This window comes from Poecile atricapillus, chromosome Z (genome assembly GCF_030490865.1).
Source record: "Poecile atricapillus isolate bPoeAtr1 chromosome Z, bPoeAtr1.hap1, whole genome shotgun sequence".
NCBI classification, from domain to species: domain Eukaryota; kingdom Metazoa; phylum Chordata; class Aves; order Passeriformes; family Paridae; genus Poecile; species Poecile atricapillus.
Genome location: NC_081289.1, coordinates 80,981,286 through 81,269,643, shown reverse-complemented (window position 1 = coordinate 81,269,643; position 288,358 = coordinate 80,981,286). Strand labels below are relative to the sequence as shown.

The following is a 288,358-nucleotide window of genomic DNA, read 5'->3' as shown; positions in this document are numbered from 1 at the left end:
AAAGATGGCACAAAGAGCTGTTGGGGAGGGGAAGAAACTGCATTTATATATGCCCTACAACACAAACGTATGTGCACATCTGATTTTTCACAGGATTACAAATTCATAACGTAAATTTATCTAAGGCTTGCAAGCTGGTGGTTGTGTAACTGACAACCAAACCCTTAAAAACGCTGTGAAAGCTTGACTCAGTTACCTAAATGAGCATAGGTGAATAATCTAATACTGACACACTGATCTGACAGTTTCTTTCTTTCATATGAACTTTTTCTGTTAAAGAAATAGGAAATACATGACTAAAATGCTGTTGCAACTGTCACTGATAGAATAAAACAAATGTTTTTTTTAAAGCACATGTTGGAAGGATGCCTTTTCCACCTGTCCCTGTCATCTTAAGTGGAGATGGACTTCACATGGAAATCAGAGTGAACAAAGAATTCAGGAGTCTCTAACAGGATATAGAGCTTTTCTAGACACTTCTGGGTATTCTGTTTATCCAGTTTTCTCTAGATCCAATGAATCACAGAATCATGGTGATAAGCTCAGTGGTCAGGACCCACAAAGATCATTGAGTCCACCTCCTGGACCTGCACTGGACACACCAAGAATCACAATATATGCCTCAGAGCAGTGTCTAAACACTTGACCTCTTTCAGTCTTGGTGTTTTGAGCATTTCCCTGGGGAATCTGTTCCCTCTGGGTGAAAAACCTTTTTTTAATATCCAATCTAAACCTCCCTTGACACAATTTCAAGCCATTCCCTTGGGTCCTGTCACTCATCACCACAAAGGTGATCTCTTATAGGATCATTTTACCACAGTAGGCTGATAATAGCAGCTCAGGACAAAGCTTTCCATTATAAATCAGAATCACTGATGGAGTGAGTGCTCAAAGGTTTAAATGTAATACATGTTGCATCATCTACGAATTTGCATGTGGAGGAAAGATGAGACTTTAAAGGCCTAAGTTTGTTAAGTCTTTTCCCATTTACCTTGACTTTCCCTTTTTTCCTTAAGAAACCTTTTTCACTGCAACCACAGCTCATGCTTGGTAAATCATAGATGATCCTATTAAAGTACAGACCGAACAAGCTGTGTTAAGAACTTTATGCTTGATTTCAAGATGCTGGCCTGGAGTAGAAGAGCCTGTAATGAAAGCAATCAACATTTACATAGGAAACTCAGACTGAATAAACTCAGAGAGAGGAAGATGCTTATTCAGACGTTAGAGGTTATTGTGCTTTTTCCTGTGCTTAAGCAATATCAATACCATAACACAGCATTTGATCAGTGCATGTTCATACCTTGTAAGAAAAAAAATCTGGAGCATATTCTTAGAGGAAGCATTTGTAGTGCACTTATCCCCAGAGCACACTGGGACCTGAGTGTGCCCAAATAGCTTGAGGACCTGGACTCAAAGCCTAGCACCTAAAATTAACAGTTGTCTCTTATGGGTAAACATAAGGTTCACACAGAGAGAGAGAGATATTTGACTATTAAAATTTAACACCCTATCTTAAGTCTTCTGGGAAGGTAATATATGTAAAATAAATTTATCTATAATTATCATTGCAGACTTCTCAGAATATCACTAAAAAAAGAAAGATAAATCTGCCATATTCTAAAGTAAGATAGAAAAAACACATAAAGAGCTGCAAGCAGCATAAAGGTGGAAGAATGCAATTCCTATGTAATCTTCGCTTATTTCATGAAATAAACTTGAAAGTTGAGGACAGAAAAGATCCCTAGAGGAACAAAAATTTTATTTAATCAGGATTTTGCAATATTTTATTTTAGTTTATGATGCTATAGAACAGCCTTGATCAACTGGGTTTTTTTCTCCCCCTTTCCATAAGGTTCTACTTTAAGACCTCCATATGCTCAGTTTTAATAATTTGTTCCCAAAACTCAGGAATTATTCCAAATGTGAAATATTATGGTTTTTACTTAAAAAAGAAAAAAAAAAAAGAAAAAATAAAGAGTGAGCAAGAGAAAAAGATGGATTCAAAACCCAGGTATGGCATCTTTAGAACACATACCATAGAAAAAAATGGTTTTCATCAAATTCTCAGATTCTGTCCCTTTTCCTCCAGATATTCTTTTTCCACTCCATAGTGTTCAACCAGCCTAATAAAATTTCTGTAAATAAAATTTCTGTAAAATACTGTAAATACTCCAGTAGAGTTTTGTGAGCTGCCTCAGTAACAGCATAGCTAGCCATCACTTGCCTTGCAGCTGCAACTCAAATTATTGATATAGCAGGGTGTCTCTGCAAAGGGAAACTGAAAATTTTGGACATTTTACACGCATCACTGTTAAGTCAGGAAGAAATTTGTAGAAAAAGATGAAATTTCTTGTTTTACTTTTGTGTTGGGACTAAGTACTACATCTTTGGAAAGGGCTTTGGAGGACGACTCACTGGAATCACCTGTTTAAACAGAAAAATAAAGAGCATTCATAAAGTTTGAGTGCATTTCTTAGTGAAACACTCCATCTACTAACTTATCAAACCATATTTACATATAGCCTAGATATAAAAGGAAGATGAAAGATTCTTCTCCGTGTGGCCGAAGGAAGACTGCACTAAGCACAGGCCTGTACAGACCATCGAGGTTGCTGTGATCTTGGAGAAGCTCTTGATGTTTGATTGTAACTTAGGTCTAAAAGATCAGGAGTGAGTGCTCTTTAAAAGTTTTCCTCCAGGTGCAGAAACACTTTCCTCTACATTATGAACAAAACCTGTGTTTTAGCCATCTTTACACAGTGTTAGCAAATTTGGATGAGGGAGGGAAGGGGTTTAGAGCTCTTACTTTACTGGGCCTAACCTGTTCCATAACAATGCTCCTGCTGCATATAGACATGGGGGGAGACCAAAACTGTGGTACCAGCACTGTGATACAGTGCACAACTGCTGGCATCCCAGACAATGTGTGTCCTTCATCTGAAAGAGCAGAGAGTCTTCCTCTGTTTGAATATGCAAAGCATGCTGGAAAGGAGATAAGACAAAATTACACATCAATTTTCAGACAAATTAACCCACTTCTAGTATTTGTTACCATGAGAAAGAAGGTCTGTAAGTTGGAAAAAAAAGCTCTAGAAACCCACTTCTGCTGTCTGGACAAGCTGTAATAGCCATCTCCTGAAGACATCAGTGGGAGGAATATTAAGCTTTGGCTGGTCATTATAGCAATGATGACAGAAGGGACTGGAAGCTGGAAGGCACCATCCAGAGCTTTCTGAAATCACTGCAAATATTTCTAAAGACTTTCATAGACTTTGGCTTAATCCTGGAGAGAGCAAATGGGGAAAAGGCAGTTTTTTCCTAGTGGAGTTGGAATAAGAGAGTGTAGCTCAATGAACACATATGCTGCTACCATATGGGTGGAGAGCTCTGGGATTTCTGCCATATTGATCCTGAAATCAAATACAGTTTGTCTTTCTAGTTTAGATAAACTAGATCTTCAAGTGAAGAATTAACTTCAGGTGAATGCTGACAGAGGTTAATTTGTAAACCCACAAGCCTGTCTAGAGCAAAAGAACAAGACCACAGCCTATGTTGACAGGTCTTGATCACAATTATGATTAAAAAACTAGAGAGCTCTGCCAAAATGGCTGTGTTCTCTTTGCCTGTATTCATTATTTTTAAAGGGATCTGATTTGATTAATTTTATTTTTCATAGAGGCAGAGGTCACTTTTCAATAGCACTCTAGGAACTCTCCTTCATATTTCAGTGAAAGATATGCTCTAAAAAGATGCATCACAGATGGATCACAGGCAAAGCACAGGATATGGATCACCTCTACAGAAAAATTTGTAACTTTTCTTCTGGAAGTACTACATTTATTTACTTATTGTTTAGGCTGATGTCCAGGTCATTTAACTATAGATGTTTCTCAGCATATCAACAAGCTGGTGCCCTAGTTATCAATTATTTCAGGGCTAAGCCCTGCATGTAAGTTGTTTTGGCATTAGTAAAATCTAGTTAAGATCTTGCACTTTGGTCAGTGGCTCATTCACAGATCATCTTGGGGCCAAACAGTTAGGAGTGGATGAATCATTAATAGCCAGATGATCCCTTTTGAGAGTCCAGTAAAATGCTGGAACATGTCAGAGCTCACAGAACAATAAATTTCACTATTCTGAAAGCTCTCCAGTAGCCTTTCCAGATGAAGAGTACTGTAATGATCACACCATCTAAAGTTAGTTTTGTATATTTCATCTTCCAGACATGTACAAACACATATAAGATTTAAATATATATATATATAAATAATAGAGAAGTTATTAACAATTTTTCAAAACTGAAAATTTTGATTTAGTCAGAGAAAAATCTCAAGTGATTCTTTAGTTGTCCAAGACAGTCTATCTGTCTGTGTACAAACGAACACATGCTACTACTACTTTATGTTAAAGGAAGATGTACAGATTTGCTTAGATTAATTTAGACATAATTCAGATGGACTGGGGTGTTGTTTGAGAAAGTGATTAGCATGAAGATTACTAGCCGCAAACACATTTGATTGACATGTGTTTCAGACTGCAATTAATTAACAATATGTTTCTCTTATTCCACCAAGAATTTTTACACATGATGGCAAATATAGAACTTTAATTCAAACAGCATCTCTGAGGTGGGATGACCCAAGTAGCTCCTACCCAGAGGACTGTTGCATTTCTTCTCTGACCCCTGCCAGCTGATCACAGAACAGCAGCCTCTTACTCCTCACTTGAGGAAGGGTGACAGGTAACAGCTTCAATATCAAGTAGGTGGGAGGGAGAGAAAGAAACAAATGCATGGCCCATGCAGATAAGTCTGGTGAAAGTAATAAGGGCTACAGATAATGTGACACTCAGAAGGAAAAAAAAAAATTGCAGGAAACCTTGGCAACACATTTTTTTTCTCCAGTAGCAGTGATCTGATATATTATCTCTTTGTGGGACTGTACAATTTATGTTAAAGATAGGATCATCCAGAAAAATTGCAGAAGAGATGAGATCAGCAGAAGAAATTGCTAGAAAGGGTTTTGTGGTGCTTTCTGGATACAGCAATAGTTTGTAGATTAGCTCATGAAGCTATTGGTGGCTATATAGAGCAAGCTGGATTGGAAACAGTTTTTGAGTGGCTACAACTTACTGAGAACCCATCAAAACTGCACAAATACTCCTGATTTAGTGCAAGCAATTCCCCAGCTGCCATGGCAATCCCAGCAGATGGCAAGTGGTCTACAAGACAGTTCTTCCAGCATGCAATCCTGCCTCAAAAACATGATTCTTATAAAAAAAAACTTTGAGGTATCTAAAAAGCTAGTCAAAGAATTGCATCTCCTTCAATATAAATAAAATGTAGTGTTAGCCCAGTTTTTGTTTTACTTTTTTCAAGCTGTATGAACAGGTTTCATTCACCTTCCACGGGAATTTCTAAGATTTTCCGTTGAAGTTTTTATTTGAAGACAGAGGAATACTCTGTCTGGGATGAGCTGGTGACTAATGGGTTCACTTTTGGGGCAGCCAGTCCCAGTTCCTACACTCTGTTTTTTTAGTTCTTCCCATTATGAAAGACACTTCAGAGCTTTCCTGAAAAGTTTGAGAAGTTTTAACACCTCTTTCAGAAACAAGTGTTTGGAGTTTGGCAAGGAGGAAGTATCTGTGTTGGAGAAGAGCCTTTCTCCCAGATATAAATATCTGAGATACAAATATCTGCTGTGTCTTCCAAATAGCTTTACAAATATCTGCCTTCCTCAAGAAAATTTGCAAAAAGGGATAACTACATACAGATATGCTCACCAAATCCAAATCTCTGCCACTGCCAGAGCAGTAGCAGCAGCACTACATGCTGCAAAGGTAAAGCACAGATATGGCCTGGATAATCTAGCTGAGGTGAGAAGACAACTGGAAACAGGTCCAGAGTTCTTTAGAATCTGCACTGGACACTCAGCTGAAGAGTAGGCAGAGAGTTTGTATGCTCCATACAAACACATTCAAAAATAGGGCTTGGATTCAGCATTTGCCTGTCTATGCAGCTGCTACAGCTCCGGCTTTGGAAAGAAAGGAAGTAAAAATCCAGACAGACTCCCAGATGTGAGAAACTGGAATATGGAGAAAGCATCATGTTCATCCTCAACACATGCCTGTTAATTACAATATCATCTTTGGTCCCACTATAACGCTGTATTTTTTTCTCCCAGATGAGTATGAAACAGAACTGATGTTTCAGGAAGTTGTGACAATCTGATGCTCAAGTGTCTATGGATCCAGAAAAACATCTCACTGTCCTCCTGCAAAGAGCGTGGAAGTCCTTAACTCTCACTTGGTTGACCATCAGAGCCATTCAGGTGATACCTTGATTCAACACCTTACCCAGACGCATCTCTTCTAGCAGTGCAGCTCTCCTAGCATTACATTGCAATATTAGTTTGGGTCTGAGCTCAAATCCTGATGTGGGATTTAACACACTGTTTTGGCCTACAGGCAAAGAAGTAATCCTGGCAATACATTGTAAATGGGCTAAATATACATAAACCCTGAAATTGACATGTATAGTATCCAAAACTGCCCTAAAAATACAAAGCCCATACACCTCTCCTATTAGTGCTAGAAAATCCTCATGAAGGAGGCAGCCAGTCCATGAAAGCCGGTATTTTAGCCATATAAATAATCTGGTGTTATGCTCCTGTTGTTCAGTTTTGTAAACAGCTGGTAACCACCCATAATTCAGATTTTGACCTGAGAACTTTACTGCTCATTCTCATTAGGTAAAAATAGCAAAATCATTGGTCTGTATATTCTTAAATAAAAGAAAATATTGAAATTCACGTATTTCTTCTCTTAACATAACCTCTTGGAAATTGCCTACAAAAAAAGATTGCAATGAAGATTGCAACTGCATTGTCAGAAGGACCCCAGTGCTAAAATTTGTTGCAGACATTAGGGTAAGTGTTCCCAGTCGTGAGCAGGTGGTACAAACATGAACCCTACTGAGATATAATAAGATGTGTATACACGGGAAGTTTAGGAACCTCCTGTGCATCTTTTTGAAAACGGCATAAAACAACTTGCAATTAAACTCTATTTGATGCCAGATGAGAAACAAATGTTTAAGAGAAAGTAGTTTTTAATACAATAATAATTCACTTGACATGTGCATGCCAGCAACTTTGCATGCTACTTCCCCAAACAGTCAGAAGCCTTACAGTCATTCAGCAGGAGATGAGATTTTCCATTTCACCTATCTGTACAGGGATATTTCCTCTAAATTGTTGCATTTCTCACAAGAGCAACAACTTAATGTGCCAGACCTGCATTTTCGCTATGCAAAGACCCCGGCCAGAGGAGCTCTTCAACACACATATATTCAATAGACATTACAGTGGTATTGGTCATTAAAGTAAAAAAAAGCAGCTTCATTGAAAACAGACACTGAATGTGCTTTAATGGACTGAAGTCAGAAGGTGCAGAACATGCTGTATTCACTATGATTTTGTGAGTGAGGTACAGTAGGAAGTGTCACTACTGTTTCCTATAGTATTGATTTTCTTCTCTTCCAGAAGCACATACATGTCAGGAATGGCATATATGGCACTCAAAGAAGCATCTCTGTTGCATATAGGTAAAAAAAGGGCCTTGTTACCCTTGTAAAATCATGGCTCAGGCCTGCTCCTTTGGCTAAGTAGAAAAGTACTATGGGAAAGTGACTCAGCTGAGTTAGAGGTAGAACACATGTGTTCACATGGTGGTTTATAATGGTTGGTTGAATTGTGTTTGTTATGATTTAAAACCATGTAACTGATAAAGGCCTAACTGCTTAAAAAGGCCCTTTTTTCTGCAATAAAGCAGGTCTCCTTTGCACTTGCCTGGGGACTCTGCATCACTCTGCTTCATAACACATCTCCATTTCTCAAAACCCACAGTTTGTTCTGTTTATGAGTGAAACTCCCTGCTCCAGTGGACAATACAATTTGTCTCCAACCAAACAAGAATATTCCCAGTGAGGTGCAGTGAGCACTCCTGCTCACCAGTTTGCATCCCATAACTACTAAGTAGGCAATGATATTTATGTAAACTTTATGCTCATACTGTAGTCCAACACTTATTCTTTACATGACTTCCCCAAGATAAGAAAATGAATCTAAACAATAAGATAACTGACAAAAGTAAAGATATATGTATAAGTATACGTATAGGTATGGGCACATGTAGGAACAATTCCCTTCATCAAGAAGTTGCATGACCACAGTAAACAGCAAATCTGTGCTACAGTATTGCAGTCACACCTTGGTTCTGATGAAATTACTAGAAATATTAGTTTCTGTACTGAAGTTAGTAGCAAATTGGAGAAAATGAAACAAAAGGCTTGGCAATCCAGCAGGTATGCTGACAGAGGATTAAGGGTTAATATTTTGCTGAAAATCATGCTTCAGTAAGCCACATTTTTCTGTTAATTCCATGTAGATCTCTGTTATATTTTTACATTTATAGACACTGCTAGATATCTGGAACTTTTCTGATCAGTGTGAAATGCCAAAGGAAAAGAGGTGAGAAGCTGGAAGAAGCTTCTGCATTGCATCACTTGACAGGAAGTCAAGTTATCAGAACAAAGTCATATAGGTATCAATCTTGCTCCCATATATGGTGCACATCCTTGTTACCATACTGATATGAAAGGGCCATTAGGGCCTCTTATCGGCTGTATATTGGTGTAATTAAAGTGTTTGATAGCATTAACTTGAACTGTGAAAGTCTCCAGACAATGCGCTCTATCAGTCATCTGACCCTTGAGTTTAAACAGTTATAACAGGATGACTTTCTCCTCTGATTTGCAAAGGACATGCCGAGCTGCTGAGTTCATTGGCTTTTTTAAATAAAAATGGTGATTTTTTTTTTCCCTTAAAAGCAAACTATTCTTTTTCATCTAGCTTTCTACTTCAATGACAGGAGAATGTAAATTAAAAAAAAAAAAAAAAAAGCATCTTCTCCAATACAGTGTTATATTTTCATGAATATACAATACAGAGTAATGCAGAATTTGTGTTATTTTTTGTCATGCATTTTAGTAGCTGTTCTGTCATTTTAGTTCATGTTGTTTTGTGGTCAGATGACATGAGACAATTTAGTGACAGTATATATTTCTAGGGTGTTCTTTGGTCCTTTTCTTGCATACCCAGGAAAGACTAATGCTTTTTATCATGCGCTAGGAAATCCAGATATGTTCTGGTAGTCTAAGCAAAATAGGGAACTGGGGATTTTATTGGCTTTTTGTACTGTTGATTTGGATGGATTGCTAAAGAAAGCCTATTATTTGCTATCCCTAGGGCTTGTGGAATTTACAGCACAGATGATGGGGGACAACAAAGACACTAATCATCAGGAAGATTTAATCAACATTTTACTTTGGGGAATTTGGATACACCTTTTATTCCTAGCAAAGACTAGCCTGTGGTCTGGTTTAAAGACAAAATTTAAAAGCAAAAGGCAAAAGAAAAGAAAAATGAACAAACAAAACAGAAATAAAATTAGGCTGTTTATTACTGTTCCTAAAGGGATCTTTATTTTCAACTATGTTTCTTATTGCTTGAAAAATTTAAATAGCTTTTATGAAAAATAGCTTTTTATTGGTATTTGGTATTACCTAAGGATCTCCTGAAACATAAGAAACTAAAATAATTTCCAGTTTAGCAATTAGGTAGCTGTCTTTGGGTAATTCCACTGCAATTGTCTCACTCCTAGTTTATCATGGTGAAGAGTACTCACTATCTTGCTCCCAGTTGACTACACCTCTACAACACCTTTTTCTCTGAAACTCTGAACAGTTCATTAAAATCCAAAGGAATATTCTAAGTCCTGCAAAAGTCCTCTCTTTCATTTTTCTTTTCTGTTTTTTTCTGGTTTTATTTTCCAGCAGATTGATATTTCATAGCATTTTTTCTTTCCTGCATCTCTTGCATTGTATAGATAATCTTTTGTTTATGTTACATCAAATATATTATACATTATATTTACCACCTTTTCCCCAAAAAGAATCCTCCAAAGACTGTTGTCTTTGATATATTAATCTTAAATTTGAAGAAATCCCCTTTTCCTCCAGAAAAACTGAAGTCCAAAGGTGATTCACCATAATCCCTTTGTCTATTGATTCAACCTTCTGTGTATCTATCTATTTCATATGTATATTAGACACAGTACTGACAGGAAATGTAAGGGAAAAAAAAAAACTGGCAGAAGAAATTATAGCCAGATGTAATGTAAGCTTTTTCCATATATAGTAATGCAGTAAAAACATTATTTAACTCAACATTAAACTAAACATTATGTTTAAATTTTTCACAAATGGAAACCTTATTCTAAATCAGTTACTATAGCATGAGACTTTAAAATCAGAATTTTAATTTAGCTGGAAAGAAATGAAGGAGACTAACATTATTGATATCTGTGCAATAAGCAACTTCAATGTTTACGAATGGATCGTAAATTGCACTAATAAAAAAAGAGCAGTGCATGGTCTTAGCAGATTGGGTTGGAAATATCAGCTAAGATATAATATTTTTCTGATAGCATCATTTTACCCTATTTTTTAACAGAGCTTAGTAGACGTGCCACGCTTGTGGTAGAAGTGGTATCCAAATAAGCTATTCAAATGAATATGACTGTATCTTGATCTTGCAGATAGCATGGAGCAATGATATTCCAAACAGTGAAGTTAACTAGGCGAATTCAAGTGATTTGATGGTCTTTGGAAAAGCCCATCTAGAAGTATACTTTGCATTACTCGAGGACAAGTAAATAGTAGCAACTATCTTTTTAATGTGGGGTTTTCCTCTTTTGAATGTATGCTATATGATAGTCACGTTTATTCCAGAAAAAAAGATGTGTAAACTCAGGTGAATATGATTGTGCAATCTGGGCATCAAAGTTGTTTGTAAAATGGCTTTATCCAGTAAGGAAGATGAGCCATGCCATGAGATTTACCTGCTGATTTCAACTGACCAATGTATTTCAAGGAGTTATAATTATGCATCTAATCACTTACCATTCATCTGCCACATTAAAGGGATAATTAGTGAAGGATATCACATTAAACCATTAGCAGAAAGTGTTGGTGATTGTGAAATATGTCTTGTATTGTGAACTCTTTAATAAAACACAGTGTTTACAAGATTAAATTTTGGTGTTTACTGGACACTCTGAGTACCATGTTTCTTGTGAAAACATCACAATAATTACTGATAAAAATAGACAAGAGACAGACTTAGTTTATTTAGATGTTCTCCCATAGGCCACCATTATGCAGGCAGCAAGAAGCAATGAAGCCTAGACTGCTGTAAGTGTTAACCACAAGGAGGGAAACAGGCTTTTCCCATCTTGCCGTCTGCTATTCCGAATTGCTGGTTACGTGCAGGTTGGTTGTTTGGTTGGCTCTTTTGTTGGTTTGGGATTTAAAAAAACGCAGCAGACTCCCATGTCAAATCCTAGGAGGTACTTACTGAGGATCTGAAATTTATTTCTGGTATCCAAAAACCTGCCTGTGCACTCCAAGTAACACCGGAGGAGATCTGCATCAACACAAATCCTGCATCAATGAATCAACTACCTTTTCTTACTGATAAAATAGTATCTGCACCACCTGCTAAAGGCAATGGAAAGTTTAAGATACACAAAGGAATTCAGTGAAAGTCCATATGTCTTAATAAAAGTAAAGAACAGGAGGAAAGTATTTTGAGGGAGGCTTTTGTTTTAAAACAATATATTGCTTCACAATACTAGAAGAGTTAACATTACCTTTGTCAATCTTGACAAAGGACTGAAAGAATAAGTGAGGAGAGAATTTTCTTTCATCTTATGCTTTGTCTAGAACTTTATCTAGGAAGCAATGTCACAGAGTTTGTCTGAAGCCAACTAAAGCTTTTTTTGTTATTTCTGTTGATCTGAAGTTGACCTCACTGTTTGAGGCAGTCACTGTACTACCACTGATATTGCTGGTACTAACCAGCAATACAATGTAGTTGAGAGACACAAGACATTCAAAACATAATATTTTTTTAAATAACTATATGTGAAAATGACATTAACATTGAATTTTAAGAAAAAATAAAAAAGCCCACAAATGCTGCAGAAAATACTTAAATAATTCAGATCTGGAACAGAATAATTTTCAATCTGGAAATTAGTAGACTTGGGTGGGGGGGGAAGAGGAATTAAGGAAAATAATCACATGCAAAGAGTATGATTAGGATCATTTAATATTCTAGTTACTAAAGATTGCTTAATATTTAAAATCTTCCTGCTGTTTATCATGGTTAGTAGAGAGATATATGAGAGCAAAAATGAGGATGTCAATCCATTATATCCATTTTGTTATCAAGAGTAATCACCGTGTGAAATCTGGGATTGAAGAAATTATGCTAATTTGGGGCATGCAGAGAGAACAGCATCGCATCTTGGACTTCTATTGATCACAAGCTTGTTCAGGTTACATTGGGACAGAAAGAAAGTGGTACTATGCTTCAGGATCTCAGGTCAAGGTGATCTAACTCAGATAACATGAGTCAGGATGTTCCAAATTAATTATTTTTCCAGAAGTTTATTCTGAGGTTTGTCTTTATTCCCAAACTTCTTTTTTCTTCTATTTGGCTTTTCCTTCTTTTTTCTGCTACCAATGCACAAAATCATTTTCTGACACATCTAGGAAGGCAAGAAATTATTTTTCTCTCTCATAAAAGAAGCCATAATTGGTTTTAAATTATACCTTCTTTAGTTCTATCTTTATATTTCAAGGAAACTACAGCACTGTTTGAGAATATCTTTGCTGAAGGTAATCTAGCATCCCAACATCTTTGGAGGGGTGTTACTTCAAACAGGACTTTAGCTCTCACACATGTAAGATTGAGGACAGCCAGCACAGTCAAGAAATGCCATTTGCTGTCATAGATCTAGACCTTCTTGACACAAGAAGTCTTCTTCCATACAGTGATAAGGCCTGGGAACTTCTTACTTGAGTTGAAGATGACAGCTTGCAGACCAGAGATACAGGTTATGCTTTCAGCACTTACATAACTCTTCTCCCTTTGATGAGAAATATGAATACTGAAAATACGATTTTTCCAACCATCAGCTTCAATTGTTTATAGGGAAAGCAGGAACAGAGGGCTTGTCATTGAAAATATTTCTATGCCACACTAAGTGGATTCCAGATTTACAATTCTCAGAAGATAAAACTAGCAACAAAGTACTCATGACTGGTTCACTGAGGAAGGGATCTCATCCTTTCTCCTCTGTTTAAGAGGTGGAATATCTTAACATTGTATACCTAACCACACCAGCAGGTTGTGCAGGTTGTGCAGGTATGGATGCTAACTCTGAAACAGAGAGCTGTAGAACTTGCAGGCAGCATAGCTTCTCAGTCTTGCCTGAGAAAGTGGCCTGGGAAATTCACAGGGAGGATTTAAAACAATCCTCAGAGACAGAAAACAGCCTTGCAGGTGCTGTTTGTCTGTTCCTTGTTTTCTTTGCAGGAGAAGGTAGGGGGGTGGTGTGCCCCACTGACCAATGATGGTGATGTAGTAGTTTGCTAACCAGTAAGAGTTTCCTTTCTACACTTTTCACGTATCGGTCTATAAAAAAGACCTGAAGCAATAAACTAAGAGAAATTCTCCTGATCAACTCCAAGAGAGTCTGTGTCGTTCATTCTCGCCATTCCTAATAGAGCGACAGTGCAGGTAAATTCAGGCCCAGGGTGTACTGGGTGGCAACATGAAGGTCAGCTTCAAAGCTTGCCTGAATTGCTGGGTAAATCCTCAGAAGGAAAATTTTAAAGAGTTCCATGTCTCCATGGCTACACTAGCATTAATTCAAGCACAAGCTTAGGGATGTTGCTGTGATTTTTGGTGATTTTTTTTTTATTTTTTTATTCTTGTGGTGATACTTTTGTATATCTATACATTGGAAAGGGCATGAGTGCATCTCTAGTTGGAAGAGGACTCAGGCTGAAACTGGGTGGTTGCTGATGGGGAATGAACACCAGGAGCCTACACAGATACCCAAATGCACACTCCATAACTGAATCCTTATACTAACTTAGAAATGCTATAAACTGTACTGGCCATTGACTTTTGAAGGACTGAGCTATTATCTTCAATAAAAGTATCTTTTCATCCTTTCCTTTTTGTGGATCAGTTCAGTTAAAAGGCTTCAGCTATGTGTACTCACAAATGGAAATATGCTCATTTCCCAGCATTCACTGCTTACAGCTTTCTCTCTCTTTTTATTCCTCTAGAGTGAAAAATACCTTTTCTACCTAGCACAGAGAAAGCTGGAAGTCCAACTGCCTTTGGGACAGAGGAAGGTAAAAGGATCCTTTAAGCCGATAAAAGTTACATATATGCACTTACAATAAAGACACTTTGAATACCCAACACTCTCAGTATGTTTACCAGATCAACTCTACAAAAGCCATTCATGGGGGTCTGAGAAGGAGCTGAAAATGTAAGCCATACAAAAACTAGAGTTACCACACATAAATCAGCTCTGTAGTTTCAAATACTCAGAACTTTTCCTGAAATACAGGCATCAGCAAAGAAACCAGAAAGCTGCATTCAAGGTCAGAGTTCAAATTAAAGTGGCAAGTAACTAAACAAGAAAAAATATTTATTTTGTGAACTATTTAATATTAAAATCTACTGAGGCTGCTGGACTCAGTATTTTAGACCACACTGTTTTCAGTTTGTTGTTTCCTTAAGAGGATGTGATGGGAAGACAGATTTGGCCCACCAAGAATAAATGTGCATGGTCAAAAGGTGGATTGATGTTCAGTGCAAGAAACTAGTGGATTAAAATATTGTGCTGCAAAAATGTAAGTCCTTATGAAACAGACTCAGTGAGGAATGTGGTAAAGGGTGTTGTAGGTGCATTGGTTTCAAGGCATTTGTTCTCCAAGCCCGTTTTGCCGCCCACAGCTGCTCTTGGTGGGTTCAGAGAGTCTCACAATGCACCTTTTCCTCCAAATTCTAACAAGAATTTTAAGGCTGAGGACTGGCTACTGCAAAGAGTTCCTTGACCCCACAGGGATCTGACAATCTGTGATTTGATTGCTTAGCTGCAGCCTAGAAGGCATAGCACAATGGGAACATCACAGTGAGGATTTTCAAGTCAGTTTTTATTTCCTGTCAAGTGTCCCATTCTATCTTCATTGAAGGTAACTGAAATCTTTCTCTTCAGTAGCATTGACTTCTGAATTATGCTGTAGTATATCCTACTTAAGTCACAAGCTTCCATCATCTTTAAGGCTGGTTAGGCACTGTTTAATGGATCAGTAATGGCCAAGGGCAGAATAATTAAAGTAGTATCTCAGTGGACTAAAGGAATTAGAAGCAAATGGAGATTTATGGAAAAAAATCATTGTAAGAATGAAACAATTTTCTTGCAATTCATCTGATATGCAGATGAGTGCACCTTTACTAAAATTCATCACGATTGTCTCTTACTTAACCAAGGACTTGACCCCAAACCCATTAAAAAATGGAAAAAGACTAGAGTAGGTATATTTATAATAATTTACAGCCTTCTAATTCCACAGTCAGCTTTCCTTCTTTTACTATCTTCATCAAATACTCATTTGATGAATAACATATGCCTAGAAGTGTACATCTTTGATGTGCTATTCAAATATCAGCTGTTTTTGCCCCACACATATTACAACATAATGTTTAAGGAGTATTTATTTATTTGTGATTCCATAAGTGTTTAGTTTTTACAAACAAGGGGAGAAGCTAAAATCTGAAAAAATACTGTGAATCTGTAAGTGTGACATCTAGAGTAGTTTGGATGTGTAACTCGAAGCCATGGCAATACAGCACATTACAGAAGGGCTTGGAGGTCTGCTGCACAGTGACTGAGAGTCTTCAACTTAATTAATTATGAAGAAAAAAGATCACTCACAAACATCCATGTATTCAATTTGAGTTATTAACCTGGCATGAGAGTGATAGTGCCTGCTCAGTAAACAACAGCCAGGCATACCAAAGAAAGCTGAAAGCACACATGAAATGTGCACTGGTAAAATGCACATGTGTTGACATATGCCTGTATTTCACACTCTGTTGTGGGTAGTTTTAATACAGCTGATGCCTTAAATACAAACCACTGATGATCACTGGAGGCATTACAGACCAATGAAAAGTCACGGTCACTGAATCACTGAATTGCAGAATCACAGAATGGGCCAGGTTGGATGGGACCACAGAGATTCATCTGATCCAACCTCCCTTCTCAAACATTTTAGAGTACATGCCACAGACTTGTGTCCAGATATTTCTGAGGGAGACTGAGGAGATTCACACCCTCTCTGGGCAACCTGTTCCAGCATGTGGTCACCTGTACAGTAAAGAAGTTCTTCCTCCTATTCAGGTAAAGCTTCCTGTGCATCAGTTTCTGCCTATTGTCTCTTGTCCTCCTTTCAGAAACTTACAGACTTTGATGAATCCCCCTCTCAGTTGCTTCTTCTTGAGACTGACCTGGTTCAACTCCCTCAGCCTTTCCTTGCAGGAGCAATGCTTCTGTCCCCCAGCCATCCTCACAGCCTCCTCCCTGGACCTGCTGGAGGAACTCCCTGTCTCTCTTGTGCTGAAGGGCCCAGAACTGCTCCCAGTACTGCAATGGGGCCTCACCAGGGCTAACAGAGGGGCAGGATCCTCTCCCTCAACCTGCTGCCAATGCTGCTCCTAATACACCCCAGCATTCCTTTGGCCTTCTTGGCCACAAGGGCACACTGCTGGCTTACAGACATCTAGTTGTCCACCAGGATCCCTAGGTCCTTCTGCTTCCCTGCAGGTCAGCCTCCAGCCCATGTTGATGCATGGGGTTATTCTTCCCCAAGTGCAGGACTCTGCACATTTGTCTGTGTTGAACTTCAGACTGTTCCTCTCTGCCCATCTCTCTAACCCCTCAAGATCCTTCCAAAGGACTGCACAACTCTCTGGGGTATCAGCCAGTCCTCTCAGCTTTGTGTCACCAGTTAACTTTCTGAGGAGGCATCTGCCCCTTTCTCCAAGCCACAGACAAATAAGTTAATAATGACCTTGATGGCCCTGAACACTGGGGGACCCCATTTATAAGACCTCCAACTAGACCTTGTACCACAACCTTCTGGGACCTGCAATTGACTTCACTGTCCACTCATCCAGTTCACACTTCCTGAGTTTCCCTATGAGGATATTCTGAGCCAGTGTTGAAAGCCTTACAAAAGTCAGGCCAGACAATGTCCACTGCTCTCCTTTCATCCATACATGTGGTTTTCTCATTGTAAAAGGCACTCAGGTTGGTCAAGCAAGATTTATCATTAGTGAATCCTTGCTGACTGCTCCTGACCACCTCTTGTCATCCATGTGGACAAAGATGGCTTCCCAAATGAAGTGCTCCAGTGAGTGACTGCCAGCAGTCCCTTGGGCCCTTCTTTCTGTCTTTTTTGAAGACTGGTATAGTCTTCAATACATATATATATATATATAAATATATATATATCTTTGTTGTCATCCAGTCCTCAGGTACCTCTCCTGACCACCATGAGCTTTCACAGAAGATCATGGCTGGCCTGGTTAAGGTGTCCATCAGCTCTATCAGCACTTGTGGATGCATCCATCAATGCCCATGGACTTGTGGATTTCATGTTTGTCTGGATGTTCTCAAGCCGAATCCTGCTTGACCAATGCACCAACACTTCCTTCAGACACTCTTTTATCCTGATCTTTGGGATGAGAGAACCCTGAGGGCTATTCTTGTCAATGAACACAATGCAAATAAGGTGTTCAGTGAATCTTCCTTCTCTGTCAGGATCCCACTCCGCTTAGTAACTGGGACACGTTATCCTTAGTATTCCCTACCTCTGCCACATGGAGACTGTGATGTGGGTAGTAACTGGATTACACGTAATGGTACCATGTCATTCCAAACTCAGAAGCTGGTGTAGTTTACTGGAAATGTAAGTCAATACAACTTTCAAACTACAACAGAAAAATGCAACCACCCACAAACACATGGTTTTCTTCCAGAGCTACGGTATTCTGACTGCCAGATCAACCACCTAAACCAATCTGGACCAGTCTGGAGGAAACATAAATTGCATCTGAACTAGACTTTAACAAACTCTTTAATCAGTTTGGCCTCTCTAATCTAGTCCCCTAAAGCTGGAAGTTTCTGAAGAAAAGAGTTTTCATTTCAAACGCTGGAATGATAAACATATTTTATGTTGCCAGTCATGGCAGCCATTACTGATTGATTTGTGCAGTAAAGAAAGCTTAAAGTTGTTAACTGCTGTTTTCTGCTTGTGTGTATTTTTATGGTGTGAGCTAACGGCAGGAAGAGATGTGGATGGTTCTGCTGAAGGCCGAGAACAGTGAGGACTGCTAAGCAGTAGCATGTGTTAGCAGAAATGAATAACTGAGAAAAGAAGATCGAGCAAGATGTAATTAGCTTTGAACTACAGCTTCCTCTCTATTTCAGTCAAATGTGTTCAGAGGAGTATGTGTCTTTTGTTGGGAAAATGCCAAATAAAAATGGGTGGTAACATTTGCACAGCAGTGTAGAGTGAAGCTGAACAACACTTCTAGGTTTCATTCCAAGATATTTGGACAAACATGAAAAATGTTTTGAAAGTACTTATGGGCACAGATTTTTTTTTTCCCCATGTTAAAGTTTTGCACATTTGAAAATTTTTATTCCATTCTAGAAGATGAGCCACCTCTTTCCTCAAAATAAAAAAAATCTGGAAAACTCAAAAATAATATTTTTTTCTGTTTTAATTTTTAAAGGTCCAGTGGCTTCAACTGAATGGTGCACATGGTCATTATGATTGTTTTCTCAAACAATCCATAGAATTGAGTATTTGCTGGCTATTCTAAGACTGTAACACTTCCTTCCTTAACTTCTCTATATCCAAACAGCATCCACATTTATTCTATTGTACTTAATATCTCCCAATATTCCTCCTTATTATGAAGCTTTATTTTCCGCAATGTGATCTAATGAAAGGAAATTTTGAATGATAGGTTGTTGGGTTTTTTCACATAGGAAATCATTTTCCTTCCCTTTGGCCTAGATGCTTCATTTTATTTAGCTCCAATAATGAGAATATCCTGTTCAGTCACTGGTGAAAATCAACTCTTAGGCAGAATTCAGCTGATACCATACCATTTTTCCAGCTGTGCTCTCTCCATGTTCCCACCTTTTTTTCAGATGACAGTAGGATTCCCTTTAGAAAGAAGCTTTCAGGAATGGAGCACTGTTGGATTCTATTCACTCAATTCATGACATTTTCAGTTGGAGAAAAGAGAAGACAAAAGTCTTTCTCAAGTCCTTTAAACACTCTTAGTTAACAGGTATATCCAAACATAAGGGATACTGATGTGAAGAAAATTGTTCTGCACAGCTTCTGCACCTCACCTTGAGTATTTTGTGCAGTTTTGGGCACTGCAATATAAGAAAGGTATTAAGCTATTAGTCAATGTCCAAAGGAGGACAAGGATGGTGAAGAGCCTTGAGGGGAAACTGCATGAGGAGCAGCTGAGGTCACTTGGTCTGTTCAGCCTGGAGAAGATGAGACTGAGGAGAGATGTCATCACAATCTGGAACTTCCTTGTGAGGGGAAGAGGAGGGGCAGACACGGATCTTTTTTCTGTGGCAACCAGTGACAGGACCCAAGGGAACGGCCTGGAGTTGTGTTAGAGGAAGATTAGACAGGATATTAGAAACAGGTTCTTCATCCAGAGGACATTTGGGCACTGGAGCAGGCCCTCCAGGGCAGCGGTCATGGACCCAAACCTGACAGAGTTCAAGCAGAATTTGGACAATGCTCTCATGCACATGGTATCACTCTTGGCAATGGTGCTGTGCAGGGCCAGGAGTTGGACTCAATGTTCATTTTGGATCCCTTCCAACTCAGCCTATTCTGTGAATCTGGGATTTTGTGCACTAAGTGTTCCACTCCATCCATGAAGATTTATAAAACTGGTTAAGCCAGATGCATGAGTCATTATGCTTTTAAGAGCAAGTGGTAGCAAAGAAAACTTCTGTTCAATTAAATTCCCTTTAGACAGAAAATCCATTGCTGGATGCACCACAATACTCACACAGACTCTGAGGAGTAGTTTTACCATTCCAAACTGTTTAGAGTGCTCACATTTATAAAACAACTTTTCTTCTCATGAAGAAGAGGGAACCTTCCTAATTAATTACAAAGGTCTGACTGAACTGGCACATTCATTGGAATACTTAATCCATTCCCATACATACAAAAACTTATTTCTTCCCAGCAAATGTATCCAAATTAATTACACAATTTGGTGTAAAGTTCATTAAATCTATTACACATAAAAGGACACATGGCACACATATTTTGGTACTAAATGTATTTTCAAACTATGTTAAATTTTTTCCAAGAAATTACATATATATATATATGGATCTTGAACTTTTCCAGAGAAGTCAAGCTCTTTAACCAAGAACTTTATATAATCTTGTTAAAGAAAGTTTTAAAAAACTATACCATCCAGCTATCAGAAGAGTTTGCCTCTTAGACTTCTAACTCAACAAATTATAGTCTGGCAGCAAGTGAGCTGCCTTTTTTTAAGAGGTACCTGTGTCTCACTTACCATGGCACATCATGTTAGGAGTCAGCTCTGATGCAGTTAGGAAATTGTCCATAAAATCTGAAGTGGAAAAGCATATTTCCTCTACACATATAGGAATTCATATACCTAATTCATATTTCTGTTCTATTTTATATTTTATGCTTGCATATTTTCTCCAAGGTCACTTTCTTTGAGAGCTCACTGGCATCTGGAAGTATTATTTCAAAGGGCAGCAGAACTAGGGTCTTATTTCCACTGAATTCTGTGAACTAGCCAAATTCAGAATCAGGCTGCAGTTCAGGCTTGGGAGACTCCCCAAGTGGTTGTCAGGTTCTGTCCTTCCTCCTTGGTTTGCAGCAGTATGAAGATTTATGTAAGACTTGAGCACTATTTTTAATGAAAGTTTACTGTTCCCTGTTCATTATCTGTGTATGGTGATTTTAACTTTATATTTTTATTTACCAAACCAGGAAAATTAGTCTCATTTCTATCTTCTTTTCTCTCATTTCTAGCTCCTTTTCAATTATGATTTCTTTATATGCTATGAGGTCTCTATAAGAAAGAGTCTGTCTTAGTCTGATTATTATTTAGAGTATGAAATCAATCACCTTCCTTCCATGTTGCTAGTAAATTTCAAGAAATCATCTCTTTGTTTTTTAATTTTTCCTCCTTTCAGAATAAAAGGAAGATAAAGACATACATCGAAGATCTCAATATTTGTCATATTGGACTAAATCAAAGTTCCAGCATTCACTTGAAAGAAAACACAAAATTAAGTCTCTAAAGTTTAGGCTTTTTATATAGTCACAACTAGAAATAAGAATTTAAAAGCATCATCTGTTTTTATATCCACCTATTCACCTAAAATGCCAATTAGCAGTGGAAAAGAAGCATGACCAATTCATGTACATCTATAAGACAGTAAATTACAGCAGTTTTGGAAGTATCCACCATCTCTTTATCTCTGGTGCCCATTAGCAGTTACCTGTTTGCACTTTATGCCAAGTCTATTCAATCCTTAGGGACAGACTCCAAGAGGCCCACTTACAGATGTTAAAGACTGCACAGAAAATATTTTACATTTACAGTCCAGCCCAAATAATTGATAAACTTACAGACATGACAAATGTATGGCCTCCTTTTCATTGAAAGACTTCAAAAAGGTCCGTAATGCTACAAAAATTACTTTTGCAAGCTTCTTATTTTTCTTTTTTTTTTATATTCCTGAATGCCCAGCACAAAGGACCTATGTAAGTTACTAGGACTTTGCAGTAAATAAGTACTTTTTTAAAAGTAAATTACATGCAAACATTTTAGCTTTGCCACTTTTCAAGAGCAATATATAACAACCCTACAATTAGCTGCCATTTCTTCTCTGTAATATTAAAGGAACTCATAGATCTTCAGTTGCTATCAAAATGTCTCTGTAAACTATGCAACCTTCCACACAAAAGATAATTACAAAAGTGACAACAATCATTTGACCACAACCAATAAATAATTTATGAGCTGAATGTCTGAGTAAGTATGATTCAGAAGAAAGTGTGTTATAGATTAATAGATTCAACATTTAACAGATTTGCATTTTTACTGTGTTCTTTTTTTTTTTTGCTGGTTCCTACTATGTTTAGTATCCTAGCCCAGAAAACAACTCCTGACAATACAATCTATAAGTGAATATGCTGGCATCCCTATTCATTAGTCTCTTTGATGCTTAAAATACCTTTGTCTTCCTTCCAGAGCTTTTTATAAAGGGAGAGAGAATTTTTAGAGTGAACCTAACTACAAATATTCTGTTCTGCTTACTAGATAGATAGATAGATAGATAGATAGATAGATAGATAGACAGACAGATAATCTTGATTATTTAAGGGTAAAAACTGTTTAAGGGTAAAACTAGTTCTGTTCTGCTGTGAGTGTTATGCCAGCTTTTGGTAATTTGGCTGCTGTAACCTATATTGTCTAAGTACTGTCAGAGGACCGATTAGTTAATTTTAAAACCAGAATTGGCCATTACAGTCAAACAGTCTGACCCTTGGTGTGATGTAGGCTGAGGAGTGTTTCCAAATAATTCCTGCAACAAACTCAGTCACCTATGACTAATAAGTTGTGGTTACACTAATGACTCTTTTTGACCACCATCCTCATGACACAGAACAAAGGCTCATGCAAATTACAACTACACAGAGGAATATTAGAGTTTAGATCTTAAGTAAGTTTAGCAAATTTGTCTGTGCAGCATGGTCTGAAAAGGTCAGAGAGCACTTTTTTCCTGCCTTTTCAGCGCTATGGATAATTATTATTTGATCTTCTGGCCTTCAGTCATACTGACACAGTGAAGTTTCAAATTCTATCAAAGAAAGAAGTTTCAAATTTCTCTCAAACACAGGAAATATGCTAAGAAAAAAATTCATTTACCATGCAGTTTGCTAAAGCATTTGATAGAGACCACAGGCATCCCCTTTGTTCTTATAGAGGACTTTCAATTTGCCTGAGCAAAATAATCTTCTAGTTCTAAGAAAATGCTTAGAAATATACACAAAGGCTGCATACATCATCATCCTGTGCAATGCATTTGCTGCCAAACCCCAAATCACAGGGACCATATGCAGTTTCAGCTTCCTGGAGCAACAAAGAGTGAAACTGGAAGAGGCTTTATAAAATAAGCTTGCGGTGTGTTCCATGCGGCCACGGGTCTTCTGGTTGTCTTTGGACAAATCCTTAAGAAATTCATGCCCCCATTTTGTTAGTTTCATGTTCCCAGCCCATCTGGATCCAAGATTCAGTGTAAAAGTCAGTATGGATACAAAGTGGGCTGGCATTGAGGAAATCACTCATAGGCAACCCAGGACACTCCAGCTTGTCAGACCTGCCCACGAAGGTGGGTGACTGGAGTCACTCATCTCTGCTTTACATCAGGTTTCCTGCTTTATTCCTCATCCAGAGAGAAGTGTGCAATGATATATGATGAAGAAAATACCTCAGAAATCAGAATAAAAAGATCCATGGAAGCATATAATTCTTCTGCAATGAGAGTTTCATTTTTTCAGAGATCCTTGCTGACTTGTATGAGTGAAAGACCTCTCCGTTCACAGGAGGTTTGGTGTCTAACTCAGCAAGGATAACCAGTCTGTATTGGTGAAAAGCACTAAGGACAGAGGCAATCCCAAAGAGTATAAATAGTTTTCAGCACACATTGGGCAACTATTTGGAGAACAAAAATAGTCTATGTGTGAGGCTTTGGGAGTGGGTGAGGGTAGTACAAGTGCCAATTCAAAACTGGAGACTGGCTGACCTAGATGGGCTTCCTGACCTTTTTCCATCCTTAAAACCTCCCCATTCTTCTCTGGACTGGAAGACGTCTGTTTGTAATTAGGGGCAGTTGCTGCTTTCTCTGGCTTCCTCCTTCTGCGGGTTAGTTGTGCTTGGCATGAAGCAGCAGAATTTGAGGAGCGCTCGTGCCCCCCACTTCAGCAATTCGTTAAGCCAATCAGTGGAAAAAATGACAATACTCTCTGTTGTGGAACACAGGTGTTAAAATACTTTTTTAAAACAGAGAAAATAACACCTATTAGGAAGTGACCCTGAACTCAGACTTTTTATTATGGGTGCGAGAAGGCAGTTTCCTTTTAATGTACTGTAAATGCTGCTGTTTCTTTCATGCTGTTTAACATGGAAATGCATGCAATCTATTTTTATTGCATACAATTTTGTTTTAGCCCCATGAAGAGCTGACCTATGACTTAGCAGGTTCCTTTCTTTAATGGTGTATTTTTTTGTTAGAAATTTAGCCAGACCATAAAAGCAAACTTTAAAATAACTCTGCTGGCTGATTTCCAGCAACAGTATGTGAGGTTATTCCTGTAGAACTACAGAGAACAAGAAAAAGAAAAATTGTCAGAAAATTCTGAGCTTGATGGCCTTCTGATGAGTGTCTTCTGAGAAATGCCATTCTTCTCTATAAATCAGGAAAAACAGTACTCATGAGGAAGGATCAATGCCTCACCCATGCTCTTCTGGAAAGTGTCCTTGCTGTTGGCCATGGCATGATGAGCTGTGGGTGCAACCTTGCAAATCAAGCAACCACAATCATACTATTTCAAAACTGTAGAGCTAGTATCCACTCCTGAATCTCCCTGTGAAAAGCACACTGGGCGATTCAAGATGTATGTTTCTGCTTTGGGGTTAAACAAGAAAGCATTATTTCAAAATGATCCCAAAAATATGTTCCTAATATACAGAGATAGAAGAATACTTCACATACAAGAGGAATGTCTTAAAATGTCCATCCATTTTACTTCACATTGTTAAATACTCAGGCTCGGACTCAGGAGAGCATTTCGGCACATACCTAAGTACTAATGCCTGAGTTGCAAAACTTAGGTTACCCAGGAAGAGGAAGTACAGTTTTCAGATACCAGTTAGGGTCTGTGTGTGTGTGTGTGTGAGTGTACTATTCATCAAGAGAGCAAAAAGTTGAAATCGGGGGTACTTAAAAGACAAGGAAATAAAGAAAACGACAAGTTACATATTATTTTTTATGGCACATTTTTATTCAGAGAAGTAACATATACTAAAGGAAAAGAAATTTGTTCTGTTCTGCATTCAACCTCTGTGGAAAGAGGAATAGTTGCCCAGAGAAAGGCAATACAGCTGGGGAAGTATCTGGAGCACAACTCTGATGAGGAGCGACTGAGGGAGCTGGGATTGTTTCATCTGGAGAAAGGAAGGCTAAGGGGACACCTGTTTGCTTTCTACAGCTACCTGAAAAGAGATTGTGGACAGATGGGGGTCAGCGCCTTCTCCCAGACAACTACCAATAGGACATGAGGAAAGTTGCTCCAGGGATGTTCAGGTTGGATATTAGGAAAAATTTCTTTGCTGAAATACTGGGTGAGCATTGGAACATTCTCCTCACGGAAGCAGTGGATTCACCATCCCTGGACATGAAGGTTAGTAGACATGATATGCTGTGATACAGTTTAGTGGATATGGTGCTATTTGGTTAAATTTTGGACTTGATGATCTTGGAGGACTTCTCCAACCTTGTTGACTCAACAGTTCTGTTCTGTGATATGATTTGGTGTTGTGGAATCAGTCACTAGAAAACATTGGTGAATTCAGTAGCGTTCATGGATCAGAAAAATTGCCCGTGGCTTTGGTGGGTAATTGCTTAGCGAAGAAGGAGTCATAAAGAACTCTGTGTTCTCTGTGGAACAGCAGGGCTGTGAGGTTCATCACTGCTCCCCCTCTTCAGCCATCATCAGAAACACAGGCATCTAAATGGTAAGAAAAGTAATAAGCTGATTAGGTAGTGGGGATAGGTAATAGCTTACAGTTCCGTAGCAAACTAAGATATGGAAAAATTGTGTTGAGAGACCTCTTGCATGACTGATTGAGACAGGAAGAAGAGCGATGGAAAGCAGAAATAGTGGGCAAATAAAAAGATAAGGGCTACCACAGGCTGCTGAGCATCTATATCCAAGGGACCTTTGCATGGATTACAAGAAATGACAGCTGAGCCCTGAGAATAAGGAAGACACACCACGCCTCAGGAAAATATTCAAAAAAAAAGGGTTCAGAGCTTTTTAGGATGTGCACATTGCAGGATTAATATTTGACAATATCTTTTTCCTGGTGAGGATTGGCTGTTTCAATAACTATCGGTGTCTCAAATGCCTGAGGGTCTGAGAGGTTTTTTTTGTGGGCTGGGGGTTGATTTCTTTTCAGGGGTTGATGTTTAGAAATAACCTTTCTTCTACCAACATCTGATGAATCTTTCTTCACAACTGCTATTAGTCTGGCATTAATATTTTTGTGCTTAATTTAATTTTTAGAGTTTCTCTCTGGGAATATTGTAGAGAAAAGATAAGTCTGGTATCTAGCAGTGCACCCATACTTGGTTCAGCATCGCTCAGTTTTGTTCCTTCAATTGATTTCCTTCAATTGGCCTCTCCTTGAAAATTTCAGGAGATTCTTTAAAATGCGGTATACAAGTAGAAGAGCTTTATGGTAGAATGTGCAGTCTTTCCACAGCTGGCCTACAACATCAAAAAAAGTCCCAACATAAAACACTGTCTAATTACACTCCTTAATTTAGTCAAATTGACCAAAAATTTATGTATGTATTTTTAAGCATCAGAGACTGATATTATACCTTCATTTCCTTACTAGAGAAAACTTTTAAAGCATAAAAATTAAGGTAGACTATCATGTAAAATCTGCAAATGAAAAAGCAAGTTTTGGGAATATGAATTCCCTTAGGTTTCTATAAGATAAAATATCCTTTTGAAAAATTTGGTATCAAGTTTCGGCTGTGAGCACCAGAATAATATACAAATAAAATATTTGCATAGCTTATAAAACTCCCAAGTTGAACATCAAAGCATCCATTTGCAATGAATATACTATAATTAAAAGGACTTGAAGTGAATCAGAATTTTGGATTCCCCAAACATAAGGCATGTCATAAACAAGTCTATTGATTTGTTCAGTATACAAAGTAATGGATGGATGGCTGTATTACAAGGAAATCATTCTCTCCTCAGGCTCTGTGCCATATGTAAACCACATCAGTAAGGCAGAAACAGTTCTCTGGTTTAACCTATGCTCCAAGATTTCATTAAACTAGATTACTACTGTAGCATGATAGGGAGGATTATTCTGTCTTCCTCCTTGTGGCTTTTTGTTAGAATAAGTACGGGTTCTGAAGCTTTACATATTTGAGTCTGGAAGAGAAGTCAATAGAGGTAACAAAGATCATACACATACAGGCAGTATTTAGCATCAGCATGGGATATAACCTATTATATAGGACAGCAGAAAAATAAAAAATAAAAAGAAGGAAAAAAGAAAAAACTAATAAGGTGAAGATCATTACAATATCATTAGGGAACTAGGTCAGTGCTTTTGGTCACCTAGACACTTCTGAGACCACTTCCTTTATCTTTTGTCCTTAATCATCTTTTAGACCTCTTTGGGCTGATACTTGCAAGTTTACTTGAAGGACACAGAGAAACATAATTGCATGTGAGTAACATACCTCCTGTTACTATCAATCTAACCTGTGTTGTCAGATCAGCTAAAACACCAGCCTCACCTGTGTGTTGGGGACACCTCAAAATCAGCAGAAACATTCATCCTCTACTTTATAATCATAAAGTATTGTCATTCACAAAACAATTGTGAAGCCTCAATTCATTTTGAAAGGATCTGCCCTCAATTTGTTCATCTCAGCAACCTGAGCATCTGCACAGTGAGAACACAGTGTAGCTGATCGTATACAAACTGTGAAATGTAATGGGAAAAGGGCTAGCATTTGCAATTGCCATGCTTTGTAGACCTAATCCTATCAGCAGCCATTTTAGCAAAGCACTGGAAAAGTGACCATTTTGCAGAACATTTTCTCCTGTGGTGACAGAGAGAGGGAAATTTCATTCTTTGATTTGAAGTTAAAGAAACAAAAGCATATCAAAGGATTCAGGCAGATCAGAGAGCAAATATAGAGACCCTTCTCAATAAATTTTGGGAAGAGTCATCTGATACTACTGTGTAAAGAGAGCACCTAATTCTAAAATCTGTTTAAATTGTTTAACTTATGTTAAATGTGAAGGGATTCTGCTTCTCACTGAACTCATCCCAGCAGTATCACAGTTTTTATACCACACTTCTAAAGGTTTTTTACCAGCTGTGAGATTATGAGACAATGTAGTAATTATAAAGCCTGATCCAACTTCTCATTGAATATAGTGGCAATCTTCTTGTTGACTTCAAAGGCAGTAGGACCAAGTGCTAAATTAGGACTTCAAAATGTCAAGTCCTCTGAAAATTCCATTGTAAAAGCCAATGATAAATGCTAATGCAGCTAATGCAGCAAAGAAATATTAAAGCTGAAGACTTAAACCTCCCCAAAAGTACAAGAAATGTAATTTAATCTTATAGTAAATTATCTCAGCCCTCCTGCATGGCACTTGCAGACTATATTGCAGCCACTTGCTTTTTCTTTATCAAAAATTTAATAGTGTTTCTTTCTGGGTTTGTTTGTTTGTTTGGGGTTTTTTTGTTTTTATTTTCCTTGATATTAGTATATTAATTGGCTGCTGAGCAGAGCTTTTGATCTAGCTGACCACTGGAGCATACCAACAGGTAACAATGACAACCCTCTCCAGCTCAAGCAAGACCTGTCTGAAATTCTTAATGGAATCTTTGAGCTCCCTCTCCCTGAGCTTCTTTGATGATGTCAGTTTGACTGCCAAAGAAAATAAAGTCTTTCTCATGACACACTATTCTATACAGGTGCAATGGAGAAAAAGTGCATTCTCAAAACTCATGCCTAATTTGATGAGAAAGTAGTCCAGAAATTTCTTTGGGGAATATGTGCCTACTGTGAATGTGCTGAGATGCTTATGGGCTGGTTCTGAGTCAACAGCTACCCTGAAGCAGAGCTGGTACTTCTTCTTAAACACATGGGCTTCATTTTATGGAGAAAGAATTCAATGTAGTTCAGCCAACCATTCCACACCTGCCCTTCCAGGCCTGCAAGGACATCCTACCACCTACAACCACCTACAGACCATCCACATAAACTTCCCGCACCTTACCTCTCCATCCATAAAATGTGAGAACAGCATGGTACTGCTTCTCTGAAGGCTTGTGAGATTAATGGCTTTGAATCTTTTAAGCACCCTGATACTGTGTTTAAGAGAGCTGCATTACTAATATAGATTTGAGGCTTCTTCATGAAGGTCCTGGAGAAGAGAGCACAGTATCCCAGTCTGTCTTAATGCACTAGGGGAAGGGAAAGGGTCTTGTCCTAATGTTCGTTCCTAGTTAAAAATCTGTTCTGGTGGTATATATCAGTACAGTATGTGCCATTGATAAATAGTTTTTCTTGGCAGTGGACCAAAATGTTCAAAGTTTTCAGGTCTCTCCATATGATATAAGTGTTTCAACAGGCCAGAGAGACATGCTGTTAGGAGGGCATGCGTGACAGGACATATTCGCAATTCATCTGCAAATTATTTCATTTCATCTGAACCCTGTTCTGCTTAACGAGGGAAAAAAGAATTTTGTTAGATAGAGCATTGCTCAAGACCGAGCAAAGGATTGTATTAGATAAAAATTCTCTCATGCCTATTCTTTTTGTTCTTTACTCGCTTTTCCCAAAGAATATTAGCAACTACACTGATATATTATGTTCTCCTGACTCTTTTTGTACTTAACAGTGTGCTAAACAGTATTACAAGTAAATCAAAGGCTAAGAGATTTCTGCTTTCTAACAATAACAAGTTGCACTTGTCTTCTCATCTATTGCTTTCTGGAATCTAGATCAATTGATCCAATCTTTTTCTAAGCATAAAAGCCATTCTGTTATCCTTTTCTGTTTGATATTCTTAAGCTATTATTATTGTTTGTTTTCATTAGAGTTGCTATCAAGACCCAGTCAAAATCAAGGCCCACCATAATATGTACTGAACACAGCACACCATCAAACACTCCTTTTTCCTAGATATTTGTATAATAGTAACCAGCAGAAATATTATAAAATAATCCCTATTTTAAAAGTAGGATAGTAAAGTGTAGGTCTTTAATAATATTTAAGTATTTAATTCCCTTTGCACAAGGCAGCCATATTAATGCTGGAGTCCTCAGGCTTTCCTTTGTTTGCCACAGGCTGTGAATATGTGGCACAAAGATAACCCAAAGCAGTTTCTGAGTATCACTTGGAAGTATTTCAGATATAATGATTAATATGTACACTGCAGCCTGATAATTTCTGCTTTAATGCAATTTTTGCTCTGTTTTGAACAATGGCACACTCAGTGAAAAGATTTTTTTTTTGTCTGTTCTATCTGAAAAAATTGCTGGATTTCAACAGTTTTCAAATACTTTCAAGTAGCTGGGTTGCAGTATTTCGCAGAAACTTTCCAATTACACTGGATATCAAAGTAGATCACTGGTCCTAGTGACAGGAGCATCTTAAATATTTTCATGATATACTTCCTCTATTTGACCAACACTAGGTAATGCAGTGTAAAATATCAAATTCTGTCTATCATGGATGACTAAAACTTGCCACCCAAGCATTCAGAAACCTATGTATCTCCTTCATCTCAGAGGGATGTTATTTTATTGCTGTTTTTTCTTCAGAATCCCAGCTACTGTTGGGCATTTGTGCCTTTCAGCTGTTATAGAGGTGGAAGGCAGACAAGCATTCAAGAGCTAAGGTTTAAGGGCATGGGATACAAGAGCAGGAGCACAAGGTTATGAAACAACAATGTCAGACATGTGGCAGCTATAAAGTACCCAAACTACCTTTCTGTTCAGGAAAGCCACAGTGACATGGGAACAGATGTCACTGGTGTTTATTGTGCTGAACTGGGTGGTCAGCTGGTACTGCTAAAGGGCAAGTGTTGTATGAGGAGTTGCTAGCTAATGCTTGTGCATAAGAATTCCTTATTTCCTACGGTACTGTTGTTGATTACTGCTTCTCTCACAGAACCTGAATGTGATTTGGATGGACAGCGGCAAGTTTCTCAAATCTCATAAATGAAGATCACATGATAAATACTCCTCCAGCTTTGCCTGACAGGAGCTTCACATCCAATGAGACCTCTCTGAGATTTCATTGACAGCTACTCCAGCTCAGAAGGCAAGGGGAAAGTGGTGAAAGCAAGCTGATGTGGAAAGTTGGTAGAGACCTTGTAGAACTGCAGTGGTGTACCACTTGCCATCCTTAACATTTCCCACAGCAGAGATGAAAGGAGTTTGTGCAAGTGTCTGTCAGACAGAAGCTGGCATTGTCTACATCATAACTCCCCTTGCAAAGCACAGCCATGCAGAAGGCACCTGACAAAACAGATGTAAATTTTAGAGAAGTAAGCAGATAAGGGTAAAATGTATCCAGAATCTGTTTCTTCCAGCTAGACCTTGAAAACCTGAATTAGAGAACAAATGTTCCTTTACACCAACTCGCCAACCTGCTGTGCCACAATGTAGGAGTTGAAGAGCAGCACAGAACATCCTGCTTACCATAAAGCTCTTGACCCCATCTGAAATCATGTCAGGACAGCTGCAGGGGCATCCATGTGTGCAGGCTTTGCTGGATGTTTCTTTATGTTTTAGAACGATCTGTGAGCAGGAGAGCCAACCCTCAGGCTTATTAAAATGAATTACTACACATTTTCTGTTTTGTTTTGTGTCAAAAACCACGTTATTTCGTTCGCCAAACAAATATATATCAAATTATTACACCATCAAAATTAAGCATGGAGTATAAGCAAGCAGGTCCTTTATTGTAGAACCACTGGAAGGCTTAGAATTTTCCCTTCCCCATCAGGAACATTCACGTAAAAGTCTTGGTTTATACAAGATAACAGGACAAAACAAAGAAATAAATCAAACAGATACATCCAAAACTAAGATTAATTACCAATGCCCTGTAGATCAGATGAGAGCTTATGGTCTTAGAGATTGATCTTCTTAGAAGTTGGTCCTTCAAACTCCCCAGAGGCCCCAACACAGTCACCATTGTTTATATAATTTTACACATTTAAGCAAATAACAATTACTTCCCCCTCATTTCTAATCTTGGTTATTTCAGCTGTGAACTCTTTCTACCCAAGCCTCTCATGTCATGCTAGTAAAGCAGGACTCTCATGTTCATTGATGTCTCTGAACTAAATTCTAGCTCTTACCAGATATCCTTATGAAACACGAACCTCAGCTCACACATAATCTCCTGTCATTTCTTCTGTGCTTCCCAGAAATATTGCAAACTACTTCTAACCTTTTTGAAAAATTGAATTTTGAAAATTTGAATTTTGTACTATGTCCTAGTTTAGGGTAAATTAGGGAGGAAAACTCCAAATGGGGATTTCCCCAGGGAAATGCCCCTCCCCACCAACTGGTCAGGGAAAAGAAAAAAAAAAAAAAAAAAAAAAAAAAAAAAAAAAAAAAAAATTCCTTGGAGAGAAGTGGAAAAAGCTGTTTATTTAACAGAAAATTGAATAATATTAAATAATAAAACCTCTTGCTGTTCGATGGGATCAAGTTTAGGAAGAAAAGTCCTTTTCATGTGGTGTAGCTCGGCTCACTCAGGTTCTTATCAGTCCCTCCGGCGCTGGAAAGTGCCGAGGCCCAGGCCCCGGTGGGCCACAGGCGTGAGCTCCCGGGGTTTGGCTGGGTGTTCAGTCCAGAGCAGGCTTGCACAGATCCAAGAAAATTGGAAAAAAACAAAGGTCCAGGGAACTCCTCTGCCTCAGCTAGCTAAAACTAACTAAAAACCAGAGAGAAGCTCTGTCCCACTGTCTGTCCGTGCTGCAGACACCACAGTCCAGGAGCGGGATGTGTGGGAGTGATGTTTTTCTTTAACACAAACTGCGAGCTTCTTCTTCCTCCTCTCTTGCTCTCAGAGCCAGTCTTAAAGGTGCAGAACTTAATATATAACATAAACCAGACTGGGGATACCAGTATCATAAAGTCACCCCAGGACATTCCACCCCTTATCCCCATATCGTCAACTTATTATCAAAATTAATATATATATATATATATTTTAACTCTACAACACATACATTATATACAGACAAGGGAATTAATTAATGATCTTCACCCAACCATCAGATCTCCCTGAGGTACACATTGTGTTGTTCCATCTTTCCGCATTATCCACCATGTGCAACCCGGTCCCTGAGCAAAAACAACCCCACAAATGGGTTTGTCTGCACTCGAAGTATAATTGATCCAAACCGTCTTTTCTAACAAACCTCTGAGATGTACCGCTGGGACTTTGTCTCCGTCTACTTTATGCAGGGCCTCGGGTTGGGCTGGGCCTGCTCAGTTGGTGGAACCTTGGGTGTTAACTATCCAGGTGGCCTTTGCTAGATGCTGCTCCCAATTTTTGAAAGATCCCCCACCCAACGCTTTCAAGGTAGTCTTTAACAGTCCATTGTACTTCTCCACTTTCCCTGCAGCCGGTGCATGGTAGGGGATATGGTACACCCACTCAATGCCATGTTCCCTAGCCCAGCTGTTTATAATGTTGTTCTTGAAATGAGTCCCATTGTCTGACTCAATCCTCTCAGGGGTGCCGTGCCTCCACAGGACCTGCTTTTCAAGTCCCAGGATGGTGTTCCGGGCAGTGGCATGACGCACAGGGTAGGTTTCCAACCATCCAGTGGTGGCTTCTACCATCGTGAGCACGTAGCGCTTTCCTTGGCGGGTTTGGCGCAGTGTGATGTAGTCAATCTGCCAGGCCTCTCCATACTTGTATCTGGACCAACGCCCACCGTACCAGAGGGGCTTCAACCACTTGGCCTGCTTGATCGTGGCACACGTCTCACAGTCATGGATAACCTGGGAAATACTGTCCATGGTTAGATCCACCCCTCGGTCTCGTGCCCACTTATAGGTGGCATCTCTACTCTGATGGCCTGAGGCATCATGGGCCCATCGAGCCAGGAACAACTCTCCCTTGTGTTGCCAATCTAAGTCTGTCTTTGACACCTCTATCTTTGCAGCCTAATCCACCTGCTCATTGTTTCGGTGCTCTTCATTAGCCCTACTCTTGGGGACATGGGCATCTACATGACGGACCCTCACAGACAGTTTCTCTACCCTGGTGGCGATGTCTTTCCACTCATCAGCAGCCCAGATGGGCTTTCCTCTGCGTTGCCAGTTGGCCTTTTTCCACCTTTCCAGCCATCCCCACAGAGCATTGGCTACCATCCATGAATCTGTGTAGAGGTAGAGCTTTGGCCACTTCTCTCTTTCAGCAATGTCCAGGGCCAGTTGAACAGCTTTGAGTTCAGCAAGTTGGCTTGATGCACCTTCTCTTTTAGTGGCCTCTACGACCTGTCGTGTGGGGCTCCATACGGCTGCTTTCCACTTCCGGTTCATCCCTACGATGCGACAGGAACCATCAGTGAACAGAGCGTAGCGTGTTTCTTCTGCTGGAAGCTGGTTATACGGTGGAGCTTCTTCAGCCCGTGTCACTTGTTCCTGCTCCTCTTCATCAGTGAGACCAAAGTTTTCACCTTCCGGCCAGTTTGTAATTATCTCCAAAATCCCAGGGCGATTTGGGTTTCCAATACGGGCGCGCTGCATGATGAGGGCAATCCACTTGCTCCATGTAGTGTCGGTGGTGTGGTGGGTAGAGGGAACCTTTCCTTTAAACATCCACCCCAGCACTGGCAGTCGGGGTGCCAGGAGTGCCAATCACTTCTGAGGCGGCTTGGACTCCTTCATAGGCAGCTAAGATTTCCTTCTCTGTAGGAGTGTAGCTGGCTTTGGACCCTCTGTAGCTTCGGCTCCAGAATCCCAGTGGTTGGCCTCTTGTCTCCCCAGGCACTTTCTGCCAAAGGCTCCAGAACAGACCATGGCTCCCGGCTGCAGAGTAGAGCACGTTCTTCACATCTGGTCCTGTTCTGACTGGGCCAAGGGCTACTGCATGAGCAATCTCCTGCTTGATCTGAGCAAAGGCTTGTTGTTGTTCAGGTCCCCACTAGAAAGTGTTCTTTTTGCGGGTGACCAGGTAAAGAGGGCTCACGATCTGGCTGTACTCAGGAATGTGCATCCTCCAAAAACCTATGGCACCTAGGAAAGCTTGCATTTCCTTCTTGTTGGCTGGTGGAGACATTGCAGTGATCTTGTTGATGACATCAGGAGGGATCTGATGCCATCCATCTTGCCACTTTACCCCCAGGAACTGAATCTCACGAGCTGGTCCCTTAACTTTGCTTTTCTTGATGGCAAAACCGGCTTTCAGGAGAACCTGGATGATTTTCTCTCCTTTCTCAAAGACTTCTTCAGCCGTCTTTCCCCACACAATGATGTCATCAATGTACTGCAGATGTTCTGGAGCCTCACCCTTTTCCAGGGCAGCCTGGATCAGTCCATGGCAGATGGTGGGGCTGTGCTTCCACCCCTGGGGCAGGCGGTTCCAGGTGTACTGCACTCCCCTCCACGTGAAGGCAAACTGAGGCCTGCATTCTGCTGCCAGGGGAATGGAGAAAAATGCATTGGCAATGTCAATAGTGGCGTACCACTTTGCTGCCTTGGACTCCAGCTCGTACTGGAGCTCCAGCATGTCCGGCACGGCAGCGCTCAGAGGTGGAGTCACTTCATTCAATGCACAATAGTCCACAGTCAATCTTCATTCTCCTCTAGATTTACGCACAGGCCAGATGGGGCTGTTGAAGGCTGAGTGGGTTTTGCTGAGCACCCCTGGGCTCTCCAGCTCTCGGATCATCTTGTGGATGGGGATCACAGCATCTCGAGTTGTTCTATATTGTCGGTGGTGCACCATCGAGGTGGCAACTGGCACTCGCTGTTCTTCCACTTTTAGGAGTCCTATTGCAGATGGGTTCTCTGACAGTCCAGGCAAGGTGTTCAATTGCTTGATGCCCTCTGTCTCTACAGCTGCTATCCCAAATGCCCACCTAAGCCCCTTTGGGTCCTTAAAATACTCACTTCGGAGGTAGTCTATGCCCAAAATGCATGGGGCCTCTCGGCCTGTCACAATGGGATGTTTCTTCCACTCATTTCCAGTCAGGCTTACATCAGCTTCCACTAAAGTAAAGTCCTGTGATCCCCCTGTCACACCAGCAATAGAAACAGATTCTGCCCCTACATATCTTGATGGGATTAGGGTGCACTGTGCACCAGTTGTCAACCAAGGCCTCATATTTTCGTGGTTCTGATGTGCCAGGCCAACGAATCCACACAGTCCAAAAGACACGGTTTTCCCTAGCCTCTACCTGGCTAGAGGCAGGGGCCCTCTAAGCCTGGTTATCCTTCTTTCCTTGGGTATATGTCTTGGAGGTTCCTTCAAGGGAATCAGACATGTCATCATCATACTTGTCAGTTTGACTACAGGCTACTGGAGCGGCTTTCCTTTTGGTGGAGTATCCCCCCTGAGTCTTGCTGTCTTCTAATTCATGCACCCATTTTGCCAGAGCAGCAGTAGATTTTCCATCCCATCTTTTCATGTTTTCTCCAGTCACGTAGGAAAAACCACAGCTCAGCTCATAGCTTTTTCTCTCTATCTGGGGAACTTCTGCGTTGAGTACCAGGGCTCCTGGTCTGTACTGCCGAGACTGGAAGAAGGTCTTCCTTGAGTTTCTTGAAATTCTCCTCCATTTTGTCATGGAAGGTTTGCATATCTGTTCTCACAGCTGCAATTGTTGCCTGTATGGGGCCATGCACGGTATCTGCATATGCTCGAAGCTTCTTCGCCATATTCATCACAGTCTCCTCTCGGTCATCCCGCTTCATTGTTGCTAAAGCAGAAGCGTATTCTTGTGGCCCAAGTCGAACAAGTTTTCGCCACATCACAGATGTACATGGCACCAAGTCTGGATTTCTAGTACCTAAGTCACCCACGAAGACAATCTCTACTATTGCCATTTCTCTTAAGCGCTGAATCCCTTGTTCTATGGTTTTCCAACGAGTTTGCTGTATATAGAGATCATCTGCACACAGATATCTTTGTGCCACACTTCTTAGGACCCGTTCCCAGAGACTGTAAGGGTCAGCCCCCCTCATCACTCCTTGGTCGATAACCGGATCGTGTGACAGGGATCCCAGATGCCTCGCTTCAGTGCCATCCAGAACTGTAGCCTCACTTGCAGCCTCCCACAGACGGACTAACCAACTAATTATAGATTCATCAGGTCATCGGGTGTAATCTTTTCTCAGGCCACAAAGGTCCTTCAGGGAGAAAGGTTCACCAGCGCCTTCTGATTTTTGATCAGTTGCTGGTCTTGAGGGTCCTTCCCCCGCATCGCCATTATCATCATCTACTGGCCGATCGGTTTTGGTTTTGAATTTCATACCTCTCGTGGTAGGAGCAACAGACACTGGCTTAGGCTCACTGTCTGGTGTGGCCACTGGCTTAGGCTCACTGTCTGGTTTGTCTGCTGGTTTAGGTTCATCACCTGGTTTGGCTGCTGGCTTAGGCTCACCATCTGGTTTGGCCACTGGCTTAGGCTCACTGTCTGGTTTGGCCACCGGCTTAGGCTCACTGTATGGTTTGGCTGCTGGCTTAGGCTCACTGTCTGGTTTGGCTGCTGATTTATCTGCCTGCCCTACAGTACCTAGCAGCGTGCGATAAGCATACGCTAGGGCCCATCTTATTGCAATGATATTTTTCTTCTTAGAATCATCACAGAAATTCTCTTCCAGATATTTCCCTACTTCATCTGGGTTCTGAATTTGTTCACGTGAAAATTCCCAGGCTGGGGGATCAGAAAATTCCTTCAGAGTTCGGCCAATTCTCTCCCATTCTCTACACCACTCAGGATTTCTCACACCTGAGTCTACTTCTGGGGCAGGGGTTTCATTGGCTCTTTTGGATATCTCAGCCCTCACTCTAGAGAAGTTACAGGCCGTATAGAGGAAGCTTAACAGCTGAACTACCAGGAAAGTGGTATCCTTAACACTCAGGGGAAACTGGATATTCTCAAAGAGGGACATAACAGATTCAAAGGAGAAGAAGGAAAGAAAAGGCTGAAAAGCCTCATCCCCTGCTCTTCCTCTAACAAACTGGGTACAATTACTAATAAACTCCCAAAATGTGCTACTGGGACTGGGAGGCAGGGTCGGGCGAAGAAACCATAAGCCAAACATACCTGACAGAAACTTCAGTCGTTCTATGAACTTCCTATAAATCATTATCACCGAGCCCAGCACAATAACCATTCTAATCTATTGTGAAAGAGGGCAAAGACAGGTATTAAAACCTCAAAAAATTCTAGGGACCAGATCGACATGAAGGCCTCCACCCCAAGAGATATTATGTATCCAAACAGCATGGCTACTGACTGCCTTATCCCAATACAGAATAAATACACCCAACAATCAGTACAGGTTTTTCCACTTTCTCTTGCCCCGCACTGGGCGCCAAAAACTGTATTTGTCCTAGTTTAGGGCAAATTAGGGAGGAAAACTCCAAATGGGGATTTCCCCAGGGAAATGCCCCTCCCCACCAACTGGTCAGGGAAAAGAAAAAAAAAAAAAAAAAAAAAAAATCCTTGGAGAGAAGTGGAAAAAGCTGTTTATTTAACAGAAAATTGAATAATATTAAATAATAAAACCTCTTGCTGTTCGATGGGATCAAGTCTAGGAAGAAAAGTCCTTTTCATGTGGTGTAGCATGGCTCGCTCAGGTTCTTATCAGTCCCTCTGGCGCTGGAAAGTGCCGAGGCCCAGGCCCCGGTGGGCCACAGGCTTGTGAGCTCCCGGGGTTTGGCTGGGTGTTCAGTCCAGAGCAGGCTTCCACACATCCAAGAAAATTGGAAAAAAACAAAGGTCCAGGGAACTCCTCTGCCTCAGCTAGCTAAAACTAACTAAAAGCCCGAGAGAAGCTCTGTCCCGCTGTCTGGCTGTGCTGCAGACACCACAGTCCAGGAGCGGGATGTTTTTCTTTAACACAAACCGCGCGCTTCTTCTTCCCCCTCTCTTGCTCTCAAAGCCAGCCTTAAAGGTGCAGAACTTAATATATAACATAAACCAGACGATTTGGGATACCAGTATCATAAAGTCACCCCAGGACATACTATTATTCAGTTTTTTGAAAGCCATAGAGGAACCAAATCTAGTCTGAAATACAGGAGAAACTGTCCTGTATCTGTATTTCCTTAAACCGTGTGGCTTTGAACAAATCTAAGTCATTTAACTTTCAGGGCATTAATCTTTTTTTCATCTCTTTAGCTTATATCTAGGAAGGAAGTAATAAGAGATGGGCTACAGCAAGTTAAATTGTTGAAATATAGTGATAAAAAAGACTGCTGACAATAACGTTGAAAAAAGACTGTTTCTAAGACAGGATGCCTAGTTGTAAGTAATTTTAGATATTTAAACTCTACTTTTTCCAACCCCTGACCCATTTTCTAAAACTTTTTAAGAAGCTGCCAAAGGAAACAAATATTTATTTTTCATGGAATCTGACATTTTGTATCCAGTACTCTGTAAAGGAAAAATGTCTGCTATCTACTTGAATCTTTTTCCTGCCATGTCAGTCTGATGAGAAAAACTGCATCTTGAAGACAAAAAGAATAGGGCATTAAAAACAACACAAGAGATTGATTAACACTCTGTTGTTATCTACCAAGTGTCAATAACAAAATGCTACTGAGCTCCTGCATTGTTTCCTTCTAAATTTCCAGTCTCACACCTGTCACTTTTCAAGATAACTATCCATCACAGAGTCAAAGTGGGAAACAACTGTGTGGTCCCTTGATAAGAAATAGTGACACAATTTGTCTTCTCCTCCCACAGATTGCAACTAATGGGCTAACAGCAGGTTACAATAGCACAAGACGGATTTGAATGACTAACAGTATCACTATCAGGAAAGTGAGCACAGCTGCAGAGTAGCCTAAAGAAACATTTTGGCTCAAATCAAAATCTGAAGAAACGGGCAAAATGGGGACCTAATCACTCTGCTTTGAAAGGATTTAATGGTATTCTTAAAAGTTAGTTATTGCATATATTAAAGGATTATTTATTACATGCCTTACCCTGTTAATGGTAAATTCTTGCAGAAGCCAGGGCACAGCTCCTGTACAGCAACTAATTTTACAGTGGAAGAAAGCACAGAAGATAGAGAGCATTAGATAGTACAAAATCCTGCCTGAGAACACAATGCATTTTCCAAACTATTCCATGGCACAACATTTAGAAATGTGGAGTTTATAACATGAAAATATTAAATAAAATATGCAAATAATGAAGCAAGGGACCTGGAACAAATGCAGCTTCGGTTCAAGAAAAAATTCATTTGAGATCATTTTGTGGCAGGTTAGAGCATATATTTTCACAACAATCGGTTTTTGAAATTTGTTCAAGCCCTCCTCTTTGTCAAACACCCTCTGCTAAAAATCCATGCAGATAGATCCATATGCATAATGTGGTGTTTCAGTCAGAGACCAAGGAACAACATTAAAATTGATTGAAACATAAAGTACATATAGTGATTCAAAAGGAAGACAGCTGTTGTGATAGTTACCCACACACCAGAAACTATAGATGCAGTAAATTCAGTCTTGTGGTTATTCCTAAAAGAAATCCTAGTAGTGTAACATGAATACAGTCTGATAAATACAGCTCTAAGTCAGTCAAATGACCTTAACCTGCCACCATAGTAATGCTATGAGAAGAATCCTAAAGCCCAACCTATCTTCACACATGTGTTTTTAATTCACTCCAGGACCTGAAGAAGGTGAGAGAACAATTCTTCTGGTCTTCAGGTACTGCAGTGAAACAAGCCGCCTCAGCTCCTTTAGGACCAAAGCATCCATGACTTCATTCAGCCAAGGACATATCCCTCTGCACATGTGTAAGGAAGATGGAATGGGTTAATCTTGAGGAAAGAAGCATGACCTCTACTAATATGGAAACTTGGTATAGCTGCTGGATCATCCCCTGACCCTGTTTTTGGTTTCCAGAGTCCTGTTCCAGTCTCTTTTCAGTCTGACTTCCATTTCAGATAAGAGCTCTGTTGAACAGAAGCCAGCAACATCTGGATTTCATGATACTGACATCCATGTAGGAAAGTAGGAAGCTTTAAAAAAAATCCCCAGGACAGCTTCACACCTGAAAATGATTGTCCTTCATTTGCTAGTCACTCCCTCACTCTTATATCCTTTGTTCTCAAACCACCAAAAACTGCAAATATAAAGGAGGTCCTCAGAGAAAATAATGTAGTACAGTTCCCAGAAGTACTCTGCTCAGAGTATGGTCCAAAGAAGAATATTACCAGGCTGCAGAGCTATGAGACAGGCAGATGAATTTCAGTTTGTAACCTGTTGTGAGAAAAACACATGGCTCTGGCTGTTTTAACAGTAAGTAGTACAGTACGCCAGCACTTTTGTGATGCATTATTCAGAGAAAAAACTGGATGAGCTTGAAGAGTGAAGATAAAGAACTGTGATGAGATTTAATAGTACAAAGTGCAAGCAGCATGAACTTGAAGGCTAAAAGCAGGAAATTCTGCTATCAGCTGGAATTTGTCAGTGGAAATAAGGAGAAGGAGAAATACTTTGTTAGACTATACAATATAAGATTATGAGTTTGCAATGTTGCTGAAAAAAAAAAAAAACAACAACATAATAAAAGAAAAAAAACAAAAAACCCACAACAAAAAAAACCACAAAACCCTGCTAGGTGAGATGTTCCTGTAAAAATTCAGAAGTATGTTCTCCAGCATGTAAAGCACACACGAAAATACATTTGAAACAACATTCACAGCTGTGACCAGCCTGGTGAAACCTTCACCAGGGCTGACTCATGGACAGAGGCAGCCTGCTAGGGCAGACAGAGAAACCAGGAGCCTGGCTCCTGAGAGGGAATGAAAAGGTCTGGCTTCTTTTAGTTTGCAAAACTTGAGGAGGGGTATGACTGCAGTCTATAAATATATAAGTAGTAATCAACAACTGCTACAGAAGGACATTACTGGCACGAGAAAAAAATGTATATAAACTGCAATGAGTAAGTGTGTGCTTGTAACCAAAGGAGTATTCTCAACCATTAGGGGATCCTGCAAACCCTTTCAGTAGGACTGGAGGAGTCTGAAAACTCAGCTGCTTTCCAGACAGACATTTTTACCCATCTCCTAAGGTGGTTGCATGACCTAACCATAATATTGGTCCAGGAAGTACTTTTCCAGCAGTAAATCCAGTCACCCAGGGAATTAGGGATTGAGCCCTCAGCCCTCCTGCCATCAGAAACCTGGAGCATGGCCCAAGGCATATACTGGGGGCACACAGACACAAATCAGGGTGCATGCAGTTGTTTCACTGGGCAGACAAGGCTGAAGCTGCCCTCTAGGAAGCATTGAAGTTCCAAAAAATTTACGAGAAGTTTACAAAAGGCTTACAAAATCTGCTAAGGGAAGTAAAGTAAACATGTTGGTTTCCTTCCTCAAGCAAATGTCTTCCCATTTTTCAGTTATATTCCCTTCTTTTAAGTATATTGGACTTACTGATAGTCTGGAATTACAGCTAAAGTCTAAACTCAATTCAGCTTTAACTGAGTTAAAAAACCAACAGGGAAAGGAAAAGTTCTTTTTCTTTTCCCAGTCCCACTTAGTATAGTACTCCCTTCAATCACTTAAGGGTGTTTTATTTAAAATTTCCTTGATTCTTGCATGCCAAAGTGATCTTATGATTCAAATCTTTGTCTTCTTTTCTACAGCTACTCAAGGCAGGACAAAAATGTGACCCTGAAAAAAGGTGCGAGAAGAAAGTGCCTAGTTTAATTAATTTAATAAAAGTCTCTAGCATTGAAATAAAATCAACTATCACTCTGTGATCTTTGAAAACTATAAAATTTTGCTGTGTCTCAGTAAAGCAGTAATATAAGCAGATTGTGTAAAAGCAACTGACTATTGTCAGGAAAAACGAAAGAAACATTAGCTATGCTCTAGCTCTCAAATCAGTATTAATGTTTTGAGTAAGATATGCAGATATCTTTCTAATAAATGGCAGAAATATATGAAACACGCATCACATAATTTTTTGATTTATCATGCCAATTTGATTACCTAATTTTATTGAAGTTATTTCTACTGCTCCTGATCACAGAGCAACTTCAGACAGACAGGATTTTTTTGATGATACGAAGAAGTCATAAACAGCTTCTTCCTCTTTTTAAATGTCTGTTTTAATTCCCCAGAGCAAGTGATAATTATTAATTATTACTGAAATAATCCCATTTTAAAGCTTGTTTACTTAACTTTACATAGCTAAAAAAAGGTATTTTACATGATTGAGGAAGAGAAACATGTTGTATTAATATAATTCAGTCTTGACTTACACCTTTTGAGAGATCCAGGCCACAACACCTCAAAACTGTATTTTCAGCTCTGTTTGAGCCATTTCATAAGAGTTTGTGTAGACAGTAAAGACATCAAGTTGGTTTCCAAGGCAGAAATCTCTGTCAGAGATGAGTATTCCTGTTTTCTTCTGTGTCCTGGTATCTCAGCTGAGACAGGACAAAAGACATAAAATATATGAGGCCCAAGCAGAAAACACCGTATGGATATTTAAGGATAACCTACATAAGTCAATTATATCTTTGCTACTTCTAACTAGTAAGACTATCTGTGAAACATTCTTTCTGAAAAGACTTCATATTGTACCCACTATCACTTTCTTTCCCTTCCTTTCAGACATTTACGCCTGTAGGAAGAGCAAGGTGTACAGTACAGTACAACCAGTACAGACACAAGTTACATTTTGTACTTCATTTGATCAACTATGTCTTTCATAGATAAGACTAGAAAATTTATTAGAAAATATATATTACAGTCTAAGAATCTAATTTTTTGTTCCATTTTCTGTACAGAAGTTAAAAAAAATTAAAAGGGATTTTTAAGGTATTTTTACTAGTAAATCACTACAGTGTTAACATTGTTGGTATTGTAGCAATGGTAACTCCAGGAAAGCATCCTCTCTTTCTCCCTCTTTCTCTCTTTAAATTTTATTTAAAGCCTTGCAAAATACTTGCATCCACATAACCCGCCCTTGCCGACTTGACAGAAGATTAATGACATCAGGATGTTCTTGATATGCCTACTACCCTGGTGAATAATCTCTCCTTTTGCACATTAGAAGTGAGATGGGGACTGCACTGGAAAGAAAGGACAGCATGCCATGCAGAATTGGCATGCATGCAGCTGTCCCCCCACTGCTAATTATGACATGCCAGCCCCACAATGTTAATCAGCACTTCCAGTCTTGTGCCTCCCCCATTGCTTGGGACAGAGCCTGGCTCCTCACTGCCAGCTCGCAGGATGCTAAACAAATGCCTCATATAATGCAAGGAGGGCTGCACCATCGTGGAAAGGTGCCAAAAGGACAAGGATTTCAGAAAAATGTTTGGTTCATGCAGGACTATCATGAAGAAAAATCTGAGACTTGGTTCTCAGGGTGATTTTTTTACTCTGGGATTCACTTTGTCTGGTCTGTTCATACAACTTCCTTGCAATAATACACCTGAAAAGTGCAATTTATTCCTTTTTTTTCAATCTCTTGTAGCCTTTGTTAGAGCATGGGTTGGCGTGGGCATTAGGATTTGCTTGTCAAGGAAGGAGAATATTCTTGTCTGATTCTCATGCTCTTGTCCTTTTCCTTGTTACTAATCCCTGCTTTTTTCTTTTGGATAGTTTAATTTAAAAAAACAAAACAAAACAAAACAAAAACAAACAACAAAATAAACCCAAACCAATAACATAAAGCAGCAACAAAAAAAACCCCAACTTTTTCCCTGTCCTTTTCTTTGTTCTGAGCCTAGTTCCATTTTCTCCCTCTCTCCCTCTCTCTCTCTCATACTTCGTATGACCTTTTCCTCTCTTATGCTCTCTCTTTTCTTTGTCCACGTTGGCAAGAGGCTTTTGCTTATGCTCTTTTATGAACCTTCTGCTTCTTCTCATTTAAACTCTCTGGACCTGATTTGCAGCTGTGTTATTCTTCCTACAGCCATTCACACATGTGCAACACAGGTGTAAAATACTACCATTTTTATTTATGTTGCTTGTAAATGTCAGCAAGGGAGAAAGCAGAACCTGTCCTTCACAGAGTCAATCAGCAGACTTTCAGGAGTGTCAGATACACATGAGCAAAACCTGTTAGTCACCAATTACCCCCATTCCATGCCTGATTTCTCACAAACCCTTATGCTATTGCTTAGCCCTCCAGCTCTTCATTGTTCTCAACAGCTCCTTTAATCCAGATTTTCTTTAAAAGAAAGGATGTTTCACTTTGATTTTGAGGATTTTTTTTCCTTTTTTTTTTTTACAGCTTCCAGACCCTTGGACAACTGAGCTAAAAATACCCACATGGACTCAGGTATCTGCATGTCAAGTTTACCCTCTCAAGCCAAAAACAGCACAAGAGTGACTGCAGACAGAAAGAGAACTCTTACACATATATATTCCTATAATGAACAAAGTTGCATTGCATTTTGCTTATCCTAGAGCTTCTCTGAATTCATTGAAACACCTGATGACCTTACAGGATCAGGAGTTTTGCTGACATTCTGACTTGGGTCAGAGGTACTTTAAAAAATCTCCCTCCTTTTTAACATCCAAACCACTACAAAAATAAGTAATTGCAGCAAGAAAAAACTGAAAATTTAAGTGGCAAGAATTCAGCATCAGATTGTTTTGTTGTGTCAGCATCGAATGTTTCAGCTTGCTCTTGCATTGCCACTCCTGCTCAAGGTGTGCTGCAAGAACAGTGGGAAGGAAAGCTCTTTGGGAGGAGGGCTCAGGTAACGTGGCACCCCACACTCTGCTCTGGCTCTCTGTATGAAATATAATCCCATGAGAAACCTTTCCTAACATGTTTTTAGCCCTTTTTGCCACCATTTCATTGTCAAGCTCTATCATCCCTTTAGATATTTAGCTGTTGCACATTTCACTGCAGGCTGCTTTGCGAAGCTGCTCATTTCCATGTGTGTCCCTGTGATAAATTTTATCAGTGCTCAGCTAGAGAGTTTTCAACCAGGCAGCTGCAGAGTGGCTTTTTATCTGCTATGGCAAGCCCCAACCAAAAGGCAATTTTTTTTTTTTTTTAAATTAACCTTATTTAAATTGTCACATTTATGTCTCTAGATGTGGACTCAAGCAGTTTGTGCTCTCAGAGGAAGCTTACATGGAAACAGGAAGCCTAGCCATGAAATAAGAGTATTACTGGGATGAAATAAACAACAAATCATAATTAAAAACTATTACCAGCTCTCTGCTTCTAAGCACCAAAAACGTGATATCTTTCTCACTTGTCTCTCCAGTTGCACTTATATACATAGCTCTCTGAAGTGACAATGACATTGTTTTCTCTACATTTTAATTTACTTCTTTTAGGTAAAAACTGCTGTCATTAACACCTTCATTTAATAGAACTGCCTACAGATACTAAGGAAATTCAAAACTGAAAGACATTTTTGCCTGTAATCAATGATAGCTTAATATCTATCTTTCTGTCCTATATGTACTGGGTTTTTTTACATCTATATTTGAATTTGATTTTTAATACTCCTTTAGAAGTTTTCCAATTTATGGCACTTGTGAGAATACATTTTCAGTATTTCTTCAGTGTTCTTTAATCATTCTGTTTTAGAGTTCATAAATTAAAATATCTTTCTGAAAAGGTCCCTGAGGTTTGTCTGCCAATAGAAGTATTTTAAACAGGATGAATGATAACATATAGTAGGTTTCCAGTGTCCACAAGAAAATTTTAAAGATTACCTGCAGGATTAATTTCACTTTTTTAAACTACTTTAGTTTTTTCTACATGAAAGTAATTCAGTAAATTATTTTTTCCAAGTTTCTTTTCTTAAAATTTATCACCCAAGAAAGTATATGACAAGTAAGATTTTGCCAGGAATTCATGTGTCCTCTGGATTTCAAGGCAATGTTTATATAATAAACTCATCACAGAGGAAATAGCTATTTAAATAACACCAATTTATTTCTAAATTGGCATTATCCAAATGAATGACTTGATAATGTTGAAATTCCATCAAATTTATGAGGGGCTCTTGGGTTTTTTTTTTTTTGTTTTTGTTGTTCATATTATTTTCTCAATTGGATTTTTAAATTGGATTCCTCAGCTGCCAACTTTTTCACCAAGGAGCTGCTATGGCTCTGAGGTAGTATACCAAAACACATAATCTTTGGGTACCAATATGCATGTGTGTGTATGCATAAATATATTTAACTCAATAAATATTCTTCTAAAACACTTTGATATTTAGCCTAACCTGGATATGTGTTTACCCAGACTATCTTCCATGTTTACCTAAGTAATTAGAAAGTTCTCTTGGGCAAACAGTGCAGGTTTTACACCCTTTCATGGAAGTTTTGGGAAGTTTGTTTTTAGAAGAAAAAGATTGTTTAACTTCTTATGCTATTATTCTTTTTTTTTTAATAGATAACATTTTTCTCCTTGTCTTTCAAAGGAAAATGGATAAATAAATGAAAAAAACATCCCCTCTTTTCAGATGGTTTTGGGCCAGCACTCAGGAAGGAATTTCAGCTTTAAAAAGGGGAATTACCCTGGGCTTAGAGGAAGGCTTGTATTTAGATTCCCTGCTGAAGCAGGAGATGCAGTGGTCACTATTGCTAGTGGAGAGGAAATAACCTATAAACATTATACTAACAGTGGAAGAAATTTAAATAATAGAACTCTTAGTGGAAAATAAAAACTGGATATATATATTTTTTTAAATTTCAGTCCACTTGCTTAGGGATAGATTCTCAAGAAACAGAGTCTTCGCTGATTCAATTGATTTATGATGCATGGTGTCCTTGCATCATCTTTACTCTCCTTGTGAAAGTAAGGCCATGCCCATGGTGATGAGCAAAACCTAAACAAAACAAAGTATCTCTAAACTAGTACCAAATTGAACAAATAAAATGTGGAGGCTTGCTGTTCAAAACATGTTTCACCAGGAATTGTGGGTAAATGTGACTGTATATAGTAATGAACTCATGGTACAAAAGCAGGACTTACCACAATTCAATCTCCAAACAGTAGCATTTTTTGTTGGGCTTCATCCTCAGAGGTACTGGGCAATTTAAACTATTTCCTTTCAACTTCCAGGGGAGAAGAAAATAGTCAGCACTTCACATTGAATGTGATTGAGCCATATGTTTAGGGTGAATACAAAAGAGGCAGCCAGGAGTTCTAGACAGAAATGCTGCCTGCACTTTGCTAGCCACAGCAAGACCTTGGACATTAATTAGACCTTGAGTGCTAAACTTATTCTGAGCTTGGAGAACTTAAAAGTATTCATGGAAGTAATCCTGGAAACCTCCCCTGAGTCCACTAGCAGCCACCACTTTAGATTATGCAAGTACTTTAAGAGACTCTGAATAATGACAATTAGGAAATATGAACCAAATATAAAGCCTTTTCTTATTCTGTTCATTCAATAAAAGGATCAACATGCCTCAATGGAAAAAAAAACAGGGAAATCTGCATCTTACAACACCTTCCTTTGGCAATTTTTTTAATAAGCTTGAGCCTATCAACCTTTGTAAGTTGTAGTAGGAAATGATTAAATGTTCCTAAACATGGGGGAAAACAAAATTTTGAGAGATATTATTTTTAAACTCTTCAAAGTAGGCACTAAAATCTGTGTTCCTTTTTTTTGTGTGTGTTCAGCATCTAACAAGTGGAGTATCTATGAACTGGAAAGAAGAATTTTATAGATTTGGGAGCCCATCACCTAATTCAGCCCTCAGTTATGCTCTCTTTCCTCTGGAAATCAATAAGCACTTGGCAGCTGCCAAAATCAGAGTAGTATTATCTTAGTAATGTAAATATAATCTGACATTGACACTGTGATCATTATGGGTCCCTTCCAACTTGAGCTATTCTATGATTCCATGTCCCCTATGAGTATTAAAGTGATGATGATGATGCTGAAAGGGATCCTGATGCTGATGATAATCCATAATCTTGTTGTTGTTGATGAAAGGCAGCAAGATTTTTTCTTCTTGTTAACAATGAAATATGCGAAAGATGAAAACCACATACTTTTCCAAGCAGAATTTTATAATTCTCAAAACAGTAGGATTATATGGATATAAGAAAGCTATGAACTGCAGTAATAAATGACAGGCACATATGAGTCCTAGTTTCAAAAATATTTTGAGATTTCTCCACTGATGTTGGCAAAGAATTTGTGTGATCCTTTAGTATCAGAGAGAAAGGAATGCAAAATATTGTAGTTGAATGTCAGATATGACTGTAATACAAAAAAAAACCACAGAGGATTTGCCTTTTATTTGCCCCTCGATGAGCATTCATCTATTATGGAATATTTATATTATTCTTATTAATATACATGTGGGAGATTTTTCCTGGAGTGGTTATTTGCAAACCATCTACAGCCTGTGATTTCTAATGCTGAGAAAAGCATCAGAGAACAAAATTGCAGTACATTGAATTCATGGGTTTTGATAAAATTTTTCTAGCTATGCAGCACAAGGTCTTCAAGTACATACTGTATCTCAGATGTACCCTCTTAAAAAAATAGCAGTATATTATAAACAAATGCAGCTGCATTTGGAGCCCCTTCTGAGCTGCATATGAAGTCTATAAAGCAACCATCTTTCACATCTTGGAAATTACAACGCTAATTAAAAACTGCCTGGTTGATTCCTGGTTGCATTAATAAATGAGGACCACTATTCCACTGAAATGGTTTTCTGAGAGATGGCATACATGATTTTTGCACAACAGGATCTTGATAGAAAACTCTGAAGTTATTGTCTGCCTTTCCAATACTTTGTTGTTACTTCCAAGGTTTTCTTTCCAGTTCAGGACCTTGCAACTTCTAAAACTTTTCAGCAACATTTTAAAGATAAACAGATTAGTTCCAGATTGTCTGCCAGTCATGCTATATCCTGTGTTGAAACTGATGATATATGGATGAGAAGAGATGCAGGTAAAACCCAAAACACATATGGTCAACATATACTGTACTCATAGGAAATAATAATTCAGAAATCAGTAAAACACACTTGTCTTTTGAATCTATTGGCTTAAACTGCAACTCTCCCTCACTGAAAATCTAACATAATCCTTTCTACCTGTATTTTTCTCACTGCAAACAATGAAGGATAGAAATAATTTTAAGAAATGACAGAATGTGAGAACTGGTGATCACCGATATGATTGTGAAAAGTATTTATTAGGTGTCTTATCACTCCATCCAAACCAGATATCTGCAGCCTCAGAAAGCTACCTGTGCTCATCAGCAGCAACTAGATGGGATGTGAGATCTCACAGTTTTGCTACACCACACAATCTTGTGATGAGAGATGTCTTAAGAAAACCATCATATTTCCATTCCATCATACTATCCTTTCAGTTCACAGTGTATCCAGCTCCATCATGTAAACCTTACAATTGCTTTTCATGAACTGGTGTCAATTTTTATATGACTGCTGGTGTGCTAATCCAAAGTCCTACCAACTTTTTTAATAGTATTTTATTCAAAGCAGCAGTATTTGGAAGGATGAGTTTTGAACACCTCCTATGATTTTGATCACTCTGACTAGCACACCAAGTGGCAGTGTACTCGTTGTTTTTATTTCACCAATATACAGAAATGGAAGAATGTGGCAATTAGGAAACCTAAATTTTTCATGGAAAGTAAATACAAAATGTCTATATACCTTGATTAAACTACTAAAACATCTTCTGCCTGATGATTTGGACCAAAATTGTACTTTCTGAACTAAAAATCACCCACTGAGACCATATGAGCTCATCTTTGAGAGTCTAAACCATGAGCATGTAAGTGTAAACTATCATCAAGCTGATGGTGAAGGTAAGAAATTTTATGACTTTAATGTATGCAACCATTGGTATTTGTGAGACATTAAAAAAAACTTTGTTTCTAAGCTAAGAGTTCACAAGGTTCACCCTAAAAAATGTGCATAACATTAGACTCCTTCATGTGGAAAAGGTTCACTCACATTTTGCACAGATGCTTGCATGTTTGTTTTGTCAAAACAAGTTCTGATATCATTCACCTTTAGTGAGATAAAGCTCATCGGTATGGCAAACAGCTGCTTTTGTCTTAAATCATCTCTGGCCTCCCTGAATGAATTCCTCTTGTTTGAAGGCTGCTCTCTTTTTGGATCCATAGCTGCAACATTTCAATTAATGAAATTAATTTCTCCAGTGCAGCAGAGGAGGTTGAATTTCATTCTCCTTGCTTTAATGTCCATGAAAATAGTTTGTGTCAAACACAAGATGTACACTATCATGTCCACAGCACTTGTCAAGACAATGGAGTGGGCACTCAGAACTTACTGGGTCTTTCTTGAAGATCATGTCTCAATCCACAAAATTTTAAATAGCCCCAAAGCAGAAAGCCTCATCAGCACCATAACTAGGTTAAGTACCCACCTCCAAACATGCCAATCATAGAACATAGGAGGGACATTTTAGCTATCAGAGACCAGACTGTATTCTCTTAAATAGCAGAGGAAGGGGATTTTCCATGAATCTTGGGATTGGACTGCAATTTACAGAAGAGGTCAATCTGTTCACTTTAGGATTGCAAGACTGTGGATGAGGAATAGAGCTCTGAAAAACAGAGAGAATATTTACAGTGACACATAGCTGACAGAGCTAGTACTTAGTAAGTGGAACTTCACATTTTCCTGAATTTGTATTAAACATGCTAACAAACCTAGTGATAATTTCCTTCTTTTAATTTTTGCACAGAGCTACTACACCTCTCTGTACAAAAATTCTTGACTGCAAGGCTTTTTCAGCAAAATGAATGCCATAGCTCAAAACAGCCACTATCTCTCTGCACAAAGGATGAAGGCAAACAGCAAAACCACGTGGACAGGTTTCTGAGCTAAATCTTGCCTTTTTACTGGATTCATACGTGTCCATAGTAAAGGTAGTCAGACAATTAATTCCTAGTGATCTCTGCTTCGTGGAGATTCAGAATTCATTTAAGATTTCAGGCCCCTGCAGTAATCACTGCTCTGACTGCTACTGGATAATGAATTGTATTTTGCCAGTCAGCTCCATTTCAACCTGAAGAACATTGTTTTGGGGTTGCTTGATTTGGTGTTTTGGTTTAGCTTTCCTCTTTCTGTTTCCAATGGAGCTAAAGGTATCAAAGCCAAACTTTGTTTAACTGCTTCTGTTGGCCAAGACATGTTATCTCAGTGCACCAAATCCCCAGTACTTTCATATTAGAATCTGGGATGATATACCACTGACACAGTGAGTCTGGCATTAAAAATACTGGATTTTTTTTTTATATAGACTTTTTAATAGGTTTTAAACAGCATGTTTTTGTAAACATGTTAGAATAGCAATGATCTAGCAATAGTTGTTGAAGATCTTTAGTATTTAGCTTATCAGAGACTTTTTATAGCATTAATTAAAGTAGACCAAGGTTTGGGCCTTCCCCCTAAGAATTTCACGATTCCTACTACTAATGTATATCATTGTATATCATTGAAATTTTCTTCTTTGCTTTCCAAGGGTGAAAACCAAACACAGTTCTCAAAAAACAGCTATTTGAACTCTGAGCAATATGACCCAAGCAAGAGATCTGAAACACAAGGCAATATTTATTTTTCCTTCTCATAATTGTCAATCATTCTGTTCACCAGAAATTTCCATATATGGAATTATTTTCTCTAGTACCCACCACCTTTTGTCCAGCAAGACAGATTTGTCTCTCTCTAGCAACATTAATGAGAAGTGCAATCTTGGTGCGTGATGTCAAGTCCCTACCTCATTCTTGTTCTCTTTTATGTTGCCATCCAGACACGTTTTGGTAGTCAACTAAGTCACTGACAGAGCAATTAAAACACTTTCAGACTGGGTGAAGGATACCCCATTTAGGTGAAAATCTGAAAACGTGATCTTTGGTGCAGTACCTCTGCCTGACATTTGCTCTCTGCAAGCACATTTATGAAGCAGAGTAAAATTTTTCTACACTTACTAATCAGCTGAAGGGCTCCAGTTTTCAGATTCACAACTTGAGGCAATTAAAGGTGAGCAATTCCTTCCCTAAGAGAGCAAATATCTTGGGCTCAGCTGACAGAAAAATAGGATGTGTAATGTCATTTTAGTTTCTTGGAACTATTGAGCCCCTGACTGAATCTAGTGTGGAATTTGGGGGATTCTTCTACAGAGAGAAAAAGTGATAAAGAGAGAAACGTATCTCTCTCTCTCTCTCTCTTCTTAAGAAACGAATCCACTCCCTTTCATGCCACTGCTTTGCCTCCCTGCTTCTCTAACATGCTCAGGACAGTCTGGTATAAACTTCATATTCCCCACTCTGACATGGGATGCCAAAAGAGCATTCCTCTCCACCTAGCCTATGACAAGGGGTAAGGTTCTTCAACAGCAGCTTTAACAGAACTCTTCTGCACCTTCCTCAACCCTTACCACCTGCTGGGGCTTTGAGTGTCTTCAATGCCCCACACAGAAGCACCAATGAAAGGAAGGCATACAGGACTGGGGAGTGGACAGGGGGAAGGGGTGTTTGTCTTGGGTTTTTTTGGTTGGTTGATTTTGGGGGGGGGGGGGTGTTTCTGGTTTTAGGGGTTTTTTTTAGGTATCTATTTTTAAAAAACATACTTTTAAAATTAGATGACCATTCAAAATTAAAAGAAAATGTGATTTTTGGGCTGATCTGTTTTAGTTTGTTATTTAACACCATTTAAAGTTGTTTTTTAACAATGACTACTATAGCACCATATAGGAAGAAGAATGACAAATGCTTTGTGAAAGCATAAAAATTTCAGACACCAAATATTGTATTAATCCAACTAACTACTCATTTCAAAAAGGTATGAAATAATGGAAGAGTCTGGGAGGTGGGAACCCTCAGGGGTCTTTTTTTCTACAATGTGATCCATTTTATCTGCAAGTCTAGTCTCAGAGACTGGATATTTCCTCCACTCTTTTTCCTAGTAGGGGTACGCTCTAACAGAATTATTCTAGTGTATCTCAATAGAGAAGATTTAGTTGTTTGTCTTGACACGTTCTAAATGATTGTCTGAACTAATGAAAAAAAAAAAAAAAAGAGCATGTTTTTTCTTTTTTTAAATCAGGTCATTGCACAGAGCCGATTTGATGCACAGGCATTGAAATAGTCAAATCAGCCCAAACTCAATATCCAATCACTGCCAAAGTGGCTGCTTCTGTGCTCTAAGGTCAGGAAGCATTTTTAACTCAGAAGTTTATAACAACAAAACATTTTTAATAAAGTGACATAAAAATTGACACAATAAGAAGGAAGGAAATTAAGGGGACAGTGACCAGTGTACCACAGATGTGCTGGGCTGCTAACTGCAGTGGACCACTAGAATTCCAGACAAGAGACTTTGTGAATATTGTATGCTCATTTGTACTCTCCACTAAAACAGATAATGTGATTTTCCTGAAATTCAAACTGTTTAACAAGCAAAAGACCCAATGTTCCTTGAAAGTTACATGTTCCTGGTTATTCTTTGCCACTGGAAACAATTCTGAGTGAAAGATGGCTTGACAATATCTGGCTTCTGCTGTCACAGGTGATAGCTAATGGATTATGCTCATTGGAAGACCACTTTTTGCAAATGTCAAATTTTTCGACCATGATGTTTTCAGCTAGAAAATATCTCTTGCCTGCTCAGAACCTTAAATATTACTGGAAAATAAATAACATATAGAGTTAAGACTTTGGTGTGATTTTCCTTTGTTAACCGATATGGAATTTAGTATAAGAGAACATCAGAAAATATTTAAATATATACTTTAAAAACAACAAAGAATATCCTGAATGTGAAACTTACAAATGTGTGCCTTGAAAGCTATCTACTGGATTCAAATCTTTATATTCTTCCTTGAAATGTGGTTACTGGACTTTGATAAGAGGAGTCACAAGGGGTCTTTCTACAAATAATGTATCTTTCCAGTAACAATTTATTGAGTCAAGACCTTTCCATCACAAACAAGAGTCTATTTGCTGTACCTGTTGGAATCCAAAAGAATAATGCAGGTGATGCCTTTGGAACTGAAGTGTGCTTATTAACACCATCTCAAAAAGTCCCTGAGAATTCTCAGTGAGAAATGACAGTGTATGGCTCAATTGCACATACTTCACTGCTGTCAAATTGCTCAGTATAAATATATCAGGTAAAATGGGCACCCAGCTAAGTCAATTATTTAATTTGATTGGACTTCCACTGTCTTGTTATTTCTGAGGCTTTTTGCATCATGATACAAAGCTTATTAAATTCAGCAGAAATGGACCCCTTGATTTTCACCCAGCCCCAGAAATGAAGGGCACCAAGCACATATATGGGTTCTGATTGAAAGAGCAGTACATTAAATTATACCAAATTATGTTTTCAATAACCCACCTAATTTGGCAAGAGGATTAGGTTTGCTTTTAAGATACATCTCCTCTGCAAATTCAGCAATTTTGTGAGTAATCATTTTCTGAGAAGAAAAACAAAAATAGTTATGCATTTTCACAATTGCAATTAGTCAAAATTCTGGGGACTTGCAGATTATCCCAGCTTGGAAGAGAATTGTTGTGATTCTTGGCAAACAGCTCACATGCTGGATTCCTCTTAGATTAACAGAACTGAAACGAGACTTTGCTCAGAAGTGTAAGCTGCATCTTAAGACAGAATCTAGCCCAAAAGCTTCCACTGCACCTGGAATGGTATAATATCACCATTAGCAGGCCAGGTAATACCCTTCTGTTGATTTTTATTGTTTCTGTAGTAGCTATGCTAAAAAATTAGGAAAATAGACCATTTTCCCCACCAGGGTCAAAGAAATAATACGCAACATCATTAATCTGTCAAATCTGAAACTAACAAAAATAAATTAACTCTGGAAAATACCATTATGGTGGTTTCTTGGGTTTATTGAGCAATTCTGGATCTGAGTATTTTCTTCTCCTCTCTCATTGACAATGTTTGATTTCATAAAAAAAAAAAAAAAAAAAAAAGAGAGAGAGGGAAAAAACCACACCCCTGAAAACACTGACATTTTTGCTCAATGTAAATTCTTCTTTTCCATCAAGCCCCTGTCCTCCATCTTTTTCAATGAGATCTTTCAGGACTACATACTATGTTACATTCTAGCCTTAAAAAACTTAAGTTTGCATTGGCTACTGCTTCGTCAAAAAACAAACAAAACACACACACACACAAAACCACCCCCCCAAAAAAAATTAAAATAAAAAACCAAACCCCCAAACCACAAAAACCTAAGCAAAACACCCAACCTAGTAAAAAAAAACTTTAAAGAACAATAAAAGAACAATTTTTAAGAGCTGTTTTGAAATGTGCAAATAGTACTGTCAGTAGGTAAGGTTTATTTTTTTTTATTTTGTACACTTACATTTTCAAGCTCCAGTTTTCCAACTGCAGTTTTAGCACACTTTGCTGTATGCTGCTATCACAATCATTCTTACCCTAGAAATATACTGTACATTAGTGATGCTTAATTGGCATATTTAAAGTAAATAGCTACTTAGTTTTGCTGTAAAGGCTTTGCGAGAAATTTTGTAACACCACATGGGACTGTTTGTTCCAAAAGGAAAGAGTCAAGTTCTGAATGTTAACTCTGCTAGGAGACAATTATGAGTATTGAAATACCTGTCTTGCCGGGTTACCATATAGTCAAAAACAGGTCATTAGGACAATGAAATAAATATGTCTCCTATTGTATGGTGTTAGCTTTTTTGGTAATTAAGAAAAGCCTCAATGTAAAGGAAAAATATTAATTCACCAATCTTTGACGTGACACAAAAGTGAAAAAAGGAAAATAAAAAATGAGAAAACAGAAATTAAAAGAGAGGCAGTAAGAACATCGAGCTGGAGAGCAGGAGGAGGATAACAATGGCATGATGCCAGATCCTTCTCCCTGTTACACCCAGGCAGCTTTGCAAGCTGAAACTGCTTGGGTGTAACTGGGAGGACGGAATTCTTCCATATACACTTGTTTACACCAGCTCCCAGAGAGAGGTCTATTTCCACATCAGGTGCAAACACCATCCTCTTGACACACAGTGTCTGCATTTTATTCTGCCTAACTGTAGAGAAGGAAGTTTGCTATAAATAAGCAATGTGGAATGAATTTTTAGGCGCATATAGCCAGTCCACCATCTTTTACTAGATAGATTTTGGCCTGATTCTCCTGTATGACATCTTGTAACTGAGCCACAGACTTTCTCTCTGCCTAACAAGTTTCCTTGCCACTCTCAACCATGCTTCCAGATAAAGGAGGAGATGCAAGGCACATGCTGAGCTGTGCACTGGCAATCAGACCGCTGCACGACTGGCAAAACATGGATGGCACTCTCCCTACTAAAGTGATACGTGATGTTTCATTTACATTTGCCAGCTGGCTAATAGTAGCCAAATGTTTGTTGCAAAGAGTGAGTGAGAGAGAAAAATAGCCATATCCTTTGGCACACAGAATAATAATAATCCTCCTCCAGAACAGGCTGGCAGTGCTCGAGCCAGAGCCATCTTTCCGACTCTGAGACACTATTAGATTCTCCACCCTTCTCTTCTAAATTCTGCAGCAGATTGTTTGGGCTGGAGAGAGATGGAGACAAGAGGTCCCATCTGGTACCAGTTCCTTATTTCTTTGTAGCTCTATAATAGCTCCAGGTCTTTTCACAGTTCATTCAGGAGAAAAGGGTAAGTGTTGGGTGAGGGGAAGTGGTGGTGCCAGGGATTCTACAGGCTAATCATATTTTTATTTTCCTCTGTATTTCCTTTTATCCCTTCCCCTCCAGACTGACAGGAATTAACAAGCATCTGCTCTCCTGCATTTGCAGCTCTGTAGTGCAGACCTGTCAATAGTTTCCACACTTGCTGAGATTATTTTATGGGCAAGACATTATACAGGGCTAGGCAGAACTAGTGTGAAAAATAACTTTTAAATTGCTTTTTTTCCACACCCCCCTCCCTCTATGACTATGTGCCTTGTTTTTTTTCATAGGAGCTAGAACAAAACTTTTCATTCTTCTCTTTCTAAGCATGCCTTTTCCAAAAATTGCCTTCACAGAGGACCAACTGCATGTCTCCCAACACCTTAATTCCAGACACAGATTCAGCCAAATGACAGTCAATTTGTCATGCTTTGTTGGATGAGAGTAGTTTTTGTTCTGTAGGTCTGTGCTCCAATACCACGTTTCACCCCACAGAAGGCAGAGATGATGAAGCAGACTTGCAAGATGCCCATATAAGTACTCATAGACTTCTTTGTGTCTCTCTGCTCAAGCACTGATATCCGGTGTGTGAATCCAGGGCCCCTGTAACACTGAATCCTGCCACTGCAATTTGACAAGAAATGTTGGTGGAGTAAAAAACCCTTCCTGAGGAAAGCTCTGGTTCAGACAGTGAGATGTGAGCTTGTAGGCTCTTCTGGGAAGGCAAAAGCCAAACATGATTATCTCAGATTTCTGCCTCAGCTTTCACAAACGAATTTGCAGACCCTGCTAGATGCTAGTTTCTAGGCTCAATGTTCTCTTCTTTCATTATTTTTCTCATTTCAGTGAGCAGAGAGTGTCTTGTTGTTCAGAGGAAGATGCTAGGCACAGACAGGGAATTAGCAGGATGGAATGGCAGATTACTTCTTCTACTTAAAATGTGGAATTTCACAAGTAGTCCCCTCTCCAGACCAAAGAGCAAGGAGGGAGAAAGCCTGGACTGTCCCTCAGGCTGTTTCTTGGGGATTTTTCCCACTTAAAAATGCTTCGGGGCTGCGGTGGGGAATGGTCAGAACCCATTTAATGCAAAAGTATTTAATTACAGCAAGGCATAGCTTCATTCTGATTTCTTTGTCAGTTATTATTGTGCACTAATTATTCATGGAGGTCCTGAGATTAATCCTTAGATACATTTAATTAGATACATCTAATACTTAGATACATTTAAATTAAAGGATGAGAGGCTGACAGCATATTTCATGACAAGGAAATCTAAAACTTTAGCCTTCTCTCACAACTCTGTTCTTGAAAAGTTGAAGTTTAATTATTTATGAGCTCTATGACAAATATTTTGGAAGATCAATCCATTGTTTCAGGAAGTAAGGAAACAGAAAAAAAATAAACACAATTACGTTACAATTCAATGAACTAATCTGCAGCATTCTGAGTAAAACTGAATGTCCTAAGGACTTATTGGATTGGAAGGGACTTGAAACTGTGTACCACACTGAAAGATCAGAGTCTGAAAACACACTGAAACAATTTTTTTTTGTTTAACCTGAGTTGGCAAAAGTTTCCATTAGACCGCAGAAATTTCCCCTTAACCCCATGTTCAACTGACTGCCTGTATGACTGCCTGAAAGAGGGAGTACAATGACAACTCAAAATTCAGATTTTCACGTCCATGCTTGCTTTTATAGCCTTTATATTTTTGGCTATAAAAGGTCTGAATAAAAAAAATAAAACTACCTTTATTGGAGTCTTAATTGACAGCATGCAAGTCATTACTCCTTATCAAAACCTTGGAGGGTGGTGGGAGAAACAATAAATCCATTCACAGCTAGATTCACAGCTAGATTTGCCCTGTCGATACACTGATTTCCTTGTGGTTTTGTGCTGATATTTAGTTCTGAACTTAAATGTCAATTAAACAATCACTGACTATCCATCATTCTATTTTGATTATTAAATTGAAATATATTGTGCATACTAATAAACTAGAAATGTAAATATCATGCAAATGGTAAGAGAAAGTGGAGGTAAGAAGTGAATGAAAGTACATTTGTCTCCCAAGTCAATTGGTCTCGGATTTGTAGGCTCTTTTCCAATACGCATAATATTCTATAGTAGATATCCCATCTAATATATCTGAGAGTATTTCTGAAATGAGAAGGTCAGTTATTGATTATTGAGTCTGCTGTAATGCTGTAACCCACTGAGAGAAAGCATTGCTGAGAAGTAATAAGAGCTGGAGGGCACCTGGCTTTTGCAAGGAATGAAGGAAAAAGACAACTTCTGCTGCTATCTGATTTAAACTGACCACTCAAAAGCAAGTTTTTCAATGTGATATTCTGGGAGGAAGTGTGAAAGAGCTCTGAGGGGAGCAAAGGAGAAAAGCAAGTATAAATGATTCTCATGCTCAAAGAGAGTGAATGTCTTCTACCTGTATGATAAATACATTTACAAGAAATTATTTGAAATAATTTCATTATATCTGAATAATTATTTTCTACAAATATCTACCAGATCAGATAAAACTATACTGAGATATTTCACTCCAAATAAAACTTTAAAATAAGAAGCTTGATCAAGAAAATATGTATTTTGATCGTCCTGAATTCACACATTCCACCTTGTTGCCCCCTAAAACTGAAGCAGAAAAATGACTCTTTCTTTTTCAAAAATATACTTTTTATTGAAAGAGGTATGTTTGTACAAATTGACATAAAACACTGATATCAAAACAAATAGTTAAAATTGAGTTCTTTGATGTATGTATCTGTAGGAAATTTTCAAAATATATTCAGATCAAAATAAACATTTGTTCAGCTACAGAAATTTGTTACCATGGAACTGATCTTTTAATAATATTTCATATCTACAGTCCTTTAGTCCTTTTTTTTTTTTTTTTCCCATCCCCACTGCTCATTCTCTCTCTGGACAGTACATGCTGAAACATCCAGAAATGTGAAGTGTGCCAAAGTAGGTTAAATTGCAGAAAAGGACTCTCACAAGGAGGAGTGTGAGGCAGGAGTACAATTGTCTGACATGCTCCTAATTGCTCAGCAGATAAAGGAGGGTTGTATTGCGGTGTACATAAACACATTTTATCTCTAGCACATCTGGTCTCTTCTTGCCTCTAGCCTCTGTCACGAAGATTTGCTAACTGTATCCTATGGGAAAACTCATATGAGTTTGACTTAGCTCCAGCTCTGACAACTGGAATTCCCTGCAGTCACAACTCCTGCCACTCAAGTCCAGTACTCTGTCTGTCCTAAGGAGAGATTCACATCTTGCAGAAGTATGAAAATTGCTGACTGATTAAGTTCAAACCTTAAAGGGTACCCAGAGAGCCAGTTAGCAATTCAAAGTGGGTGGTAAAGCATATATAAAAGGCAGGTGCAGTAATCCAATTATTTCACATGGATGACTGAAGGTAGAAAGGAAAAATATGTCTCCAGCAGTGGGGAGCAGCAAACACCTCCAAATCTTAATTATTTTTTCTAGACAATGTCTAATTTAGATCCTTGTTCAGAATGGCTATTAATACCATTGTGCTGGTGAAACATCATGGAAAAATGTTGGACTAAGCTACTACTTAAGGTTGTCACTGTGTAATGATGAGCTGACAATAGAAAGTTAATGAAAATCTAACATTAGCATTTTACTTTAGCTGGAATCTATTTCACCTCTAGGAAATGTCCATGAAGAAGTTTCCAGAGAGGTAACATCAGCCTTTCTATCAATATCTCTTTGTCTAAAATACCCAACATTTTGCTCCAGTGCAGTGATCACCAGGAGCTCTCTAAGGAGCAGTTAGTTCATAGGCTTAATATTTTCCAATTTTTTTTTATTTTTTTTTTTTTTTTTTTGGTAAAGCATACCTTTTAATCCTTTTCAAGTAATCAGGTAACTGCATGCATCTTTTCTAAACCCAACAAGGTTAGGGTGTGCTGTTGAGTTTTTTTAAGCCGCTAACAGGAGTGTGCTCAGAATTTTGCTGCAGCTATAACCAGGCACTTCTATTAACTGTGTGTTTAAAACCCTGATTTGTATAACACATAGGTTTTCAGATCTTTCGAGAGTTCTGTTGTGGAACATCAGTCCTTAAGTGACTCTACAGTAATGTCTGGTGCAGCTGTTAGGATCATTAGAATTTCAAATACATTTCCGAACTAAAGCAAGAAAAAGATTTAAATAGAAAAAAACCTCTTGGCCTAATTAAGAAGAGTGAACTAGATTTAACAATGAACAATTTATTGGCAGTTAATAGAGCTCATACATGGTAGCCAGGAGCTAGAAAATTTATCATTACAAAGAATCTCTATTACATATGAAATTCCTTCTCTCTTGATACAGTTAGCAACTGCACTTCACAATTACCATTTTTATAAGCCTGACTCACTGGCAAATGAAGCTGTATTTCACACAGTAGCAGCAAAGCTTGTAGGTGCTGTGAATATTTAAATATGCAGGATTCAAGTTCTTTGTCATGAGGTCTGTTTTCTCTTCAGTCAATGACCCTTTGCAATTGTCACCTTGATTTTCAAAGCTTCATAGCCCAGTCTCTAGTAAACTGGAAAACTCCTTAAAATGCTTCTGGTTAATACAGTCAATAAAGTACATGGTAGGAAAATGCTTTGTAGGTAATATGCCACAGATATTTCAGCACTGTCCTGCACAAGAGGCAAACTTCTGTCGTCATGATCAAAGTGGCCACATCCACCAAGCCAGTGGGACTAGTGCTTGTGTCACTCAGGATGGTTTATGACAAGAATTAATTTAGCTTCCTGTTTTACCTTTGGGATTCAGAAGTGGAGGAATTTGTGCTACACACATTGGTTGCTAAGATGTGCAGATGTACCAATGACACTGAGTCCACACCTGTGAGGCTGCCTGTGGCCAACCATGCAGAACCAGACCTGAGCCTTTCTTTTTGGCAAATATGCTCTGAATATAGGACCTTCTACAGCATTGTTTCTTCAGGCACTGTTCCCCTGAAGGTACGGGAGAAGGTAATTCCAGTCCGAAATAGGGTAACCTATAGCAGTTGCTGAAAGCAGCAACTTTGTCCTATTTGGACTTTTGGAGGCAATGCAGAAGATAGCAGCATAATCAATCCATCAGCTTGGTGAGTAGAGGCATTCTTCTCCACTCAAACGGAACAGGAGAAGGTGGACTATCTCAAAGGAAACTGCATTTCCTGAAAAAGACATCAACTCCTTGTCAACATTGCTGCAGCACTTGAAGGAAATTTGAGGTACCTCAAAGTTCACTTCAGCTGGAAAGCCCTGATGATCAGGACATGCAAAACCTGTTTTTTGGCTGCTTCTCTGATTCTTTTTCCCCTACTTCATCCAAGAAGATCTTTGAAGTCTGTAAGTGCAAATGTGCAATGCCACTGCCCAACATTACTGCTGGATGGTGGGAGGGATACAAAATTCAACAGTATGAAGTCTGGGGTCAGACCTAGGTGTGAGTGGCTTGAGTAATTGTTAAAGAGAAGGGTTCAAAATTGGAGGAAAGCTTTTATTTAAAATCTCTCCTGATAGCTGGCTTCTTTCTTGCTCAAAGACTGCAGTCTAGCAAATTGAGCAAGGGTATTCTGGCGCCATTGTTGACCAATGACAACATTTGCAGAACTACATCAGAAAGACCTACAGAAGGTGGAAAGAAAGTCCCATACATGCAGAAACAGCCAGATAAAGACAGTTTTTTCATACCATTTAATGGAAGGAGGGAAACACACTTCCCAAGTACAGGTTTTTGGTCCCCAGCCAGATGGAATGTCATTGATCCCGTGAGGTCTGTCTTTGTGGAAATCTTCAAATTTGGGGCACCTGCCCTGACACCTGTTTTTTACACAGTACACGATGAAGATGAGAAAGGCAGAAGCTCTTTTGGCCACCTGAGTCTACTGGACACCTCATCAACTAGCACATTCTTCTTAAGTTGTATGAATTCACGTTAGCAACTCTACAAAGAAACTGTTCAACTTACAGTCTCCTTCACACACCTTTGACCTGCAGTCCTGTGACCTGAGTGTGGTGAGGGACACCTCATCACCTGTCACATCGACAGTACAAAATATAGAGTTCTGGGAAAAAAGTTAAGGTATTCAGGCTCCTAAGCTTCTGAAATGTCACCTTTCCATCAGCTGTTTGGTATTTATAAGGAGTTTTGCAAGACTAAGTTGTATTTTAAACACATTTTCCATCATTATACTTCATTGAAGGGAAAAATGTTCTTCAAATTAAAAAAAAAAACCAAACATTTTTTTCTTCATTAAGTCTTATCTTAAAAAAATTAGTATCTGCCAAAAGGCTGCAAGATTGTTTTCAAACAGTAACAATCTTAACTTTCTCTGTTATACAGTATTGGCAGAATACATATTTAAAGTTCTAACATAATCAGAGATAATTAATCTAGTCAAGGCAATAATGAACAGCTGCATCAATCTGCACACAGATGACTGGTGCAACAAATGAGGTGAACATGGGTCAGCCAGTAAAACAGCCTCTGGGAGCAGCAGCCCATAAAAATTCAGATCTTGGAGACTATCTGAATCTAGATTTTCAAACAGACTGCATCTTCCTCTTCCCTCTAAATTTAAAGATCTCATTCTTTTAAAATGTAATTTTTATAATAATTTATGAAAATGAAGAGCAATGTGGAATGCAATCAATCATTCATACTTCTGAATGGGAGCCCAAAAATAGCAATGCTGTTCTGCAACTTTGTCAAGAACTGCTGCTGACATCACGATCGTCCTGCCTTAGTGATGAACTCTGCCTCATCAGGAACTAAAATAAATTTTTACTTCACAAAAGCTTTATATTTAATTTGTGCAATGCCACATTTAATTTCAAATGGCTTTGCAGCCATTTGAAGGAAGGTAGGGAGAAAATACGATTTTTAAACTTATCACAAGCCTATGTTCATTCTTTCATTTGATCCAGTTCAACATTAACTTTATGGCAATGGAACAAGAAAAAAATATTTATAATGAAAGTAATGGGAAAAAATTTAAATGCAAAAAAGTTCAGGATTTCCTGTCAAAAATGAGAGGTAGAGTTTCAAAAAAAAATTATTTCACCATCTTCTTGACCTAGAGGTATTGTTTGTGAGAAGTCCAGCATGTTTCATTCTGTCATTCTTAAATTGGGATATATTCCATTGTGAAAAAATTCTAAGGAAAATTAGTACATGTTAAAATATTTAGCATAAAAGCAAACTGTTCATGAAGGTAGCCAACAAATCAAAATTTTACTTAAAAAGAGAGAAAATCTAATTTTTGTTTTGACTTTTCTTGAGTTTTTCCCTAGTTCTGTATCAGTCAGACATTAATTATTTACCCAGTTTCACAGATAACTGTGCAACACAGATGCTTTATTCCTTGTAAGTTTCCCAGCACAAGGAGAAGGATGCCATAATGAAACCCTGCATGAACACAACTTACATGATGGGTAGGGAAATGTATGTCCCTATCAGCTGTGAGACAAGAACATGATCTGGACAGCATCAAGTATATAAGACAACCCGGGGCATTTCCTGATCTCAAATGTCCAGGAGAGGTATAGTTTATAGACAGCTTGAACAAGGGTGGATTTGAAGCACTATTGATGAGAATTTAGTTCAAGCAAGAGGTATCAACTATACAGAATGAATGCATGGACCCAGTCCCAAAGTAAAGCAGTATTTTTCAACAACAGTGTTCTCTCCTTTAACATGTTCTGTGAGTCTGAAGCTAATAAAGATTTTTCACTGGCAGGGAGATGTTTGGAATCAGGCCCTGAATGTCAGTGGAGAAATTAAATTCTGTTAAAATCAGTTCAAGAAAAAACAGCCTGCATGAAAAATATTGCACTCCCATATCGAGAAACACTTTAATCCTTTCACAGTTTGTTTGGACTCACGCCATTTCATTTCACTTAAGAAAATCTACCATTGGATAGGTGTTACTCAAATAGACAGAAGTTTATTTTGTTTTGTTTTCCTGCATATTACTATCAATCCTTTCCATTCACAATTTTCAAATACTTTTAGATGAGTAAATTACTTCCAACAGTTTAAATTTTCCTGGTGTTTCCTCTACTCTGCAGAGATTTGGCAGATCAATTTTTCATAAGATCAGTGTCTTGCCCTAACAGATTTCCAACTCTATATATTAAGTTAGTGAATGCCAAAAAAGAAACATTCACAAAACTGCTTTGTCAATGATCTCTTTTCTGGAGCTTGCTGGAATGAAGATGTGATACAAACTTGCAGCCAAGCCCTATCAAAGTAAGCAAATGTAAATGCTTTTGATTAATGGCTTGATGATGTAACTGCAAAGCTTTTGTCATAATTTTCAGACAATTCCTACAGGAAAGGAAGACTTGTCTTCTTCGGAAAAGATAAAATAAAGGTATTCTAACAAAAAACAAAAACAAAAACAAAAACAAAAACAAAAACAAAAAATCCCCAAAGCCCAGGTACATAAATGGAGTTAGCAGAAAATTTTTCATTAGGTATACTGATTTCCCTATAAAATTTTACAGTTTTCAGAGTCTTCATCAGAGACTAGTTAACTAAATATATCTGGAATCAAGACAAGAGCGAAGAAGTAAACAGTTGTATTATAGCAGGATCACTGGTAAATTATAGAATGAAAAAGAAAATATATTTTGCCAAATTTTTACATGAAATTATCTATTTCTTATCATTTTCTGAAGGACTAAAATAATCCTCTGACTAACTGTAACTTCTATAACATCTGCACAGTAAGGACTCCTCCTAAAATTGGAAATACATATAATGATTTGGAGGCAAGAGTGTATATTCAGTATATTTTTAAAAAGTAGCCTGAAAAATCTTTGCCACCAAGCAAAACAATTGATTCTGGGATCATTATGAATTGCCAGCCATGGTTTCTTCCCTAGCACTATCATTAGACATGTGGCACACACGTGACTTGCTGATCTTAGAGAAAATACATTTTGCAACACTCTACAATGAAAGAGAAAACTAGACTGTGATATGGGAAAAGCCACAAAGTGCATGGGGTTTGACTATTTGCCCTCTGAAGAGAGTTCTGTTGGAAACACAGAGATACTGAAGCTGTCATATCTGACTGAGCATCTGGTCTGTTTCCTCCATTCTCCTTGTGAAAGTCTGGAAATCTAACATGCTGAGGCAATAAAACCTCTCATTCTATCAGCTTCTGTATAGGAAAGCTGAAACCTTTCAGCATGAATGAGAGTAATGAGCAGATCAAAGGGTGATCTGTTAAGAACAGGATGAAAATACAAGACACGTATCATACACATGAAGTCTCTGTGTGTAAACTTTCACTGTACTTCACTGTCATGGGCTGACCTGCTGCATAACATGGATTCCAAGGAAAGCTTTTGATGTGAATCATTTCTCTCAGACTTGTACACAGTGGCCATCTGCCGAAAAAGAAAAAAAAAAAAAAGAAAAAAAGAAAAAAGGAATTATATTCATTTATGCACATGCATCGAGAATATGCAAAGCTCAAACTTGGCAATCACTCACTGCTGATTTCACCCAAATTTTAGACAGTAAATGCAGAGAGAGTTGTGCATTCCTTGTTAACTGTAAATTACTGTTTTCAGCTAATGCTTTTTGGACAGTGTCTTGCACAGTAAACAGCCAGGATGAAACAGCTATCTGCCTGAGTAGTGTCACAATGAAGAGAAAAGTGAGCAGCTCTGGCTTTCAGACAGGAACTGGGGAATTTACAAGAATGATGCATCCTGCCACTCAGTTTTACCCTCAAACTTTTCAGCAGCAGCTCCTGGTCAGTGGAATGAAAGACTGAATGTAAAAGGATCATTATGTCTTATTCTGTAGCTAAAAAGAGATAAGTCAGCAAAGCAAGCCCAATGCAGAAAATGAGTGTGAATATTGCAAAGGACATGTGTCAAAACTTAGTCTACTTTTGAAAGAAGAGCTCAAACTAAGTGGCACTTGAAAGTTTCAGAAGATCATTTCTTGCGCCACCCACCAGCTGGAAACCATTCTACTCTGACACTCTACTCAGTATTTAAGTGTGAGAGCCAGGCACTAAGTCACTGCCAGTAAGGATGCCAGTGTTTCTCCATGGACAAAACAAGAGATCCTAACTCTTGGTGAGAAATGTATTCTTTCCACAAGCGGAAATGTCTCAGGTACCATGGACATGCAATTCCAGGCTGTCTTTCTTTGTATATTTCAAAATCTCTGGGAAAACAACATAATTAATTATACTATCTTTTTGTGTTTATTGCCTGCTTGTTAACCTATGCCTGAGCTGAGAAGACTGACATATAAGGAATCTCCTTTCATGAGTGACTAGATGTTAGGTTCATTTGGTCCTTCTTGGGAGTGCCACTGAGCTGCATTACAACTTCATTCAGCTCTCCCCCCTCCAGTCTGCTGCAGCAGCTGCAAAAAACTAGCTTCTTGTGCTTTCCAAATACCAACCTTGGATTACGGACACTTTCACTTTTTTTCTGCAGATCTTGGGGTTCTTTCACATTATGTCAATTTCAACAGTGAAAAACAATATCATACTTTGGTTTGGCTGCTGTAGATGTTCAAGATGTTCAGGTGATGACTGGATGAGATATATGAATTCTTCATATAGCTGGGTAAGCCATTCAATGGAGACCTAACACAGTTTTGACTTTTCAACCCAATCTGGTAATGTTGCAGCTTTACTCTGCTTCTCTGAATTACTACACAATGTGCATTAGAAAAATGAAAAAAAAAAATGCAGCTAATTTCTGAACTAGCCAATATCTCAGTTTTCTGTCTGATCCACTAAAGCCTTGCTGTTTCAGTCTTTTTGGAGTTATCAATAAAAACATGAAATAATCCTAGCTCTGACACTACCATCTACATCTGCTTCCACTAGAACACAAACTTCTCTAGAAATCAATGAGGCACACACAGAGGGACTAATTAAACCCCTGTGTCATTTCCTTTGAAACTTGCACTGCATTTCTTATCTTGTGTTCATTCAACCCCAGTGGTGGTGCAGCAATTTTAGGAGGGTTGTACTTAAGCAATAATATGGGGCAGCATGACAGTCGTGATGAGATCACCTGATACACTGAATTGCTGGATTGAAAACTGAAGACCAGGGAGACCAGTCAAGAAATTCTTGTGAGTGTATAAGAAATATTGGAGTGCCTAAAGGACATTATAAATTACTCTTGTGTGTTATGGGAAGAAGTTGAAACCATAAAGAATAATGAAATCAAGCAACATGGGGCTCCCGTGTTTCATATCAACATTAGAACTTCATACTACAATATAAGCCGGACTACGCCTGACTGAGCAGAGGCATATCCAGCTCTCCAGTAGTAATCAGTATCTGTAGACAGGTTACAGAAAGAAGTGGCCAAGTCTTCCTCAAATATTCCTGCAGCTGCTGGTGATTCAAAGATAGGACCCTCATAACTAGTAGTCTGGATCCTAAAGCCTTTACGATACATGAACATAACAGAAATTATATTTCTTGAGACTAAAAAACCACAAACTTCCTGCAATAATTCATATTTACTTTTACTATTTATCTAGAAAATGCACATAGAACCACATGCCACTTCTGCATTTGAGCTTTTGAGGAATATCTCCCTGCTGACTGTGCTCTGTGAGTTTACCACTACCGTATACTCACATCAGCATAACCACAATTTGTTTTTTAAGACAGTAAATGCTACAGAGCCAGAAGTAGTCACTTCTTTTTTTCTTTTTTTTTTTTTTCATTTTTTCCCCCCTTTCAGAAAGATTGTTTATAATCATACTGTGCAATATAAACCCTGAGAATATGTCTTTTACTGTCTTCCTCCTTGTGAGAGACTGGAATGTTAATGGTTAATGACTCAACATAAGCAGGAATTATGAAAAGCAGTGGGTGCTTTGCTGAGCATGCACAAAGCAACCTTGCAGGAGCAAATGGGGTGCCCAACCACCCAAAGCTGCAAGCTGGGTTTTGAGTCAGGTAAGGGCAGAGGTTGACATGCAGATCCTGAGAGATGGGATAATGCTTTTCAGGTGGGAAAATTTCCCTCTGGAGGACATATTGGGACATTCTAGGTAGGCCGGAGCGTATCCATCCCTTCTGAGGAAGAAAAATTGGCTCAACTAGACTGACACAAGAGGCAGTTGTCATGTGTTAGAAGGGATCATGGAAAGACCACAGAATGTATCATGATCCACGGTGTTCAATCGGAGAGTGAACTGCCTGTCCCAAGGAATGTACCTGTGCGTTCCCACAGAACCTGAGCATATAGTAATCCATTAAAGTTTGTGTTTCAGGCACTACCTCTATCCTGGACAGATCAAGACTGCGACCATCACTTTGACCAACATCTTGTCGCTGGGTCCACAGATGGTGATATCTTTCTACTCTTACCCTTTCTATTTTCCTTTCTTTTCTGCTTATACATTTTCTTAAATGTTATTTTTATGCTTTTATATTGTTGCATTTCTAACCAAAATGGCTACATTTTAAAATTTGCTGAGTACCTTATTCTATATGAATGTTCTAAAGTTTGCAAGTGAGTTACTGCCCCTCCTGAGAATGTTATTTCTCTCACACACTGCCCAAAGTGAAGCAACCAACCTTCCCTTAAACTGGTTGAGCAGATGTAGACATAACCAATTTCTGTAACATCAGAAAAGGTCTGATGTTGGTGGCTCTTCTTTTATCTGTGTCTTGTGAATCCAGATGCCTCTTAGGGCAACCTGCTTCCGTTCATTGCTGTGCATTAGATTACATATTTTATAGTTTTAACCGTGAGCTTTACAGGGATCTAGTATACAACACCAAAGAGTTGTCTTGTAGCATCAGAAAGTCATGAATTTAAATATATTAAATACCATCTACAAACTGCTCTCACCTGCTTTGAATGCTCTGAGGATACCATAAAGAGTAATCAGTAAATTACTTAGCCACATTCAAAAATTGAAAATGCCAAATATATATATACCATATACTAGGGACTCAGAAATTTAGTTCTGTGAATTTTACTGTGAGAGCCAGAACCTATGAAATCAGTTTTAAAGATACAACCTAAGATACTGAATGCCTATGATTAACAAACCTAAAAAATTCTATTTTTGAATACTTAATCAAGTTGCTTTATAATTTTTGCCTCAGTTTCTTGCTGTATAAAGTGAACTTATTTTTTGTGTATACAGGGACATTCTGAAAGCACTAGACCAGAACCGTTTGAAGTTCTGAGTATCACTGTGCTTTCAGTAAAGCTGATGACCGATTCCAATGTGAATCAGCGGACTGTCACTGATCTTTCTGATTTTGGTAAGAAAATCTTTTCTTGGTTATTGCTCAGATCTTTACATAAGAGATGTGGCATTTTATCAGGGAATAATAATGTACACACAAAAAGGTTGAAAATAATTGCAGTTTTAAAAACTAAAATCTCCTGTTTCTAGCAAAATTAGCTTGTGAGGCCCCTGTTACTCTGTCACTGTCAGTCTTGAGGATTAGTAGTAAAGTAATTCCTGTGCAAATTCAGCCTGGTGGTTTGCATCAAGCAGTGTAAGACAGATGACTACTGAGCTCAGAGTCCTACTCCTCACACAGCAGATCTGGAAAATCACTGCAATTTCTGTGTCTCCAAAGAAAATTCTTTAATTGTCCACATTCCAGACAGTGATATAGAACTGACTTACTGATACACAAACTGTACCATAGATTATAGATTATATTACAATTATATATAGATTAAAACAGAGTGCCTACAAGCCCTATTTTTCTCCCCAAATGTTACACAAGATTTGAAGAGGAAAACAGCAAAAAGAAATTTTGCAGCTGATTTCCTGGAACTCATTTTGCCCTAGCCATGCATCTCATCTCATCTAGTCTCACAATGAATAGAAGAAACTGAATCTGATCACATCCCAGCAGTGTGTGATGGGAATAAAGGGAAATGGGTGCAGATATCCCCACACACTGTGGTGCTCTTCGGGATAAAGGCACCTCCCAAACTTGTGTCTTGGTTTGGCACAGCCTGGTGTTTCGACAGTGGTGGGGGAGGGACACAGGGTAGCTCCTGTGAGAAGCTGCTAGAATCTCCACCGTGTCCAACAGCACCAATCTCTGATGGCTCTGAAGATGGACATGCTGCTTGTCCAATTAGACAGGCTGGTAATGCCTCGGTGATGACATATTTAAGAACAAAATTCAAACAGAACAGGGGCAATTTTTATCTGAGGGGAGGCGAGGCACCACTTCTGGGGCCATCCCAGAACAGCCCGCGGTGATGCGTTGCTGCGGCTGCCACCATCTCAGTGCAGCCCACTGAGAGCCTTGCCTGCCTGACCACCACTAGCCAGTCATGCCACGGGCAGAAGGGCAGGGGCAGCAGTGGCTTCCCCTTCCCAGTGCCCTGCATGAGAAGAGGCATTGAATAGCACCAGCACCACAGCAGCCACCACAACCCATGGTGATGGAGCCACCTGGCTGGAAGCAAAAACATGGTGATCAACCTCTCAGCACTAGGCGATCTTGAAATAATCAGAGAATGGAGTGAATGTGAGGAAGACAGCATGGTGGCACCAAGGTCAGTGGAGGAAGAGGGGGAGGAAGTGCTCCAAGCATCAGAGCTGAGATTCCTCTGCAGGCTGTGGTGAGGACTATGGTGAAATAAACTGGCCCCCTCTAATGCATGAAGTCCATGGGGGACGCAGAGATCCACTGTCAGCCCATGGGAAAACTGCTCGTGCCGGAGTGGGCTGGAGAAAGCTGTAATCTAGTGTGGGGGCCCGGATAGAAAGAGAGGAGATCGGCTTCTTCTAGAAATTGAGAGAAAAGACCCTTACTCCTAAACTAGAGCAGCCTATCCTTATAAACCCCATGGACAAGTCAGCCATGGTACAACAGTTTTGGGAACACTGCCTGTGGAAGGGACCCCACAGCATAGCAGGGAAAAGACTCTTCCTGAGTAAACAGAAGATCTCAAGTGATGAACTGACCAAAACCCCCACGTCCTGTCTCCCTGCACCATCAATGGGAAAGAGAGAGGAACTGTGGGGAAAAAAGGTGTTTTAAAGGCTTATTGTACTTCTCTTTATCCTCCTCTGAGTCTGACCCTGTTCCTTTAAATTTGAACCTATTTTGGCCTTGGAGTGTTTCTCCCCCAATCCTTGTCTCAACTCCTAAGTCCTTTATCAATTTTTTTCCTCTCTCCTCTGCCCAACAACAGCAGAAGAGGATGAGTGAAAGACTTTCATGAGCGCCTGGTGTTTTGACACGGCACTGCACCGGAGCTCCGGCTGGCTCTACAGTGTTCTTTTGCACTCCAGCGCACGCTAACGCCAGGAGTGGGGAATCACTGGCGAACTGGCTTTTCCCTTGGCAAAACCTCCAAGCTCTGTGGTGCATGGTGTCAGGTGTGGAGACAAGAAAGTAGAGGAGTCTCTCTTGGATTGATGTTCCCAGCAATGGTTTTAGCAGGCTGGGAAAACACAAGAGACCCAAGGCAGAAAGGGTAAGTTCCCAGAGATCCTCCAGCACTACTGCGCAAGGAATTAAGTACAGCCCAAGCTCCAGGGGTGGGGACAAACTGTGGACCAATGGGGAATCTCGAGAGGAGGAGTAAGGGGAGGGGAATCACAAATTTAGGACCAATAGGGATACACAGAGGGAGGGAACAAGATACACTAACCAGTGGGGCCTCAAGGGACAAATGATTGACATAGAAGGATCTGGAAGAAGGGGTGGGGTTTACAATGATGGATAGGGGGGTAGGGGCAGGACCAAGGTGACTGGCAGGGAACATTCAAGAAAAATAGGAGGGGTTTACATAACTGACAACTGGGGCCAAACCAATACAATCAATAGGGGGAAACAAGAACATACCAACAGGCTTTAACAAACCTTAAACAAAATTAAATAAATGAACTACAACAGCCTTTGGCCAGTGTCAAACCATGACAACTTGGAACTGTATCTCCCCACGAGACAACCTGTTTCTCCTGATAGTCTGAACCCCATGAGGACTGTAGGGTACTTTCCTGATATCTTTAATTTAAAAAGTATACATCACTATAGCAAGTCTTTGCACAACTTATTTTTAAGTACCACAAACCCTTTGACTCGGACAGACTGGGACTGATTCCAGTCTGACACAGAGAAGTCAAATGCTATCAAGGTGTCACAAGGTTAAATGAGGGCAGGACGGATCCAATACCCTACATTTTATTTATGGTGTATCTGTGTTGCATACAAATTGGCACAAGTATGAGGAAATATGAGCATCTCAGCATCCTTCAGTGCCAAATGCAGACACGATGCAACATAGTCATTTTCTCAATTCAACATAACATACAATATGCCACTCTCCAACAAGCTACAGCAACTGAAATGTGCTTCAGGCCAATGGAAAATATCCCTAAAAATAGCTAAGCTGTTTCTGGGCAAAAGGAGAAGTAATAAAAATTTCCTTGAAAGTGTTCCCACCTGGATTTGCTGGAAATGCAACATGATCATTCAGTGACAGGAAGCTCACGGGTTAAGAGTTGTCCCCACAGTATTACCCTGCTTTTCCAAAAACGTTATAAAATATGGCTTGTAGCAGCCCTTTAAAGTACTGTACATGAAAGCTACTCTCTAAACTGCTTAAATGCTCCATTGTGAAGCACTGTATTAGTGGCTTTCTGCTATTCAAGCAACTTCAGATTGTAATGTATTATAATAGTGCTATTCTCACAGAGATCATTTTATAAATACAACACAAAAGATTGTCACATGAGAATCTTTTAAATCATACCAAGGAAAATAAACACCCACTGCAGAGGGACTTGCTTATTTTGCTAAGACATTTTATAGTGTATTAGCATAAAAGCCTACTTCTGTCTTTCAGATTCACCCACATCAATGCTTAAGAGCATTTGATGTGTCACAAATACAAATTATTTTGGCAGCATGATTATTTATTAATGCATATTTGCAAATTTCCTAGGCCTCTATTCAGCCCTGACATACAGCCTGTGTAAATTACAGAATCTTCATAATTGAAAGCAGAGGGAGAGGTGATTCTTCTACTTCACATACATGCCACTGGCACACAGGTATGAGTTACTATTTGCAAAGCATGTTCTGCCAGGTCTTGGCTTCCCAGAAGTTCATGGAGGTCCTGAAGAAGCAAATCCAGAAGCTGTCTAGTTTTCCTGAAGGATCTGCATAGAAGCAGAGGATTGGTCATGTCAACCCTTCCTGGAAACCATGTTATCTGGTATGGGACAGTCTTATCCCACATCCTTCCTTCCTTTTTTTGCAAATATCCTTGCTGTCATTCTCCACAGGGCTGTTCTCTCCATTACATGGTCAACCACCTTCACCACAGAGATATGCCCAGGACTTCCCCAGAAACCAGCAGCAGTAGAGAAACTACAACCTAGATTGCCAATACTTTAAACAGTCACCTTTATCTATTGAGACATTCTTGTCCTCATCCTCCTTGGTGCCACTAACCCCCATCCTTTCCTTCAATACAAAGGCATCCTGTTATGAAAGCTTCTGCAGGCTTTTTGGTAGATCCCTGGGTGGAACAAGGTCCCCTTGCAAAGATCCTTTCATGAACAGGACTCATAGGTACAGCCAGGATGGATGAGAAGAACTACAAATTACTGCAAAACTCCTCAATTTTCAGTCATAGTTCAGATAGCTTCACTGCAGAATGTAAAAACCTTACACAAGATTAAGGATAAAAACTTCCATTTTTATGATATTTTTAGCTTATATTTCATTTTCCAGGCTGCAGTTGGCTTGAAGTGGAGCCACAATGCTTGTGATGCTCCAAACACAAAAAGGAGTTACAAAATGTGACAATTCTTAAAATGTGTTGCTTGTTGTATAACAAATTCCCAGTGTTGTAGATTAAATGAGAGGGAACAGGAGCCATAACGTGGGGATTATATAGAATTTCACGTTGCGCTGTGGCAAAAAGATAATGCCTGCCTTGTTCTAGTCAGTAAATAGAAAAGACATTTTGCAGGAGCGTAATACATAGCTTAGCTGTTTGGAAAATACAGGCATATGTAAATCAAAGATTTTTCCTGCACAATTAGTGAAAGCCAATAACAAAAAATTTGAGATACTCATGCCCCTTATCTGCTCTGCAGAACTTAAGGCAGAGGTACTGGAACAAGTCCCTGTAATTTCTTCGTCACTTTTCTACTTGGTGTCCCTCCAGATAGCTCATCCTAAAGAATCTACCTGAACACCATGGACACACACAATTCAATATCTTCATTATTAGCACTTTTTTTTTAGTTTTGTGCTAGTTCCTTAAAGCTATATCTTGATCAAGTTCCTATGAGTGTCTTACAGTAAAAAGTCTGCTAAAAAGAAAGCAGATCAACAGCTGGAAATCACACTTTTTCCTATTTCAGACTCAGACATTTCCATTTAACAAACAGAAGCATAGGTAGGTAGGAAAGCTGAAATCAAAGGGAAAGCAATCAGATTTATTTAGCTTTAACTTTTTGGATTTTTTACTGGAATTCACTTTTAATCACATCCTGAGATCAGGCAATAGCTTAAAACCTAAAAGAGGTGTTGAGCTCAAACTTTGCCATGAAGACCTCCAAGCTTTTCCATGTTTGTTTACACATGGACGAATTCATCTCCCATCTGACTCTAAGCAGCTGCCCTTTAGTTTCCTGTTTAAGTCTTCAGAGCCAAAATTGTCCTTGGAGTCTAAACTGATTGAATCAAATAACTTACGCTAATTTTTTTATTAAATTGTCATGTACATTTTCTGTTGTCTCAGACTGCAAACCCTTTAGTGCTGAGGTGTTCTTTTTCTCATTAACCAAAATTTTGAATCAAATGATTCTCTAACTTTGTGAGTATGTGCATTAAAAACAAGCATAATATATGTTACTGATTACCAAAAGTACCTGAATCCTCTGTCTTACACCGGCAATACAGAATACAGAATGTTCAGTTGCAGGAAGCAAGCCTAAAAAAGTAATGTTTTAGATACTTATACTGGCAGCTGAATAGACAGGGAGCAAATTAGCAGAACCGATGTGAAGGAAATCACATAGGAAAAAACAAAGTTCTGAAAATTTTTTCTTTTATTTTCTTTTTCTCCTTAAGTTGAGGAAAAATCATGCTGATGTGAAATGAGGTGGAACTCCAATTCCCCTTTCCCCATGTTTATACAATCAACAACAAAAGTTTGATTTACCTCTCTTTTTTTTAATAAATTTTTCATTAGGTGGCATACATGTGCATTTTCTTCAGGAGACTGACTTTTCCCTCCCTCTTTAAAGGCAATCCCTGTGGAGGAAATTCCTTGGGCAGAAATACTTGGCTTCTTGTTGAATGTCAGAGGACAGTATGAGCAACTTGGAGTAGGCCTGACTTGTGGTCAGGCTGTTGATGGACTGTCTGGGATGAAACTGGCCAACCATCTAGTTTTGGATCCAGGTAGTAGTTTTGTGGGTGCCTCACTATCCTTGCAATTTTTAGGGTTTGTTTCATTTCCACTGACCTCCTACTGTGATTATCTCTGCAGTTAAAAGGCAGCTCTGCCTCACATGTGCAGCATGCAGTGATAGGAGAGCAAATTAAGTGGGGAAGGGGAAGGGGAAGGGGAAGGGGAAGGGGAAGGGGAAGGGAAAGGGGAAGGGGAAGGGGAAGGGGAAGGGGAAGGGGAAGGGGAAGGGGAAGGGGAAGGGGAAGGGGAAGGGGAAGGGGAAGGGGAAGGGAAGGGGAAGGGGAAGGGGTCTAACCTTTGAAGTGTCAGCATAAACTGGCCTACCAGAAAAATAAAAAGAGCAGCCTCACTAGGACAGAGAAAACACAAAGCCTCCAAGTTACACAGTCACAGTGATACTAACTTTCCAAGAAGCTGCATTTAAATGTTTGTTTTTTGCAAAGTCACTCAAGTATTTCTTCCACATGGAGAGTGGAAGTGTGTTTTCCTGCAGGCAGGATGGGTCATTGCAGTTCTCACAAAATAGAGTGTTTAGTTGCTTTATTCTGTGGGACCACTGAAAAGATGTATTCTTTAAGTAGAGCCAGTTACCTATTTAATATATAATTTTAATGATAATAATCGGATGTAATTTATTACAGCACATAATATTGATAGTAGGTAACCTGATAGAAGTAGGTTACCTGATAGAAATATTTAAGCATATATTTTCAGGTTTGTGACTATCCTCTTGGACGTCCATCAATTGCATAGTTTTCTAACAATACCAAAAAATCCCGAAGACTGGATATGAAGGCTGTTTTTTTAATAATACAGAATTTAACTGCAGCTTTTAGAAATTACTGAGTAACCACACATGTATCTGAATATATTCAAAAAGTGGATATCTAGGTTCAATATTTGTCAACAACAATAAGAGTCAATCTGTGTTTGCTGTATTATATCATCCAGGTTTTCTTACCTCTAATTTCATTCTCTCTCCCAAAGCTAAGAAACATTCATATTTTTCCAACAATGTCTGGATACTAGAGTTTCTGGATGTCTGACAGCTAGAACAGAAGTGCAGAGGCACACAGCTATAAGGGGGGAATGCAGTCCTCTAGGAGTGGGTTTACTACACCTGCACAGAGACATGATAGAATTAAATTGGTGCTACACACTCGTAGGATGACACAGACTATGTTATCCCCATGGGTATGTTTGAGTACCTTGTTTTAGGAGTGACCTTTAAGAGTTTAATAGAAAGTTTCCAAAATATTCTTCCAAAATGAGTGTAATGATGTACAAAACTTTGAACAGGAATGAAGTTTTTTTTTACTTTGTGCACATTTGAAAGTAGTGGAAAACAAAACATTTGTTTTGTTTTATTATATATATTATTAGATATTACTTTGCTTAAAGGAAATCATTAACCTAGAACTTGCTGACACGATCTTGTGATTTATACAGCATCCCCAGCCTTTAGCTGGTTCAAAAAGTTCAGGCAGGAGCAACAAAAGACTGCCCTTGCTTGGACAACCACTGTACTACACAAAATGTGGACTACACAAACATGTGGCTATGTAAGCAGCCTGGTATGGTGAGGTGGTGGGGAGGTTGAGTTTAGCACAGCAAAACAAGAGAAAGCACAGTCAATGCTGAGCTAAATACACTTCCTTGTGTCTTGCCCTGAAAGCCTTCAAACACCAGCATCCGCGAGCTCCAGTGCAGGAACTTGGTACCATTTGTGGTTGACAGTGTTTCTGGAGAAGCCTGTCTCACAGAACACTCTGCTGACATTGTCCTTAAGATGTCAATAATATTATCAAAGTAGGATTTAGCAGAAGTTTGATGATTAACTTCTAACAACCCTAATTTCTCTATTCATAGATTTGCTAAAGGAGTTTGGAGGACTCCAAGGAGTATGATGTCCCTTGTTTTTAGTCAGATATACTAGTGATCAACACCTGGCTGAAACAATAAATTTCAGGAGCTGTAAATGTTAAAGATTCATTAAGTTTGCATAATTAACCTCAGTGAATTGACTGTTTCCTGAGGAGACTCACTTCACATCTCATCAACAATGCTGTTATTTTCTCTGTGAGATTTCTAGTCTTCCAGTTTATCCAAGGTCTTAGAGTTTGTTTCTGCTCTTTAAAGCAAGTAACATGATGTTTCAATATCACAGGCAGTATCAATGGTGACTGCTAGTCCAAATATATGGGACCTGTCCTGTTTACCAACCACGTGTCCATCAGTGTCCTGGAAGAGATGCTGGAGCACTCTTCCATGAAATTTTCAGATGTCACCAAATGAGGGTGACACTGCACCAGGGGCTCATCTAGGAGATGGAGTCCTTCAAAATAGTACATACTCTATAGTACCATACAGTAGAGGACAAGAGATGGTAAGAAAGGTTTGGGCTGAATATACGTTGAAACTCATTCCCCATGAGGACATTGTGTAGTGGGGTAGATAACCAAGGGAGGCTGGCTGGTATCCAGCCCCAGAAGTTTTAAAAAGGGCTTAAAAAAAAATCCTGGAACATTCCCTTCTAATATTCAAGCTGGGACTACTTTGAGGAAATGGGTCTCCTGTCTCACTTCCTTTTCACTTCACTTTGATTTTGCATCTCCTAGTCAGAAACAATTTGGTTTTATTTCACTGCAAAGTATGTTAAGAGCTTTGAGATGTGGAGAATAACAGGGCTGACTGATTTTGACACTTATTGAGTCTTTTTTTACCCTCAGTCTTGTGTATGTATTTGGTACCTCTAATGTACATGCAACCCATGGGTAGATCCTGAGCGAGTCCTATTCTTCATTGACAAAACCCATTTTCAGCAGTTTTCCAATTTTTTGAAGACTGAGCATAGAAATATTGTCACTTCCAATAGCACAGACTGATATGAAAATATCACAGAAACAGAATTCATGTTACACAGAGATAGCACCATTAAAGAGAGTGTCTTATTGCAAAAGTCTATTCAAAATAGCCTGTAATATTTACCCTTGAGAAAATAAGACTCTTTAGAGCACCTTGTGGAAATTCTAATACATAGCTTTTGAAAAATCCTTGCTCTTCACAGTTATTTCTCACTACCTACTTCCAGGCCCCAGCTGCTTCTCTGGGGAGTCAGTGGTTTCTGTGTGGTCCTCTCCTGCCTCTCCTGCAGTATCTGGACATTCTTCAAAAAGGCATCTGTCCACAATTACATATCTTCCTCATGGCATGGGTCACATCACCAGGAAAGTGAGAAGGCTCAGGATGACAAACTGAGAATAATCTTTCACTGTCAAACCCATGGGATCAAAGGAAAAACCCTATCTGTTTTGGCTAATGGTGCAGAAAAGAGGAAAAGCATAGGCTATTAGGTTAATGTAGGCAGACAGGTCTAGATTAGTTTATTTTGCTACAGAAATTTTCATTATGAAATCACTTTTGTCAGAGAACTTCCGAGCACTCTGGAGATGGTGTAATTAAGAGCTGTGACGCCTCTGTGAGATACAATTGCAGTTGTCCCACAGTTGAGTGACCCTCACAGAGATACTAAGGTGTTCAGGTAAGTACCTAAAAAGTTACTGAGGTATATTGGCTTCAGTAACCACGAGACATAAGGGTAACAGTAGCAGGGACAGAGTGGGGACATGGTGACAGCACTGCTGATACTCCAACCAAGTGTCACAAGTGCACAGGTCAGAACTGAGAAGGAAGTTCACTATTGGTAAAGCAGTCTGGGGGATCTCTATACTAGAGTGGAAAGTGAGGAACTTCTGACGCTAGTTTTCAAACTGACAGATTTTTACAGTGCTGACTGTGTTACTCTGAAAGTATTGCACTGGAAAACTGAAACAATTAATACATGAGCTACAACTGTTCCAGCAAACCCATGCATGTGATCACTGTTGCCCAGCATTAATCAAGAGAAGTGAATTCAGCTTTCACAATACAAGCAGTTTCGGTCCTCAGCTTTTGGGAGTTCATAATTCAGCCTTACTGTCATTTCTTTCTGCTTCCATCCTCTTTCACACAAGGTGAACCTGCAAAGAAAGAAACCATAGTCATTAAGTGTTGGAAACTTTAATGTGCTACAAAACCTGAGTTAGAAGTGATAATGAAATTTCCAGTGCTGAAAGAAGACTTTGCTAACTAATGTATGTAGTGAGAAAGGGGCCTATATAACCCACAAAAATAAGAACTGTGTTCATTTTTAATATGTCTCATTCATCTTTGCTTAAATTGGCAGAACACCAAATTAGGGTTTAAGATGTTCCTTTTAATTTTCATTAATTAAAGCAAATACATTTAACCATTTCCACTAGACTCTATTTAATCCAGTATATTTGACAAAATTTCTTTTAGAACCAGACTAAGTAACATTTCTAATGTTCTTTGGAGAGCATGAAGTTAATTAGTCCTAAAAACACAGGTTCTGATCTGCAAAACCAGCTCACCACTAAATTACTTGCACTTCCATGATAGACACTGTTGTTACTAGCTGAGATTTTTTTTTTTTGCTGTCCACTAGGACATAAGTGACAATGAGTAGGAACAGCTTAAATGAGGAAGGCTGATAAGATTGGTGTCCTCTGTTCCATGCCCACTTTACAACTGGTCGGGCTGCGAATCAAGAAGCTCCAATATTCACAAAGCAGCCCCAGTTCAAAAGCCAGCAGCACAAGTTCTTGTAGGTATGAACTCTTACAGGTTTCTTTAAATCTTACGGGTCCTTTAATTAAAAGCTATTTTCAGGTCCTACGCTGAGCACCCAGAGCTCCTCCCATTCAATCAATGAGAAATTAATAGATTAATTCAGAGGAAACCATAGTGAGCCCACAAGGACTCTCTATACAAATATATAACTGTTTCCACAGAGGTCTTCAACATACCTCTGAGAAGTTGTGTCATAACTTACCTACTGTCAAAACAGCAAATTCTCTCTTTTGGTCCAAAATTTCTTCTTCCGTGACAAAAACCTTTAACTGAAAATATTTGCTTCATTTCACTGAAGAAAGTACCCTGAGAGGTATTGTTGCTGCTTCCATTCTCATTTAAAAAATTAGGAAGTGTCTTCTAAACCAGTAGCTATTTGAAAATGCAATTTTTGTTTTGACATGGATTCCAAAATGTCTAATGAAATCAATTGTTGCTATTTGTTCTGGGAACACAGAAGTAAATCACAATAATTATAATAAGAGTGAAAGATTAAAAAAAAAAAAAAAAAGGGTGGGGGAAATTAAAGAAAAGACAGTTTCACTTAGAGGAGTTCGACTTTCCAAAAAACAACATTAATAACAAGGAATGATAGTTACAGGGTTAAAAAATGGAAATTAGAAGTGAAACAGAAAACATGGGTAGAATGGCAGAGGTACATCGCACAGAGTCTTGTGCTGAGGAAATGAGGTAGCCAATACATGCAGAAAACAGGGCACTTAATAATCAAGTTGATAAAGTAACTTGTAAAGGAACAGAAACTTGCAACTGAGAAAAAAGCTAATGGATAAACTTCAATAGTTCTGTGAAATCAAAGAAAACAAGGCGCACACACACAACAGTAAGAGAGAAAGCCAAACCACAGACCTTTGCAAAGGGATCAAACCCTGGAAGATGTATCTCATCAACAATTGTGAGGAGCCTTTTTATTTTTGTTTAGTTATTCCTGAGAGAAGACATAAACCCTGTTTTATATAAAGAACAGAGAGGGAAATATATTCAGCATCCAATTTCTGCTGGGGAAGAAAGGATGCTATAACAAAAAATGCCCAGACATTTTTTTCCCAGTATATCCAGGGATGCTAGAAGTGCTCGGTAAAACTAAAAGTACAAAGCTTCTCTATCAGGCTGATCTACTGAAAAGGTGGGGTCATAATGGGTCAGATTCAAATATGCTTGTGAAGCTTGAACAGTTGTGACAAACTCAGAAACCCCTGAAATCAGTAAAACTATTCGCAATAAAGGATTTGAATCAGGAAATTGTAATCTGATTCCAAAAGAGCTGTAAGGTTGATAATATAGCTCTTGCTTTTTAGCAGTGTTCACTTTGCAAATGTCAACCTTTTAGAGACCCTCACAAAAAAAGGTAAAGCAAGAAGAATGGGTATATCCTTTTGGGGATACATATGGTTGCTAGTTGCTCATCAGGATCTAAGTGGGCACTGTTTCCTGATATTCTAGGTCTAACAAAATACTGGAGAAATTAATTTACTTCTATGATTAAAAGTAAAGGAAAAAAATTAACAGAGTCAAAACAAAATTGGAAAAGTTAAAACAAAACAAAAGCTGTCCACCGTGGTCTGTACAGTGCTCGAGTGCAAACGTACTCAATCTGAGCTCTGAGTGCACACATGGGATGACAAGTTCATCTGATGGCTGTGCAGAATTGAGGCCAAGTGGCATATAGAGTCAAGATCTTCTCCCACATCCAATCCTGCAAGATTTTATCTGGCAGTGCTTTCCCTTTCCTGCACCTTCCTTCATGTCCTCAAAGTACAAGAGGAAATAGCAGGGATCGCACAAATAAATCTCGCACAGTCTACACAAAGTCAGCAGGGAATGGGAGCTACTTGTCACAGCTTGGAGTTCTGCTCAAGTGTTCAAAGCAGTCTTCCATTTCTGCTCTCATCATTCATTTTTTAAACACTGACTGGTCTGTGACTGGACACACAACCTTTGAAACTGGCAGGAAGCTTCTGCTCATGCCTTATTTTAAGTACCCAGAGTTGTGAAGCCACTTAATCTACATTTTTCAGAAACTTACTCCATTACCATAATGGAACCCTTCATTTGAGGCACCTGTAAATTTTCCAGAAGCAAGAGATACTGCACTTTTTCCTCATTGTAGCCTTCTCTTTTGTGTCCTACTCTCTTCCATAACTGTATGGCATGGATGAACTTTGCATCACAATATACAACACTGCCACAGTGCCCAGAGGTATTTTCTACATAGTGATGTGCTCTAATCCAGCTTCCCTTTTCCAGTTACCTATCAAACTATATCATTATTGTGCTACCAACTTGATCTTAAAGTGACGCCTAAGTATGTGGAAACACTTAGTAGGGATGCATTGCCTTTAGGCAGAGTCTCCAAAAACAGTAAAATCCAATCTTACTATTCTCAAATTCATTTTGAAAGGAAATTGCCACAAAGAAATAGCAGCATTTTAATGAAATACTTCCTTAATACTCTTTAAAGAGATGGAAGGCCTAAGGAGATTGACCATGACAGAACCACAACAACTGAGAGGAGGGCATTCCTGTAAATGTGTAAGCTTCATGTACTCTTCCTTGTATAGTGTGTTTTGGGATAAGGACAGGATCAATGTGAAGTGAGTCCTGACCAGGAACAATGTCACATCTTACAGTGTTCTTGTAGCTATTGTACCCATGTTACTTCTTGTTCATGCGAATAAGAAAGCAGATTTTTACAAACCTAGAAAAAGTAAAACCCTAACACACTGCTGGATTTCCCAAAGATTAGAAAACAAATATCCACATGAAATTTTTTGCTACTTTTAATTTTTTTTTTCATTCCTGTTCCAAAGATTGAAATTAGATATGACACTATAATTGTATGGGCATTTGAACAAAGAGTGGCTCTGAAATTTGGCTTCACCTCATATAAATACACATATTTATATATGTATGTGTCAGAGCCAACGTACAGGATACAGGATGGATATATACTCAGATGTAGAAGAGGGAAGCAGAGAACAGTCTGTTACTTTCCCAGACCAGTGAAACCTGCTCCCAAGAGAAATTTAAATTTGTTCAAAATTAAGCTCTGCCAACATATGTTGGCATATCAGGAATCAAGGGCTGGGAACTGCCTGCACTGCTGTAGCTTGGGGCAGGGGGAGGGAACAAAGGCTTAGGAGGTTTGCAGTTGTTGTGCACACAGGGACAGATATCCGAGAGCTGAAAGCTTGATCTTTTTCCATGACCTAAGCAATGGTTAAAGATTTCCATTCCTCCTAGGTTCAAGTCTCACGCTAAGGCTAACCTTCACTGTGTCAATGGCTTTGTATACATGCCAGAATTCTTGAAATCTCTGTCATTTTAAAAGAGATGTTTATGAGCTTATTCATGCAAGTTGGGAATCGGTGACTACCTCCATTTATCAGACCAGAACTTATTCCCATTGAAATAGTATTTCTCCGTTTTAACCTGGACAGTAAATAAATTAACCACTAACTAGTAAACTAAGTAGCCTTAGACTATATTAATATCAACTTTTTTCTCTTCTTCACAATGGTAATTTGTAGGCTCAGAAAGGAAACAGTGAAGGATTACATTACACAGCACGTGTTTCTGTGGAATTCTTAAGGGAAAACAGAGCCACATCACCTGCCAGGAGGTCTGCCAGGGGCCAGCAGACACATGCAATACCCAAGTCACTCTAACTGGATTAACTAAGGACTGCAAGGAGTTTGAATAATGTATACTAGCAGCCCATATTTTTTCATGTACAAAACAATGGTGAAAAGGTTCATAGTAATATGGTTCTGTTGCAGTAGATTTGTTATGGGAACTTGCAATGTACTCAGGGCTTAAAATAATCTTGTTATGCAATAGCCAGGTATCCAGGAACAGCAATATTTTAACCACAGGAAGGTCTACAGGTTGTGTTTGTCCTCTCAATCTCATGATACGTGCTATTGAAGGTCACCTCTAAAATTCCTCCCTGGGGTCCCCTGTATTGATACTGGAAAAATGTAAGTGTAGAGTGAGAGGTAAATCTGTCACCTTTTCTTTCAGCATGTGTGAAAAGGAAAATTGTGGAAGGGTTTTTCTTTCCTAAGTTACTTGACTTTGTCTATGCATAGAAGCATTAGTCACCATTCAGGTTCATACGCCCCTGGCAGTCCAGAGTCAGGAAGTAACCTTTGAACAAGAACACAGCAAACCTCTTAAATACTTACTCCAAGTCTTCTACAAATTGGGTTGACAGTGCTTGAAAGAGGAACACCATCACACATGTTGACAAAACAATGAGGAAACATGCCTATCCTCTTTACAGCTGTCCTCAGAACTGCTCAAAGACTCATTTCTCCCAGCATGATGAAATGTAGTTGAAACACCAGTGAAAATGGACTGTGCATCAGAGTTAAATTATTCACACCACATTGGAGGGCTAAATGGAGATATTAAGCTAATCACTGTGGTACAGTATAACCCAGATCATGGAGGAATGCAACAAAAATATAGAAATGCAGTATCTGAAGCTTCATCTGTAATCCATGACAGGCATAATTTTTTTCTTTGTTTATGGAGGTTTACTTTCTATGTTTAGTATGTTTAGTATTGTCACAGCTCAATACCTTTATTTAGAAGCCATTTTGGACAGCCTTGTTCTTTGGAGAGACACGTACTCTTCAGCCATTCTGCCTCACTCCATAACACTGCAGTCTTCTGCCTCTTCCAAAAGGGCATGGTGATCCTATACAAGAACGTGTCGGTGTGTTCGTCTGTGTGCCAAGCCCACAAAGACAAGCAAGAAACAGTAAATGACACACTTTCCACTGTTCTTGGAGGTTAGATCTGGCTCACGACTTCATAACCCACCGAAAATCCTGCCTGAAAATGAGAATATAACCTGTCCAAAATGGTATGAAGAGTCTAAAACAAAGTGATGGCTTTGGGCCACACCACTCTACAGTGTTCAGCCTCAGAAGAACTCCCCTAAATATAAAGAGCAAGTGTTTCATTAGAGATGCTTCAGCCTCAGGTGAAACATGCTCTCCTCACTCAATCGTCTCCTGCTTGTACTTCTGCATGGCATCACCAAAAGCTGTTTGTGATGGGTCATAACCCACTGTTGACTCATAACCCACTGTTTACTCATTTTTACATCATGATGGAGTAGCACTCAGCTTTCTACTCTAGTCTGGGAGTATCAACATAACCTAGACTGTGCACTCTTTTAAAGTCTTTTAAAATTGTGGGATGGGTTGTTAAAGTGGCAAATTTCTTTTTTCTTTGCTGCTAATACTTAAAACCAAGAAAATGGCTGGACCTTTTTCATTTTTTCCTTCTTGTATGGAAGACTCAAATGACTCTAACATATTCTGTCTGCTGGACAATGGTGATTTTTCAGGTGAAAGTGCTAAAATTGTCCCACCCCTGGCAAGAATTTACTGCCCAGAAAATACTAGTTCCTTGTGTGCAGTTTGGGAAAATTGCACAGGGTACTTATTTGTATGTGCTGAAGATGTGAAAAAATATTGTTTAACTGTCACTCTGAGCTCACATGAGAGCCTCACTTGTGTCAAGATCTAAAAATGGAATTAAACAAGAAGAACTAGAATTTTGGATGGTTCCAAATCTTGCTATTATTTCTTTTTTGTCATTTCCATAAATTTGCTTGACAATATTTACTGCAGTGTATTCATAGTTGTGAATGTTCATTCATTCCTTATTAATACAACTTGAATGTTTTGAGATGTTCAGGTGAGAAGGACAGCAAAAGGATGTCCTGAAATGTCATACTTAATGGAATGGATTGGAAAGTATTATTATTGTATATTTAGAGGCCATTCTGATCTTGGACTGCTGGTTAGGCATTGCGAATTTTGCTTAATTATGGCATTATCTCACCACATACAGCTTATATCTTCAAGAACAGTAGAAAAATATTAGAGACTAACAGCCACTTTCCATTTAGGAGATTATAAGCCACATATAGGCTACAACAAGGTTTAAAATTCAGATAATCTCTGAACCAATCAAGACAAAATTCCATTAAAATAAGACTTTCTATGACATCTACATTTCCCCTTCAAGGTCTTTTGGTAGGTTCTATCTTTTACATAAGGCCATTCTGAAATCTCATTAATAATTTTAAAGATTTTATCATCTCTCAGATTAACTACACCCCTTGGAGGGGTCAGAGCAACCTGCCTTTTCTAAATATTTTCTTTTTTTCTTCCTTTCTGCTGTCCAAAAGCACCTTTCTGCTGCTCCTTCCTACCTTTCATGTACTCCATGTGCACTCACCCCACATACATTCTCATTGCTTTATGCCAGAACTAGGTAAGTTTCAAAAAAGATACTATCTGCTTTGCCAAAGAGTAGAGTGTTTTGACAGGCTGAGACATATTACTGAGCATTCCCCAGACAACTTTGAAGTTGACTGGCCCTTTCTGGCTATCCTTCTGGACTAAGTGTATATGGCAGGGTGGAAGGACGCATCCTAATGACACAAAAGATGGTGAATCCATGTTACAATTTTACAGAGCACTGATTTTATGTCTTTCATTTTTAGAAAATATTTGATTATGGTTTTTCTTCTAGCATGACTGCATTCAGATGCAGCAGTGTTTGCAGAAATGTGAGCTGTTTTCTGAAGGAAAAGGCCACGTGAGAATTCAGGCTATTTCATCTACCACCAGTGCTGCTTGTACTGTTAAAGGACAGCTTCAGCTGATGACAAAGTGTGACACTTCTGTTGGTCCCCCTTCAGGAATGCCAAGGTGGTCTGTGACATATGATAAGTTTCTTAACCATATAATTAGGGCAATCTAACCCTTGTTTAAAGACTGCAATATATTAAACAAAAATGCTTGGGTGGACTTTGCTGGTGTTGGAGCAGGCAGTTGCAGGGTGAGGTGACATCAACCATGTAAAACAGAATTCTTCCTCAGTAAACCACAGGACAGGGACTATAGCTGGACTTATGCTTAGTGTGCTCCTCTCATCATCATAAACGTTGGGCTTATTTTGGGGGGGAAATAAATGATGTTCAGATTCAGCCCTCAATAGAGACTTGATGAACCCTGGACACATATGGCCAAACCACAAGTGATTGGCAAAGATGCCTTCAATATCTCAATATCATCAGTTACTTTGACCTTCTCACAGTCTACTTTGCAAATAGTACTAGCTTAAATACATAATTCAGAGTGAATGATTTCAGCCACATATTTATAAAATCTTTCAAGATACTAACATCTGCAAGACAAAAGTATTTGTTTAGAGCGCAACAAAGTAGAAAAGAGGTGAAAAAGACTAGACAAGGAATAAAGATTTCTTTATTTATTCATTACATACTTTCTAGGGAGTTTTGATCTTTAAATTTGTTCTAATATTATCAGAATTGATTTCTAGTCTCTCTGATCCCAGAGGAAATGTTTTCAGTGAAGCTCTCAGAGGATCAAGTGTAACGAAATATCAGATTGCAGAGCTGTTACTATGGTGCTCTTAAGTGTAGAGCTTCTAAAAAATTAACTGATAAGAAAATTCCAATGCACTATATTTAGAAGCATTCATTCTCTAGCTTTTGACATAAAATAATTTAGCAATTGAAAATCTACATAGAAATTGTTTATTTTTTATTATATTATGGTATATTCTAATTCTCTTATCTGACTTTATTAGCTTTTAAATAAACATCAAATTTAGGAAAAAATCTTACAATATTCTGAAAAATTAAAATTCAAAGTAAGATTTTGGGTTTTGTTTCAGCTTGACTTTGGTGGTTTTCTCTGGGGATTTTTTTTTGTCATTCTGAGAACCAAATCATTTAGACTCTACTAGAAAATATTTCTTTGTAAACAGCTCTACTTGAATGTTTAACTTTACTCTCTAGAAAGACCTTTTAATTGTATTACTTTCTTACTCTCTTGAAAAAAGCCCAGGTCTCTTTAGATGCCAGTATCCTAAATTGTGTACTGTGTCAGACAGTACAATCCAAGCAAACATGAAAAATTCTTCTTATCATTTTTGAGCATGAGCCATCTCTAGCCCATTTCTACAGGACACCCCAACTAAAATTCCTCTACAGTCACCACTGAAACCATCATGAGGAATATGGCTTTGTCACAAGCACAGCTGTTATTTCACATATGCAGTTTACCGTCTGAAGAAGACCGAATGGAAAATAACTGAAAACATCACCGATAAGCACATACACCTTCACCCTGAACTGTTGTTATGAATCAGTTTATAGTAACACTGTTGTTCAAATAGTTCCTACTAAACAAAGAAGCAAACATAAAAACCAAACTAAAAACCAAAAATAAGGTAAATGATAGGGAAAAATCACCCCTTTTCACACTGTTCATCACAAATTGCCTGCCAGCTCACAAACAGTTTCCTGCTTAGCGGTGCCCTCCCCACTTCGTGGCCACAAGGGCTGAGTGAATTGTTGCTGTAATGGGTTTCTTGTACCGCTTATAAATTAGGTAAAATGTTTGACAATGACACTTTTTTAGCACTGACCACCTGCGCTTGTCTGCAACTACTTGAAACTCTACTCACAGCTCTGGCAGTAAGATTTCACTCTAGTGATGTTTCATAAATCCACAGCTTCACAGGCAGCACAAGGAAATTGATACTAATGTAACTACTCTTAATAATTAAACTGAAAAGGTAATTTGAAGGAAAAAAAGCTACCATTCAAATGACACTCTATTTCTTTCCATCTTTGCAATATATCCAACAGTAATTTTACATTCAGAAGAAAGAGATCTCTTTATAAATAAAGGTTTTTCTTCTGCAGGGGCTTATGTATTTCCAAAGTTACTTGAAAACAAAAATCAACTGCATAGCTTTGTAGCATCCAAGTGGGGCAAGAACTAGCAAGACAGGAATGTCCTGTAAAAAACTCCTAAAAGGTATCTAATTGGTGTTTTGGATGATAGTATGTTCCTCCTCTGCAGAGACCTAGAAAACAAGTAATGAAAAAGTCCTATATGGAAGATTATCAATTGAGTATATTACCATTATGACTATTTTGACCCTGTTACGCGTAATGAATTATTTCATGCTGTTTTGCCTTCACTAACTTTTCAGTAAGAAATTGCCATTTGTAATTATGTAATTATACTCTTCATGAAAAAAAATTCACCTGTTCTCCCCTCCACCTACCCTGATGCAGTGATGCAGTTTTTGGGGTACACATAGAACAGATCACAGTGGCCCTGCTTCAGTCCTCTGCATGCTCCCAGCCTGGATAAAACTGTATTATGTTACAGCATGTTTTGCAAGATTCAGAAGGGCTGGCACTGTCTGTGTGATCAACCTGCCCTCGAGCCCATGCTATAAAGATTATAGTATATAATGTATATACTATATATGAGCATTTTCCAAGCTCATTTTCTCTTCCTACTCATTAGCCTAAAATACTGAACCTTTTGAAAAGACAGCTTTAACAAGCTGTAAGGTTTTGTGTCCAGTTTCTACCACTTTGAATAAAGAAAAGACATCAAGGACAGTTGTTTGAATGTGGAGACCACAGAGGGGTGAACCATGAGGTTTTAAGGCTAGCACTTATTTATATGTATGTAAATATATATGTGTGTGTGTGTGTGTGTGTCTGTGTCTGTGTGTGTGTGTGTGTATGTGTGTTGGGATGTATTGTATTTGCTGTAACTTTTTATTATCTTTTTTTTTTTTCTTTCTTTAAATACCTTTTCTTTGGTATCAGAGAAGAGAGAAAAGATGTTGGCTTTCTCCTGCCAGCTTTTTCTCAAAGTTTAAACTGGTCTTGCATTAAAACCAACCCAATTTATGCAGAATTGATTCTAGTAAATGTCTCGTTAAGGACTTTTGTATTAGGGTTCTTTTTCCCTTTGAACTGAAGATTGATGAGAGGGAGGCAGTTTTCTCTTGTTCAGTCTCAGTTGTTTATTTTTTTTTTTATCAGCAATACAAGATACAAGGAGTTATATGCACTGTGATAGAAAAGGGTAAAATGGCTAACAAAGATCTTCTTCAAGGTCTTTTATATGTCCATTTACCCAATTAACAGATGCCAACTAAGTTACTTTTCTTAGTGACCCAATGACCCAACACCTGTGTGCTGCACTACGGTATTTTCTATCCAATCACTTACTACTACCCAAAAACCCTCTAAGAGAAGAACATGAAGAAGAAAGAAGAAGGACAAGAGACAACACCCTAAATCCTCCATCTTGTCTCCTGTTCTCTAAACTACTTTTTCACCCAGTGATTTAAGAAACTTTCTAATCTACACACTTACACTTTTCCTATCTAACTTCAACATTTGTTTTCATGTATCACCATGAAAACATTCACATGAATTTCATATTATATGAAATTCAGTGTTTTTTTGAATCCTAGAACTAAGTATTAGAAACAAGGGCACACAGTCTGTATCTCAGACTCCAACAAGTAAATATCATTAAGAATATAAGCTTTTAAAAGGTTAGAATCCTAGAAGCCACAGCACAGGATGGAGAATCAAGAGTGCTAGATCAATCTACTGCTGATTACCTGAAAGTCTAAGTGTGGTTATGTCATTTCACCCATTTCTCTGTTATTTCACAAGTCTGTTGTAAAAAATCGAGTTTTGTGGTCTCAAGAGAAAGAGAGGGTTATGAGTTTGCCAAGAAATTTTATGGTTTTTGTAACTTTCAAAAAGATTGACAAAAACAAGTCCTTAACAAATATTTTTCCTTCATTATTTTTCTACATTGTTTAAATATTTCTGAGATATATATACCAGTGGCTTTCTAAATCATAATTCTGAAATATTGCTTTTGAAAGGGTAAAAAGATAACAAAAAATACATAGGTTTATACGAAAACACAGACCAAAGCTTTTAGGCCAAGTTTTGCCTTCATAAAATATAGCTTTTTTCCTGTAGACAAAAGGAAATCTGTGCACTCCATACATGTTGCTGTTCTTCTGCTAGCCATAGAAAATGGGCACCAAGAGCATAATATCTATCTTTATGAAGATTGCTTACTTATTGACAAAATAATGTGTCCTCCTGCCCTACAGCAAGCCTGAAAGCTTTTACTAGAAAGTGGAAGACTTTTTTCTCTTGCTAGTTTTTTGAAAGCCACTTTTGGATCATATAATTTCAGTGGCTGAGCAAGAGTCCTCTTTTATTTTGTGCATCTCATTTTGTTGTTTTTATTTTCCTCAGAATTCAGCACAAGATCTGAGCTTACCAATAGACCACAGAGTATCCCATCAGATCTGCCTCTGCCACAGGAGTACAGTGATCCAAGATTCCAAGCCTGCCTTCCCTGATCAAAAAAGTCCCCCTGGACTTTTGCAGGAAGACTGCAGATGATGACGAGTTTTGATCAAGCATAATCGCATAAACACAGACATATACATTCTTCCTCACAGGCCAGGCTTCTTCTTCAGCAAAGTGCACAGGTTCTCATCATATCCAGGGAGAGAATGGACTCTCAAGACTACAAGTTCATTGTCTGCTTCCTTCTCTTTGAAATACTACTTTTTTAGAACCTTGGTTTTAAATATGCACTATAAATCTTACAACAAGTGTTACTGAAGTCTTAACTCTAAATAAATAGTTTAAAACAAAAGTAGTATAAATACCCATGTGTGCCAGCAGTACAGTTTGAAAGGGAGCATGGTAAACACAAAGTAAATTAAATGGGATTCACTTTCGTGAGATGGATGGCTACTTAAACCAGTTACTATAGAGAAGAGTTTGTTGTGTGGTGTGACAGCACATACCCATGGGGCTAAGCAAGAGCTGCTTGAAAAAACAAACCTCACCCATACCTAGGAGCAGTGCCACAACCAAACCACAATTCCTGTGAGGCATGAATTTAATTTGCTGAAAATGAAGTACAGGCACTGTCGAGCACATTAGACATCAACAGACATATTGCAAGAGAAGAAAGTGGAATTTGGTGGAAGGTCCAAGTTCTACACATGCTGTGAATAAACCAGACTATTGTTTTTTGATAAAGGAGTATTGTTTTGAATGTGTTGGGTGACTAAGTAAAGCCAGCAGAATTTTTTTGCCAAATATAGTCTCTTGCTCACTGCTAAAAATCCTAGCTTTTAAATTCGGAGCTGAAGTCATTGAAAAAAAGTTTACATTCTTGCAGCCTGCTGCAACACAGCCAACCAAATGTTTGGCTTAATATTCATCTCTTTCATGAACCTTTCTTAAACATCTAAGACAGAAAATACCATTTCTGTTTTTTAGTAATTTCATGCTTAAAACTTTGGAACTTTGGGTTCCTTCCCTTCTTTTTCCTTTTTTTTTTTTTTTTTTTAATTTGTTTAGAAAAGACCTAGTAGGATCAGTGCTGTGGTATTAGGCTATGTGAAGAATCTCATAACTTAAAGAAATCATGCTTTTAGTTCCTGGCACCAGCTCCAATTGTAGGTAACAATTACTAGCAATATGTCATTTGTTGTTTGGGGCGCTTTTTTTGTCATATCCCAAGCCAAGGTAAAGGAGGAAAAAAGGTTTTGTTTTTCACAGTAGCTTGAAGCAGTGGTGACATGGGCCTAGAAGATTAGCAGATCTTAGGAGACCTGACTGTTAGAAACAGTTCAAAGTGCTACATTTCTTTAGGGCAATGTTGTCCAAATGATACACTATCAAATTATTAAAATGGATAGAGCAACAGCTGGAAGTTTGAATTGTCTTCCAGTCCTTGGATATATTTGGTGGTCATTGCTTTTACCCATTCCAGCAGGCCAGCATGGGTTTTTCAGATCCTGGGTCGGGGTCTGCATGGGCCAACCCCTTCATGCCCTGGCAGCAGTGCTAGGACCAAGACGAAGGGATTCAGCCCATGCCTTGTGCCTTCAGGAGACATAAGGGAGTGTTTGGCTCCATGAGGTTTGCTCCTCCAAACCTGTAAGAGCTGGACTATCACACTTCTTCCTTCTTCCCAACCACAGGCTGAGGGAATTGCCCAGGAAATCTGAAGTAAGTTAGCTTTTGGGTACATTTCTATCCAAACAAACAAAAATCAATTTCTCTGTTAATAGTTTCATCTTCTTTCTCTGCTCACTATTTCACATCTGTAATACCTATTTGTTCTGCCAGTGTTTCTCCAGAAACAAGGAGAGACAGGACATTCAGAGTCAACCCACCACAAGGATCACCAGTGCAAACACGAAGGCAAAACCAAGACCATGCTGGGGTCCAACTGCTGATTTTACCCTCCTAAACTGCCAGAAGCTTGACCATGGAAGAGATTAGCCAAAAGTAGCTAACTTTTCTCCTTTTGAGACATTTTGGATGCTGTATTAACTCAACATGCAAATAAAGATGTTGGTACTTGTTAGTATAATTTGGTACAGAGTGTACTTCAACTGGTGTCTTGCTTTGCTTCTTTCATAACCATACAAGAATTGTTTGATGTTCAGGTGATGGGTATCTCTAACTATGCAGTGTCAGACTAGAAAGGGAATAGAGAAGGTGGGTGTACATGTCTTGGCCTGTTGATAGGATCCAGTGTGGTAGGGAACATGGGGATTGTCTCAGAGGATTCACATTGTAGCAAGCAGACTGGTTTTCTAAAACAGGCAGGCACAATCAGAACAGAATCTTCTTCCATCTTTTTCTGGTGTGGCCATACCTCTAAAGGGTGAGATGATCCACTGTCACCTTCTCTTGCCTATTGCAACAGAGGGTAACTCTTCTCATGCCTATCAACTAATTTCTCTGTGATTGAGCTGCCCAAGTATGATGAATAATTAGAGTGAACATTATTATATTTTAATAACACAAGAAAAATTGCAATTTTTTAACCAACATATTTGGTAGGAGGTGCCTTATCCATATGTGCATTGCAAGGAGAAAAATCTACTTCAGCAGGCAAACCTGGAAGAGTGTAAATTTACAAAAAAGCATACAATTGACTTACATTTATTTCTTTTCCTACTTACTTCCCTTTTCAAGATTTATGAAGGACAAAAACATGCTTGAAAGTATCGTTTAAAAGCCCACATTATAAGCCTATGTCTTCTAAAACACCTTTACCTCAGGTTTGGCATGTGTATTGTTAAGTCTCTCTTACCTCATGCATTTGATTGCCAGATTTGAAGTCTTGAGCTTCTCAGATTTTGAAGATGTTCCTCAGCATATGACAGTTTAGGTGGTTTTAATAAATTACTTCAAGATACAAAGACAAGTATTAGCATAAAACATTTCAAAAATTAAGTTTTTAATAGATACCACAAAAGAGTTTCTACAAATGCTGAACAGTTCAATTTTATTCTGCTCTGGGCAATACCTTTTTTGCTGGACCCTTTATTTAATCTGTAAAAGGTAGGATTATTTACAGACTCAATATCCTTCTCTTTTCAATGCTCAAATAATACAAGGGCTGCTAATTATGACTTTGACTGTGAATCACAATGAGGATAAAAATTTTTCCTTTCAGTTATGTGCAACACTAATCAAAGAGAACAAAATACTAAATGTAATGAATTATTTTAACTAAGTTGATATAATAAATTTAATCTAATCAGTGTTGACAGCACTTGGAGTTTTATGACCATTCACTGGATATTATAAGCATTATATAAAAGTGAACCTCAGAGAATTAGATCCAGCATCTTTTAGGCTCAGTTCTTTATAACTATTGAAAAAATCATGAGTACTAACAGGTGAAAAAACCAGAAGACAAATTACAAAAATAATGAATGCATGGAATAAAACAGACATTTCCAGCTTTGACTAGCATATTACAAGGTTTCTCTCACTCTCTCTCTTTTAAATTTGGGCATTCCTATATTTTTATTCTGAAGCCAATGTCAATGTGATCTAGTTTGCTATTTCTGGAAAACTGGGGATTGCAGTGCTGCAAATTTAATAACATTTCACTGGTTTCCAGCTTCCTTTTATTATTTTGTTTTAATTTTCCCCCTTTAATCCTTCTCTCCCCCTCTGTCTGCCCCAGAGAAAAGCACCAATCTCCTCAAATTACAAATAGCATGAAGGTAAGACCAAATGCTGCCTGTGCCACCCACAGACAATGCTATTCATGTCAAACTTTGACCAACAGCAGCTGATTTCTGACAGGCAACAGAAAATTCAAACAAATCAGAAAAAAACCCAAACCAACAACAACTTTCAACCTCTGAAAACCAAAAACCCCAATCCACTGTTATAAAGTTCAAACAAATTGATAGTGACATGGGTCACTCCTGTTGATTCAATAAATTGCCCTAGTTTTTCAGCATGGATGACTTTACTATGGGATAGCCACTGCTATCCCATAACAATTACTGATCCTGCTGCTCTGCACTTTAAAAAATGTAGGACTTCAGAAAGAAACATGGTGGAAATTTCCAGAATACAGATGATCTGTTTGGATAAAGACAGCTTTTTATATTTAATTGCTAGGCCTGGGAAGCTTAGTTGCCCTGCCCGCTGTTTCTGCCTGAGTACACTCAAATGGATTCATGCAGGTGGGATTCCCCACGAACAGGAGCACTTCCTTCCCTTACCACCACTTGCTTCTTTCTTCTTGCTGTACAGCTATTGAAAAGAAAAAAAGAAATTTCCCTGAGTTTTGTTGCTAACACTTCTGGTCTTCTTTGTTCTGGGAGCAGAATCGTTTTGTTGTCTTTTGAGGAAGCCAAGACAAAGAATCAGCAATATCAACACATCTCACATCAGTTTAGAAATTAGCTCTGTTAAATATTATTTAATGTGCTTTTCAAGTGTTGTCTGAAAAAAATAATTTCTGTGGTATAAACAGGGCTTAAAGGTTCTGCAGAGACAAAGAGACCTTCATCCATCAGCAATTAAAGTATGACAGGAAACAGTCTCCTGAAGTCCATGGCACATTTGCATGTAAAGGGTTATTCCAAAATGTATTGAAATTAATCACGTATTTTCAACTATGCTTGAGGTTTTTTATGAAGGCAGCAGGTAACACAGTTGCAAGGTTCCAACCTATAATAGCTCTGGATTATCTAAAAATAGACTGTCACTTTCAATTTTTAGCAACAGCAATATATAAATGCAAAGACACATCACTAACTTCAGACTAGCCGTCTTGTATTTTCATTTGAATTAAAGATGTCAAATCAGTCTCTCTTTTATTGCTGCACACTACTAGATGTAAAACTCTGATCCTGCAAACAAAATCTGTACTAATTCATTAATTTTGTGCATCATCCTTGTGAGTGAGAGTTAATATTTTCAGGTAAAAAAAGGCTGTGAGTGCTCTTTACTATTGGTCTGTTCTAATAGGACCTTGTGGATTGAGACAGCTGAAACAGCAATTGCTCAGAATGTTCTTTAAGCCACAATGTTTTGGTTACCTCACTTACCTCAGAATATTTTCTTCTGTGAATTAGAAACTGACTTATTCCTTATGTAGTTTTCAACTATTTCAAAGATTCCTTTGCAATGCCAAAGTGCAGTAAAATCCAGTGTAATGTAAATCACACTCTGATACTATTTTCCCTTCTCTTTCTGGATAGATCTGTAAGTGCAATGAAAAAAATATGATTTTGAATGGCACCAGTGGAGAAATTGGTGTCACAGATGGAGTTTAAAAGTCACATCATCTTGCTAATAGCTAAATAAGGTATTTCCTAAGTTGGATTTTGGCTACAGCACTTTGAATGATTAAACATTTTTTACTTTAATAAGGAGAACATTTTAACTGCTGAAACTGGGGATAATGTAATATTATCCTCCTGGCACATTTAATAATACATACTAATGCAGCCTGTATTTCCTATGCAACCCCTCTTCCTTGTCTAGCACTATTGCTGAAAATTGATGTATTTTTCTGAGCAGCAAACCCACGGACTAATGTGGTCATGGGAAATCAGAACAAATGACCACGTGCTCTGGAAAGCAGCACACTGTGAGTAGGAAGTCCTTCATGTTTACATAGTACCTTCACTCTCAGGAACAGGTCATAGCCACAGAAACAAGAGCTGCATGTAGGACCTGTAAACACAGGAATGTGCTGTATGCTGTCAGCAGTGCCCTATAGGATCTCAAGCAGCCTGTCCCAACCTGGGAGGACTGCAAGTATTTCTGACCAGACCTGCTGACTTTGGCAGAAGTCAGCTGATGCAGCTAACAGGGGAGTCTGTTTTTAAGTCTGCTAAATATCATAGTAACTCCAAGACAGGGGTGTTTCTCACAACAATAATTCCACCAATACTGTTTCCCATGTAAGAGTTAATTAAAAATTAATGAATTTTGTTTTGATGTCTTTTTTTGGAAAGCACATAACTCACACAAACTTTAACTATGTTGGTGCTTAAATAACACAAGATACCAGTATGGGCTTTCTCTCCAAGTGGAAAGACAAAAAAATCACTGGGTTTTATCCCCATCACGATTGGATTTTATCCAATGAGACATAGTATGTGTAATAACACAGAAGGAGGAGGATGTTATATTGAGACTTTGAATCAAAACTCCCCTTTTCTAGACTTCCCATGCACCTTTCTTTCCTGTAGAAAGCAAAAGGATGACAGACAATACAATACTCATAAAAAAGTGATCTCCTTGCAACGTGTGGACTCCCAAGACAGCATTCCTGAAGAGGTGGTTTACTTGTAGATGTAGCCAACCATCTCAAACATTCCTGCATCTGTTCCCCACAACCCTGCCAGAAACCTTGTCAATGGCCTCAAAACGAGCATCCTTTCTAGTTCTATGGTCTGTTTAGGCATGTCAGTAGATCCATTTCACTGTACATAGATACTGTTACCTTCTCCACTCACACATAAATCTGACTTGTTATGGTTAGCAATCAATTGGCATTTCCAAAGGCACCCATCTCTACCCACTCACAAAGCAGTCCAGGATAGCAGGGTACCTATTAACACGAGCAAAACAGTTAATCTATTCAAGTACATGAAATTCCAAGCTGGCTCAGACTAATAGCAAGGAATTATTCAGAAGCAGCCCTTATGTACACATTTTAAATACAGTGAAATTCTCAGTTCTTAGAGTTGCACTGGGATGTAATTAAATAAGAATATTGCTGTCCATAATTATAAATTACTCTTTTAAAAGTTTTCATTTAAAAGCATAAATGTGGTGACCTTAAAGCAACCAAAAACAGAGTGCATGGCTTGATTTCAAATTCCTATTTTTAAACAAGCAGTGATCAGAAGGAACAAGGAATCCTGCCACTCTTTTTGTGCCAGGTGAAGAATGTCCAATCTTATTTTTACAATAAAATAAGGCACATTAAATTCATTTTCATACTGCAAGAACAAACAAAATGGCAAAGGTCAGCCCTGAACTCACTTATTTTCCTCAGTAATGTAAGCGAAGACAGCAGTACTCCTTATCCACTGGAATTACTTTTGCTTACACATGTGTTTGAAGAGCTGGACCATTACGTTTTAGTTCTTGGTTTTTCAAATTGTGGTTGATCCTTTGAGAACAAAAAGGCTGTAACTGAGTAAACTAAATACTTTCAAATGGTTGACTCAACCCTAGTTTTCTATCAGAAAACTTATTAAATGAAAATATATAGCATTTCCATGTAATAGATATAAGTTTTGCTCTTGCTACAGAATCCTTTTTACTTAATACACTATTTAGATTTAACAGAGCTGAATTGTATTGTCATTAACAAAATGCATTAAGCTACACGTTAATAAAAACACCTTACTATGGACCAGAAAATCTTCCATTAAAATTAAAGGGTATTTGTGCTGGAGAGCCATAAATTATGCTGTTTGTACAGGATTCTTTCAAACCGCTGCCTGGTGAAAAGCATGGATATACTTCCATTTGCTTTAGTGATTTTTACATCAGGAACTAAGGCACTGGAAGCATTACATCCTCCTAATGAAGAATCACGGGGAAAGAAAAAAAACAGGTTTATTATAAATGAAGATGTTTTGAAAGGGTTTTTTACCTATATTAGAAATTAGTGAGTAGAAAGTAGGTTCAGCATAATGTGTAATTCTTTATCTTACCCCAATCAATTGCTAACCTGATTCTCTATGGTTTTGTCAGTCGCCTGAAGATTTGAAATCTTAAGTGAGGGCACAAGGTCTTGAATTGCTAACAAAGACAAATTTGTAGCATGCCATTTTTAACAAAGAAAAAAATCATTATCAAACCTTTCAGACAATTGAAATAAAAGATCATTTCTACTTCAATTAGTATTTCTGTTCTTTGTAAGGCATGTCTTTGATATCAGGTAATAAGTTTCCCTACCAAAAGTGGGCACACTAGACACACTCCTCCATGTGAAGCCCTACATACAGGCAACAATGATGAAACATAACAGCAGCATTCAGGAAAAGACACATCATTACTGCCCAGGTGCAAAATTAATAAAACTGCGTAAAAGGGCAAAGAAAGTCTTGGAGGATTAGAAAATTTCAGTTCCAACTTGCCACACTTGGGGGACAAGGAAAGAGAGTAAAAAGTATTTAATATTACCCCTGTCTGTGGTCTGAGGAGGGTGATTAAAGTTTATGCTTCCACCTATAATCCTTCTGGTACTTACTGCCCACTCAGTAACTAGCTACTAACACAGAAAACACTCTGTGTTGTTGCTGTTACTTCAGGGGTATGTAGGGCACTTTGCTGCTAAAGAACAATTTACATAGACCAAGGAAGTACATATAAGCAAAACAAGTGCTTTTTGTTACTGTCCCCATCAGTTTTGTTGCCTGCAGAGGGGGCCAGTATCAGATGTAGAAAGGAGACATTCAGCAAAGGTCAAGATGCTCAGAACTTCGTTTTCCTTAATCTTCCATCACCTTGAAGTCAGCTAAATTGTGTCTCTGATCTTAAAATGGGCTGAATTCTGGCTGGCAGAATTCTGAATTCACACCCTTGAAACCATGCACTGGAGCCAAGACAGGGTCTTTGAAACTATACCACCATTATTAGCACCATTCCTGGGCCTGAGGTGTTTTTTTCCTAAAAAAACATACAGTACAGCAATGACTAAATGGATTCCCTGAAACACAGGCCGAGGTGTTGGGGTGGTGGATGGGATTCTGAGGCACACAGCATTCTTTTCACCAATACTAGCCCCCAGGGATAGACAAGTTACAGCATCTGTGCCATCACTGTTTGGGAATCAGCTGTACCAAAGAGGCAGCAGCTGGGCAGCAGGGTAGCCTTCTCTCCTCCTTTCACATCAGCCAGAAAAATTTTCATATGTGCAAACTTCTTTCCCAAATTCATATATACCCACTTACCTGATGTACTTGGATATTCCAGTATGGAGCCTGGAGTTGCCACAGCTATGCCTGCATCACAGCACAAATCAGATAGCACCATGTGGTCTGCAGCTCTGCCCCAAACACCCTCTTCCAAGCATCCCAGCAAGGCTGGAAGCACCCCATACCCCCAAACACGTGTTTTCCCCTCAGAGTCTATAGCACAGTTATATATATATATATATATATATATATATATATATATACAGGACAAATATTGTAGATTTAAGCAAAGCTTCTGCTTTAGTGCTCTCCCTGATCACAATGAAGGGATATTAGTTTTTTAGGCTATCATCAAGATTTTTAGAGGTCCTGGAACCAGCAAAGCCTACCCTTTGTGTTAGGCTGTGTAACGGATCTGGAATGGCTTTATAAATCAGAATACATAAATGAAGATACTTGACAAACACTTCCAAAGACAGTGTTATGAATAAGTTCCTACTTTAAGTAGGATTAGATTTCTGAGGCAGTAGAAGTTCAATTAATTATGTATCTAAACAAAGACAGATAAAACAAAAAACCATGCACACACAAACCTCTCATATTTTCTCTTCAAAACTTACATTTTATATTTTCACTTGGTCACACCCACAGTTCTTGAGGTGAAGGAGAGATTTATCCCACAAGGACTGAGACACTGTTTTCTAAAGTACATGATTTTCAAACATGCATAACAACTGTGTTATTTCAAGATTTAAATTAATCAAACAAGCCAAAGAAAATATTGAAACTCTGCATAAAACCAGATACTTCCAAGCTTCTAAAGAATTTTTGAAAATGTAACTCATGTTCATATATCTTCCTCTTAAAGACACAAAGGAATTTCTTTTAGCAGTTGCTTTGCTATTTTCACTACCAGTACATAACAACAAATTCCAGGTGTTCTGTAAAGAACATTTTCTTATAGCCTACCAAAGAATCTGCCTTTTGGACTGGAAACTTACTGCATTTCCCTGACCACTTTGGGAAAGATGAGGAGTCCAAGGATCTCAAAATCCATACAAGAGTAAACGAGCATCTGATATGTCTGTAAGGCCTTGATTTAGTGGTCACATTATACATTTATTTTTCACACTTTATCTGAATCTATTTTATCAGTGTCTTAAATCTTCCTTGAATATGTGCAAAACATTTTTTTCATTGTGCAAATAAGTCCTCAGATTCTCCTTTTTTCCACACTGGCAAATCCAGTAAAAATCTGCTAAGTCTTAAAAGCTCCTTATTTCCTAATATTTTTTTAATTAATCATTATTTGGTCTACATTGTTCAGAGACATATAGAAAGAGATTTCTCCTGGTCCACAGGAGGTGCATATTGTGGCATTGTTTTTCTTGGGCAAATACTACCCAGTAGAAAAAATATTTCCTGGGAATAGGTTTACAAATTTATACTCAATACATCATCATATATCTGATAAATGTTCAAGAGTTGGTTGTTCTACATACGTAATTGGTAAGATGCTCATGCTGCAGAAATTTAGTTTGTATTTAACCCTGCATTAGCTGTGCCTGTGTTTGTTTGCAGAATTGGAAGAAGGGGCACACAGTTGACTAAATTCAATTATTTACTGTGTGTGAAGAAAACGCTAAACTGTAGCTCAAAATATGTAATGCACTTTCAATATTTATGATTAAGCATTAAAGTATGAGCAGCACTGAACGAAAAGGAACTTAAATTATGAGATTAGACTCCACACTTCCCTGGCGAAAAGAATCCCATTAACTGGGCTCAAAAATTCAACAGTAGTTTAGCTCCTTTTCCACTCTTCCTATGGCTTCCATCAAAGAAAATGAACTGCAGAGGGGGAACATCTAAGCAAGCCTTGTGCAGGTATCTCTAGTGACTTCCCTGCCTTGCTCCGTAATGCAGGGTTCATCCAACATATGTTAAAAGATTTGTCCCAAAGTCTAGGAAACATAGTTTATCCAGTGCACAGAGAGAAGAAAATCAAAGGGAAATTTCCCTTATGAGTTGTGGTAAGAAATTCTTGAACGTTTTGTCTTTCACTTCTGCTATGGCCAGAAAACAGCTATTTCCTTTTCTTCCTTGCACACAGTTTCTTCTTTATCAAGTGTTATCAATGTCTTCTAACCAGTCAGCCTTGAGTACTGAGAAAACTAAAGCCCATGATAATACTGAAAATTTAGAGAAAAATAAAAATGCAGACTGACTGTGGTTGAGCAGAGGTCTGAAGGAGATCTATGTCTGGGCAGGCCTGCTTACAGAATCGGGCCTTATTTATCAACTTGTATGTTTGTATTTACAGTTGCTGTGTGTCAATCTTCAGCCCTCATCTTCCCAGTGGTATCTAGGCACGGTGTTTTGAAGGAGAACAAAACAAGCTTGTGAGCCAAAACTCACTCATTTTTCTGGAAAGGGGACAGTGACTCATGAAGGTTTGATGTCCTGTCACTTGAAGCAGGTTTTTTTCCCTTTGTCATTTCAGGAATGGAAAGGGAAAAACAAAAAATATTTGTATAAAACTTCGGTTCTTTAAAATATTTAGTTGAAAGGAAATAACATATTTAAAGGTTATTTTAATTAAATTTACTTAGACTTCTCATAAACAAAATTTTATTAACTTTTCAAATTATTCAGTGTTATTTTTACTTTTTTTAGATGTCTGAAAGGAAAATAAAGGATATGAAAGGCAGTAATTTTGGAGTTAAAGTTTGACCCTTCGATGCATTTTTTTTAGTATATAATGTAAAGGATGCTAAAACAAGGAGGAAATAAAGTAAACCTAGGTCAGGAATGCAAAAATGTTGTTTTGGGAAAGCCAACAAGCCCTTTTTGTTTAGTTTATTGCTCATATTTTACTTTTTTCAAGCTGCATTATTGCTTTATTACATGAATCATTGTGTGATATCATTTACAGTCTGAGCAACAAAGGCAGCAATTGCTACTAGAGTTAGTGGGATTTCACAGTCTCTTCAGATCTTGTGAATGCCATATCTGTAACAATGAAAGCACAAACATATTAAAGACAACAAGTTAACATAAAATGAAGCAATTACTTTACAATCTGTTTTCACAGCCATCTGGCTTTCTACTCAATGCTTGTCCCACCAGGCTGAAAATTTTCTGGATATTCTTTTGCTAGCCACTTGAGAAATATTTGGGATTCAGGAGACGATTCTGGAGACAGAAGACATGCAAAGTCCTTGGAAACTATGTGTCAGCCTCTATGTCTCCAAATGGAAAAAAAAAAAGTCTGCAGAGAAATCTGACCAACACCAAGCAACTGTTCTGAAGAATGTGGCTTTAGTTTTTCAAAGTGGAGTCAGAGTGGTAATGACTGCAGCTGTAGTGAAGGAACACAAAAAGCAGAGAGCAGATGGGGTACAGGGAGAAGCTCTCCCATTTCATCAATTCTGCATGAAAGATTTCCTTTAGTAATAAGTCCAGATTGAAAAGTTCTTCACTCTAATTGACCTTAAATAATAACTGCTGAGAAAGAGATTTACTAGCTGATAATTACAGCCCTTCATTTATGAGATTTAGGTATTCAACCACAGAGCCTGAGAATGAAATATGAGTTAAACTGCTGCTCTCTGAGCTCAGAGTACTGGGGTACAAATATTTATCCAAAACTGTAGGAGAAAAGAAATGTATTGTCATCCTGAATTTCACAGGGTGTGTAAAAATTTATACATCTTCCTGCAATGTGGCTTTTACTGCACCATATCCTTTTCCAATCTAACAATGCAAAATGCCAGACTAATACTGGTTTCTGTTAAAAGCAGAGCCCTTCTTGTTATAGCTACTGCTACTTTTATTTAAACCAGATAATTTTAGGAGGTACAGGTGAACTGTCCATGATTTACCACAACAGGATTTTTTTTCATAAAGATGTTTACATTATAGCATTAAGTCTTAAAATACAGGGAAATATTAGAATAGGATTAGGGGTGAATCTTTAAATTATCTCCTTCCTCCCTTTGCTGCATGTATTATGTCACACCCTTCAAATAAGTTGTCATAAACTTCTGTTTCTATCAGAGCTCAGCCTCATTCGGTATAGAGAGTAGGCCATTTTCTGGGCTTGAATTTGGCTCGTTTATTGAAGAAGACTTTTGTCCAAGAATTTTTCTTTTTTTTTTTTAGTTTGATTGGAGAACAGTGAATGTGTCACTGGATTGTAAGAAGAGGAAAGATAGTTTTGTAATTAGATGCTACACTATCCAATGCTGCCCTTAAGTACCACATTCTTTCACTGTACAAGCCTGCCAGGAAAAGAAAATATTTATAGATATCTTCAGTTCACAGCTATTTTTGAAATTACCTCCCTGAGCCATAGACTTACCTAGATAGCCCATGATATGCAGAGCATCACACTGAGTGTCTGGGAAAACTTGAAGAGGTCACCCTGATTCAATCTGAAATCTATGCCTTTCTCTCCCTTAGGGTATTGTCAGAAATCCAGATTTTTTTAAAGAGTTTTTAATAGATACAAAGTGGAAATCTGAGTATGTTTAGACTAAGAAAGTCTACATTAATTTATATGAGAAAATCCCCCTGGGTTTTTTATGCGATTATGTTGTTGAAATTGACTTCTTCCTACTATTTCCACACCCTGGCATGGCAACAAATCTTCTGAGTCCCATGGCTTTGATATCTTACATAAAGAATTCAGGGTCAATAGGATGACTGTGTTAAATCAGGCCCATTTTCCTTGACAAAGGCTAAAGAACTGAGTCTTTCACTCTTTTCATCTAGTTGATAGTGAAAAAAAGGTGCAGAAAAGATGGCTGATGCTCTAGATAGAGCACAGGCATTGATTTTCACATATAAATATTAAATATTCTCAGAATAGAACACAATATAGATTATTTAAATTCAACGTAAGGTGGACACAAGTTGCCATGCAAGTGACACTAGAGGAATAATGGCATTTCACTACTGTAACAATTAACAGAAGTATATCATTCTTTAGACTGCTGTCTAGACAAATATCTTATTACAAAAATACTTTAGCTTTACTAATGTAAAATACTTTACTCCTTGGAAGTGCACCATCTAAACCAAGGAATATGAACTTGAGTTACAAATGTGAGCTGTTCTTATCTAGAACTTAAGGTCAGTAGCAGATGTTACACATTCCTATAGACGCATGCCCAAAGACAAGAATTTTTTTTATTTTAATGGCAGAAATCTGCCAGCTATTCTTGCCTTGTCTGCAACAGCTGAGCAATCTTTCAGTGCCATGAGGAGATTGAAAACTTGGCTCATATCTAGCATGGACAAGCTTGCCTTAATCACATTGCTCTTTTACATGTACACAAGGACATCAACATTGACAGTGCTACAGTAAAGCAGCCATTTGCTGAAAACAACTGTCAACATTGTCAAGTTTTTTGGAACCTTTTACAATGTGATTTTGGTGACAAAGCTTGTATAATTCTGTTTATCAGCTGCCGGAACAAATTTCTATAAAAGAGATACATGGAAAAACATACTGGAGCTGGATTTTCTATTACCAGTTTCCACCTGAAATTCTAAAGCAAATGGAATAGAAGACATTGGAAGATAAATTAACTCCAATATCCAGATATTCCAGTCCCACTTAAACCAATTTCTAGATTTTTCACAATAAGTGGCAAAACAAAGTAAAATATCTTGTCTGCAGTTCAAAAGTCAGGCTTATTCTAAATTCTTCGTGTCTTTTCATTTCTATACTAATCTTGCCATTGAACTTGTAAAGATATGCTTGAAAAAAATAATTACATTATTTTTGCTGCTGATTTAAAAATCCCAACATGTAAGACTCAGAATAGACACAGAATAGGTAAATAATGCAAAGTGCATAGTAAAATGCTGCAGAGGGTGGGGGAGAAACATTATTTAGGATTAGATTAATTTAGGCTTGGGAGTGGTGCCTATATCTGTGCCTATATTAGCCATTGGGAATTCTGGCTATTCTAGCAGCGCTCAAGACCAGTCTCTCAGCATCTGCCACTCTTTAAGTTACTGGACCATTAACATAATTCTGCAAATGGGTCTTGGGATTCTTGGCACTATGACACCTTCATCTTATTGTATTCTGCTTTCATGCTTTTCTAGGAGTAACTATTACTTAAATAAACAACAAAATAAATGGTATTAAATAGACAGTATTTTGTTAATCAGAAAAATACTTACATGAAAGTGTATGAAGTTATTTCCAGCCAAATTTCATCCCACAGTGGTCTTTCTGTTTACCCAAAGTCCTAATTCTTCTAGTTTGCCTTACAAAAGTGGGGTTTTTCTCTCTTTCAATCAATCATTCTTCCCAGTGACCCATAAACTATCTTGCAAAGAGGAACAGGGTATGTTGCTCAAGATCTTGTCTCCTATCTAAGATAGGTTATGAGGATAGCTCTGTGTTTGCTCCTGCAGATCTATTCAGACTTAATACTAATGCTGTGGAATCTATGAGCCCATGGATTACCAAACAATCCCTCTTGAGAGGGCTCTGGATGATCCTACCAACACAAAATTTCCCTGCATCATCTTAATCACAATTTCTAAAGGAGTCTTTTATATATGTGCTAGTTGCTGACACTCTTAGCTGTTCCAGTTCATTTCTCTAACATATCCTTGCCATGCCTGGGAGATATCTCAGCTCAAATGTTACAATTACTGGTATTTATCTTAAGTTAAAGAGAAAGGGGGTAGCAGAGGATGGATTGTGGACACAGTATGCATCAGACCCAGAGAGTTTCATAGCGCACACTGTCAAAATGAGTGGTGACTCACAGTTAGTTTGGATGGTGGTCTGAGGAGATAAATAATACTCTTGCCCACAGACCAGGTTATTCTGCTATATGATAAGGATGAAAGCTTATTATGGCTTCTGCAAGGACTCAAAATCATTGTATTGGTTTTGCCATGCAGGGGAAACATTAAGTGGTACAGAATTGTATATGTGTTGCTCTGAGCTTTAGATGTGTTTCTAACTCTTCCTAAAGTTTAGGAACACTAAAATAGTTAATCTTCATGATGACAAAAGGAAGCAGGGAAATAAAGTGACACCCTTGAATGAACTGTGAGGAAATAAAATACACAACATGTGATAATGCCTTGACTCTGTTACTGTGCATTTCTGGGCTGAAAAGATATGGTTTGATGGGTAATTTGTCATGCTGTGCAATAGAGAACAACAGTAAAGAGTCTTCAGACAGAAGAAAATTACACAAATAGTAGGGTGGAAAGGTATAATTGAAGATGGCAAAAATCTGAAAGAAAGACATTTAAAATTACTGCACTGACCTACTAAATGCGGCTGGGCGTGGAATCCTGGCCTCACAAGAAGAGGCATTAAATGACTGCAGACTGTGACACTACTGCAGGATAGTGTCAATCTCATGGAACCCTTATAAGATTTAAAAAATTGTTAGATTAAATAAATTGAATCCTTCTTTTACACTTGCATGCACACCCTGAACAAATAGCGAACTTACAAGAAAAAATTTCTCTATGGTCAAGCTGGAAGCTGGCATCCAGACCCATGGAACCAAGACCTCCCTTTCTTCTCATGATCTGTATAAGGATTCATTCTCCGCCACTCGATTTGTGTCTGTAGACATCCTAGTGACATGAGTATTTGCTGCTACTTCAGATGATTTGTTCACTTGTCTCAGAAGAAAGAAATTATAACCAGTGATTTCAGTGCTCCAAAGACGCCAGGCAAGAACCATCAGAAGTGTGTTCTTTTCCACTCAATGGGTCTACTGTTTCTCAAACTCTTGGTTCTTTAACAAAAGCTGTTGAGAATCAGAGAATCAGAGAATCAGAGAACCAGAGAATCAGAGAAGGGACCTGTAAGGATCATGGAATTTAAATTCTGACCCTGCATAGGACCCTGCGAGAATCACATCATCAGTCTAAGAGCACTGTCCGAGCACTTCTTGAACTGAGGCTTGGTGCTGTCATCACTTCTCTGGGGACCCTGCTCCAACTCTCGGTGAAAAACTTTTCCCTGATGTCAAACCTAAACCTCCTCCTACTCAGCTTCATGTCATTTACTCAAATCCTGCCACTGGTCACAACAGTGAAGATATGTGTACCTGCTCCCCTTCTTTCCCTCACAAGAAAGTTGCAGACTGCAGTGAGGTCTCCCCTCTATCTTTTCTTCTCCAGGTTGAATAGACCAAGTGACTTTAGCCGCTCCTCATTCAGCCTCCCCTCCAGACCCTGCATCATCCTTGTGGCTCTCCTTTGGACACTGTCTAATGGCTTTATCCCAAAACTGCACAGGATTTGAGGTTATGCCACACCAATGCAAAATAAAACAGTACAAACACATCCTTTGACCAGCAGGCAATGCTATACCTGATGCACCCCATTAAGCGTTTGTGTCTCTCCCTTGGAGATGGAATCTTGTGCTATAGAGACAAAACCAATTGCCTTCCCATAAGGTATTTACAATTTACCTACATTTCATCCTTCTTTCTCTTCTGCTACCCATACCATCCCAGAACAGCAATGAAAGACTCTAGAGGAAGCAGAAGGAGACTTTGCTTTTCCTTTTGATTTATTACGTATTAACTACTCTTCTCAGAGACATGTTGTGCTCTGAACCCCTCAGAAACATTAGGGTGAAGTAGGCTACCAAGGATTGATATGACATCTGTTACGGACTGCTCTGTGTCTTCATGAATGGGAAATATTTATATTACTTGACAGCTTTTTACCTTCACTGATGGATGCACTTTTGTGCTACACAAAGAATACCACTAGCACTTTGTCTGCTCTTCAGGAGACGTTTGAACTCTGTTTCATATCTGCATGCTTTTTTGTTCAAGCCAAGTCAGAGAACACATCTCTTTCTCATCACAATTCTACCTGAAACACCAGAAAATCATCCTGAAAATGAACTTCACAAGATTCCCTCATTGTGGATACAGCATACTGGCACAACAGGAAAGAAGTTGCTGAGTTAACAGTTTCCCAGCTTCCTGAAGCACCCTCTCTGCACAAAGCCTCAACTACAGAGAGCCAGAGCAAAGGCAGAATGAGGCAGTATCCCATTGAAGAGATACGATAAAAAATTTTGCTACAATGCAAACATTTTGAGCATAAAAATATTCTAACTGGTGAAACTGCAGGTAGTCTATTGTTAAGTTAAATAAACAATGAAGCAAGCCAGATACTTCAATAGCAATTGTTGTTCCATGACCTATGCTATTCAAAAGGCTACCTTTCAGTGCATTTAACTACTAATTGAAGATAATTCTTCAGTAAAATAAGTGGTTGTTTATCACACATCATTTGGTAATAATCAGGGGCTTGTACAATTCCGTGGCAATTAAATTTGCCAGAGAATCCACCCACTGCTGCAGACGGCTGCAGGATGAACATTATCATTTTTAAAACTAAAATAGGACTTGGTAGAAAATGAAATCTTCCAGATGTTAACTGAAAAAAGTCTACAGTTTACTCATGCCTTTGTTGATGAGAAGGATGCCAGCCAAGCAGCATTGTACCCAGTTCATGAAAAACTTGAATCTCTGTGACAACGGAATTATATAATGTATGTGAAGATCACCTGCAGGTATAGAAGTTTCTCATGTAAAGAGTCAGTTCTTTGGTGCTGTCTCCTGGGATGTGGCACCCTCTTTCCAAAGACTTTTGATGACATCCAAAGTACACTCAACCAATTTTTCTTCCTTTTTGTCATTCAACTGTTGCTTCTTTTAAGATACAACCAAAATAAATTTCCCCTGGAATCAACACTTTTGCTTAGACTTATGCATTGGGAGATGCTGATGTGCCTGATGCAGGCTGTCATCTTTGTGTGTCCCAGTTCTTCATTAAGCTAACATCTTCATTGTGTTGAAAAAAACTAGTTGTAGTTCAATGGAACTGTGCAGCAGCTGTGTAATCAAGACACATTGTATTTTCTCCCAGTTTGTTGTTGGGGGGTTGTAGCCATGCTTGAAATAGGAAAAACTGAGGACTCTTCATCAATCATGTGTCCTTCTTCCCTCAAACAAAAAAATCCAAACTCCTCAGCATCTGCATGTGTGATCTATGCTGTATTTCTATGAACACATGTGCAAGATGAGGACAGGTTTATCATTTCCTCTTGTAATCTCAACCTGAATTCTTCCAAAACACATCACTCCTTAGGACCATCATGAAGAAGGTGAGTTAGGCACAGATGCATTTGGTGAATACTGTGTCTTCAAAGACAAAGAAAAAGGAGGAAGCCATCAAGGCTCTGACCATCTTGACAGGCTATATTACCCTGATAAAATTTCACTCATGTTCCCAGACCCAGTAGCTAACTTTTAGTTCAGCCCAGGGCTTTAATCAATCACAGCTAAGTTTTAGGTGTAGAAGTCTCTGAATGGACTATTAGGCTTTGCTCTGAGTAGCTGTTTCCTGGGTAAACAGACTCCTGCTTTTTTACCAGTGCCATTTTGCACTTTTCCCTGAATGGGTTAATGAGCCATGGTGCAACCTCATCTCAGCCCTGTCCCTGGTCCACCTCCTGCCAGTCCTGACTGTGCTCTCAGGGTGATCCCTGGACCTGACTGATTACGCTGTGCAGACTCTCTGGACGAATTACAGTCTTCATCTGAACCATATGATATTCCCTTAAAATCTAATTCATCAGAACAGAGCAGCTCATCAGAAAGCTGAAAGCATTAATAGCCAAGCAATATTCACCCAAAATAAAGTCACCAAAGGACCAAGTAAAATGATAATAGCAAACACCTGTTTCCACTTTATGCATCTTATCTAATGTATTTCAACTGCAGTTAATAACTACCCTAATCACTCAATACATATAATCCATGTGGTATACATGTTTGAGACAGTGATATCAATTAACTGTGTTATCTATGTTATCTAATGTCATATCAGCAATTATTACTACTTCACAACTTATCATTGATACATTTGATCAGGGTTTTTCCAAAGTAACATTTATTTAACACTTATTTAGATGTTAATCAAAATTCCTAACACTGTTGTTTATTATAATCTGATTTTGGATAATTGTTCAAATCAGTGCTCATAGAGGCATCAGTGTTATTTCAGCCTCAGTGACTATGGTACGTTAATGCCAGGAAACAACAGAGGATTAGAATTATATTTTTGTACATACAAGTGGCAATTGTAAAACTCAATTTTTCAGAATGTCTGAATTCTACTAGACATTTTTCTGCCTACCACTATGGAGCACTGGACAATGCTTGCTGTCATACTAACAACTGGGAAGGCGGGACAATGAGAGAAAGCCAAGGTGAGATTAGTTCTCTGTATTATTCCAAGGAGCAGGAAAATGTGTAAAGAGTGAAAAAGACCCCTGTATATTCCTCCTTTTTGTACTACAAACTGTGACCAAACAGGTAGGGAGCAGCCAGCAGCCAGCACATCAGTCTATCAATCCATACACAATGTAAAATATACAGACCTTAGTAATGCTCAGATTCTGTGATAACTTGAGTGCTTAAAATACCACAAATATCAGAATTAGCTGCCATGCAGCTCTAAGCAAGTTTGGTCTATGCATATAGGCATGACAACAGCTTTTAATCATTTCCCCTCTCTGGTGCCAGTTTTCTGACTGAAGTCTCAGATGAGCGCACACAACCTGGTATTCTCCTGGCAAATTTCTTCTTGGCAGACTTGCTATTTGAGCAGGCAGCAGGTATGTTACCAAGACTATCCCTGAACTTGTTCCATTATTTGAAAAATCTGTAGGTGTCAGCAATCCCCAGTGAAACAATTTTATGTGTTCCTTTAACAGACATAATCTAGAATACCACTCCTTCTGTTCATTTCAAATTACTGCTAAAACATCACAGAAAATCCAGAGCAAGGCACACACCCCAAAATGATAACTTTAAACTTGAATGGTTGAAATTTGACGACTCATAAATAATGAACATCTCAATGCAATTTGTGTATGTCTGTGGTACCAGAACCACCTCAAATGGTAGCTTTCAAATCAATTGTCCATATAGAATGAAAGCACTAAAAAAAGGAGACCCACTTACTCATTTATTAGTAAGCATCTTTTGCAGTCACTAGGACAAATGCAAAATAAATCTCTTATCTATTGAACAGAATGTATTTATAAAACTGGAGCGTTCATGAGTTTGGGAAATAACAGCAAAATATGGAAGATTACTTGTGGGAAGAGGAGTTGAATCATTTTCACATTAAACTGGGAATGTTTAGTGAGACCTCTTATTTCACTGATCCTTTCCAATGTTTATTATAAATATTCCTTTTCAAATAATTAATTTGACAATACACCATATTGCTGATTTGTGCTAAAATGTTTTCATTCTAAAAGCTCGTAACATTTTGAGGGTTTCAGCTTGCTTTTAGATACTGTCTGTGAATCACTCCATATCATATTTACATTTGAATTCTTGGGCAACTATACTGGCAATTACTATGTAGAAGAGTTATACAAAATAGCAGATCAGTCTGTAAAAAACCACACTCTGGCGGAAAAGGTCACTATTGAGTTATTACTTTAAAGTAACCTAAAATCAGTGTTAACTGTTCTACAGTAAACATTGCTGGGGAAGTTCTCATGCCTTTTCCTGTTGAAGGTATCCTGGAGCACAATTAAAATAATGGCATATACACAATAAAGTTCCTCCAGACTGCAGCTGCTCACACTGCTTTGAGTCCAGTGGTATAGATGTATTCACACCCATGTCAAAATTATTATTCATTTTTATTATTTTAACTGTGAGAAAATTTAGTAAGACAAGTTTGTTGTGACTTAGGTATTTGTAGTTCCTGGAAGGAGCCTTCTTATGGCACCAACCTGTCACCTAATAGGGGTACACCTAGTTTGAAACTCCTACGTAAACATCATGTAACTGAGGCAGTGCTACAGCCTTCACAGAGCTGCACAGAAGCTGCTCTGCATGAGAAGCCAAACTTGGGCCCTGCAGTGTCATCTCCTCCCTTACTGCCCCTATGCTCTGCATATTGAATTACACAAACACACTGGCTACCCACTATTCCTGCATGTGTCAGAAAGTACTTCTGGCTACATTAATAACTTCTCCCCATTGTTTCTTTTGAATTTTTTAAACAAGTTCTACAAATAGGAGCATTTGAGGCGCTTTTACAGGTGTGTATACAGTTGTCTCAGCATTTCAGAAGAATCATTAATTCACTTCAAGGTCACATTCTTCTCTCACTCACTATCCTTCCCCTATGATGCTTTTAATTTTCTTTTTTGAAAAGTTGTTCTCACTTTAAGGAATAAAATTGGAAAAGTAGAGAAGAATGTTCCAAAGTTTTTTTCTTCTTCCAACCTTGTAGACATGCTTTCTTCAAAAAAGGCTGGGCTAAATGGTGCTTGAGGTCCCTTCCAATTTGGTATGCTGTGATTCTAGGCTTATCTTTTTTCCTGCCTTCAGCTACATTTATGCCAAATCTGACTATTTTTGCTGCACAGCATGCATCTGCCTCTGCTGACAAACAGCCACAAACAGAGTTATTCCTACTCAAAACACTGTCTCTTCCCTCTGCCTCCTTCTCTACCTCATTGCATTTACTCCATGATCTTTCATACGTTATGGACCTACCTATTTCCAACATCTTATTGTGCAGCTTCTTTCCTAAATAAAGTTCTTCAATTCTGTGAAATGTGGCTTACCACCATTGCTAACAAACACTTAAATGGACAGATACCTCATCTTATCTATCTTAACCCTGCTCTACATCCTTTTCTCAAAATTGTTCAGAATGCTGCAGCTAACCTCACCCTTTCCCTACCATACCTATACTTTCTATACACCTTCCAATTTACTTTTTCTCTGGGGAAAAATCTCAGCTCCTACTCTGTATCAAGAAAACCTACATAGCATTGCTCTCTCTCTCATTTGCCAAATGTACATTTACAGCCTTTGTCCTTTCAGAGTTTGCACAGTGATAAAGGGGAGGCCACATGCAAATTTGTCCATGTATATTTACCGTTGTATTGTACCTATTTGAGTAAATTTGTGAATGGGCAATTTCACACTCCATCACCTTGCTACGGTAACTGTGTAATTCCCTCCTGGAAAACCTCTGGACCTACCAGTGGAAGCAGACTCCCACCCTTTTTCTAGCCCAAATTTGAGCCAATTTTGTTGTATGCAGGTTCCTCAAACATAGCTGCTTTTCAGTCAGTCGGGTTTCTTTCTCAGTCTTTTTCATTTGAGTATGCTTCAGGCATGGAAGGATCAGAATTTAAGACCTGTATTTGCTCTGATAGCTCAAAAATAAGAGGAGGTTATTTTATTCCCTTGTCTACATTTTGCTCTGTTGATGGTCCATAAGAGTCTTCACATAGATCACTCTTCTTTTTACAATGATACTATCTTTGCCATATTCTTAATTTTTTTCCTGTTTTTTTCCTACTTATTTGTATTTTATCTATAAAGTCGAAAACCATTCAATGAGCCTTTATTTTTCTGAAGTATGTCTAAGTTGATGGTGCTAGAAAAGTGATCTGTGGAAAACTAAAATAGTAATAATAAGTTAGGCATATGATGATCTGGAGTTGTATAATATGCCCATTATCATACGATCTGTGCAGTTTTGTCATAGCTTTTTAGCACCTGAAAACTGAATATAGGCCAAATGTTGAATCTCTATTTTGTGTGATGAAGAAGGGAGACAGATTTTATCTGCAATATGCTCAGGCTGACTTTCTAGCATTTTGGAAGTGATTCTTTAACAAATGCTAGGGAAAAATAAAAAAAATAAAAAAAGACATCTTGGATTAAAAAGCTAAAAATCATAAAGCTGAGAACATATCACTTAGATGAAGATTTATGTGCCCAAGAGATACCACTACCAATTTTCCGAATTCCTTTCTCTCCCCAAGGTCCGTGGCTAGGAAGAATTGGATTTTTGCCAGTTACATGGAGTCAACAGGGCAAATCTTGGTTCCATCATTTCAAAACAGCAGAGTCAAGCCCAGTTTCCACTGTATTTTGCAATGCACCTGAGCAATCCTTCAAGTGTGTAGCCAAATTTTTTTTTTCAGGATAATAAAAAAGGTCAGAGCTTTTTCATCAACCTCAGGCTGAACACAGAAAGGGCTGAGTTGAGATTTGGTTCTCTTTCTACTTCCCCACTTAGTACCCCAGTAACCTTGACCTTGTAACAAGGTCAGGGACATGATGAAAGGGAAATGAAAAAATTGCCATGTGTGCTGCTTCCTTCTCTGGAGGCTGAAAGTTTCACCTCTCTGATATGCTTAGTTGGCTCAGAGTAAAAGTTCCTGAGAGCAATCACAATCCTAGGTCTCATGTGGCAATCTGCAGAGCGAATAGGCCAGCCCACAGGCAGATTACTCACCGAGGCTTTCACAGGAGGTCAGACAGCTTCAGCTTGCCTACACTATAATCATACTTAAATAAAATGATTACACGGTTGTAAACAGATATCCTTAAATAAAAGTATAAACCTGATAAAGAGAATCTGGCATGTTAAAAGGTAACAATTTTTATCACATAACAAAGTTTTACAGAATTTCCACACAAATACTGTTCCAGCCTAATCAGTGGAGAAATCATTTATGCCATCTCCACTCATCAGGAACTGTGCAGTGGACACAACACAGCAAATAAAAACAGCAAGAGTGGTAAATGAAAATAATATGCAGGGATATATACTTAGCAAGCAAAGTCTCTAAACCGGTAAAATTTCAGTCAGAAGTACTGGATCTTTGCAGTAATGTGTTTTTCTGATAGCAGCTATAATTAACAAGGTATTTTATTGTTTCAGCCTGGCTCAGGTGAAGAAAATTCTCTTTATAAACAAAATTAAGGCAGGATTCTTTAAAAATGCATAGAGAATGTAACTAATGGATAGCAATAACTCTTTTTCATATATTTTAAATCAAAGTATATTAAAAGCATGCATCAGTTATACTAATTAATAGGTGGAATTACAAGAGAGTTTTGAATTTGAGCCAAGGTAATATTGAAATAACTACATGTGATCTGCAAAGGATCTTCTTCAGAAAGATAGTTTTGAAAATAAGTGTAGTTCATGCCAGTGTTTCTTTTTCTGCATGGAAATACAGAGACACAAAATCCCTTCTTTTAGCTCAATGCTTTGATATTTTAACTAGCTAGTGTAGCAGACACATCTTAAAAGAAAAATTAATATTTTGCTTTCCAGTCATTTCTGTGTAAAACCCAGAATAAGCTCCTTTATTTTCATTCTTTTGGTTCAGTTTCAAGACAATTGTTAAGCTCCCAACTTCTGTGACCTACTACATAGTGACATGAGTGGGTATGGTTGTTACCAAGAAAAAACAGTCTAAATTCTTATTAATTTTTCCTATTCCTTTTTCAGAAATACAGAAAACTAGACCAGTTTAATGCAATGAGAACAGTGATTAAGTTTGATGGTAATGTGAACTACGATCATTGTTTTTCGAACAGTAGAGGACAACAAGAAATTTCAGAATTTCCATTCATTAGGACTTTTAGAACATTAATTTTAATCTAAGAATAGAGTGGATAGGAGGCTTGAAATTAAATACTTGATTTATCAAACATGATGAAAGTACAAGATCATTATTACAACAGATATGAACCCCAAGAAACAAGTTTCCACATAGAAAATAATAAAAACACTTACTTATTTGGTACTCAGCTCTTGAACCCTGAATAAGCGAAGTACATATTGAGAAAGAGGTACTTAAAATGTTTCCATGGATACAAGATGATGCCAATAAGGTCCATGTTCCTATCTGAAAGGGTGCCCCTGCAGAGACATACAGCTTAGTGAGTGGTTGTTTATACAAGTAAATAAATAGGAACCTTGTTTATCTTACAAAGAGCTCCTGATCCACAATTTTCATCTCATTTGTTAGAAAGGAACACTTTGCTCCTTCTGAATAGCATATTAGAGCAAAGTAGACACTACTGAAATTTTTTCTTTAAAGACACTTGAGTTTATGGCCTAGTTTTTGAGGGGAAAATGGAGTATCTAGGTATGCTACTACCGATCCCAGTACCTATGTTGGTAACTTTTAACTCTGTGAGAAAGCACACTGGTGCAAATTACACCTTTCTTTCAAGAACCAGAAGTTATCTCCAGGAAGAAAAAAAGAGAAAAATAAAAGCAAGGGGCAGATATAAATTATAAATAAATTATAAATATCCAATGAGGACAAACATACCAAGTTTTCATCACTTCCTTCAAAAGAGCCTCCATTTACTTTAGGTCCCATTTTAAAAGTGGCTGGTTCCTAGACTACAACAGCATAAGTGCTACAAACATGTGATTTTGAAATTCAGACTCTCAATTCTTCATGCTTTTTAATTTTGGGAATGAAATTAATACCTTCTACATGGTATGTTTTAGTTTTCTAATACTTATTTGGAAAAAAAGCACAATGAGTTATCAAAGATAATCAACTTTAACAGTTAGCACAATTTGATAACCTGAATTGAAATTTCTGTGTGCTGTGTTCCTATTTTTAAAAAGTTTTCTTCCAGCTACAATTAAGAGAACAGAGCCTCATCTTGTTCATAGATTCCTCTTGGAATAATGTAATTTTAACATCTATTTAAAGGAGGAAACTTTTTTTCCATACGTGAAATTGGCCTGCCTTCCTCTTGAAGAAGCGATTCCTGGATACTGGATAAGACGACTGAATAGATATTTTCCATTTGAACTTGCAAAGTACTTTTGAAGGGGGTTGGCAATGCTCTGTTCACTTGCCAGCACTGACAAAGGTCTGCTTGTCAGTGATACCTTTTACAGCTAAATTTACTTGGGAGTGACAGAAGCAGGTGCACCTTGGCCTGCCAGACACTTGTGCATGCACATCACGCAGCCTACAGGTCAACATCCAAAGGAGAAAAAGCCCGGGTCTGCAGAGCAGAGGGTGAGTGAGGCAAACACAACCCAAACTGGGGGGCTTCTCTTTAAAGCCAGCTGGTCTGGCTTTATTCTACAGGAATTTTTTTACCTGATTTTTTGATCAACGAAGCCCTCAGCAGGTGCTGACGGTACAACTTCCTGGAGAAGCAGAAGAAGGGCACTGGTGAGTTTTAATAGAAAAAAAAAAATATTAAATAATTATTCTTATGTCTTTGGAATGTTCTGTTTGCCACAGCACTGGGTGATTCAGCTCCAGGATCATGGTTACTCTGACAAAGCTTTCTTCAAGAGAAAGCAGATAATCTTTGTAGAGTGCTTTGCATTTAACTTGATACAGTGCTTGATTTTAGCTTCTGCTGCCAAGAAAAGTTTCTGTAAATTGACTGGATACTTCTACTCACTTTCTTTCAAATTGTTTCTATGATTCTGAATGATAGAGGATTACATGCAGCAAAAGCAGAAGCTAGACAGTGCTGGCTGAGGGTATACTCTGTGCTCTCTACATCTGCCTCCTTTAAAATAAATGAATTATCCTGGTAATTTCCAAATAAATCAAAAGGATTTGCTGTCTGTAGACTGCTTAGTATTCGGAGCTTCAGCAGTCATTCTGAGGCTTAGAAATTCCTTCTGAACATCAACTAAGTTTCCTTTGTAATAAATGAGTGAAATTAACACTGTTTAGAGCATTTTACAAGACAATCAAAGGCTTGCCACACAAAGTCATTGCCTTATACTAAAGTGAAATTTAAATTATAAAGACTTCATGAGAGCATTGCTTGACATGGTGCTTTTTTAAGATATCATGAATTTACCCATTCCCTTGTTTTAAAACCACAAATTATGCCTGTGTGTGCATTCTTTAATTTGCATAAGAACTGGGAAACTAGATGATGGGGAAAAAAATATATTTTTTTTTTCTAGAACAATGAGATTTCAATTAATGTGGAAATGCAGGAAAATGTGACCACATGTTAAAATAAATATTTTTGTGAGGAGAAAAGCATTTTTATTTTTATTTCTATTTCAAGAACTCATTCTTTTAACTGTGTTTCACAGTATTCCTTACAAATTGTTGTGTTAAATTGAAAACATTTATTTGAGTAAACAGACAGAAAACTTAACCATATGAATCTTTTTCAGTAAACAGATTCCATAGTCACAAGTCACAGCGCAGCATAGAAGACACTAATGGGGGAGAAAAAGGAATCATATGTTAATATACTGTTAGACTATTTCTGTAGTAGGTCTTCCTGACATATCAAAATAAATTATATATCAGCAATTTGTAGTCTCAGATTAGTCTGAATATTAATATCTGAATAGTAATGCCCCTTTAAACCCCCCTGATCTTTGATTTTGGTTCTGCTAGGCTGCTTGGTGTGGGACCCATATCAGTTTACAGGGAAGTCCTACCTCAGCAGAGGTAGATCAGCCATAGCTGTCATCCATTTTCTTCATTTTCAGAGACAGAAAAATGGAGAAGAGATTATTTCTCTTTCTGGAATGTGCTATATGAAAATAATCACAATTTTATTTGCTGCAAAGATATCCTACTGCATGTGAGAATAAAAGGCATATAGGATAAAACATCAGTAGTCAAAGCGTAAACTTCTAAATATGAAAGATACATTTTCTGATCAAGTATGGAATATAGAACAAACAAAACCCTTCAAACTACAGCTGCTTTTAAATGAGCAATGTCTGTAAAACTCTGATGTTTCATAGAAAACATGTAATGTATGGAAACCAAGTCCCCTAAAGAGTTATTCAAACCAAGCACTGTTAAATAAGAAGTCAGTAAATAGTAATGGCAATTCCTGGAGCTAGCTAGATATTGTACATGCCACACTAAGCAAGAAAAAACATACAGCCTGTAGTTTAGAGCCTTTAGTTCAGTACACTCTAAGTTCATCAGCTTTTTACTGTATTGATCTTAAAGGCTTAGAAACAGTAATCATGTGACAAACTCCTCAATAATTTAATAAAATTCCAGGTAAGTTAGTTTGTATTTCACTGCACTGTGGGCAAAAAAAAGTATTTTGTGAAAGTTAAGATGCTTTCCTTTTCTAGAAAAAGATTGTTTAATGTTTCAAAAGGTAGAGATTACTCACTAGTTAATTTAGACCATTACATTTAAATGAGTGCCCTTAATTAGTGTTTCTAGTAACTTATTATTATCATCAACAGATTTCAGCACATTAAGTGAAATTCTGAAATATTTCTGTTATTAATGAAATATTGAGATATTAGGAAATAGGAAAACCTAATTTAATGCACTGAAACTTTATAACTATTTCAGTTAGAAAGAGAATCACCTCAAAAATGCCTGCTACATTCTTTTATTTTTGTAACATATACTCACTATTAACTAAGAGCTATGTGGTCAGTTTTGTAAACTATGGCAATTTATTCTACAAATATCTTTTTATTTTTTTTATTTTTTAAAGCTACAGTGTAGCTCAGCTTTCAATCATATTTTCCAGTAAATATAAGTTTTAGTGAAAGGAGGATATCTATATTAGTTTTTCCATAGTGCATGTAAATGAAAAGTGGGATTTAACCACAAAGTTTCAGCAAAAATCTCAGTTTAGGAGATTCATATCCCAGATTGTGTTCTTCAAATGTTAATTTAATTTTTTTTATATACTGTTACATGGCATTTTAAAACTTACTTTCACTTACACTGGCAAAAACTGGACAGTTCCCACTGAAGAAAATAAAGTTGCATATAGAAGTTAGGTAAGAAGATGGGATGATAAAAAAATCAGTGGGGGAATAGAATTAATAGCCATAATTACAGCATCACACAAGAGTACCTTAAACATGAAAAATTTCCATTTTATATTTCTCTTATAAAATGTATGTGCATATATATATATATATACACACATGTATACCTATACCTGTGCATATAAAGTGTGTTAATGTACAAATATATATTATATATATGCTATATATTTATTTATATAATAATAAATAATTGTTAAATATGTCTTTAATACTATTACTTTAATAATTATTTCATAAGTATTATTTAAAATATTGATATATATAATAATATATATTAGTATATATTATATCTATTAAATATATATATACTTTAAATTGATAATTATTTTCCCTATGGTACAGTGGGAAAATTATTTTCCTAAAAAAGACATATAACTTCCTTCTTGGAATTCCATTAATTAATGTTTTTGTTCAGAAATTAATTGGTTATTGGTCTGAGACAGTGCCCATGGGAATCAAAGGATCAGACTACCATTAGGAGTAGTGGAGGACCTCTTTGTAGGTCTGTTTGCAACGCAGGGAGCCACTTGGAGCCTTGCCTGAGGGCTCCATACCCCTGAGCAGTCCTGGTGACTGCAAATGGATGTCTTTGTAGCTGCTCCCACGCCTGCACCCCACCGCAGCTCATTCCCAGGTCCAGTAGCACTCACGCACCACTCTCAATGACTGCTTGGAGCTCCACCCTCCTATCCCATTTCAAAAATACTGTTGCACTCTACATTCACCATAAACTAAGTAACAAAGACAGGTCTCAAAGTACACCCCTCGTCACAGTGTGCAAGTACACAAACTGTTTGTTAAGGGGAGTTGTCTTCTCCAATTAAACTACGGACAATTTACTACATAGTCAGTTATGGGTTTCTTCTTTTGAAAGCAACTTAGCTTTATGAGACATGCTCTGAAAGCACCACTTGAGAAATCTTCAATAAAGACAAAAACACAGTGTTTTCTATGACTAACTCTAAAGGCACCAGATTCTAAATCAAGTTCAATAAATACAGCTTATGAAGAATAAACATCTAGATTTAAGTTAACATACACAAGTTTACTGGAAGCGTGTAAAATAACTGCACAGAAAAAAATAATTAAAATAAAATAAAATAATGGAATGAATGAAATGTAACAGCAATTACAGCTCTGTTCATAAATATAGCTAAATAGCATTATTAGTTCTACATATATACTTAAAAGTTGTACTTATAGCATATGAAGTGCAATCTAATGTTAATGTAGCTGATGCACTGTATCCTGTGCAAACGTAAGGACAAAAAATTAAAAGCTGAACACTATGATACCAACGTGATAAGGATTAGTCCTGCAAAACAAACCTTTCTGTTTATGGTCCCTACATTTTGTATTCTTTTTGTCTCCTTTTTTAACAAACAAGCTTTCCCCCAATAATTTCTATTTCTCTCTACTTTCTTTCATTATTATAACAGTAACAATACAGAAGTATACAAAATGGGTGCTTCCTATAGTTTTTGCTGTAGATATCTGCAGCAATAATTCTTGCCCTTTATTTTTGAAATTCCTATATGACTATATGCAAATTACCCTTTCCCTAGTATCAATCCATCTCCTGAATTTAAAATTATTGTAGAAAGAATGTTTGGGAATAACATTATTGTGTGCAATAAGAGTATATTAACACTGAGAAAAATAGAAGAGACTGTGAAACAATCTACTTGTATATCAGAAGATTGTTCCTACCCTTGCAAAAATACATCTGTCCATTTTATTATGTGTACTTGCACTATACCAATTCATTAGTCATTTAATACTCCACCTCAGTCTCACTGAAATGAGATTTAGGTTTGTTTTCCTCCACATTAATAGAAGAGAACTGTCTTCCACTTAGGATAAAGAAGAACTTGGTTCCTTTGTACCTGGGAGAAACCATTTATTTAAATAGCTTCCAAACTGCTAGGTTTAATCTGCAAAAAGGATGTGGGAACTTCTCACTGAATCTCAGTTTAATCCAAAAATTCTTAACCCCTCTATCCCCACTAGCAACAATCCTCTTGAGTTATTTCTGCCCATATTCCTATTGTCTTATCTTCCCCTAGATAAATATGTAAACTACAAAAAGACCCTTCAGTCTCACTTAGGAGCTAAATTTTCTAAACCCCTTCCAAACATGTATCTATTCCCCAGCTCTTGCCCCTTTAGTTGAGCAACAGCAAAGAAAAAAATTCAGTCACATCCAGATATAAAATAGTTTTACAGCCCAGAACTTCCAGCTGCTATAGATTTAAAATATAAAGACAAATACGAAAGTCACCATAACATGTTTATTTGCTACTGAGAGTTTAAAAGTAAAAAGGCTAACAATATATTAGGTCAATTCAAGAAGTTTCAACATATATTTGAATGAAGCTAACTGAATGTTTTAACAAAAAAAGAAAATTTTGAAGTTGTCTCTGTATGTTTTTTAGTTGCCTTACAAGAATAATGATTTCTAATTGAAGGAACTTCAAGTAAGTACTCAGATTTCTTCTCCTTTAGCCATGTTAGGGTAGCTATCTGTAAAAAGTCATTGCTGAAATCAGATCTTGCTGGTCTGATTGGTGCAGACTTGCAAGAACATAACAGACCAGAAATGGGAACTTAAATCTGTGCATCATACAGGAGCTGTACAAAGAAGATCTGACTAGATCATATGGCAGTAACAGCAATTTCAGATTTAATAGTTCCAAACCAAAGTATATATATCTAAACATGACCTGAGGCTTGGTTTCCTTTTAACATCAATAATATCAACTTTTTTAAGTACTTTCATGAGAAAAGTTAGAACCTCACACAGGATGCTCATGGAAGGTTTAAACAGATTAATATAAGTAGCACCATCACATCTAAAAGCTGACCCAACTATTGTGCAATTACATTTATGGTCACAGAAATTACAAGTTCTTCACTTTCCAAGAAGAGCTGTTGACTTTCAAAAGGCCTCTCTAAATCATCCAGTAAAATATTTGTGTTAATTTTTGTTTTTACAGCAGAGATATTATTACAGCAGCACTTAGAAGACATATTTATAGATCAACACCTGTGTTTTGAGATGTTGCAAGACAAAACAAAAACATTAATTTAGTAGTGAAAAGTTTGAAAACACCCAAAACCAGTGCATTTTGTCAAAATGTCAACAGAATAACCTATTAGTGCCTGGTATCTGCATGCAAGCATATCTGTATAAAAAAGTTTGAGAGTAATAACTTCATACCCTCATTCCATATACTAATCTATCACTATTGTATTCTCTGTTCAATTTATGGTGTAATTATCTCTGTTAGAACAGGTCAGATCATTGACCACTAAAATTTGTGCATCGTTTACTCCAATTTTCATTCCAGAAAGTGGTATGAAATCTGAAATAGACAAATGTTGTCAGAGAAATAACAAAAATCTGGTTGCTTATCTAAAATATGGCTCAAAGTCTAATCTGGAAAAACCCCTGCAAATTATTTTTTAGGGGGAAAAAAAAATTGAATACTCTAAGAGATGCCTTTCATGTGCAACATTTGACTACACACCTAAAGCCAGAATGGGAAACCATAGCAGTCTTCAGCAACAGGAGATGAAGTTGACCAACCTTTTTTTTCTCCTTAGAACATGTTTGATTCTGAATTTTATTTGAATTGTGGCTAAGGGTCCATCCAAAACAAACCTCCACTTTGCTTGGCCCTCAAAATTACCATGAATTTCATTGTCTACACAGATGCAGATGCTGATATAATTTGTAGCAGCTGCAGAATACTTAATTAAGCCTTTTCTGGCCATTTATGGCTGTCTGCTTCTGTATCACATCATCACTCAGTAAAAGATAGACAAAAGCTTGAGTGTCACACAATTAGCAACGGGGTGCAATCATATTTTTTGTTTTGAGTTGTGCATTTTTTGTCAAAATATCTGAAAATATCACAATACCTTAGTAAGGGGATTCCATTTCTGGAAAAGAGAAGGAACGCATAGCCTAAAAAAATCCTTTCCTAGTTCCCTCACAGATTTTCCCAAAATGAAAGTGAATCACAGGGAGATTCTCCTTATTCAAAGGCAGGCAATCACATGGACAAATAAATGTGGTGGAAGGAATAAAAAGGGTGCTCCTTACTGAAATGCAATTCTGAAACAATTTATGGAAGCCTTTCCTCTTAGAGATAAGTAGAAGGAACTGCCCTAGCAGGAACTTCTTTAGAAATACCCAGCTAATGGTACAGAGGTTTAAGACTTCGGAAGCTGAATAAATTAACAATTAAATACAAAGTAATCTTACTCTGCATCAATTCTAGAAGCTGTGAGAGATACCTTAGCAAGGGAGTTGAATAGTAAAGATACTGTATTTCTTGGGCGAAAGCTGTTTAAAAATCTAGATAGACTTTAATCACAGATTTATTAAACCGTACAATAAATTACACTTCCACCAAATGCTTTGATTTTGAAAAAAAAATTCTGATGCTTCTGCATATGAAGATGCAGACTTATGAGACTGATGAACACCAGTCCATTAAAATGACAGCACTTCCAAAATTATTCTTCAAATACATTCCTGTACTTAAACCCTATTAAGACGGGGAATTGATTCCAAATTTCCACTTTAAGCTCATATTTGATCTATTTTTGTATTTTTTGCATAGCAAAAAAAAAAACCAACATTTTGCTTGAAATTTTACCTAATTAACTTTATGTCAGAAGAGACTGAGGAAGGTATGTAGAATTGAAACTAGCTACTGAGATTTGTCAGAGACTAAAGTTTTGCTTGCCAACTTCTTACTAGTACTGAAAAACTTCAAAACCCTTGATACATTTCTTTCAGGCAAGCTTAGACTCACATTTTTGGAGTCCATAAACCTCAGCAAGGAAGAGGTTGGTAAGTTAAATTCTTCCTCTCTTTACACTTGGTAAGATCATGGGCTACAAGAGTTTTACCCCTAAAATGCATATGTGTATACATAAACTCTATACATTTGGTGGAACATTGTCATACCATATGTACATTTGAATGATTTACAGATAGTGGCAGGTACAGGAACTGGAGTTAGAGCATACCCAAAAATTAATTTTGAGGCAAAAGCTAGATCTGGGTGGCCAGTGTCATAGGGCTGAGCTTCCATTTTAGTATCTCATCTCAGCCTGTCAGAGTACACCGGATTTCAACAGATTTCAGGGGACTTTGGACACACCATATAAGCTCCACAGCCTCCATGTTCCACACCAAGCAGGAGATTCAGGATTTCTATAGCTATTCATTCAGATGGCATTTCAGTCTCACTTGAAAGAAAAATTTTTAAAATATACATACCTTAAGAATTACTTATTCCTAAAATGCATGTGTGGCAAGAGTGGTTTTCACTAGGCACAGATTTAATTCTAATATCAATCTGCGTTGTCATTCACAAAGTGATAAATTCTATTTTTACACTTCTTACGACAAATTTAGTAATGTCTAATCTTTGAAAGAAATTGTATTTGTCTATGAAGAAGTTATCTCCTGTCTCTACTCTGAAAACAGTTTTTTAAAAATTTAGAATTAAAAAACGTCTTGGATAAAAAAAAATCTTTGGGCAGCTGTTTATGAGATACTTAAAGGACAACAGCAACTTGCAAACTACAGTTTCAGAAACTGTCTTTAGGGGCAATGAAATACTTCAGATTACTAGAACAGGATCAATTTAGCAAAACAAACAAACCCCTTTTCGTTGTTGACTTAACGCATTTGGCAGCCTTTTTCTCTCTAAAATCAATCTCTTCCTTGCAAAGGCCCTTGAAAATATCAGCAGGGGAGCACAAAAAAACACTCTTCATTTAGGGAAAAAAAAAAAAAAAAAAAAAAAAAAAAAAAAAAAAAAAAAAAAAAAAAGGCGGAGAGGGGGGAGTGGGGAATTGAAGAAACATCTTTCCAGAAGGCTGGAAACTAACAGAAAATGCCCAGTATTAGTCGAACTCCCAGCCCCCCATCTAACTTCACTCACTTCACGGCTTTAACACCAGCCTGCTGGACACTGATCTGTCCATTCCCAGGACTGCCATGCGCTGCTGGAGCTTCCCGAGCCTGGCCCTACGTGTTGGGCCGCTCCAGCCCTCTCCGAAGCCCCGAGGCCTTGGCTCCCAACACGCCCCGCCCGTCCCGCGGCCGGCGGGCAGCCACCACTGCTCCGGCCCGGCCCTGAGCAGAAGGGCTTAGCACCCCGGGTTCCGCTGGCACTGCACAGCCGCGCTTCGGCCTCCCACAGTGGCGACACCACCAGTTCCAAAGGTCGGAGCCCCGGGCAAAGGCTCTGGACAAGCTCCGGAGGGGCCCGATGAGACCGGTGCAGAGACTGCATGAGGGCAGTTCTGCCGGGGGACGCGGGTCAGGGCTCTGCTCCCATCCACCCCAGAGTCGGGAGTTGGTCAGGACTTGCCGGCCCTGCGCTGGTCCTGGCCAGTCCCACACAGCCATAGCTGCGGCAGAACAGCCACCGCTGCCGCCGCCCGACCTCACCGGGACCACCCACTCGGCCTCAGCCGGGCCCCGCTCCGCCGCAGCGCCTTCCCGCCGGAACGGGAGCGGGGACACGGCGCGGCCCGGGACCTCCGGGGCTGCCTTCCTCAAAGCACAGCCAAGGACATGCGTGTCTGGTGTTGGTACCACACATACCTACCCTTGGTAGGAAGAAAAAAAAAAATAATATGCCGAGCTTTGCCACTTTATAATCCACCCTGGCCTTTTAAACAGGCATTTATTAAACAACGAGATGACTGCTTTTTCCAAAATGCATGTCAAAGCATAAATACCGACTGGAGCATAAGTACAGCCTGCGATCAATAGTTTTGTAATTTTACTGGTAGTGTAGCATCCCTAAGGTAGGATTTAGATGGAGTTTATAACAGCTTCTGAAAACGTCAAGCTACTTACAAGTAAGATAGACCTAAGTGCACATCAGTAAAGATTCATATTCTTTTTATAGAAATTACTTCATTAATCTCCTAAAATATATTGAAGGTTTGCATTTTAATAATATGCTACTTTTGTGCTTTTAAACACCCAAGGTGCCGAACAAGAATTGTAAACTGTGAAGTAACTACCATGGGAAAGATTAAGTAAAGCATTGGAGGCGGATGATTTTGACAATAAAGAGGGAGTATGTGGTGAGTGTTTAATATTTTTTACTTTTAATATCACCAAGTACTATTTATTACTTTTAGATTTTTGTTTAAAGCAAAACCTGGAGGGCAAAACTCTACTGTGTTATATACTTACAGGTACACCTGTGACAAAGGCTTTCTGTAATCATTGCGTGATGTGTGTGGTGATAACACCATTTTAGTAATGGCATGCCATTTTATTTAAAGTTAATATGTCAGCTGTGGATACCTTGCAGATATATTTTTTTGCAATTAAACAGTTTTACAAAGAATCATGTACATGTCATCTCATTTACAAAGCAATTAATTTGTGCTCATGGAATACATACCCTGCTATCTTTGAAATTATCTGAGTTTATATCTTTTTGTTCATTATAAAAGCATATGGTTTGAGGGAATATTCTGGATGAATGAAGAACAAATACAGTACTGTTGAATAATCTTGTGGGGTAGATTAATCTATAGCCTCGATTTCTCTCAGGGTGGGTTGCTGTGGCAACCGCCCCAGCTCACTTTAAAATAATTTCATAAAGCACTCTTCAAGAGCTGCACCCAGCGTGGGCCAAGTTTAAAAGCAGCCAGACATGGGAAGAAGAGTTTCTGTGTGAAGAGTACTGTGTTGTTCTTACAAATAGGGAGGTGGTGGAAGAAAGTGAGGTATAGAGTGGAATGGGTTTGAGCAGAACTTTAAACAGAAAATAGAAACCAAGCTAGCCCAGGGTTAAGAAGCAAAGGAGGTGGATAATTTCATAGTAACCTCACTGCTTTTCGGTTTAAACACCATTAAAGGATGTAAGCTGGCAATCTCATTTCTCCCAAGGGAAAAATATGTTCTGCATCCACAAAAGAACAAAAATGGACTTTGATAATCATCTTCAAAGGAAATGTTACCTTGAGGTAATCACACTTGTAATGGAAAGAGGTACTTGGATATACTCTTTAATAAACCTTTGGAGATCTGATTTTATAATTATTATATTTTGACTGATGTCTCATAGTTTAAGGTTTCTCAGGTGGTAGACTGGGGGGAAAAAAATTGTCAGTAGATCTACACATGGACTGTAGACAGCAGAAAAGCATAGATTTGAGTCTTGTGTTTCACTCTTGAAAAGAGTGAAAATCTGTGGAAATTCAGTACATGTACAAACATTAGAACAAAGGCTTTTTACTGTTTGAAATTATTTCCAATTTTTAAATTAAATAAATCCAAAGAGAGGGAAACAAACGCCCCTAAACACTCCAAATTATTCTGCATAAATTCATGCCTTGTCTATCACTGGAACAAGTGATAAATCCTGATCCTGCCCCTTATATGTTTGTCCATCTAGCATCTGAATCCTGTTTTAAAAATCAAGATGCCCTTTACATGTATTTGATGAACTGTGCTCATGACAAAAACTTGGCATTGCTTTAAGATGTTCCAGTATGTGAAGGTCACAACTATAAAAAGATTAGACCACAAGTGCCCACATGGAGGTGTAGTTGAATTTCTAAACTGCTGTGTACTTTTCTTTTCTGAAATATTTTCTTACTGTAATAATTACTTTCAAAATAAGAAGTGCTCACGTTCTGTCTTGCCTGAAGGGCTGTGTTACCAGCTAACCAGACACCAGAAAACTTATGCATCCTGCACAAAATGAAGCAGATGCCAGTCATTTTCAATTAGAGCAGAAAAGTGCCAAGTCTTAACATAATTTTCTATTTTTGCCACTAAGAATATACAAATATTACTGGATAGTTGGATGCCACACTGGGAGACCAAAATCGTCTGTGTTAGAGGCATAGCAAGTGTATCTGTAACTGTTCTGTATTTCTTTCCTGCTCTGCTTCACGGCAGACCTGAGGCTGAGAAAGTATTTCTTTCCCTATGTTTTTCAGGCTCTGCTGTCACTGCCGTGCATATGTGTCTCTCACCACTGTGTAGAATGTGCTTGGCTTGTATCTGATTGCCTGGTGGCTCTGGGCACCTCAGTGTTACTGTCGTTATAGGTGTGGGTACGTTTGTAGCATGTCACCGCACGGAGATTCGTGCCCTCTTACCCAGATAGACCAGGACATGGATGAGACCCGAAGTATTCTCTAGGGATTTGCATTGTGAGCAATTGCAGGGTGCTTGTTAGAACTATCTGAGCTTTGTTTTCCTCTGACTGCTTTGAGCATCCATGTTTTAAAGAGTACAGTGGAACTGAAAAGGTATTTATTCACTGTCAAATACTTTGGAAGTAGGTCAGTGGCCCAATGAGATGTTTCTAGGGGAAAAGACTGTGAGACCAAGGACTTGTATTAAAATAACCCAAATGTATATTTATCGCTGTGTTTGAATTCAGTCGTTTGGTTTTATCACGTGTGCTGTTCCTATTTCCAGTACCTTAATTTATCATAAAAATAATACTCTGTGTCTTTACAAACTCCCCTGCTCCTCCCAAAGGATCACAAAAGTTGGCTATCAGCATAAAAATTAAAGAAGTACGTGCAAGATCCAGTTTTGCTCACAAATCACTGCATGTGCTTAATCTGGATTCAAACTCACAGTGCAGTCCTTTCAGTCCACTTGTAAAAGCAACTGAACCTATTAAAAAAAATAAAGCCCTGTCCACACACAGCGTGCTCTCAATGCCGCATTTCTGCGGGTAAATCTGACACGACACCGTCTCTGGCAGCCGCCCGTGGCCGGGACCTGCTCGAGAAGGCGAGCGGGCCGGGATCCGCCGCGGGGAAAGCGGCGCTGCGCCGGAGCCGCTCCCCGTGTGGCGGGACGTGGAGCGGAAAGAGTTGGGAAAGTTGGGCTGTTCAGCAGGAGCAGGGCTCGGGAGGGGAAGCCCAGCCAAGGTGCGAGGGGCTGGGCAGGAGGTCTCGGGAGGGCGGGGGCAAGTGCCGCAGGACAGCAGCCCTACCGCGCTCCGGAGGCGGCGCAGGGGTCGGCGGCCTCTGGGCTGCGCCGGCGGCCGTGGGCCGGCTGCCCCCTCTCGGCGCTCGCCCCTCCCCGCGCGAGGCGAAGCCACTCCGGAGGTGCCGCCTCGGGGCTGCCGGGGATGCAACGCGCGGGGACGTTCCGAAGCCTGGGCTCCGCAGGTTCCCGGGAGCGGGCCAACTCGGTCACTGCCCCGCAGCGGGCCCTGACCGGCCGCTCTGACCGGCGCAGATGCGCTGCCGCGGGCGCTGCGCGCCTCCCAGGTCCGCACCCTTCCTGCCTTCCCTCCGCAGGCTGTGGAACCTCGCCCGGAGGGGGAAAACACGCACCGGCTCGCCGCCTTGTCTTCGCTTTGTATAATAAAGGATGTCATTAGGTTTGCGTGTGGCATATGCCATTACCCCCACCGTAAAACTAAAATTAGCAAAATGTCAGGAATGGAAAGATTGATTCACCCAAGATGCAATTATCATTTAAAAAGTGCTTGATTGAGGTGCTGATGCTCGGTGATTTATTCTGCATACCATATACATAATTAAAGTAGTGTAGTGGAGCAATTTATCAATCTAGTTTAGACTAGAGGGGCAAGGAGCTGCTGCCGCTGCTGCTGCTGCTCTGTGTTTGTTTTATTAAAACGCTTTCGGGATCTGATCCCGCCCCCTTTTTGCAAGAGTGAAACTGATTATTTCTCCAGCTCGGGAGGAGAGAGTCATTCGTTTGGGATTGTGGGAGAGGTAGAGAAATAGAGACACGGAGAAAGAGAAGAAAAGGGAGGAAGAGAGAAGCAGAAAAGGACACCTCATCAGACGTGTAGTTTGAATCCCTTTCTCGCCTCCCCCTTCCCCTCCGCGATGTTACAAAGGCTGTGAGCTATTCGCCTTTTCCCATTCGCCTGCTGTCCCTTCCTTCCTGGACGATCTCAGGACGAGTCCGGTTACTTTTAATCCGACCAGCAGCTCAGCCACTTTCTCCTCCTCCACGCTGCACACACGCGCATCACACACACACACACACCCCAGGCATCTTCTGGCTGCTTATTGGATTGACTTTGAAGGTTGTGTGTGTGATTCAAGGCGGCTGCATGTTGAACCAGGTGGTGAATATTTAAGACTGGAAGAAGTAAAGGGATTTTTTCTTTTTCCTATGAAAGGAAAATATCTGAAGGACTAGTCTGATCAGCCAAACAGCCAACTGTTCACAGTGTAAGTACATGTGAAATTCAGCGTCGGAATAAGATATAGTGGGCATGGTACAAAAACCCTAGGTACATTTCCTATCGCGTTTGAAGAATGTATCAGTCATTTTATGAGAACGGGGATTGAGGTTGCTTGCAGAGTTTTAGTGTGTGACTGTGCAGCTGCTTAAAAGTAACTTGTTAAACAAGTAACAGTTAAATCTCTGTCTAGTAAATTATTTCGGACTTGTCTCTATTAGTGTCGTAAGTGTTAAAACTTTGATGAAGTTAGTTTACATAATTTATGTGCTTGATATTATGAAGTACTGGAAGCCTATTTGATTTAGATGGCTCTTAGTGGATTTAAAAGCAATGACCTTGCAGTGCTGGCACTTTGATTTTTCAGACTAAGGAAACAATCTAATTTCAGTTAAATGCTCTTAAACTTTGTTGTATCACAGGCTCTTCTGTCTTGAGTTTAGGTAGTGCATGCTTGCAAGTGTTCAACTTTGTGCATCTTTCATCCAATTACTTACATTTGAGATGGAAAGATCCCTTGCAGTTATGTGGGAACTTAAATAATGGTCTGCATACTGCTTTTGGAACAGCATGCTTTGGTCTTTACACAATACTTTGAGTAACTTTTAAATTTTTTAACACAAAGGAGTACAGCTAATCAGGATTACAGAGGTAGCTGGTGTAATTGCAGTACAATCACTTACAGGCTAAAATAAAGTTCAATGTAAAAGAAAGACTTATAAGATTATTGTTGCATTATGTAATTATAATACTTATTATTTCCCATAAAACTTAGTGTGACCTTCTGTCAGCCTGAAAAACAGAACAAGTATAAAAAACAAGCTAATAATACCATCTCAATAATAATACTAATATTACTACTACTAATAATAATAAGAAATGCAACACGATGCTATACAAAACTTAATGAATCATTGTGGGTGTCTAAGCACTGTCTTTTACAGAAGAGTTCTATTTTCTTTATTGTAATGATTATTATTTAATAAAATAACTATAAATAACTACATTCTTAAATAAATACTGTAATGCACGATTTAAGACTAAAGGTTTAAGGTAATTAAACAGAGGAAGGCACTTCACCAGTACTTTGCTGGTGATTAGAAAAGAATAGCCTTGACACAACATTTTTCTTGCATATATCTGACAATCACCTTAATGGCAAATGTCCTAGTTTCATATCTTTACTTTAAAATAAGTATAAGATGAATGATAAATTATTTTAGAAGCAACTTCTTATTTAAAAGACTAGATTTGTTTCATTGGCACTTTCCTGCCTATTGTGTTTGAAGAGTAAAGATGTTTATATGGAGTATAATAACTAATCCCTAGAGGCTTGGCAGGGCATGGAAATATTACCACCTGTGAATCAGTACTCCAGCATCTCTGTATTGTTTATATATTAATTTTCAGTTCAAATGATAAGTCACATGGTTTCTCTGAGGATTTGTTATTTTATGAACTGTGTTTATTACAGGATTCCAAGTACCTTACTTTAAGTTCAAAACCCGCAAAACTTTCTTTATTAGTTTTCTTAAAATATCCATTATATTATTCTTTCTGTATTAATGAGTACATAATTCATAATGAGCCTACACTAAAATATCTGCCCACACTTATGTCCTTTTTGGAAGTAATAGAAAGATTTCTTGAAGAACAACTTAAGAAAATGGCCCTTAACTCCAGGTGTCTATATTCCTGGTTGTACATATACTTTATTTGCAAAACTTGTTGTTCGTATATATTTATATTATATATATTTATACTAATATGCTCTACATAGTATGAGAAGATAGTTCTGGGATCTGAACATGGGAAGAAGGTTCTTTCATGCAAGGAGTTCTTACACAACTAGTCCCGCTGGCAATGCTGAGACTACCTGTGTGAAAATGAGCAAGTCACAGGGATAACCATTCACAGGATCAGGACCCAGAGACTAAACCTCTTGCCTGTCCCAAAGGACAGAGATGTAAAGGATGCCGCATTCAATGTCCTATAAAAGAATGCAGAGATCAGATACTGTCTGCATCCTCCTAAGATTATTTGACCAAGAAAAAAAAGAAATTTGAGTTTAAGAGCCTTATTAAAATTTGTACTAAATGATGAACAGTGTGGGAGATTGAGTCTTTCACAGTTATGTTCCTAAGCTTCTAGTTTTGGACCATAATAAGAAAATTATTTGAATACTCTCTTACTGTGAATTTTCTTCCAATATTGGATCCAGGACTTTTTTTTCCTTTTTTTAAACATTTGATTTATCTGCAACATGTATATTCAAAACCAGAGATACCTTTCTTAAATGGTTCTTTTTTAAAAAACACCTATAGTGAGAAATGAATCTTCCTGAAGCTTTTCACAAAAGTTTGCTTAAGAAATATTTCGGTAACTCATTATTCAATAGATTAAAGTAATTAATTATATAGAAATTTAGGAACTGAGCAGGGGTTGTGAATAGAATACTTTGACCAACTTAATTTCTTTCAATTTTACTTTTCTCTACAACAGGTTACTTTATTGTTCACCAAAATAGTTTAGTTCATCATTAGAGACAGCTGAACTTATTTCTGCATTTCATTAAGGAAGAAGTCATTAAGGTTCTTGAAAGAAAAAAAATGCTTGGTGTTTGATATATTAGGGTCCATTTTTACCTGTTTGATATAATTATTCTAAATTGTATGATAATTTTTCCAAAAATCAAGGTGTATCAGGTTTTTTTTTTAAATACTAATGATGGAGATGAATCTACATAAGCTGTTATGGAATTTCAAAGAGTTTATAGTCCTTGCTTCAGCATCCTGAATAATAACCAAAACACATATATTTGTTATGCATTTTAATTTTTTAAATTTTGCTATTTCATATCAGCAGAGAGATTTTTCTGTAAGGATTCATTTAGACTCTGTAATAACTTAGGTACAAAATATTTTAAAATTTTATATTTCATTCTGAAAGCTAGAAAATGTCAAGCTTAACAGCAGAGTTAGAATTCTGATATTTGAAAAGCATGAGAATACAATTTTGGAACCTGGTTCAGAAGCAAAATGGATTCAGAAGAACTTTGGTCAGCAAACACTGATGGTGCAAGTGAAAAATTGAAAAACTGATTTTTATAAACTATTTTTAGAAGTGATTACTTGAGTCCTTTGACCAGCGTTAAGGTAATTTTCTTAGAACTGATGATCAGTGATACATGTGGACAGGTGATTAAAAGCTGGTGTCTTCAGTCCTTCACTTTAATGTCACTGTCTCATTGACTGCAGTGCAGTAGAGGCTGTCTATTCACTGAGGTCTGTCATCTTTAGGAAATCAGACCAGCTTAAAGGGACGATTCACAAAACCAACAGTGACAACAAAGTCTTATGTGCCTTACAAAAGAAGGATTAGGAGTTCACATGTCATTTTGATCGGGCAGTGATAAAAGCTGATTGCTGCAGCATAGCAAGACACACTTCAGTTTCAAGTAATTTTTGTATGGGACAACTATAATTCTGTTGCCTAGTCATTATTAAATGCAAATTGAAGCAAGGAAAACTCAGTTTTGACTTTACTGGATTTGTATGACTTTATAGTGAAAGTACAGCCACTTGTAGCATTGTTACACAAATTTTATAAAAAACTTTTTAATACATCACTTTGAGGAAATACAATTAAAATGTGGTAGATTATTGTTCTGGTATATTTTTAAAAATATATTTGTCTAGATATTATCCTGTAATCACAATTAAAATATGTTAGAAGTGCCTAGGCTCTAAAAAATGCCTAGAACTATTCTAAATTCACTGCACTTAACCATATTAAGAGTTTACAAGCAGAGGAGAGTGACGAAAATGTGTCAGGGCTTTGAAGATTTATCAAAAATTATACAACAGAACAATATTATTTTATTCTATTTTAAAATGTAATGCGTTGTAAAACTATTATTTGTGTTGCATGTGTGTAGTCTGATTTGAAAATAGCAAAGAAATTAGGAGTTGTCCCTATATTATTAAATATGTAATTTATCAGTGGCAATAGTGTTTTTCCTATTTGCATAATTTAGTTATAACATACAGCCTTTAACATTTACAAGTCTGAAAGTAGAAAGCTGATAACTTCTATGATAATTTCATACACTATTTCAAAAGAACTTTTTTTACCCAACTGATGCCTCCTAGTGTTTCACATAATAAAACACTAATGAGTCAACCATAAATGTAAACATTGTTCTTTCATTTTCTTCATCTTATGTGGTACATAATATTTATGTATTTAATTTTGTATGTGTTATTTTAATCAGACAGGAAACTCACGTAAATTCAGATGTCTCATTTTAATGGATACTGAAGGTGCATTTCTATTTTCTTTCACATAGCTTTGCCAGCTGTGTTTTGAAAAGTTTAAGTTATATAAAGTACATTTTCTTTTTCTCCTTTTGTTTCTTATGTGCATTATAGAGATTTCTCAACAATGTATCATTAGGCTCCAACAGGAATTTTAAAAAATTTGCTAGCATGATGCTTTGAAAAGTAATCCCTCAAAATAGGCAATAAATGCAGTTATAGAATGGTTTGATATATCCTAAGGGGCCTCACAGCCAAATAAGATGAAAAACACTGGTCTGCGACATGCTCGCTCACTACAGTCCTCAAAGAATAGTTAACACATTTTGTAGCTGCTCCTGATTATTTTACTGTTGTATGAACAAGAAAACTGTATTAAGACAGTTTTCAAATTCACAAGATGTGGATCTTACTCTTTTAGTCGTATGGATGGATGATCAGCACTTCTGAAAAAGAGTTCAAGTACATAAGTTGTTGAGATGGAGTTTGAAGTGGTGGACTGTGTCCCTTTCTTACAAGTGCAGTCTGATCATATAACTCCTGAATGCCTAAAAAACCCCATTTCTTTCTGTCATACAACAGTAGAATTTTTTACCTTTTATTTTATGGAATGGTTTAATTTTCAAAAAGTTGTCTAACATCAGTGTGAGAAAACAAAACCTCTGGGCTCAGCTGTGTATTGGATCTGTCAGGTATGCTCTTTTAATGATAAAGAAGCAGCCAAGACTGAGAATACCTTACACAATTAAAGCCACAGTTTTATGTAAAATATGAGATCAGTTTAGTAAAAACTGAACTTGAAATAAAGCCTGTTATTCTAAGACTTTTAAGAAAAACAGTTAAATTCCTTGACACTTATTCTATTCAAGAAGTTTTAAAGAGAAATAAAGTCAGTTTGTAATTAAAAATCAAAGTTTAAGAATTAATATGAATAACAAAAATTTGTGTTTTCTTCTCAAGGTACATGTGATAAATTAAGGGGCCTATGTACAGAAAAATTCTGACTGAATGCAGAGAGTTAAATCTATATATGCAAATCTCGGTCATGGGAATTAGTACTTGATTTTAGAACATTTTAAAAATGCATATTTTAGGATTGTGTTTTGCCATCAACCCCGTTAATATAACATTTTTCTCCTAGTAGTTTTAAAGGGCAAAGAGAACTTTTTGAGATCAGTTATTTATTTAACCCAAGAAACATCACATAGAAGCCTATCCTTTAAACTTCCTTGAATCTTGAAAGTGTTTCAAATTATGCAAACAACACCTGTTATTCTGCCAGGAAGCTAACATGCTATTGATAGAATTTTCTGATATAGTTACATTGCAACTTACATTGTGAAGAGAAAGAAAATGTGGAAGAAAAATAGAGGGAAGCATAGCAAAAAAGCATTTTTGTGTCATTTCAAGTGTAGCACTTATACTCTGAAATACTGCCAAACAGAACCCCACCCAGCATTTTTTACTTTTTGTTTGTTTATTTTTTAAACAACTAAATACATTTAGATTGCAGAGATATGTCCTAGGAAAGCCTACACTTGTGTTATCTGACTTAGAACAAGTTCTGGACGAATTGTCACAGAATTATTTTAGTACTGTATGGAATACACTGGCACAATATGGATTCAGTAATCACACCAGTAAAGTCCGATAGACTATGCCCCATTTGTAATCCCCTGAGCAGGTGTTTTAGTCGTCACCTGCTCCAGCAGGGTAGATGTACTTATTTCTGCCTTCTGGCACCTTCCCCGATATTGGAAGCCAGCAAGAGTTCGAGTGAAGAGAGCTCCAGAGATCTTGGGCAGTACAGCTGGTCCTGGAAGTCAGTCAGTATCTGCTTCCTTCATTTAAGCTAACCATAAGGCAGTCCACAGATTAAGGACAAAATTGAACAGATGGCATAAAGCTTCTCTGCTTCCTTTTCCCAGGTTATAAAGCTGATATGAAACTTAGATTCAAATCTAACAAGTCTTATCTTACTCTTATTTCTTCAGTTGTATAATTGATTAAAAGAAGTTTATCATAAACATTATTAACCAAATACCAGTGCAGAAATTCACCTTAAATATTACCATCTCTTGTTTCTCATGCTGTAATCTCAAGGTGTAAGTGAACTGAAGTAGAAACAACATCATTTGTTTTCTTTTATAGATATAGGATACATGCCACTTGTGGAAACCATGCTCAGTTAAGTTTCACTATTTACTTTTAAGTTGTCAATCAATAGCTGTTAGCAAAGTATGTACAAAGGGCAAGGATGGGAGTCTTGTGAAATTGTTTATAAAACACATCAGCACAAGTCCACAAAGTGCAAAACACTATCCACGTGGAACATTAATTTTAGTAATACAAGAAACTACCACAGAAGCATGTGCTATTTATGTGATTTTGAATAAAATTCTTCCCTCTAGTGAAAAAAAAAAAAATTGATATGACATTATATTTGAAATAATAATGTATTTTTTTAACCATTGGTTAAAAATGGTTTATCTGGATTATCAGAGAAATTATTTAATGTTTCAGAACATATTCACCCTGAAGGAAGCTTGACTGCAGCATTTTTCATTTAAAAATACAATTTGGACTTCTCAATAAATACTGTTTTAAATAATTTAATTGGAGTTGGGTGGAAAAGCTGTCCCTAAAGTTGGGGGCTAGGAGGAGAGGACATTGTAAACAGGATGCTGAGGTTCTGTGACCATCCTATAATGCTGGCCCTATAATGTGTCCCCTTCAGCTGGCATTTTAGCCTCAGAATTTTACTGCCAATTCCCTTTTGATCGCCATATCCCATGGGAATGCCTAGGCAACTACTATAAAAAATGTTAATAGTCTGGGGATATTCTGTGAAACCAGCAGGAGACAGTATGTTCTCTAGACTTAGCCTCAGGGCTGCTTTATGTTTGTCCATCTGTGTCCTGAATGTGTTTCTGCTTATACTGAGTATGATAAGTGGGAGAACAGCAATAGAGGAGGAAGGCTTTTAAGGAGGTTAAGAAGAATGTGGATATGGTCTATTTGGTAATATAGGATACAATGGAGGAGAGTGGACAATACATGTTAGTCAAACATAAAACCTCAATCCTGGAGGATTTTTTTGTTAAAAATTTCTGTTGAAGTGTATGTAATTAATCTTAGTGTGAATAATCTTTAATTGTTGCAGACATGGGGCAGTGGTCTCAATGAATGTTGGTTGAAATATGTTGTAAAGCTGTAAGAAATTATGTTTGGAGCAGTATTTGATGAGAACCTGTTTTGCCGACAGAATCTTGGAGATATCGTTGGTTTTCCCTTCATGTTGTTTATAAGATGGAGACACGAATCGATATAGCAGATGAATGAGAAAAAAATCTATGTTACGACCCCAGTGCAATCTATCAAATGAGTGAATTTGCATACTTACTAAGTTTCTTCATGACACATTTTTTTATTTCAGAATACTGAGGCAGAAAATGCATCCATGCTGTGGCATACAAAATGTTTAACTTCTTCCAAAATGCACATAAGCAAGTTTTAGAAATTATGACCATAAATGTTGATAAGAGCCTATGAACTGGTATGGTCATTTAAAACTAAAACAAATTTCATTCATGTTCTTGAATATACACATTTTAAAAACTATAACCTGGGCTAGTACTCTTAGCTATATGATGTGTAGTCAACAATTGGAAATAATATAAACTTACATTCAAAATGTGCATCTAGTGGAAAACAGTTTTCCAGTTTACTTTTAAAGCATGATTAAATTATTTCCAAGCTACCTAATTGAAGCAAACTTCCCATAATTATAGCTGTATCCTTGGTAGGTAGAAATCTGCATATCTTCCCAGGGAAAACTATAGGATATGATGTTTCTATTTTATTGTTAGTATTGCCATGAAAAAGATTATGCATAGGATAGAAAGAGAAGAATGTTCTTCTATATTTCCTGTAATATTGGCATACAAGCTGGATAATATTTTTCTTGGTTTTCCAATAGATGTTATTGACAAAGCAAAATGAAAATCTGTTTTCAATACATTTCACAGTACTTAAATCCTCATCAAGAACCTTGCATTTAGTTCAGTTATGCTTTCAGTAGGTAGTGTCACAGGCTTAGTATTACACTCAGTGGTGACCTGCAAAATATTCGTCTAGAAAGTATCCTTAGTGCTTTCTATCTTTTCTGGAATTTCATGTTTTCAAAATTTTCATAGGGGTTGATACAGGGGTGTTAGGCATAATGCAAATCATTATGGCAGATAAAAAGCAAGCAACAGAAAAATTGCTACTTTTGCATCACATTTTTAATGCCATTAGGGTTATTTCCCCATGTTTCTAACCATGTAGTAATACACATAGCTGAAGGCACAAGGATTTCTCCGTGGAGGCAGGGTGTGTTTTTTATTTAACATTTTTGGTTAATGAATGACAGTAAGAAGTAATATCTCATGCAACAAAGAGGCATGACAAAAAAAGAAGGACATTCTCCTCTGTTTTTAGGAGCAGTACTTTTCTGGTATCTGGACAAATGGTGATTTTCTTGAGCTGCTTTCAGACATTACAAGTCTCTAAAAATCACCACCGTAAAACAGTAGCACTCTGTTCAAGGACATTTTTATATACATGGTTACAAGTAAACCTGTCATGAGACCATCTCTTCTTTGACTACTCCAACAGGACACTGAGTAACACTTCTACAGATTTCTGATAAAAATTCTGAGAATAGTCGGGAAGAAAGTATTTGTTCGCTCCTTTTGCTTTACTGTTTTCCAGATGTGATCAGAAAGAGGAAGTTATTCCACTAATGTATCAGAAGATTGCACTATGAATTAAATACCGTTCTAAAAATACAGCTCCCATGTTTGATAAATTCAAAATACAATGTGGATATATCAAAAAGGCCTCTTTAAAATCACAAGGAATCTAACGATATATAGTTTTTTGTGATTCTGATGAGGATAATTTGTGAAAGAAAGAATCATCAGCGGTCTATTTTCATACGTTAGTCTACATCCTATTCTTATATGCAGAATAGTTAAACAAATACCCACTATTACATCTGTTTGCAAAGACCACTTTGAATATATCATGATCTAAACTAGATATCTAAAACTAAAATATAGGCTTTCTACCGAAAAGTGAACATACGGCACATTTGCTTTCTAAGTGTTCTCCAAATTTGGAACAAGTTCCTTGAATGTTATAATTGCCAGCACCAAGTGCTACCCATCATTTTCAATTTCCAAGGAGACCAGGGAAGAGAATCCTTCAATATTAATTCTAAAAACCTAAAAATATTGGGAGGATTTTAAAAACGTATGTTTATCCTTAACGTATAATTCAGTAATCATCACCTCCCAAGAGACACATGAACTTTATTTGAGGCAACAGATGCAAGGTAAAAGAATTGCAAGTGAAGGGCAGAAGCTGAAAAACAGTCTAATACATGGAGTATAAGAAAAGGGACTCAGAACCCCCAAAGGTGAATTTTAAATGGAGCTGCTAATTTTTTTTTTTTTGGTGCAAGTCTGTTACGAAATGCCTGAGTGGAATGAAATTATCAGTTTTACTTAGGTCTTAAATTTGTGCTGGTATGTACTCAAAAAATTAGAAAGGACTGTGGGCAACATCTAAAAAGGGCAATTTAAGTTTTACTTTGCTGTGTCCTGTTGTCTACTGGAATCCATATCCCCAGGTTAAATCCACAAATTCTTTGTGAATACTGGTTTAATTTTTATGGCAAAAATTCAATAATTGAGAAACCTGATTGGAAAGACTTCCTAGAGCAGGTAATGGTAAATTCTGTCTTCCATTGGTTATAGAATATTCTGGGAGAAAATTACTCTCAGTTTCCAAATGTGAGGCCATTACATTTTCATATAGGTAATGAAATTGACACTGGATGAAGGACTATAACTGAGTCATGTTTTGTTTGGAATGCCATAGTTCCTTACCTATTGAGTTAATCTCTTACTCTCTTTTATCTCTCTTACAAAAATTGCAAGCTTTTCTATGTTTCTAATCTGTAAAACTAGTTTAAACTATTTTAAACAACCGGTTCTCTGCCATCTTTGCCATTGCATTGTACAAAAAGTTTGATTTTACTTTGTAGAATACAATGTATAAAAAAAATTATTTTGATTTTTATCTTTATAATTGCAAGTGCATTCATCTAAACACATAAAACTAGATTATAAATACCTGTGACAGTCTTTCACAATTTTTAGTGACCTCATTCTTTCATTTGAGTTTGCATTTAAACAGATACATACCATGCCTAATGAAGCTCTGAAATATAGGATAGGAATTAGAAACCTGAAGAGGTGTTTGAATATGAGGACACTGAGCATGCTGTGAGTAATAAATTGATTATGGGTTGGCCAAGACAGGAAGTACAGCTCCAGGGTGTGATAAATCTCTCAATCTACCTAAGAGAGTTTAATAAATCTATTTGAGAAAAAGTAGTTAAAAAATAACCATTTTTTGCATGTTCTCTCTCATCTTCACACACAGAGTTTGGGTGGTCCTTTAGGAAAGACCTTGTGGCCTGGCACGCATGACTCTTCATCCAGTTTCTTGTACAGTTAATGTGCCTGTTGAATATGTGGGTATGAGTCAAAAGTTGATCTCCTGACCACATTATTATGCTTGAATTAATGAAGAGTAGCAACCGTCCTTAAAAAGTTGTGCTTATATTCTGTCCTGACTAGTATTTATCCAAGAGCTTGTAGCTGCTAAGTAATAAAAACATGCTGGTTTTCCTTTTCTTTTACTATAATTTGGAAGTTGTGATCTCAGAAATATGAAATATGAACTTACAGCCAAATATAATACTGTATTTAAGAGTATTTAAGATACAAATAAATATTTGACACTATGTCCTTTGCTCATGCATTCTATTACAACTTCACTGACTTGATGACCTACTAAAAACTGCTTTATATACAGAAGTCATGCTGATAATTAACATCCACTACTTTTTCTCAGTTCCACTCTGACTCTTTTTCCAGACTCATTAGAAACAAAGGTACCATTTGAATAGAACATTTCAAAAGAAGATCTTCATATCTTCTCTTCCGGACCACCTTGGGAAGAATGTATAAAGATCTACCACTTCTTTGGTCAAAGAACATCATAAGCAGACTTCAGCAGTTTTCTAAGTCCCTCTTGGGTATTAAAAGGTGTACATGTGTGCTTGCCATTCATACATCCTGAAATGAGATTAAATACATTTTATGTTTCCTAGAGCTGTTCTCAAATTAGGAGAGTATACCTCAGCTTCTGTTTGCTAGATGTAAAGATCTCTATGGGTTTTATAAGGTCCAAATCATTCAATTTTTCTAATGTGATTCTGAAGTACTTTCAGAGTACCAAATAATCACTGTGGATGGAATATATACAGGCTGAGACTGCTGGCCTCATGAGACTTCCAGATGCTCCAGATTGCTTGAGGTGCTCAGACGATTAGGTGTTGTATGAATCTTTACTCAGCTGGCAGTCCAGTTTTGTTCCTGATGTATAAGACAAAAACAGTGTGTAAAACATCAGAGCAAAATTCAGAAGGGTTTGTATGTCCTTGTTACTGGAACACCATTTTCTTAAAAAGGGAGGGAGGGAGGGAGGGAGGGGGGGAGGGAGGGAGAGAGGAAGGGAGGGAAGGGAGGAAGCAGCGAGCTTATTTGGTCTACCTTCAAGTATTTGGTCTATCTTCAATTAACCAAAAGGGAAACAATGTAAATTACTTTACAGCTGAAATAAAATATTTTACAGACTCATCATAATTTCTGAATTCTCTCCTGAGAATAAACATGCAGTTCTGGTGCCATGATGAGTCAATATCTGGAGAGTGATTTTTTACTATTACTGAAGATCAGGTTCTCCTTTTATATGAGAATACATAGTTACCACGATTTGTAGTGGCAGTTATGTACTGACAGCTGTAACTCATGATTCTTTTTAGAGCCATCTTGGGTTCTCAATCCATATATTCAAATGAAACTTGAGAAGATGCAAGCTGCAATAGCAAAACTGACTCAATCACCATTTATGCTAATTCAGCTTGTCAGACGCCCTAGTCCTGTAATTCTAGAGTACTAGCGGATTATTTGTTTACTATTGATTTTAGGTATAATGCCACTTTTGTCTGAGAGCATCACTAAGCAGAGGAAGGATATTCTAGCATCTGTGATAGCAGCTTGGATTTGGGCAGTGAGGAATTAACTCTTCCAGAACTTCTTTCAGATGACTATGAGGAGTTTTCTTTGCTTGTGCATCAATTCCTGTGATAGATTGGATGCACAGGCAAAGCAAAAGTTATTGTAAAGCTAGTGCTTTAAATCCATGACAATTCCCTGTCTGTAGAATAAGATGGTATTTCTCTGAGGCAATGTCTGTGTGACCAGGCACTGCAGTAACAGTGTCCATATGAGTACCACAGGGAGTAAACAAGGCAAGGTAGACTATAAATATGTAGTGGCTTTTAGAGAGTTACAGTCTAAAGCAATGCAGCAGACTCTTAGATAACTTCACTTTTGCTAGAAATCCATTTAAATTAAAGTTTAGAGCTTTCTGCTTCTTTCTGTCCGTTTTTCTTCTTCTTCTTTAGTAGTTGTGCCAAGGTATCCATGTGTGTTTCTTCCACTGTCATCTGGCTCATTCCCAGCAGATGCACACAATCTGTTTTGCTGTCATTGACAGGGCTCAGTTTATGAAAAAAATGTGGCTGAATATGCTGCTGTAGTCACTCATACAGGATTTTCTTTTCTAAGTAACTGAGAAGAAATTAATTATTTTTATTTTTTTTATGTATTGTTGAATCAGAGGGTTTTATCCAGGCTACTTCGCATTGGGTTAAAGTGTGCCTATTTTAAACAGCGTGTTTGTTTAATAGCTTTCTTCTTTAATTCCTACTCTGTAAAATTAAAATTTGCCAATAATATGTATATAGAAATCACCACAGAATATTGACAGACCTCAGTTTCAAGTGATGGCAGTAATTCTGGCCATTCTGGAATACATGTAGTATTAGTAACTATTTTAGAAAATATTACAGTGTTTCTTTTAAATTTTATAGCATAACTACAAATTTTCCAATTTATAAATAATCCTGATTATCCAAAGACATGCACTCGTAAGTACCCTGAATATATGTGAATTATACAAAAGGATTTTGTACAAGGGGATGTGTTCCTTCTCATGCAAAGTTCTAGTCAGTAATAGGCTGAGCAGAAACAAATCAAAAATGAAATCTTTTACTTCATTGCCTACAGAAAAAAAGGTTTAAAATATTAAACCTTAATATTATCACTTATTGTGATATTGTGGTAACAGGTCCTAACATAGATTAGGGCCTATTGTGAATGATGCTTTGCAAACCCGCATTAATGAGCAGCCCCAGCTTTGGCCTTAACAGCATGAACAAACAGGATAATAAAAAAGGTAGATAGAATGAAATGAAGATTTTTTTACTATTATGAATGTCTTGCCCTTCTTCTCAGTGTTCAATAGGAAGACTTTGTGTAAGTAATTTAACTTTATGGAAGATATCTAAACAGAAAAATACTGTTTATTAGGTGATGGGGTGTTCTCACTGCCTTCACCAAGGAAAAAAATAATCAACAGCTCAAATTTTGTGTTCCTTTTTTACTGCTTTCTACCTCTATCCCAATAAAAGCAGGGATGACAACAGCAATTTACAGCCTAAGCCCTTAAAAAAACAGTATTAAATAGGTATGTGCAATCTACCTGTTTATTAAAAAACAGAATTTTTTTTATGAGCTGATATTGCCCTGTAATTCTTTTATTTTGATCCAAATTTTCTCTTTTAATTGTACTTTGCTAGGATGGGTTGATGGCTCTGGTTTCTTTTATTTTTTTATTCGACAGCTAAGACAAAAAAATCTGCAACATCTAGAATCTCTATTAATTCCCCAAACTGAAAACTAATTTAGTGAGCCTAGTGTTTAGTCTGGCTTTAAAATAGCTGTATATATACATTAACATAAATTAAGTATATTTTTAAAAAATTTATCTGTATTTTTGGGATGTATTTTATTTGGAGAAATGCCTCACATTTCTCTCATACTCACAACTCTGAATTCACATTATTGTCCCTCACACAGTTCAGATTTTGTATCATTGTTAGATTATTATGTTAAAAAGGCTATCTGGAAATATGACAATGTGGTAGGCTGACATGTTTACTAGGCTTGTGGTTTTTTCTGTGTAATTGTTTCTTATGATCATGTATATATATTTATACATATGTATGTGTACATATATATGTGTATATGTGCTTTTTATAAAAATATATATGGTTTTTTGAGCTGTGATTGCATGCTGCTGAGTGTGCCTTAAATTGTAAATAAAACTGTCAAAATGTCTCTTCACAGTTAGACCTCATAAAAATGATCCGTCCATAAACATGTGGTGTTCTTTCTCCATATACATACAGTTAGTATATAAAATGAAAGTCTTTTTTCAATTGTTCTATACTTAAGCCCCTCTGTATTATGGGTTAGAAATACAATATTTTTAATGGGTTCTTTGTATGTACTTTCATATATGTTGGCACATTTTGGTACCAAAAAATAAATGAAAGAATACCAAAGATAATTTCTCTTGATTTTTACAGACAGGTTGAATTAAAAGGTGACTGTAACCCCTGTTTTTCATTATAATATTTTTAATTCATTTGTATGTTTTTTGAGGGGAGTATTTTTGTATTTTGGGGAGGTCTATTACAAGCTAGACCTTCAAGTTTTCTGGAAATAATTTCAACTTTTTAATTAGTCCTAAAAGTACTTCACGATGGGATTTGTAATGTGGGCATTTCTAGGAGACAAATAGAATCAGTGTATCAGTTATTACATATAATGTGAAAGCCAGACAGAGAAAATAGGGTCCTCGTATGATTTCTTTTACAATCTCTATGCTGTGATTGCTAGGCTCAGTTGAAATCCAGAAATATTGTTACAACTTAGCTATTACCCTTTCAAGATAAAAATTACAACACACTTATTAGTTGTTTGGGCAGCCAGAAGTGAAAGGGATAATTTAATACATTTCAAAGAGACTAAAACTTATATCCTGATATTGTGAATTGATACTTCTCCCAAGTGTCAGGACAGATGGCAAATATCAAATGAAAGACTATAGAATGTAACATTTTCTCATTATATCACCTGTGAACCTTGATTTTTTTTTAAAAAGCATTATGTTTTAAATTTAAGCATATTGATTATGCTTCCTTTGTTAAAAACAAAAATGAAAAACAAAATTTCCCCCCAGAAATCTATAAAAAAGAAAACCAAAACCAAAAATAAACCTATAAAATGCACATCAGCTTAGCATAGTAATATATTGCTTTTAGATCTAAATGCTAAACACCACAATCTCAAAATCATTTGCCTGGTATCTCATGATCCTACTTGGAGTCTGATATGGTTAAAAAAATGAAATTTATACACATCCTGACTGGAAAAATTATATGATAAATTCCAAAGCTGAAGACTTACTATATAGAACTCTATTCTGAATGCTAAGCAGTTTCAGATTCTGTTTCAGACACCAGTATTGACCTCAGCTGTAGATACTTAAGAAGTCAGAAGATACGAAGTAAAGAGGGTGTTTCAGGTGGTTTTTTTTTCATTTTACATAGGTCATAACTTCCCATGAAATAACAAAGAAAGAAACAAATAAACAAAAATCATAAGAGAACTGATCAAATGATTGGCAGAAAAGCAATAGGAGAGAGCTGCTTTTTCACAGGTGCTACAGATTTAATTCACATAAAATAGAGTACTTAATTTTGTATTCTATTTATTTTCATCACTACTGAATAGGACTACTATTTTCTGTCTCCCAGTAATGTTTCAAGAATAAAAATTGATACTTAAGTGAGAGTGTGCAGACACCTGTGTATCTTCAGATAAACCAATATATGGAATAGGTCAGTAAATCCTGTATATATTTCCATCTTACACTTCAACAGTAACATAAATAACTTGAAGATATTGTTAAAGGTATCAGTTGTATGTATGATTACACACTGGAAAATTAAGATATAATTAATATTATAAGATTACATTTTCTTGCTGTTAAGGAATTAGAACTGTTGGGGCTTTTTCCCATGAAAATACTTGCCAGTAGCATGTTTCCAATGGGAGAATCACCCTCTCTAGTTGACTGAAGCAGATTTTTTCCTTGTATCAGGCTAGATGTGGACTTTTCATGAGCAGAAACAACCTATTTTTGTGATGTGAGCTTGCCTCAAAAATGTATTATTCATAGAGCACAGTTTTTCGCCAGTAATGATAGCTTGAGCTAGTACTGCCCCTGGTGAAAGCACTGTTTGTATGAGGAATTTTTTTCTTTATAAAAATACACATATCCTTTTTTCAATCCGTTTACCTCCAGATGCAGGACAAACACATTACTCAAGAAAAAATTATACTTATCCCCAGTCTAAGAGAGAAGGGGACTGTCTGTATGGAGACAGAGCTGACCACTGACTCTTCCACAGTGCACAGAATTGCTGTGGTGTAGAGTCATGCTATACCTGCATATATATCTCAGAAGTAGTGTGAATCTATGCAGAGCAAGAGATACCTTACAAATGATTAATTTTGAATCCCATCACAATATTCAACATAAAAAACATATGTACTAAATCAATTATTTGGTCAATTCAGTTATGGCCCCTGTTTTTGTTATAACCTGTCACAGGCAAAAATAGAGACAGTACTTTAATTATAAATTCATCATTTTGAAGAAAAACTGTAATTTTGAATGTACTTTTTTGCATTTTTCAGAAAATTTAAGCATGTTGACAGTGTTAATATGGCTGAGGACAATGCAGATCTTTGATAGTAACACAAATTTTCTTATACTGAGCTTAATTGACAAAGCTATTAATACCATTTTAATTTTTTTTTTAAATTGGCAGTGTCATTAAGCTTTCAAATACACTGTCTCCATAACTCTTCCAGTTTTTAATTTATGTTATCTTAAAAAATAAGAATGGACAGATAGCTTTGTCTTTTTGAAGGTCTTATAATTCCACTTTAGTTCATTTGAAAACTTAAGTGTGAAAATATGAAATGTAAGTAGGTGAAAATATAACATATAATATACCTTTCTGATGGTGTAAATTATATTGTGTAGAAAATATACATTTGATGTGATAGAATGAAACCTCTCTTCAGTATGTTGTTAGAAATAGCAACTGCCAGAAATAGAAATTGCAATCCATTGTATAGCTACTTTCTTTATATTCCTATGACAAGCCAGCAGTAAGATATTCTGAATATCTCTGATTCTGAAAAAAAATTCAAGCCGAGAAAGCTCTTATTCAAATGCTCAGTTGAATAATTTGCAACCCAGTTGAAGTCAGGCCTGTACCAGAACCACTGGGTAATTCAAGAAAGATCCTGACATTTTGTTGAACGAGAAGAGCCAGGGAATTTCTGGAGATGAGAGAAGAAACAGTGCATTATCAGAAGGTAAAACAGATGTCTAAGGAACATGTAATCTCTTGTCAACAGGAACACTTTCAAATCTCCAATATTTCCTTAATTTTTATCATGTTTATCTATATAGCCATGCAAGGCAGAGTTTCTCTTCTCTTGAGCACAGAGCACACTTCCTGTAAGCAAAAGTTGGGTTATGGACAGAAACATTCTATATTTTAAATAATAACGTAGTAGTAGTAGTAGTAGTAGTAGTAGTAGTAGTAGTAGTAGTAGTAGTACTACTACTACTACTACTACTACTAATAATAATAATAATAATAATAATAATACGTTAATTTTAATTTTTTTTTTTTAAAAAAAAGAGCTGAAACAGCAAGTTTGTATGATTGAAAATATTTTTTTGCACTACAGCTTTCAGTCAGAACTTCTGTACACAGTAGCTTCTCAGAAAGCCAAGAAACTGTAGCTATTTCAGCATTATATTGAGCTAATATTTTCCTTCCCTAAATACCCACTGTTACATAATAACACTGAAAAATAGTCAACTTGTTTATACAAACTTATCTGAGAAATCTCTTCCTTTAAGTAGTAAGGCCTGGTGACTGTGGAAGGTCTTTTTCTGAGTGAGCAGAGTTGTCTGGTTTTGGTTTCATTGCCTATCTTGCTTAATAAAAAATAGCTATAAGCAGATTTGTACAGTTTCTATTCTAAATTGAAGTGCAAGAAGACATTCTATGAAAGCCACTTCTCTTAAAACTAACTAAAACTAGACTAGTGGTACAGGCTTAGTTGCACAAGGAAACTTGTGTTACTATCTCCTTAAGCTGCATCTTCCATTTACCGAAGCCTTGCTAGCACAAGAGAAACTCTTTTCCATATCAGAATATTCACCAAAAATGTTCTATTTTCTGGCATCTTTAAGTGTGAAATTTTCACACAGCACATTACAGAAAACTCAAGATTTTAAAACCTCAGTCCAGGAAGTTTCTTCCTGTCTGCATGAAGCCATGAGAAAGAATAACGTACCTGTTATGAAAGCGTAATTTTGTAGCTTGTACATGCACAAAGCTGTTCTAAATGATGTTTCAGGGACACAGTAATCTGAGTATATTATGTGGCTGTGTTAAGATAAAGGACCAAATTTTTAGTAGAAGACCTGAATTCTTTTCCCATCTGTTTCTGTAGACCTGCTGTGTAACTCCAAATATTCCATTTGAAAATTTCTACTTTTGTTGTAAAGCTTCACCAGTGTCCATAGGTCATAAGTTAAAAGGAGGGAAAGAAAATTTTATTATATACATTATTTTATAATCAGTGTACTATTTTCAGAAGCTTCTGAAAAAATAACACTTGTCATTTGAGAGCTGCAGCTGTTAGTCTGTTGAGACATAGAGGGGACGGGGCAGATATTGAATTATTCATGAAGGCTATTGCTATAGTTGACAGAAGTTCATCAGCTAATTCCCCCACTCCATTATGAACTTTCTTTCAAATTCAGTCAGGCTACAGGAGTACAAGCTGTTACTTTTAATAATCACGCTACTAGAAGTTTCATAAACTGTGTATCTCACATAAGCTTTCTCTTTTAAGAAACTTATTTACTGTTCATTGGGGGCTGATAAGTGCTTAATTTTTAATACTTTTAATACTAGTTTTAATACTTTTATTACTAATAATTCATGGATAATGTGAATAGTCTGACACGCTTTCAAAATGTAACTTCTACAAAAATGTTTTAAAAATGCATGTAATCGCTTTTTTTTATCTTAATTAAGTTTGATGATCCAAACTCCCTGACATTTTAATTTATATGCATATTTAAGTTTTTTGTGATTTACTAACACAAGAAGGTTTTGTGTGCTGTTACTTATAACATATTTTTCAGTTGATAGGTCAATTCAACATGTGTAAATGCAAGAAAATCTTAGTTTGTCCAAGCATAAGGAAGTCAAGTACTTTATATTCCAAATGCTAATTCTCTTACTTGCATGGGGGATCTGAAGTAGATGATCTCCAGAGGCCCTTTCCAACCTTAAGTATTCAGGGATTCTGGAAGAAGCCAACAATTTTGTGGTTCAGGCTGTCAGAGTAATGATAAAATGCCGACATTCAAGGTTAGTTTGGCAGACCCCAAAATCATGTCATGAAGTGAGTGCTCATGGTGGTATTGCAGGAATGTTAAATATCAAAGACTTTGTCCCAGTTTGACAAGGAGCTGGGTGATTCGCACAAGGGATTCCACCAATGTAGCTCTTCTTTTCACACGGGCAGTATCGTCAGCTATCTCTGCTTTGGCCACAGCTAAAGCACAAGTCTTACCATCATGTACATGTTTTCTTTAGGAGATTTCTATCTCTTTTTACACATCTGATTTGGGGATTGGAGAGCAGTAGGAAATTGTAGCAAAAATTTCTTATCCAGTTCATCCCCCTCTCCTCTGTTGAGATTTCTACAGTGAATGAGATTGAAAAATGTCTTTTCAGTGGTGTGCTTGATGCAGACAGTGCCCTTATTTATCCTGTGATGACCTAATAGCAGCAGCAGTACATGCTCTTTTGATGGAGAGGATTATTGTAATTCCCTCCTAGAAAGGCTTCCAGCAGCTCAGCTCTGTCACTTGCAGCCTGTTCAGAATGCAGTGACACACTCCCATCCTGTCTTGAGCAAGTACAATCCTCTGCCTTGTACTCATTTACTTATCTGCTATGAAGTAGCTGCTTGATTTTAAAGTTTGCTGTCTTAGTTTTGAAATCCTTAATGGTTCAGATACTGGCTATTTTCAAAAACTCCTCCACAAATATCATCTTGACAGATATCACCACCCCCACAGCACATTTTAGGAATCTCAGCATCACATCTTAGGTTGGAAAGTTATGTCCTTTGCCGTAATAGGCCTTCAGGTAAGGAACTCCCCCAGGAAACCTGTCTTGAACCATATATCCTTATCAGAAAACATTAAAATTAAAGATACATTCTTGGCTATTTTTTTAAAAATCTGTTTATTATTGTTCAGTGTAATTTCAATTAGGATTATATTTATTCCATTTCCTCTCAGTAATTCTTGGAGTTGTTCTGTCAAATTTCCTTTTTCCCTTATTTCCCTTCAAATTTTATTTCTACCTAAGCATACTACCGATGTAGTTATGGATAGTGACTTCCTAATAGCATTTCATGTTTCATGTCAAGAGCGTGAACTTCTTTGTATTAACTTGAACAGTATGTCAACATAATTGCTTACTAAATAATACATGGGCTGTTTTTATATTTATTATTTCTAAAACTTGTGTTTTAATGTTTATTCCTCTTCCTTACAAGGAATTATCCCTTTCTTCTTCCTATTATGCATTGTAAGTCACTAGGCTTCAGCTGTACAAAGCTCTTCAAAGGAATCTTCTTGTCTGCTTGTCTTGCTGTCCATCTTGTTACTTCAATTATTGTTCTTGTAATTATGGTGAGATGTTTACAGCTGTGTTAGTATGATGTTTAATTCTCCTCATTGATGATAAAGTAATAAGGCTAGATGCCAAATGTTAATGGCTTCAGTGAGGTCAAATGTGTTTGCACTTGTGGGCATTCATGAAGTACTTTGTACAAGACATAATCTATTTTCTTTTGTTCCATGTCTCAAATTCCAGTCTAATAATTTATAACCTACCTGAATTGAGTTGTAGAATGTGTTGGGACACTTTTTACAAAGTTGCTCTAAATACTGTTCCATGCACTGATAGTAACTCCTTTCACTTGAATACAGTATTTAGATGCACCAAATCCTCTCAAGATGCACTTGATCCATCAGAGGTTTATTACCTGCATGAAAGATTTGGTTTTTTATCCCTCACACACTCATTGATTTCAGATTCTCATTGGCTTGCTTGACTCATCTGGATACAGTAACAGCATCTGTGATTTTATTCATATTAACCATTATATATGTAATTAATCTCACGTACAAGAAGAGTTCTGCAGCCCTCAGAAAACTATTCAAGTGCTTCAAATTAGGCATAGACATTTATGCTTCTAGGTTTGGGGCTACAAGCCATAGCAGTACTGCAAAGACTTCAGCTTTTGTTCAGGTTTACTACTTTTGGATGTTGTACCAATGTCACAATTATTTTCATCATGTAAAATGCTGCCCCACTAAGACTTCACCTAACTGTTTGATGCGATGGTGTCTTCTTAAATTATTTTAAAGCCTTTGAATTTTACACTATCTCTTGGGTGCACGTTATTTAAATAATACAATTTAAATGATCATAATTCAGAATGTTTTCTAGCCTGGATTATTACAAAATGAAAGCTAGTCTGAAGTGGGAGAAAATAGTTGTTCGTGGGTGCTTTCTTCTTTTTACATCAAATTTTACAAATTAATTCTTTTCAGGAAAAAAAAAAAAAAGGAAGTGGAGAAAGTTGACATGCATACCTGAAGTTAATTTCATTACATTTAGATCTTCCTAAATTTTACTTCAGTGCAAAGTCTGTAAGATTAGCAAATTGATGACTTCTTAAACATTTTTTTTTATCTTGTTCTTTTTGGTAGTCTTCCAATGGATTACACTCAGTGTCAATGCCAAGGAACCTTTTAGCCCAAACAATTATTGAAACAATCTTAAAGTATTACATATTATTAAGCTGGGAATCTACAAATCCTCATTACTAGATAGTCTTCAGGGTAACTTAAGCCTTTAACCACAATCTCAACAGAATGTGGTGTTTTTAATAGCATTGGTTCCTATGAGCAAATTTTATTGTGGCATCATGGAATACCATGCATTCTTTTGCTTATGATTTATTCTCCCTAGACACAAAATGGTAAAAGAGATGTGTTAATCTATTTTTATGCAAAGTACAGAAATAGCTCTGTTACAGTCCAGGGCTTGAATAATCAGTATTAACATACTACTAGCTCTTAATCATGTTATACCTGATGCTCACAGTTAGAATATTGATCAACTACTGGGAAAGCTATACAGCACATTCTACAGATCATTGCTAAATATTATATTCTCTTGTTTTAGTGTTCCTCAAAACACTGCTGAAAATCAAAAGTGTAAAATTACTACATTCAGTGATAGATTATGTGCTTCTGTGCTCATTGCAACTTTGTTCTAGGAGAAGAATCACACTGTGATGACTCAAACTATACTTAATTAAAACATTTTATATTATTTTTCCCTCTTGTTTGGATAGTTAGGTCACTTTTCTGGGATTTTTTTCCCTATATAGGTATGAATTTATACAACTAAGAAAGAAGTGTGTCAGAATGCAAAATTAATCTCAAGATAGAAAGAAACTGTTACTTATTACCTGCTTTTCAGCATGCAGTTAGAAACAGGCTGTCAGGCAGTACAGAAAGGAGAAAAAGACAGCTTATCTTGTTTGTCTGGCACTTACCAGTCTGTGGCTGATAACCCAGGCTGACTCTGACCTTGGCAGCATTGCACAAATAATCTTTATGAGAGGATGAATTCTAAGAATTTCTCTAATGTATTAGACACAAAAAAGCTATTCCTTTAATAAACTAATATATGTGTTATTTTTCTTCATATCTTGAATAAATGTATTTGGACTAGCATCTGCCCAGGACTTTAAATTCTCCATTTCTCATTTGATCTCAGTCTTCACTGTAGTACTTGATGAAGTGCATAAATGAAGGTTACTTCTGAAGTCTTTTTCTCCATTAATTTTCAGATTGTGTTGCTTAGTGGTCTAAAGCTGGAATATTGTATTATAATTAACAGTGTGGCATCAGGGACATATTTTTAGTCTATTTAAGATGAACTAAAATAATGAACTTTCCCCCTTTATCAAAGGAAATGCACTACTACAAACAGCAAAGGTAGGATAAAGGAAGGGGTGCCATGAGTATTGCCATGAGTTCAGATACTAAGATGGAAGACACCAGAAAAGTCAAATTACTGAATAAATTAGAGCTGTTTGATTTCCTAAAGTTCTATGTGTTTGATTCTAATTGAATTGATTCTAATCTTTTCAGGACATTGCATATAATGTTCATTTAAATAATGTTCATTTAAGCAAAATATGAGAAAGGAACACCATTCGTTCACCTGACTGTGAAAGCCGAGCTAACCGTGATGAAATGTTAACGCTTAAAACAGGACAAAATATTATGAAATCTATCTAAACCAAAAAGCAAAGGATGCCTTCTTCAGCTGCATTACAATTTGTATGGCAGAACAATGATCCTGTATGGAATTTCACCAGGATGTTAGGTATATTGATGCCTTAAGTTTTAGTTTTTATATTTTTCAGACTCTGTGCTGCCTAGGTGTGTAGTTTTCAGCTTCATATTAAGTGCCAGTGAGCTCTCTTCACAGAGTAGGTAGACAAAACAATTCCTTTTCCAGCTGGACACCAAGGACAATCATTGCAAGCTGCAGGCCCAAAAGCATAAACAATGTTGGACTGAAGAGAGAAAACAAGGAGGATGGGACTTCATAACCTGAAGCTGTCCATAACTGGACAATTAACCCCACTATGCAAATGGACCAAAACTTATAAGAATGTGAGACCTTGTGACCAGTCATCCATTTTGTGATAATTTTGGGTCCATCTTGGGTGTAGCCCTGGCCAGGCTCTTGTCCTGCCCAAGGTGTGCCCTTTAATGCCTTTCAATAAATACCTACTTTATTCTTAACTCTGTCTAGCCTCTGTTCTAAGTCATCTTTCTCAAGGCATCAATATGAAAATCACTATAGAATTAATTTGGTATCTTTAACATTCCTAGGGATCAGGATCTTTGTTTTAACTCATTAGTAACATATTCTTTTCTGTTAGCATAGTGCCTTTAAAACATCATTGGTGGAAATGTCTTTATTACCTGTACAGGTTTGGAGTCTTATGACTTGAGGCCCATTATTTAACCTGTTATTCTTTGTACTATAGGAAGATACTGTCCCTGGCCTAAGGAATTAGAAAAATATAAATCTGACCCTGATTGACCCTGATTAGTTTTTGAGAATCAACAGGATCACAGCACATACTGGTTTGACTGTAAGAACTTGGGGAAGTGATTTTTACATTAATCAGGTGTGCATACACCATACAGCTTAAGAGTATTTGACACCCCTTTGACTGAGGCTGACAAGTCTTAAAAGATGAACATGTAATCTCACCCTCTTACAAGGCAACATAGCATGGTTCTGACTTAAGGTTTAGGAAACAAGCAATTTCTACTCTCCTGTATGCATATCTGTCTTGATCCAGAACACGCTTTGTCCTTGTCAGGTGCAAAGACTGCTTAATTTGGAAAGTGTCCTTCTAGTGTTCCAGGTAGAGTGAGACTCTCTTCTTGCTTCTCTTCTGTTTTTTTGTCAAATAAGCCCAGCTGAGCAGAGTGAGCTTTAGATCCATATAAAACCAGCCTACCATGGACATGACACTATACATCATGATCAGTGTATTTTTGACTGATGAAGGAAAATGGCTTAACTAAATTTGCAAAAGAATGCACATTGTCATGTTTCCATGCTTTTTTAGCAGACAGGTTACTGTATAATAAGAATGACAAGTACCAGTCTGTACACACCTGAATTCACACCATAAATTCTTGCATATATCTTGTCAGTGGTTATTACTACAGAATCATGCAGCAGAAAAATTTCCAGAAACAACCTCATGCAGATTTGCTGCAAGCTCTATTTATCCCTGCAAGAGGTTTCTGCAGGAGCCACAGACTTACTAATGCATGGCTCTCCTCTGAAAAACTGGTCTGTGAGCTGGAACAAATTATCAGGGAATCTAACATCAAAGGTTAACAGACAACAAACAAAAAAAAATACAAAATCAAAGACTATAACCTGAAAAAACAGCCCCAAAACCACACTAAACTTATAACCCAGAAAAAGAAAAAAATGGCAACCGAGCTTCTTACACTGGAAATAAATCAGCTAGTTGTTGTCCCAGGGTGCTGGTGTTGAAAAGTAAATCCATGAGCTGGTATGGGAAAATGTTGATGATTAAAATAACATGATAGTATCCAAATTATCCCAGTAATTTGATCTCAAAATTCTCAGTTATTTAGGAAATTTAACAGCAAAAGCTGTAATTGTTGAAGGTCCTATTGACCTTTTACTATGCTTGAACACATTCAAAGTATTTTATTATTTTTCATGCAAAATTGCAGAATTGGAGCCTTTGACTCCTCAGTATTCATCTCTAAGTAACAGGAGTAGGACCTTTGTATTAACATGGCACGTTGAGAGTAAAAGGATGATGATGATGATGATGATGAATGTTTTGTGCTTAATTTTTGAGATGCTTCATTACTGTATAACACTGCTCTAATGTGAGGATTTAAAGCCTTCCACATCGTGGCAATGCATTTCTCCTCTCCAGAGCCAACCAGTGGACTTAGTGGAGAGACTAAGAAGCACTAGCATATTTTTCTTTTATTTAAATGAGATAATGCCATAGAGATGTGTGGGTTAAGGCCATTTAGAGTCTGCAGCTTTGATATTAAAGTGGTCTTGGGCATTTAAGACAAAATTTCTCAAATTTTTTTCCAAAGTCTCAGGTTGTAAAAATCAATAAATATTCCAACAGAATTTCATATGCACAGAAGCAATCAGGAAGTGGGAATTATTTTCATGAACTCTGTTTGCAAGCATTCTGAATTTTGAAATAATTGTAAAAACATCTTGAATTAGGTTATAGCATGTTGTTGACATTTCCATTTAGTAGAAGCCATTAGTGACTCAGATAGTTTCTATTTTTGCAGCACAACATGGGTTGAGGGCAGGAGGAATGTACTTACAGTATTTCATGATGCATCATTTGTTATATCTGATGTAAAAAAGAGAATGCTGGAGATTTCTTACCTGGATATATTGTGATAAATAAACCACAATTTGATACATTTTCTTGGAAAATATGTTTTTAATGGCAGTGCACTGATACTTACTGGTCATTTATGCATGACCTAGTTGCAAAATTATCTTCATATTGCCTACAAAGAGAGGAAATTTAAGTTTGCAGCCTAGGTTGAAATATAGGTTTACAACCTCTGACACAATATTTCCATACAAGAACTTGTTTCAATTATTCTGCTCTTACTGTTAGCAGAATATTTTAAAGCAGATTTATCATCAGGAAGACATGCTAACCTTGGATCCAAAATGTGGTTTTATTCTAAAAAAGTATAAGAATAAATACACAGTTCTCATCTGACTGTTGTTTACTGTATCATTTGTAAAGTACTGCTTCTTTTACACTTTGAATATTATTGCTCACCTCAAGTTCTCTCTAGGGCCAAAAGTGAGTTACAGACATAACATCTATAAATAACAGATAGACATAATCTGTCTGTTTAGTAGATATGGAATGTATTTTGTCCAGCCTTTTTTTCTGTTCATTGCAAAATTGAAATTAATCTCTTTTGCTTGAGGCTTAGTTTACTGTCATTAGTTGGGGACAGTAAAAGTCATGAATTTTCAGTAGTAGAGAAGCCTTGGGATTTTCAGATGTTTCTGAGATCTTAATCAAAAATGTTACTGATTGCTTGGGAATCAATGAACACACTCCTGAGGAAAATAATATTCACATAGCCCGAATATTATTCACAATGTTTTGTTAAAATACACAGTGATTCATAATGATTATATTTTTATCATAATGTAACATGAGGAATGTCAATATTATCCATTTTTGCTGTATGTAAATGTCTCAGAAATATCTTTTGATTTTTTGATTTGTGCTTTTGAGACAATCTTGCTCACACAAGTAGCTTTTAACACTTAGGTTTTCATTTTGAACTCTCAGCAAGTTAAGCTTTAGCATATTCAAAAGTCTTTGCCAATTCAAGGGTTGTGAATCCATAGCTTTGTAGTCACCAGACACTTTTGTAACAGTATAATAAATTCTGGTTTAAGAGAATTAACTTTGTGCTGATGACAGAAACTCCAGCCTGTAAGATTAATGGAAACAGCATTTCTGAATCCTTGAAGGACTCTAAAGGTGAGAAAAGGGCCTTAAAAACCATCACATTTCACTTCACTTCTACTATTGCCATAATATTATTCTTTGTTAGTGCCAATTAAAATTAAAATTTAACCATGCATGACTGAACAGGAGTTAAGCATTTTTAAAAATACATTGACTAATGTCCAGTCAGACTACTGAGTTTCAAAACCCTGGGTTTTTTGGATCTCTTTCAAACAGAAAAGAGGAAGTACTTCCTTTTATAATACCATGGCAAGACAAGGACACACACTCTCGTATATGCACACATATACAAAAAACGTACTATTCAAGTTACTTCAGAGTTTACTTATTGCCACATGGGACCCTAAATAATAGCAGGAAGAAAAATTAATAATGCTTTGTAAAAAAACCAGCAACTTATTTATGTAGTGTTTCAAGAATTAAAATATTGGTAGTGCAAAATATGAGGAGTAAAGATAGCTGTGCAGATTAGGCATCACAGTCAGTGCTCTGTCTTAATAAAGCAACAGGTTTTGCTTTCCATGCATATATATGTGTAAACTATTTTAAATCATTCTCTTTATAAAAATTATTGTTGCAGGCAGCATTCAGATTTCATTTTCAGCAGTGGAAATATGACATAACAGGACTGGCTGGGGTTTCACTCAGGGCCATGCATTTGAATAGCCAGGATCACAGCCCTGAGGCTACAATGCACATCTTTACAATGCATTTTTGGTAGCAATAAGGAGAAGCTATGTTTTCAGAGGATTGTGTTGATAGCAAAATACATCAATGAAGGCCACCTTGCTCACAGTGAAGGTCTGCATTTTAAAACAGCACTAAAACAAAATAGTCATTGTGTTTTAACAAAGGTCTTAACTATTTATAGCAGGACAGCCAGAACTGCAAAGAATGCTGGATCTCTCAAAACAAACCTGGAGGACACACTATTACTAGGGGCTTCTTCTTTGTAGCTTTTTTTAAAATACAGTCAATGTAAACATTCAGAAACCCAGCCTAATACTTCTTTTTAAAATTCAGACTTGATTTATGACAGCTGCATTGCATCGTTAATCATATATTATCTTTATGGGAGCTTTTTTCTAACATATGTTAATTGGCTGTTTTCTGTGACAAATTATGAGCTCTTACTTTGATGAGGTTCAATTGCAATCATGTTGGAGTTGAGTATGTAGAGTTTCCAGCCCCCACCGGCTTCTTTAACCACTACAAACATCTGCACGTCACTGCCGTGCTGAGTAATGGCAGGATTTGAGTTGATCTGATCTCTGTACTGTTTTTTCCACAGGATATTTTCAGCTCTTTGCAGTAAATCTGTTACAAGGTTCACTGGTTTTAGCAAAAGAGCTAAAACTAATATCTTTTATGGGATTAGTAGAATACAATGAGAAACAATTAATAATATACTGAAATATTTTTTAATATTCAGAAATTTCAATGCCTTATTAGAAATTCTCAACTTTATGGCATTCAAGTTTACTGGTGTCATATAGCATTTCCAGAAGCAAAAATGCTGCCTGCTTTTTGAAGTTAGCTTGTTTTTTTAATTCTTAAATGTAATATTTGCAAGTTTAAAAAAAGAGAAAAAAAATTTTATTTGTGAAGTGGTTGGCCTCACTTTAATTTTTTTAATTTTTACCAAATAAAAAGTGTATTTCCCAGCTCAACAGGAAACATATCTAATTTTGTTTTACATAAACTTGCACATCTTCCTGTTAGTGAAGAAAATTCTGCACTGAAAGTTAGTACCTTTTTTATATTTAGGAAAATCATGCCTACATATATTCAGTATGTAAATTAAGGAAATTCAGAAAAAAAAAAGTAACCCAAATGGAAGTTGCTGCATTTTTTTTTTTATAGTTAATCTTTTGATGATATTTGGACAGCTTGTTGTATTTTATACAGTGATTCATAGGAAATACTGAGACAAAAAATGTGTGCTGTATTTTAATATTTGTATTCAAAGCTGTTCTTAGGGTGAATGTGCAGAAATATGAAATCTTATATATTTTAATAGTGAGAGAGCAGCCTGATCATAAAACTGTGTCAAACAAGATCAATTACACTGCAATTAATTTAGCAGAACACTACACAGCTCAGCTTTGACCTGAACCAAATGGCATTAGATAAATCTGTCCCATTTGTTCTTCAGAGAAACGATGGGGGTTAAATTTCCAAGCAGGTGTCAAAGTTTAGAACAAGAGCCAGATGTGTATGGAAGCTACTTCAGTCTCATGAGAGTGGCTTTAATTCAGCTGTTTCCCTGGAGTACCACACAATCAATGAGCTCCAAATCCTGGGGCTACCTGCCTTTATGTGAAATTATGGAAATATTTCTTCACAGATTATCACTGAATATGTGTGGAAAAATTAGATCAGAAATTAAAAGTAAAAAAGGTTAACCTCAGAATTTACATGAACATCATATTTCTTTGAATTTTGGCAGTGGAGAGGTGACAACCAAGTGGAAATGCTTACAGAAGAGATGTATTACTATAAAAAGAACTTTAAGCAGTGCAAAACTCGGACCATGGATGTTTAATGTGTTTCTCTAGTCACCGCTTGTTGTCAGCAGTATTTTACAAGTGAGCATATGTAGGTCATATGCAGCACAGTGAAGATCATTAAAGACCGATGAATTAAATTAGAGAGAGGCTTGAAAATTAAGATTTTGAATGTGTTGTCCCTATTTCAGAATGTCAGTGAAAGTGAAGTGTCTTGAAATAATCTACAAACGACATTCAGTTCTACTTGCTAATACAAGCTTAGTTGGCTTTAAGAAAATAAAACAAGATAAAGGGACATATACATGTGAAAGACAGGGATTGGTACTTTATTGGATTTTGAGGCTTGTGAGCCATGTGTCTTAATTGGGGCCAGTTGGGATCATTTAATAATTGCTGTCAGAAGATCAAATTTAATTCTCTTTATAAAAAGACCACAGTGGGATAGAGTTAAACAAATTGACATCTGAGATTTCAAATGAACTAAGCTTTAATTAGGTTGATTACGATGCTGTAAGAGAGAGAAGGAAAGAGGAAATTGATGTATCTGCTGTGTACCATAATGGACCTTATATGACAGTACCATCAAATATCTTTATTTCAAGAAGATATACATTAGCATAAAGGAAGATATGGGTACAGCAACAGGCATATATAAATGTGTTAGGTATACAAGGTAACTATAACTTTCTGAAATTAGTGGTTTTAACTATAGGTATGAATATTTTTATGATCATAATATTTACCCTTAACGTTGCTTTTATGCAGTTTTAAATACTCTAAATTATCTTCTTTATTTGTTTACATACTCATTGATTATGCCAGATGAGAATTATAGCCCTCAGAATTTCTCTATTGCATAATATTCACTGTACTTAGAACATTTGCATTAGCAAATCCTCTGATTCCTTACCCCAGATTTCCAACAGAGAAACTGAGTAAAAAATGAAAGTGACATGACATATTTTTGACAGAAAAGGGCAGTGATCCTATTAGACAAACAAAACGCTCATTGAAGATAGAATGGAGACTATCAAGCAAATTCCATTGTATTTTCCTTCTGCAAATTAAGAATATTTTATGTCTGTTTACTGAGATTTGTCAAGGGTGTTGACTTTTTGCATTGGCTATTGTCAAATGCGGTACATTGTATACAAGAAAGAAAGAAAGAAATCCAGCTGCATGTGCTAATGGAGCGGTTATAGCTGAGGTTCTGTAAGCAAGGTGTGATGCTCACTTGTGGCTTTTGTAGTTATACAGAGAAGCAGATGTACCTCTGGTAAACACCATCCTTTCAGTAAAAATTTTGCTTTTAAGAGTCTTGAATTGAGAGCTGTTAGACTCCAATTCTGTGAAAAATTAGAAGACAAAATCCTCATGTGGAAAGTACAAATTAGTTGCTTAGCACAGTTTTCAAAAACTAAATATGAACTATGATGTGGCTGAGCAGCACACTATATTAGACTAGGCTATTTATGTCTTTGCAACTAATGCAGATAAAAACCTGCAGCTCTTTTAGCTCTTTATCATATCAAAACATAACTCCCCAGTGTGTTGTATATCTTACATTTCTCTCTTTCTCTATCTTCATGTGAATATTGTTAGCAGAAATCTATCTATTGTTTGTCTGGTTTTTAACCACTAAGGACAAAAATAAGATTTGTAGAATATCCCAGTAAGTCAGAGCAACACAGACAACTCAACAGACATTTTAAGCCAGTTATTTCTGACAGCTTTTTTTTTTTTCCCATGAGGCATCTTTTTACCTTTTTTACACAGCAAAGTCCTTGTTCTCTTTCCTTTTTTATAAACAGCTTCATCTGTTTATGCATTTTCATAGTTCCAAACCAGTGAGAATCTAGTTTGTATCTTCTAGCATAGAGAGATCCTTCTTGTCAAGATGCAGCCAGGAGGTAGAAAGCAAATAGCTTTAGCCAGTGATTTATGGCAGACTAACACTAACAGATATGGCCACATACTTTATTTCTCGGTAGTCAGAACCTTCCATCTCTCCAATAGATTCTTCATCCTGGACATGCTGAATTGCAGACATGAGGCACAAGGCAATATATGTACAAGGTTTATTTCCTATCAAGTGGACTCTAAATTCTTTGTAATTGTGCTTCATTGCTGTACTGTATTTCTCTTCCCTTCTTTCAGAGCAAATCCATTCTGAATTTGCATGTTTCTGTGTAAACTGTCTGTGTTTTGTATGTTTAACAGCAAGAAACTGTCCTAATTTATGAGCTTTGCCATTAGAAAGGACACATATTGCACAGAGGTAGTTTCTCACTTCTCTGCAGTGAAATGTAGGTGTGGGGTTTCTTTTTTATTATTAGCCTTATTAGGTACCTGACATACATTTCATCTCCTTTTTCTCCTTTGGAAAAAAAAAAATATCTGAGTGGGATTGGAAGATGTTTGAATTGTCATGGTCATTGGGAAGATTGATATATTTCCCTTGCTTTTTTTTTCTCCCCTTCTTCTTCCTTCTCCTCATTTAAAGCCTGCAGCTGTCTCTGGGCAAGCAGTTGCATTCAGGGAGTGTCATAGTTTTTATACCCATATTTATCATATTACCATTCATACAAAAAGAATGAACTGTTATCAGCTTAGCAGCTCTCCACAATGTTGTGCAGTCTACATTTCAGAAGAACTATATTTCATTCCTGACATTTCCGGAAAGGTCAGGAATTAAAGCAAAAAATGTGTTTCTAGAATTGAGTATACAAAAAAGAAAAGCAGAACATCTCTGTGTCTAATAATTCCTCTTTAAGAAGAAATTACCACATGAAGGGTATACTGATTAAATTGCATTAAAAAGCTAATAAAAATACTTAAATATGAGTTATGTGTTAAGTTTTAAGCTTTAAGAAAACCAACTTTTTGTTTCTGTGATAGTATAGTTGAAGCTGAAATGGTCTTACACCACATACAAATTATTTCTAGACAGAGATAATATTTTCCGTCTTCTATAGCTGGAATAAAAGGATCAGTTTGTGGTATACTGAGGAGCCAAGAATTATGCACCATAAAGGTAATTGATTTCTTCCAAAATTGTTAGTCTGCATTCAGTACTAACTCTGTTTACAAAATTTACCTGACTTATTTTTTCAGTATTAGTGGTGGATCTGTTATCATGTTGGTATGAGTTGAAAGGAACAGAAATCAGTAATATTCTCTAAATTTAAAGCCATGTCTGTCTGAGACTCCTTCCATCTTTGGAGAGTCAGTGATGAACTTGGGTGGCTGGTTGCATCACACAAGATCTAATAGCGAGAAACAAATTTAAAAATATCTGAGATATTACAATCAAAATTTTCAAGCCTGAGTAGGTGTTATCATACAGCAAAATTCTATCAAAGAGCTTGAGAGTCTGGTATACAGAGATTCCATGGGATTCCAAAGGTTTGTACAGATTTCATGGAATTTCTGTGGCTTAGGACATCTGTGAAAAGTCTTTATGTTTAATTACTTAATTTCACTGGTAGAAAGCTGAACCATATAAAGGGATATGCTTTAGAGTCATTGTCCATTTTTGGCTTGGGTAGCTAGCCAAATTCAAGATATTATATAGGTTGCTGCAATTAGGTTAGGGAAACTGATAAGTAATTCAAATATTTCCTTAATTCTGTTAATTTACAAAGATTTATTATATCTCTAAATGCAGCAGGGTTGAGAATTGAAGTCCATTATCAGGTATTAATGTTTGAGTTCCCTATCCCATCGCCTGAGCTCTTTCCCGATGTCTCCATATATTCAGCTTCTTCTTATCATCACAAGTTACAAACCTCTACAAAATAATACCAAATAGGGATCTTTACTAAGATTTTTTATTTTTTTTTCAAGTTTTCAGGACTGTAAGATCACAGATGTTATGCTTACCAGCATAATCCTATAACTTCTATCTTTCACCTTCCAGACATTACTCAAATTACTCTTAAAATGGCAACATCATAAGCCACACTTCCAATCCGGGAAAGAATTTTATGCCACCCCAACATATTTATACAGTTTTCCCATCAAGATATTTCCCATCATAAACCTGTAATAGTTTTACTTTCATTCAAGCTTTACCTTGGCAATTTTTTTCACTTTAATTATGTTGGGAAGGATTCCTTTCATTAACCCCTTGACAATGTTTCCGTAGAGTCTGTTTCCTGGTAGAGGTTTTTCTCATAATGAACTTATTTACATCTCGGGGTTTTTTCTCTTAATTTCTACATTCATCTTCCCAGTTTTATGGCAATTTCATCCTCAGTTTTTTCCCCTATTCGACCTCCTTAGATGATCCTTCCTAATTTTCAGCTTAGTCTTTGAGCCAACTACAGCGCTCAGTCATTTATTTGCTTGGTAATTTAAAGACACTTTGGGTTCTTACGATGTTTTGCTCCACTTATTTATGCCACAAAAATACTGTTTCCAAAAGTTTTCTCTTTTCTCTGAAAACTTCCTAAAATTATTCATTTGTAAATGTGTAAGACATTCCTTTTGAGAATTTGATTATAAGGTTTCTGCAATCCAAGTCTTTGTTCCTCCTTGAAGAGACCCTTCCTTAGCCCCTCTATGTAATCCAGGCTAGCTCTGTCGATGGAGGGATTCAGGAGGTCCTTCGAGACCAAGAAAAAGACCAAAAAGGAAGCTGCTTCTCCCCCCGGAGTAACGGAGGATGTTTATTCTGGCTGGATTCCAGGGGAAAAAGAGGCCGGGTTTCTCCTTCCCGGGCTTTTTCAAACCTCGGGAGAGGGGCGGGAGGACATATAACACCAACCAATGGGATAACGTTTCAGGGACAGGGAGGGGAGGGGAAAAACACGTCACAGCTGCTTAGAAGGTCCACACAGAAACTAGGTAACTCCCAGAAATATGCACTCTCCTCACAGAGAAGAAGTCGCAGTGCAACACAAACCTGGAATAGCACAACTCAGCTATGTTGTTAAACTATAAATACACATTATTACAGTGAGAAAAAAGGACTCCTTTGTTGGGTTCCAGAGGATTCTTTGAATGAGAAAAGGATCCTGGATCAGGGTGTATAAAATTTCTCTGGAGCTTGTTGGATGAAGACAAAGGAGATGAGACATGTGTAGTCTTGACAAGTCCATCCATTTTATCCAAAATTTAATTGTCTTCTCTATCCATTCCACCTATTGCTTCTAGACTCATCATTGACCACAGTTTAGACAAACGCTGTCTAGTTGCATGTACCAAGCTCCCTAGCTTTCAGCAAATTATAAGCAGAAAGTAATCAAAAGGGATTAGGAAATCATCCTTTTTTAGAATTAATCCATATTTTCTTCAATAGAGGAAATCCAAAATTGCCTTTCACTGACACTGGCATTACTAAGCACTTGTAACCCAGTTCAGACTATGATTTTATGTTGCATTATACTGTTTTTTTCCAATAATACCTGGAATAATCCCCTGATTCTGAAAAGCTGTTTGGGGGATTTAAGTTCCACAGATTTCCTCATATGAAAACATTAGTAACAAATCTGTACATCTAGATCTAAACAGTCAGAGACTACTTTAAGGTGATGCAATAACAACACTAGAGATCTTACATTTTCCTGTAATAAGCCAACACTCTCCAAAGTCCTTTGTGTTTAAGACTGCTCCCAAAATGTAGCACTAGTATTTTACTTGGTATGTAATATGTCTTTCAATACAAACAGACACAAATCACAGTAGCTCCAAGACCTTTTCAGCTCACAAGGTGCTAAATCTTACCCACTTCACTTGTTGACCACTGAACTGCTTCTTCTTTAGTTCAGTAAATGACCGACTGAATTGGTAAAACACCTTTCATGATATTTTTATGCATCTAGTAATGCATAAAATGCATAAAATTACTAGCTCAAAACTGTCCAGGCTCCTAGATGAATTTGCAGTGGTTCAATTTCCCTACTCCATTTTCAGTGAGGCTCCCATTCCTAGCCACTGTTTCCATTTCAGACCAATTAGTGTGTCCAATTGAATAAACTGTTACGCTTGAAATAACGGTTATCTGAAGTGCCTTATAGATCTTATTCCATATATATTGGTCAGACTCCCATTATGTCTGTCTAGCTGCTAAGGGTACATCATGAACATAATCATAAACATACACCTTTTCTTCAAACTATTTATTTTTTTCTTTCTTTTGGGTGATGGGTATATATGGAAATATATAATAGTTTTAAAATTGACCAATAATAGTTTTAAAATTGACTCTTCACAGGCATATATTTTATACTAACATTTCACTTAATTGTTCTCCTTAAAATTTGCATTAGTGTCTGCATTAATTGCTTTGCAATTTAAATATGCCATTTTAGCAATCTTCAGAAATGTTGTCAATTAGCCAGTTCTTCCTTTCTTCCTCAAGCATAGCAAGCATATCTTACTGGTGTTCAAGCAATCAGTTTTCATCTGGTGTTGCTTCTTGTGGTGCGCTGCTATAAGGAATAAGCTCATCATCTGTGGCAAATTCCATGACCACATGGAAGTATTTTGATCTCCTGTCATTACAAGCATGACCAGGTTTGCTATAGCATGCACGCAATATTCATAAAATCTTCCACCACTGTGCTGGATAGATGTCTGTCAGCACATATTGTGGAGGATAAACTAAAGTCACTCCTTCCCTTTCATATAGACATGGATTGGCTTGGATAGAGACATGGCTACAGACAAGATATTCTGTGACGGCATTAGTCTCTTGAAAAGCAGGGTCTGTGGCACAGTGAAATAGGGCCAGCGTTAGGAAGTATCATCTTCTCTGCTATTTTGTCAATGATGCTTAGTTTGCTCCAAAAATCTTTCCAGGGGAACTTTGCGAAACAAGGAAGTCTTCCACCCATGATGCACAGGTTCTTGCTCTGTGAGATAATTTGGTACTGTATTTGAGTTGTAAGCTACATAGACCACAATTGTCTGAAGCAGTCTTACAAAGTCTTCAGGAGTGTATCATTCCAAATTAAAAAAAACATAAATCACATTCAAAAATATTTTCATGGCTGTTCCAAGGCATAGAAAATAACAGTATTGATGACACCATTAACTTAGCTGCAAGAGAGGAATTTTCTGCAATTCATTGTTACATTGTCATTATACTAGGCATATGTTGAAATGTAAGCAAGCAAACAAATAAGCAAGCAAATAAGGTACAGCTCTGGAAGTTCAGATTTAAAATAAATACATACTACTATCCTTTATACATAAACAAATAAACTAATAAATGGAGTATAAGTTGAAATACTCTTATGAGTCCAGCAGGCACTTTCAAAATCAGTAGAAAAATTAATGAAATATTAATTCAAATCAAATAATTTAAGTTTTATCTTAAAATTCTAAGTAACAATTTACATCTTGAGAATGATTTTGTAGTTTGAAACTTCAAGAATATTTTACTCCTGCCTTGGTTCAGAACTTCATTTCCCTGGAATTATTCTCCATTGTAAATTAAGCTCATGCCATAAATCAGCAGTCAGGTTAGATAACTGAAAAGATAATAAGCCTTGGTAGTTACAGATTAAAAATATTTTCTTTATGTGCTGTTTTTTTGGTTTGATGTACTGTCACTCTAGTAGTCTCTAGTACTTTATCTATTATAATATATCCATTATGGCTTAAATGTTTGTTTTATATTTCCTGTAGCCAAGTGCATGATCTATTGAGAGTTAAATTTAGTAGATTAAAATTAACTCTCTTCCAACCTTTTCATATGGCAGCCTGCCCATAAGATCAAAACACATAAGTGTAGGTTATGTTTAATTTCTAAATCAGAGTGTTGTGGACAGATGTTTGAAAGCTTAAGATGACTCAGATTCATTTTTGCACAGCTTTCTGCCTGGAGAAACATACTGTAGATCATACCATTGCTGCTTTACTGGTATATTGCCATGGTGATGACATATATAATTTTATCATAACCTTCTGATAAGGCCCAAACTGCATCTCTGTTATGACCATGCAACCAAACCACCAGGTAAATGTAAAGAACCACTTCTATCTTTAATGTCATCTGATCTCAGTCAGATAATGTGATAGATAATTATTTTCATCCTTCTCTGCATTTCTTTAAACTATATCCAGCTCAAGGTGACAGACCCAAAATGAGTGATGTCTTCAATTGATATAGTATGCCCAGCTGTTTCTTCACTGTGTAGCTCTTTGTCAATATGTGGAACATAGTCAGTCAGGATTTTACAGAAACTGAGTGACCATTTTATCTAAATGTGTGTCCCTCACTGTCAGTGTTCATGGTTATGTTTTTGCAGCTAATTTTTCATCAGAAAAGTAGATGATGCATTCTTACTCAGTACATTCATATTTTTAGACATTCAAAACTTGTTTGAGAGAACAGTTTTGCATAAAAAAGATTTCATTTCTTTATATATCAAGATAAAAAATGGTAGGAAAAAGGGAACAGCGCTTTTTTCTTTACATCCTGATATCAGCATAATGAAAAAAAATTGTTTTGTTCTTCAGTTGTAACCTAATTAATCGATTCAAAATGTAAGCTGCTTAATGGAACAGGGACGTCTTTATGACAAGTTTTTTACTTTTGTAAAGCAACCATGAAAATGCTATAAACTCTAACACATTTTAACTTGGTTTTTCTATGGCTGCCTTCTTGTTTATAAATTATATATTTTTACTGTTGTGTTTTGAGACTCCTTATTTCTCCTGGTGTAACTGCTCAAAGGATTCTCTGTCTGGGTGTTGCAGCAGATCAGATTCAGACAGTTCTGCTCAGAGAAGGAAGTGGACAGTTTTGGTTCCCATTTTGTACTTCTGGAACAGTTTAGGGAAGGAAGCACCTTTACACCTTTTATTGTTCGTGGTTGCTGACATAATATCCTTCCCTGACTGCTCTGTGCGTGCTTCCTGCCATTCTGTCAAGATTCTTCTGTGCTGCAGAGAAGGGATAGCGGCAGTGCATGTGTGTGTATGTGTGTGCATATGTCTGTGTGTCAGTGTTCAAAAGAGAGACAGGAGCTGTCAAGTGATTTGCTGCATTTCTCCTTAAGTTCTTTTCCCTTCTCAAGAATCAGATCAATCTTCTGTCAGCTACCACTGCCTCTGCCAAATCATATAGTGAACAGAAGACCGCCAAAAATTAAGTTCCTCTTTCTTTAAGCAGTCTGGTTTGTTTTGGTTTTGGTTGTTTGTTGGTTTTTTTACTACTTGGATTTGTAAAAAAAAATGCAGAAAATGATAACAAAATAGCTTTTAACTCCATGTTTCTTTAAATGCAATTTGTTTCCACATGACTATATTATTAAGATGGAAGTTTTCTTTTAGGTGGAGCTCCTTCAACAAAGCTCCTTTTAAGATTCTCTTGGATAGTTGAAGCCTGCAGTACTATTCGACTTTTCTAATCAATCGGCTTTTTTAGTGTTAGTGAAATAACAATTTACCAGTTAACAGGAACTTTAAATACTTAATACTGCAATCCTTGGTTCTGCATAAACTTTCTAAAGGTGCTGAGAGCACTGGTGAAGTCCTCAGCAGCCATGGGGATTTTTTGGTCTCCAGAGTTCTTTACATTCTGTTTGACTTGGAAATTACCAGGTTTTAAAGGTTATAGCCCTTGCATGAGATGACTTGATTTACTTGTCTGAATTTCATTGATTGGGAATCACTCCAGCTATCTTTTTCATGTATGTACAAATGAAATAGATAGAGCTATGAGCTAACACATAGTAAGAATAACACTTGAAGGAGTTAGTGTTGATGGGTGTATGTATCTGTATATATATATATGTGTGTGTGTGTGTGTCTGTGTAAAAGAGTAAGAGAATATATAGGGAATAAGTAGTAACAAGAATACAGGGAAATACCACAGGCATCCAAATTTGTTTTGAGTAGTACTAAGAATAGCAGAAATTGTTGGGTTTTTTTTAAAGGAAATAAATTTGCTAAAAAAATTGAAACATTTTTATTTAAAATTGGTCTAGTAAGCAAAATGCAAACTAGAACATATAGGAAGAAAGACTGGGGTTTTTTTAATCCATGCAAGAAAACTTAACTCACTGCCCATTGAAGCAAATTTATGTTTCTTTGCAAATTATATGTTTCATACAGATGACCTAATTATATGTTTTACAGAAAATTCTCGTGATCAAGTCTTGCATGAATTACTTTAAGATAATTTTGTGTAGATCACAGGAATTTTAAGGTTCTGACTTTAAACTGTCTGTAAAAGCTGTTGTTGTTTTAAGACTGGTCTTAAATGTGGAACTGATACATGTGTGGGAGTGATTCAACATACTGCTCCTCCACTGTGATTCCTATCCTTCCTGGCAGAGTTTTCTCAGTATTAAGTGATTTTTTTTCTGAACTCCCTCAGCATCAGCATCTTCATCTGCAGAGCAGGTCATCTTCACTAACCAGGCACAGCTGCTCTAATCTGCCCACCCTGACCTTCCACCCTGCAGTGAGCAGAAGTTTAGGCAGACAGTGCTGTAATCCAATAGCACCACTGGCTTCAACTGAATGGAAGGAAAGGAAGTTGTTCCACGTGCATTTGCTGTGGATTAGAGTATGGGTTTGCTTCTATAGATAAAGCCTTTTAGACTCTTTTGAGTCCTGCATGTGCATGGGAAACACCATTCTAATTTGTGCTTTTTGTTGGAGGTAAGACTATAGGAAAAACAGGAAACAAACCCAATCCAAGGAAATGTAAAACCGTTTCTAAAAATAGACTGGGTTTGTTTGTCAACACTGAAAATCAGATAAGACTGTCTCCTAACTTTGTTTGGAAAAAAGCTTTTAAAAATACATTTACAAAATAAATTAATTTCAAAGTTTTGGCCTTCTTTTAACTTTTTGTTGTTGTTGCAAATATGGCCAACAACCTTTGTATCTTTTTAAGCAGTTAGAAGCTATTGTTTTCAAAGATAAAAAGCAGAAAAGAATTTTTGCAGTCTATATTTTGTTATATTTGCAATATTAATTGTTCCATGTTCTGTGTTCTTCACTATAGTAATGATATACAAATATGCCCAGAAAATAATATAAAAAGATATTAATGTATAGAAATATAGTAAGTACTATACTTGAGCATTTGTTTTGCCCAACAGATTAATTACATCATAGTGGCGAGCTAGAAAACTCAGACTGCTTATTCGTTAATTTTTTCTTAGCATGATAAAACACTTGAGCAGGTTAAAGTTTAATGTATGCTAAGAAAATCAAAAGAGAATTGAAGATCAGAAGGACTGAGATCTAGCTTTTCTGCCTCAGTAGCTTTGAATCAGAGCCAAATAAAGGATTAAATGACCAGGATATCAGCTTAGTGTTATGTAATATATTGTGAGAATTTATCAGGTCGGCTGAGATACTATAAGTTTAGAATAAATGAGGAAATGCTGGCCTCCATTTTAAATTTACAATTTTTTTTACTTCCAAGACAATATTTTTACTACAGTATGGAGCAAACATAAAAACTTTAAAAGAACATACAAATTCATAATTGTCTGAATTTCTTTTTCCTATTCTGTGTTTCAAAAACCTTTGTGCTATTCTATTAAAATATATAAAATATATAAATGTGGTAAATTAAGATTATAAATGGGAAACTTCTGTCTTTTGCCTTATACTATATTAATTAATTTTTGTATTTTTTTTTTTTTATTTCCATGGACTTCCTTATTGTAAAAATACTTTGGATATGATAGAAATTAATTATGTTGGTTATAACATCTTATGAAATATGTTTTCTGTATTGTGTATTTTTATATACTCTGCATATACCTCCTTAGCTCTGTTTACAGTATTGTAAAGCTCGTGCTTTACTAAATATTGTGAAAATATTTTTCAAAATGTTCTTAAATTGTCATCTGCCTCCATTGTTCTGTTTTTATAAGAAAATTTATGTTTGCAAGTTATAAATCATTTGCAGAACAATTTACAATTTGCCCTTAAATTAAATGAGGGAAAAGTGCTTGGAAATTAGTGTTTTCTTCAAGTATCTTCAGTAATACTTTTATTAATTTATACTCTTAAAGAATAATGTTAAGAACTTTGGATTTAAAGTAGCTGGCAACTATTATATATCAAATAACACTTTAATAAATGTTCATCTTAGTTGCACAATGAGGGAAATTATCACCTCTGCTGCCAAAACACAAAATTGTTTTCCCTTCAGAAATAAATTAGCTGGCCTGCTTAGCATACACAGATACAGAACAGTTCATTAACTCTCTGATTTAGGTAATTTTTCATATTAGAGCTCTGAGTGATATTTAACATTAGAGAAACTTAACCCCATTAAATTTTTCACAATGTGTACTTCAGTCTTTTTCTTTATTTCTTGATATATTTGTGTTTGGTGTTTTCTTTCATAAAAATATAAGCCTTTGAATACAATTTTTTTCTCCATGCATTACTTGCTTTATAGATGCATTAAATTTTCATTATAATTTAGTTCTACACTAAATTATAATGAGGATGCTTAGCCAGCTCCACATAATAACTTTCATCTGGTTATCAATTTCATAATAACATTTGATTTCCTTTCTGCGTTTAGCAGGAACGGATGCAGAGGACTGTGAACTGAGTAGTGCAAGTGCTGAAGAAGGAGGTTTGTTTTGAGGAAACGGGAAAGAGGAATAAAAGAGAAGGGAAAAATACATAATTTTAAGGAAGAAGGAGAGACAAAAAAACGGGGACTATGGGGAGAAAAAAGATTCAGATTACAAGGATTATGGATGAACGTAACAGACAGGTGAGTTGCAAAAATACCTGACTTGAGCACTATATCATATTATAAGATGACTTATTAAATGTGATTAAGTTGATAAATTTGTGCAGCTATGCATATACCAATGTATATGTATATACCAATATATGTGTATATGTATACAAAATGTGTGTTAGACTATCAAAGAAAAAATACTTTTGTAAACAACCTGACACCTCATACACAGTGTTTTCAAGTTCAGTAACATATACAGTTAGGACGCTGAGGAACTTGAGGACTTGATTCTACAAAGACTACAAATTTTACAAAGAATTCTACAAAGACGGCTGTGTGTTCTCTACTCCACGCTTGCTTTGGCTTCAGTCTGGAATGTATGTTGTTAAGCACGTCTGGGAGTAGCTACAGGACACAGGCTTTTAGTACTATATTTTGTAAACTGTTATAATATGAGTTACAATAATATGAGCACTTTCATTTAAATTCAGACATCCCAATTATTTGTGCTCCTTCACCTTTGCAGTGTCTTTATTTTTACCTCTGTCACATAAAAAAGACTGCATCATAAAAAAACTCTCTTCTTTTGCTGTCTGAATTTTAAGAAGAATTTGAGTAGCCTAACACAATGTAAAACTCACATACAATAATTCTAGCATGTTGTAATTATAAAACCAAGTGACCATCACTATTTAGTTAAGACTAAATAGATCCAACAGGAAAGATATATTAATTTTTAAATAAAAATAAATAAATTTATTTATTTTATTTAAATAAAATGGCTAAGGAGCTGTCACATATTATGAACACTGTCTCTGCTGGTTAAAACATGGTCATAAATTCGAGAATTTTCTCCCCTCTTAACACAAAAATAAAATTCAATAACTGATATCTTCAAATGATATCAATGAACATTGCTGCTGTTTACATTTGATGTAAATGAATGGATGTGGATGTTTTGTTGAAACTCTAGATCCACAATTCTGAGAACCTCTCCATATAATTATTTAATACTATGATTAATGTTCTTCATACACCTGGCTGCAATTTAGGAACAATTTTCAGTAGCTGATTTTTAAGAACTTGATACTGCATTTCTATTAATAGACCTATAAATTTCTTCATATATTCCAGGATTTTTTAAGAGGCTGTTAGTGATGGAAGATTTTATAAAACCATAAAAAAAGTCAGTTTAAGCATAACAACAAATTATAGTCCTTAAATATGCTTTCCAAGAACCTTTAAATTTTGTAGTGTTAGTAGTTTTACTAGTATTTAGTTGTGTTTTTCCTAAAGGTTGCCTGTTCTTGTGAGACAAGCTAAAAAACAATAATTCTAAAATACAGAAATGTCATCATATTTATTTTAATTGTCTTATAGCTTAGAGTTGAAATTGGATTTGAAATATTGAATTTAATTAATTATTAAACATTAAGTCAGTAGTTGTTTGAAACTTGCCTATGCTACAATGGCAATTCATTGAAAAGAAATGAAATTCAATTCATTGAAAATTTTGAAAAGAACATGAATTATTTTGTAAACGGTACCACAAAATTTAGCCATTCATAACATCAGAACATACAACAGCCTAATCTCAACTTGCTTGCTTAAATATAGTATTTACAGATATTTTAGCCCCACTTTTGTAAGAAGAGTATCTTTAAAGTGGTTGAATATACTTTTAAAACAGAAGACAGCTAGTCTTCAAATCATTCACAGTAATTTCAAGAATTCCAGAACCAGTTTTCAGAACTGATAATTATTAATAAAACCATAACACTAGAATACTAACAATTGTAGTGTTAGTTCAAGAAGTGTTTGTCTTACTAGGCATTCCTTAGATTTGTAGAATCAGAGAATGGTTTGGGTTGGAAGGAGGAGCCTAGTTCCAGCTCCACTGCCATGAGCAGAGACTCCTTCCAAAAGACCAGGTTGCTCAAAGCCTCAAAACCTCAAACACATCTAAGGACTGGGGCAGCTGCAGCTCCTCTGGTCAACCTGTACCTGTGCTTCACCACTCCCACAGTATATAATTTTTTGCTTATGTCTAATCTAAACCTACTCCCTGTCAGCTTGAATACATTCCCCTGTGTCCTGTCAGTCCATACTCTTGTAAAATGTCCTTCTCCATCTTTCCTGTAGACTCCCTTCAGGTGCTGGAAGACTGTCGTTAAGTCCCAGCCTTCTCTTTTTCAGGATGAACAATCCGAAGTCAATATTTGCTAATGTAGCTTAGCCACTCTGAGGCTGGAGGTATAGACTTGCATTATTTTAGTTTCCATCTTGTAAAACCGGCTTGATTCTGCTTCTTATTTCTACTCATGTATTAATTAATTTTTTTAAAGTATTTTTACTGACTTTACCTTTCATTTAGTGCCCTGATTTAAAGCTCAATGAGGCAAATGAAAAGATTTTCATCATTTCCTTGGACTGTGGGATTAGGCTTTTTAATTGCAGTAATATATTTGTGATAAAAAAACCTGGATTTTTAATAATAGCTGATTGTTTTTTCAACCATTTATATGAGATGTTCTCTTTCACAAACTTCACCAGTTCTTAAAATATCATTACGTAATGCTGCTTTAGCATAGCAACATCAGTTCATTTGTTTCCTAACTTGCACACTTCCAGTAACCTTAAAATATTAACTTGTTTATATTCCTATCTTGTCATCTTATTTGGTTGCACCAGAAAAAAATGGTTAAATGTTTCTGATTGGTGAAACTAAGATACCAGCTCAAGCGCAGTTCCACAAAGGCTTTCTCTAGCTCCATTTGCAGATTGAGATATTTTCTTTCTACCTCACCAAAAAAATGTTTCCAAGAATGGCAGCAAGTTGTTTGGCTAGAAACTGCCTTATTGTTGCTTACATTCAAGGACAGTGTGGTTTCACAGTACCAGGTATGTTAGATATGATATACTGGATGGTGCATCCTCAGCTGTTCTCCAGCACTTAAATCCTCTGCACATGCTGGTAAAAATACATGAAACACATATCAAATGAGGAGGTAGAGCAGTAGTTTTATTATTCTATCTTCTCTCCCAGTGCAAAGGTGAATCTATTTGGAAAGCAGAATATCTGCAAAGAGATTCAAGTTTTTACAAGGCCTGAGGAGCAAAATTCTTGTCCTTGCTTTTCCACTCACTTTCCCAGCCTCCTCTATGTCAGCCATTGAATGGTGTACTTGTTCTCTCTGTGAAACAGCTGTTTTCTTCCACACTATATTATATATTCCACACTTGCTATAGTACGAGACTCCTTTACTCTTCAAAGTGCTTGTATGAGTGGATTGGGAAGGACAAAAATAGTGTTGATATCCCTTCAAGAGAATTTCTTCTGAGCAAGTCTAGTTGGTTGGATTTATGTATTTTAGTGACCACACTGGTAATAAATGTAAGTTCAAACTATCCAGAGTCATATTTCTGGCTGCAAATCTCACAGAAATGTACGATTTGAGGGTACAATCTGCACTTTTCCAAAAACTATTTTCAGCTTTGACTTTTGGGCATAAACTAAAGGAATACTACTGCAAGTCAGTCATTAGAGGCCCAGTCCTTTTACCCTGGCCTGCTTAAGAGTTCTCACATTGACTTTAGTGAGTGCAGAATTCAGGATTTTAACTGAGAGGAGTCATAAATTTAATATTGTTTGTTGTAGGCTGCAAGTCTTCACTGATACCTTGTGGTGACAAACATGGCAAGAATGTTGGATTCTAAGAATGATCACAAATTTTCTTTGGTTGAAAAAGTTTTAGAGAAAACTATCTGAAAAATTCCCTTTCACTGTTTTTTGACACATGTAGAAGGAGGCTGAATAAATGCCAGGCCTAGATTACATGTTTATTTTGTATAGTTTGGTTGCCACTGCAGTATTAAATGCAAATGAAAACTCTCAAGTGAATCCTGTTATAAGCAGACAATGTGACCAAATATTTTCTTTTTATTCTAGTGATAATTCTTGGCTAATATAGTCTTCATAAAAGTGGATTGAATCCCTGGTAATATTGTTCAGGCTCAACAAGGTTGTGAGGTTGTGCTAGTCCTCTCAATAGACCATGGAAAAAGACTGTGACTTCTTACATGGCATTAGTTGCACCATCAGCAGAATTAATAGCCAAAAATGTTAGCATTGACATCTGATGCTAGAAATGCCTGACTGCTACAAATTCTTTCTGCAGAAATTTCAACTGAGCAGATTGGAGAAGAATTCTGGTAACACTTCTAGGTTGGTTTCAAAAAGAAAAAGATCACAAGGAGGTCACTTGGAAAAAATATGTGAACTTTATTTTCCTGTGTTTTCTTAATTGAAATGAATACTTCAGCTACCTTTGCTATGGTCAACACATGAAGGAAAAATTGTATTTCTCTCAAGAAAAGTCCTTGTATTTTTTCTGGGTTTTTTTAAAAGTATGAAATATTTTGTTAGTTTTAATGATAGCCTTTTGCGGTCTGCTTTAGATGGGGACCATCTGAAACTTTTTGCAGCTATCCAGACAGGGCTGTCCAGTTAATAGATGTAATGACATAAATGATATTGTCTTACTGTTATACAAGGTCTCTCACAAAATATCTCATTAAATCCATGGTCTGTGAGCTAAATCCAGAGGTACATTGACCCAGGAATGAGGGTGTATTGACCCAATGATTTTCTGGTGTCAGATCTGGAACACTCTCTTGCATTTAATCCCCTTTTTTTTTCTAATTAGTATTAGGAAATTTGAAGCCTTACAGGGTGATGCACCATTTTTTGTCCCTATGATTTTCTTGCTCATTAGTTTTGCATTTTTTCCTGCTTCTGAAGAGTCACAATTACAATTGAGTTTATCATAGCTAATGATTCTACACAGTGTTCATTTTTTTTCAATTTGTAATGAGCTGCCAGGGTCTTAACTATTATTAAATACCATAGTAAGTGTACACTTCAATATTAAGGTGTTTAACATTAAGACACCCTTTTTAAAGCATCGCATCTATGTAAATCTGTAGGGTATAACAATACCAACATTTGCTGTTCAACTTTCTCATGCCCAGACTTTTTACCATTCTCTTATTTCAGAAAATCTGTAAAGCTATAAACTGAGAATTACTGAATTATCAGCTCAATAGAGAACAAATCAAAGCAGATATTAAAGTGAGGTTATGGGGCAGGGGAAGAATATCCTGGAAGGAAATGACCATGTGCAGGAAGACCTAGATTTGTTCTACTGACTTTGACACCTAATGCTGCTAGTTTCAAAATTAATTTCAACCTCATGTATCTATTTTTGACTGTGTTTCAGCTCTACTTAAAAGAAAAGAGTAAGAGTCTATTGTCTGAATCAGAAGCTTCCCTGTGGAAAGAGTGGAAAACCTTGAATATTAATGCTAACTTAAGCACAGGATAGATATAGAAAATTAAAAAAAAATAAATAAAGATCCACCTATTTACTTATATTTTCATTATTTCTTCACCTAGCATCTTCATTCTATCCAAGACATGAGATTTCCCGACCTGCCCCCAGGGAAATGTTTTCACATGAAAATGTAACTCTTTGACTAAGCACCTAAGCATAATTTTTTGTTCAATTAACCTTTGTCATAAACATCATGCTTTATCTTCTACATGTTTTTATTAATTGCTTATATTAATATGCACACAGATATATATACTTGAAATATAGCATTAAAATTGGACATTGGCCTTGTTTTTTCAGAGGTAAAGTTAGGTTTCTGCAAGAAAAGATTTGCCCCCCAAGTTTTTGAGACTCCTAATTTGTGCTGATCTGTTCAACTCTGGCAACATTTTTCATGTTATTCCAGACTCCCTGAGAAATAAAACTTTAACAGAGCTGCTGAAATGAACCATGAATTTCCAGAATGCAATATTTTAAGGTTAAATGTGCTTATATTACAAATTGATGTTCTGAGCATAATTTAGAGTGAATTATCATAAGGTAAATATTTAGGTCAAATTACTTTTAATTTGAAGTGTGAGCAAGAAGCCTAAGTAAAAAGAATGCAGTAGTGAATGAGACATCTGCCAACACAGCAGAGCTGAAAAATAATGCAGTCTTGCTGTCTTGCAACGAATGGTTTAGAAAGCCCTGGGGGAGAAAGAGCTGGAGGTGGGAAGCAGAACTGAAGCCATTGTGGAGAGGAAGAGTTACACTCTTCCTGTTATGACAGGAAATGCAGACAAATGTGCTTCCTGACCATTTGCTCAGCAGGGAATGAAATATTCTTTGACCTTTACCTTGTGAACATTTTAGCAGCATAGAAGTTATAAACATTTTTTTTACTATAAACATATGTTTGTACCTGCCAGAAATGGTGATAGCACACCAAAAGGAAAATTAAAAAAAAAAAAAAGTCAGCTTTTGTGTATATTTTATTAGCTAATGTGTTTTTGAGATTATCTTTTTTGCCTAAAATTTGTACATATCTGTAGGTCTGTCTATAAAGAACTTAATCCTATCTCTCTGATTCAACAAAAGGATGTGAAGCATCAGAGGTTAGCCTTTATTATTTTTTCATTCCTCTTTGGTAAATCTTAATTTATAAGTTAAAATGGGAAATACATTGTTACTGGCTGACCTCCTAATTTCTGAGGTTGCTGTATCATCTTTAATCAATATATCTTTCAATTTTATCTGTCCTTTTTTTACAAAGGAAAAGCTTACAAGACTGACCCTCATGATTTGGATTTGGGCAGATTGAATAGTATCACTACTTTGAGTATTTGATCTGTTATTTATGCACAAAGATTCTAAAAGTGTGGTCTAACATACAAAACCTTCTTTTTTATATGGGTTAATCATGAACATTTTATTTGTTATGGCAATAATTTTAGACTGTCCTCTTAGAACTCCTATTTATCTGGACTATTCAGCAAGTCATCGCTCAATATGCTTGGGGCTTTCTGGGACAATAGCTCATTTAGCAGCATAAAGCAATGCTGTCTGATCCCTGTAAGTTGTGCTGGAGGGTTATAAGAACATGGAGGTGGTCTGCTGAAAGTCTTTCATTTAATGTGGTATGCCCAACTGTTGCATAAAGGCAGATTTGTCTAGATCAAATTCTGCACTGGTGCTGTTTGCCAGTCCCCTTTGAGTTATTGTAAAGATTGTTTCAAACAGGTCTCTTCATATGACAAACAGTTCTAAACAAAAATCAGAGGAAAATAAGAGGAAAAAGGGAAAAGAGGTTATAACAACAGTTTTTGCCTCTCCAGCAGTTATTTGATGTTTCAACAGGATAGGCTTAGGTACCTGGCAGTAACACTTGAGTGAAGAGCCCCACCATGGCCTTATGTTTGAAGTGGGGTAGACTGCTCACATAACACCTCCTATTTATCACATACATCATATCTACTGTGCTTGCTCGAGTCCCTGTGTCAGAAATTAAGACATTCCAGATGAAATAAGGACAAACAGACATTTCTTTTTTACAACGTGGTGCCATTATGACATACTTCTGTGCATCAGTGATCCTTCTTCTTCTCCTGCTTAATGGCAGAAAATGTATTTGGAAAGCATGTTGTGAAAATTCCATTTCTCTCATTTTCCTCTGTCAGCAGCTGTATATCTGTATAGTCAGAATAGAAAGTAAGGGGAGCACTGATATTCTAACACTGGCTGGAATGAATCACTTGAAACATCACAGGACTTCTACTGTGAAAACATAAAGTGTTAGCACATATGTTGTGACTCTTAGTGACAAATATGGAGTGATGTTATGGTTCAGCCTCTCATAGTTTGTGAGATTGCAGAAAAAATTATTTGAAGAAAATTAAAATTAAAACCAAAACTAAACTAAACTGAACTAAACTAATCCCAAACCAACTCCCAGCAAAAGAAAGACACAATGATCACATGGCAAAAAAGATAGGTAATGTATCCCGACGGCTGTTTTCATTAAATTAGGCTATTTATGGATGTTTGTGTTTCTTCACTGATATATAAGGAGTATGAAATTGTCATTACATATTTACTTAAAGACCATTTCCAGTGGCTAGCATCCCCATTTACAAACTCACGCAGCTAAATTAAAATTTTGGCAGATGAAAGGATTTGTAATTGCAACCAAGTGACAGTACCTTCTAATTTATATAGCTTAAGTAAGTTTAACTTAATAGTGATTAAACAAGAAATTCTTCTCTGCACCAAATTGCCCTCTAAATTGAGCACATCAGTGTGTGACATGCATGTTTGAATTGACTGTTTACAGCTTCACTTTCAGATACCTACTAGGCCATTTGACAGCTGTTTCCATGGAACTGAAGAGCCAGAGTTATAACGACCTTAACACCCTTACAACAATTCTCTTTTTTCAGTTCCTTTCTTTTAGCACATGCTTCACCTGTAGTTAGAACTTCATCCAGAATACATAAAAACTCACCTTGATTTATATCAAGGAAATTGAAAGTTGACTACTTCACTGAAAGTATTTTATAATCAAGTAATATCTTGATTAGCTAACACCATACAAAGTCATCATCATTAATGCTTATTTATACACAAAAATGCTTCAGACTTTAGTAACCTACCTTCTTGGTACCACCATCCTTATTGAGAGGACAATTACATTTAAAATAAAAAAATAAAAGTTAAATAAGTAGAATAACTATAGTTCTAAGACAAATAAAAAAGACTAGTGGGTTTTGAGTTAATACAAAGAAATAGAATAGTTGTTTTTTTTGGTAGGATTCAGAAATTTGGTGATCTCCACACCCTACTCTTCTTGCAATATATATAAAACAATGCATTAAAGCATTTCATACAAGTATTTGGAAATTGTATCATTGTTGAAAACCTCATGTCTTATATACACATGCTTAAAAAGATTTTAAAAACCATTGACTATTGGCCTCCTATCTGTTCCAATTTCCACTCCACTTTAATTTTTCATAATTTTCATCCTGTCATTATGTATGCTATCTCAAAAGGATCACCTAAATTGCTTATCCTTCTCCTAAAGAGAAGTAGGTTAACTGAAAAACCTGCAAATTCACAGTGATTTAGATAGTGAGGATAATTAAGCACATGTTGACTAATACTGTAAGGAAATAACATGTAGTGATTTGATTCTTGCTGCTGAAACAAATTAAATGTTGCAGAGATATCAAAGTGTATGCATTTTTGGGGGGTGTCTTATTTGAAATATGTTGATGAATTTTCTCACTATGTGTGTGTTTTCCTCCAGTGTCACTAATGTTGTTTATGACAAATGACAAAATGACATTGTCAGTTGTTATATGACGCTACCAAGACTGAGTACTTTGAACACAGATCATTATTAATTATAAGAGTATGTGAACACATGAATTTTTTGGTGATGTAGCTACAGTTTGTGTTCATGACAACGTGACTGTCTTGTTTGCTTTCAGCACTCAGTTCTAGTGTAATCAGAGGTTTTTTCCACACTGCCTTCCATCTAGACAAAAGAGAAGTTTTAAATTATTTATTAAATTTTTACCACTCAAGAAAACTTTTTCAATACTTGACTGCTACTTAGAGAATACTAACTAGATGGTTTTTAATTTTAATATTTTTTAATGTGGACAAGAATGGTTAACATTCATAGCAAATCGTGAACACATTGAACAAATAAATTTTAATAATAAACATTCTGTTTACTTAAAATGCTCACAAAAGTATTTTAGCTTGTGGCATATTCATCTTTTGTATTTAGCCGCATAGAAGAATGTAAGCAAAAAGGTAATTTTGTTTCTTAAATGGCTTGAAGAGTATTCGTAATTTTTTCTGAAAATACTGACATGACATTTCACTATGTATTTGAAAAGTTTTCTATTATAAACTGTTATAAAAGTGTAATAAATTTACAGCTCTGTATATGGATTATGTATGTGTAAAGATAAACCACTATGAATGACATATTCAAAAATTAAAATTCCAAATCTCAAGTAGTGAAACAGTAGTAGATACAATTGCCTTTAATTCATTATCAGTTACAGAAACAATTATCTGGTGGATTTAGAAAATATTAGAAAGATCAAGAAATAAAATCAAATTCAGAACCATTAAGATTATATATTAAAGAAAGAGAAAATTAAGATTATTTATTGTTCTGGTTTTCTGGTGGGGCTTTTTCACTGTCCATAAAAAGTAACTCTAACCACTATCATTCTGGTGATAACTGTTATGGATTAAGTATCTGCTGTGCAGCACAGCTCAGTGGTTTTTCAAAATATTAAAGAGTTTTACCTAGTAGTAAACACAAGCAGTGGCTTTAAGTATATTTTTATACTGGGGTGACTTTAATAGTGAAAAGTATGCTAAAGGCAGAGATACTCCACCCACAGCACTGTGATCATGTGATCACCCATATCTCTGTGAAAGCATGTTAGATACAGAAAAACATGTTGAATTAGTACAATTTTTTTCTGTCTCATTAATTTCTAAAACAAGCTTTTATATTTATAGAAACATATATGTATCTTTCAACCATTTCATTGCATTTTTTAATCAGAGAAAGCATTAAAGAAGTGCTTTGAAGACACTTCTATTTTTATTATTATTTAGAATTTTTAAATATTCAATTTTTTTTTTTTTAATTTAGAATATGGGTGGTTTTGTTACCTATCTCATTATTCATTCCAAATATCAAAAGCTATGTTAAAAAAATTTAGAAAAAACTAACTTTCAGTTATGCACACTTGACATCAGTGCTGTAGTAAATGTTTTCTTAAAATGCTTGAATACTTGTATTTAATGGCAATCCATCTTAACAGTATGTTGACAGAGGTTAAAATAATTGAAATTAAAATGAAAGGAATAACATTCAGTATGCATTTGGTGAATAAGTGTTCACAGTATGGGCACAATGCCTCAATTTTCTGAGGGAGTCTAACAAATAGGGATTAGCAATACTTAGGTCATATTTTCCTTGGCCTGACATGTTGGGATTTTAAGGTAGTCTGGGGTTGCACTTAGCATTAGCTTGCATTAGAAGTGTGACAAGTTAAAACACAGCCATATGAATCACAGACAGACAAATCTTCTTCTTGCCTCAGCATTAATGAACAGAGGTGCCACTGGTTATGGGTGGTGTATATACATAAGGTCTGGTAGCAACAAATGTAGAATCAGGCAGACCAATAAACTTGATTGTGTACCTGTCCTTGACATATTGAGTACCTTGATCATGTGTTATATGTGATTAATTATAGGCTTAGCAAAATCATTTTTGTCTTAAAAATTCCTGTCAATGAAAATTATTTAACAGAAATTGCACATATGGAGAAACAGAGGAGAAAAATTCAACCATACAATTAGCTTAAACAGCTCTTACTAGTTTCTTATCTCAAGTCACATGTCTTACTGGAACTTGTAAGCTAGTGCTGAAAAGCAGATGAAAAAATTGTTTGAAGTGCAGGTCTTTCATTGTCAAAACAGTCCCTGTGGAAAATCATAATTTTGTAGGGAATAATTATAATTTTCATACTTCCTGAATTTTTCATTATGTAGGGGCATTAGCTGGCCTACTGAGAACTTGCCAACACATCCCTATTTCTTTCCTATATAACATGACTTAAAGCACTTTGGACTAAAAAATGTCAGTTTATATTCCTAAGCATATGGCTTGAAATGAAATAAAATATGAAATTTGTGTGTTCAGGAAAGACTTTGTTTTAAAGGCTGCTGACCAGTTATTTACTTCATAATGCTTTATTATTCTCATTTCTCACCAGCGTGATTTTTAACACTAGTTACTTCTTCAAAAGTATCATGAGTGTGTTTATATGAGCAATGTATCTCTTTTGTGCTACTTAAATGCTTATGAAATAATTTCTTTGATTCAAAGCTAGCAGGAGTTGAATTGAGTGGAGTTGAATTCAAAGTCCATTACTATCAGAATAAAAAAAAAACAAAAAAAAAACCAGAATTGACTGCAGTTGTTCAAAGTATTTACAGCTGCAAATCTGAGTTGCGTTTTGTAAATGTTGATGGGAAAGATGAATGCAATCTAAATTTAAAAGTTAGAGTTGCAGTATCAACACTTCATAGCACCACTGAATGAAGATAACCCATGGTCCTTACCTGTACCTCAAGTTTCACAGAGTGATAATTAGGTATTTCTCCCTTGTGTAATACATACAATTAACATATATATATATTCTATTTTGGAACTTTATTTATGTGTTTTCTGAGCATGTTCAATTTAAATACAAAGCAGTCACACATTATAGTTCAGAAAAAAAAGGAGAAAGACTACAGAGAGAAACTTGTGGATTTCTGATGGACCTATTATGCTTTTTTTTTTCCCCCAGGTGACTTTTACAAAGAGGAAATTTGGGTTAATGAAGAAGGCTTATGAGCTTAGTGTTCTGTGTGACTGTGAGATTGCTCTAATAATCTTCAACAGCACCAACAAACTGTTCCAGTATGCCAGCACTGATATGGACAAGGTGTTGCTGAAATATACTGAGTATAATGAGCCACATGAGAGCCGAACGAATTCAGATATTGTAGAGGTAAGACTTTGTGTTTTGCTCTGAGGTGGAGGTGCTCCAAGTAGATTACACCTTCAAGTGACATAGCAGCAGGAGAGCAGAACAGGACAGTGGTGTGTTGGCTTGAGCATTGGAGGCGATGAAGCCAAAGCTGCAGGAAATCTACGTCTTTTGTGAGCAGTTTTATCCTTCTGAGTCTTGCAGAAACTTCTGCAAAGGGATTTCTGGCTCCCTGTTGTCCTGGTTTTTGTGCTGCTTTGTCACTTTGTCCCATTAATCCTCTCCATGCCTTGACCGCTACCTACCAGCTGAATTTCCTGCTTGTCTCCTTGTCTCTTCCAGGGAAAGGCTCTCCAGAAAACATTGCATGCTTTGTCTCCACAATCCAAAATTTATGTCATTATTTGTTCAGAACGAATTAAGAATACATTGCACAAGATGTGGAAGATTTTGAACCATTTCTTGTTGCAATTTGACTGATTTTTTTAGCTTTTTGATTGTTTGCAGAGGATGTCTAATAAAATGCAATGGAAGTTCATTTACAATCTGCACAGTAAAAATATATCAGCTAGTCACACAGATTATTACCATAATAGTGACAGTATCAAAGCAGTTGTGTCAGAATGCTAGAAACAATGTTTCATTTTTTTTAGAATTATAAGGAGCAATTTTTATTTACGATTACTGAAAATTATTAATTTAAATTTAAGATTTTAAAATTTAAGCTTCTAGTATTTGCAGAAAAGTTAGTTTACTTTGCAATCACATTTGGATTCAAGCTATGCAAAATACATAAAGCCTTTAATGACTTTGTTGTTATTAGCAAAGCACTCATATCTTAGATTTCTAAAAAAATGGGTTATGTGACCTATACAACTTCTGGTTTTAAGGTCCATGACTGATCTAATGTTATCAATTAAAACACAATACAAGGATGATGACCTATCTTAATGGCCAGTAAAAATTTACTCCTGAGTATACTTGGTTTACTCCAGATCTTTATAAAGTTAATTACAGATTTTTGAATCACCTGGATGTTGTCTGAAGTGAGACTTTGCTACTTTTGGAATCTTCACCAGGGTTAGTCATTTTTTTGAGACTAGCAATGTAAGATAGCGAGTTACTTCTATATAAAATATTTAAAAGGATAAAAAATTCTGTATAATTAAGATTGTTAAACTTGTAACAAGAGCCATAGTCACACCACCTTAGATGGGCAAAGATTGCACACTGGAATATATATCACTTCCCTATCCTTCTTCTATCCTTGTGTCAGTATCAAGGAAATTACTGTTTTGCTTCCCTCCTTATTTCCCCCGTATTCATCCCCACCCCCACTCCCCCCCACCCCCCCCACCCCCCCCCGCATTAGAAGAGGGTGACGTTCTGACAGCAGAAAAAAATAATATAAATTAGTTAAGACTAGGAGGAAAGTGCATAATTTCTTCCTCCTCTCCATCATCTGTTTTCCTCCCTTACTTCAAATCTTTTGTGTAGACATGAAGCCTTTCCTGCCACCTAGATCTGGGAAGCCATGTCCTGTCCAAAAGAGTTCAAATTCTGGGCCCAAATAAGTCCTGTCCTCCTTTAGTGGCAAAAAGCCAGAATATTCTTAGCAAAAGAGTTTCCTGTGATATCTTTACTTCTTCCTGCAGGCTTTTGTGTGGAAATAGGTGGAAATCAAGTTAGGGATTTATTACTTGCTTTACAATAAATTAATACTTTTTTATTATGAGGACTACGGTTTTCCAAGGAACTCGAATAAAAACTAAAAATTTCAAATAATGTTGAAATTTCAGTAAAAGAACTCACTGCACCAGCAAAATCCCTTTCTGCATAAACAGTGGGCCAATTTGGATAGGCTGATCAGCAGTTTTGCATGCAGACATGTAATTTTCTGGCTATACCCAAAGTTTATGGACAACTCTTTCCACTTTTCTAAAAGGAACAAAATTAAAGCCGGTAATTGAAATAAATGTTATGTAAATTGAACAGACATAAAATGCCAAGTGAAGTGAATGTTCTATCAGTTCTGAGTTTGATTTTCTGTTACATTTTTCTATGTTCTGCCTGTAACATAAAATAACTTAAAACATATCAGTACAGGTACAGTTTCAGAATCCAAGGAGTCCATCTCCAGCATGTAGGTTTTGAACAAGAATTCCATATTGTCATGCCTTTAATGGAAAATCACAGTTACAAGTACAGCAGAGGATAAAGCCAATGAAAATACGCAATCTGACAAATGGCTTGACTCAGTGTAGCTTAGGTACATTTCTAGGTACAGGAAATAAATCTGCCACACATTTAAATATTTTAATTGATCACTTAAACTGACTGCATTACACATATTTTCCTTGTAAGACATCCATCTTCTTTTCCCTCTCAGACAACTAGATTTCACTCTTAAAGTTTTTTAATCTTCTTCTTCCAGAGCAATCAACAGAAGCTGAGAATAAGACAGTATTATTAAATCTGAGCACTTTCACCTAAATGCCTATTCAATAACTATATTTCAGAATAAAGAAGAAAAGGGCATAGCTGTGCTTATGGATTTCTGCACAGCATTCGAGAAAGAAAACTTTTTTTGGATGACCTACGAAAATTTGAAACATAGCTGTCAACTATACAAAGATCTCTAATTTAGAACCCAATTTCTGTTCACATTCAGCACAATATTAACTATTTAGTTACTTTTAAGTTGTGGTAGAACTGTGTTATCAGTCATTAAAATGTGCTGTAACTTCTTTAAACTATCCATATTCAAAGAAAATTAAAAGAGCAGCTCTCTCGTATGAAGTTAATTACTTTTGAGTTAAACCACTGCTATTCAAATAGAAAAATTACATAACTTTTCATGTAGAAAAGTTTCTTTCTGGCTAAAGTCAGAATTAATTTTATTAAGCAAATGTTTTCAATGTAATTACAGGATTAATTATATTTAGCATTTCTGAAAAAGTGAGTCTACTGGCCATAACTCATTACTTAAAATATCTGAAGAAAACAAAGTCATGTATTTAACAAACATCACACTGTTTTTTAATGGAAAATTGATTCCACCCAACTTAGAGGTATATGATATCAATAAATCTATCTTTATAAAAAGTTAATAGTTATTGATAATACTATTATCAATAGAATGGTAATAGAGAATTGTAATGGCCAGTTGCTGTTCTTTTTTGAGCTTTTCTTTGACCTTTTCTGGTTTAATGATTAAACAAATAGCTCTTACTTTCTTTACATATGTAGAAATTGTATTTACATGTAATAAATACAACTGAGATGATGTTTCCAGTTGCTTCATCAAAACACATTTGATTAATAAGATATTTGAGAGTTTTTCAGGTCACAAAAATTATCTACCAGGTGAATGTGTCTCAGTTAAGATCCAGTAAATATACTTAAAACATACATAGGTAAATAAAAGTAAATATGTACTCATGAAGGAGAAAATATATGCATTCTACACTCACACTTATCATTTTCAAGCAATAGTGACAATTATTGTGAGTCTTAACAAAATCTCATGGAGATATGCATTAATTCTGGGAAACAAAAAGCCAAACAAAAAAATATTCAACGAAAAAAAACTGACCAAACAAAAAAAGTACATTCTGAAATTTTTGTTTAGCATTAACTGGATTCTTAAATCTGAAGCCATTATGTCCTCATCAAGCCACTCATACTACAGTCATTCATTCAATTTTCCTTCAGTTAAAAAGTGAGCATTAGTGGCTGGATTTAGTAATTTCTTTTAAGGAACACGAGAAACTCTGGTGATTTCTTTCAACACTGAGGAGAAATATAACATTTCATCTTTATGCTAGCCTCCAAGTGTGCATGTAAATTCCAACAACATTATATTCAGCATAATTGTATAAGACTAGGCAATAACTTACTTTTGGCAATAAGGAAATGGGGAAGAAAAAATGTCAGCATTTTACAACAGTCAATTAAATGCATGATGCATCCTTTGGATTTATGAGAAATGAGGCCAGATCCTTTCCTTTTTTCTATGAAACAGAAGTGGATGTAACACAACTTATTTTAGTGATATCTTACTACCACACTGCTGTGGTTAATAAGAATCCTGTTCTGAAACACTGTAAGCTCACTACTTAGGAGCTCAGGAAGGACCTCAGTCTCAGATTTAAGGGTACAGATTTCAGAGCAGGAATATGGGGAAATGTTTTGCTGCAAATATAATTAAAAGTCTACATGCTACAGAAATCTACTGTGATTCTTCAGCTAAGCCATCAAGCCTTTGCTGATTTAAGGTGAAACTTCCTGCCTGTTTTCTCTCTAACTGTCCCTTTTTCCTTCTCATTTCTATCATGTCAAAGCATCAGCTACTGTCTCAGCTTTAGAAGACCTCTAGTGAATTTTCACTAACTCCTGGTTTTGATTCAGTTTCTGGTATACTGTTTAATACGCTGAGCCTTGCTCTGTGTGCACATAAATCATTGCTCCACAAATCACTCACTTCTTTATCTTTCAGCTCTTTTTAAACCCCCCAATCCATCAATTTCTTTGACCCTGCTGCTATTATTGTCACTCTTTCTCCAGCTGACTTCTCTTCATCCTGATTCATTGGTCACTACCTTTAGTTCAAGTTCTCCTACTAGGTCAGCCCTTTCAAATTCATCCCATTAAACGTATCTTCTACTTTCAGGCAAACATTCATCCATCTCCTCAGTTCCCTTTTACCATACCACTAATCACTAGTAGAGAAAAAAGCAAAACACAGACTCTATTCATCTTTCTCTTTGTTAACTGAGGTTCTATGTCATGAATGCTAATCATCGACAAAGTATCTTAATTTTGCAAAGTTCACTGCATAAAACTGCTAATTTGTATGCATGCACACACATCTGCCTGGTCTTTGCAGGTCTCCATTACCTTACAAAAAATCCTCCCATGAGCTCAATGTCTTTTATGAAATATCTATTACCTGTTTTTTGATCTATCTTTCTCTGCTACATGTCTTCAACTTCTCCTTTATTTCTCTCTCTCTCTCTCATTTTTTTTAATCAAGTGTTAGAAGGATTTCATGGTCCTCAACATGGATTTTTACATGTAGGAAGACATCAGCTCCTGCAGTATACTGTCATATATTTCTGCTTCAGTAAAACCTTAACCTCATCTGGCTTCTCATCTATACATTGTCTTACTCTGTTAGGGATTGATTTTCCATTACACTTGGTGGTCCTCCATCCTCTTTTGCCTTCTCTTTTTCATGGAAATTGGGTAAGTTTGGGTAACTTGAATTGGGTGAACTCTTGCATTTAGTGATAGTGAAGACTTAATCAAGAATTAATCTGAAGTATTCGAGGGGGAAATCATTTTAAGGACATTGTGATGGGGTTGCAGGTTTCCCAGGGAAAAACAAAACAAACAAAAGGACCCAAAAAATAAAGTCGTTCTAATTTACAATAATATGTCAAATTTTAAAATCATTTTTACACTATAGATTTTCATGGATAATGAGCATCTAGCATTGACCTTTTAACTTGTTTTGTATAGGGTAACACTAATGATCATTCTCTAGCAACTGCTGGTGAATGGACCTTTTACAGAGTATTTTCCCTTTTCTAGTGGACTTCTGTATTTGGTGAGGGAAAACAGTCTGAACATAGCAAAAGAAATATGTGCCATTTGCAGCTACATTTTTCCCTAAGAGGAAGAAGCGAGGTTCTGAACATGTGAAATTTGCCCTGCTGGTTGCTCATCCTTTGTGTTTTTGACATGGAGAAATCTTCACAGAGCTTAACATTAAGATATGCAGGAACAAACTAATACCAAGCCCTATAGGAATTCAGAATTTTTTTATTGTGTGCTTTTTTAGCTGGTTAAAAAATCCACTGTTACTCCGAAAAAAAATGTGTCTAATGAAAACATACAATTAATGATAGCAGTTCATTCATCCATGGACTTGTAGAAAAGCTAGTTTGAATGGAAAATCCAGCTGTTTTTAGCATGACCAGCCACGACGTGTTAACTGGCATACTTTTAAATCTCCTTGAGGGACATGAGAGTTAAAACATACTACAGCTTCAGCACAGTAGAAGGTTGGAGTTGAGAATGGCACTCAGGTAGCCACAAGCAGTAGTTGTGCCACAGAGGAATGCCACAGTCCTGTTTTGCTCATGGACTTACCACACATTGTCCCATCAATCCTTACAGATGTACTGTGGGTCCTATAGCACATTAGGTTTAGTCACTTGATGTGGAAGTTTTGAATGAGATAAAGAGAAAAGAAATTTTCTTCTGTCAATTATTTCTAAAGGTCACAGAGCTAATGACTAACTAGGAGGTTAATTAGATTCTGAAAGCCTCTTCATATCAATTAAGACTCTTATCTGTATATTTGTAGTAAATAAGCCCATACAACTCTTTAAATGTTCTCTTTTAAGGAAAAGTAAGGCAACTGTTGTAGCTCATTTAATGTGATAAGTGTATTTTCCTCTCTTGTCATCATAACATAATATTGCATATAAACAAGCTGTGAAATACATATCAAGTCAGCTCTTGAGCTGCTGAAATCAGGGGATTTCTTTCAGCTACTGTGGGCTGAAGATCTGGGACAGTATGGAAAGTAAGCCTGTATGTAAGAAAGGTTATTCAGGGTGATCTAAAGACAGTACAGTGTATTGGATACTGCCCTGGACTAGGACTCATGAGACTTGGATTTTATTAATAGCTTTGCCAAATACTGTTTTGTGACCTTGGATAAGTCACATTTCCTCTTAATGCTTCAGTTTCACAATCTGTGAAATGGGGATAGCATTATTGATTTCCTTTGTAAATTGGTTGAAGACCAGTTGCTCAAAAAACAGCTAGCATTACCAGTTTCACAGGACAGATAGTTGGAAAGAGTCAACTGGCCAAAAAATTTTCTTTGGATGACTATTTAGGCTTTTTAAATGCCTTTGTCTTTTTTAATTTTTAGAAAATACAAGCCAAACCATTATTGCAAACATCATGTATGACAAATCCATAGGACTGAATTTAAGATCTTCAGCATTTTTCCTTTGGTCTTTGCTTGCCAACTGAGTACTGAGCCTTTGAAAAAGGTGTTTGCAAATTAATGTCCTCATGTGAGCTTTTTCTGTGTTTTTTCTAACCATGAATGGTTAAAAAAAAATCTCAGAGGGAAAAATATCTTGGCTTCAAAAGTACTACAAGTCTGTCCATTTTATTAATCTTGATTTCATTTTTTAAAGTAATTGCTTTAAAAATACATCTTTTCTAAACAAAAGCTGACATTCTTTACCAGAATTATCTTATTTTTCCATCAATTTGGGATTCATGTAAATAGTGGCTATTACAAGACCACAAGAAAGACTTCAAAGCTGGAAAACTGTGTATGGCAATTCTATTCTATCCAAAGTAGTCCCTCAGTGGAACTGCTGTTAGTCAGTGAGAGTGTCCAAAGCAGTCCTTCTACTGCACTCATTAGGTAGCAATTTATTCCCTTCCTCCCACTTATCCTCATGAGATTTTTGACTCTTTATCTTCCCAGGCTATTTTCAAGCTCTCCTTGATAATTCTGCATCTCCTTGTTACTCTGCATTTAATAAGTCAGAGAATTTAGTTGCTATGCAATCTAGAAGAAGAAAAGTAGAGGATTTCTTATATTTCAAATTAATTCAGTATGTGAAAAAATGTAGCTAAGGGAAAGTTGCACAATTAGGTTTTTTTTTCATTTTGCTTTATCTCAAAAGAAAAAAAAAAAAGTTTTCCAATATGATTTATTTCAGCAAGGATTTGGTTCACAGGAAACACAGCTTGTAGTCCTAACATATCTCAAATGAAGGCAAAGCCACTCACCTAAGTGCTACTTTTCCATGTGTGGAAGAGAAATAGGACAGAAAAAAATAAAACAGATCCAAAGTTAATTATTCTGAAGCACATGGTACATCAGAAGCGTCTTGGGTGTATTTAGGGGGTGATCTGGACCTCCTGTTTTAGCCTTTTTGAGGACCGTGTCATTTTATTTTTCATTTGTTCTTTCATTGTTTTACAATAGTTTTTTAAATACTTTAATAACTTAGCAAATTTTTTTGGATTGTTGCAAAAATGCTAAAATTATGAAAGTTAAAAATAAGTGTGGAATATTTTTTCAAATTTTTAGTTCTTCCTTTTTTTGTCAAACTGGAATCTTAAAGCCATATTTCTTAGAGCAAGGTCTATTTCACAGATCACTCTTTCTTTCTCCAAAATATGATACATCTGGCTAAGGAGCTGGAAATATCTCACATGTCTGTGTAACATTCTCAGACCTTAATAGTTCCAAAGTTTTATCCCAATCTAGTAATTGGGGAACGTTCTTTGCTTTTGTAATCACTGTTTCACATAGTAACAGCTTGTATTTTGGTCTGTTTGCCAGAGGGTAGGTTTATTTTTAAATCCCTGTACTCTGAATTTTCTTAATTTTTCCAAGATTGGAAGCAGCTGAAATGCCTGAAGTTACAGGTTGAAGGGCTTGCTTCACAACATGAGATGGGAAACCTCGTTCCCTCCTCTTTGTGTTTTTCTTTTTTTTAATTTTTTCCTAACAATGTCTCTTAACTGATATTTGTCTTAAAATAGAACACTGTCTCACTAAAAATAGCTTGGCGCTCAGTCTTGCCAAGGAAAATGGAGAGGAATAGGCGTGGAATAGAAGGCTGAGTAATCCAGCTCTATTCATTCACCGATCCCTTTGAGAATGCAGGCGATGATAAAGTGCCCTCAAAAAACCACAGGCCTGACTTGCTCTCTTCAGACTCCTAGGTGCCAATAAACATTTTAGCCCAAGGATATACTTTTTTTTTTCCTCATGGATCGTAAACACTTTCTGAAAGACAAGGCTTTGTTTCGCAGAAACTAACATACTGTCAAAAATAGCTGAATTTCCTAAGGTCCATTTTTTTTTTCTTTCCACATGTTTTTTAATTTATTTTAAGATAAGCAATGACTGCAGTGTTCTGTCTAGAATTACCATGAAATGTCAAATATCTAGTGTGAATGAATGGAAAAAAAAATAGATGTTTTTCAATGATGATTTCATGTGCCCTCAAAACTACATATCAGTAAGAAAGAAAAATTTATTACTCTGATTCAGAGCAGTAAAACTGAATTGGTAGACATTATTTACTTCACTGAAAAATCAAATCTTAGCTGCAGAACATTTCTGCAGATATATATGTTTTTTAATTTGTAGTTGTTCTGAAACTCAAATTTCACAAGAGAATGTGGTAGACTGGAGTAGAAAAGGTCAGGATCTAATTTACTCAAAAAAATACCTGTTGAGAACTTGCAAAGCAGGAATTTTTCATTTGAACAGTTGTCAAATTAGGGAAAGTCAGTCTTCTGTACTACAGTTTTTCATATCCATTGTAGTATTGCAGTGTGAGATATCAGTAGTACTACAGAGCAGAAGAAACACCAGGAAGGGTTGAGCATGTTATTTAAAGCAAGAATATGTGTTGTTCTGTATGGAGATTTTTGCATTTTGGTTTTTGGTTGGTTTTTTTTTAATGTGAGTAACCTGGTCAAACACAGCAATAGGGTGTGGAGACATCAGTGCAGTTCACAGGGTTATTTGAGCCTGAGTATTGTTTTGTTCAGTTCCTGTAATGCTGCTTGTGATAAGACTGGAGACAAAGGATGATAATTGATGGAAAGGGACTTAAATCACTCCAAAAAGAATCAAGGTCCTTGTATTTGGGTACATCAACTCTTCTGGTCTCCTTCCCCCTTGTAAAGCATTTTGTCTTCTTGCATGTTGGCCCCCTCTGCTCTTTGTAATGCAGGCAGGCCACAAGTGATTCCTTTATGCAGTACACAGGGTGTTATTGTCTGTGTGGTGTATTACTAACTACCAAGGCTGAATTCTACTATTGTATCTTCACTTCAAGCACAGAAAAATAGGACACACAACCCTGCATTACCATTTTCAACCTAGATAGTGAGCTACTTATAGCTGTGTTCCAGACACAAAGGCTTTTGTGAGCAAGCCCATTTTTAATTTTCATCATTAAAATATCCCTGCTTTGTAAGGCCAATACAAAATGTGGTTATTTACCCGGATTCATACACAGTATGAAGCTATGAAGTGATAATGACTAATGTAAAAATTCTACATATTCTCTTACCTCACAACTATCTTTAATGAAAATTACTGACCTTGCCCTCTTTTCCCCCCAAGACTTTTTGTTACATTGGGTTCCCATTAGCTCTTGGCTGTTCTTTGTTAAATCAATGTTGAAGATTACGCAATGCTGTTTCTAGCAAAATAAGTTACGTGATGCACTGTTCTTCATATGCTTACACATGAGCAGGGGGTTTTTTGATACACAAATGTTTCCAGATGTGGGTCCTGAGCTACCACTCATCAGGTTAAAAGAGCCCTATGGTATCAAAAACAAAAAAATTCTGCTATGCAAAGCCCACTATTCAGGTTTTGTTAGGTCTCTGTTTAAAGCCTAGAAATGTCAATGAGAGCGTTCTGAACAAATTCACATCTGCCCTGTTACAGCTTCTAACACAGACAAAACTTTCTATGCATTCTGCCTCCTTTTGTAGTAAGAAATAGTAGAATAGGTCCTATTTCTGAAAATAAGACCTATTTATGGAAGATTTATGGAAGTTGCTTTTCAGGCACTGAAACTTCGCACAGGAAGAAAGTTGAATGTTCCTGCAAATCTCGGCAGAATCATGGCTTTTTCTGAAGCAGTGCCAGGATCAGTAAGGGTGACAGAGCTGGGACTCAACAGCTCATAACATGAGTCACATTTATATACCTATGCTCAGAAGTAAACTCTCTGCCACAGAGTTGTGAATTCTCTGAGAAACAAAGGCACTCTGCAAGAGGAGCTTCATCGCCAAAGAGGATAGGGATGAAAAGTCAGTCTAATCCTGGCTTTTTTGCCTACTTTACACTCCTTCTGGGCAGCTAACATCTTAAATTTTCTTCTCAGGCTGGAACACCTTACCCATGTGATTTGCATGAAGTGAAGTGCCTGCATAGCTCTCCTTCCTAGACTACACACAGATAACACTATCTTTGTGAGATGCCTTTGCACAGTTTTTATAGCTCTGGCAAAAGTTCTGTTAAACTTCAAATTCTGGTAACTTTATTTCCTTGTTACAGTAAGAAGGTATAAATTCATTATTTTTGTACTACAAAATTTGTATCCATCCTCTATGTGTTATGTACTTCATATTGATTAGACCCCATTTGCCCTGAATTCAGAGAGGCCTGTATGGGTCTTTTTAGATAAGACAAGTGAAATTAATGTAAGTTACCAAATTTGAGGGGCTATAAAACCCCCAAATATAGAACAATATAGAACAATATGCTTTGTTGTTCTACATTTTTAATAATCACAGGTCTGTAGTCAGGCCTGAATCAATGTCCATAGTCTAGAGTTGTTAAATGTTGTTAAATCTTAAATAACCATTTTTCATTGCATTAGAGAAGTGCCATTAAAACAGTTTCAATCAACATTTTCTTTATGCAGCAACCTCTGAATCCAAAATTTTAGGTAGTTGTGTTTTCCTTACTTAGTTTTTCCATGAATATTTCTACCATTAATGGAGAAGTAAAAACTGCTAAAAGAAGTTGCATCATGTATGTTCTAAACAATTAGTTCATTATTTGTGTGATAGGTATGTCAAAAGTGATACATTGGATATACTTGCATTCAAAAAAAAGCCTCAAATTCATTTATTTATATCATCCTGTGTGATCTGTAGACAATTATAGTGCAGAATTATATAAATAAGCATGGCTTTACTTTGGGTTGTTCAAGTAAATGTTTATTCTTTTATCAAGTGTTATGGTACACAAACTGTTCAAAGAAAGCAAATTATATGAGAGTCAATAAAAGTGCTTTAAACTGCTAGAGATTGGTTCAAAAGAGATCAAAACCTTGACAAAGAAGCAATACCTAATGGAATGTCATAGCATATTCAGCTTCCTACAATATAACCATGGCTGTAACACGAAAAGCAAAAAAAAAAAACGTAATTACCCTTTCATTTTTCTAATCCAAGGATTAGTTATTACATGCTTCTAACATATATCAGTAAAACGGAAGCTTTATGGATTTCTTCCAGCAGGTACCAGTATGGGACTTAGCATCTGAGCTACATTTCTGTAACCTGTCTGAAAGAAGCTTGCCACCCTAGACATAAATTTTCAAGACCCACATATATTGTTTACCTCATGAATAAAGGCTCATAATTATGCTCAGTACTTTGCCTCCTATATCTGAAGAAATTTCACAGAAGTGTCTAAACTTGCCTTAAAATATTGCAGCAGTCATTTGTCCAAAAACCTAGTCTGGAGGTTCATGAACATTATGAAGGATCTGTTATTTTACCTTGAAGATTACTTGGGGCCTGTACTGTGCTTAATAAGTATTGACCCAATGTGGGTCAAAGTTGAGAGCCTTTCCCAGTCCCAGTTTAAGACCCAAAGAATTTCAACAGGTTTTTCTCAAACAAAAAGCTGCTACAAGTCACAGAACTCTGTCTCCTGTCAAGTTCTGTTTCTCTGACTTAACAAATCATGTGTTTGTTAATGCTCAAAGGCAAAATTATATATATATTATATATATAAGCTATCTAGAATTATATATATATTTAACTATCTAGAACTCTCTAGACCATAGGAAGCTAAGTAAATCCTATCCCTTCTAGGAATATGGGGAACAATAGCTTTGAGACTATTCAGATCAAAGAAGAAACAGAACCTGTGTTTCCAGTTAGCATGTTTCTCACTACTAGCTGTTATACAGAAAAAAAAATCAGGATCAGAAAAGTTTTCTTAAAAGAGATGGGTGAGTTTTCCTCAAGTCTTTGAAAAGTTGCCTGTAGGAGGGGACATTATGTTCCAGTCAATACCTGAATACCCAGTAGGAATGTGGGTGAAAGCATTTCTGTAGGCCTGGGTAACCACCTGATGCTTTTGATGAGGGATAGGATTTCTGAAAACCCATTTGCTTGTTTTGGGTCCTCCACAATTCCACCACAAACTGCTAGGTTTGGATCCTGTTCTGTAGAACCAAACTCTTCCAGTGCCTCAGATCCTAACACACTGTGAATTCCACTGTGAAATCAGGTGCCTAAACAGTAGGTACTGCCAAATTAAGCTTTCTATGTCCCTAAACCATTTACTGGATCTATTCCGTAGCCTTTTCCTGTCACAATGCCCTTCTTTGCAACAAGGCAATCGCAGTAGGGTGTGGACTGCACTTTATGGTTTCAGTATAAGCTCAAAGCATGAAGGAACACTCTTTACTGACCATTTTCCTCCCCTGACACATTAAAAATTGCTTCTGTTCCGAAGGGTCCTTAGAAAGAAGTGCTGTCATTTCACTGTCCTGGAGAAATCTTAATATACATCTTTCAAGCTGGGGGCAGGAAGAGGTGGGGATTCCTCCTAATTTGCTGCATTAGAAGAACCCTTTAACAGTTAGGGCCCCTTTAGATAACTACATATATGTAAATATAATATAACAGTTGTGTAATGACTACTATTGATATAATATGCATTTTATCTAGTTGGACTAAACTCACCTGATAGTAATATTCATGAGAGATTCACAACTGTATCCTGAATGAAAGAGATGTTTCTGGGCTTGGACTTGACGTGAGACGCTGGACCCAAACAGTTATAGAAAATTCTTTTGTTTGCTCCACAGATTAACTTTTTCATTCCTTCCCCATTAATGAGTATGACAAATCCACCTACTCATGTACAGTCTTTTTCACGGGAGAAATGTTCTTAATTCCACCTCCTTCTTCATGAAGCATAATGGTGTAAAATAGCTGACTAAACCTGAACATTCTGAAGTCTTCTTCCTACTGATCTCCATGACCAAATGAGTGGCAGGAATAAAAGAAGGGAATGCACGCCTTTGACTGGTCCATCTCCATGACTCTGGCATGGGGGGAGAAGCTTCTGATGGCAGGGCAGAACAGGCACCCCTGTACAGTGTTTATGCTGCGATAGCAAGTGATCAAAACTGGTCAAGAGACCACACCTGAGTCTCCACCAAGTGACACAGTATCTGTTATACCCGTATTCACAGTCTCCTTCATGCCTATTTCTAACAAGTCTCAGAAAAATTAAGCAGGCCAAAATCTTGTTCCATTTGTTCATCTCTCCTATGGAACCCACATGAACCCACATGAACCCACATCTCTCCTAGGGGACCCACATGAAGACGTCTTTTGTAGCCCACAGATCACTCTCTGTAAATACCATATGATTAAAGATTTTAAGATCTCAGACAGTAAAACTTTGCCAGGCCAATATACCAATACATCTTACAAACATATAATTTTGTTCCAAAAAAAGAAATCCAGTTTTACAGCAGAAAACCCTAACATTTAAAAATTTTTAGCTGCTTCCAGAAAAAGCCAGATTTTTCAAAAAAAGCATCTAGATTCTGAATTAAGAAATTTCCTTTCCTTTCCTTTCCTTTCCTTTCCTTTCCTTTCCTTTCCTTTCCTTTCCTTTCCTTTCCTTTCCTTTCCTTTCCTTTCCTTTCCTTTCCTTTCCTTTCCTTTCCTTTCCTTTCCTTTCCTTTCCTTTCCTTTCCTTTCCCTTTCCTTTCCTTTCCTTTCCTTTCCTTTCCTTTCCTTTCCTTTCCTTTCCTTTCCTTTCCTTTCCTTTCCTTTCCTTTCCTTTCCTTTCCTTTCCTTTCCTTTCCTTTCCTTTCCTTTCCTTTCCTTTCCTTTCCTTTCCTTTCCTTTCCTTTCCTTTCCTTTCCTTTCCTTCCCTTTCCCTTCCCTTCCCTTCCCTTCCCTTCCCGCCCCTTCCCTTCCCGCCCCTTCCCGCCCCTTCCCTTCCCGCACCTTCCCGCACCTTCCCCTTCCCCTTCCCTTCCCCTTCCCTTCCCGCACCTTCCCTTTCCCTTTCCCTTTCCCTTTCCCTTTCCCTTTCCCTTTCCCTTTCCCTTTCCCTTTCCTTTCCCTTTCCCTTTCCCTTTCCCTTTCCCTTTCCCTTTCCCTTTCCCTTTCTTTTCCCCAGCCATGATTTTTCTAGTACCTCTGTAAACTGTGTCCTGGCCAAAATTTCTCACTAGATCTTGAGTCTGCCTCTGGCTTTTCTGTTTTCTCAAGCAATGATAATAACTAGAGCTGTTCTGCATCTAAGTCTGCATCTAATGCTTTTCTCTTCCATGATAGCACTGAAACTGACCATCATGTTGTTAAGTTAACAGCTTCAGAGGGCACCACATAAACCCAGGTTTTTCAGGTGTTGTCGTGGTTTTAAACTAGTAATTAACAAAAGGGAAAAAAAAAAATTACTTATTTCTTGTTGTGAGATATGGATTAAAACAAGAGCAAAACAGGCGTAAAACTTAAAAAAGGAATAAAGAAAGTTTATTGATAAACTACAATAATAAGAATGGTGGTTTGATGGTTTAAACAGTCCTAATTCTTTCTACAGTCTTTTCACCAGTCTCTGTAGAGAAACAGAAGTTCCTTTCTGTTAATTTATGGAGTTTCTCACAAGAAAACTATTTTTGTTATAGTTTCCCGTTTCCCTGATATCAGCTGCCCAGAGCTGCTGTTATCAGAACTCACCCCTCCCATTCCACATCATTCTGAAATGTGTTATGGGTCATGAGTTTTGGGATAGCATTTTTAAGGATAAGTTATTCAAAGGCAAAAAGTATTCTTCATCTATTTCTGTGAGCTTCACTAGAAAACAGTTTTCTCATTGCCTCTCAAGGCTTCAAATCTCCCAGCACTTCACTATACCATAATTACTCTACTTTTTACTCAAATTTTACTTTGAACACTCTATTCCTCACCATACTTTATCATGAATTAAAGGAGTTCTTTTCAGGACTTCATTGTCCATCCCCATAGTTTTAACAGAAAGATATTTCAGCTTAATTAAAGCATCTTCTTAATTCTCTACCTTTCTTGAAGCTTCTTTTCTTTCTTGTCTCTGGTAGTTTATAAAGTCTCTTTTCATGTTGATCACTCTCCTTTTCTCTCTCTGGATAAAAAGATTAATCCGCAAGTCTCATCTGGATAAGAAAGAGTTAAATCCTGCCCAAGCTTTTGTAGATGGTTCGGTGATCTCTGCTGAACAGGAGCTGGAGCTGTCTGCGATGGAAAGTTCTTCATAGCTGCTCTAGAGAGTGTAGTCGGTGTCTCTGCTTGCTGCAGGTCCAGAGCCCCTCTCCTTCTTTACTCGGCAGTTTCTGGTAAATTCCATCACAGCAAAACCTGCAGCCAAGCCAGGAACCGGCTCGGCCAGCTTGGCCCGGGGCAAGCCCCCGCAGGCCCCATCTCCCGGCCAGGAGACAGGAGACACGGCAGGCCCAGCCCGGCCCCCGCCCGGCCGCATGACCTGGGCAGAGGGCGAGAGAGGCCGGAGCTCTGTTATTTTTCACAGCCAAGAAACAAAGAGAATGAGAGAGCTCTGGTTTTACACTTTAAGGTGGGGTTCACAAGTTGATCCCCCTTTTTAATGGCTAAAACTGCTGTCAATTCTCAGCAATGACCGATAATTGGTCAGGAGAAAAGACTCCAGGCAGTTCCCAGCCACTTTAACTTCCTTAAAGGTAAAGAAACCCCATGACAGGTGTATTTTAGGGTCAGTCTGTTTCTCTATACCAAATTTATTCTTCTGACTGAGTACGTTACCTCTTGCTTGGGTTTTCCTTCTTATAGCACCCCAATTATGGTGGTGGTCATTCATTTTTTTATAGAGGGAGAACTATAGAAAAGTGAATTAACAAAGCCAGTGTAGGAAGTCAGTAAGAGCAGCAGGAGTTAAACTGCATCTTCTTGGGCTATACAGTGACAGCTTAACGTTTGGATAATCTTACATAAAGGGGTGTCTGCCTCCATGATGGCACAGTTTGCCATAATAGAAATTTAGAATTTCCTTGACTTGACTGGAAATTATCAAAAAGCTTTTCAGAATCTGACAACTTTTTGCTAATTTTGTAATTTCTGATTCTCTCCTTTTGAGAGAAGTGCCTACTCATCTCAAGGGAAGAGCAGATTGATAGGATCAGTATGAGTTTTAAAGAAGTTATTCTTGAAGGAAACAATTGTTTTGAAGGACCAGCTTTTGAAGATAATCATCCAGTTCTAGAGTTTCATCACGCATCTCCATAGTCCTGACTGCACTTTCTCACTCCTTTTTTTGGCTAGTATTTAGTTGATTTATGTGTAAATTTCAGCTTGTAAAGTTTCTGTCTGCATCTTACCACTCCTGTAGGATTTTCCATAGGAAAACAAAATCCAGTTCTTTGTTTCTAGCACATGACACTCTGGTAAGCTGACAAATGCATATCATAGCCTAGAGATTTTAGCAACTGTTTAAAGATAGATCCAGTTTGCACAAATGTTTCTGGTAAATAACAGAACATACATACAGGAAAAAAGCCATCTTAAATAGAAACTATTTTATCATTTATATTTATATAAATATATATTTCATAAATAATAATATTTAATTTAATAAATTCTGCATCATTTGAGTTATCTGTTTCCGTAGATAAGATTATGGGCCAATTTGGATTGTCAAATACTGTAACTTGTTTTCTCTAAACTTAGTGAAGAGCCTTCCTTCTCTTTCTCCTTGGTGACAGCTCTCTGAACAGAACATTCCGTTGAAAGTTGTTGCTTTGTGCTATTTAAGGCCTCCATGCTGCAAAGAAACAGGAGGCTAGAGTTTCAGGGATCTAGCCTCTATTGTAATTCATTTTTTGAAAAATATATTGCTTTGGGCATTTTTACCAATGGATAAGCAATTATAGTACTATGAAAATAAAAGGAAATGTTTCTATAGAAGGAACTGCTATTCAGCAACATTTGCTCACTGTCATACTGGCACATTTTTTCTTTTGTAATACCCTCTCATTTGATCTGCTATAAAACAAATGATCAGCTTCTGAGAGGAAAAACAAACCTGTTCAGAATGTTGATTCATTCAAGATTTTTATGGGAGATCTCCAAAGAAAACCCAGGTGCTGAAGTGGTGTTCTTTTCTCACTGGGCGGCATTTTCACTGCTGAGTCAGTACTGCAGAGTTCAGTGCTGCTGGAAGCGTTCTGTTTCAGATGAAATAGAAAAGCAAAATGTTGTGGTAATCAGAGGTTCCCTGGCCCCATGGTTGAGGATGAAGGTGTTTACCTCATAGTCTAGGAAAAGTTGCATCGGAATTTGCATCATATGCTACACTTTTGTTTGTCTGAGGAACCCATCATTTCTGCTCCTGAAGTTTTCAGGACTAGCAAAGATATACAGGTTGGCACTATATTCTTCCCAGGATGTGGCATTTTAATAATGTAGGAAGCAGTCCCCTAAAGATATAACTTCAGAATCTCTTATGGATCTTTTAAAACATAAATAATGCTCAAATTATATGCAAAGAATAATTCCTATCAGCTGGAATTCCTTCTCATAATAATTTTTTGTGACTGAAAGATTCTGTAAAATATATGTCTTCTGTATTTCACATTTCTCAAGTTCTATATTTCACTTTGAAAATATTTTGATCACATTTAGTATTAAAGGTTCCCATTTATATAATGGGAAAACACCAGCTTCTTTTGAAATAGGTTGTTGGTTTTTTGTTTTTTTTCTGGCAGTTATTTATATTAAGCCCTGCATATTTCAAATACTCTATGTTTCAAGAGCTAGCAACAATGATGTAACAGATTTGGTAACACCACTGTGCATCTAGAATATCTTGACTGGTATGTTTACAGCTGTTCCAAATCCACCTACAAATTTACACTATTGTAAGTGAGATCTGACTTCAGCCTTGTATTTGTGTATATGTCTGACTAAATTAGGCACAAATGAAAATGTTGAGGATTGCTGCTCCATCTGAAAGGGCTGGAGCCAGAGGAGGATTATAGACGGATGAAAAGACACAAAAAGAAAGAGTGAAATAACAACCTGTTGATGATTACAGTGTTTATTTTTAAGGGACCTCATATTCCCTAAAGAAACTGAAATTATTCTTCTGCAGTACTGTAAAGTTTATTTTTCCAATCTTACACTTTCTGTGTCTAACAGGAAAACATCGTACAAATTAAATGTGCTATGACTCACCAATATCTTGTTCTCTTTCAAAGATGCTCAATAAATTTTAGAGAAAACTTGGCCATTTAAAAACTTTGAACATTTCAATGGGTTTGAAAAATCAGGCAGGCATATAGTGGACTGATATTGTGCTGTGGCGAGGGGGAAAAGGAGAGTCAGGGAATGCAACTATTCTGTCTTTAGCTGTCTTTGCACCCCTCAGCTTCCAGATCTAGCTATGGAATGGTAGTGCTCTGGCCAATGAACTAGTGGAAGTTACCAAAATATAGAAGCTTTGTCTTCATGGAGTTAGTTGTTTTGCAAAAAGTCTGTTCCCAAAAATAGTGGGAGTCTATTTTCTGTAAAAATATAGAGGATGCAAAAAGATGTTTGCTACTATGCTGTGGTGCTAGCCTTCAATATGCAGAAAGCAGACATTTATGGGAGGACAGCAAGCAAAAAGAATGGTGGGAAATACAGGAGTAACCTCATGAATTTTCATCTTTATATACATCTTCCATGTTTCCATAACTCAAAAGTAATGCCTGAGCCTTTGAGCCCTTAGTAAGGAGTTAGAATTGTTGGAGTTCTCAAAAGGCACTGGTAAATATTCCATCACTAAAATGAAAATATCTCTGATCTAAGGTAGACAATCTGATAATTTTATGCATAACACACTGACTGCCAGTCTCTGACTGTTGTCAGGCGTTTTAATACAACAGAGCAAAATTTGAGTTTCTTTTCAAATACAGGTTGAAAAAATATCTGCACAGAAGTTTAATTTTAATACAGTCCTTGCATGTAAAGGGTGCACTTTATAGTAAATTTTTATTATTATTAATGAGGAATTCTCTTAATTTAAAGCTTTTTTTTTTTAAACCTCAGATACTTGTAGAGAGGATTTAATCAGAAGCTGTAATCACAATTAGGTCAGCGTTACATTTATGTCACTAATCTTAACACCTCCAATTAATCTCACATGTGAAGTCATTATTTAGAAAATGCGAGTCTTATCTGAAAAAACATTTTTTTAACTCCACTAATTGCAGCACACCAACAATATTAAAGTAGTATTATACTGCATCGTAGCAAATGGAAGCTGGTCATGAAAGTGTGAACACTTCTAAAAAATCCATTTAGATTTGAATAAAAATGGTGATGAGATGTGATTTAGTAGAGGGTATGCATGCATATATGTGTATATGTGTATATACATATATATCTATATAAATGCAGATATAGATATATATAGATGTAGATATAGATACACATATTTATGTGTGTATATCTGCAAGGCACAAACACTGCACTCCTATAGCTGTGACCACATGAGAACTGATAACTGCAAAAGTAGCATGAGTGAAGAAAAGACAAAAAAAACCCAAGCAGCAGGAGCAGAGTGTCCCCAGTCAGCACCGCAGCCCTGGGAACAGCCATCTATGGCCATGAGGCAGCAGGTGCCGGCCCTGACAGGTGCAGATGGCAGGGATGCATGACATTTCTGGGGATCCGCTCCCTGCTGGCTGCAGCTGCATCATGCCAGCCAGCACCATCCGTCACTTGATGCTCCTCTCCCCCCATGGATTCCTGGGTGGCTGGGATCAGGAGGTGCTGCTGCCATCTCCTCTTTCAGAGCCCAGGAAATGCGATCCCCTGCATTGAGGGTTGGCGTAGGAATCTTACGTCAGCTGCCCAGGGGGATTTGTGGGTTTTCAGACCTTTTGCACCATGATGATGGATGGGAATAAGCCCAGAGGATGAGAAAATATCCTTAATTAGAACCTCAGGAATTATTCAGATCTAAATTCTTCTTTTAAAAACAGTTTACAAGTGATGGACAGAACTGTTTTGCATGTCCCATGAAATAATTGTGAATATAGGGGGGTGTAAGTTTACACGGAATCACAGAATAAGCTGAGTCGGAAGGGATCCACAAGGGCCATCAAGTCCAACTGCTGGCCCTGCACATCACAGACCCAAGAGTCACACCATATGCTCAAGAACATTGTTCAAGCAATTCTTGAACTCTGTCAGGCTTAGTGCTGTGACTACTTGCCTGAGGAGTCTGCTCCAGTGCCCAGCCACCCTGTGGGTGAAGAACCTTTTTTCTAATATCCAAATTAAACCTCCCCTGTCCCAACTTCAGGCCATTTACTTGAGTCCTGTCACTGGGAACCACAGTGCCTGCCCCTTCTCTTCCCTCATGAGGAACCTGTAGAGGTCTCCCCTCAGTATCCTCTTCACCAACTCAACAGATCAACTGCCCATGCATTAGCAGAAATTTTAATATAAAGCTTTAATGCTGGAATCATCATGTGATTTGCTTTTGTTTTTCTTTCCAGAGAAAATCACAAAATATATTTGGTTTAGTTTAGCTGCTCTGAGATCTCTGAATCTGATGTATGCTTCGTATACTTAAAAAGCCAAAGCTGTCCAGTGTAATTTAAGTCAGTACTAAACAGAAAAGCCCTGGCAAGTGGGCAAGATTGACCATTAAAGAAAGAGATTTTGCATTCTCTCTTTTAGAGCCCACATAAACCTCTGGAATCTTCCCATCTCCAGCCTCATCATCTCTGCAGAGGGGACACATAGGAAGAGCAGCACAGCAATGTGCATTCTCTCATACAGATGCAGAAGAGGCACAGCAGAGAGGTAGCAGAGGATGCTAGAGACTCTGGAGCTGCCTTCCAAAGCTCCCCCATACACAAATTAGGTAGCAGGGTTACAGGTAAAAAAGAAGCAAAAATCCCACTATCTCAATGCCCTTTTGAAAAAACATTCTGTTTGTACCAACACAAAATATTGTAGAGATGCCTTGGCACGCAACAAGAGTGTGAGTGGAAGAAGATAGAATGAACTCAGTAGAGTAGAGATCTCATGCCCTGATGAGCTTGCAGTACACAGGCGCTGTGCACTGTCAAATCCGCTGTTCGATCATTTGGAAGCAGAGAGAGGCAGGTGTTACTGGCAAAGGGTGTCGGTGCTGTTTGGTTTCACAAGAGGTGTGATTAGAGAAGGTACTTGAAGGCGGTGAGAATAATCACTTGGCATGTGAAAATGAAAGGCAAATCCAAGCAGAGGGTTTGGTGTAATGTTGTGAAAAGCACATTTATGTGTATTCATTTGAAGAAGACAGACGTATAGTACCAGACAATGGAATTTTTTTCTTTGAAACTTCTGTAAAGATAAAGTAGTATCAAAAAGATTAGCATGGGGTTAGAAAAGTTCAGCTTTATATAAGCTCTGTAGTTTGTTTCAAAAGGAGCACAAACCACAAAAGCATTTTATGATTTTTGAAAAAGAGGTAAGAAATGTTCCATGTTTCTTTGTTACTGCTATACATTTTGTGTGTATGGAGTTTGTTAGATAATGTGAGTGTAATAATGTTTTATGTGTTTCTCCTAAATATACAATTAAAGCACATTAGTACCAACATACCAGCATATCATATGTCCATTATTAAATGTAAAAATTTAAGAACTTTATGTTAATGGAACATCAAATTTGAGACTTTAGTCACATATAAGTTAGGAAATTCAGAGGGATGGTTCCCATAGCAACCTATCTCTTCCTCTGTGGTTTTCATTTCAGTAGAACCTTTCATTACTTGATTGCACCATACATTGTATCATGCAATTTCATTATAAAATGTCATCATTAAATAACTAAGAAGAGAAGAGAAGAGAGTAGAGGTTTTCTTCATTCAATACTTTCTAACTTTAATTTTTCTGTTGCACAGAGGGAAAACTGATGCTTAAATGAATTAGAACCATGTCTAAATATTCTCTGCTCTTTTGGGGGACCTCCGTAAATTTGGCTGGGTTCTTTGGAATCATAGAATGACGATAAATGATAAAGCAGTTTATCACAGTAGCATATAATTCCTTTGAAACTGACTATTGTCTGCCTTACCACATAAATATGTAGCTCTAGTGAAATAAGACAAAAATACTTTTAATTTGTAGCTAAAAGATTTATTCCATCCAGACACAGGGAGGAAAGTGATAGTGAAAAAGGAGGGCACTTGAAGGATTTTTTTTCTGACAGTGAAATACAGTTTACTAAATTACAACTCTGTTAACTGTCACTAGTGGCTCTGCCAGTTAAAGATCATTGTGGTGGCTTCTAGACAGCATAAAAAATATGGGCATTTTTAGTAGTAGACATTTAATTCTGAATTTTCCCATACTGTAAATTTTGATTACAGATGAAGACCCAGTGAGATCACACTTTTCATTACACAAATGAAGATAGTGATTAACCTAACCTTGTTAGGGCATTGTTGCAGAGGATATCAAAAAGGAACATATTGGGCTGGTCTGAATCTTTTGGGAACCTCATCAACTGACCTAGTCTTTTTAATTTGGCACCTATACTGTGAGCATTTCCAAGCCCTGGAGTGCTATGAGGAGCAGTTCCACAGCAGTAAAAACCTATCAAAAAGACAGATGGACAAACTAAATGAAATATGGAAAAAAAAAAATTATTTCTAACTTTCTCCACTAATTCTGTAAAAGAAATGCTAAAAAAAAAAAAAATAAACAAAAAACAAACAAACAAAAAAACTCAAAAAAATTGGAGGATAAAACTGCAGAAACAGAGATTAGATTAGGAAAATGAAAGGCTTTTCTTCCTCAAAAGCCTTCAGAATTATGATGATTTTCATTGCCTTGATAAAATCAGACCTGGGTGTTACTGCCATATTTTCTTTTGAGCTTCCATAATGCTGATAAGTTTTGCATTAAATGAAAGCAAATAGTTGTTTATACTTTATTTTACAGCAGTCAGCATGTCACTAAGTTAGCACTTTTCCTCTGAGATTTATAGAGTAGGATTTAGCCTAATTGCTGGCGCAGCAGATTTCAGCCAAAGGTTGTTTTCCTTTAACCATTTTGTTTTTCATATGCCTTGGCTGATTTTAGGTTATTGGAGTCCAATATAATTACTTGTTTAATTGCTTGGAAGAAGTGGAGCTTCCGTTGTTCAAAAATGGCTTATTTTCTTTAAAAATAACTGAAATCTGGCTTAGGGTTCTCTAGAATGCAATGCACTATACAATTGTGTTATTTTATCCTTTTAAAAATTCCCTCAATAGTCATTACATCTTTGGAAACCAGCTAATCTCCAGGAGGATGTGATAGGTCTGGCTATTTTCCAGGGTTTGCAAGAGTCTGTAACAACTCAATATCATAAGAAAAGTTGTTTCTAAATCACTGCAAGACTGGGCCAAAGACTCCAGAACCAGCCTCTGCTTTCAAGAGGTGACACAAAATAGAGAAGAAGAAAACCTGACAGAAAGTCCAGAGAGCTTGTTAAAAAAGGTTGGAAAAAGGGTTAATCAGTTTGATATTGGTCAGTGCCACTTTTACTTGTGCTGTACAAATTTGTGTTGTGTTGAAGCACACCAGTAATGGAAAAAATGAAAGAAAAAATTGAGAGGTTTAATGTGGTAGTTAATGACGTGAAGGAGAGTAAAATAACAAACAAGGTAATAAGATAGGGAAAAGTATAGCCTGCATATTGAGGAGCCAGAGATAATACTAGGAAGTTCAGGGTCATTATTTCTGTCCCTGATACAACTCATTACCTTAATGCAGAGCTTAAGTATCTCACTTCCAGCCTGCTCTCCTCTCCAGAGGACTATGATGTGAGCATGTGAGTTCCTGTCCCTATGTAATCTATCAATCTGTTCTTCTATCTTTTCCCTTACTACTTCATTTTTTATTCAGTGCCAAGCAAATCTAACACAAAGGGAGGGGTCTCAAAGACAGTGAAATTCCAACAAGTTTCATGAAAATTATATGTTCTCATGCAAAAAAAGGAGAACCAGAAATTACTCCCAAAAAGAATCCTAGCTGAAAGCAGCATTGCAGCCTGAGTCATCAGAGACAGAAGCAGCAAAGGGTCAGCAAAAGGATGGGTACTGAGAAAGGAAATCTCCAGAGACTCTGCCACAGGAGATCTTCTCTGCATATTACATTTTACCCCAAAATTCACAGGGAACCAGGCATTAGTTCCAGCTTTCACAAAGATGGGAGCAGCGCCTCTGAGTCCAGCATATACATGGAAATTCCTGTTGCCTAGCCTTAACCCATTTAATTGAAATACATTCTTGTTTTCATTTGAGATTTGTGTGGTGTTTTAGGTGGGGGTTGGGGGGTTCTGTCTCTTTGTTTGTTTGTTTGATTGTTTGATTGATTGATTGATTGATTGATTGATTGAGTTTTTGAGGTGTGGTGGGCAGGGAGCAAGTGGTCTGTACTACTGTGCTCGATTTGCGCCATCAGACATGGTACCAGCCAAAAACACTAGACTGATGTTTTTTTGCAAGGGAAAGATTTGCCCCTCTTTTTTAGGACTAAAGTCAATTTTGGGTAGAATATTGACACAATTTATTAAATTTAGTCCTTGGCTTTTCTGATGAAAATAGAGATTGCTTTTTCTCTGCCTGTTGTGGCAAGAAACCTGGTTTCTAAAGATATGAAAATAATGTAAAAAATAAATAGCTAGTAAAAGCACTTATATTAATTCAGTCTGCTTGGAGACTGTTGCAAGACATATGTTGGCTCACCCTCCCTTTCCTCTTCTGAGCATCTGAAAGGTGCAGTGCATCCCTGAACCTCTACCAACCATTTCACCTGAGTGCTAAGTAATCATTTGCAGAACTTTAGTTTATTTATTTTTAATTTAATTTATTTATTGTTTACTTCATCATTTGCAAAATTCTTTATTTTGTGAGTATGCTGAGGGCAAGATGCAACTGTTTCACACAGAGTCTTGTGAATGCAGCCAACAAGGATTTGTGAATGATAGGAGGGGAAAAGATTCAAAGAGGCTACAAAGCATTCCTCCTGTTCTTCTCTTTTCATGTTTCTTTTTTTCTGTCATCTCAAGGCCTGAAGTTGAGGAAGCCATTTAGTCCAGCTCACATCCACATCAGTCCTCAGGGACACCAGAGGAATCAACAGGACTCCATCAGTGAATCATATGAGCTCAGGAAATGGTCCCAAGTGTGCTGATCTTGGTTTCATGTCTGGACAACTTGATCTAATCTTGAAATAGAATATTTTATGTACTTATTCAGAGGGCAACTGTTTTGTCCTCATATGAAGAGAAGAATGTTAGTTAAGATTGCAATGAGACATTTTGCTTTTATTAGACCTTGTTGTGTCTATTAAATCTATTAACAGCAGCTGATTGCAAAACCCTCTTTCTAACTGTCTTGTTTCAAGCTACTAGCAGTAGATATCATGTATGGTTATGTCTGTTCTGCTAACTGAACACATTAAATTTAAAAGATAAAAGAGCAAGAAGAGGGAGTGGAAAAAGTTGTAGGGAATCATTTAGGTTGTTTTAGCACTTCAGGTTTCTATTCCAATGGATTTTAATTTCGTTGGTGTTTCAGAAGTAGCTCATGGAACTGACTTGAAGTTTGTATAGATATGAAGTTTGAAAATAAACTGTTTCAGAGGTCTACAATGTGAGATTGGAAGGCTCAGATCTCATAGGGCATATCACCATCACTTTGCTTAGCTGATGAAAATGAAATGTTCAGGGGTTTTTCCATAGTATGAGAACAAGATATGACATTATAATACTTAAGGGTAGTAACAGTAGTAGGCTGAACATCATCATAAAGAAAATAATTATGAAATGTACTATTTCTGAAGGAACAAAAAGCTAATATGCAACCATTCTGAGAAGGCAAAAAGAAACCAGAATATCACACACTGACAGACCACACACTAGTCATTTATTAACACACAAAATGTGTGATATTTTCATTGTAATTGAGATTGCTTAGCCAGGTTTCAACACAGAATGGACTGCAAGCTGACTTTAAAAGTTTGTAGACAGCCAAGTGGACTTTGAAGAGTTTTTGAGTAAGACATTCTTAAAGCTAAATACGAGAAATTGTCAATTTGTTTGCTTTATGTACTACTGCTTGTTCTTGAGGAGTCCAGACTTTCTTCCCCTATCCCTTTACCTTAATATAGCCTATGGCTGTTCTTTGGTGTTCCGTAAGGGTAGATCAATTAAAACCGTTTTGGAGCCAGACAACTCTTCTGAATTGCAAGCTACTGATTTCATTCCGTTTTTAAGATTTTTCAGCTCTGCTGTCTTAGTGATGATAATCATGGTGGTGAGTAATTGAGTAGCTGAACCTGAAATTCATCCATTTTCACTAAGCATCTGTTTTAGCAGTGTTTTTTCCTGTGCATTAAGCTTCAGCCCTGGGCATTTGTAGCACTGTAAGGGTAGTCAATAAAATGTAAACACTATGTCTAGAAGCTCTTAATTGTCATTTCATGGCCATATTATCAACTCAATCCTCCCTCTTGTCCTGTCAAAAGCACAGGCTTAGGAACATTGCTAAAGTAATTCCTTGAATTCAGTTTGAGTAATTATTCTTCCTTTCTGAAGAAATAGACTTCTAAATTTGTTGCAGGTTAAATTCTTTTTCCATTTGCTCCTCCTGCATCTTCCTTAAAAGAAAATAAAAGCATCAGTGAATTCCACTGTAAACAGTACAGATAAATACGTTAAGTTTGGGTTATGTAAAAATAAATTGCATTCTGTATTTAGCTTAAACCCCTAATGCTGTGGGATATGGGAATCATGAGGCAGGGGAAATACTAGCATAGAGACTTTATTTTAGTTTAGATAGTTGCCAGATCCATTCTTTATTGATTGGTTCCAGCTTCAGAAGAAAGAGGTCTTGCATGATCCTCACTTGGCACTCATAATTGGAGACCTACAGCATCAGTGTGGTGGATCATTAGTCACTTTCGTTCCTTAAAGCATAATGTAAAACTTTTCTATGACAAGCTGTTTGTGTTTCTTTAACACTGCTGAGTCTTTCTTGCAGCCCGTGTCAAGAATTGAACTTTACAAATTATCTATTTCAGACATTGAGAAAAAAAGGACTTAATGGCTGTGACAGTCCAGACCCTGATGCAGATGATTCAGTAGGTCACAGCCCTGAGTCTGAGGACAAGTACAGAAAACTTAATGAAGATATTGATCTAATGATCAGCAGGCAAAGATTATGTGTAAGTACCCTGAACTCCTTTTCATTTTTTTTTTACTTTCTGATATTTCTCTGAACCTGGCAGGCATTGCACAAGAAAGAAAACAAAGGTTGTGAAAGCCCTGATCCTGACTCCTCTTATGCTCTCACCCCACGCACTGAAGAAAAATACAAAAAAATTAATGAAGAATTTGATAATATGATCAAGAGCCATAAAATACCTGTAAGTACCAAAGGTTAGATGGCTGTCTGCTGATAACTGCTGCAGTAACAAACCATAACCCTTTCAGTTCTGGCTTCTTAAGGAAATAAATTTAGCTAGAAAGCAGCTTTAGTAGCCAAATATGTAAGAAAACACTGTGGTCAGAAGATTTCACACAACATATTTTTCTTTCAAGTCTCTAACTCTGACACACAGACAAAGCCTATTATGGGTGAAACCTACATAAGGAAGTGAAATATACATATATGAACTATATTCACTTGATTTACAGAAGTGTTTTACCACACACCACTTGCCTAAATTATACTTAAAAAATAACAGTGGAAATCTTTCTTTGTGGACAGGCTAACAAATCCACAGAATACTTTCTGTGATATTTCTGTGGCAATATAGAAAAAGTGTTGTAGAACTGAAATTCCTTTATATATAATAATTAGTGTGCTTAGCTTGTATAACTTCAGTTCTCCATTGTCTCTGCTAAACTCAGTTGCAGCACTGAAGGGTTACAGCTACTTGCTCGCTGCAGAGAAAAAAACTGCATGGAGCCTAATGGCAGGATTCAGACATGTTTGTGTGTTGGGGTGATTTTACAGCTTTATCAGAGAATTTGCTTTGACCTCATCAGCATTACTTTAATGCTTTAACATGAGCTAAATTTTGTTTTAACCAAGTCAAAATTTCTAACAATCAGTCATATGCCTTACCAGATATCTAAGAGAAATAACTCTGCATGTGCTATTTGGTTTGCACAAGACATACAAAAGATGAATACTTTGTCATTATGTTTGATATTACATTTATAAAGACAACAAAAACAATATGGAGGTTTGGAGGTTATATTTGGTTGGTTTTCCAAGTGTCTGTGGAAAACAAAGTAGGAAACGAAGTATTTGCTAAGATCCAAAGAAGCATTTGAATTTGCAGAGGTAACTGCTTATTTCTAAAAGACAAGAGATTATTTGTATGTGTTCATTTGTCATTCCCATACAGAGGATGCATGGTTATCTACCAAAAAACTTGTCTCGATACCCAGAATACGCCGTGTTTTCTGTAGTGTTAATCAATTGTGCACACAAAATCTTACACCTAAGATGATGATATTTCTTAAGGAGGCTCAGATCCTGTCTCAAGTACTCTAAGTGTTCTTTCCATTAATTCTCAGCAGAAGTATTTTTCACTCATGGTAATTAAAATTTGAAGAATTTCTTACATCAGGCCAAAAATAATTTGGAAAAATATAAGGAGTCTAAGTAATGCTTTCCCAGAGACCAGAAAGGCACCAAACTTGACAAAGTAATATTTAAAATGACTGGTTAAGGGTGTCCAACATGTGTGTAGAATATCAAGGAGGAATACAGATATATCCAGAATTTTTTACCTCCCTTTTTTCCCTGCTTCTTTTGGAAAGCCGTTTTTCTCAGAAGAAAAAAAAGCTCTAAAGCTGTCACCATGAATCTGGTTTCTCAGGATGCAACTCAGTTTGACAAATGATGACTGCAGAATTTAAGGAGACTGTTATAAGCCAGAATGCTTAACCCTTTTTCACATCAAAATCTCACCGATTGTCATTCTTTTATGCCATTTCTCTTTCAAGGATGACTTTTGTCTTTTTCAAATCAAACTGACATAATTTTCACCAAGCTACTTTTCTGCCTTAAAAATCTACTTGAGATGATCCTTCAGAACCTCTGTTTATCTCATACTACCTGCTTTATTCCCTAACAAAACAGATTATGTTATAATCATCTGAAATCTTAAGACATTAAAAATAAAAAAAAACTTGCAAAAAAAAATTCATTCCTCTAGTGGAGAGTTCTATCTCTTTCTTTGCCTCCATAAGCATTTGGGAAAATTGTCTTTTCTGTAAACTCAGGAAATGCATAAGATTTGGAAACCAGACAGTTAATCTGAGCATGGTGTTATGAGTTTTGTTTTCCCAAAATTAATGGAATTTCCCTCCAGTTGCTTTCATTAAATATTACTTTTTGATGTCAAATACAGTCCTACTTCAGCAATTAGCTGGTGATTTAGCATATAACTTCCTACCCTTCAGGATGCTATAAGGTGCAGTGTATTTTTGTGCAATTATTTCAGATATGCTTCAGAGATACAGAACAGCAAAATGTTAGCATTTTTTCATTTAAGACAGAATGATCATTCTCTGAATGCCTCGCATGCAGAACTCAGTATCCTCCATCAAGCTGCTTACCACAATAGGAAGAAACAGTAGATATTCTCTGCTAATGCAACAGGAATGCCTTCTCTTGGCATAAGCCAAGCTGTAATGGGCAAGATAGAGATCACAACTAGTACATAATGGAAATTTGTAACTGTCTGGTTTTATATATAAATATTATGTATTGTAACTATCTGGTTATATATATAAATATTATGTATTGTATACAGTAATAACCTTAACTGGACAAATCAGAATAACTAAGTCAGGGGAGAAACATTCATTTACTTGCGATCATCAAAGGTAGCCAAGAAAATTGGGAAGAAGAAAGCAAAATTAATCATAAAGCCACCAAGTCAAGTCTGAAATTCACTACTTACAGAATATATAAAACAATGCATTGCCTCTGCCTGGTCTTGTAACATAAAAAAATTGCTGCCAAATGAAAACCACATTGGCTTTTGCTCCTAGAAGCTAAGCCAAATAATGTTTCCTCAGATAATTTTCTGGGGATAAGTATTCATATTGTTCTAAACCATCTGATAATAATTAGACATTTATTTGTAAATTTCATAAGAGTGGCGAAAGCAGAGGAGACAGAAATAACCAACTAGAATGAAGCTATAAGAATCTCTGTCTCTAAATAAATGAAGGCCTGATTGAACATGGGAGGGATAAAACCAATATTTAACACAGAATGTTTAAGTCCATTAAGTTCCACGGGGGCTGAGTGTCCAACACTTTGTTTGGCATCATGTACCACAGCCTGTAGAGTGAGGATCTAACACGGTGTGCTGTACACTGACAGTACCATATCTGGTGAGCCATCTGCCCTCTTTGGCAGTAGTGTCCAAAGAGAAAAGAAAAAAGGAGGGGGAAAAAAAGGAAAAATGTAGCAAACTTTATACACATGACAGTAAGGCTTTGTCTATTTTAGAATCTGCAAAAAAGCAAAAAACAAATTGAAGCAGTTAACACTGGGTGCTTATCTCTGAGGTGAATTCTTTGAACAGTCCCTGGCAGGCTTTTGACACCTTTTAATGCCAAATAACATTCTCCCAGACAATTTCTTAATTTTGTTTGGTTGTTAGTCCAGGCCAGAAACAATTCCCAATTGTCAGTCTATCTGTAGTCATGATTTTTTTGAGGTTGAGAAAGCTTGATGGTGCAGTAGGAGCTGTTCTGTGGCCTCAGATGACCTCAGTTCCTCCCTAGTTCCTACTAATATAGATATTACACAAGTGCATCAGAAACTTTAATGTCCATCATGATGTTCCATCAAACGGAATCAACATGACCTAGGAATGATTAGGGAATCTGCAGGACATTGCAGTTCTTGGTGAGGAATATGTAACACTCTAATAAAGTTAGATAAACAGAGAAAACTGTAGCTAGAGATGTAGTGTTTAATCCTGATGTTTATCCAGTCAAACTTCTCTCTCTGCTTTTGACTGGAGCAGAAGAAATAAAAACTACTTTATTTCAGATATAGTATATTGTGCTAAAAAGTAGAGGGTAAACTGACTTTGCCCTGACAAAATTGCCTATGAAGTGCTCTGTAAACAGATGTAAGTAGATCCAGATAGTAGGTAAGATAATGAAAACTAGACTGTTAGTACAGAAATTAAACGAATAATTCACCTACTTTAAAAATTTATTTTTTAAATGACAAAATAAAAGCAACAGGGAGACTGGCAACCTGAAGAGCAACCAAGATTGAAGCTCTTTCTTGCTGTACAAATGTAGAAAAAGAAGAATTTTAAACAGTTTGGTTTGTACATGGAAGAGGGAGCATAGTGGTTAAAGCAAACAAGCTTTTAGAATTCTGGCAAGACCTTCAGTTTTGCATTTTTGCTGGTGTTTTAGTCTAGATAACAGAAATTTAGATTAGGAAAATAAATTAAGAAAATAGGGGAAATAGTAGTCTCTACCCAGACTCAGAGGGCAGAAGTCATAGGTCTTGTGACACAGGGTGAAGAAAACCTTATGCAAAGTGCTCTCCTGTGGGTGATAGATAATGCAACATGGGCTGGCACTCTAGCAGGCAGGACCATGGGCTCAAAGCCACCAGGTGGAGAGAACTTCATCACAGCTCTGGATGTTGCGATAACCAGAAACTCCATGTTGGCTTATTCATGTCTCACATCAGGCTGTAATTGGGACTGAAACATGGAGAGCTATTCACATCCTCCTGTGAATTCACTAGCTAAAACCTTTTGAAAAAGTAGGAATTAGCAGCAGCAGCAGCCAGCTTTGAGGTCCACAAATAGTCATGCTTCTGACTAATGTGGGATTTAAGAACGTTTTGGGTCCTTCTGGGGCCAGTGAAAAGAATTAGTTCAGAATATACCTTCAAGATGATAAAATGTTTCAGATTATGCTACGTGACCCTATTTCCAAGGAACCTAGACCTGAGTCATGAGGGTGCAGATTACATGTAGATTCTTAAATCTGTAGATTAGATATAGAACGTGTGGATTCCCAGATCTCACCTTCCTTTCCTACTTCTACTTAAATTAACCAGCTCTATGGAAAATACGTCCATTGGAGTGCACTTCAGTTTCTCAGCAAAGAGAAGCAAATTCCTGTGTGCCTCCAGGCTGGTGAGCAATGCCAGCAGGTCCATCTACTCAATTTCTGTTGCTATGGCCATCTCTCACAAAAAGGAGGCCACAGGCTATGGAGAGGAATTTATAAGTGCTAAATTAACACTTCAAAATAATTCAAAGGCATTTGTGTAAAGTATCCTTAACATCATACCCTGAAAACTTTGCTCTGTGTTTCAGTGGTTAGGCAAAATAATTCCTCTATATGTAGAGTAAAATTTTCTCTGTCCCTAGAGAGGACCAAGAAAGAAAAGAACAACAACCTTAAGAGATAGCTGTAATTTGATGGACTGTGCTGTAATACAAAGGGCACAGCCAACAGCACCAGACTGGGAAGAGACATGGGTGGCACAAGGTCAGGATGCCCCAGTTGCCTGACAAGAAATTGATATGTCCAGCTCCCCATGTATTCGTCCTAGGTCCTTGAAGATACACCAGTACTATCAGCTGCCAACAACAAAATTAAAACCTTTGATTTCCTCCCTCAGAATATGTTACCAAGCTACTTTAAAGATTTTTTTTTTTATGTGTTTAAGCTCTTAAAGCTTGTAAGATTTCTAAATTGCAAATTGAGGGGAGCTTGGTCTGTATTCATATAATGAATACTTAAAATGTTGTCAGAAAAAGGTTTTTCTGATCAAAAAGGCAAGAAATTGATAATTTTAAAAACAAATAAATTAAGTACAGATTTCTAACGTAGTCATAACTTTTATAGAAATTCAAGCAATTGCTACCCAAGAAACCACAACCAACAAACTCACAAGCAACCAAGAAAACCTGAACTGAGCTTTCTAAGAACATAATGAGATATGCATCTCCTCACAACCTCTGTTAGTGTGGTACATTATTTGGGGTTTGGGGGGTTTTTTTAAAAGCATTCTTGCAAAGGGAAGTGGCTCAGGAGAAGATTTTGCCTTTGGGTATGAAAACAAGGATGTTGCAAAGGCATCACTAAACACCACTTCTCCCCCCCCCCCAAAAAAACCCACAAAGACTAATGTATATCTAAATTTCTTGTATTTTTTAGCTGTCTCTGAGGAGAATTATTTTTTTTTAAGCCATTCCAAGCTAAGATAGAAACTCAGAAAAAAAGTGATATACTGTGATGGTGTCTTTTATGTAACTTGGGATAATTCTGATTGCTAAAGCAACACAAGCTGAAATGAAAGCCTCCCCTTTTGTATTGTCCCTTCCATTTTTTTTCCATGTAATGAAGTCACCATTGTTATGTAACCTTGATCTTGCAGTAATCTATGACACTAGATTAAGGCATGACAAGCGAACAATTATGACTTCACAAAATGAAAGAAATAGAAAATTATGCTACATTGGGCAGAGGTTTGTTTTAAACAAGAAAAAAGTAGAAAAGAAGGAAAAAATCTTTCCAGTTCTTACAAAATAAATGTGCAAGCTGCATTAAACGAACATGGGATTGTGATTTGAAAAATTATATTTAAAAGCCTTAGTAATTATTTTTAAACTCTTCTCTTGAGTCTTAGAGGAAAGGGGCAAGCACAAATATTTTAACCACCAAGTACAAAATATTTGAACTAAATATAGAGTAACTGCGCTTGAAGGCTGTTTTACTTTCGTACTGTTATCATATTTGTTTTCCTTTTTCGCTTGTACAGGCTGTTCCACCACCAAACTTTGAGATGCCAGTTTCTATCCCAGTGTCCAACCACAACAGTTTGGTATACAGTAACCCAGTCAGCTCACTGGGAAGCCCCAACCTTTTGCCACTGGCTCATCCTTCTTTGCAAAGGAATAGCATGTCTCCTGGTGTGACACATCGGCCTCCAAGTGCAGGTAACACAGGTAAGCTCTGTTCAATCCCATCCCTTCTACAGTCAGCTCCTTGCATGCTGTGGGTCACTTTTAACTGTACTCCAAGAAACAAGAACTCTATTTTTAATAGTCATAAGAGTTTTTCCAAAATTTTCCAAAATTCCAAAAGAGACAAGAAAAAAAAAAAAAAACAAAAAAATACCTGAATATTGATTAAGATTGATGGAAATCAGTGAAGTCAATAAAGAATAGAAGGGTAGACAACGTGCTCTTTCATAAAAAGGCAGCTTATCTACTTAATTCATGCAAGTACTCACTATACCATAAAGCAGAGGAGTAAATGTAGCCAATGCAAGCGATTTGAAGAAAGTAAATTAGAACACTCATTGCTTAAATAATCAGTCCACAGGCTAAATGCAGAATTTATTTTTATTGATTCATTCACAAGTTCCTTGATGGGTTAATGTTAGTTGAGCTCTGTACTTCAGTGCTATGCATAGCAAGGACTTGTGCTTTGTTCTGGTGAAGATGAGAGCTCATTTCTGAATAGGATAAGTGGGGATTAAGTTCTTTCAATCTGTCTAGCTCCAGCAACGTGAAGATCCTTAAGTTTACCAGGTTCAAAGAATCATTTGAGGTCTCCAAGTGCAAAAAGATGTTTTAAAAATCCTTTGTGTGAATGTCTGTGAAAGGCCAAGGAAGTTAAAAGCTATGTATATGTGTGTGTATGTATATATATATATATATATATATATACACATACATACATATATATATTCTGAGTTACATTCTTCTCCAGGCATCTCCAACCTCTTCCTCCCAATCCTTTGCTTTTCAACTAAGGACAGTTTTCAAATGAAGGACTACTATACATAACTTCCAAACATAATTTTTCATATGCTGTGGAAGTATGAAACTAAAATAAGGAAATTATGGGTACTTCCATACTCCTTGAAAGGCAAGTGTCTCATACTGGTAACATTAAACATCATGATTTTATAATTATGGGTCTCATTCAACTGTCTGTGGAAGTCAGAGGAAATAAATGGGTACTACAGCAGGCTGATTGAAGGTAGAGGAAATATTTTGAATGTTTGAGTGTTGTAATTTATTGTGCTCATTTACAACATTTCATTTCAACCCCCTAGGTGGCCTGATGGGTGGGGACCTCACAACCGGTGCAGGCACCAGTGCAGGTAAAGAGAACAGAATTTATATTTATTTTTCCAAGTGAATAAAGGACTTACTTCAAAAGCTGAGTTCTAAAATAACTCCCTTTTAGATGGGGGATAGTAAAAATTGATTAACATTTTTTTTAATTCCTTCAGGTTGTGGAGAGTTTACTGATATTTGTGTTTCTCTTATTAGTAGAAAGGGACTTGTTTTCCAGCAGCATCAAAAATTTTGCACCTCAACAAATTCCACAGAAACAAATGTCTGGTTTCCTTCACATTAACCTTTCCATAAAAACTTTTGGGTACACTGCTTTTCCTTGTTCTAGAAAAACTTAGTGGAATCAGTGTCAGAAATGTCTGATCCTTTTAGCATCCTGGGAAGGTTTGCCATTGACTTGAGTGGAATTGGGGTTTCATTTTGTGAATTTAAGCTTTAATAAAGATTTCAATAGTGAATTGCTCATTGTACTTCAATGTACTGTGTGTAAATTGTATTTCAAATCCCTGCTCTAAGACCATTGCTAGTAGGCAAATCTGTTAGCATTTACTTTAATAATCAGTGATTAATTAATTTAAGCTTTGTTATATGTATTTGCTTAACTGTTTTGATACACAAAAGGTAAAGGATTTTCAAAATACCCAGGCAGTGAAAAAGATGAGCCATTTAGTCCTGCTCCCTTAGAACTAGTAAGAACTGTACTTGCTGAGGTGTGTGTTATCAAAGCAATATTGTCAGAGTAGTCCCCTTTGCCCAGTAAACTCAGTGATTTCTTAGCAATATCAGCAATGTTGCATTATGACAAATATGGATTACAAAAGACAATGGCAAAATTACTTTTGCAGTTTGAGAAGGAAGCATGTATGTTCACAGAAAACAACTGAGTGGTAAAGCAAGATATTTTGTTGGGTAATTGCTCTCAGAGAGAATTGTATGGAAAAATAGTTGGACGATCCATTGTGTGCACTATAAATCAAGGCTGATATAAATTACAATTCCAATATTGTCTGTTAAAATTACTTATAAAAAAATGTTGGATATAATGGTTTGTGTTTTTTCTCCCTTGATTGTTCTCAGCCCGAATTAGGGACCTCCACTCCCCTTTTATCTTCACACATAGATGAGTCACAGATGTTTGTGTGATGCATTCATAGTACAGTTAGAGCTGCACAGCACTGCACCAGAAAGGCACTTTAAACACATACTAAAGCTTTGAGGAGTCGTTTTGTATTAATTTTGGAGTAGGGAAGGCAGACCACGGAAACTTCACTATGTCTCCTTTGTTCTCAAAAAAAAAAAAAAAAAGTGTGACAGAAAATTATAGTTTTGTTCATTCTCTCCTGTTAACCTGTGAAACAGAGCTAAAGAAAGATTCATTCTGCAGTGTTCGCATTTCATCTTACTTTTAAGCTTGAGCAGGACTTCAGGAACAGAGGCAGAGGGACTGGCATAGGAATTGATCGCCCTATTAAGGGGCTCCCTCTCCTGGCTCATTTAGAAATACCACCTCGTTACTGGTTTCCCGTTCCTTTAAATAGATCCTGGAAAGCAATTAGTAAAGGAGGCAGTGTTTTCTTTTAAAACAGGAGCATACTAAGATTAAAATTCATCTTCATATGCGTTTCTCATAATAATCCTTGCACTTAATAAAATCTGTATATCACTACACCAGCTGAAAATTTATATTCTTTCTAAATATGGGGGTTTTTTGGAAATATATTAAAAACATATATAAGCATAGGAAGACAATGGTTTGATTATCCTTAATCAAAAATTAGGGATTTGCATTAAGCTCCCAAGCAATGTAACTTTGGAGTAAACAATTGATTTGAGGGGCATATATATGAGGGGCATTGCAAAGAATGCGTCATAAATATTTAATTACAGGAACAGGCTTTGTTCTTTATTGGACAATAAAAGCTTTAAACATCATTAAAGAAGTGTTTTCTAAATCTCTTCAAAGCAGAAGAATAGGAAGAATTAAGTAAAGGGCTGAAGGAAGATGGAAAGGTTACTATAAGGTTGAATCCTCTGCCTTAGTTGCATCATTCCACAGTGGTGCTATTTTGGACAGTCATCTTTCTTTAGGGTGCAGAAGAATAAACGTTAAAAGTTCTCTTTGTTCGTCATTTTTCACAAGGAACAAAAACCTCTGGTTTTTCTTCTATTTGGCATCTGAGAAGCTGGTAGCATGGTCATGTTTGGGTTCATATTTCTGACCAAATCAGAACCTTCTGAATTTGCATTTTTCCACAATGTCAAAAAAAGAGCATATATTCAAAATAACATACTCCTAGAAGAAGAGCCTAAACAGTTTAATTTCTGCCACTATAAAATGAGACCACTTTTTGTTACTAGCACCAGATCTCACTTTCTTCACTACTTCAATAAATTACATCCAAAAAAATTGCATTATCACTGCAATATCAGAAATGGGAAAAGATTATTTAAGACAGTATTTTAAGAAGTATGTTATTTCATTGGTTTGGATTATTTCAAGTAATAACCCTAGAACCAGCCACAATTTACCTTGGGAGTCAACCTGAGACAGAACTTAGGAAAGAAACTAGAAACTTTGAAAGCTGACTGCTTCTTTATTGTATTACACAACTAATTACCATGTATGTCTCAGGTTTGTAAGAGTAAATCTGTTCTCAGCCAAACACTGATTGAGTAGATTCTATCATGTGATAGTAGCAATTGCCAACAAAATTGGAGTGAACTTCACATTTAGTATCACTGCTGAATTATAAATACAATGTTGTTGGCACTATTCTATCAAAACAGACGCTTTTGATTGAAAGACAGAACAATAACTTTTTGGACCACAATAGGTATGCTCTAAATATATTTTAGTTTACTCCATAAATAATATAATGGATAAATTATATATTTACCTATTTACATAATAGACTATCTGAAGTTTTTTTGATTTTAAAGAATTTTAGTCTTTAACAAAACCACTTAAAGGTAACTTGAACAGAAATAAATAATGTCTGTGAAGTTCTAGTCATAACATAAATAATGTCTATGAAGTCATTTATCTGAACTCAGTTTTTTTTCAATGGTTTATTTTTTATGTTGAAAGTTTGGTGGAAAACTAAAATTTATAAAATATTTTTAAAGTTTTAAAATAGAACAGTATTGAGAGATGTCTTTCTTTGCATCTGAATTTTGAACTTTTGATTTTCAAAGTGAGTTCTGCTTTCAGACTAAGTTCTTTTTTCCTTTTGTATGGCTTTCAGAGAAAGACATTTTGTATTTTGTAATAAAGTTTTCCTTTGAATGGAATGAGTGCATTTAAATCAACAGACTTAAAACAACTATAAATAATAAAATCAAAGGAAAATTTCCATCTCAAGTTTTAAATTCATTATGGGTATAATAAAATATATACTTGCTTCAACTCTTTATTTCTGTAATTTGTTTGTTTCTCTATTCGACTTCTGAATAGAGAACTTGACATAAATATTAAACTAAAGGAGAAAGTTATTCAAAAGTTCTTGGGGCTCTACAAATGCTGTCAGAGGAAGTAAGTGCTTTCTGTCTTTCAATCTAATATTTTCAAACTACCTTTTAACCTGTTATTAAAAAGCACTAGAAACTGAATAGATCAGCATTGCATTTTGAAAAATTTATCCCATTTTTTTTATTAACCAAATCCTGTATTTATCTATAAATCAGCATCAAGTAATTTCCCTCTGGAAATTAGCCACAGGCCAACAATTGTCTTCTCATCTTCTAAAGGCTGAGGTCTTGGAGCGCCAGCCAGTATCATTTTCTAGTGCTTTCAATCTCTTTTTCCTTTTCTGGGTGGTGTACTGACTGTGGGTGAATGTATTATATATTCTACTATTACACATGGGAATATGTGTAATAGTAGCAATTTTTAATTTATATTCCCTCAGGGAAGAGGCAATCTGGATGGTATATCCTCAAAGAGTGGTTTAGTAAAAAGATGCACAATCTACCCAATTAAGCTGACCAGAAGTACCAAAAATAAGCAAGGATTTAGCTGCATTATAGACTTTTGAAACTATAAATATAAATAAAGTCATTTTTTATTTAAAAGAAATTAAAACATTACATAAATATTCCTCACTCTACCCTGAAATCTTGGAATAGTCAAGAGAAGGTAATTCTTGGACTACAAGTGTGGAATATTTTAAATAAACAAATGAGCTTGCAGAAATTTTTCTCAAACCTCAGTTTATGGACAACCCGTTAGTAAGACAGTAACTGGGTTTGCCAGTTGGGAGAGTATGGTAAGTTTGTCTGTCCTTTATTACTTGAAGAGTGCAATAACCCACAGACTTCTGATCCAAAGACTTGACAAAATGTGGTACAGAAGTCAACAATAGTTCCTGTGCTAGGGATCTCACAGTACAAAAGAAAGGACTCACAGTCAGTCATAACAGAGTTTGTGATGCAATAGTGCCAAATCCAAACAATAAGAACTGATAAATTGACAGGTTGACTTAAAACCATGAAGGGGGATAAGAAATGAAAAAATGTAACCGCTCTGGTTTTCTTTTTCCACTTGTATGCCTTTATGCCTTTAAGTGTTCCTCCTCCAAGGTTTTCTCACTATAAAAAGAATAAATATCTATATACATAGAGACAAATAGATGGATGGATGGATGGATGGATGGATGGATGGATGGATGGATGGATGGATGGATGGATGGATGGATGGATGGATGGGTAGATAGAGAGAGAGTGAGAGAGAGAGAGGGACACATACTTTTTTTCTTCATTGTCTTGAGGGAAATACTTACAGGTAGGAAATTTTGTCAAAGCAGGCAGAACACTAAAACTTTTTTGGCAGGTCTAATACATAGTATAAAGGAAGTAGTCTATCGGCTGAATTTCATATCTCTGTAGGCAGTCATCATAGGCCTTTCCAACTCTAATTCCATGTAAGAAATAACATGTGAAAGTCACATCAATGAAACTTTGAGAATATGTCTGAAAGGCTAGATACTTCTGTTCATATAAATAAATTCTTTTAATCTTGCGATGGGTGTTATATTTGAAGGCTGGATGTGTCTGTCTTCAGCTAACTCATGTGACCTCTTCCCAAAGAAGAGATACATGCAAGCCCATTATCAGTAGACATCAATGAAAATCTGAAAAAAATTGGCCTTTATTAGGTTTCCATCAGTTTTGTAAGTGTTGACTTAGTAATTTATTTAGTTATTGTCTGTCTCTTCCTCTCTCTAACAACAATGTCTCAATATTTGTATTTATAAGAAGACAGCTTGAAAGGTTTGAAAAGAAAAGTTCACATGTAATGAACAATTAAGTGAGTCATACAAACTGGTTCTTTGTAAATGAGATCTTAAAGACAGGCATGATTGACTTCCTTTATTACAAGAAGTTTCAAATATTCCTCAAGACTAATTCAGGTTCTTTAGATAAAATCCCTCTCCTAGTGAAGTCTAGGGCAATTTTATGCTTTCTTTAAATGAGACAGGGATTTCACTGTTTTTTCTGTCTGTATTCTTGCTCACTAAGACAAAACACTGTCTTCTGTTGCACTCTGCAGTACATATTCTTGTATTATGAAAAAAGAAATATAAAAGAAAAAAGAAAATAGAAAAAGGCATTGCAAATTAGAAAATGTCTGGATTTCATGCCTGTCCTGAATCCTGAAAGGGCTATCTGATGCCTCTTGGACATGGACTGCAGCAATTACTTCACTGCAAGAAAGAAAACAAGAAATTCTTTTAACCTCCTGCAGCTGTGACTGCAGCCCCACATGGAAGTTCCTGACAATATTAACATGACCACTGCACTTTAATTTTTAACGTGATTCACCAATTAAGATATTGAATCCAACAGTTCCATTTGTTTTCCAAATCTATTACAAGGTGGTTTTTCCTGTGTTATCAGTTGGAGCAGTCTCCCAGTAACAGAAGCCAAGGGAGACAGTTATCTGTCTTAGTTATCTTTTCAAAATAAGGCATCCTGTTTATAATCAGAACTACACATGTCATGAAATATTTTTCATTGAAAATAAGTTTCCTCAAAATGATGATTGATTTAAAACAGCCCAAAAAGGAAATCATTTGTCATCAACAAACAATTTGTTAAAACCAAATAATTCACAAAGGGGTCATGGCTTCAAACTGAAGCAGGGCAGATTTAGATTAGGTATTCAGAAGGAATTATTGGCTGAGGATTGTAAAACTCTGGCACAGGCTGCCCAGAGAAGCTGTGGGTGCCCCATTCCTGCATGTGCTCAGTGCTACCTTGGATAGTGTTTTGAGTAACTTCTAGCAAAAGGTGTCCCTGCCTTTAGCAGGGAGGTTGGATCTGGGTATCTTTACAGATTTTTCCAACCCAAACCATTCTGTGATTCTGTGTCATGATTTGTCAAAAGTCTTTTTCTGGCAGTCAAAAGAGATAAATTCTCTCTTCTTCCCTGGCATGTATTTTTCTCCTTTATATCTTCACAAAGTAGCGTATTTTTCAGCAATATAATTTTCCCTTTGACATAAGTCACATTCTCGTGTTGCTTCCTTTTTCTCAGTCACTACAATGTTGAAACAACCCACATTTTAAAAAACAAAACAAAACAACTTATTTTTTACATAAACAGGAGCATCTTTTCAGCTAGCATACTTATAAGAGCACAATTAAGTCCTAAAAACATATTTAGGGTAAGCAGTTGTCTCAGATCTCAGGGGAAGGCCACATATGAATTGTTCACATGCTAAGAGATCAGGGCCATGCCAGTAACTGCAAGATTTTTTGGAAAAGCTGTGATGCTAGCTAAGTTTCACACAACGACCTCATCACTTGGCACTGACCTCTCCTATTAGACTACACCTTAATGTGGAAGACCAGTGCATTCCTAGTGCAGAACATGGACTTAACATTTGCAAATGTCAAGTGAGAATGAGGAGGCAGCACTGTGCAGGGTCACAGATATTGCACTGTGCCAGCTCCTCTTGGTTGTAGGTACAACACCAGTGCGAAGGGCAGGAGACCTGTTCTATCATGGTAAGAGCCATGACTCTTTGGTCCCTGACATTTTGTTTGGGCCTTACAAAACTGTGACACAAGAATATATTCCTCTTGCTCATAGTGCAGTGCCCACATGTTTAAACTACAGACATGTAATATTTATAAAACATTAAACTGAAGACCACTGTATAATAAAGTGATTTTTCTCAATAGTTTTGACTTAGTCACTGTTTTGATTAGCTGAAGCTTCAATCAACACAAGATAATGTGAAATATACAGGTTCTGAAAAGAGCATAACTATTGATAAAGCTGTTAGAACAAAATAGTGGAAATAGAAATAAATTAATCAATACAATTAAAGATATCAGAAAGATAGTGATTCTTCATGAAAGCTGTGTGGTCTGATAATCCTGAAATGAGATGCCATTAAATAATTATGAAAGCAAAAAATAAAGTGCTATGATCAGACATTATATTATAAGTATACTGGCAATAGTAATTGTACTGAAGACAGAAAAAACACAAACAGGACCTTTACTTGGATCATCCATTGCTCTGTTTCTCTGCTGAGTTAAAAAAAAATATAAAAAAAAAGAGGAGTAAGGATAATCACCCTTGAAGATGAAAGCACATTCCCCCTTCTCTCAGTGTAGAACTTACCACAGACCCTCATTGTCTATGATATATACCTCTGTTTCCAGGGATTGCAAGGAGGGAGTCCATGTGAATATCTGGCTGCCACTTGGGAAGGCTAATTACAATGAGAATTGTTTTGAAGGGTTTCTCACAGTTGTGTGGGTAGCCACAGGCTAATTCAAACATTCAGGTGCCACCTTTACATTTATTTTATTAAGGTGTGAACTCCTAAAGTGGGAGAATAGTTACTGGAAGTACTAATTTAGAAACATTTCAATACAGCTCTTATTATAGCAGTGAAACATAACTGCTGTTGGTTATGTTTGTGACCAGTTTGTATGTTTGTATGTTGGTTAGTGTTGGTAACCAGGCTAGGTTGCCATGCCCTTGGCTCAGCAATGAAGTGTTTGCATGAGGTGTGATGCACAGGTCAGTTTTCTGCTCTCAAGGTCCTTCATCCTACACACAGGACAACTGTAGTGCCATGAGAGCCCTTTTCATCTCTTTAGACTTAAAGAGCAAGTTCCCAGTGACATTTCAGAACCTGCACAGCAAGAATGGGTGAGCTAGAGAGAGAGGAGGCTTAGGCTTCTGATGATATAGAAATCTCTACCATATATTTATTTTATTTCTAAGTGGTTAGTTTTAAAACTAACAAAGAGTTGCTGAGATAGTTTTCTTCTCATTCTCCTCCCATTCTTCCAAAAGTTTGTGTGTTCTCTGAACTGTCATCCTTATTCAGCCCCCACCCCCCACCCCCAAAAAAGCAGCTGATACTTTCACAGGATGTTTGAGAATTCTTCCACGCAGTCATTCGGCTTTTTTATACCACCTGTATGAGCTGGCTCCACCAGTAAATTCAGTAAAGAAGGTCCATTAGTTGAGTGTAGTGGCAATGGGCAGCTATCATAAAGTGAAGATCTCCCTTTTTTCTGGATGAAGGTAGCAGCTGATTGGTTTCCTTCTCCTATTTGCAGTTAGTAACAGCTGTGTGCTGTGAAATGTGACAATCTTGTGACATATGAGTAAGAACTCTCAGTTACCTCTTTTTAAAATTATGTTTAGGTGAACAACAGTACAGCTTCCTAGCATTAGTTCTTTGTTGTTGGTATCTTTTTATTTTGGGTAATAAGCCATAGCCTGTTTCACTGTGTATGCAGAAAAAGAAAGAAAAAAATTAAGATGAAAGAGAGAAAAGGAAACTTTTCATTACCTTTTAACTACTATTAAGAACAAATATTATTACTCAAGAAAATAGGAAAATAAACTGAGTGAACGATGAAATACTGGGTGCAAATTTAGCAAAATTTCTATTGATTCTTTCATATATATGCATATATTTTGAAGTGACAATAATATGTGGAATAGTTTGCTCTCATGTTTATAAATATTAATTCTATATTTAAAATTCTTTTTGAGGGGCTTGGTGATCAGTCAAAATGTCATATATATATATATTTGAGATATGCATTTAATAGAAATAAGAATAAGAAATATAAGAAATAGAAATCCTTCATGAAATCCAGTGTACATATGTACATTTCTTGGAAGAAATATGACAAGTAAAAGCATAGACTTATTGGAGACCTGCAAAGAGCATTAGTATTTATTAAAACTCCTTCAAGAATTTAAAAGTTCATTTTGTATTAAAATTAACCCAGGTTCCTAAGGATCTTCTAAATTCTCAATGCATTTGGTGAGTAAAAATCACTAGAACAAATAAGAGATCAAATAAAGGACATACAAATTGTGTATCTTGTTCTTTGTTCTTCCACTTTCGTTCTTCAAACTACAGTAGAGGATTTTTCATTCACTATATATCTTTGAAATCACAAAAGAGAAAAAAGAAAAAAAAAAGAACACTTAGGAACATGACAGTTTCAAAAGTTCAAGAAATAAAAATCCTAAAATTTTCCAGTTTTTCAAGACTTTGAATTATTAAAATTATGTTCAAGTATGTTGAGACATAAGGAAAAAATTTACTCTTTTCTCCTTCATGTTACCTTAACATATGGAAAGTTTCCTGGCCTAAATTCTCAGCATAGATTTATTGTCCTGACTCAGAATATTACTAATTGCAGCCACTTTACAACCCCTGTAACACCGATGACCAAAACTCCCTTAAAGGTACAGGTGTTACTAATAGGGGATGAAAGGAGAGAAGTAAACTTTGCTCTCTGTCCTGTCCTAATTAAGCTTGTGCCCTTCTGGTATCCTTAAGATATAAAAATTTAGGATTAAAATGTTTAAGATGGTATTACATGAATTTGTAACACAATTAAAATTGTAGTTTTTCATTACTAAATGGATTTTTAAAAAATAATTTTTCCTGATAGAATCAGGAAAATCAGTGCATAGAAGTAATTCTCCAAGTTTTTTGAAAAGTTATGTTACAGGGATTAACCATGCAGTTTGTGCTTGGATGGAATTCATTCTACGGTCAATGACACTTGTGCAATGCAAAATGTGAGAGCATGCCCAAGAGGAGTATTCTGTTCTCAAAAAAGCGTTTGTCTTTACATTCTGCTATTAGTCCAAATACAAAGTCTGGCCCTGCATCTCATGACACATGCTGCTCCACTAGCTCTGTCTAGAAACAACCTCTTTTCTGCATAAAATATTTTTACTCTCACAAGTCAGTATGACAAACAATACAAGGAAAAATATTTTTTTCTGAAAACACGTTGAATTAAAAATGCATAAATTTACAAATTCTGACATACACCCTTTAAAATTTGTGCATTCACTGTTTTTATTTTCATTATTTTTATTATGCCTCACAGAATACATTTTTAATGTTTAAAAATATTCTATTCCATAAAAAAGATGGCTTTTAACCAAATAAAAATGTAAAGCCAACTTTCTCCAAAATCCATCTGGTTTTCATTTTCTTATGATCTATAATCAGGAAATCCATTCATATACAACATGTAATTTTTGTGCTTTCAGGTGGATAGCAGAATGAGATGTTCTGCATACGGTCACATCTAAATTGATAATTGTCCAGGCAGAGTGTAATTTTAAAGTATAGCATGAAAGAAGATGTAATTTGTACATTACAACTCTTATACACTTGTTTTGCCTCTGAATGTAAATGAGGCCATTCTCTCTGGTGGATTTATCTGAAGGTGGGACAGCTGCCACCGAGCAGGCCACAGCTCTCTTGAGTTAAAAGGATACAGTTTAAAGAGGTGGTTTACATGCAGGATCTCTTAACTTCAAACCACATGCATCACTGATTTCAAAATGATGGGTTTCTGTATTACTGGTTTAAGGTCTACAGTCTTACATTCCTGAATACTCATTATACCAAAAGTATAACAGTTTGGTGACTGGAAAGAGGGACTGTTATTATATGGCTCCAAAATGCTAGCAGGCATAATATGCCATGAACAGCAGAAATCTGCTGCCAAAGAAAAGATTGCAGTAGTTCTTAAAAAGAATTTGATGTTTTTAAAATATAAATGCCATCACTATTCAATATTCAAAAAATAGTTCAAACTATTTTTTACATCAGTAAAGGTCAGATAAAGGTTTTTGAAGAATAAAGCTTCATACAGAAGCACTCTTTCCCCTGATGTTTAATAGTATATAATATTAAGTAAATCTTATGTAGGAAATGGGAGTTATTTCTTGAAAGGTAATTTATTCTCCAAAAATCACAACTAGAAATTCTGTATTCAGTTTGCAAAAGATGAACTTTACGTAAAATGCAGTGTGGTTTCTGGTAGAAAGTACTGTTGTATATTCAAAATGCCCCTTCTAATTTCACCACCTGTAATAACACATAGCACGAATTAGAGCATAATAGGTAGCTCATCTATGTTGAGAACAATTGTTTGTTTTGAAAAAAAAGCCTACTGGTACAAAATGGAAAAATTTTGACAGCCCTCTGCTGAATTTGCTTGGTAAGTCTAAGATACATTTCAGTAACTCATTTTGTTTTCCTAACTGTATGATGTTACTAAGGAAAAAAACAAGATTAACTATGAAAAATATTTTAGTGCAAAATCTCCAAAGCAATTCTTAATATGGAATTTTTAGAAGTGATCTGAGTGTTCCTAAATTTTCACCATATTGCAAAGGCTTTGGAGAGATCATGATATTAAAACTCATGAGAAAAAACAAGCCAAGCCAGAGCAGATACTGAAGATACCTGGCAAATTCAGAATTCAAGCAGTTCTTGATAATTTTCCTGTGCCATAATCCTAGTGTTCAGAGTTCAGGGTCTTCTAAAGCTTGAAGTGGTGTTTTTATATTTAATAGCATTTAACAGATTTTGTTTCCATGGATTTGCTGTTTTGATGAATACAAGTGGCTAATGCACTTGAGGATTAAAAACTTGAAAATCTTAATCATGCTTGGACACACTTCATTATCATAACCAGAGGTGCAAATCACTGTAATGTACTGTCATTTTATGTCCACCTCATAGACACAATCAAATTTAGTTCCATAATCCATTTATGTTCTTTGGGGCTATAAACTCCATTTCACATTGCGGGGGGGGGGAGGGGTGAGATACTGTGGTCTTCACTGACTTCAGGTCTACAAAGGAAATTTGAAGATCGAGGGTTTCTGACCCAGAGGGCTCTGCCACACTGGCTAGTTTATCTTCTCACACAAATTCGAGGCTGTCTGTTGCAGCATTTGAACAAAAGCTGAGCCCAGAAACAAAAGCCTTCCCTAGCCTTTGTTTCTTTGGTATTTCCCCATGAAGGTTTTCTCTTTCCATATTAATTTTCATGCTATTCCCTCTCTATGACTGGGCAGTTTCTGTACCTCTCTTGAGATTGTATGGATGGAATTTCAAAGTTGCACTAAAAAGTCATTTTTCCCTGGATTTTATGTGGGTAAGAGGTGAAGGCAGGTAAATGAAATAGTGGAATAGTAGATCAGTAACCTTCTGGACACATAGATGTCAATGCAATGACAATTGACAATGCAAAGATAAGAACAGCCTTTCCTAAAAATTATGAAGGAAGCATTTGCTTGTCAGAATTGTTCCTGGGGACAGCAGAAGAGAGATGAAGATGAAAGATACGGTGGTATTTTCCAAATAAGGCTATGATATGGCTCCCATTGGCTGTAGTGTTTACAGAACCAGGTCCAAGAAGTGTAGTGAGAAAGAGCCAAAAGAATTTATGAATCCTTCTGGTCCTCCCCTTGCCTTTTGTGGAAATTACAGCCCTGATATACTCATCATTTTTTTTAAAAAGCAAAACAAAATTATGACCTGCAAAGGGCTGAGCTAGGAACTGCAAAATGTTCTGTAGATGTCAAGAAAATATGAAATAGCTTTTTTTGAGTTTTTATGCCCTTAAATTATCTGACTTTCCTGATTCTTGTAAGACAAATGTCAGACAGCTGTCTCTACCAAGGCACAGTGTATTGTGCTATATATCACAGTGCTGTAAACAAAATTGTATCACCTTGTTAATTTCCGCACATCACTGAGATGTCAGCAGCCATGAGAGAAGCATTTGAAGACCAGTTGTTACAAATATGGTACATGTTGTGTTTTCCTATAAAAATACATGACACTACCATGAGTTTTTGATCACACAATTTTAGAAGGGCTCAAAAGATGGAGTGGACTTCATCCACTTCTCTCTCTCTTTTTGTTTTTTTCCCCTCCTTTTTCACCTTAACAGGAAATGGATATGGCAACCCTCGCAACTCACCAGGTCTGCTGGTCTCACCTGGCAACTTGAACAAGAATATGCAAGCAAAATCTCCGCCTCCAATGAATTTGGGAATGAACAACCGTAAACCAGATCTCCGCGTGCTTATTCCACCTGGCAGCAAGAGTACCATGCCATCAGTGGTAATGCATTTTCAAAGATCTTTTTATTCTTATTTTTATTTTATTCTTTTTATCTCCTTCAGATAAGAATTATTTAGGAATTTCAAGTCTGGCTCAGGAAACTAAATTCTTGATTGTGTGTTTTTTCTGACTAGGGCTTGACATCAAGCTGAGGATGTAGGCTGAGCCTCTTTGATTGCTTTTTTGAAGTCTTATTTACTTCCTACCTTTTGTTTGTTGAGTTGCAAAATAGGAACTGTGTCCTAACTGTGCACAGTCTAACCTTCTGCAGTCTCTTTCCCAGTAGCCAAAAGTTTTTCCTGGGGTTCTTATAAAGGCTGAATTTAATCCTGAGTATTTCTAACCTATTATGTTTTTCTTAAATATTTAGCCTCACAGACTCTTAGCAGATGGCATATTAACAGTAATAAATTAATTTGAGCCCTATCACTGTGAGGTCCAAATTTTGTAATGATAAGAGGTAGTAAATAGACAGAGCAAGGAAAAAAAGGAGTATGAAATTTCTGTATCTCCTGCCAGGACTAGTGAAATTTAGGCTATATACTATGCTAGAAGACTGAATTCTGGGAAGGTATCATGTCCACATCTTGTAGTTTCTTTCCAAAAGTTTGTTAGTGTTTCCAAGTAAAGCTGTTTTGAGTGATTTAACATTAAAAGTGAACTCAATTTAAAAAGATTGTAAGTGATGCAGTTTTCCATTTTGTAACAAACATTATTAAAACGACTTCCAAGTTGGCTTCTTCAGCTTGATGCAAAATAAATTAATCATCAAACTAAAACTGCCCATAAATGTGTTGCTACTTCGTAGGTGAACAAGTAACAAATAGTCCTACTGAGCAATACTCAAAGTTGATCAAGACAGTGACAAGCTGTCTGCATCAAAGGATTTATTCCAAGCCCCTGAAAAATTATATTTTCCAAGAGACTCTGTGAGTGGTCAGGTACAGCAAGACAGTCTGCAAACAGTGAGACCATGGAAGAAAAAATTAATTCTTGGAGAAAGACTTGTGCTGACTGTTCCTGCAGTTGAGTCAAATACTCCATTAGAATGAGGACAAATAGATCTATGAGGTACATTTTTTTCCAATATATGCTCAGAAGGTGTTTAATTTGCTGCCCCTATGATATAAAAATATTCCCTAAGCTAAAACCTGCATCCTGGTAAATATTTATATTCACTAATTTTTAATGCTCCTTTCCTATGCAATCAGTCTGAGGATGTTGACCTGCTTCTGGTAAGTGGTAATGATGTTCAAGTTAATAACAAAGAAAAGAAAGTCAGTTCTTTTTTATGATGTAGGCAAAATGTTGGTTGAAAAAAAAAATGGAAAATACTACAATAATATCTATGTTGTGAACAAAAAAGCTCATTGCAATTTTTTAAATATAGCTATAGAAGGCCAGATACAGTTGTTGCACATATTCAAATTATGCATGTTAGAATTAAGCTTTCTTTTTGGTGGTGCATGGAGAGCATGTAAACTTATGTTGTTGAAGATGGTGCAGACTTATGATACCTTTTTTGGTGGCTCTCTAAACATTTTTTCCTGCCACTCACATGATTAGAGTTCTCTAGTGTAATTTTTACAGTGCAACACCTAGTGCCCTGGAGTTAAAGATAAGTGCGTAACTGCTGTGCAATCTAACAGCTTGAAGGGCTTTTTTATTGCATAAAAACGAAGTAGTCAGAGCTCCGTCTCCTGGTAAGAGTTCAGTGTTCAGTAGACTGGGGGGTACACCTCACTTTCAAAATCCAGCAGAGCTGGGTTCAGGAGTTTTTCATTTGCCTTTTTGTTTTGCTTTGTTTTGCTTTGTGGGTTTTATTGTTTTTTGTGGTAGTCTGGGTTTTTTTTTTTATATGAGTGAAAAGGAAAACAATGGGAATAGAGTTTATATATTTCATTAGTTTTTCACATGATCTGTTCTACCCACAATAAAAGCAGTCTTACTAGTTCAGTTACCTAGGAGATACTGATGTAATGGGTTACTATGGTGACAACTGGTCTCTTGAAAGCTTGTAAATGATAGGGTTGGCAGAGTTCATCAAAGCCACATGTTAAATGATTAATTTCTAGAAATTTGTAACAGCCTGTATTTCTCATGAGCAAAACATTCCCAGAAAGCAAATACACTCAGCTGACTTAAAACTGGTCAATAATATGTGTATTTTACTTACTTTAAAAGAATCAAAGGATAAATAACTCCCAGTCTGCTCAGTCATTGGCTACTCCAGTGGTTTCCGTAGCAACTCCTACTCTACCAGGGCAAGGGATGGGAGGATACCCATCAGCCATCTCAACAACATATGGTACTGGTAAGTATGGGTGCAGGATGCAAAGGATGGGGAAGGGAGCAAGGTGCTGACAAGTGCCTATCTCAGTATTAATGCATTAGCTAATGTTCCCTGGGAGAAACTGAAAAATTCATAGCTGTTATGCCTCTGTGCTACATTTGCTTATTCTGTACCTGTCACTAATTTCAGATGTTTCTATTTTAAAATTAGCTGATTTGCTTGAAGAAAAACTTATTTGGTAGCTTTATTTCATTTGCTTTAATTAAAAACAAAACAAAACAAACAAAAAAAAAAAAAATAAAGGAAAAAAGGAAACTTAGTTAACAGTTCTTAGTCTTCCTTGGATGTAATTTTATGCAGTTGAGTGCACTGCGCTAAAGCAGTGAGGGTAATGGGGAAAAGCAGCTTCACTATCTCCACAACAGAGTTCAGTAGCTCTGTTGGCTACCACACCTCCCTACCTGGGAGGGTGCAGAAATGAAGCCTCAAGGCATCTTTGCAGTTCCTGCTGTGTATTGCTGCTGTAAAACATGCACAAAGTGATACATAGGTCCAGCGTGCTTAGAGAACACATAGATTGCTCAGAAGCAGGCTGCCTGCTGAGTTCTGCAAGGAAGATGGTGACCAAAATGTTATATTTTTCAAGTCTTTCTGACAGTCCATTTGTAGTTATGTGGAATTTACAGGCTAAGAACGCTTTAGATCTGCCAGACCCAGTAAAGTCCCACTAGATTCCAGAATAATTATTAGTGCGTTATTTGCTCTCAAGTTAATGAGTTAAGGGAAGAGGAAGATTTACTTCTTCTGCTGCAACTTAATGTGATTGGTGTAATTAAAATTAAAAGGCTTACAAAGTGACGTGAAAATTACTATGCTAGTTGTTGTTTAATTGCTTCCTCTTTAATTCTCTGTTAATTATTGTCTTTCTGTTTTCAAATCTAGAATATTCTCTGAGTACTGCAGATATATCATCTCTCTCTGGTTTTAATACAGCCAGTGCTCTTCATCTTGGTTCTGTTACTGGCTGGCAACAGCAACACCTACATAACATGCCACCATCTGCCCTCAGTCAATTGGGGTAAGCAGTGTTTTCTTTATTTTACTGTCCTCTGGTGACTTCAGTCTCCCCAGTAATTCCAAATGTGAAATATGTCAAAATAACATACCAGAACTTATTTAAAAACTAAATGTAAAAACTAGATTTTGCAAAACTGGAACAATGTAATTCATGGATAGTTTGCTAAGGAGCTGCAAAGAGATAGTCTGTGTTCGTGACATTTTCTCAGTAGTGTACTGTTTATGTTTTTTTCTTTTATTTCTTTAGATAAAATTTTATTTCACTACGAAAACCAAACACCTATATGTACTGATGCCATATTTACTATTTATGCTTTTAATTTCCAGTTACTGTTGCACAAACATTTACAGTAAACTAGATTTTTTTAAACTATTTTAATAAAGTGAGACATAATTAATTGACCTGAGATTAAGATTTAACCTTATATAATAATCACAAACTTCCCTCTGCTTAACTCTGAAATTCAAGTTTCGTTTATTTGGAGATGATTTCTGTGAGAAAATAGCATGATTAAGCCAAAGGACTGTCAGCTCACAAAACTCATTGCGATGTGCCTGTGCCGAGGAGCACAGGTATTCCTGCCCTCTAGTGGCGGCTAATTTTACAATATTTATTCAAGTTCGGAGAAGCAGCGCTCAAGCATCTCAGGACCTCTGTAAGTGTGAAAATTCACACAGAGGAATCACCTGAATAAGTAACTTCTCGGCTCATTTAAGTGAACAGGTGAATGATTTCCAAATATTATGATATCTGCAATTTCTATTGAGTAAGACCCTAGGCATGCACTAGTGTGACACAGTAGCCTAATGTATGGTTTTAGACATGCTGGAATTTTAAAAGGTTATAAAAGGTATATATAAAGATTATCTTCTACTATAAAAATAGAAGCTAAAAACAGCAGAAATGTATTTATGAGGAAAAAATTTAATTCATATACATTTTAAAGGAAAACTTTTTTTTCAGAAAAAAGTCTTCCACATATACATTTTTTTTCAAGATTGTTGCCATAGTGTGGAATGATTTAATACTCTAAACATGGCTTTAATGTCAAAATTCGCCTTCTACTTTATCTGACCATTTTTTGTAACTTATTTTAATGTCTTTACCATGCTGATAACTTGAGGTTTTAAGGAAAGCTATACAAATGTTTCAAAGGAAACATTTCCTTTGAAAATGGAAAATTTTCACATTTTTTAAACCTCATTTCCTGTATAAGTAAGTATATATAGGTACAAATGTCATAAAAATATACAGCTGAAATACTTGTGCTAGAATAAAAGTAGTGTTACTATCTTTCTCTAACCCTTTTCTTTTTGGGTTTGCAATATTTCTAGGGCAGCATTTAGACTTGCTGTACAAGTCATAAATTCTCAAATAAACTGAAAGCTCACATGTTAGGTATCACTGTATAAACAATTGGTACCATACCAAGGAATGTAATAAGGCTATTTGGTTATCAAAAAAAAAAGTATAAATTAACTCCTAAACTAACTACATGCCTTTTCAGATATGTCACACATTGTGATCTGTTTCTGATTCACATCGCAGAATGTCAAAGTGTAATGGCTGTGGCTGTGGAATATATTCTGAGTTGCTACTCTTATTATTATTATTACTATCATTATTATTATTATTCTTTCAGTGATTTGTAAGTGAATTCAGCTATGAAAGCTGCTTCACAGACAGTTCTGGAGAAATCTTCTATCACTGCAGAAAATCATAAGCCTTTATTTTGCTCACTGAGTTCTACATGCAAGAGCATCTGTTTTAACTTTTGGATTATTTGAAAAACTTGAAATTCTGTAGAGCACATTCAGTCCATGTCAACCTGACCTAGAATTTGCAAAAATATTTTAAAAATGAAACAAAATTACAGCCATCCTCACATACTTGAGAAAACACATCTAGAAAGGTTTTGACAACATAAATCTCTCTGCTTAGTGAGGCAGTATACTGAAAAGATTTGGCAGCTGTGAGATGTTTGTTGTTAGCAGTAGGCTATAAAAACCTGTGAGAAAACAGTTAATGGAAGAGGTGTTCCAGCTCTCCTTCAGGTTTTGCTTTCCACCAAAATCTAAAGGTAAAAATCAGCTCTGCCTCCTTAATGCATGACAAGAATGTGATTAGTAGTAGAGTAAGATAGGGTTAGATGCAGTATCTTGCTCTAGATAAATCCTCAGCAATTTCAGTAGCACTGTCAGAACCATCTTGGAGGTAATTGGAGATCTCTGCAACCAAGCTACTAGTTCTTCAAGTTGACTGTGTAATTAGGAGCCACACTAGTGCTGGTGGACTAGAGGGCAAATACCTGAGGGCATGGGGGTAGTTCACTTTCCCTGTATGTGCAGCTTTTGGCCTTCTCACAAGCCTGGTGAACAGCACAACAATGTAGAGAGCCTGTTTAGATATGACTGGGACATTGAAACAAGCCAGACTTTTCAACATTTTGGGTTAAAAACCAGAATAGCATTTTCATAATCTTTTAACTGCATCTACACTTGGAAAAAATACATACACAAAGTGTACTGAAAATCAGTCCATCCCAAAGCTTTGGGATTTGGCCTGAATAGTACATCAGTGTCTCTTACTGCTTACTTAACATGTACCAAAGAGATTACCAGAAGTTAACTGCTGATAACCAGAAGGGAAGTTCTTTCCAAACTTTGTAATAAATTATCAAGCATTTTTATGCACAAATCCATAGTATGGAATATGCTCTCTTGCACCCACATTTCCTAGCCTAAGAGACAATCTTTTCGTCTAAAAGTAGCATCCATGGGTCAAGATTTTGCTTTCCTAAAATACGAGTGCATGGAGAGAAGCAGTGTTTAATCTGAAGTTGCTTCAGTATAGATAATTATTTATGTAAGAGAAGTTTCTCCAAACCTCTACCCACATGAATAAAAAGTCCAAATTCATAGTGTTGACTTGTTCTGTGACCCTTATATAGCAAGATTATTACTTAGGCACAATTATTTTTTATTAGATAATAGCTATAGCTAGACATAAGAAAACATTATCCATTGAACTATTTTTACTGAAAAATTTGAAAATGGTTACATCACACTAAATTCATTTTCTTGCTTTGAATAAAAACCTTATGTATTTCAGATTGAGCCTTTTTTATTATGCCACTATTATAAATAAGATGTTCTAGTCACTGTTTCATGCTAGTTTTTTTTAATTCCAGTTTAAAAAGTGTAAACCTTTATATGTGAGAGCTAAACAAAATGTCTTGACACAGAAATTCTAATCCTGCTTTTACATTGATCAGAAAAATCTTAAAAAATAAACAAAACCAACTAAAAACCACTTAGCTTTTACCTAAAAAAAAATAGAGAGGAGAGCAGAAGTTGAATTGCTAGTAAGTCAAAAATGTCTCCTCTTAGATACAAATTAGCACATAACTAAAGTTACATAAATAAATTCAGCCATGAATTTTCAATGGTCCTTTACATGTATTTATGGGTGAAAATTATATAAAATGACGATGTAAACAGATTTAGAGAAGTGAGAGTGGGTGTAAAAGTAAAGGTACATGAGGCTCCCTTCCTTTAATAGACCACTTTCTCACTCTACAAAAATCTACACGGTCCATGTTCATGTCCTCACTCATCACTTCCTCAGACCTGCACTTCTACCAGTGTATGCTGAGCTTCAGTACCATTGGGAGATTTGGATAGAAGGAGATGCACACCGAGGTGCCATCACCCCAAGCTCGTGGCACCCTGCCTTGCTCCCCACTTCTCATACAACAGAGCTGTGTAGATGTTCCCCACAGAAACCAGATAGGAACCAGAATTTCTCCATGTGGCCAACATAATCTGAATAAACATCAAATTTTAACTACACTGCCCTCAGGAGGGACAGATGTGCCAAGTTAAAACATTCATTTTCTTCATCGTGCACATAATAAGAAATGCTTTCATACAATATGTGTAACAAGGTAATGATGTCTGCATAAGTGAACTGCCCAGCATGTATTGAGTGTACAAAACTGGACACAAACCTCTGAATCATTTTCTTTAGTTTTTCAGTAGTTTTTCCATAACCAAAACCTGTTTGTTTAACAGGGAATCTAGTGAAGGCTTCACATGTTTACAATAGGGCATAAATAATAAAGTGCATAATAAGTGTAAACAGCTGTTTCTATACTCACACATACCCCTATAGGAAATTAAATCACTTTGCACAAGACAGAATTTTCTTTTCTTATGGGTGCACCTTTCATTCTAAATAGAGGTTAATCCTCTGTTTAGAATACAGATTTAAGGGCTGCATCTAAGTACCTATTATTTCACCATTCACATGTATGCATAACAGTGTTTCCCATGCAGTTGACCATTTTAGCTTAGATGGGCTTCTCATAAAAATGTTTCAGAAAATGTTAATGAAATATTGCAAATTATAACCAAATAAAAATATATTAAATTTCAGAAATACTTTCATCAGCAAAAGACTATATTTAGAAAGAAAAAAAAATAATCAAAATAAGTGCTACCATTTATTTATACTGTTTCAATATTGTTTTAAACCTCAAAAATTCAGTACTGACCTGCCAAAATGATTTCTTATAATTTTTTTAATGTACAAAAAAAAAAAAAAAAAAAAAAGAGGGTGGGGGGTCAAAATTCAAATCAACTTGAAGCATTTATAAAACTTCCACTAATTTTTGTGCCAGGTGATTATGTAATACTGCTGCTGATTCACTAGGTATCTGTAGAAAAGTCTATAGAGATGTGTTCTCATAGTCACTTCTGAGGGACTATTAAAAAGGAAATATTCCAGTAAAGAAATGCTAGCTGTGTATCATTAAAACACAGTTTATCCCTCTAGATTTGCTCCTTTGGGTGCTGTCACACAGTAAATGCCAGTATGTCCCATGTGAAAAAATTTGACTGAATATGGTTATTTTTGTCTATTTTTATCTTTTTTAATTATCCCCAGCTTCGCAAAGTAGCATGTCATTTGTTCAAATCAAGCACTTCTAAATCAAATCCCCAGGCTCCACCATCCTTTATTACAGAACTTTCAGGTTTATTAATAAACTTGGCATGTAAAATCATATGAAATCTTATACTAAACTGACAAACTGCTTACCCTGGTGAAGTCCTAGGATCTCCTAAGCAACAGAAAAATTAAGTCACTGGAAAACAAAAAAAAAAAAACAAAACAAAAAAAAAAAAAAAAACCAAAAACAAAAACAAAAAAAACCACAAAAAAAAAAAAAAAAAGACAGAAATGTATATTTGATTCTCTTTGGACTGTTTTTAAAAAGTTTTCAGGAAGAGTGGAATATTTTACTTAACTGGAATGGCAAAGCTTTGTACTTACAATTTCTTATATGTATTAATTCAATATTTACAGAAGCAGTACAAAGAAAATATCCTCTTAAAAAAAAAGAAAAAGGTTACATTTTTTGCTGTGAAGGCAATTACTCATGAACACTGTAACTTAGGAAAGTGCTCATTGCAGATTTGACAAATTTGTCTGTATAGGAATGAAGGGTTGATGAAAAAATTGGAGGTAGAATATCCTGTTTTCTTTGTTTTCTAACAAGATCCATTCATTATTAAACACTGCAGCAATTCCTGATGAAAGCAAATGATATCACTCAATACTGAAGCCATGTATTTTTATTTTAAATCTGTCAGAAGAAAAAAAATCTCATCAAAGTAGTAGTAAATGTTGTTTAAGTAATACTTAGTCCTCAGTTGATGAGACACTAGAGGAAGTAGAGTATTTCAGTAAAAGTCTACACCTAAACTTATCTGTGTCTTCTACATTCTTAGAAATTCCTTCCAAATCCCAATATTACAACTTCTTGCATTAAAAATGCCTGCATATCTCTTTAGGTTTAAAATTTTGTGAAGTCAATTGTTCTGGTGCCCCTACTGCCTTCCTACCCCTGTATAAATAAATATTTATGAATAGAAACCTTGAAATTCTATTTCTAGTGCAAGACACTAATTTCAACTTAGCAAATGGTCCCTGAAATGGAACATAATGGAAACTGCATGTTGAGAATTCTATTTTAATAACGAAAAGTCAGGTTTTGCCAGGAGGTGGTGCTTTTGTACAAAATGTTGTGCAGATAAAAGTAATCTCATTTCTCCCACAGAGATAAAGTGTGTTCTCAGTATTCACTCTCCTCTCTGCCTTTATCATCTTTCCTCTGCCACTATCTGCCAAAAAAATGCAGAAAAAAAGGGGGGGAAAAAAAAAAAAGCTTAGAATACTTACATAGCTTACCTTTGAAAAAGTTTCAACATAGCAGTCTGTCTGCTAGTAGCATCCTTTGAGCTTGGCTTTCCTATGGGCAAACAGTGTAGTCCTCTCTCATCTTCTGCTATATCTCAGGCTCCCTTTCATGGTTTATCCAAATGCATTCTGGATTGAATTATGGATTCACAGATTTAAACCCTAAAATCATAGCCTGACTGTGCTATTTTGTTGATGTCAATGTTAGGACCAGTAATATCAACTCTATTCTGAAAAGTATAAAAATTACCAGACCAGATTTTTTTGTTTCTGTTTTGCATCTGAAGTCACATGTCAGAACAAACTACAATAAAAATAGTTGGGTGCATTCAAATTAATTGGATTAAACCCAGCAGAAAGTCTATGCTTCCCATCTCAGCTGATGCATACACACACACAAGTATTAGTTATACAGAAACCTGCAGGTGACTGCAACAATGCAAAGGCTCACCTTCCCAAATTTATGATCGCATTTGATTTTAAAAAAAGGAGAGAGAGAGGCTGAAAGCGAGACCTCTCTCCAAACTGAAGGCTTGTCCCCCTAAGGCTGACCACACCTGTTGTGGTGCTGTCATTCCCCAGAATTCATGAATTCTGCTCAGACAACAGTTCCCATGATCTCTGCATGAGCTGATCCTGTGCGAGCCTTTACACTGGTGTTTTGTGTGAGTGTTTGTGCATATCTGGGGGCTCCATGCCTCCTCCGTCTGTAACTGGGTTTCCTTTCCTCCTACAGAGCTTGCACTAGCACTCATTTATCTCAGAGTACAAATCTCTCCCTGCCTTCTACTCAAAGCCTCAACATCAAGTCAGAACCTGTTTCTCCTCCTAGAGACCGTACCACCACACCATCGAGATACCAACAGCACACGCGCCATGAGGCGGGGAGATCTCCTGTTGACAGTTTGAGCAGCTGTAGCAGTTCCTACGATGGAAGTGACCGAGAAGATCACCGGAATGAATTCCACTCCCCCATTGGACTCACCAGACCTTCGCCGGACGAAAGGGAAAGCCCCTCTGTCAAGCGCATGCGGCTCTCTGAAGGATGGGCGACATGATAACATTATTACCTATTAGTTGGGATTTTTTTTTTCTTGCAGTGTGTGTGTGCTATACCTTAACGGGAGGGGGGAGGGGGGAAGGGTCGATATGCATTATATGTGATGTGTGTGAAAAAAAAGTCAGGTACTCTGTTTTGTAAAAGTACTTTTAACTTGCCTCAGTGATGCAGTATAAGGATAAACAGAAATGCTGAGATAAGCTTAGCACTTGAGTTGTACAACAGAACACTTGTACAAAATAGATTTTAAGGCTAACTTCTTTTCACTGTTGTGCTCCCTTGCAAAATGTATGTTACAATAGATAGTGTCATGTTGCAGGTTCAACGTTATTTACATGTAAATAGACAAAATGAAAACATTTGCCAGAAATGGCAGATCTTTACTGAGAGAGAAAGCAGCTGTTATGCAACATATAGAAAATGTACAGATGTTTTGACAGACCCAGCAGTTGGGTGGCCTGAATTGATGCTAGAAAGACTGGATCACCCAACATACTGAAAATGCTCACAAACATGCAGGCATTTTGATAGAGTATGGCACTCAGTTAAAAAGGATCAAACCGTTTCAAGAGGACCATACTTTTAGAAATGTTGAGTTCGAGGGCTGACATATTTAATTTTAAAAATTCTGGGTCTGCATCACTTATTAAATAAAAAAGTATAAAAATATGTACATTACATTTTGCTTATTTTCATATTAAAAAGTAAGACAGAGTTTGCAAAGCATTTGTGGCTTTTGTAGTTTCCTTAAGCCAAAATGTGTTCTTTTTTCCTTGATAGCTTTGCTAATCTTTTAAGCAGTCCTGAAGAAACAAACAAAAAGGACATTTTGTATAGAAAGCACTACCCTAAGCCTTGAGGAACTCCATGCTTTGCTAACCAAGATAACTGTTTTCTCTTTGCAGAAGTTTTGTTTTTGAAATGTGTATTTCTAATTATATAAAATATTAAGAATCTTTTAAAAAAAAAATCTGTGAAATTAACATGCTTGTGTATAGCTTTCTAATATATATAATAACGATGGTAATAGCAAAAGTTTTTGTTCTCTTGATAGTGGGGAATTATATTTGTGCAGTTGCACATTTAACTATTTTCTTTTGGTTTTCTTTTACTGGGTATACATTTTACAGATCCAAGTCAGCTGTTGAAAGACTGATCTGTAAACAATTAGACTTTACCCATGGTGTAACAACTTAAATCATTTTAATACAGCATTTTACAATCAGTTGGGTGAACTGCCATCCATTGTATATACTGATTAGTTCTTTCATGCTGTTTTGTGCATTGTAACAAGTTAAGGGCCCTTCTATTACTTAACGTCCTGCGTATCTTGTAGTTTTCCATGGGTTAAATGACAAAGTGGCGTAACTTGGCCCTTTCTCAAGAATGAAGCTGGTATTCTGCCTGTCAGAATTGAATGTGCAGCTCTAACGGCTGTCAGCTATGTGAGTGCAGGTAAATATGTGCCGAAGCAGCAGCAGGAGGCAAAGGGAGGGACTGGCACACAAGTGCCTGCTGTATAGATTCCTCCCCTCTCTCACAGACATAAAGCTCTTAAAGAGGTCATCAGTTAAAGGGCAGTTCAAAATCAGTTGATTTTACATGGCCAAAATTGGCCGTCTGGTCCTTGGTTCTCATGGACCTCTGCAGTCACATCATATCACAGTGGGCACGTTGTTGAGCAACGCTCCCTGTGTGTTTACACCAGAGCAGGACTTGCTTCAGCACACAGTATCCACATTTTCCCCAGCCTCATATTGTTCCTTTGACTAAGATAGCTTGACCAGAGGGAATGTGTCATTTTCTTCAAGTCCCTCTCTGTCCCTCTTGTATGTTAGGAAAAAATGGTATATTCAAGTGTTTCAGTTTAATCTTTCTGTTGGAGGGAAAAAGTGCTTAAGCAAAACGTTAGTGCCATAGTAAAACTGTAATATTTCTCCTTTTTTCAAGAGTCCTTCTAGGTCTCAACTACATATATTGACATTATGATGAAGAATGTAGCTGCAACAGTGAAACGTCAACACAAAGTACTTTGAAGTGAAATCCACAGTCTTTTTTCCACCTACACATGCAGTTGCTGTGCACTGCTCAATGACGGAGTGTACCTCTCTGTAGTAAAGGATGGTGATCAGACTACAGTGTGCATTAGGACACAGGCTCTTCACTTGCCATGACTTTATAGAAGCCTGCCTTACAGGCACTTTCAGCTGTGCAGGGGCTAGTACATAATCTGGAAACTCTTTAAGCAGAATACTGTGCTACTCATGCATCCATCTCATCTCGTGTAGCAAACTGCAGGGTAAACAAAGATACGCATGTTTTTTTAAAAAAAAAAAAATTGATTAATTTTAAAAACTTTAAAAAAAAAAAAAAAAGGTAAAATGGGGCCCATAATTAACTTTAAAACACAAAAAAACCTGTGTTTCAAACCACTTTCTTCACCCTCAGATTAACCTGTACTCATATTCTCTTCTGAGAATTTTAAACTTTAGCGTGTCAAAAATATGCAAACGTATCACAAATATACCTTGTCATTTCAAGAAAAAATATGATTTTATTGGTATCATAGTAGAAACTTCTCAGTGGGGAAGGGGATTTGGTCTATTGATATATTAAGAATAGCCATATTAATAGTTTACCTTGCGATTTGCCTCAGCAACACATGAAAAAAAAATGAAAGATATCATTTAATGAAGATGCAGTGTAATATATTACTGCAAGTAACTAAGCAGAAATTAGCGTGAAAAGTATTGCCTGGGCAATTTATATTAATTCTGACGGTGATTTTTTTGTATAAACATGAGTAGAACAGAATCACATGAAAATAAATGCCAGTCAGCCCTCTTGTTCCTGCTGCAGAGGGCAACTAACTTATACTGGCAAAATTGTGGGGGATAATGCATATTTGCAAACTGATCTAATGATAAGAAGCACAACTTTGATTGTGAAGTCACTTTCTGTAAACTATAACTGTCTACCTTTCTTGTTCCTTTATCTGTATCTTACCATTTATTGTATTTGCAAAAGCTAATTTGGGTTTATTGTGTGATTCCTTTGTATTTAAGGAGTTTGGGGCAGAGCCCTGAAAGAGTATTAACATTTACTTTACCTTAACCCATGCTATATGATGTTTTAGGCAACATTCTTAATTGTAAGTTCAAACACCTGAAGTGGCATTCTAGACACCTGCAAATATTGTTATAGCTAAGCTAATCTCTACTAAAAGGTGTTGTCAGTTAGTGTTTAATTGCTGGTGACAATTATATGATATACCCTATCTGCACAACATATATATTGTATGCATTGAGCCATTCACAGTAAAGCTTTGGTCATTTCAGTGTCTCTCAAAAGTTGTGTTTTATAACAAAATGGCTTATATTTTTCCCAGAAGAGGAATTTAGCAGTTTTTAATGACTTATGTAAAAATTAGCTGTTGTCCTCAGATCTTTTTCAGGTAAAGCTAGCATAAGAATAGAACTCATAGGCTGTTTTCAAGGACGTCAACCCCTTTGTATTGTATTTGCAATCCTATATACCGACTTTTATCTGTAGTCTAACAGCTGTTTTGTTTTCCTTCTTCCTTCACCTTGAAGGTAAATGCTTTGTAATTTTTTAAAAGCCACTTGAAACCTCAATAAAGGCTGTTGCCTAAACATGGCATACTTCATCTGTTCCTGTTTGTGCCATCTGCTGTGATGTCGTCAGTTATATGGCATTAATTTCCTGCCACTACAGGTCTCTTGAAGGACTGATGGAACATTGGTGTCTGTTAGAATGCTTCAGACTGTAGATGTAATAAAAGGCTTTTGTTAATATATTTTAACCAAAGATGTGGAGCAATCCAAGCTTTGAGCCACAGACTTTCTGCATCAAAAGTATCCATTTGATTATTTTCATAATCATGTGTTGCATTTCTACCTTCCCTTCTCATACCTCAGACTGATCCATACCTCAGTTTGATTCAAAAAAAGGTCAGTTAAGAAAGTAATTTTTAAAAAAAATTAAAAATTAAAAATGCAGTATTAAAGTCTTGTGTATTTAATATCAGACCTGGGTTACAGCAGGCATTACACTTGGATTGCTTCAGATGGTTTGTTGTATCCTTTTTTTCTTTTTTTTTTCTCTTTCATGGGGATTTGCTTCCATAAAACAATGGTGATAACAAAATAGCTTGTAAATGGGAGCATACAAGCATTTGCAACAAATATTAAAGTAGAGGCTCACAGCGGCATAAGCTGGACTTTGTCGCCACTAGATGACAAGATGTTATAACTAAGTTAAACCACATCTGTGTATCTCAAGGGACTTAATTCAGCTGTCTGTAGTGAACAAAAATGGGAAAATTTCAAAAGATTCTCCTGCTGGAAATAAGGTATAATTTGTATTTTGCAGACAAATCAGTAAAGTTACTGGCTTTCTTAGTGATATGGTGTCTGTTGTGCATTTTTTTATTAATTTAAATAGTGTTCAGTTTTCACTGTTTCACAATGTAACATGTGAAAAAATGAGCATTTTAACTACCAGCAGCTGCCTAAAGGTCCCTTACCGATTATTTGTGCTTGCTTTGAAAGCTAAGCAATATTTTCTGGCACACTTCACCCACCAGGAAAGAGATACATATCTCTCAGTCAAGTCAGGGAAAGTCCACCACTGCTCTGGAGTCAGTGTAATTTGGAATGAATCTGAATCTGTCCCTAGCAGAGAAGCTAGGTGAAATAATGCTGGGCTCTCAGATGCTTAGTTACTGACAGGGAATCTAAACTCCCATATATACGTGTCCTGTGAATTATACTCATGGGAACAACCCATGGGTAACCCTACAAAACCCTACAAAAAATGCACATCCTGTGTAAAATCATGTATCATTGGACCTGTGCTCTGTCTATATTATCTAACAAAAATGCATAAGGACTGTGTCGGAATGAATCTATTCACCTTTCTATACTTTTTTCTCAGAATGTTTGGTCGTTTGTTTGTTTGTTTATTGGGAGTTACAGGGGGGTTTCCAACTAATATTTATAGTTTTAGAGTTTGAGAATAAAAGAATCGCTTTATTTCAAAAAGATGTGGTTTTACACCAGAAGCAGACGACCTATTAAGAAGTTAAGGTGCTTGGTGAATGTAACAGTTTCAAAAATATCTTTACAAAGCCTGGTTTATAAACAGGTTTATGAAAGAAAAGAGCTGTGCTGTGCTGCTCCTTTTCATGACAACTTCTTTCCAGAGAAATATTGCTAGTATTGTAGTGTTGGATGCAGCCTAGCAATGAGATGCTAAAACTAGGATTAAATGTCATTGATTTTACTACAGAATATATTTTGTATATGTAAATAGCTTTTTGTCATCACTGATGAACAAAATATTTCTGAAAATGCAGAAATCTTAGAAGATTTATCTGGGAGTCCTCTATCTTGCAGTCATCTATGTGATTAATACTGATAATACTATACCTGCATTGGAAAAGAAATTACTTAGAAAATAGAGTTTGTTATATACTTTTCCTGTTATTTCTTTCTCTGGAAAAAATACAAGCATGATCATACTGATTACTTTGCTTTGAATTCTATGAATTATATTTATAAACAATTTTTTATATTATGTTTTGGTGGGATCGGGAGGCTTAACAATTCTTTAAATAAGCTTTTTCACTTTAGGTTCACATATGTCATCCTAAAAAGCAATTGTGAGGTGTACAGTCTGAGGTAATAACTAAGTCACATACCTTTTCCATCCAGAGTATTTGCTTTCCCTGCAAATCGCTTTCTTCTTTTCTTTAGCAAAGATCAACATAACATCTTTGTAGAACTGGGAAACTATGCTGAGATGGTGCATATGTCACATTAAGACCAGCAACCAGCAACGCTACTCATTCATACCTAACACTTTCTCAAACACAATGCCTACATTTCCAGAGGTAAAATACTGGGAGTGAGAGAATCCAAGGAACAGTAAGGAAGAATGATTTTAAAACAATCAGTTCATCGAGTCTATAAGCAGCAAAAATATGTTGTTCATCTCTATTGAGAGACATAGCCTATGCATCCTTAATTTGGTGGAAATTTACCAATGCAGCAAGGTTTTACCTGTTCCATCTAAACTGATATATGAAACTCCAGTTTTCTGGAGTCCCTGATTTTGGGAAATTCAGACTGCTTAGTCATAGGGCTACATTTTTTATATTCATGTATTGTACTTAATGTTTTGCACTCATTATTCAGAGCACCTGCAAAAGGTAAATCTATTCTGCATTCTCTGCAGTCCATTTAGACACATCCAAGATAACTCTGTGTGAGCAGATGTTTTGGTTAACAGTAGTCTTTCTACTGCTGGTATTTCTTCCTCCTCTTCCAGCAGATATTGTAAAATGCTTTGATTCCATTCTGCATCCCCTTGATTGCTAAAGACATTTGAAGGCTAACATGAGAATACTTGTGTGAATGCTGAATTTGAACTGAGTTCATTGCTTCTGAAAGGTGCAAATTGTGCTGTTCTAACTGTTGTCTTCTCTATCCTCTTCTTTGTACTCTGTCTGTGGTTCATTCATATTCTGCCCGAAGATTTCTGCTTCAAGTATCTCTCTGTATTTATCTGGACAATGATCCATAAGTTCTTTTCAGTTACAAAATGTTGCCTCCTGCTGGAAGCAGGAATTGGTCACCATTGGCTGTGCAGGTTTTACTTCTCTGACCAAAGATAAAAAATAATCTAATAAAAGACTTAACTGTACAGGAAAATGTAGCAGTGATAAAACTTAAAGGCAGTGATTTTGCATGATAAATATAATTGGTGTAAGTCATGATTTTGTTTTTACAGAACATTGCATAGATAATTATTTTCTGTAGAGTTGCTCAGGATCAAGTTTTCAGTCTCACAGTGAAAATGCAGCATTCTGTGAGGCCCAAGTCACTTTTTTTGCAGCATTTTACCCATGGTAGTATTTTTTAGGGAAGTGAGAGCTAGAAAATATCATTATGACATCTTTTACAGTTACATTTTTACAGTGCGAAAGCTTCATCTAATACATATTACTCTGCCTGTTCTGAATACAGAAGATGGGGAGGAGACAAACTTGCTTGAAAGGACAAACTACATAAAATATGAATTTTCAACCTGGAAAATACATCAATGAGAGAGTATATCCTTATGTGAATAATACAGAGGTAGCAGATCTGCAGGAAAATACTATGTACTCTCTCTCAAAAACCTTGGAAGTACAGGGTATGTACAAAGAAACCATCTGACAGCATGTTCACAAGGGCATATGATGAGCATCTTATCTGTAATTAAGCAGTGGGATTTTTGGCCATAAAGGATTGTGAAAGCAAATATCCTTGGTAAGGATGGTTTATTAATGGTTTATTAATAATAATAATATAATTAATAATAATTAATAATGGTTTAGATAAGTTAAAAGGGTATAGTTGCATTTGTCTAAGCATGATGATACACTTACAGTATCCAGCTAGAGTAAAGAAAGATTTTCCATGGCTTATTTTTGGAAAATGAGAAGCATTCTAGGGCGCAATTCATGTATGCTTTTTATTTTTGTATGTTCTTCCCCCTGAAAATCCCCTACAGATTACAGTCAGGGAAAAGATAATGAGCTAAGTGGACTTTTGTTCTGATCCCATATGGCAGTTCTGTTTCTAGACATCACATAATATAACCATCCTAATTTTCTTTGCATACCCTGTTTTTTTCAGGTTATGCATATTGATTTTACAGTGCTGGAAATTAATACAGTACAAATGAAGCATTCAGTACACATAATCAGCCAAGAGCTAAATCTGTCACATAGCATGGTTTTGCTTTTGGAGGAACTCTGGGAAAAAAAATGAGAATTTATGACGTTTGGAAGAAGGGGCAGGCAACTCAAGAAGAATACAAGATGTTGCTAGGTCATGTAGAGAGAAAATTAGAAAGCAAAAAGTTCAATTGGAATTCAAGTCTATCACTGGTGTGAAAGATGTTTTAAAAATGTTTTTATAATACATCAGAAACAAACAGAGAGACAAAGAAAATCTCCATGCTTTATTGAACACAGAGGGGGACCATGTCAGCAAGGACAGGTAAAGGCAAAGGCTGAGGTGCTTAATGTGTACCTTGCCTCCAACTTTAGGAGTAAGACTGGTTATTCCTAGTGAAACCAGGCTCCTGGTGGGGGGGAGGGAGGGGGGATGGACAGGGAGCACAACAGTCCCCCTGTAATCCAAGGGAAAATAGTTATTGACTTGCTGAGCAATTTAGACATTCATAAGTCTGTGGGACCAGATGGGATTTGTCCAAGGGTACAGAAGGAGCTGGTAGAAAAGCCTTGCCAAGACACCCTCCATCATGTATCATCTGTCCTGGTTAACTGGGGAGATCCAGGTGACAGGTTAGCCAGTGTGATGTACATCTCCAAGAAGAGCTGGAAAGATCTGAGGAACTACCACCGGTCAGCCTGACCTCTATGTCCAGCAGGGCTATGGAGCAGACCACCTGAGTGTGAGCACTTGGCAACTGCAAGACAACCAGGGGATCAGCAGCAGGCATGTAGGAAAGGAAGGTCCTGCCTGACCAACCTGATCTCCTTTTATTACCAGGTCACTTACCCGGCAGACAAAAGCAAAGTTATGGATCTTGTCTGTGTGGATATAGCAAAGCCTTTGAACTGTCTGTGATTGCATACTCCTGGAGAAGCTGGCAGTCCACGGCTTGGACAGGAGCACTCTTTTCTGGGTTAGGAATTGGCTGGATGACCGGGCCCAGAGCGTGGTGAATGGTGCTGCATCCAGCTGGCTTTTGGTCACCAGTGGTGTCCCCCCCAGGAACAGGGGCCAGTCCTGTTCAATATTACCTGGACAAAGGGACTGAGTCCACCCTCAGAAAGTACAACATTAAATTGAGTGGGAGTGTTGGTCTTCTGGAGGGAAGGAAAGCTCTGCAGATGTATCTGGACTGATGGATTGAGGCCAACGGAATGAGATTTAACAAAGCCAAGTGACAAGTCCTGCGCTCAGGCTACAACAACCCTATGCAGTGCTATATGCTGGCAAAGAGAGACCAGGAAGCTGCCTGATGGAAAAGGACCTGGGGGTGCTGGTCAACAGCAAGCAGGACAGAATATGTTGTACCTAGGAGGCCAAGAAGGCCAAAGACATCCTGGCTTGTGTCAGCAACAGTGTGGCCAGCAGGATGGTGACTATTCCCCTGGACTCAGCACTGGGGAGGCCACACCTTGAGTGCTGCACCCAGTTCTGGACCCTTCACTTCAATAAAGTCACACGGTGCTGGAGGGAGCTGAGGTGGTTTAGTCTGGAGAAAAAAGACTCAGGAGTAACCTTGTCACTCTCTACAGATCCCTGAAAGGAGCTTGTAGCAAGGTGGGGCTTGGTCTCTTCTCCCAGACAACCAGTGACAGGACAAGAGGAAATTGCCTCAAGCTGTGTCAGAGATTTTGGTTGGACATCAGGAGGAATTTACTCATGAAAAGGGTTATTAAACATTGGAACAGGCTGGCCATGGAGTGGTGGAATCACAATCCCTAAAGGTGTTCAAGAAATGACTGAACTTTCTGCTATGGTTTAGTTGACAAGGTGGTGATCAGACAAAGGTTGGATTCAATGATCTTGGAGGTCTTTTCAAACCTAAATGAATCTGTGATTCTCTGCTTTTACAATATTGTGCAGTACACCCAGTTGACTTAAGTGTAAAGATGCAACTATTTATTCCACAACAGCCAAGGAAAAATTAATAACTGCATAAATTATAGACACAAGAGTACACTTAAGGATGCGTGATTGATAGAATTAACATGCACATGCGGGAATGAGAAAATATCTGTGTGTAAGTATAGAGATGGGAAGTGAAAACAAAGTGATGACATGGATGCAAACATTGGTCTGTAATTTCACATACCTACTGTTCAAGCACATACCAGAACTTTGCTCAAAAGATGGATTTGTAGTTGTCTGCAAAGTACCAGCTAATGCAACAAGACTGCTCCCACCATGAAAAAAACTGCTTTCATGTGTAAATATGCCAATATTAGTCATAAAACTTTAATTAAGAAAACACATATACACAGTCAGTAAATAATGAAATCTTTGTTTACTGTCAGAGTACCCAGTTACACAGAAAATTTCACAAAATTATATTATCAGGAAGTACTCTCTGTGTGCTCATGTCAGAGCTTAAAATAGCTTTTGAAAGTAGCCCATCAGACCAGTATGCAAATGTATACTCTAGATTAGCCATCCTGTGCAGACTTTCTTTATAGCATCTAGGCTGACCACCTTAATAAGTATATGCTGTGGTGTAATCAGAATTAGAGCACTAAGTGCAGAAACTCCTGAGCAAAATTCCACAGATATATTATATCCACGGATCAAAAACAAAGGTTGTTGGATGATGTTTTCTCTTGCCTCTAATATGACTGGGATATTTTCAGAGTTTCCTAAAATGTTTTTGTATCTCTGAGACAGTGAACTAGTCAAGTTTAGTAACAGTCTAACTAGGAAATCATTTAGTGAGGGCAATGTAACAGCTCATGAGAAATGATCATGACAGATGCAGCATAAATATAACAATTTTTAAATCTCTCTTGTATTACCTCAGCATGCAGAGGCAGAAGCTGAGCCAAACACAGCCTCCTGCAATGACTCCTTTGCTATTTATAGCCCTTGAATATTAATTGAACAATTCAGTCTATCAAATTGTTCCATTCTTGCAGAAAAACACACTTTGTCCCAAGGTAGAAGACAGATAGAAGGAGACAGCTGAACAAATGAAAAGCATACAAGAAAAGAAAATAGCTTGCAAACATCATTCCAGTGCCCTCTTTCTGAATTCTGTTTGAAATTTCAGCTGTCTTAAATTTGAGTGGTCAAAAAGAGAAGTTACCTTTAAATAGTGGTAAAACTAATACTGACTGAACTTCTCTCATGTCTTTGTGGTTGTCCCTCACAAGTGTAAATATCAGTTGGTTAGAAGTTTGCAGAACTGAAGAACAACCTGCAGATAAAGCAGTGAAAGTTACCACAGAAATGACTTCTAACTCCTTTTAAAAGGTTAAAGGACCTTTTTTGGACAGAGGAAGAAGAGTGGCTTAAGATTTTCAGGTTTCCAGAACAAAAATGACTGATCAGCAAACTTCTGAATGTAGCACAGGAATTATACAACCTACTTCCTGAAAACACAGGTAATTTCTCCAATCAAGTGTTTGGGCTGAATCACTCTACCTCTTGACAAAGAAACATGGATATACATCGAGTGTAATATGGTTTGGTACAGTTTGCGTGCCTTTTCTTCTTCCAACATGCAACAGATACCTCCTGATACTTTCATAGAAACTTCTTTCTACCACTGGCCTTTCTGAGCCTCATATCTATTAAATACCAGATGCATATTGCAATTGAATTCCTGATTTATTGTATTAAATATCTAATATTTCTTCTCTTAAATTCTTTTTAATTTTAAGAATTTTTCAGGACACTGAAAAATACAGACAAAACCCATCTTATGTCAGTATGGCTCAGAGAAAACAAAATTATTTCTGCTTCAGGAATCTGGGACACAAACAGTAGCTTTTGAAACAACTCAGCTGTTTTAGGGAAAAGTAGTCACAGGAAATCCAGAGAAAAATAGGTACCCCAGTAAGTGGTACAGTCAGTGAAGGCAATGCTATAACAAACCTTCAGCTGTCCCTCTTTCTGCTTTCCTGATGGAAGAAAAGGAGAAAAATCTCTTCCTTCTTCCAGCCCCATTCTTCTATACTGTAGATATGCTCTGGTGGAAATCATAAAATCATTTGGGCTGCAACAGCCCTCTAAGGTCATAAAGTCCAGCCCTTACCCCAATATTGCCAAGTCCATGTCCCTATGTGCCATATCCACGCCTATTTTAAGTCCTTCCCAGGGTGGTGACTCCACTGCTGCCTTGGGCAGCAGCCAGAGACTGAAGTACTTCATGCCTCAAACATTGATATAAAGTTTTGCTCATTGTAACAAAAACTGTGTAGAGAAGCTGCAACCAAAGAAGCCTCTCTGAAGATACCTGACTGGGACTTTGGACTGAAAGTCAAACTGCTGATATTTGATAAAGGGAAAGCCCACTCTTCAGTCACCCGAAACAAACAAGTAAACAAGGAAAGAATTTTGGTGAGCCAAACCCAGCAGCCCTGCTAAGAATTATCTCTGGCTTGCCTCGGGGTGAGGGAGGCCGTAGTTCACAGACCCCTTTGCTGGGAGCAGGTTTGCACAGATTGCCCCCAAGCAAGGAAGGGGGAGGAATTTTGGGTGTGTTGTAACCTCTGCTCGGGGGCAGAACCCATCCTCCCTTACCCCACACTGGCCATGGAACCCCCAAGCCTGGGAATGCCACATCCACGGGATGTTCACGTGAGGGGCAGCTGAGGGGGTGCCTTGATCCATCAAAGGCCCCACAGATGCCCCCAGAGCCCTTCCTGAGGCCTTGCGCCATGGGGCTGCAGGAGATGCAACAAACGTGGAGTCTGCTGAAAGAGACAGTGGCAAACTGCCCCCGTCCCCCAGGGAGGTGCCTGGGGGTTCCTACCTGGCCTGAGTATATTTTAACCCCACTGTGCTTTTGGGGAGACCTTCACCAGCAAGGAGAGGATCAATGGAACATCACTGGGATCCACAGAGTGGTGATACCTTCCTTACTCTGTCCCTATCAACCCCTTTCTGTCTACCCCCACCTATTTTCTATTTCTCTCTCTCTCTCCCTCCAATATTTACTATCAGATAAAACCCATACTATTGTCACTGGCATATGGTCTTGTTTGCACTTTAATTGGGTCAGGGGCATTTCTAAGAATCTTAGTACCTGGATCTTGGCAGCAGCCACTTCCAGGGCTTGACAACCCTTTTGGTGGAAACATTTTCCTAATATCCAATCAAAACCTCCTCTGGCACAACTTGAGGCCTCTTGTTCTGCCACTGGTTTCAGGGAGAAGAGACCAAAACCCACCTGGCTAAAACCTATTTTAAGGCACCTCTAGAGAGTGACAAGGTTCCATCTGAGCCTCCTTTTCTCCAGGCTGAGGCCTCCACAGCTCCCTCAGCTGCTTCTCATCAGACTTGGACTCGAGACCCTTCCCCAATTCCATGGACCTTCTTTGGGCTCACTACAGCACCTCAATATCTTTTGGGTCATGAGATGCCCAAAACTGAATGCAGCACTTGAGGTGTGGCCTCACCAGTGCCCAGTACAGGGGAACAATCTCTCCTTGTTTTGCTGGCCACGCTGACCCAGGCCAGGATGCCACTGGCCCGTGCTGGCTCATGACAGTGGTTCAGCCACTGTCAGCTAGCACCTCCATGTCCTTTCCCACCAGGAAAAGAAAAATCTCATGGGTTTCACCAAAGCAAAAGCTTTCCAGTCACTCTTTATCCAGCCTATAATGCTGCAGGGGGTTGCTGTGACCCAAGAGTAGAACCTGGCACTGAGCCTTGGTTCTGAAACATGTTTATACCGGACCTCAGGACTTGCTTACTGCCTTCTAACACATTTTAAGACAGAGGACAGAAAAGAGACAAGATTTAAAATAAAAGCACTTTTGTATGGATTTAATTTTTCAGAATACTTCCTCATGCAAAGTGATATCCCAAATTTCTTGTCATTTGCCATAATTTCTTTTTTTTTTTTTTTTTTTATGCCAGTTATGCCAGTTATACAAGATGCCAGTTTGCTCCTTCCTACTTTTTCCTGGTAATATTTCTGTATAACTTATCAGATCTTAGGGAAGAATGTTATGATAAAGAGAATAAGTCATATGTTTCTATAGATAGATATAGTTTTAAGTGGAGAATTTTAGCTGAGAATTCATGGTCAGTCTACATGTTGCCATTTGGATGCGTTATTGTTTACACTCAGGTTGAGTAACATCTGAATGAAGGTATTGAAGGAAGAAACATGGAAATTATTAATTATATATACATATATATTTATTATACATATAAATAAAAATTACAATCAACTGCTTATAATTTTAAGGCTTTTCAAGGTTGTTTTCTAAATTATGAAGTGATTTTCCCTAATGAGATTATTTCTTTGGATTCTCCCTTCTGCTGCTGCATCACATACCCCAGAGGTTATACACCTTGAGCAGCACTGAGGTGTTATTTACTTGTGGTTTACTGTACACTTTCTTTGAAGGACTGTGAGAAACCAACAGTTTGCTTTACCATGGCTCTTATTTTAGGCAGCCAAAATCCTGGAAAAACAGGGAAACAGAGCCTCTCCTGAGATGAAAAGGGCAGTTTCTGGAGTGATGTATAACTCCAGTCTTAGCAGGGGTGGGGTACTGATCATGTACCCACAAGGAATCACCCACCCAGAAAATACTGAAAAGAAAGAGGGAAGGAATACTTCCTAAGAGGCTGAGGGGAATTGTGTGAAGATTGTCCAGTATAAAATACCATCAATTGATACAGGAATGTTAGAAAGTACAGAGGGAAGAGGGAGCTCACCTATTCTCATTTAGTGTCTCTTCCTTGTATCCTGTGTTTTAAAATTTTCTTGTGTTTAGGAACAAACTTTTTAAGAAAATCTTGCTTGAGTGATAGCACTAAAAGGAATGCTCATAGTAAGATAAATTCAGACAGTGCCACCTGAAAGCTCAGCTCAGCCAAGGCCCTCATCATACACCTCCTTGAGGATATCAAGACTTAGCTGCTGTCTTACTGTGGCAGTTATTTACTAACTGAAAACTGACTTCCCCCAATTCAGAAGCTAGAAGAAAGAACACAATAAAATGCATTTACCCTATAAAGAGGCAATTTACATCATATTTGTTCTGTTTGCCAAACATGGAAAGATAAGGCTGTATAAAAGAGTTAGGTCTTTAAAGACTTAACCTTAATCTAGGGGTAATTATTAAAATACCTTAATCTAGGGGTAATTTTTCAGTAGGCACTATAACCCTTCAAATCATTTTTATACGTTATAGTCTCTTATTCTGAAAGGTCTTGTAGCTGTGAGTCTTAGCTGCCGACTTGCACTTATTTCTTCCGACGAAGCCAAGCAGACCAGCTGCAGTTTCTGAGACACTCCTATAGCCATGCTGGCAGCTGGAGTAAGGCTACGCTGCTGAGCTGGAAAGGCTCTTCAGCTAATGTTAACATCAGTCTTCCTTTAAGTATTCCCATCCAATAGCTGTGGAAGAGACAGGCATCAGCAAGACCTCTTCTCTTCCCACATTCTGAATGGCAACAGATTTCCCCAGCCAACTGGATTAAAAAGAGTTTTATTGGATTACAGTTTTGTTAGAAAGGAGAATCTGTCTCTCCTATACAGTTTCTCTACCCTGTTTTTTGGAGTCACAGGACATTAGGCTTCAGGAAGACCTTCCTTTCCAACTCTCAGGCATTTGGATTTCCTCTGATCTTGCTCTTTGACAGTCAGTGACCCCAGACTATTCCTCTACTCATCATTTATTACTACTACTACTACTACTATAATTATAATTATTATTATTATTATTATTATCATTATTATTATTATTAATAATAATAATAATAATAATAATAATAATAATAATAATAATAATAATAATAATAATAATAATATTACTATTGAAAACATTTTAAAAGCCTCTTCTACTTATTGGACCACATCAAGTTTCTTTAAAGAAGCCTCGTATTTCACCACTGCGTCCCTGGAGTTCCTGGTTTCTGGAAAACAGGTCCATCCATGCCCTCCATCTACTGATGGAGGTGGAGTGGTCCCACCCCTTTTCTCACTATACTGGGTTTAGCCAATAAATGGAAATAGACAGAGATGGACACACAGCCCTTGCACAGCAGCACCTTGGCTCAGCCTCACTCCTGGGTGACTTAATTTCAATGAGATTAATGCTGTTTTGTGTAGAAGTAAGGTTTGGCACTCGGAAGATATCAGGTTGTAACGGAAAGATAGTACCCCCCCTCCTCCACAGTGTATGTTAAGGCCCCCTGAAATTAGCCAATAGCACCTAGCTGTGATGAAAGCAGATGGGAGTAAAACAGTGAACCTAGGTTATAAAATGTCAAATTCTCCAGCAATAAACACCATTTTTCGCCATCCATCACATTGGTGCTGTGGGTAATGATCCAAGTGGCCAAGGGGGGCCACCGTGCTGTTCCTTGAACCAGGGTGTCTGCCTTGCTTGAAAGGCAACATATGGTGCAGAAACCTGGGAGGCAGCAGGAAGCCAAATTCGAAAAGTGGGATTCAAACCCAGAAAGCGAGGATTACCTGGTATACAGGGATGGCGGTCAGGGTAGCTGGACTAGTCCTGGCGAGAGAGATCCTGGGCCCAGAAGGAAGATGGAATCACTGATAAAGGTCAGATTGCAATTAAGTTGTAAACCTAATTCTGTTACTCTTGCTATTGCAAGGCTTGTGTTTATTGGGGTCATAAATCAGCTTGTAAAGTTTATCCACCCTAAGGTGTGGGACAGATGTACTAAAACCCTTGCCGAAGAGATCTGGAGGGCGGCAAGAAACTGTCTGTTGGCCACCCCAAAATCTGGGGTCAGAGCAGCCACTCAGGCTTTACAGCCTCCAGATGAGAGTGGCTCAGCTGAGCCGAAGGGGACACAAGAGGGCGATGCGACCCCTCAATCCCCAAACCCTGATCTGCTCTCAAACGAACAGCAGAGAGCAGGAGATTTTTGGAGAAAGTTAACAGAAGAAGCCAGAAGTGTTGCAGAGAAAGTCAGGGGGCAAGCATTCCCCCAGGGGCTTAAAAATGGCACTGAGCAAAAAGACATAAAGTGGGAAAGGAATGTCCTTAGTGAAAACAAACACTGGCATTGAAAGATGAACACAGTCGGGAGGTTGAGAGAGATAAGGAATGTGAAGAAGGACGCGGGAAAGGTGTTCAGGGAGGGGGGAAAGGAATGTAAGTGAAGGGTGGAGTGAAGGGCAGAGTGAAAGGTGGGGTAAAAGGTGGAGTGGAAGGTGGGGTGAAAGGTGGAGTGGAAGGTGGGGTGAAAGGCGGAGTGGAGGGTGGACTGAAGGGCGGGGAGAGCCAGGAGGGAGGGAACAGCCCACCCACAGGGGTGGTAGGCGGGGCCTGAGCCCAACAAAAAGGGCACGGGAAACAGGAAGTAGCTAGCCAGTCGAGGTCCGACTCTGATCGAAGCATTAGTGTCAAATGGTCGGAGGCCGAGTCCTTAGAAGAGGAAACAATAAAGATAAACAAGAATATCCCCCTCCACATTAAAAAAGAACTGAGAGAGGATACTCACAAACTGGGAACAGATAAAAGCTCCATATGCCAGCTGGGTCCCTTCAGCTGCGCAAGCATTCCCAGTCCAACTAACAGAGGGGGGACAGAGAGTTTACTCACCAATAAATCCTAAAGAAGTTAAAATGATTGTTAAAGCAATTTCAGAAAAAGGGCTTAATTCTGCCATGGTCACCTCCCTTATCAATGGTCTTTTTGGGGGTGACAACCTGCTCCCTTTTGATATAAAACACACTTGCAGAATGTTTTTCAGTGGGGCAGGGATGATTGTTCTTAAACAAGATTGGGAAGACAACTGTGCCAGATATCTAGCCCAAGTAACTGGGGCAGACCATCCGCTACAAGGCTCCAGCCTGCAGCAGCTGATAAGCACAGACGAGACAATGATTACCACATGCCTATCAGTTTATAACTTCAGTGTTTCTAACGATTTTTCTGTGCAAGTTGTGATTGTTCCCAGGGTCCTGTACCACCCGGATGAAAAGTTGAGCCTGCAAGCGAAGAGACTCACCCGACTTCAGAAAAGAGAACTGGTGACAAGTGTAACCATAGCAATGCTGCTTAGCCTAGGAGCAACTGGTGCTACCACAGGTGTCTCTGCCATTGTGATCTAACAACAGAAACTGTTTCAGCTACAAATGACAATTGATAAAGACTTGCAGATAATTGAAAAAACGTGTATTTTAAATAAGCTTGTGTCCTTTGTTAAGAGCCGACTAGAAAGAGTTAATATTCTGTTTGTAGAAAGGCAACAGATGCTCTAAGAATAACATTTAGTCATCGCATGTGCCTTATGTTTGTTAATGAAAAACTGCAGTATCTATTTTATAAGTTTTTAGCCTTTTAGTTAAGTGTAGTGTACCCTATATTTTACTGAAGTTTATAATATCTACTTTTAAAACTTTTATAATATAGATAAGTTAGACAAAATGTTTAGAGATAGGTATATAGAAAATAACGTTAGAACTTTTTAAGACTAATACACCTTATATTCTAGCAAATTAGTTATGCATAGAGAGAGGGGAATATGGAGAAGTAAGGTTTGGCACTCAGAAGATATCAGGTTGTAACGGAAAGATAGTAACCCCCCCTCTACATTAGTATGGTAATGACTCCTGCAATTAGCCAATAGCACCTAGCTGTGATGAAAGCAGATGGGAGTAAAACAGTGAACCTAGGTTATAAAATGTCAAATTCTCCAGCAATAAACACCATTTTTCGCCATCCATCACATTGGTGCTGTGGGTAATGATCCAAGTGGCCAAGGGGGGCCACCGTGCTGTTCCTTGAACCAGGGTGTCTGCCTTGCTTGAAAGGCTACGGTTTCGTACCAGCGTACAGTTAAAGCAGGATTGGGTTTAATTTACAGTGTAAAACTCTTTTCTGTGGCTACAATATGTGGAAAAATCTCATGCTGTCCTCACATTGCCCAAAGAAGTAAAAGCAACTCACTTTACTCATTCAGGTACTCAGGCAATGGAGCCACAGGTAGCATTCTGATAATTCCAGAGTATCTCTTTATGAATACTAGGAACCTAAAATGATAATGTGAATTACAGAGTTAGTAAATAGATGAACAACAAGACAGAAACAGTTTTAAAAGTTTGTTAAAAGTCTGTTAAAGGACTGTGAGTCTTCAAAGCCATGCCAGGACACAGCTCATAGGTGTCACTCTGAAGCTAAGGTTGCACCAATACACCTAATCTCTTCTCTATTGTGTAATGTGTCTGAGTTGGGCCTGTCGCTCTTCTGGGCATGTTGCAAAATATATCTGTTCATTAATGTTTCTTTGGAGAGCAAAAATTCTTCCTGAAGTGACGTAGGATATGCAACAAACCTTTTGTAACTTAGGGTAAGATATTTTCAGATCAGAGGACTTGGTATTAACTATATGTTAGATACTTAGAAAGTTTTCTAGGCAATCTTTCCATTAAATTACCATTTAATTACCATTTGAATTTAAAGGAATACAGATTCTGGAAATCTTGATGGGCAAGCTGTTCCTTCTGCTTCTCAGTTTTCTCCTCAAAGATACTTCTGATTGATTCAAGACCTTTTCAGCTGCAAATCTCTATGTAAACAAAAGAGGAATGGGGACATACAGACTATGTTCTTGTCTTGAGGGAGGATGAAAGGCTTACCCTTGCTTGCATGCTGAGATAGAAAAAGCTGTCTGATGGTGGAATTTGTTCCATTTCTGTAGAGATGCCCAGAGACTGATGACCTGGCACCACTTGTGTAACTAACAATCCAGCTGTGTAGACAAAGAAAGGTGAAACTCAAGCCTGATATAACCATTTCATCAAGTCACCCCTGCACAGCTTTATAACCAGTTTGATTGAACTGACCAGGCGTATCTGCAGTGTATGTTTCAAGATGATGTTCATAGAAGGTGTTGGAAGGGCTCCAGTTGCCTTCAATGGGCTTTGGAGTAGGACCTTTATGTTCAAAGGCACTTCCCCACAGTTTATCAGTGACATCAGGAGCTGCCTGACCACTGCTGTGGGCAGACAAAACATGCTTTGCCCAGCAGCACCCAGGCATCTCCCTCATGCATCTGCCAGTCTTGCTGCACAGACCCCCACTAGTCCAAGCTGTGCCCTGAAAGCAGGATCTGTCCTTTTGTCTGCTAATCCCTGCTCCTGGTTCATGGGTTTCACAAAGTAAATACTGGCAAAGCATGATAAAAGTGATTTTTGCATCCTCTGCCTCCTCCTGGTGGGAACTTAAACTTGCACCCCTCCTTAGTGCTCCCATTTCCAGCTCCAGGTGAGCAGCAGGAGCTCCTTTTATTCGACAGGAGCAGATACTTATCAAAGTTGGGAATACAAGGACAGGTCTCATGACACAAATCCATTGTTTGTGTGATCAACGAAGCAGTCTTCTCTCTGTGTTAATAACTGTGTTAATAGCTCTGTGGCTGTGTTAACAACTGTGTTTTGACAGACATGCGGCAGCAGCTCCCATCAGATAGAGCAGCTATAGAAACTGCTAGTGTGGCTTTGCTGGTCTCAGCTCGCAAGGGTTTGGTAAAAATGTAGCTCATGTTATCTTCCTTCTACATCTTGGAAGCAAAGACATCTGACTGTGTCATACAAATGGTTCTTTCTGACCTCAAATCTCTGAATGTAGAGATATAAACTGCTGTTTTGTTTTGATGTTTTTATGAGATGACATTATCTTTGAATAATTTGAATCTATATTCAAATATATATATATATATATATATAGCTATATTTGAAGAAACTCTGATGATCACTCTTAATTATATGTGGGTTTGCAGTTAAACACTACATGGTGAATATTTTCCATAATTTACTAAGATAAAATAAGACAAATTAAGTGTGAAGTTTTGCTTAAGTATATAATTGTGTTATAGTTAAAGGTATAATTTATGATACAGAATAATGGAACTTAAACCTTTATGAGCCTAATAAAAAACCCATCTTTGTGCAAAGTCAGTAGCAGGTGAAAGTTTATCATCACTCTCTATTCTTTTACTGCCTCAGTGTTTGTGAGGGCATGTTTTTAAGACAAGTCGCCAGACAATCTATACCAAAACAAGCTGGCTACAGGGAAAAGCCTTATTCAGAGATGTTTTGGGGATGTTCAGGATGTCCACCTGATTGTATTACTTTGGGTCATGAAATAGAACAATCAGCTAACAACCTGAATTACCATCTCTGTAAGCCAAACCTGGGAGCATATTGCTACCTGTATTTACTCTGGGCTAAGCTAGGACACAGCCCAGAACTATTTTGAATTACAGGTGCTGCAGTGGCTTTTTTACTCTGTCCTCTGATATGCAGGGAGAGGTGACATGATCTGACAAGTTTCTACAAAAAAAATATAGACAGAGGTGACACTAAAAAATGAGTCCAAGTTGGGAAGCCCATGTCACCAGAGAGATGTCAATAAAGATGAAGAAAAGAGAGTGAAGATCTAAAAAAAGATGACAAGACTCTTCTTTTCAAATATGTCCAATTTCAGAAAGCGGTAGCATATATTTACAAGAGATCTTGAGGGAGGAGGTCTAGTGGAAGTCCAAAGGGGTGACTCTTTTCTACTACTACCATCTTTTTACATCTTCAGGTAGAGTAGGATGGGAACTGGTCTTGCCAGGTCACTTATTTACCATGTGGCTTATCAAATGTAGCCATGGACAGTACTTCCACCGGGTCCTGTTGCTGGCACTGGAGGGGTCATCAGGCAACCCAAGGTACTTGTCCCAAACTGTGGACTGCCTGTAACATGGAAACAGGAATTTTTGTAAGTGAATGTATTCATGTGCTGATTTTCTTTGCTGTATAAATGTGCACATGGTTTGGCAGCTGGATTTTTTGCTTCTTCAGGAACAGAGTTTTACTTCTTTGTTTTTCATGAAGAGAAGTTAGATTCTTACTGTGCTACCAGCTTTTGCTCCCCTTTGTCTCCTATTGCCTGCAGCAGAAAACCACTTCTTCCAAGCAACAGGTACACATGAAACTGAACCTTCACAGTTTAGTTGTCTTACACTCCTGACTCAGAAACTGATGTTGTGTAGCTGGCATCAAACAACCAGTCATGCCATTCATAATGATGTCTCCTTCAGATCAAAGTTTAGTCTTTCAATTACACCATCTTTGTTTGTGTGCAGACACTGCACCTGAAATACCACCTGCTCCTGGTCCGTTCTTTTCCTGGAGACGGCTTCCTGAGACACATGGGACAGCACTTTTGGGATATTCTGTCCCACTCCCTGCCTGCATAAACGCTTTTTAGGTGGCTCCAGCTGCTAGGCAGCAGTGTACACACATCAGCACTGTGTTACCCCTGCCTTACTAACAATATCAGGAAACAGTTCTCTTTCTGGACATGCTGTTCAGCTGTAACAAAAAATGCTCCATCTGAAAACAGTCCTTAAATGCTGTCAGAGAGGACTTTGTCTCCCTCCAGTGATTATTGAGTACCTACAGGGAATAGCCTCCTAAATTTTTTAAAGTAAGATGGTTTAAGTGATCTCCTTCAGATTAGAAAAACAGATCAAATCTGAGATCACCTCAGCTGACTTTTTGTGCCTTGTGGGAAGTAGATTTTCATGTCAGTCTGCACTGACCCCACTCATGTGCCAAAATACACCTTTGAGGCAGGATAACAAGGTTTAAGTGCTTCACTTCCCTTGTACTTGTGACAAGCTCTGTCCATTAAAGATTTGTGCCTGCTTTTGACAAACACAAATACTTCCCTCACAGAAGACCCCTTCAGTGCTCTACAGCTGGCAAAATTACTCTTGTTACATAGACAAGACTTGTTGTTGTGGTGGTGGTGGTGGTGGTTGTTGTTGTTGTTGTTGTTTCATATGCACTTGTCTTAGGCTTTTGTTTTCCCCAGCATTCAAATAGCTTTTAGATGTGGTCTCAAATTTTTCAGCTTCTGTTTTTAAAAATGGATTTGAGAATTTGTGAACATCTTCATGAGGGAAGGTCCTCATGTGACATACTGTTCCTGAGTTGTACAGAAATGCAGAATAATCTTTCTGCACATCACCTTTTGAGAACAAGAAGTTATGGTTTGGGGTTTTTTTCTGATAGCCTCAAGATGGGAAGTAGCCAGATGTAGATGCTCAACAAGATTATTGTTTTTCAAAAGAAGTTCCACTCTGCTGGTGGCTGCAATCACTGACCCATAATGCATGACTTCACATTTGACTTGCATGTGCTAGAAAATGCTTTGACTGACACAAGTCAAATCCAGAATACACTCTGTGCCTTCCAGATAACTAACATTATTTCTCTCTTGTACGAACAATCTGCAGTTGCCAGTTGTAGGGTGTTTTGTTTGGTTTTAAATAGTTAATAAAATACTGGAAAGGACAGAGCCATCAACTGAGCTATAAGACTCCTGTCAGGAAAACACTTCATTTGAGAGTTTTTCCACTGACACCAATTTTTGAGGTCAACTGGTTGACCAGTTCCTAAGTAGTTACAACACGTGTTGTATTGATAATCTGATAGTCTTCAGTCAGACTGTCAGGCACTGCTAAATTAAACTGCCCTATGCAGAACTACACTGTTCCTCCTGTCAGTCAACCCAGATATCTTATTTTGAAAATCCATATTTTTTTTTTATTAAACTAATTTTCCATAAAACTGTTACTTGGTACCCCTTGTGCTGACAATCCTGCAGTTCTTCACTGTGCTGTGTCAGACTAATCATCAATTATTTAATTTTTCCTGTGTAACTTGATGTCATAACAAAAAATTAGGATTATACATAGAGACAGAAACTTTATGATGAGTGTTTCAGGACTGCTCTTGGTACTTCTGCTGAGTAGAAAAGGGGTTGTTACTGGCAGTAATATATGCCTTTTAAGAAATATAAAGTAATTTTCATCTACAACTGCTCAAGACCTTGCTGACAAATGGCCCTGACTAGCATCAATAATGCACCTAATATCATTTTAAAAATTATCACAGGAAAAGCACTCAGTTTTGTAATATCCACCCTCCTCCCATTTGCAGCCAATGTCATCTTCTTTCTGAGACTGAAAAGATACGAAAAACTATGTGTAAATTTGAATAGCTTTCCAAAAAAAAACCATCAATTTTTGGTCACATAGAATATGATGCTGCCCTAGAAAATTACTCATTTCAAAATGTATGGTGAGTGAGATTTTTTGATGTGTCTTTGTTGACACAGTAGACAATAAAGACGATCACAAAAGCAGAGCAGACAAGATGAATGTAGACTTAATTAGTTGGGATGAGTGAAAGTGAGGAGGGAGACAGTGACCAGCTCGCCAAAGAAACTCAGTACTTCATGTAAGAGGACAGAAGGGTGATCAAAGGACAGATGCTTGTCATCTTTTTGAGACACAAAAGCTGCATAACCACTGCCATCCAGACAAGCTGTGGGCAGCAGGAAAGAAATCCCATGCTGAATGCTGAACGTGTGATATATTTACCTAGCAGTAGAAAATGTGAGAGTCAGTGTTTGGACAATTGAGCAGGGAGGGTTGCTGCTGTTGCTATTGCATGGCTACAGTATGGTGGGAAGTATATTGAGAAGCTGCTTTTGTCACCAGCACAATAAATTGAGGGAAGAAAAGTTTCACAGGGAAATTTCAACAGTTTTGATCCAAAAACCCAACCAATAGTGCCACGAAAAGAGTGGACAAGGCAAACGCACGTTGGAGGGAAAGAAGGGTTGCCATACACTGCATTCCCCCTTTGGCAGCACAGTGGAGAGGGTTTGCAAGCAAACCAAGATCTCACATGTCACAGATGGAGTGATAATGGTGAGATATTAGAGAAGATGTGTGATACATACTTGGCTAAATAGTCTATTTCTGTTGCTGGAAGGAATCAATGCCCACAGCTCAGTCTGTGGAGTCTCTGAACCACCCTTCCTTATAATTACCAGGAATTATTGTTGCCAGAATCCCCAAAAACGTCAGGGACAAACCAGGCCCTGCCATTCTGTCCCTCCAAATCACACACACAGACACATCATGTAACAGTGTTAAATTTAATGAGTGAAGGGATGAACACTGTCCTGTTGCCAAGAAATAAAAATTCCTGTGGCCAAGAATGAAACTATTCAAAGCAGAAATTAAGGACTCTTCAAGAATGCCTGAACAGCTCCATCCTTCACGCTAGTCTCATTTTAAAACAGTGAGGTCAGGCCATAGGGACAATATGTGTAGCAGGAAATGTGTATGACTGTGAAAATAGCTGTACAAAGGGTAAGTTTTCGTTTGTCCTTTTACTAGATAGGTAACAAAATGACTTGTTTAACTCAGCACTGTCTTCCAGAAGTGCTGTCTATACTGCAATATTTCAATTACTTTTTGGGGGGCAATTGCTAATAATATCATAATTATTTGACTGTCTGCTCTTTCCCATTTGAGAGCACAGAATGAAAGTAGACTTATGTTTTTCTCACTGTTGCTTTTTTAATCACATTCTTCCAGTTTTAAAAGGTGATTTGTTTTTTGGGGCAAGTAAGGGAGACAAAGAGCCACTTTTCGGAAATTAGAAGGATTTTTTTGTTGTCAAAAATGGGTTTTAAAAGAAAAAACTTATATTTTCTAAAAGGCAGACACTTGTATTTATTAATGTCTTCTGGAAAATGATAGATATTATTTTATCCAATGCAGCCAAAAATGTAACATTTATTGAAATTCTCAGTTAAACTACAAAAAGGGAACACTCGTTGCTTTCTGGCCTACCAAATATTTGGCAATATGAACTGTATCAAGGATCAGGGAATAGAAAAAATATCATAATTTTACTCGTATTTAAAATAGTTCCTTCTTCCACCTAAGCTAATTCCATCAACAAAAGCATTCATCTCTTCATTTCTAAAATAAGGTGTTCTGAGTCTGTCTGACTGAACTGAGTGCCCTCACTCTCTCACTGAGGTAAACACTGCTGCTTTCATCCACTTCACAAAATCACAAAATACATTAACTGAATTTTTAAGGGTGTGCTTAATAATTTTTTTTAATCTCGTAAATGTTTGCAAAATGCATGTATTAACATTGAAATCATTACTTTTATGGTCTGTCTGTGCTTCTCAATTCCAGTCCAGTGTTGTGCATTTTATTACTAGGAATGGTGCTCCTCTTTTGGTTTTGGAAAAATTTACTGGAAGTCTTCTAATTGCCTATGCCCCAGATCAAGAACCTTCACGGCATTAAGAGAAGAGGTGATCTCATAAGATCACCTCCAAGTCAGAAAGTGAAGCTTTCAGGGTGACAAAGTGCCATTGGAATTGTAGCATGACATCAGTACAGGACAGCAAACCTGAATACATTTGAGTTCTACATTTTTTTAAAATATGTGTAATCTCAGAATTGCTTAACATTTTAAAAGACATATAGTCCAAAGCATGTGTAATGAAGTGAATGGAAAGAAAAATAAGTATAAATTTAATTTTGGTATTTTGTATTTATGCCTGTAATATATCAATATTATTGATACATGTAATATATCAATATATTTGATAAGTGACTAATGTTTACAAAAACAACCGTGGTGCTATATGCTGCAGTGATTCCAGCTGAGAAAGTAAATGTCTGTAGCAGAGTCTAGAGTCTGTTTTGTAAGGAAATTATAAATATATGGAAATATATGGGGATCCTAAAAACTAGATCTAAGAATGGAGGGAGGAGAGGAAGCTCCTGCCTTAATAATGCCTTTTGATATCTAACACCTAACATTCTTCTATTTCTCTGGACACAACAGGGAAAAAATGTGCATGTTACTTCCATCCATTTTGATCTTCTTTCAAAAGTGTCCAAGAAAGAACAGATTTTGAATTCTGTTTTATTAACTGTCTCTTTTCCGTTTGCCAAAATTATATGATAGGCATTTAGGTAGAGTTGAGGAGAAGGAATTGAGCATTGAACCATTATATGTAACGACTGTCAAATATAAAGTCACAGAGGACTGTGTCTTGGGGTGGCTTTACCTTTAAGATAGCTTTGGGAGCTAGGGAAGTTGAAGCTGCTGGTCGCTAATGGGAGTCTTTTCTCCTGACTAATTATCAGTCATTTCTAAGAATTGACAGCAGTTTTAACCATTAAAAAGTGAAGTCAACTTGTAAACACCTCCTTAAGATGTAAAGTCAGAGAACTTTTGAGCTCTTTGTTTTCCTGGCTGTGAAAGGTAACAGAGCTCCGGCTGGCCTCCTGTTCCCTGCCCAGGCCATGCGGCCCAGGCGGGGGCTGGGTTGGGCCCAGCGGCTCCCGGCTGGGAGATGAGGGCCTGTGGGGTTTGCCCTGGGCTCTGGCCGGACCAGGCCAGTTCCTGGCTTGGCTGCAGTTTTTGCCGTGACGGAATTCACCAGAGACGGCCGAGTAAAGAAAGGAAAAAAAGCTCTGGACCTGCAGCAGGCTGAGACAGCGACTACGCTCTCCAGAGCAGCCATGAAGAATCTTCTATCGGAGACAGCTCCAGCTGCTGCTCCGGCAGAGATCACAGAACCATCTACAAGCCTGGGCAAGATTTTAACCTTTTCATTACCCAGATGAGACTTGCAGATTAATCCTTTTATCCACAGAGAGAAAAAGAGACTAATCAACATGTAAAGAGACTTTATAAACTATCAGAGACAGTAAAGAAAAGAAGCTTCAGAAAAGGTAGAGAATAAGGAGATGCTTTATAAGCCGAAATATTTTTCTGTTAAAGCTATGGAGATGGACAATAAAGTCTTGAAAAGAACTCCTTTAATTCATGACAGAGTATATAGGGAGGAATGGAGTGTTCAAAGTGTAGATTTTGAGTAAAAAGTAGAGTAATTGTGATACAGTGAAGTGCTGGAACAGAGTGAAGCGAAGATTTGAAGCCTTGGGGGACAATGAGAAAACTGTTTTCCAGTGGAGCTCACAGAGACAGATGAAGAAGACTTTTGCCTTTGAATAACTCATCCTTAAAATGACATCCCTAGACTCATTGGCCCATACACACCTCAGAGTGATGTGAGATGGGAAGAGTGAGCTCTGATGACAGGATTTCTGGGCAGCTGACATCAGGGAAATAGAAAACTATAACAGAAATAGTTTTCTTGTGAGACACTCCATAGATTAACAGAAAGAGACTTCTGTTTCTCTACAAAGACTGATGAAAAGACTGTAGCAGGAATGGGGACTGTTTTAACCATCAAAGTTCCCAAGTTTTTGTCTCTGTTGTCATGTGAACAAGGGAGTGGTGGGTAGTAGGGGATCAAAAGGGTTTTCTGGAAGTTTATTCTGGTGTTCTTATTCTTGTAGTTTGTTAATAAACTTTCTTTATTCCTTTTTAAGTTCTAAGCCTGTTTTGCTCTTGCTCTAATCCATATCTCACAGCAGGAAATAAGTAATTTTTTAGTTACTGGTTTAAAACCACGACAGACTGTTGTATGCATCTCTGTGAGCACATAGAAGCTTGGTCCAGAAAATAATCTTGATTACAGCAATTCTTAGACAAGTGAAAGGTTATTTTATCTGCAATAATTAGAGATCTATTGTCATTGCATTTGCCTTTTGAATGTTGGTTGCTGAACACCAGATAAAATGCTTTTCGTGTTTATAGGTTCATCTGAAAATTTATTCAAAACAAAACAAAGCCCCATAATATTTTAAGGAAGAAAACCCATTTATTTCACATTCGGTATGAGTAATCACAAGCAAAGCAAAGGGCAGTTTGAAAAGCAGGGTCTCCCAGCAAAAATAAGACCTTGATTCTTCATCATAGCCCCAGCGAAAACAGTTTTGAAATGGTCACCTGATACCTTAAATAGCAGTTTCCTGCCAATCTCCCAAAGTTTTTGGTTTATTCTCAGTAGCAGCGAAACTCTGTCACTGGGAGGGGTCTGTTAGGCACAAGAAAGCTAATGCTCATTAATAAACAAGAATTTCCCTTTGAGGGTTAGTTCTCCTTGTGCTTTCTGAGAGCTGGTGAGCAGTGAATAAAGCTGGTGAGAACTTTTCCCTCAAGTTGTGCTTCCCAAAGGAAGCTTTCCCTTATACATTCCCTTATATATTCCCAGAGACTCAATACTACTAACCTCATCTCTTTCTCTGGACACCAGCAAAACCTCCATGGGGTTGTGCAGGTCGGGGTAGGGAGGACCAAAAAGCATCTGCCCCAGCTGACAGAACCACTTCATGCCCCTAGCAGAGAACAAAATAGAATTATTAAAATAAAATTTTAATACACAAATAGATACATTAAAAAAATTAAAATTAAAACAAGAACAACAAACAATGAAAAACCCACTGAACATATATACTACAAAAAATAATAAAAAAGGAAAAAAAAACTAACTAAAAATCATAACCACTCTTTTACATGCTGCAGGTGTTTTCAGGTCTCATCTTTTTGTGTCATGTCTGTTTCAGCAGCCCTCCTGTCACCACACCCATTCTCAGCACGATCCCCCTCCTTGGTCTCATTCCACCGTGTTTTCTTCAAATTTTCTCCACCCTTCCCTTGCATTCTCCCCTTACCCTTTCCAAATTTTCATCTTTTTGCTCTATTTTTTGCTTTGGGCCCTGGCTGATCCAGAGTGACCCTCTACAGACACACCGCCTCATTTCCTAGTGATTTTCCGAAGTTTCGAGTGCCTCTTAAAAAGAAGAAAGACTTTTATTTTCAGACTTATTCTAATTTTTATTTTATTGTTTCCTTGCAAAGCACGGACATGGACGGTGGCGAGGCTGAACTTGCTCCCTCTCCCTTATCGTTCCCATCACTGTTTTCCTGCCGGTTCTGATGTTGGCGTGTTTCCCGCCCCACGCCCGAGGCAGCGGGGACGGCGATGTGGAATACCCGAGGATGGGGATGCGGGATGAGGGATGGGCGCGTGCCGGGTGAGGCGGTCCCGCCTGCCGCCGCCAGGGAGCGGCAGCGCCGCTGCGCATTCGCCGATCCCCCCGCCCGGTCCCGCGGGATGCCCGGTCCCGCGGGATGCCCGGTCCCGCGGGATGCCCGGTCCCGCGGGATGCCCGGTCCCGCGGGATGCCCGGTCCCGCGGGATGCCCGGTCCCGCGGGATGCCCGGTCCGAGAGATCGCCGCTGTTACCGCCCCGGGCCCGGCACCGCCCCGCACACCCACCGGCGGCGAGCGGTGGCTGTCACCGAGCGGGGAGGTGTCTGCCAGTCGCTCCGTCCCTGTCCGTCTTACCGTCTGTCCGCCCGTTCCGAGGAAAGTGCGCCTCTCTACCTGCGCAGGTTGGTTTGTTCCACCCGTCTTTTAGTAACAATGCTAATGGTGAATATTAATGATTATATTTATAATGGTAATAGCGCCAGGTATAGTGTAATATACCATTTGGAGGTTGGTTGCCTGGGAGAAGGTTGTTGTACCTCCCCCTGCACCATACAGGTAAGGTGCAGGCATCAATCCGCTCAGGACGGTTTGAAAAGCAAGCAGAATCAATTATCGTGATGAAAACACTATATTAACCGAGCCGGAGGGAATGGGGGCGGAGAAATATGGGTTTTGTAAGGGTTTTCCCTAACGCTGGAGTTCTTACTTGCTGGATTTCGCTGGCTGTGGTGGGCCCGCTAGGTGGGATCTCTATCATCCTGCACCAAAGTCTGCTCTGGATGGCGCTGCATCCTGGCAAACCGCAGCAAAGAGAGTTTTCCCTCCTCTGGGAGTTGTGTCCCTGCGTTCTGCTCCCGTTCCCGTCCTAGCTTTGGACAACCTGCCCATGAGGAAAAAGTTGTTTTTTGTGGAAGTAAGAGAAAGGAAACAGCGCGCAGCTTGTGTCTGGGGAGAAGCTGTCCTCGCAGGACAAGGGTGTTTCCTCACCTGTCAGGAACTGTGCCTGGAAAATCTTCCTCAAAACCACTCTGATTCTGGTGACCAAAGTCCTCCCTTCCTACTACACCTACCCTCAGCACCCAGACGCAGAGGTTTGTGGTGCGGTGGGACACCTACGTGATGGTTTCAGGTTTGCTCCCACAAGCAGATGATTCCCACCCGCGGGTGGATCACGGGTTCCAGGTCCACGATCACTATGAGTTGAACTACTCCTTAAGATAATCTCCAACTCCTTGGTCTTTAGTGAGTGTACTTGCTCATATATGGGTTAAAAAAAACTGAAGGGGGGGGAGGAGGGAGAAGAAAATTCATCCTGTTGTTTCTACCGTTTTTGGGGAAAATCATTCCCTTTAATCGTGTCTGGAAAACATAAAAAAAAAAAAAAAAAAAAAAAAAAGGTAACTGAGGCAATTCAAGTCACTTCTCGTTTTCCTTTAATGGGAGTAATGATCCCAGCTGAAATAAGTCAGTGGAGCTCAGGAAAAACTGCCTTATGTTCCTTACATAGCTGATTGGGATGAGCCTATTGGTTCCTTCCCAGCAGGGAAACTCCCACCTCGTTTTTGAGTTCGGGCAGGCTCACCTCTCCTTCCCCACTCACACAGAAATCGGGAAGCTGTGTCCCTCCTGGCGGGGCTTACCGATCGTAGAATCACGGAATCACAGGACCATAGGATGGCTTGGGTTGGACTGCAGTGGGAGAGGGATCTTATCCTGCTTTACACACTTCAAGTAAAACGTGCCAAGCCAAAACACGTTCAGAACTTCTCGTTTTATTACTTAGGCACATTTTTATAATATTCTGCTCAGAGTTTGAAAAGGGAAAAAAAAAAGGGGGGGGGGGGGGAGGGACGCCTTTTCCAATGAACACTGAAAGCTTTCTATCCTCGTTTTTGAGAAATGCTCAATTCTCCACCAGAAAAAGTGACCCCGCCCTATAAGGGAAATTTTGGCTGAATAGCAGCTGCAGGACTGGAGACTGCTTTTAGCTGTTCAAATAACAGAAGGAAAAATATTACATTTAATACTGACGCTGCATTTGAAGCGATTTTGTCTGGGGCAGAGGAGCACGAGTGTGTCCCGCTTAAAGTCGAACTCCAGGAAGTGCCACAGACCGAGCATCCCGATTCCGGCTCTCGTTACCCCGACAGTTTTCAGAATGTCCTACTCTTTTGGTTAGAAATGCAGGTGTGCTATTCGCGGGTAGAATTTTGGGGATAGAAAACCATTAGAGGAAAGACGGAAATAGAACTAAGCATTTCCCTTGACCAGAACAATTAAGAAGGATTTTAAGTGCTTAATCTTCTGTTGTATGTCTTCAGGCTCTTAGCAAGTCTTTTTCTCTGATAATTATGTTCCGTACAGCTGCATGGCTAGAACGCTAATGAATTTGGAAATGAACTAGATTAACTTCAGCAGATTTCCCATCCCTTTAAATTCTTTTGAAAAAAGCTGAATACCTTATCTTCGCCTGACATATATTTTTACGTAAGTTAACAAGAGATAAATTTGAGAGCTACATTTTAAAACAAGCAGCGACACAATCCTGTAACTTAAACAACTGGGCCAAATTCTCACCCTTTAAAAATCCAGTCCACCGATTTCAATGGCTTTAGACACAATTTGATGATTTCCTGTCTAACAATCCACTTTTTATTCCTCTTGAATTCTTGGAGTTCAGTAGCAGCTGATGCCTGGAGCTGACCTATCCAGAAAGAGCTTACCTGATTTCTGAAAACGAAGGCAATTTTCATGAATTCCTACCACAAAAAAACAAAACAAACAAACAGGCAAAAAAAGCCCAAAAACTAAAAATTCCCACGCAAAATCAGAAGCGTCTTTCTTCATTTTTATCTGCTTCAAGTAGTGGCACATTAAAGCAAGGATAATGCCAGCTTTTCTCATTGTGAAATGAAGTCAGCCATAATACGTTTTAGTTTTTGTTTTGAAAAGAAGTAAATTAAAAGGAAAATATTTCTGCATTCATTGGAAAGAATAGTATTATTAGAAGGATTTTATTTGGGTAATTCAAATAATAGGAATTCCAACGTGTCTGGCTTAGCTGTTTCGGTTATATTAATAACTTTATATAAAATTATAATCGGTGGAAACTAAAGACAATTTGTGAACATTTTATATGACACTTGAAACATTTTTTTTCTTTTTATGACATAGTTATTTTCATATTAGTAAAACCTGGTTTTAAATATAACTCTTACAAGTTTAATTCGGTGTCATTAACAACTTCTCAGTACCTTATTTGTGTTTTGGGGCATAGTATATATAAGGTATAAAGAGGAGGTATAAACAATCCAGAAATTTGTTGACCTTTATCACTCTTGGCTTATTTTCACTCTGTTTAACAAAACTTGCGCAACCCCACACAAACCACAGTCTGGTTGATGTACTTTGCACCAAATAGCTGTATGGCAAATAATTTGTGTCGTCATTTGCATTATAGAGGGAAGAAGGCTTAGAATGATGCCATCCTGGCGGGCAAATTGCGCATAAGTCGTGACGGATGTCGCAGTCCCAACCGTGGGAACCCGCCCGATACCGACGCCAACAATTCTCGGTAAAGCTTTGGGAGAATATGGCCGGATAAAGGTCCAGCCAAGGAGTTGCAAAGGCCATCGGTATATCTGCAGCAGTGAAAGTTTAGGGGGTCCGAGATACCCTTGGGGTCGAAGACACCTGACCCCAGACCCTCGGAGACCCGTGTGCCAGGGAGGGGCAGCTGCGGCTCATTGCCCCCCGTGCCCGAGAGCGCCGGGAGCCGCCGGCTTCTCAGCAGCGCCGCGCAGCAAGCAGCTTTCTTCCCGGGCCCACCGCCCTGCTGGGGGCTGGCCGCCAGCACAGCCCACCTTCCCCGAAAAGCCTCTTCCCCGTGCCCTCTGTCCCCTCCAGCCCTACCGCCGGCCTCCGTTTGCAGAGGCCTTTTGAATTTACCATCAGCATTAGCAGGAACAGTACTGTTAATAACTAGGGGCGGCGCCGGGGGCGATGCGTGGCGAGGGGAGGGCAGTGCCCACCCCAGGCGAGCACCCCAGCCCCGGCAGCCCCACTGTCGGAGTGGGACGTGAGCAGCCCCCGACTGCCCTCTCCCTCTCCTGGCCCCAACCTCGAGTACCCCTGGGGCGCACGGACTAAGCCCCGACTCCTCGCCCTGCCTGGGGGGGGGGGGAGGGGTGTGGTTCTGAAGGAAAGCCCCCTCGAAAGACGGGGCTTTCTCGATGCCTGTAAGGCTTGGGGGGACTCGAGGGGGGTGAGTGGGTGGGAAATACCGGGGCAAAGGGGAGGAGTGAGCCACGCCGCAGTCCGGCGTGGGGCAGCCTCCCCGGCCGCCCTCCTCTCTCCAACAGAACCCTGCCAGTCCTTCCCCGCGTTGCCTCTTCCTTTCTTCCCGCCCGTCCGAGGGGGACCGGGCTGGAGAAGCCCCTCCTGACGCCCCTGCTCACGATGGTGCTCGGCGGGCGGCTGCGGAGCGGGGGCAGCGCGGTGAGTGCCGGAATGGGGAGCCCCCGGTGAGAGAGGTGGGGAGAGTTCGGAGCAGCCAGGCGGGAAAAGTGTGTCCGGGTTGAGGGCGACGTGGAGAAACCCTCCCGTTCCCCGTCCCCTCTCAGATCTTCATGTCTCTGCCCTCCGAAATAACGCGGGACCGAAAAAGTTGGGGTCCGTGCCGAACGGAAAGAGGGGGGCGATCCAGGAAGGCATCCCTTCCCGGCGGAGGGATTCCCTCCTCCGCACCCCTTTTCTCCTTCACATTCTCCTGCCCCCTAATTCCTTGCCGTCAGTGACAAATGTTATTCACGTGAAGGGAAGCTGTTGGATATCAAAGCTGATCAGCTGATTTGGGCTCACCCGTGGGCCTCGTTAAGCGCACACGAGCGAGGGGCCGTGGAGGATCCACACCGCGCTGTGTGTGCCCTGAGCATCGCACGGCACAGGCATGGGGGGGGTCAGGGAGCGAGGACAGTCTAGTGCCCCCACGGCGTGGAATCAGCATCAATGGTGTTGGAACGAGGTGGTGAGCGCATTCCGGTCATCGCCTGCGGTCTGACGGTCTGTACTGGGAGAGGATGGGCCACAGCCTGAGCCAGGGGGCAAGGTTCGGCTCTGTCTTCTCCCGCACAGGGGTGTGAAAAGGGGGCTCTGGTGTCCTGTAAGGGTCGAGAGAGGTGTGGTGACAGCCCTCCATCACACTTTAAAACCGTGTTGCCCCGCCAGACCTACCCAGGTCTCACAGCGTGGCAACCGAGCAGCAGCGGTCTGGCATCGCCCTACCTCTGTTTCTGGATTCCCCTGTTGCTACTGAAAAGATGGAGAACAGGAGTTCTCCTGTGTGCTGTCAGGGCAAGGGGCCCTGCGTGTCTGCCCTGGTGGATGTCTCGCGGGTGGGACGGGCTGCCCGCTCAGCCCTCCTCCCCGTGCTCAGCTCCGGGAGTGCGCTGGGAGAGCTCTGAAACCTTTTGTCAACAGGCGTGTAAGCATCCCATCTGCGAGGTTTTAATGAGCATGCTGGTGTTCCGGCTGGGGGGTTCCGGCAGCGCTGGGACCGGCGCCAGCAGCACTGTCCGTCCGTCCCTCTGTGCGGCGCAGTGGGGAGACGCGGTACCGCCAGTGAGGGAGTGGAACGGGGACGGCGATATGTTGTACAAGGCAAAAATGAGTGAGAACCGTCGTTCTGGTGTTAAAATAGTCATCGCGGTTCCGGGTGTTACCAGAACAGAAGAACAGCACCCTTTCCTGAAGGACAAGCTGACAAAGGCCACCACCACGTCTTCCCTAGAACCTCTGCAGCCCGTCGGTTCTGTCGCTCCTTCTAATCCTTATTTTTCCACCGCCCGAGTGAAAGCGTCGCTCAAATTATCTGCTCAGTCCTTTGCCTGAGATACCCATGCTGAGAAAAACAACTGGAAATTTTTATCCAATTGACGAGCGGAGAAATTTACACTCGGATTTTACTACCTGGGAGATGTAGCCGAGTTTTGTATATTTCCCTCCGTGTGCATCACTGGCACCTGTTGGCACGGCAGCTAAAACACGCGAGGGGAAGGCATGTCATGCGTCATTTTGCAACTGCCTTTAGCGGCAAAGCTGCTTTTAAACATTTTAAGTACATGAGCCCAGAACGCCCACTGGGAAAAAAAAATTATTCAAATAATATAAAAAAAAAAAAAACAAAAAAACACCAAAACCCCAACACACACAACATATCCTGTCCTTATATTTCTTTCTGAAATCATTTCCTGGAGGTGCAGAAGAAACGTCCTGTGAGAGACAGGCAGGTTAGTCTTCTATCACAGCCTGTTGAGATATGAGAAAACCACAGATACCTAAGAGAAGAAGTAGGAAGTCAATTATAGAAAGGCATCGTCTTGGAGAAAGTTCGGCTAATGAACTACCAAAATCGAACAGAAACCGAAAAAAAAAAAAGGAAAAAAAAAAAAAATCTGAAAAAAGGAGGGGCGGTTATCCAATCAAACACAACCTCTTACTTCTCGGAAGTGCGTCTTGTTCCTGACAACCTATTGCGTTTAGAGCTCTTCACTCCATGGTGGTAAAAATTGCACAAAAATTGTATTTCTGTGACACCAAACCTTTCGTTTTCTTTACTTTCATAAAAGAGGAAGGGAGAATGGGGGAAGATAAAAGCCTCCTACGGTAGCTAACGAGAGCTTCCGAGAAAAAGATTTCTCCATGCAACACCGGTACAAATTCAACACAGAACAGAGGCCATTCTGCAGGGAGGAATACCAAAATATTGTAGTTCCCTGAAATATTGCAGCCCCCTCTCTCCGCCCCCCGCATTTCGTAAGCCCGACTCCTCTTCAAACTAGAGAAGACACAGACAGACACCGTATTTTGATCCCGGCAAACAACATGCGAAGCATACGTGGGGAGGGGAAGGAGGCGACAATTACTGCACCCCACCCCCTGTGGGGACGATGGTCGAGGAGTAGAGACGGGGCAGAGAGCCGAGAGTGATGCCTGTCACCCTAGGGATGCTCAACCTGCAGAGCATCCTTCTTCCCACTACGTATCTCTGTCTATTTTTTTTTTTTTTTTACTACCACTTTATTTTATTATTTTTTTTTTTAATTATTACTTTTTAAATTTTCTTGGAGCGGAGTCCTTACGCGGCGGCCAGGGGTATCATTAGGAGAGCTCCGGAAGGAGGCTTGGTGCGGGTCGTGCACCGAGCCCGGGCGGGCTCCGGGAGATGGCGCTGGTCCCCCGCCGGATGAGGGGTGCGGGGCTCGGGGCGGCCGGGCCGGGCAGCCGCGGGCGCTGGGCGGGACCGACCCCACGGAGCAGCTGGATGTCCTCCCTGCTCCTCCTTCCCGCCTCTTCTCCCCTCTCAAAAGTGAAGTCCGGTCTGCCCAGGAGTTGGAAACGGGGCGGGGAGGGGGAGGTAAACATGAACTTCGCGCCTGCAGACTGAATTTAAAATCAAATCAAAACATAAAAAGGCCATGAAACTAGGTAGGAGGGGGGGCGGGGGGGGGGGGGGGACACAAAACAACAACAACAAAACAAACAAACAAAAAAGCAAGCAAGAAAAACTAGCAAAAATTAACCCTTTCACTCTGCTGCTAGGGACCGGATTCACGGGAAACAGAGAAATAACCGTGCGTTTCAAGCCTTGTCTTTCCGATGACTTATTTTACACCTAGGCATTAACTGGATAACTACATAACTATAATAAAAGAGCAGAAACGGCATCAAGGAAACTTGGCTGATTCTTCTTCAGCCCGTGCTGGAAGCCAAAACCATGCCTTGCACGGGGTCGGCTGCTCTGGCCGGTCATCCCGGGCTAGAGCTGAAGTCGGCGTTCTGCGTGCTCGCCAAAACACACCTAACAGAGTTTGCTGTACTTCAGCCTCTTGAAACCTCAACATTTACTGATCATATGAATTCCGGATGAAAGAAACACAACTTCCACCCCCTCTTCTGCTGCTCTTCTTGATTTCTGCCTTTGTACCTCTGATAAGGAGATATGTTCTTAACCGCAAAAAAAATGGGCATTGGCTTTTTATTATCATTTCCAGAGGAGCTACACCGTGAGGGTATACACGCATTGGAAGCTTGTGTGTAAAAAATTAGATTTTTTTTTCTTTTCGTGTATGCAGAGGAAAAAAACTCTAAATTCTGCGTTTTTTTTCTCTTACGGGAAAAGAAAAAAAAAATGTCATGCCATACTTCAATTATTTCACCAAATATTATGTTTGACATTCTACATTTTTTCATTTTAATTTTTCAGTCTTGCAGGAGAAACAAAAAATATGTAAGAACAAAACAGAAAGGAAAGAGAAAAGAAAAAGAAAAAATAAAATGGGGATAAAAAGACCTACTATACCTACAGTACCTGCACCTCCACTTTTCTAGAAAATGATGCTTATGTGTAGAAAGAACAATATGCAGCTCTGATTATTTACATATAGTAGAAGAAGACAGGGATGAAGAGAAGTGGAAGAAAATTTAAGTGTAATATGCTGAGTACTGTGTTTAGAGAAGAATACGTGTCAAAAGCGTTGGTGGGGAGGAATAAAAGGGATGATGGTGGAAAGTGAATGAGAATATGGAGAAACGGATTTATTTCAGGCATTTATTATTTACAACACAACACGCAGTCTCATCTCCGAAGCCGCAGCGGCCGCCTCAAGTCTGAGCATTATTAGCGCTGTTTTGTATTCATTTGTTTATCTATCCTTGGACGAGAATCTAAGAAATCGCCCACTACGGTGCCATTTTGATCACCTTGGATGATCCGCGCGGATGCGCAGCGGAACATAGGCACCCCTGTTTTCAGCAGTAAATCCGATATTGGGCAGATACTGGGTAATGAGTCTGCGGGGAGGCTGGGGCGGGGCGGGGGCTGTGTTTACTGCTCCTGTTCCACCCGTCATGCTCAGGTGTCAGCTGTCTGGGGTCTGGGGGGACACGAAGCTCTCCGCTGCTTTCCGTGGCCGCGGCAGAGGGGCAGGGGGGGCGGGGGAGGGCTGCGCTGCCCCCGCTCCAGCCCCAGGGTTTGTACAAAAGGGACGGCTGTGCTTCGCGGGGCCGCCGTGCAGTAACGCGGGGCGGGGAGGAGGAGGGGGAGGGATGCTGCCTGGCGGACCCGCCGCATCCCGCCGGGGATGCTCCGGGGCGGGGGCGTAGCCCCGGCCCGCCG

General features: G+C 37.6%; 1 protein-coding gene across 9 annotated transcripts; it reads left to right on the top strand.

The window, feature by feature from the left end:
* The first annotated feature begins 120,041 nt into the window (after positions 1–120,041).
* MEF2C (myocyte enhancer factor 2C) lies at positions 120,042–254,078 on the top strand. Of its 9 annotated transcripts, none has more exons than XM_058864451.1 (12): positions 120,042–120,223; positions 129,877–129,975; positions 176,851–177,048; positions 189,287–189,490; positions 217,438–217,581; positions 217,645–217,782; positions 224,196–224,382; positions 225,501–225,548; positions 238,789–238,961; positions 241,146–241,275; positions 242,197–242,332; positions 249,330–254,078. In XM_058864451.1, exons 3-12 carry the CDS (start codon positions 176,995–176,997, stop codon positions 249,649–249,651), a joined length of 1,536 nt encoding a protein of 511 aa, XP_058720434.1. In that variant the 5' UTR covers positions 120,042–120,223; positions 129,877–129,975; positions 176,851–176,994; the 3' UTR covers positions 249,652–254,078. The 9 variants fall into 9 exon arrangements, with proteins under 9 accessions (XP_058720434.1, XP_058720427.1, XP_058720429.1 ...); XM_058864444.1 differs by lacking the exon at positions 217,645–217,782 and adding an exon at positions 134,034–134,085; XM_058864446.1 differs by lacking the exon at positions 217,645–217,782 and having other exon boundaries at positions 176,854–177,048.
* The last annotated feature ends 34,280 nt before the right edge of the window (positions 254,079–288,358 follow it).

Excerpts from the sequence above, each read along its gene's own strand:
- MEF2C (XM_058864451.1), top strand. The coding sequence starts at position 176,995 with ATGGGGAGAAAAAAGATTCAGATTACAAGGATTATGGATGAACGTAAC. Across the intron at positions 217,783-224,195 it reads TCAAGAGCCATAAAATACCT|GCTGTTCCACCACCAAACTT; the intron begins GTAAGTACCAAA and ends TCGCTTGTACAG. Across the intron at positions 224,383-225,500 it reads TCCAAGTGCAGGTAACACAG|GTGGCCTGATGGGTGGGGAC; the intron begins GTAAGCTCTGTT and ends TCAACCCCCTAG.